General features: G+C 42.7%; 2 protein-coding genes and 1 pseudogene across 6 annotated transcripts in view; 2 read left to right on the top strand and 1 right to left on the bottom strand.

Moving 5' to 3' along the window:
• Stat4 (signal transducer and activator of transcription 4) overlaps positions 1–13,654 on the bottom strand; it is a 101,674-nt gene extending 88,020 nt beyond the window's left edge. Inside the window, exons 1-3 of one of the 3 annotated variants that reach the window (XM_052192325.1) lie at positions 13,634–13,654; positions 10,338–10,466; positions 8,105–8,249 (exon numbers count right to left, since the gene is read on the bottom strand). In XM_052192325.1, the coding sequence (XP_052048285.1) occupies positions 8,105–8,249; positions 10,338–10,465 (273 nt within the window). In that variant the 5' untranslated portion in view covers position 10,466; positions 13,634–13,654. Of the gene's footprint in view, positions 1–8,104; positions 8,250–10,337; positions 10,467–13,196; positions 13,308–13,633 lie in introns of those variants that run through there. The other 2 variants (XM_052192326.1, XM_052192324.1) reach the window with 2 other exon arrangements.
• A 73,328-nt stretch (positions 13,655–86,982) lies between these two features.
• LOC127691912 (60S ribosomal protein L32-like) lies at positions 86,983–88,432 on the top strand (annotated as a pseudogene).
• A 20,051-nt stretch (positions 88,433–108,483) lies between these two features.
• Positions 108,484–272,580, top strand: Myo1b (myosin IB). Of its 3 annotated transcripts, XM_052192679.1 has the most exons (31): positions 108,484–108,690; positions 140,408–140,551; positions 158,220–158,335; positions 189,255–189,349; positions 197,641–197,745; positions 202,059–202,105; positions 209,402–209,465; positions 221,348–221,446; positions 223,099–223,202; positions 224,589–224,736; positions 225,011–225,129; positions 230,755–230,841; positions 231,429–231,494; positions 240,674–240,778; positions 242,911–242,973; positions 245,185–245,385; positions 246,379–246,605; positions 247,855–248,055; positions 249,871–249,964; positions 250,700–250,849; positions 251,977–252,045; positions 253,562–253,648; positions 253,921–254,007; positions 255,720–255,806; positions 258,768–258,842; positions 260,069–260,203; positions 262,330–262,436; positions 264,578–264,710; positions 265,335–265,487; positions 266,867–266,994; positions 271,050–272,580. In XM_052192679.1, exons 2-31 carry the CDS (start codon positions 140,417–140,419, stop codon positions 271,171–271,173), a joined length of 3,411 nt encoding a protein of 1,136 aa, XP_052048639.1. In that variant the 5' UTR covers positions 108,484–108,690; positions 140,408–140,416; the 3' UTR covers positions 271,174–272,580. The 3 variants fall into 3 exon arrangements, with proteins under 3 accessions (XP_052048639.1, XP_052048640.1, XP_052048641.1); XM_052192680.1 differs by lacking the exon at positions 253,921–254,007 and having other exon boundaries at positions 108,485–108,690; XM_052192681.1 differs by lacking the exons at positions 253,921–254,007; positions 255,720–255,806 and having other exon boundaries at positions 108,485–108,690.
• The last annotated feature ends 15,778 nt before the right edge of the window (positions 272,581–288,358 follow it).

Below are 288,358 nucleotides of genomic sequence, written 5' to 3'. Positions count from 1 at the left end.
CAAATATGTGTTATTAATTTATCTGTAATGCTGGAGTTAGGATGTATGTTCATTTAGATTCTCAGTAGTGCTCAAAAGAGTTACAAACATCTACAGCTACAGGCAACTGAACCCAAGTGCACATGAACTCACTGGGGCTGGGTCAGCATACACAAGACCTGCACAAGATCAAGCTAGCCAAAGTCCCAGAATACACTGGGGACTGGTTCAAGAAGTCCACCCCAAGCATAGGAGCAACTGACAATTGATGACCGTAGGCAGGGAGTGTCTTGTTCAGAGATGTGACCCATGGGAGGTTTCCCATGGTCCACTGGGTGACCGACCCTACATCTATTCATGTATAATAGCACAAAGTGGGATCTGTGGACTTTAAAACAAGTTGGGGTTGGGGGCTAGTGGTAAGAATAAGGGAGGATTGAAGGAGGGGCTATGGGGGTAGATTTGACCAAAAAACATTATTTGCATGTTTTAAATTCTTAAATAATAAAAAGATTATAAAAATAAAGGCATTATAGATACTAGAAAGTAAGAGCCTCCAAAATATAGGACATATAATACATGAAGAAAAGTTATAAAAGGTAAGACATTCTTTCCTTCATTAATTAGTTCCTCCATATACTATATATGGAGAAAACAATTATTTGTAGCAGAGGTGACAAAAGGAAACATTCCTGGTGGTCACACTGAGCTGTGCACCGGGATCTGAGGACTCTAATATATGCATATGATACACTAGTAAAAAGCTTTTAAAGTTATGTACTTGCACTAAAAGCATTGTACGAACATTTCTTTTGGTCGAGTACACACCAGTTTCATGAAAGCAAAGTGGAGAAGGGAGAGAGGTAGACAGCTCATGTCCAGTTTCTAGTTGAGTCTCCATTTGTTGGTCGCTCTCTTGTTCTGGCAAGTGAGGGACTTCAAAGCCTATGACCCTTTATTACAAAGAGTCCCTGCGCTTGACTTAGCTCCTGAAGAGTGGAAACTGGTTCCAGAAAAACAACTAGTGCCTTTTCTGTGAAATTCTAGGGTGTTTGTGTGTGGCTGCTTTAAACTTCAGTACTTTCTTGTCTCTGGTTATTGTTTTTTTTCTCTTAGCTTTCTTCCTCTGAAAGGTTTCCCCAACTTCTGCTTCTGGCTACCACATCAAACCTTCTCTCTCACACCATTTGTTCTAAACACTACTTTGTAAAACTAGTTCCCCCATCCTCAGAAACTGAAGACATCAGGAAGTCAAAGGGCTCAATCTGAACTGCTTTGGTGGACTCTGAACTGCATTTACAATAAAGTGACATTTGATCTGCTAGTCAAAGGGTATTTATTGCAATAAGGCAATGACCATATTTTCAGTGTCAGCTCCATGTCTCATTATTAAACAAGACATAGAGCCCCTTACTACACACAGGACTGTGTGCTAAGAGCTGGAAATGTGAAGATCAGTGTATGCTGGCAGCTAGGTCTTTTTGCATTAAGTATATAGACAATGTAGACAATGTTGTCCCAAGTCCTTTATACTAGTTTTTGGCATCACAGAATGTATCAAACTCATGTTTTCTCACCTCCCTTCCACAAACTAATTAAGATGTATTGTATGTGAAATAACCCAAATTAAGTGACAAAACTGTCTCAATTTTATATCTTTCTCATTTTGCACTTATTCACTCCTTAAATGTCAGTCCTTTTACCAAATTCCAGAAACCAGGCTACATCCCCACTGACTGGTCCCCATTTCTTTCTTGCTGACTTATAATAATGACCAAATAGGTCTCCCCCCACCCCATTTATGCCTGATATGCTAAAGTTACATTGTTGCCATGGAAATCTCTCATCACCTGTATTTCCAGACAAAGAATGCAAGAACCTAAAGCAAGCAGCAAGTGACAACATGCTCAGCTACAGAAAGACAATGGGACACAGAATTCTAACATACATCCCAACAAAAGACAGATGGATTGTTTTAGGTTCAGAAAGAATGCATAGTTTGTCTCACATGTCTATTCACTAAGGCAGATATCTAGATTAGATGACAAGAAACAGGCAGTTTCGTGGTATTAAGAGCATATATAGAGGTATCATTCTTTAAGTACCAACATACTATTGGCTACATGTTGGCGCACAGAAAAATATCTGAGGAAAGCAACTTGAGGAAGGATTTATTGTGGCTTACAGTTTGAGGATACAGTCCATCATGGTGGGGAAAGCGCCGCATCAGATGCACCGTAAAGAAGCAGAGAGAAACCAATGTGAGCACGCAGCTTCGATTTGCTCTTTGTGTTCAGTCTGGGATCCCAGACCAAGGAATAGCTCTACCCACATTTTGGGAGAGTTTCCCTAATTAAATATTGACTCTGTAAACTCCATGAAAGACATTCGATCCTAACAAGCTAATCAGAATTAACCATTACAGCTACCTACATAACTTATTTCTTCATTTTATGTATATGAGTGCTTTGTCTGCATATAGAGCTTGCATGCCAGAAGAGAGCAACAAATCCCATTGCAGATGGCTATGAGCCACCGTGTGGTTGCTGGAAATTGAACTCGGGACCTCTGGAAGAACAGCCAGTGCTTTTAAATGCTGAGCCATTTCTCCATTCCCACCTATACCATTTTATACTTCACTATACACTGTACTTGGAGGACCACAGAGCATCTGGCAAGTACAGGATATATTGAGACAATCAGATTATGGAAAGAGATGACTGAAGAATATTCAAGACTCACAGGAGCTAAGGAGGTGGCTCACTGATTAGGCATGCTTGCTATGCAAGCATCAGGACCTGAGTTCAAATCCTCAGCACCAACATAACAATGGGCATGACTGCATGTGCCTGTGACGCTAACACTGGGGCATCACAGAGGTAGGTGATCCCAGGAGCCATCAAAGGAATAAGGTAGAGAACAATAGAAGAGGATATCTATCATCTTATTCTTGCCTCTGTATGTGTATGAATGCACACACAAACACGCACTACAACATACACACCGCATACAAGCAACAAAGAAATATCCAGGTTCTATATTATACACAAACTACCTATTCCAAAGAGAAGCCCTAAACTCTGCCATAAATTGTTAACATTCAAGATCTAAGGAAAGGAAAGATTGTTATGGATTAAAGCATTAAATAAATCATCAAGATTTGACTGTGTGTGTGTGTGTGTGTATGTGTGTGTGTGTGTTGTACAGAGGGGAAGGAAGAGGAGTGAGCTGGAAAGCAGTGAGTTAGAGAATAAGATCTGATGGGCTCAGAGGAAATCATCATGCTAAGTGATATTTCTCGAATCATTTTGCTGTTTTCTTCCTAGCATTGTTCATGTCAACAGAACTAAGAGCACATTTTTATTTAAGCACACTCAGGTGTTCTCCAACACAGCAGCATGGTGAGGCAGGTATGCTAAAGGTTACACTTCCTTGTGTCATCTCACCCACCGAGTTTCACCCTCCCACTATAGACTATGGTCTACACTATGGTCTGTGAAAAGTTCTCTGCAGATGGTGAGATGACTAACCACAAAAGTAACACCCAAACTCACAACAGTGCTTTGTGATTGACAGGGAAAAAAGATTCTATCATACCACCAGATGCCTGTGCCCCCCCCCCCAATCTCTCTTAGACCTGAGGAGTACTCATAAAATTTCGTCTAAACTAAAAACCAAAACACAGGAAGTATGAATTATTTAAGCTGCAATATATCATGCTTTCCCCTCGATGAATTCCTAGTACTTAAAATGTGGCCAGGTATATGCCCAGTACTCACATAGTTGATGGCTAAATAAGTTTCTGTGAAACATTTCAATCCTGGAGGAATTTAGGTAGAATTCTAAGTTTTATAAAGAGACTTTTTTAAGTTTTCACTTCTTACAGCTTTCAACTTCATTTCTTTTGGTTTTGTTTTTCATATATATATGTATATGAAATAGAGCAAATATATATATAATTTGCTCTAGTGCCATGTATTTTATTTTATTTTGTGTTTGTTGTGACTTTTTGTTTTATTATGCCTGGCAGCTCTTACTTGGAGTGTATGGAAATCATCTTGCCCATTGCCACTTAAAGTAGCTTTATAGCTTTTTCTTAAATATTATTCTATAATTCTCTTTTAAATTTTGGGAGTGCTTATGCTTTCTTTGTTTTACAGTATTTGTATGTAGTGGAGACACTTTGAAGTGTATCTAAGGAGAAATTGTCAAGGATAGAATTATGGTTTATGAAAGCATTATGAACGGGAAGCAGGGGCTGGAGAAGTGGCTCAATGGTTAGAAGCAGTGATTACTCCTCTAGAAGATCCAGGTTTGATCCTCAGAACCTGTGTAGAAGCTTACAACAGTGTATAACTTCAGTTCTAGGGGACTTGTGGCACCAGACATTCACATGGTTTGGCACACATGCATGTGCAAGTAGGCAAAATACCCATATACATAAAAAATTAAGTATACAAAAAATCTGTTAAAATATGTAAATTTAAATGCACTTATGGAAAAGAAAAACATTGAAAAGGAAATATATGAATGAAGCTAGAGAAAGTACACAAGGTAACCTGGCATATACCACCAATATTCAGAGTAATTAAAAACTTACAAACCTCACAGTTCAGAATTTCTACCACTAGATATGTATTATAGAGAATTTCGCCAGGTGGTGGTGGCGCACGCCTGTAATCCCAGCACTCTGGGAGGCAGAGGCAGGCAGATTTCTGAGTTCTGAGCCAGCCTGGTCTACAGAGTGAGTTGCAGGACAGCAAGGGCTACACAGAGAAATCCTGTCTCAAAAAAACCAAATCCAAAAAATCCAAGAGAGAGAGAGAGAGAGAGAGAGAGAGAGAGAGAATTTCATACAATGTACCATGTCCTTACAAAGGACACATGAAGATGTTTCAGAGCAACAATATTTGAAGCAGAAAAGGGAAATGGTAAATAACTATAAAATGGATAGATTTTGATATATCCATATATATAGTGTAGCAATAAAAATGAAAAGATTATTTAAGTCAAAGTTGATACTGATGAATCTTGAGAACTATGAAAATTGTTGAAATGTAAATATAGTGTGATCACATTTATGAGAATTTCAGCAGCTCACAAACCTACTTTAAATTCTTTAGGGATGAAAATATACAAGGTAAAACTGCAACAAAATGGAAGAGACTGGTAAATACTCATTTTATATCATCTTCTGGGATGGGAGATAATAGATTTGAGTTAGGGAGAAAAAATAGGAGTTTTCAGAGGAATTAAATGTCTACAAAGCTCTAGAGATTGATCCATGGTGTTTCGTATTAGAAAGAGCAGACAGATGCCAAATTGCATGGTATCATTTGACTATTCAGACTGTACCAACAAGCATTGTACATTTAGCTTCATGCCTTTTCTAGACAGACTAGAATCAATTGTAATATAATCAACTCAGGGAACCAGTACACATTAAAGGAAAGTTTATTGTGCAGATTTGTGAAAGAACATACTATTCTTTTTGAATTTTCAGTGATGGTGCTATAAGCAGTGCTGATGCTCAGTGGGTATCATGTTGTCAGGCTATCGGTGAGGATATCCTGTTGTTATACCCTGCATCGTTTTTTGAAGGGTCAGTGCCTACATAAGCTTAGTCATAAAGTAGCATCATGGTCACACCTAACTATAATAAACATCTCAGATTCATCTAGCATTTCATCAGTATCTATAGAGCAATGTCTCCAGAAAACAATCTAAGATTTTTATACCCAGACATAGTGTCCCTTAACATGCCCAACTTGGGCTGAAGAAATGGTTCAAAGAGTAAAGGCACTATAGTCAAACTTGGCAATTTCACTTTAATTCCTGAAACCTATGTGGTAGAAGGAGAGAATTGACTACTGACATCCACACACATGAATACACAAGCATACACATATACACAATGAATAAATAATTAAATAAATATTTTTAAAGATTAAATTATCAGACATTCTTAGGCACAAAAGTTCTCAGATATTATACATAATGATTTAGACATTCTTCAAAACAAATTACTTGATAAAAATCTAAGCAATTATGAATAAATTAAAATGTAAAATTTTATGAATAAAGAACCAATAGTAAAAAGTTCTTGTGTGTGCCGCATCCAATTGAATATAAAATTAAAGAAATATAGATTAAAGTTTGACAGCAAAATGAGAAAGTAACAAACACCAACTCTACCAAGGCAGAGTAGTGACAGGTTTCCTCATATTTAATATCTTTAAGTCAACAGATAACTTTGCCTAAAAGTCAAATTTTAGTTTAAGAGACAGTATATATAGTCCACCATTTTATGCTTTTCATAGTTTCATTAAGTTTGGTGGAATTTCTTTGGAAAAATTTTTCTTGAGGTGAGGGAAAATACTTATTTGATAAACTATTAATATTCTATCAATACAAACAAAATTTTATTTTCAGGAATACATAGACCATTCTACTTTTACTCCAATTCTATATTGGTATTTATTTATTATAATTAGCACATATCATGTGCTGAGGTACTATGTAGGCATTAGAATAGAGGATTAAAGGCACAAAGTCCTTTCCTTGATGGAGATTATATTTTTTAGACAAGAAATAAAGAGATGTAGAAATTACAGGCTAGACATGGTGGCACAGGCCTTTAACCTTAGAACTTGGGAGGCATAGGCAAGAGAATCTGAGTCTGAGGTCAGTCTGGTCTACAGAGTGAGTTTCAGAACAGCCTGAGCTACACATAGAAGCCCTGTCTCAAGAAATAAGTGGGGCAGAGGAAATGAAAGGAAGGGAGTGACATTGGAGAGTTTGTGGTGTGTGTGTGTGTGTGTGTGTGTGTGTGTGAGTGAGTGAGAGAGAGAGAGAGAGAGAGAGAGAGAACAAAAGGTATGGAGTCTCACCTTCCTTTTGCACATGGTATTTGGGAGTGAGAATTGCTACAGGTGGTAGTTGCCAATTTACTCTATTGTGCTATCTGAAGATACACACATATAGGTAAATGTTTAGATTGATGATCATCAAATATTAGCACGGTTACATCTAAGAACTAGGTTTTGGGTTGTTTTTAGCTTTCTTTGTATTTTTTACATTGTTTCTATTTTATTATGAATATACATCATTCTATCTGTGAGAGAAAGAGAGAAAGTGAAATAAGACAAAGTCCAAGAATAGCAACATAGAAATCACAGTTTTGGGTAATGACTCAAATGAAATGAAAACTTAGACACTTAGACCCCTGCAAAACCCATAGGCAACTCCTATCAGTAGCTTTATCTAGAATGAATAAAATAAATATATTAGAATATTATTTAGTGGTTAACACTAAAGCTATCACACCATGAAAGCAAAGACTTTCAGTGCTTGGTGCACCGTGAAAACAACATTCAGTGTTTGGTGCTAAGTGGAAGATACCAGTCACTTCAAAAGCCATAAACTGTATGTTTCTAACTGTAAAGCATTAAAGAGAAGGCAAGCTTCAGAGAGGAAATGGTCTCTACTTTCAAGTGCTCAGTGTGAAGAGAGGGAGGGAAAGTAACTGAAGCACCCGCCATTTCTCCTCTGTGGAATCCCTGTATACAGCACTGTGATGCTAGACACCTGACACTATGCATTGCTCAAAATCCATAGGAGTATACTTAATCCATCTTCATCATATCTTGAACTTTAAGCTAACAATAGTGTATCGACATTATTTAATCAATTAGGACATACACCTATGGTGTTTATACTTAATGAGAATACTGTTATATAAGAGACAAAGACATGGAAGGGTCAGGGGACAGACATGAATAACTGGTATTTTAAATTTATTTTCATTATATTGAACTTGGTAATAATTGGGATATAAGCTAGATGAGTAACATACACATGGACATGCACACATGTGCATACACATATGTGCACACACGTATGCACACACACACACACACACACCTTCTCACTTTCATGGAATCTTAGACTCAAAATTTTTTAAAACAAACATAGTTAATAAGAACTGAGTAGAAAAAAATTAAATGAAGAAACAAAAATTTTACTTTTAAATCTGTTTTGAAAATCATTTAAGGACACATATTCAAATTTTCTCCCAAATTTAAGACTTGCATGTCCATTTTTTAAAAGTAGAATGTATTCTTACCTGAAGAACTTTCCTAATTCTCTTTAGATTGTGGATCAATAGCAGGTTTTTCTCTTTGGAAACCCGACCCAACTGCTCATCCAATTGTATTAATAAGTTTTGAAGCAGAATTGTTGCCATAGTTTCATTGTTAGAAGCTACTTCCCTAAAATAAATAAAATGTCCAGGTATTACTACTTAATAAGAAACAGTTAATACAATATTTACTTCTTTCCCATATACATTTTAAATGTCAGATTTATTCTACAATGATAAGTATTTATATATTAAAAAAGTTAAATTGAATTCATGAAAAGCTCTTCAATATAATTAGGGTTTTATAAATTAAAATTACAATAAAATAGTACTTCATCCTCATTGGGATGGCTATTAATTTAAAAAAAAAAAAAAAGCAAAAATCAGAAAATAAGCCTTGGCAAGAATAGTGAGAAACCAAAGGGTTTATGTGTTGCTGATGAATGACACAGCTCCTGTGAAAAGTTTAGCAGTAACTTATACTACTTGCAATTACACGAGCCAACAGCTCTATAGTTAGGTCTATATGCAAACACCACAGATGAGACCAGGTATTGGCATCTGGTCCCTCATAGCAACTTTATTGGCAATGGTCTAGGGGTAAAGGTAGAATGACCCAAATATCTGTCAGTAAGTAAATGGATCTGACCATAGGTAGTAAGTGTATCCATACAGTGAAATACTATTCAGCTTTAAATTTGAATAAAATTCTGGTACATGCAGTAAGTAAGCCACAAAATAAAACATGTATGATTTCTTCATATGAAGTGCCTCCTTTACTCAAATTCATAAAAAAGGAAAAAGAAGAACAGATTGGAACTGAGTTTTGAGGCCAGGGTTACTGTTTAATGAGCCAGAATTTCTGACTGGGATGATCATGGGTATGATGACAACAGCAGAACATGCAGATCTGCCAACACTACCGAACTGTACAGTTAAACATGGTTAAGATCCCGTGGTTTATATTCTTACACAACAGGAGAGATGATTGAAGGAAAAGGGGGAATTTAATTAAATGGGGTGAATAGAGCTTTGAAAAATGTTTATTAACTGGATGGCTTCACATTCATTTAGAAGCTGTTTTGCATTATTTCTCATGTCCAACAGCTTAGTGTGGAGACCCTGAGCATGCCTTTGGCCTCATCCTGATCTAATTGTAAAAAGGCAGAGACAGCCAGCAACAGGGAAGGAGCTTGTTAAAACTAAAATGGGGGTGGGGTGGGGGGAAACATGGTGTGTGGAGGAGTGACTGTTTCCTGCTAAAGGTGGAAAAGGATTCCTGAAAAGAATATTTACTGGCCTTGAGTCTATAATAATGAAATTGTTTGTTTCTCTGGGACTTGCCTAAAACATTGGTGTGGTGGTTTGAATAAAAATGACCCCCATAAGCTCATATATGCTTATTCACTATGGAGTAGCAATATCTGAAAGGATTAGGAGGTGTGGCCTTGAGAGAGAGGATGTGATCGTATTGAAGGAAGTGTGTCATTGGGATAGTCCAGGCCTAAGCCAAGCCCAGCCTCTGTGTGTGTGTGTGTGTGTGTGTGTGTGTGTATGTGTGTGTGTGTGTATGTGTGTGTATGTGTGTGTATGTGTGTATGTGTGTGTATGTGTATGTGTGTGTGTGTGTGTATGTGTGTGTATGTGTGTGTATGTGTGTGTGTATGTGTGTGTATGTGTGTGTATGTGTGTGTATGTGTGTGTATGTGTGTGTGTGTGTATGTACCTGCAGACTATGATATAGTTCCCAGCTGCTGCTCTAGCACCATGTGTACCTCCGCACTCCTTGCCATGCTAAGAATGGACTAAGCCTCTGAAACTGTAAGCAGGCCCCCAATTAAACTCTTATAAAGGCTGTTTTGGTCATGGTATCTCTTTACAGCAATAGAACAGTGACTAAGACAACTGGAGTAGGAGGTACTTACAGAAAAAAACCATTAAGTTTTTCTTTGTAGTGGACAAAACCAGAAAAAAAGAATGATTCCTTGCCTTTGAGATGAGTTTCCAAAACCTTGTATGTATGTATGTGTATATATATGTGTGTGTATGTATAGGTGTAATAACTAATAGATATAATAGCTAATAATAGATATTAGATATATTAACCAAAAAGAATGCATCTACTGAGTCAAAAACAGACCATAGAATACATGATTAGGGCACACAAAGGACACAAAGCATCCGTCCATCACTTTCTAGGGAATGCATTTGAGCCTACCAGTCTTGAGTCTCAATCCACTGGGCCAGCAGATGACGGATTTCCATAGGAAAGTTGTCATCGTAGAACTGATCTACTTGCTCCAAAAATTTGATTTCTAATTGTTGGACTTGATTCCACTGAGACATGCTACAAAAAAAAGGGTTAAATAAGAGCTTTAAAATGTTGCTCACTGGGAGCCATGAGAGCGTTTCTTCCCACTCAGACCTCGATCAGCTGTTAGCTGTTAGTTAATTGGAAGGGGAAATCAACTTTTACAGTTTCTCAAAGGAAGGAGAAAATTCAACTTTTATAAGAGTTCAACAAGTAAAGGAGGGAATGCATTTAAAACTCAGTGTCCAGGGGTTCCTCTTGGTGTTTTCTTAAGTTATCCCTTGTGCAGGACAGCTTTCTTCCTCTGCCCCAACCACATCCTTCCTTGCCCTACCATGACCTCCCAGGCTGCTGTTTCAGGAAGTCCCACCCTCTTCCCCCAAACACCCCTGCCCTACCTGGCTGTCCATACAGACTCAGGGGTGAGCACAGAACCTGTATTGTCAGCAAAATGCTTCCCTATCCCTTCCTCCTTGAGCAGGTTGAATGTAAACAAGTACACACACACACACACACACACACACACACACACACTATACCTTCTGAGGCCTATTCATTCATTTCTTCCCCGGAGCTTCGTTTTCATGAAAATGCTCAAACCTGTTTTTCTTTATTTCATATTGGTTGGGACTCTACAGTCAGCTTTATGCACCTGACTAGAGTTCGTTCTGGGTTAGCTTCCTGAAGAACTGCATGCGTGCACTCTCGAGTTCGAGTCATATCCGTACAAAATGTTTCTAAACATTCATTTTCATTGTTCTCTAGTGATCTATGGTTGGGCAAAGCATTTTTAGATACAATATCACCTTGATCTGACAGTGGTTGAGCCCTCAAGTTAACTAAAGTAGAATAAACTATCCCATGTTTATAGCACAAACACAGAGACCAATGTGCTCCTCCAGTGTAACCTGGCCAGCATAGAGGCTGTAGATGTACTTCCTAGCATAGAAAAATCTTTATGGCCTTATCCCCCTGATGTTACTAAGTTATTGTCTTTGCTTTTTTTTTTTTTTTTTTTTTGGAGTGCAGAATTCTTGATTAGTAATACTAGGTCAAGGGAAAAACTTTCACAATATTTCAATACACCTTGGAGGTATGACATTTCCCTTTGTTTATAGAACAAATTGAGTCTTCAGATTTCATTGGGAACATTTTAAAACACCTTTTTCTTGAGCTTCCACTAAATGTTATAAACTATCCCAATAAATAAATATAAATCAATCGATAAGTAGAATAGTGAAAGTTGTGTTTCACTCGGGAAAATGTAGTTAGGGAGAGAAGCTATCTTGAACTTGTATATGACTTTATGTTCATAAGCACTCACGACTGTCATTGCAGGTATGTTGTGAGTGCGTAGTAAATAATGTTTATTTAAGGAAGCTTATTTGGGCCTCCTGGTGGGCCCTGAATAGGCAGGAGGATAGCAAGTACCTCAGGCTTTACAAACAACCAAGCGTCAAAGAGGGCTTGTGACTCCTGCCCACACTGTGCAGCTCTGACAAACTTCCCAAGTCTGGGAACGGAACTGGAGCATTCTTTTCTACCAGCAGCAAAGGTTCGGTTCAGAAGGTCAGGAGCTGAAGGCAGCGGCTGCTTTCACTGTTTCTACTGTTAAATCTTTTTTGTTATCTGAATGCCGGGTCTATTTTACTTATCTTACACTTAAATCACTCAGATAAGTCACTCTAGCAAACCAAAGCCGCAGCAAGGTGCAGAAGAACCCTTTCCTCCCAGGCGGACCCTGGCGAAAGCCTTCAGACCTCGAAAGCCTTCAGACCTCCCTGGGAGCTCAGGAAGTCCCACCCCTGGCTGAGGAGCTATTGGCAATTGATGGTTGGAGGGAGGGAGAGGGAGTTTTCTTCAGGGTCTGCTTCTCTGAAGCTACCTACGTTCCAATCCTACGTTACCACCCATGCAGGGGCAGGCAGCTTAGAAACAAACCAGCACTAAAGTTGAGAGGGAATAAATACCCTAGGGAGAAAAGGAGAAGATTGGGAGGCTAGCCGATTAGAGTCGATTTGATAAGTTCCTATTAAAATTACTTTTCTAAAACTTTAAGAAATTAAGTAAAGCAGGCTTGGGGGTGGTGGGGTGGTTTTTGTCTGTTTTGTTTTGGTGTTGTTGCTGTCGGTTGGTGTTCAGACCTCCAGTGGGGTGGCTTTGTTTTCACTTTCTAGGGGCTCACAGTTCTGCCTCGGGACTTTCAAGTACTTTCCACCTAAAACCCGGATGCCTGCCTGCTCCCTCCCTCCCGGCATTCTGACTTTAATCTCCCAGGAACTGGCCGTGCTGTTGACTCTTTGACCTCTTTGCAAAGGGGCGACCTACCTTAAGCATCACTCACACTTCTCAAAGCCACAATCACCAGATGCCCTCCCTAGCTGCATGTTGTTTCTCTAAAACCCAGATATGCCAATCTCAGGTCAGACATCACCGCTCTCTGCTGGCTAGCAGCCCTGAGCTGACACACCTCCGCGGCAGCACAGCCCCCCACCCAACCCTCCGCTTCATGGTGATGCCTGGACTTCTTCCTTCAGTGAAGATCCGGAGCCAGATCTCCATTTAAGTCTTTGGAAGACTTTTTTTTTTTTTTCTGAGTGATTTGAGGTAAGGAGTAGGACCCTTCTTTTTATAGGCATCCCTTCCTCTCCAGTCGTGTTAAAACGAAGCAACACAACACCAACTGGAGAAAGAAGCCCCAGGCATCCTGCCTGGGTGTTTCCTACTATGGAGAGGCCACACCCAGATGCGGGCCGCCTGGCTTACCTGGCTCTCTCTCCGTCCAGATACTGGCACTGCTCAAGTCCGAGGTCAGAATCGGTCTTCAGGGTCCACAAAGGCTGACGCCATTCCTCTAGGGGATTTGCATTTCTCCACCCACTTGAGGCTTTCCTGTGCGTCAGTGTTTGAGTCCCTGGGACTTTAGTCAGTTCCTACCCACTCTATTCTAGAAAGGCTTTACAAAGTCAGGCTGAAGCCCCCTTTGCAGAGCACCTCCCCATCCCTAGCAGCCACTCTTACAAATGCAGACGGCCCAAGAGTACCCAGTACACACTGAGAGACTGGGATACCTGTTTTCCTCAGACACAGCTCCACTCTTTCTGGTGAGGCAGCCTTGAAAAGAGAGGGCTAGGGAACCAGGATCAGCACACCCACTTCCAGCAGGGTCTGCTCTCTCGTGAGAGGTGAGAGGACAGACTTACTCAGGTTTGTGCCAACTCCTGTGAAAGTTCCCAGTGTCTGCCCTCTCTGGCCGGTTTCCTCCTGTTCTAAGTCGCCTTGTCTTGGCACCTGCAGTGCGTGTGCTTTAAGACATGGGCCTGTTCTAGATTCACAGAACTGGGTGGAGCCTTGGTTCCTTTTGGTTCTAAATTTCACTTTCTGGAGACGTTGAAGGCCAGGCAGGTAAGCAAAGTTACTCAGAGGCATAGCCACTGGACTAAGATAGGCAGTCTTCAAGTTCAGGGATCACCGACTTTTAACGGATTCCCTTAGATCTTAATGCCTTGAACAGGAAAAAAATTCTACAAGAGTTCAGTAAAATAAATCAGACTGGGGAAAAGCAATGGCCACTCAGGCTACATATGTGTCTAGGATAGTATACTCAGGCAAAAGCCTGTATCATACTCACAGTGACCGGTCATCACCCAGGTGTATCACCTGGATTCTTCTCTCCCAGGTGACAACTACATCATTCACTCCCTACCTTGAGTCACCCAGCATTGGGGTCAACTCTATCAGTATGCATTTACAGCCCAGGAAGTCATGTCCTGACTGTTTGGCCACAGGGAATCTTCTACACAGTGTTATGTTGCTAGGTTCCCACGCAAAGAAAGTCCTACTTTGGGTAACCCAGAAAGTGCTGGAGAACCCCAGTTGTCTTCTAAGAATCAGCTGCTTACATGCCTACAGGGTCATAATCTCGGCATCCAAAATTCACGTTAGTTCGGCCCTAACCTACCCAGGAAATTTTTCTCCCTCGCAGCAGATGAGGCTGTGACTCAGACAAGCCTGGGCACTGTCATTATTCAGTCCTGATGTCCCCCCCACTGTGTCTTCTCACCAGGTACCAGCTCCCACAGTGAAATCCGTGCCTTTGTGAAGATGTCAGCAATGCCCCAAACCCACAGTAGTTTTTTTTTTTTTTTTTTTACTTTGAATTTCTTTTACTTTTCTTGACCAACTGTCTGGGAGAAACAGAACACACTCCTTGGATTTTCTGATCCCGCCCCCCATGTTCTTAATCCCGTCTCTCTCTTCCTCCTCCCCACCCCCTCTCTTTCCATATGTATGTGGATACATGAGTGCGGGCATGCCACAGATCTCAAATGGAGATCAGAGAACAATATCCAGTGTCACCCCTCGCCTCCAGCCCTGTTCGAGGCAAGGTCTCCTGCTGACACTGAGTTAGCTGGGGCTACCGGAAAGCTTCTGGGGATTCTCCTATCTCCCATCTTGCCGTAGCACCATCACAGCTGGCTTTACATGAGTCATGGAGATCCAAATTCAAGTCCTCTTACCACATGTAAGTACCTGACGCACTGAGCCATTTCCCTAGAGCCAGCCACATTTAAAGTGGAAAAACTGCGTGAAATTAACAACAATCGCACAAATAGCATAGTAACTATAAAATATTAATATTTCTGGATGTAATCAATGTAAAGATTTAAATTGCTACCTAAGATACTTTGTATTCCTTCACATTGAACACCTAGATTCTGGAGGGTAAGTGGCACTTACAGTTCTCAGCTGACACTGGATTTCTTTTCAGTGTCTAAAGGTCCCTGGTGCCTACTGGCTGCCATCCCAGACGACAAGGGCAGAGACCACTATGTGACACTTTTACATCCTGCCTTAGAGTGTTAATCACATTGGTTTTCGTGTCTTTATTGCTATATTTAACTGTTCAGAGCCTGCTGTACAAAAGTAGGTGTGTTCTCTTTCTCCTGGAGACACCTCTAGTTCTCAAACAGATCTTGAGACACCTTAATGCTTTTTAAAAATTGTTGAGAACCCCCATGTTCGTGTATTACACTTTAGTAATTATTCACGCTATTGAAATTCAAATCTGAGATAAGCTATTCATGCTTCCAATGATATGCCCATTATATTAAAATGAACATGTTTCATAAACAACAAAAACATCTTCCAACATAAAAGTACAGTGAGAAGAGTGGCTTTAGGGTCTCAAGTAGCCCAGGCTAGCCTCAAACTCATTGTATAATATAACCTTGAACTCCTGATCCTTCTGCCTCCATCTCCCAAGTGCTGGGATTACAGGCCTGCACTACCTCTCTAGACCTGAGTTACATTCTTTAAGTCTCTCTAATGTCTGTTTTGAGAATACAACTGGATCCTCATATCTGATCCAGCATTTAATATGTTGTAAAATATCATTTTGCTTGAGATATTTGAAGAAAATCCACATTGACATCACTATGTAGTAGAAATGGAAAGAGTTATCATAATAGCCTTTTGGCTAACAAAGTTATTATTTGAAACCACGCACTCAGTAAGTGGTGGTTTCTCAGGAACCAACTGCATTGTAGAACCTGAAACCCTTTGTATATACTGTTTCAGCAAACCCCTTGGTCTGACTGTCTTTTGTTTTGTGTGACTTTTCCCTATAGGGTTAGGGACCAAACCCAGAGTTTTGGGCATGCTAGGCAGGAACTCTGCCACTGGGTTACCCCAGCCCTTTGTATCTTGCATTCTGAGTGGAACTTTTATCCACCTATGGTTTTGTAGTCGTTTGGAAATCACTTGTGCACAGAATTATGCAGACACTCTGAATGCTGGTACAGCTCATCTACAGTGGAAGAAATCAACATCTGGTGATATCTCTATGGACCTCTTACATGCTGGGAAGCAGTGGAGCTCATGATGGGGAATAAGAGCTTCCCTGTGTGGTTTTCACCAGCTTCCCTGCAGGGACAAGCTCACTTTGGTTACTCAGACAACTGAACAAGTGCTTTTCCTTGAGAGGCCTAGGTATGTCTTCAAATGTAAAGTCCTACTTCACCATACATACTAAAAAGGTGTACCTTGAAGATCTGAAACTTAGTAAAACTTAATATCATTTGGCACTGCCTCCCTTGCTACATATTAAAGCATCAATTGTTTTCCTCAGCATTTCTTTGAGAGCAAGTGCAAATATCAACCCACTGAAAAGCAAACCATCATTATAAAAATAGTTTAATCTCTCAAAGGCGTTACATATGGAGTTCTGCAGATGACTGAGAACACCCACTATGTGGAACCTTCCCTATCCACTGCAGTCACTTAACTCGAGGGGGCTTCCTGAGGAGTTGCTGTTAAAAGAATACCTTGATTGACTGACTGAAAGGGGCATCTGCCTTCATCCTCTAGCCTATTTTATGAAGACATCTCAGAAAGTACACTAATGCCGCTGTGCCTTTTTCGGAATCAAGTCTAACTAACCAAGTCCCTTCATTGCCCTGGCCCACCTTAGAGCTAAACAAAGCAAAATATCTAATGAAAACAAGCAAAAGAGTTCTAGAATGAATTTCCTATAAAGAATCTCGAACTTAAAAGCCCCCACAGACTCCCCATCTCTTCCCCCAAAGACACCCCCCAATGCTGGATTATACAGCTTATGCTGGATGCCCTATGAGCCTTTCGGGAAGGTAGATTCCATCTCGACTGGGCCTGGATCTGGTAATGTAACCTCCTGACCTGTCTGAGCGCTGAATTCCCTTCTGTAGAGATGGGAATACAGATTCTATAGAAAATGGCGGGGCTAGAGAGATGGCTCAGCGGTTAAGACTGCTCTTCCGAAGCAAGAGGCAGAGTGGATTCCATATCCACTCACCTGACTGCACTTTTCTATTCTGCCAAGGACAGGAATTTATTTTGGAGGCCAAAAGCAGAGAAGGGGGATGGGTAGAGGTGCCAGAAAGAGAAGCAAGCCAGCGCCCTCTCCTGACATTTCTTGTATAAACAATATAAGCATCTATTGGTTCTCATCTTTGGTAGAACCTTATCTCCCTTCTCCAGACTTTCTCTGTGACATTCCTGATGTTGGACTTGGATGATAGACAAACAGAAATACACATACATAAAACCATATCCATTCTTTCCTTGGTAGTGTGTGCCAGTGCCAGGTAATGGTACTGTGAACATTACTGGGACAAGACAGTTTAATGCTGGTCTTCCCAGGTCACTGTATTCAGCCATTAAGGCTTCATGAGAATCAGACAAAGTCTTCTTTGGAAAGGTTCTTAATAGCCAAGATTTCTCAAGCCCAGTTCCCTTTGTCTGTGCTCCCTCTACTGGCGGGTTCAAGCATTGCAATGTGCGAACCGCCAGATTCTATTAGTTGGGAATAGACTTTACCCATCTTAGAGTTTCTATTGGGTGATAAAACACCCATGACCAAAAGCAACTTGGGGATGATTTCAGCTCACTGTTCTACATCACAGCCCATCATGAAAGGAACTCAGGGCAGGAACCTGGAGGCAGGAATGAATAAGAAACCATGGAGGAGGAAGTGGGAAGGGATGGATGGGAGAACAGGGGGAGGGAAGGGGGCTTATGGGACTTTCGGGGAGTGGAGAGCCAGAAAAGGGGAAATCATTTGAAATGTAAATAAAAAATATATCGAATAAAAAAAAAGAAACCATGGAGGAGTGTGGCTTTCAGGCTTGCTTCCCATGGCTTGCTCAGTCTGCTTTCTTATACAAGTCAGGACCACGTACGCAGGGACGGTACCACCCACAGGGATGTGGCCTTCCCACATCAATCATTAGTCAGGAAATTGTACCACAGGTTCTCAAATGATTCTTGCTAGTGTCAAGTTAACAACAACAACAACAACAAAAAGGATTCAACTCACTAGTACTCTTAAGCATATGCATACATTTAGAAATGTCCAACATACTATGATGACAGACACATTGTTAAAAGAATTTCAAACTATTCGATAGGTTGTCTGCTGCCATCCCATCACCTGTGCTGTTCACAGAGAGCTGTCGGGCTGTCAGTGCGGACGCACAGCCTGGAAGAGTAGACAAGACTCTTTTCCAAAACTTGTGTGTCTGGCCAGTTCAACACTCCTCAGTCTCCTTATATGTTGTCATGTGTGTATTCATACGTGGGTCTGACACTGAGGTGGATGTTTAGAGAATCAGGACTAAATATGATTTTTCTTTGTGTCTCAGTTTCCTGTGCCTGGAACATGTACGGTGTTTATTAACTGTCCAGTAAACAGAGGGAAGGGCTTGTAGAGAGCGACAGTTCCTTAGGCTGTCCTCCTTGAAGAAGGCTTTCTAGCGACAGATTCCTCATTCCCACAAGACTGCTATTGCCACTGAAATTTATAAGAATATCTTACATTTTATAAGTTTACAAACAGCCATGCAAAGTCATTAGGATCATTACATAATATTCCAAACTGAGGCAATTTTCCTTTTCCTCCCTCTGAAACACTTTAGCAAGGAAACTATCTTCATTTATGATATATCTTGGGCGCTGGGGAGATGGGGTCATCTACTGTGCAGGCATCACAACCTGAGATGGAATCCCATGTGGGAAACATGAATGCACATCTGGAATCCCATGTGGGAAACATGAATGCACATCTGGAATCCCATGTGGGAAACATGAATGCACATCTGGAATCCCATGTGGGAAACATGAATGCACATCTGGAATCCCAATGGTTTTAAAGAGAGTCAAAGGTGGAGGCAAGAGAATCTATGGAAGCTCTGGGCCAGCTAGTTTGCTGGACATCCTGTACAATGAACCAGGAAAGACTCTACCTCAAACAAAGCAAGAGGCTTAACACACAAGACGGTCCTTTGACCTCCACATGCATGGGTCACATATGCATCAGATGGCATCTATGAGCCTGCTCTCACACATACAAAATACACAAGCATCATACACACATACACATACACACATGAAAATACGTCAATTAACTAGCATAAGTAGGAGAAAGGGCATCTACCAGACTCTATCTAAATTTTACATAGGAACGATAGAGGAAAGAGAAAAATAAAATACAGTCTGAGACTCATAAATGAAAGAGTGACCATTGAAAAGGTTTCTGGGGTGGGGATTGAATAGTGAATGACAAATGATCCTCATTGAACTGTGTTCCTCTAGTGGCAGTGGTGCAAGCCTTTAATCCCAGCACTCTGAAGGCAGACACAAGTGGATCTCTTGTGAGTTCAAGGCCAGCCTGGTCTACAGAGCAAGTTCCAGAATAGCCAAGGCTACACAGAAAAGAAAAAAGAAAAAAAAACTGTCTTGAACTGTATCCTGTTGCCAATTTCTCTCTAGTGACCATGATTTAGAGAAAAGGAAAGAAAAAACATTTTAAAGTGTGCTATGTGAGATGGAAGGTGTAGACAGGGATCCCAGGAAGCTTGCTGTCCAGATAGTCTGCCCTATATTGCAAAGATCAGGCCAATTACAGACCCTGTCTCAAATACAAGGTGGGATGCACCTAAGGAATAGCACCTGGATTGTCCTCTGAATCCCAAACTCATACGCACAAATGTGCCCATGCATCCACATGTATACACATATGCACATGCTATGTCCCTTAATATATTTAGGTCTTCTTTCCTCAATGTAAAATCCTATGCATATTTAGATAGATTCGTGTCAAGTAATTTCTCTTGTGAGAAAAATGACACCTTTAAAATTCTAAATTCTAATTGTTCACTGCAATGAACTTTTTTGCATTGCGATTATATTTTGTAATGTAGCTAAACTGTCACATTCCAGGAGTTATTTTTTAAATTCTTTGGAAATGTCTGCATGCACACTTATATTTTCTGTTAATAAAGATAATTTTCTCCATTCTAATATGTGTTCCTTTTATTATTTTTCTTCTTATTGCAGTTGGTAATATTTCTCAAACAATATTGATAGGATTGATAAAAAATAAGCCTTGCACTGTTCCCATCCTTGGGAAAGGTACCCTGTCTTTGACAAGTAACTATAATGTTAACTGTTGGTTTTGGATATATACTTAACTGGAACAGCAAAACTACTTCTGTGAATATTTTTGACACTTTATATCATGAGTAAATGTGTGAGATTATCATCATCTATTGATATGACTGTTTTTGGCTTGAATGAGAATGGCCCCCATGTGTTTTAATGCCTGGTCCCTACTTAGTAGAACTGTTTGGAAAGGATGAGTAGGTGTACCCTTGTTGGAGGTGTGTCCCTGGGTCTTAAGAGTCCAAAAAATTTTGATTCCTAGTGCCTTTCTCTCTACCTTGTAATTATGAATCAAGATGTGACCTCCTTCTCTCTGACATCATGATGTCTATGTTAAAACTACTCATGCATACCTCTATGTTAAAAACTACTCATGCATTTGTGGAGTAAACCCCACTAGGCTGACACTATCTATCTCTGTCTGTCTGTCTGTCTGTCTATCATCTGTCAACTTTTCTCTTGTGAACTTTGATAGTATATGTCTTTCAAATGGTTTAGCTTTCTTACCTAAGATATTATAGGCATAAAATTATACTGTCTCTTTTCAAATATCTGCAAGGAACTGGTGAGATCACTCAATAGGTGCTTCCAGCCAAGACTGATGACCTGAGTTCATTCCCCAAAATCTACATGTTAGGAAGAGAAAACTGAGCTGGGTAATGTTAAGGCAAGCCTTTAATCCCAGCAGTGAGGAAACAGGCAGGTTGATCTCTGAGTTCAAGGCCAGCCTGGACTACAGAGCAAGTTCCAGGATAGCCAAGGCTGCACAGAGAAACTCTGTCTCGAAAAAAAAAAAATGAGGGAGAACAGGAAGAAGAGGAGGAGGAGGAAAAGGAAGAGGAAGAGGAGGAAGAAGAAGAAGGAGGAGGAGGAGGAGGAGGAAGAAGAAGAAGGAGGAGGAGGAGGAGGAAGAGGAGGAGGAGGAGGAGGAGGAGGAGGAGGAGGAGGAGGAGGAGAAGGAGAAGGAGAAGGAGAAGGAGAAGGAGAAGGAGAAGGAGAAGGAGAAGGAGAAGGAGAAGGAGAAGGAGAAGGAGAAGGAGAAGGAGAAGGAGAAGGAGAAGGAGAAGGAGAAGGAGAAGGAGAAGGAGAAGGAGAAGGAGAAGGAGAAGGAGAAGGAGAAGAAGAAGAAGAAGAAGAAGAAGAAGAAGAAGAAGAAGAAGAAGAAGAAGAAGAAGAAGAAGAAGAAGAAAACTGACTGATGTCTGTTGTTATAGGACATCTACAGTCACAGAAGCTAACATGTGCTCAGTGAATGATGGCATTAAGAATAACTGTCCAGCCCAGCACAGTGTCATGAGATGGCACAGGATTTTAATCCCCAGCACTTGGAAGATAGAGACAGACAGAGCTTTGAGTTAAAGGCCAGCCTGGTCTACATAGTGAGTTCCAGGACAGAGAGGACTATAGAGAGAGAGACCCTGTCTCAAAAACAAGACAAATAAGACAGAATAAATGCCCAACAGTTCAAAAGAATTGTCAAAAGGAACTGCAGAGGAAAAATAGCAGGTGTTTACTGACAACAAAGAATGTCAGAGCTAATGGCGTAGTCAAGGTGTAATGCACAACTCTATTTGAGCAAGGAGGAAGGTTCAGCCTTTCTAAAGAAGGCACTGGTGCAGGACTGAAACTGGCAGCCTTAGCCAGATATGGAGTGGTGGTACATGCCTGTAATCCCAGCTCTTGGCGGCAATGTCCCAGGTCTTGGAGATCAAGATGATCCTCATCTAATTGTTTGAGGCCAACTTGGGTTCCTTGAGACTTTGTCTTAAAAATAATCCACCAAAGGGGAATCATTCTACACCATGAGGAAAAGAACCTGAATACAAGATGTTATGGGAGCATCACTGTAAATAAATTTAGGTAGTGCTGGGATTTCTAAGTTAGTCAGTTTGTTCCTTGAGCAAGAGAACCCTTTTGAGGAGATGAATGGGACTGATATATAAATAGCTCCAAATCCCAAGATAGGAGCTTTGCTGTTGTAAAGTCATATCTAATTGGATGAGGATGAAATCTAATGCTAAGGTACCTCATAGGACATAGGAGGTTTTGAAAGAAACCTCAGTGTCTTCCACCTTAGCAATCCCAAGTGATTGCCTCCTTAGTTGATTATATTCTTTGGGGGCTATCACTACAGTGAGAGGCGTGATCACTGAGCATGAACTCTTCTGTACTGGGTTATCGTGGAAAAGAGGGCAAGGAAGAGGAACTTTGGTCTTATAGGTACAGAGAACAAAGGAGATGAAGCTTGAAGGAGCTGAGTATTTTGATAAATACTCATGCTCAGCACTAGCTCCCTGTGGTCTGACCATTCAATGAAATCAATAGTGGGGAAACTGAAAGGCCTGGAGGGACCCCACCCAGCCAATGGTGGGGCCCATGAAGCACATTCCCACGGGCAGCAACAATCTGGGCTTCAGGGAAACTGCCTGAATATAATTTGTTAACATACATTGAAATACCTTACTACTGCCCTGCTGTTTATATAGTGCAGTCCTATATAGTCTATATAACCTATAAACTACATAACCTATATAACCTACATAACTGTAGCCAAGAAACATATATCTGCTGGTGTGGATGCTAATTTACATTGCCTGTGCTAAAGCAGCAATAATCACTTGTACACTATCTCTAGTGTCTACTGCAGATCTTCCAAGAGGTGAGACAATGTGAAGAAGGAAAAAGAAAGAATTAAGCCAAACATTGCCTCTTTTAGAAAGATGGCTGGACATTAAGCATTTGGGGTAATGGGAACTGAAACATTTCTTTGGTCTAATCAGTTTGGTCTTTTCATGACGAACGAGGCAACTCAACATAGGCCCACCTGATGGTGTGACTGATTTTAATACACAACTTGAGGCTTGCATATTGCCGTGCAGAGAGCAATGACGTACCAAACCTTTCCTTGCTACATACTGAAATTACTCAAAGGAACTAACATCAGAATTATGGAAAACACATTAGAAAGAAAGTAGAGTACAGTGTTCTGTCTCCTTTATGTTGAAATGGCCAATAATAGATAGCTATATAGTTTGAAACTAAGAGAAACCAAACTAAATTGAGTATTTCCACAAAAGTAGGTAGGTGGCTCCACAATGTGTAAAAAATAATGGACTCACTCTCAGAAACTAAGAAAACTCGATAACATGTCTTATTTTCCCAGAAGAATTTGATTGTATGAAATCAGATCATCTGTGATCAGCTGTCCTAGATTAGGTCCGTCACTGATCTTTGTGGGTGCTGCAAAGTCTTGACTTCATGTAAGGTCGTTGCTGGAGAGTGGACTTACACACAGTGAAAGAAGGATGCTTAATTGAAAAGCACAATTTTAAGGATGATGCTCTACCATATCCATAAGTATGTAGATGGAGGACAAGTTGTCAAAGTCCCTTTCCTTGGCCAGTTCTGAAAATGAAGACTGTCCGTGCACCAGGGGGCGCTGTTTTCACGTGGAAAGCAAACAGGGCCGGGGCTTTATTGTACATTAACCTTAAATTCCTTTCACATTTGAACAACATGGGTATTATTCTTTGGCTGTTTCTCACTTGTGATCATATAATGCTTTTTCCTTGTGGTATCACAGATTTTGTAGAGATTCCAAGCTGGACTCTACCAACTTGCTGTATGACTAAAGGCATTGTGTTGGTATCCATCCACATACATACATACATACATACATACATACATACATACATACATACATACATAAAATATACATACGTACATACATACATTCATGCATCAGGGTGAATGTAGGAGGAAAGAAACAGGAAAGAAACAATGTCCATGCCAAATGGCTGTGAGAGTTTGATTAACTCTTGGCATTATCGAGCCGGAACACCTGAAGAATGCCTCTGGTATGACTCATACTCCGGACAGAGCTGAGCCAGGTATTCCATTAATTTGGGTTAAAAAAAAAAATAACAAGAAAAGCAAAACAAGGGCTGGAGAGGTGGCTCAGTGGTTAAAAGCACTGACTGCTCTTCCAGAGGTCCTGAGTTCAATTCCCAGCAACCACATGTTGGCTCACAACCATCTGTAATGGAGATCTGATGCCCTCTTCTCGTGTGTCTGAAGACAGCAACAGTGTACTCACATACATGAAATGAATAACAGTGTACTCACATACATGAAATAAAGAAAGAAAGAAGAATTTTTTTAAAGGCAAAACAAAAACCAGAACACCTCTAAGCCTTAGATTCTCAGGGATCTCAAATCTACAAAGGGTGGTGATGCCAAAGGGTGGCTCACACTGCCTATCTCTCTATCTCTTCATAGAATCCACTATAGCAAATTTCTGCCTTTAAAAAGCATCTAAATATGGATGCTGAAGTCACATAGCAAAGTCTCCTTTCTTAGACAAGTGCTCTCTGGCTGTTTTTTTAAGTTCTTTGTTTAGGAAGCTAAAGCCAGTCATGTTGGTTGGTTGGTTTGTTACATAGAACATTTTTTTAGAAAGTTCTAACAGCATAGAACTCTAACACTGCAATTCACATATAATAGAAACATGGCCCCCACACTTTCATTATCAATGTATAGAATAGGAAATGACAAGTGCTGCAATTATGCAAAAGAGAGATTAACAAGAGAAGGGATGGTGAGATCCACAGTGAAATATCGAACAGTCATATGTTCAGGCTCCATAAAAGATGGCTCTTGGCCTGCCAGTCCCCTCAGGGTAAAGAAGCTTGTCCTGTCTAGCCCTGTCAGAAACATCCACTTAATGAGCTGTAATGTGAGACTTTGACATAACCAACTGCACAGTGGTAACTCTACTGTAAGCACATTGTCCTCGTGCCCAAATTCAATACTGCTCCATTGTAAACAAGAAGTCTGCTTAACTTGGCTTTCCACTAAAAATATTTAAACTAAACCAGAAACTGACATCATAAGGGCAGGCCGAGTTCCCTGTGTTTAGATTTTGGACCGTTTCTATACTGTTTCCAGAAATTTCCACCGGATGCTGCTCAACAGCTGTAACAAAGGGTTACATACAGAGATTAACAGGGGAAACCCGATTAAATCATCCAGACAACTCATCTTTCTGCAAAGGTCAGGCTCTCCAGATTGGGACTTTTAACACTGTGCTTTGGGCCAAGAGCCAAGCGGGACATACAGTGACTCTGTTGTCTTCCTGCTCAATCCTGACAGAGCACTGAACTGTTTTAGTTGGCTCTACTCATGCCCCACTTAACGCCTTAAATGGGAACTTCCAGGGGTGCTGCTCTTTGCCTTCGAGATAGCCAATGGCAGAAATGCAGTCTAGTGGCAGGCAATTAGCCACTCATAAATGGTGCTGGCAACACAGTCAAGGTCAGGTTACCCCTGAGAACACCAGGAGACAAAGCCAACCTGGGAAAAAGAGTGAGACAGTCACCTCTGCTGTAGCTGCATTGTGCAAACCCTGGCTCAGAGTCCCTATTGTTTCAGGTTTATTTATTCAGCTGGCAGAATTTACTCAACATCACAGCTGAAACCCTGAGCTTCTCACCTTAGACTGTGGGCTTTCTAGCAAGTGAACAGTCTTCCTTCAGAGATATATGTCCTATATGAGATATATGTTCTAACATTCTGATTGTAGTCAATTCAAAATTTTCAGAGTGGGTCTTATGAGATCTGGGATGTGAGACTAGAACTTTCTGGAGTGGTTGCTATAGTCTCAGTTCATCTTGGGTTTCTTTGTCAAGAATACCCAGGTCTCAGTAGAACAACATATTTTTTACAATGGCCTACCTACACTTTGTACTCGTGCGTTTGGGTGACCATTGGGGCACTCAGTCTTGACTCTATCTTTGTGATTGAGAAGTAAGCCTAGAGATAGCAAGAAAGCTCTAGAAAGAAAGCAGATTGCTTACAAAGCAGTCCTAGTCGACCATGTAAGGGTAGGACTTACTTCACAGAGCACTTGCTGAAGTGGTTGACTTTTCTGCAGGGTAACAGCTGTTTAACATTTCCTGGAGGACTGGGGAAGCGCCAGGACACTGGGGAAAGAGCCAACATAGCATAGGTGTTAAAAAAAAAAATAGGGGGAAATGTTTAGTAGGAAAAATAAAGACCTGTAAGTTCGACTTTTATAGCTGGAGAGGAAGTCTTGAAAGTGAATAAATAGCAAATAAACAAGATACTGATTTTACAAGAGCTACACCTCTCCCAGGCCAATTTCATATTTTAATCTGCCGACAAAAGATCTACAGATATCTGTGGATTAGAGATAGGGCCATAAGTGCATGGGAGAAAATGATGTTCAGACACGCGCTAGGGATCGTGATCACACTGGATCATGCTGGATCACACTGGAGTAGCTGAAGTGGGGAACAGAGCTAAGGTGGTACCTGGAACAGCGACCAAAACCTAAGAACATTAAGTTCATCTAAGATATAATGCTACCCCCTGCTGTTAGCGGTTAGAATGTCTGGGTTGGAAGGGAAGCTGAAGAGGTAAGATGCCTGCAGCCGAGCCTGACAACCGGAGCTTTATCCCTAGGACCCACGGGACAGAAGGAGAGGACTAACTCCTGTAAGCTGTCCTTCAGCTTGCATGTGTACACCGTGTACACCGCAGCATGCATGTGCCCTCCTGTGTAAACAAACACATGCAGAATAAAGAAAGCCATAATTTTAAGAACTTGAAATGAATCCCCGCCAGGCAGTGGTGGCGCACGCCTTTAATCCCAGCACTTGGGAGGCAGAGGCAGGTGGATTTCTGAGTTCCAGGCCAGCCTGGTCTACAGAGTGAGCTCCAGGACAGCCAGGGCTACACAGAGAAACCCTGTCTCAAAAAACAAACAAACAAACAAACAAACAAAAAAAAAACAGAAAAAAGACAAAAGAATCCCAAGCATGGGTCCTTTGGTTCCTTTGGGACAAACAGCTGCCACTGATTACTTTTGATAATACTGTTTCTTCATTATCCTTCCAGTAATTCATATTCATATATGTATGAGTATATGCATGTATGTATGCATGTATATATGCATGCATATATGCACTGTATGTATATACACATGTGTTTGTTTTTCGAGACAGGGTTTCTCTGTGTAGCTCTGGCTGTCCTGGGACTTGCTCTGTAGACCAGGTTGGCCTTGAACTCAGAGATCTACCCACCTTTGCCTCCCAAGTATTAGGATTAAAGGCATGAGTCACCTCTGCCTAGCTCAGTAATTCATTTATTTACTAATACTTACCAAGTATTTTGTTTCGTTTTTATTTATTTCATGTGTGTACATAGTCAAGTGAGTTTGAGAGGTAATGCCAATACTCTTCCTCTATTGCTCTCCATTATTTTGTGAGACAGAGTCTTTCTCTGAAGCTGGAGCTCCTGGGTTCATCAAGGCTGCTTTGCTGTGAGGCTCCAGAGGTGAAGTCACCTTTCTGCTTCCCGGGGGCTGGGATTACAGGTGTGCACTGCCACACCCCACTCAGCAAGCACTTTACCTTCTTTCCAAGCCTAAATCACCTCAGTCTGAATGGTTTAAGGGATTATCTAACTAGGGCCATGAAGGACAAACATAGAGACAGACATAGGGACAGAGAAAAGCTGGGCTCTCTGATAGAGGAACCGCAGCATCCTGGACACTCACCATGTTTACTATGTACAGTTAACCAGGGGGTTGGGAGGACTATTGTATACAGAACTCTTACCTACAAATAAGGAGGCAGGGTCTATGGTATACAGCTGAAAAGGTGATAGGCTTAGCTAATCTCAGTAGGAGTGGTCTCTGTCAGGGAGCACTCTTCTAGCCATGAATATCCATGGAGACCACCAGGTGGACATTTTCTGCACACACATTTGCACTCAGACCAGAGGAAGGCTTTGCCATCCCTTCGATCCTAACCCGGACAAGGCTTTGCCACTCATATGGATCTGAGATTTGCTCTTTGAAATGGCTGTGTCCATATCAACAACAGCCAGCCACCCAGGACTGCATTTGTTCCCAGTATTGAATATCTTACTTACATATTTAACCGTAATTATACACAAGCATAAGGAAATTAAAAATGATAGCTGATTGATTAGCTCTCGTTCCAATGATGACCAGGGTATGAGAAAGCATTTTGATCATGATGTCATCACTACTGACATTATATAAAATGTATCAAAGAACAGCAGTTATAACATAACTAAGTTCTCATGGCCTTTTTCTACTATTTTGAAGATTTAGACTAAGCTATGATTTTTTTTAAATTAGTAAAAATGTATAATGTTTAAGATCAGCCATATCAATTTGAACTTGGAGTCTTGTGCTGTCTTGGACTTTGACTTTTGACTGTTGGGATATCAGATTTCCTAAGGTACTAGTTACTTTATGCTCGATACAGTTTCTCTACATTGTTGCTAACCCAGTCCCCTGCTCTCATCAACAACCACAAAAAGGTTACATTTTATAAGCATTTTTGCTTTTGTCATGCTCAAAAATAAACAGAACAAAACACATGGAGAGAAAATTATTTCAGTCTTCCCAATGTTCGCTTTTATTTTTTTCTTTTCTTATATGCCTGGAAACTTATTCTGGAATCCATATCACTTCCTGTGGCCTGCTGTTATTACACATGCTATTTTGCAAAATAGTCCATTAAAGAAACTCCATCGGGATATCTCCAACAAGATTTTACATTCCAGCAGAATTCTTGTATTTCACTTACAAATTTGCTGCAAACCACTTACTAAAGCAGTTACTAGACATTTTCCTTACAGATCTGGACAGTTGCGTACGACATGACACAGTGTATAGTTCCTTGACTCATCTCTTCATTTAGCTCATTTTACACTATTCAGCAGTAAAAAATGGCTATAGTAGGTAAATCCAAGCAAGACACTAATTTGTATAAGACATGCACCTTCCTTTAATCTTTATTCCAACTGCTAGAACAGACAAATCAGGCTTGCACATGCATACTTCAGTGCAAGGTAATTAAGTTATTTTCAGGAGACTGGTTGGTGCTTGAGTTTCTGACTACAATGTCAGAGAATGTCTTTTGGATGTGAAGAGAAAAGTGGGGTGGGCAGGCAAGCGGTGTGATTTCAGCATGAGGCTAGGGAGGAGGCAGCATCAGAGGCTTCGCTGCAGTGAACAGAGTGGAGTGATCTGGTAATATTTCACCTTAAAATAATCCTCACAAGATACTTATTATTATCCCCATTTATAGTTGAGGACAAGGGGGTGTGGCGTTCAAGTAAGTTATTCAAGGTCAAACACCAGTGAAAGGGCAAAACTGGGATTTTGATGTAGTTCAGTTTGATGTGTTGGCATACACATATATAGAAGTAGTCAGAAACATGAATTTGTAAATGATTGTTCTATGACACCAAAGCAAAGAAATCCAAGGATCTAGGCTCATCCCCAGTACTTATTTCTGGCTGCATCACTATGAAGGTGAAAACTCTAGACTACGGTCTTACTAAATGGAATTTGGTTCTATGACTTCAAATCTTCTCATGTTCCCTTAAATCTGTCTGATCCCTTCACACCCTTCCACAGATCTGAAGCATTTCACAACTCCTGAGTGAGGCTGAAACATTTCCTTTCCACATGGAGGAGATGTGTTTCATCATAATAGGGCTCTCCTTCCCTAAGATACCTGATGGGCTGTTCTTCCAATGCCTCTCTCATGTAGGCGTGGGGACTTACATAAAAAGCAAGGCATGGTGGCATGTGTGTGTAATCTCAGCAGTAGAAAGCCAGAGACATGTATGCCTTGCTGGAAAACCAGCTAAGTCTACTGAAGACCAAGGGAAGACCTGTCTCAAACAAACAAAAAACCAGGTGCATGGCTTCTGAAGACATCAGAGCTACACACACACACACACACACACACACACAGAGAGAGAGAGAGAGAGAGAGAGAGAGAGAGAGAGAGAGAGAGAGAAACACTTTTTTAAAAAGTGATAGTAGCACAAGAATCAAAAATTGGCTCTGGCCTGTTTGAAGTGTCAACAAGATCTGTGCTTCGTTTTCCAACCAGAGAGCGGGAAGCAGCGAGCTGATCCAAGACCTTCAGTGTGAAAGAAATGGTGCGGAAAACACTGAAATTATAGCCACAGATTTGGTAGGAAATGGCTTTGAGGATGTCTGGTGACGCCAAAGTTCTGTGGCTAGTGACACTGGAGCCATGTAAGCTATGGAGAAAGGCTGACCTGCAGCAAGAAAGGCCAGGTCTATGACTTTAGGGTCGCTGGAATTCTGGACACCATCAACGCAAGAGACTGAGGCCGTTCTCGGTGTTCCAGCTGCCCAGGGAGCCTTTCTTTCAATGGAATCCTCTTAAGAGGGAGAGGCTTTGGGCAGAGTGGCTGTCAGCACATTCCCAGCTGGAATGACCTATTCTTATCAAGCAAAGCTCACCTCCCTTCCCCAGAGTGCTCTCCACGTTCATTTTGGGAATGAACTTCAAGTGACTACTTACACAGTTCTAGATGACATGCACAGTCCTCTCCAGATGGCAAACACTCTTATGTTCCTCTGAAATCTCACCTTAGGAAAGACTGCGCGATACAAGAATGGGGACCTGAAAAAGTCGGCTTGCAGTCGATTTTGAATCCTACATAATGCTGTGCCCAGTCTAGCTTTCCTCCCTTGGACTGGCAGCAACCCATCCCACCCACTTCCATCTGATGCCATCAAGTGGAAATCACAACCAAAATGAAAATACTTGCCATGTAATTCAAGACATTAATCATTTTTCAGCCAACAGAAACACCAAGGTCCACGAGTCCTAGAGCTAGCGTTTAGCAGGCCTTCGCATCCTACTCAGCCATAGAGGTTTCCAAGCTCAATACCTCCATCCAGGTTACTGGGATTCCTCTCTTGAACAAAAATGTTTCTATCTCCATCACTTTGCAGAGGAATGAACTATGCAAATTGTCAGCTCTTTGGGTGTGCTTTTTGTCATAGTTGGTTTCTCCCAGAGTGCTGGGATTACAGGCGTGTGCCACCACTTCCGGCTTTTTTTCCCCTCATTTTAAACTTAGAATTTTTTTTTTTGTCTGTAATTTTTGTGAAACTGTGTTGTTCAGCCGACAGAACTCTAAGGTTCAGTGTGCATGTGGAGTCAGAGGACAACTTACAGAAGTCACTCCTCTGCTCTTGTCATGGGGTTCGGATTCCCTTGAGGGCAGGCTTCCTTACAGCAGCCTAGACTTGGTTTTAGTTGAGGCTTTTTTTCTCTTTGAATCAATGTGGAAAGGAAAGGAATTGCTCCTTTGTCTACCCATTCGCTCTCCTTCACAGCACAGGACTGACTGTCCCCTGCACGAGCCTCTGTGCATCACTGGGAATCGATGGAAAAGACAGCACTGAGACAGGTATTATTATTATTATTATTATTATTATTATTATTATTATCATTTGTGGTGGTAAAGGTGTGTGTGTGTGTGTGTGTGTGTGTGTGTGTGTGTGTAATGTGTTGGGAGACTACCCATCTACCTGCCACAGAACACAAGTAGATGTTAGTGGAGTTGATTTTCTCCTTTCTTCTTTATGTGGTTCTGGACTTTAAATCCAGATGACCAGGCTTGGACCACACTATACCTTTATCCTCAGAGTCATCTCACTTGCTCTAAGACTTTTTGAGAGGGGTTTGAAGGCTTTAGTGGGAGTTTGCCAAATAGAAGAAAAGGCTAGGAATCCCCAGGAACAAAGGTCAGATACATGGTGGCAGGAAAATCAGAAAATCTGGCCAGAAATGGTAGATGAAAGCAGACCTGCAGAGAGAAAAGACCCATCCTTTGCAATGCCAAGGATGGAGGAGCTCAAGGGCCACCCGGACTGGGGACAGGCTGAAGAAGAAAGACCATGCAGGGGACAGCAGCCGTGAGCCACATTTTCATCATGTCAGTCCAGTGTTGCTGGAAGCCTGGCTCAAGGCACCCACTGCAGAAGTGGAGAAGAAAGCCACATCCCAGAGACTTCTCAGGGGTGGAACTGACAAGGGTGTGTGGGTGAGGGGTGAGAAGTTACAGAGATTTCTAGTACGGGGAACAAAGCAGTGGAAGGTCTCTGACTGTCTCTATCTTCCTGTGTACCTGGCTCCTGCCCCCTGCCCACCTCTGTTCTCTAGACTTCTTTTCCCCTTGTGAGGCTCTGTCTCTGTGTATTCTCTCTGCCTCATGATATGAGCTTCTCCCTACATGTGACTTTTTTTTTTTTTTGTGGTCTTTCAAGACAGGGTTTCTCTGTGTAGACCAGACTGGCCTCGAACTCAGAAATCCGCCTGCCTCTGCCTGCCAAGTGCTGGGATTAAAGGCGTGCGCCACCACACGCCAAAGGCTGCGACTTTGATTCGCATCTCTAATGTCTCCCTCTGTCATGAAGCACATTCCTTCTGCTTCCGGGTAGATCCAGACGGTGTTTTTGACCTTGCATATCCTTTACTCGGTCTCATAAAATTCTCCTGTGCTCCATTCCACTATTGAGTACAAATTTTGTCTATTTTCCCATAAAGAAAATCTAATGGTATGAGTTCTTCTTTCCCTGCTATTTTAGAGTCACTTTTCCTGGCTGTTCTCAGAATCATTTCAGGGGCTTGAAACAAACTCTGGGCTCAAAACCTCTCCGAGTCAGACCTCTGAGAATAGAAATCCTGCCACCTGCCTTGCTGGGCTCCAGGGCAACAGCCGTGCACCGGTGGGACTGGAGCTCCAGGTAAGGTGGCAGGACAGGGCTTCTAGTCGGGTTCTCAGGCAGGTTCAGTTTCTCTCAGCTAAAGAGAGTTGGTGGACTGGGGAGCAGGGTTACAATGTATAAACAATGGCTGCCAGTCCTGATCCTCAAACAACTCACTGAAACACTTTTGCTACAGTAGACCTACGGAAAGTAAAATATTTAAGCACACATTCCTGGTCTTCAGGTGCAGTCTGTGTAGAGCACTGATAGGGATCTTGGATCCAGACGGGAAGGAAAATGGGAAGCTTCCCTGAGGAGCTGGCGTCTGAACTGAACCTTTGGGTTGATTAGTCACAGGACAAAAAGAGTGTATGAAGTGGAAGTAGTAAGAAACTACTAAAGGCAGGAGGACACAGGATGTATCCAGAGAAGGGGGAGGGGAATTTTTAAAAAGCAGATTACACATGAAAATGCTAAGTCTGGACTAAAAATTTTGTACACTAATTTAAAAATAAATAAATACAAAGGGTAACAAGACCTCAGCTGGGAGCAAATTCAGGACTGGGGCCATGGCCAGCAGATGAAGTGTTTTCTGTACAACCACAAGAACCTGTGTTCAGATTCCTCTCGTCCATGTGGGTGTGGTAGTGCATGCCTGCAGCCCTAGCACTGGGATATAGGTAGACACAGGCAGAGCTCAGGGCTTGCTGGCCACACTGGTGAGCACCAGGTTCAGTTGAGAGACCCTTGTCTCGAAAAATAAAATGGAAGGTAATATAGAAGCCATCTGAGGTTGACTTCTGACTCTCACACACAAGTGAGTATACACACACACACACACAAACACAAGAGGGCATAGGGCATGCATGTTGGGTTTTCTCAACTTGACATTCCTCAGTTGAGGAATTGAAAGCATTGGATTGGCCTTTTGGCAGCTCTGGGACTTTGTCATGAATACTGATCGGTGTGGGAGAGCCCAGCTCACTGCAGGCAATGCCACTCCTTGGCAGGTGCTCCGAGGTGTTGTAAGCAAGCAGATTGAGCAAATCTCCTAGGTCAAGCCAGTAAGCAGCACTTCTCTGTTGTCAGTGCTTCAGATCCAGCCTCCAGAACCCTCCCCTGACGTCCATGATGGGCTATATAAAATGGAAGCTGAAATCAAGCTTTTATTTTCCAAGTTGCTTTTGGTCATGATGCTTTATCACAGCAACAGAAAGTATACAAAGATAGAGCTGGTGGGAGGTGTAAAAGAAAATGGAACTTCAGATCCAAAGCAGGGAAGGGTCATGGGGGCAGAAGGGCAATGTAAGCTGTCATTTCCAGTGTCCTCTGCCATTCCTCCCTAAGCCCATAGGAACCTCCAGAAGTTCCTCGGTGTCTTTATTCTGGAAGTGACATTAGCAGAGCGTGAGAGGCTCCCAAACCAGAGCAAAGCAGACGCAGGAGGGCAGAGGAAAGGATTACGCAGAGTGGACAGGGACAGGAGGGGCGGTATTGTCAACCATCCTCCTAGCGGGAGCCTCCACTCTACAGGAAGTGTCCCATGTGCTCTGCACAGAGGCCAGAAGAGAGCAGAGGCTCTCCAATGCCTCGTGCTCACCTGTTATGATCACACAGCTGGAAAATGACAGCCTTGAATTACCTATGAAGGCTTTCATTCCTTAAATTTAAAGGAGGTGGAAAGTTAGAGGAGTTCTACGTTGGAAAACGACAGCAAAAGGCAAAGATGTTTATATGGTTCATTTTAACATTCAAGTTTAAAGCGTCCATAATCTCGTCTACAGAGATGAGCATTCTACATATTCTTTATCCTATATTATATTTAACACAGTTTGTGGTAGAATCAAATACTCTCTTTGAACAATTTGGTATGGGTGCCCAATGTGGAAATAAATGAAAGGGAGCTGTGCGGGCCAGCAGAAAGAGAGGGTCCTCAAGACATCAGCTCCAGCCCATGTTCCCCTTAGACATTTTCCTAAGACGCCTTGGCATGGAATTATGTATGCCCACAAACTAAGTTTAGAAAAATCCAAGTACTTCTACATACCACTTGAACGAATGGGTCCGGGAAGCAAACAAAGGCCATTTGAGGGGGACAGCTCTGTGTCAGGTGGAATATTACGGCTGGGCAGGACTCCTCTGAACAGCCAGAGGACCCCGCCCCGTTGTCATGGGTGCTCCTGTGACCTACAGGAGGTCAGAGCCAATCACAGACCTGGTGACTTATGAGACTAGGGCAGGAGCATCAACCCCTTAGAGAGGCTCCGACTTCTGCCAGAGGCCACAGAAACAAATCTGAGCTCGGATGGGAGATCACCAGGAGAGTTCTTGATGACGTCCGACTAGCCCTCAAAAATAATGAAGTCGTGCAAGATGACACTCTGTTTCTGGTCTTCTGCTTATTTTAGTGTTCCTGACAGAGAGGGTAAACAGCTTTGGAAGGTGATTTCCATCTGCTCAAATATAATCTTATTCTCAGCTTCCTGCAGGAGGCAGGCAGCATTTTGGCATGGAGATTACAGTAATCTTCACTCCGGTTTTCCTGAGACAAGAGGGGTCCTGTAAGCATCAACATCCCAAAAGTCCCAAGAAAGCCAAGAAAACTGTTCTGTTCTGACACAACAGTGCAGAATTGAGGATGTTAGCTGATTTGACACTTAGGACCAAATTCTGGGTGGGGGCTGAACAGAGAACAAATCCATTACACATTTCTCACTAGTCAACGTTTTCTTCTCTCAGATTCAGCAAATGCACTCATGTCACCGTGCAGAAAAGCTAATGGATATCCAGGGAAACACGCTCACATACTGTTTATAACGTTTAGCCAAATATCATTCTAAATGCTTCTGCTGGGGCATTTTTTAATATGTAACATTGAAGTCAGATTCTGAAAAAGGCATATTATTTCCATTATGTGGGTGGACTTCATCCAACTAAGTGAAGGTCTAAACGACAAAAAAAAATAAATAAATAAAAATAAAAAACAAATGCTGAATTCCTTCTGCTCCCACAAAGGCAGTAAGTATTCTGTCAACAGAGAACTTTTACACTCCAGCTGCACCTCATTCCTGGACTTACCTAAATAACTCTCTCTCTCTCTCTCTCTCTCTCTCTCTCTCTCTCTCTCTCTCCCTCCCTCTCTCTCTCTCCCTCCCTCTTTCCTTCCCTCCCCTTCTCTCTTCCCTCTTCCCTCCTTCCCTCCCCTCTCTCCTTTCTCTCTCTCCCTCTTCCTTGCCCTCCCTCCTCCCTTCTATTGTCTCCTCTCTCCTCTCCCAGTCTTTCCCTTCTCTATTTTATGCATATATACCTTTAAATGCATATATGGAATTAATGGGAAAAAACTGAAAACTAGCCTGCTAAAACTGGCCTCTGAATGCTTAGAGCAATTCCTCCACAATTTTTCAAAATAACAACTTATCACTTAAATATTTGTTCAATATTTGACTTCTTATAGCTCGTCACAAACATGTGTACTTAGGATACAAAACTGTGGGGGTATAAAACATGCAAATCCACACCCTAATAGGCACCCAGGTTCAGTTCATTATTATTAAGGCAGCATGGTGCTAGAGGAACTGAGAGTTCTACATCTTCATCCAAAGGCAGATAGAGGACTGGCTTCCTTCCAGGCAGCTAGGATGTGAGAGTCTTAAAGCCCCCACCCACAGTGACACACCTACTCCAATAAGTGCCACTCTCTGGACCAAGCATATATTCATATATGAATAGCAATAAAACCTAGAGTTGTACAGGTTTTGTCTTTTAGTATCTATTATAATGCTAAGTGTGGTCCCCAAGACCTGGAGTTGGCACCTAGCCCCTGAGACCCAGCCCCCAAGTTAATTCTGATTGGTGAATAAAGATGCTGACAGCCAATAGCTGGGCAGAAGAGACATAGGTAGGGTTGAAGTTTTGCAGGCTTACAGGGAGATGACCAGGAGGAGAGAGGAGCAGAAGCGATCTTGGGCTAGAGAATATGGCCCAGGGCTGCCTGGTTGGAGTTGAGAGCAGCCCAGGCGGAACACAGTAACTAGTGAGTGATAACCGGGCTATCATTGGGAAGGTAGATCCCCACAGCATGGAGGGCAGGCAGTTACCCAGCTATTGTGCTCCATCAGGCATATTTAAGAATATAAAGGCTGTGTGTGTCTTTCATCCAGGAACATGAATGGTCTAAGGTGAGGAAGAAACCTCTTGCCGGGATTTTGAGTATTTTTTACTACATAGAGTAGAATATTTTTCCCTTCGCTCTGGACCACTGTTACATGTGTATACTATACCATGTCTATATCATACCACATGCACAGACACACAGACACAGACACACAGGCACACACACACATACATGCACACATGCACACACATACACACACGTGCACCAGTTTTGTTTAGCATGAACAAAATGTGCAATATTTTTTCCACTCTGGAAACTAGTACTAGAGACTAAAAATCTGGGATTGGACAGCTCAAATTCTAAAGCTTTCTAAGAGTTGTCTTCTATCTATCATCTAATTGCCTGTCACTTCTTATTTTCTATTATTATCTATTTGTGATCAATTTAATTATCATTGACACACTCTAGATTCACCTGAGGAGAGCATATCACGTAGGACCACCCAGGCCCACGGAGGTTTTCGACAGAGGGCCCTAGAAGAGAAGGGCAGAGAAACAGAGACAGGAGACGTGAAGAACGAGGCCAAGACTAACTGTTCAAGGCCACAAAAACTGTATTTTTTCAGGGAACTTACACGGGCAGGGGAAGAAGTGCATGCCATGCATGTATGTGAAGGACAGCTTTGTGAAACGGGTTCTCTTCTTCCGTCTTTACAGGGGTTCTGAGGATCAAACTCAGGACATTGGACTTGTGCCGCATGCACTTTTACCCACAAGCCATCTTGTTGTCCCATTATCTCCTATTTTTGATATATTTATATGACATTATTACCATTATCTTCTTCTGTGTGCTAGTGTGAGACAAAAGCCTGTGTGCATTATGTATGTATACACTTATACTAGAAATCCCTGTGCCATACCATAACATCATCTGATATATCAACTCGACTGGGCTTGTATTTAGATAGCTACACAAATATTATTCTGGATGTTTCTGTAAATGTATTTTCATTCAAAAATAACAATTTGAATTGATCTGAATATTGACTAACATCAGATTTTTTCCGAGGCACAGTCACATGATGTATAATAGTCTCGTTAAAAATAGATCAAATATATTCAGAATTTATCTCTCCTAGCTATGTTGTATCCATCTTAGTGTTTGTAAGTAGTCTCTACGATGTTTGTGCAAAGGCATTATCATATACCACCTTTCTGTTCCTAGTGATGAGTATCTACCTTTCCTCTGGCCACTTCTTCAATGTGAAATGGTAACCAAATGAGTTCTTCTGAATTCTGCCCAACAGACTCTCTCAGCTGCTGCCCCAGCAGTCTTCAGTGGGCTTTTAACACAGCCCAAGTCCATTTCCGGCTAGCAGCAATGCATCATACCTGTGTTTGTGCCAAGTAGGCCCTAATTCTTTCTCCCTCTGTCAGATGGTTTTGGTGAATTCTTGACTCATTGGAAGGGACTGAAAGAACTATGTTCCTATAATAGAGGCATATGAACCTAGGGTACTTGTCTGTGAGTGAAGCTTGCTCAGGTATCAATTTATTGACAATGTGACCTTGTTTGTATTCTATCCATCATGTAGAGAATTGCTGTCATATCCAAGTATCCCTGATACTTGGCAGATCTGATAGTACTCATAAACAACAGCTCTAGCTTTAGTCACTTGGTGTTCCATGGTGGGATGAAACATCCATGACCAGGATCATGCTATTTTGCCAAATGGGGACTTGGTTTCTGCCACAAAAAGATATGGCTTTGCTCCAGAATCCTGTGGTCTTATAGATTCCACACAGCACTCTGATCCATAGATAACTCTAAAAGCTTCAAAGCAGGTGAGTCATAGTCATAGGAGACAGAGTAGATCTCCTGCAGGCTGAACTTGTAGATCCCTGCCTTCCTCCGGTTTGCATTTGAAACTGGATGGATGGAGAGAGAGAGAGAGAGAGAGAGAGAGAGAGAGAGAGAGAGAGAGAGTGTTAAAGGAAAGAGAGAACTCAACATTCTTCTTGGCTGTCTAGGGATATCCCAGCAATGTTATTATACATTTACTATCATCATAAATCATATCCTACTGATATTCTGCCATGACTACTATCCTGAAGGCCATGAGTTGCAGGGGCAGTCAAACCTAGATAAAAAGAAGTATAACTCTCTATGACTTCTTATCATACAGTCTCTAAGTCAGTGGTCCTCAACCTGTGGGCCACATCTCTTCTGGGTTGACTGAGACCATTGGAAAACAGAGGTATTTACATTATGATTCATAAACACAGCAAAATTATAGTTATGATGTAGCATAGGAACTATATTTTAAAGGGTTGCAGCTTTAGGAAGGTTGAGAACCACTGCTCTGAGTGAAGCCTTTGTTTTGTCTCAGGGAGGGTCAGGGGAAACTGGCTATGCAAGATATCAAGGTTAGCTACCAACTGTCCCCATACCATGTAGCCGTTCTCTCCATCAGCCTCACTTTGACATGGGAGATATTGGAGGCTGTGCATTTTTTCTTCTTGCAGGTTTACTACCTTAGAGCATGCAATCCTGAACATGATTTTTTTCCCCATTTGCTCTGCAGCTACAGAGATAGAGATTTTAAAGGCTGTCATGGAGACCCCAGGCTTTTGCAAAGTCTTTTATGTAGGCAATTAGCTTCTTTGAGTTTCTTATTTTTCTCATTTTTGTAAACAGTCCAGTGTCATCAAAAACAATTTCCACACAAAATCTTTCTTGCCAACCTGTTCCCTGTATTGATCATGTTTAGCAGTATCCACTTCAAATGACAATATCTTGGCCTCTCCCTACACAACATGCCAGTCAACCCATACAGATATTTTAGCTGCTCTATTATCATTGCAGACCAGAGACTTGCTGGTTTACCACAGTCAGTGGAGATCCACTGTTCTCTCTGGAATGCTGTGTTCTATAGATGCTCCTATTTCAATGTCCTAGCCCATGTTTTATAGAAAACAGAAAATGAGGTGAAAATTTTAATGTGCTAGTTTTTATTATAGGCTAGTGTAGACTTAGTGTTTTGTGCTTTGTGTGTAAGTTATCCTTGTGTTATTCAAATGCTTATTTCTCTGTCCTTCTACCTTGTTTTGTTTCTATTTGGATATGGCATTGTAATACTTATGTCAAGAATCTCCTGTCTCAGGTTTGTGTAAACAATTCGTAACATTTATTCTTTGCCTTGTCAATAAATGCTGATCACCCAGTGGCTGGGCAGAAGAGAGAATAGGGTGGGACTTATGCCAGCCAGGGAAAAATAGAGGGAGGAGGGTGATTGAGATCTGCCAGAGAAGGAGTTCAGCTGGAGAATGGAAGGCCAAAAATGCAAGTATTGTGGGGATGTTGACTGGGATGTCAGATTAGTTTAGGGGATTAGGATAGATCTTTTGACTGCCCATTGAGGGGAGGTTTGGAAATAAATCTTGGTCTCTCTGTGTCGTTATTGGGAACGAGCTAGGATAAGGGGATACAGACACCATATTAATTTACTACATACGTTTATATAAGACCTATCATTTGCAGGGTAAGATTTCAGAGAAAAAAAAAAAAGAAGTGAGACAGAGAATGAGTGGCCAACCTGGCTAGAACCCATGATGAATGCAGCAGTTGATCAAATCCATGATATATGCAACCATTGATTAGCCTTGCAAAGACATCTGCAAAGAAATCACATGAAAAAAGTGGCTTCCTGGGGAAGACCTTTGGGTGAGCATCAGTGGAAGCAATCCTGTCCAGAAGTTCCACTTCTCTTCTGCTGGTCAGAGTTCCCATATGCCACACCCCCAGTCTGAGTCGTATCAACCCTATGGATTCACCACTGCACTTCTAAGATCCTGCCTGGGCAGCATATGCCTGTGGTGGTCTCCTTCCTTGTCTGCTGAATTCTGTTGATGTTTCTCAACTTGTAGCAAGGATGCTAGCTGAAGCCTGGACCCAGACTGTAGTGTTGGGATGAACTTGGGACTTGTTTTGATTGGGAGAATTCCAAACACCAAAAAGACAATCAGTGTACAGATTCTAGTGGTTTGGATTCCTAGAAGGAAACGATGCTTGATATAAAGGTTAGGTCTAGGGGCTGGAGAGAGGGCTCAGTGGTTAAGAGCACTGACTGTTCTTCCAGAGGTCCTGAGTTCAATTTCTAGCAACCACATGGTGGCTCACAACCATCTGTAATGAGATCTGATGCCCTCTTCTGGTGTGTCTGAAGACAGTTACAGTGTACTTATAAATAAAATAAATCTAAAAAAAAAAAAAAAAAAGAAAGAAAGAAAAGAAAACAGAAGAGAAAAGTTAGGTCTAAATGTTAAAGATGCAAAGATGGGTCCCTACCTATCTTACTAAGAACCTTCACTCACCTCAGAACTTTATAGGCTTAAAGAACTAGAAGATTCTGTGTAAATCATCAGTCGAGAGCATGCTCTTTAGAAGCCTTAAGAGACACTTGCAAGTCAAATAAACACGGGGGTGGGGGTGGGGGGAGCTGCCTGCCTCCATTCCAGCCTTCATTCCTCAGCAGCAAAGTGATAAGGCAGGTGGGAGGGGCTCAGCATTCGCTCTTGTATTTGCTAGTCTCTTGAAGGTGTTAGTTTAGTGAGGTAGTGTCTAGAAGCCATCTCAAAATAAGAACATTATGTAATTTTGAACTCTTATCCTTTGGGAAGCAAGAAGAATTCTTGCTACATTTGCAGAGGCAGAGAGTCTTTAGAGATGAGATCAGGCATGAGGAGAGAAGGAAGCGCAGTCAACAAAGGCAAATGTGTCAGTTAGGGTGCCTGCCTCATTTCCTTCTATCACATGAAGCACTGATCAAGGAGTAGCTCGGGGTTCCTTCCAGTGTCTTTAGTATTCATGTGTGAGCTGAAGCCTTGGACTCAGTGTTCCCCTAACATAGTTTTCAATAAGACATTTATGACTGTCATAAAAATTGATGTGCACCTAGGACAGTAACACTGTGTCTCCTGAAAATGTCTCCAGAGTTACTTTCTCTTAGTAGAGACATGACCTAGGGCATCATTTGGAGACTCTTGCTCTTCTGACTTCACTAAAGGATACAGGGTGCTAAAAGGTACAGGTCTGAACTCTGTCATCCCTCACCCAATGTCTGTAGTGACCAAATCTGTCATAGGATTAAATATACTAACTTGTTTATTTTGCTGTGGATGGGGGTGGTGAATGCCATAGCGCTGGTGTGGAGATCAGAGGACAAGTTGAGGTGGATTGACTCTGTCTTTCCACTATGTAGAACCTAGTGACCAAAACTCAGGTCTTCAGGCTTATCAGCAAACACCTTTGTCCACTAAGCCATATCTGTAACTGTCCAGCGGCTATGGAGAACCAGGTATACCTGGAAGGGGAGCTGGGGATGAAATAGGACGGACGGACAAGAGAAATATGGAGCCAAGACAAAGGTTCTGATCAAGGATCAAAGTTTAATTTTTAGCTCTGTGTTTATATAGGCAAAACCCAAAGACCCATCCTTCTGTTTCAGCTGGGTTCTGTTGCTTTGTTTCAGCTGGATTCTGTTGTAAAACAAGCTCAGCGGGTGGTCAAAGCCAGACACTGACTCCAGCCAAGTTGTAAAATGCCTCCATGAGATGCAACTGTAAGACATTTTCTCAGGGTTCAAGGGTGCTAGGGCCCATTATGGGTGGTGCCATCCCTGGGCAGGTAGTCCTAGGTTCTATATAAGAAAGCAAGCTGAGCAAGCCAGGGGAAGCAAGCCAGTAAGGAACATCCCTCTATGGCCTCCTCATAAGCTCCTGCTTTCTGACCTGCTTGAGTTCCAGTCCTGACTTTCTTTGGTGATGAACAGCAACGTGGAAGTGTAAGCTCAATAAACCCTTTCCTCCCCAACTTGCTTCTTAGTCATGATGTCTGTGCAGGAATAGAAACCATGACTAAGACAACCACTATAACTAGTTTATTTGGTACTAGAGATCTATCTGGGTAAGAGCAGCAGTCATGCTTTTATGTGTCTAAAATTACAAGACACTTAAAGATAAGGCACATTCAAGTGGTACAAAAGTAGAAATGGAAGGCTTCTGTGACAACTTCCCTGCAGCCTCCCACAAAGAAACAGTAAAGACAGGAAGCCATTGAAGAGAGTCTTTTAAAATGGTGATAAGGATGCTAAAGTGTAGTTCTTCTCGTTAATAGCTTCTGGTGGGGCTGGGGGAGGACCTCAGGTATCTTTAAGGGGCTGCCCTGTAGGCAAGCCTTGGCATATTTTCTTAATTAGCAATTAATGTGAGAGGCCCAGGTACATGTGCTGGCCAGAGGCAGATGTGAGATGTCTTCCGCCATTACTCTTCATCTTACTTTTCAAATTAATTATTAGTGTGTGTGTGCATGGTATCAGGCTATATGTGTGTGGGGGGGGAGGGGAGTGGAATCGTGTCACCAGACAGAATAACTGGTAAGGCTGAGCAGATTAAGGAACCCAGGCAAGTCTCACACTTGAGAATGTTAAGCATTCAAATCTGCTCCCAACCTGGTTCCTGTGCTGGAGCACAAGACCACAACACCCCACTAAGAAGACCATAGCAACTGGTCACATAGCATAGAGCCCAGAGTTCTCCACACTAATAAGCTATCTAGTCAGGCTGCTAGGGTTTAGCCAATAAGCTTCCCTTCCTGACATTCCCTCCTGGAAAAAAGTAGTTAACCTTTGGTCCACCCTGAGTAAGTTGTATGCATCTATTTCCCACCATGAATAAACAGTTTTGACAAGCAAGGACCATCTCTCTCATCTAGAACCACCATGGGTGCAAGCCTTCCTCCTGAAATGCACCACTTAAGTCTCCTGCAGAAGGCCCCTCCATGCACCTGACACCCCTGGGCTATGCTGGATCCCTACCCCCATCCCCATCACTGGCCTGCAGGTCCTGTTCCCAACTCCTCTCGGTTTCTAACAGCATCTGGGTGCCCAGGAGTTTGGGAACTACGGTTGAAGCTTGCTCTGTTTCTCACCCTGGCTGGAGCTCCCATCTTAAGCTGCCTTTCTGCCTCCCCTGAGTGGTGTCACTGTTCTGAGAGCCCAGCACCCCGATGATGGCAAGGATGGAATGTGCCTCTGCATTTCATCTGCCCCAGCGGCCTTCACATATACCAGCAGTGAGGTAAAACTCGGACCCACATCTATGCAGGTATCATAATGAACATGTGGAGGTCAGTGGACAGTTTTGTGGAGTTGGTTCTCTCCTTCCACCTTTCCACAGGTTCTGGGGATTGAACAAAGGTCACCAGGCTTACATAGCAAGTGCTTTTACCAGCTGAGCCATCTCATTAGCCCCTTCACCTTATTTGAGATGGAGTTTCTATTGAACTGAGGGCTTGCTTATTCAGCTAGGCTGGGAAGCTGGGAAGCTCTAGGGTTGTTTTGATTTTGCCTCCCCAGTTCTGGGGTTACAGGTACACGCTGCCACCAATTACTTTTTCACAGGTGTCGTGGGGATCCAAACCCAAGGACCTCAGGATTGTGTGACAAGCATTTTAACACATGAGCTACCTCCCAGCCCTTGTTATGGTATACTTTTTACAGCATATTGTTCAAATTGCCTTTGGGTGGTGGGAGTATGTTTAAATTTATCATATTTTCAGCACTTTTTCAATTCAATAATATTTGTATTACAAAATTTTAATCCTTTAAAAATAATACAAGTTTCTTTGGGAACATGACATAGATGGGGCTCAATAGTATAAAAGTGTAAATTGAAAATAAATAAAGATAAAATACCTAGAATGGTCAATTATTTTTTAAGATACAAATATTTTTATTAGATATTTTCTTTATTTGCATTTCAAATGTTATCTCTTTTCCTGGTTTCCCCTCCAAATACTCCCTATTCCCTCCCCCCTCCCCCTGCTCACCAACCCACCCTGCTTCCCTGTCCTGGCATTCCCCTATACTGGGGCATCAACTCTTCTCTGGACCAATTGCCTCTTCTCCCTTTGATGTACAACAATGCCATCCTCTGCTACATATGCAGCTGGAGCCATGGGTCCCTCCATGTGTACTCTTTACTTGATAGTTTAGTCTCTGGGAGTTCTGGGGGTACAGGTTGGTTCATAATCTTGTTCCTCCTATGGGGCTGCAAGCTCCTTCAGCTCCTTTGGTCCTTTCTTTAGCTCCTCCATTGGGGACCTTGTGCTCAGTCCAGTGCTTGGCTGAGAGCATCCCTCTCTGTATTTGTCAGGTACTGGCAGAGCCTCTCAGGAGACAGCTACATCAGGCTCCTGTCTGCAAGCTCTTCTTGGCATCCACAATAGTGTGTGGGTTTGGTGACTATATATGGGATGGATCCCCAGGTGGGGCAGTCACTGGATGGCCTTTCCTTCAGTCTCTGCTCCACACTTTCTCTGTATTTCCTCCTATGGGTATTTTGTTTCCCCTTCTAAGAAGGACTGAAGTATCCATACTTTGATCTTCCTTCTTCTTGAACTTCATTTGGTCTGTGAATTTTATCTTGGGTATTCCAAGCTTCTGGGCTAATATCAACTTATCAGTGAGCACATACCATATGTGTTTGTGATTGGGTTACCTCACTCAGGATATTTTCTAGTTCCATCCATTTGCCTAAGAATGTCACAAATTCATTGTTTTTAATAGCTGAGTAGTACTCCATTGTGTAAATGTACCACATTTTCTGCATCCATTCCTCTGTTGAGGGACATCTGGGTTCTTTCCAGCTTCTGACTACTATAAATAAGGCTGCTATGAACATAGTGGAGCATGTGTCCTTATTACATTTTGGAGCATCTTCTGGGTATATGCCCAGGAGTGGTATAGCTGGGTCCTCAGGTAGTACTATGTCCAGTTTTCTGAGGAACTGCCAAACTGATTTCCAGAATGGTTGTACCAGCTTGCAATTCCACCAGAAATGGAGGAGTGTTCCTCTTTCTCCACATCCTTGCCAGCAAATGCCTTACTTTGCTAACAAATGTTGTTTACTCATTGTTATTCTATCATTCTACACACACACACACACACACACACACACACACCTTAAATTAACACTATTGTAGTTCTATGCACTTAAAAGAAATAAGGCGAGGCTGGCGAGATGGCTCAGTGTGTAATGTCACTGACTGCTCTTCTGGAGGCCCTGAGTTCAAATCCCAGCAACCACATAGTGGCTCACAACCATCCGTAATGAGATCTGACACCCTCTTCTGGTGCATCTGAAGATAGCTACAGTGTACTTATTTATAATAATAAATAAATCTTTGGGCCAGAGCAAGCAGGGACTGAGTGAGCAGGGCTGACCAGAGTGAGCCGGGGTTGACCTGAGCAAGCAGAGGTCCTAAATTCAATTCCCAACAACCACATGAATGCTCACCACCATCTGTACAGCTACAGTGTACTCATGTACATAAAATAAGTAAATCTTTAAAAAAAAATAAAAGAAGAGAAATAAGGCAAAGAGAGTCTTCATATTCACAACTCAGTTTACTCCAATGATAACATTTTGCTAAACATAATTTGACAGCATAACCAGAACATTGACATTGGTGCAATCTACTAATTCTATTTTGATTTTCTCGGTTTTGCTTCTATTCATTTTCTTGTACATATTCAGTAGAGCTTGCAGCACATTCAGTCCATACAGCACTGTGAGTGCTGTGCATTCAGTGAGATTAAAGATTCTATCATAGGGCACCTCGTGTACTCCTGAGGTGATTATCTCAGAAAGTGAAAAAGTGTGTGCAAAATCCCGTACTCAGAACCCAAAGTAGAAATCAAGGATCCCTGGATAGGTGGGTGGTTAAACAGTCACATTAATGCTGCTCAGTGGCATAGGGACACCACTTTTCCTTAGTGGAATAGCTAAGATGTGCCCCAGAACATCCCTGCCATTTTACATCCCTGAGGCAATGGCTGAGTGCCTCATCCACTTTGCTGCAGCGCTGAGTTGTCCCTACTGTCTTTGTTTCTCGTGTTTAGTGATGACTCATTGGAGTTTCAATGTTTTATGTCACTTCTTGAGTAGAGAATCTCATGGCTGCATCTCTTTCAGTGGAGGGCGATGGAGGAGAAGAAAACACCAATCTGTAGGGATGTGTGGTCACAGGTTATTTTTCCATCCTCCTCTTTTTTGTGGCTGTATTTTTATTGAGTGTTATGTTCCTAGGGAGGAAAATGAGTGACAGGCCTGTGGCTCACCTCAGGTAATACTCAACTTTCTAGATTAGTGGGCCGCTCTCCCTCCTCTTCCTGTTGTTCTTGTCCAGCATCTAGGCAGACTGGCACTTGACAGCCAGAAAGCCCCACAGGCTGAGGGAAAAGACAGCATAAAATGCAAATCGTCCACCTCCAGTCAGGTCCTGGGCCTCACCCTGACACATAAGGAGACTGTTTTCTGAGGGCTTGGGGTCAGAAGTGTGTACATTATTGTTGGGCAATTTTTTACAACCTATGTAGTGTAAACCTTTTTAGGGAACAATGTCTGTTCCATGTTGACAGCTGTGTATATTAGAGATGGGGGGATGTGGGTGGGAAGTTGTTGAGTATTAACCAGTTTGACCAAACTTCTCACAGCCTAGTTCATATTTTCTTTTCCTCTTTGAATTTTCTCTCCTTTTCTTCCAAACATAACCTGGTCTTTCCTGATGTCAGAGAGCTGAAGGGGACAATTGATGGCACTTGTGGTGAAATGTCCCTTGCCTTTTATGCACCCCGTCATAGCTTCTTTCAAATTTTGCTTTCTAGATCACTCTTTTCTCATCCTCTCACAGGTCTGTTGAGACAATATAGCCTGCTATTCGCCAGGCCTCAACATAGGCAATTAATGCTGTTACATACGCCATGAATAAGGGGTGCTGGCCTTGCTTTCATGGTAACTTTATGAGAAACAGAATATGATAACTGATGGGACCCAATAATTCTGAAAATCCCAGAAATTGAAAGATGGTAGGGAGTAAGAAGCTGGGACAGCTCCTGGAGGCAGAGCATTGGAGGGCTGGGCTCCTGGTAACTTCAATAAAGGACAGCACTAAGGGCCGGATTCGTGTTCTTCAAACATTCGCTCTGTTGTTTATGTTGCTGCTGTCTTCATCTCTGTTTGGAGACTGGCATTCAGCCAGCAAGTTCTCAGTAGATTCCCCACTTGTAATAGCTCTCCCATTCATCTGAGTTTGGCTCAAAAGATCAAGTTGCCTGGAGGCCTGGCCCTTATTCTTGCCAGGATACACTGGCTCTCTCCCAGTCTGTGCAGTATCTTGCTCAGGTAAGAATCTTACATGATTTAAAGGAAAGAGAGAGAGAGAGAGAGAGAGAGAGAGAGAGAGAGAGAGAGAGAGAGAGAGAGAGAGAAGAAAAAAGAAAATCTCAGGAAATAATAATGAAAAATATTATATCTTTCATTTCTTATCTCCAAGGGTCAAGTATAGTATTTTAGATTTTTCTATTCTCTCTCGTTTCGTGTTTTTATTTTATTTTATTTTATTTTATTTTATTTTATTTTATTTTATTTTATTTTATGGAAAGCAAATTTTTTGTAGTCCAAAATGAGATTATTACAATACTTGAGTATAAAACTATTCTAGCAAAATAATTCTCACACATTTAAAGCAATGTTCAAGTCAGCATGGTTGTATGCAGTAAGGAGTCACTTATTCTGCAGTTCAAGAAAAAGATGTTCCCAATGTTCCCTAGTATAAAGTTTCTAGTAAATGATTTTCCTTTGCTTTCTCCCTGGAAAATAAATCTGAATGACTAAGGTAGTTTTAATCAAAATGATTCTATGCTAGCTATTAAAGCTAAGATAGTCTGTTATTTCTCATATCTTTTGTGTGTACAAGCTGTGACCTGCACCCATTCACAGGAACACATGGATGTGGAGGTGGGTAGATGTGGAAGACCCAGGACAACCTCTGGCATCAAGCCTCACCTCACAGTGTTGTTTGAGGCTGCTGTGTGAGTGAGCCACATTAGCTGGCCCTCAAGCTTTCAGAGATTCTCCTGCTCCCGCTTCCTATCCTTCTATGGCTATTCTAAGATTATAGACACGGCTTTACATGGGTCCCAGAGACCTGATCTCAGGTCCTTGTGCTTGCATGGCAAGGGCCTTCCACACAGAGCCACCTCCCCAGTTCCAGTCTGCTCTTTTTAAAATGTGGAACTAAGCCATCACTACTGATGCAGGTGACTCTATGTTCCTTTGGCATATTGTTGTCCTTAGAACCTACTGAAGAGTTGCAGGGCTGTTTCCGACATTGAAGTAGCTAGAATGTTATGCTGTAAGTGTGCCTCCATGGAAGGAAGCCTATAGTTTCATTTGCTTTTCTTATTTTCTTTTCTTGCTATACCTCTGTCCTATTGCTTTGCATGGTTTCTGAAGAATGAACAAAATATTTTGTTTGGAGTTGTTCTTAAGCACATCTCTCTAAATATATTCCTTTCAATGTTTGGAGACTTAGAAGGAAAAGTGTTTGTGATGTCCTGTGTCTGTTACATAGTAGTTACTGAGAAAGCATCTATCCTCTGCTAAGATATCAGATATTGTAGCGGGGTACATCAGGGATCCAGGAGCAATAGCAGAGTGAGCAAAGGTTACCATGTCACTGTGATATGAATAATAAAAATAAATATATTTAAAGAGATATATTTAAGAACTACTCTAAACAAAACAATTTTGTTTATCCTTCAGAAACCATGCAAATTAATATGAAAACTTATTTCTAGAAGGCCTGGTGTGTAAATTTCCCAACTTGAAACTCAGTGATAGAACTAATGTAACTGGAATTAAGGATCCAAACAAATCGTTCAAGCTTCACGTGTCTACATGAACATTAGACAGCAGTTTGTGTGTCTGTTTAGTCTATTTGCATTTGGCGAGGTCTGTTACAGGCATTGTTTTTTTGGTTCCCTATCCCTGGCTTACAATCAGAAGCAACATTTGCATTAGTGAAGCATGTGTCTCATCTAGATCTGGATCCTACACTCCCACTTCTATGAGTGGCTTATCTGTTGGATAACTCATGGTGACACACATAGTCTTTTGATGAGTGACAGACTGGATTTTAACCATCCAGGTCTAGATGTGCCCTACGTATGTGGCTTTGGTAAAACAAATAGGAAAGATAGATGTGATACTTCACCCACTCAGAGCTGTGAGCACCTGTGTGCAGATACACCTGTGCTCACTGGGTGCACAACTACCTGGCCTGGTGTTAGGGATTAGCTGTATTTTCCTAGTCCCAAGTCAGGAACACAGTGATATGACTTCCAACTTCCTAATGAGAAAGTTCCCTGCACAACTAGTTCCTGATCTCAAGCTGTCTACTTGAGACAGTAAAGTTCCCAGGTTTCAAGTTGGGAAATTTACACACTAACTAGGCCTTCTAGAAATAAGTTTTCATATTACTTTGCATGGTTTCTGAAGGATAAACAAAACTGTTTTGTTTGGAGTAGTTCTTAAATACATCTCTTTAAATATATTTATTTTTATTATTCATATCACAGGGACATGGTAACCTTTGCTTACTCTGCTATTGCTCCTGGATCCTTGATGTGCCCAGCTACAATATAGAATGGAGGTCTGGCAATCCTAGGCCAAGCATGACAAACAGATGCCCGAGGCTATGACAATGAGGCAAAGTCTTTCACAATGACTTGGTGACCTCTGCTTACTCTGCTCTTGCTCCTGAATCCTTGCCATTCCCAGCTATGATACCTGAAGCTTTAGCTTTCTCAGTAGATGCTTTGTCGGTAACTCCTAGGTGAAGGACAAACAGGATATCACAGACATTTTCTCCTGTGCCCTCTACAGCCACCCATCATTTTTATGGTTTATGGAGGTCCTCTATACTAAGTCTTTCCTCTCAGGTATTTATAATGCTGCGATGAGAAGTGGGGCCACCATTGGAAGAGCAATGAGAAGCTCTAACCTGATGAAGCCTGCACGGTGGATAGGAAAAACTAAAAATGTGGATGTATTAATCTGCTACAGCTGCTGTAACAAAATAGCGCAGACTGGGTGGCTTGGCCCACAAACATTTATTTTTCTCTCATTTCTGAACCCTGTGGTGTGTGGTCAAGGTTCTGGCTTACTTGATTTCCAGTGAAGACTGTCTTCTTGACTTGTGGACTAATGATAAGAAATTATTATGTAACCACATGACATGAAATGGTAACTGGTGAAAGCAAGCTGTGTTGGGTCTTCTCTTATGAGGATACTAATCATAGTGATTAGTGATTTGTGATTTTCAAGATATGAATTTTAGGGACACAAATATTTGATAAAATCTATAACAATGGGTTTGAGATGAAATACCTGGAACAATCAATCTCACTTCATTCTTTTTTTTGCCTAGAGGACTAGCATAAAAATGGCTGACTTACCTGCTTGAATGAGTCATGGTGGCGTGACTCCCTTACATTCTAGCTTAGCTCCCCAGGCTTAGAAGGTGCTTCATACTGGATGATGCTCATGCAGATTCTAGTAGGAGTGGCTGGTGGAGGAAAGACTTGAAGTGGAAATGTCCCAGTTGTCCCCACACTATATTTAATAAGGATCACATTTCCAGGGCCAAAAAGAGACTGGGTGCAGTCTGAACTGAGATAAGGGTAATTAAAATAGAAAAAACTTCCCAGGTATAAGGACTATAGGTTTGTTCTCAGGTGGGCCTAAGGGATATCAGAAGAGATGGAGGACTTCTCGGGAAGGAAGCACAAAGAAGCACAGCTTAGGAGTAAGATCTATTTCTCAGTCATCTTTCTGAGAAGACCCTGAGGTTCCTGGTGGATATTCAGGAGCTGGTCTTCACCCTGCTCAAAGGCTTCCTTCCATGATTCTTCCGCCCCTCAGGACAGATATCATGGTTTACCCAAATGCATTTCTCAGGCCTCTGTGTGTTTAGTGAACAGACACTCTGAATTCTTTTGTCCTCCTCATCCCTCCCCTAGTGAATCTTCCAGAGTCAGTGCCTAGAAAAAGAGCATGCTGTGAGGGCAGAGCAGTGAACTTGTGACCTGTGAGAGCAGAACAGTGAACTTGTGACCTGACGGCATGGGTTGTAACTTGTTCTAGGTTTTGCTGCATGGGGAAGAGATTTCCAAGGTCTCTATAACTATAGAATAATATTTAGTCTCCTCACAAACCTATCATGAATAATAATTCCAGAGAGTATAAATATAAACCCATCAGTGTCTGCATGGTATGCCTGCAGTGGTGCTTGGCACAGCCTCTAATGCTAGTTGCAGTGACCTGCTTCTTGCCAATGGTCTCTAGTACCTAAAGTATCAGTTTCATGCCATAGTGGCCCAAATGAAAAGGCCAAGATTCCTCTGTGTGCTTATTCAAAAATATTTTCTTTTCCATGGCTTGTTACTGCAGGCGCAAATATCACTGGAGATGACCTAGATATTTATAGATCTCCACTGATTGGATTCATTCCCACTTTAAGTGAAGAAATTTGCTTAGGAAGCACAATTATTTATTCCAATAAATGCTGATTTCACTCCTTCAATCTCAAGCTAAATCTCCTCTTAAAAACATGTTAGCAGATCTGTTCATAATCAGTCTATGGTGGAATAACACATCAAAAGTATTTACGTTGGAATGGAAGGTGGAGATATTTCTGACACCCCTTAGATCTTCTCTCAGTTAATGCCCAGAAGTGGGTGCATTCAGGACAGAGCCAGCGGCTCTAAAAGTCTGTCTGAAAACAGTTCTAGGAATTGCCTGAGAACTTTACTGGCAAGTTTTTTTGCAAGTCCAACCTAGGAACTACTGGATTTGATACTGACTGACTGAAGGCCCACAGCCTGGGCATCCACAATCCTACAGGTGCCTCCAATACCCAAGACTGAGATCTAAAACAATAATTCTGGATCTAAAACAATAATTCCGCTCTTTGATATAATACATATTTGAATCAGCTGGTGAACTCTGAAAGATCTGGTGTCCAGACCATTCCACACACAAATCAGAGTCAAATTCATTAGAGTCATAGTAAGGTTCCCAGGTGGTTGTAGTAAACATGTCTATATGTGTGTGAAGATGTTCCAACATGTAATAAGGACACATGCTCCACTATGTTCATAGCAGCCTTATTTATAATAGCCAGAAGCTGGAAAGAACCCAGATGTCCTTCAACAGGGGAATGGATACAGAAAATGTGGTATATTTACACAATGGAGTACTACTCAGCTATTAAGAACAATGAATTCAAGAAATTCCTAGGCAAATGAATGGAACTAGAAAGTGTCATCCTGAGTGAGGCAACCCAATCACAAAAGAACACTCATGGAATGTACTCTGATAAGTGGATATTATCCCAAAAGCTCAGAATAAACAAAATTCAACTCACAGACCACAGGAAGCTCAAGAAGAAGGAAGACCAAAGTGTGAGTGCTTTAGTTTTTCTGAGAAAGGGAACAAAATACAGGAGCTGTGTTAGTCAACCTTCATGTTGCTTTGACTAAATGCCTGACAAAAGTAACTCACAGGGAGAGTTTATTTGAGCTCATAGTTTAAGAGCACAGCCGATTGTAGCAGCAAAAGTGGGATACTCTGTCACAAAGCATCAGTCAGGAAGCAGAGATAAATGAATGTTCTTGTTCAGATTTCCTAGGTTTTGGTCAGCCTACCCTAAGGAGTTGTATCACACATGCTTAGGCTGAATTGTCCCATCCCAATCAACCCAACATAGAAACCCCCTCCCTGAAAGTGGTACATCCAGGAGCAGAGGGAATACAGGAGTCTGTGCATCGATCCTGCCAGGGGAGAACTGCTGGGAAAGCAAAATTTGGATTCAAAATCACAAACTCATGATGCTGATAGAGGGCTTCAAGAAGGACATAAATAGGTCCCTTAAAGAAATACAGGAGAACACAGGTAAACTGGTAGAATTAGAGGAAAGCACAACCAAACAGATGAAGGAATTGAACAAAACCATTCAGGATCTAAAAATCCTGACAAAAGTCACAGAAAGTATTGACACAATAGTCAAAGAAAATGTAAAATGCAAAAAGCTCCTAACCCAAAACATCCAGGAAATCCAGGACAAAATGAGAATACCAAACCTAAGGATTATTGGTATAGAAGGGAGTGAAGATTTTTCAACCTAAAGGGCCAGTAAATGTCTTCAACAAAATTATACATCAAAACTCCAGGATCTAAAATGGAGGTAGAAATAATAAGGAAATCACAAATGGAAACAACTCTGGACATAGAAAACCTAAGAAAGAAGACAGGACTCATGGATGCAAGCATCAACAACAGAATACAAGACAAAGAAGAGAGTATCTCAGATGCAGAAGATACCATAGAAAGTATTGACACAATAGTCAAAGAAAATGTAAAATGCAAAAAGCTCCTAACATCCAGGACATCCAGGACAAAATGAGAATACCAAACCTAAGGATTATTGGTATAGAAGAGAGTGAAGATTTTTCAACTTAAAGGGCCAGTAAATGTCTTCAACAAAATTATACATGAAAACTTCCCTAACCTAAAGAAAGAGATGCCCATGAATGTACGAGAAGCCTACAGAACTCCAAATAGATTGGACCAGAAAAGAAATTCCTCCGGTCACATAATAATTAAAACACCAAATGCAAACAAAGAAACAAAGAAAGAATATTAAAAGCACTAAGGGAAAAAGGTGAAGTAGCATATAAAGGCAGACCTATCGGAATTACACTAGACTTCTCTCCAGAGACTATGAAAGCCAGAAGATCCCGGGCAGATGTCAGACCCTAAAGGAACACAATGCCAGCCCAGGCTATGATACACAGGAAAATTCTCAATTACCATAGATGGAGAAACCAAGATATTAAATGATAAAAACCAAATTTACACAATATCTTTCCACAAACCCAGCCCTTCAAAGGATAATGAATGGAAAACACCAACAAACGGAGGGAAACTACATGCTAGAAAAAGCAAGAAATTAATCATCTTCTAACAAACCAAAAAGAAGAGAGCCACACAAACATAACTCCACCTCTAACAACTAAAATAGCAGGAAGCAACAATCACTTCTCCTTAATATATCTTAATATCAATGGACTCAAATCTCCAATAAAAAGACATAGACTAACAGACTGAATACATAAGCAGGACCCAACAATTTGCTGCATATAGGAAACTCACCTCAGGCACAAAGACAGACACTACCTCAGAGTAATAGGCTGGAAAACAATTTTCCAAGCAAATGGTCCCATGAAACAAGCTGGTTTAGCCATTCTAATATCAAATAAAATCGACTTTCAACCTAAAGTAATTTCATGCTCATCAAGGGAAAAATCTACCAAGATGAACTATCAATTGTAAATATATATGCTCCAAGTATAAGGACACCTACATTCATAAAAGAAACGTTACTAAAGCTCAAAGCACACATTGCACCCACACAATAATAATGGGAGACTTCAACACCCCACTCTCATCAATGGACAGATCAGGGAAACAAAGTAAACAGAGAAACAGTGAAACTAACAGAACTTATGAACCAAATGGATTTAACAGCTATCTATAGAACATTTTATTCTAAAACCAAAGAATATAACTTCTTCTCAGCACCTCATGGTACCTTCTCCAAAATTGACCATATACTCGGTCACAAAACAGACCACAGCAGATATAAGAAGATTGAAATAATTCTGTGCACCCTATCAGATCACCACTAGACTAAGACTGGTCTTCAATAACAACAAAAACAACAGAAAGCTCACATACACATGGAAACTGAACAACATTCTACTCAATGTTAACTTGGTTAAGGAAGAAATAAAGAAATTAAAGACATTTTAGAATTTAATGAAAATGAAGGCACAACATACCCGAACATATGGTACACAATGAAAGCAGTGCTAAGAGGAAAACTCATAGCTCTGAATGCCTCCAAAAAGAAACTGGAAAGAGCATACACTAACAGCTTAATAGCACAGCTGAAGGCTCTAGAACAAAAGGAAGCAAATACACCCGAGAGGAGTAGACAGCAGAAAATTATGAAACTCAGAGCTGAAACCAAACAAGTAGAAACAAAAGAGCTATACAAAGAATCAACCAAACAAGGAGCTGTTTTTTTGAAAAAACCAACAAGATAGATAAACCCTTAGCCAAACTAACCAGAAGACACAGAGGCAGCATCCAAATCAGCAAAATCAGAAATGAAAAGGGAGACATATATTGAGCCATATATGAAAAGAGACAACAGATATCGAGGAAATCCAAAAAATCATCAGATCCTAGTACAAAAGTAATTTCATACTCATCAAAACTGGACTCAACAAAAGTGGAAAATCTAGATGAAAAGGACAATTTTCTAGACAGATACCAAGTACCAAAGTTAAATCAGGATCAGATAAATGATCTAAACAATCCCATAACCCCTAAAGAAATAGAAGCAGTCATTAATAGTCTCCCAAACAAAAAAAGCCCAGGACCAGATGGGTTCAATGCAGAGTTCTATCAGATCTTCAAAGAAGACCTAACACCAATACTCTTCAAGCTAGACCACAAAACAGAAACAGATGGAACACTATCCAATTTGTTTTATGAAGCCACAATTACTCTGATACCTAAACCACACAAAGACCCAACAAAGAAAGAGAACTTTAGACCAATTTCCCATTCATGGATGCAAAAATGCTCAATAAAATTCTTGCCAACCGAATCCAAGAACACATCAAAACAATCATTCACCACAATCAAGTAGGCTTCATCCCAGGGATGCAGGGGTGGTTCAATATACGGAAATCCATCAATGTAATTCACTACATAAACAAACTCAAAGAAAAAAAACCACATGGCCATTTCACTAGATTCTGAAAATGCATTTGACAAAATTCAACATCCTTTCATGTTAAAGGTCTTGGAAAGAACGGGAATTCAAGGCCCATAGCTAAACATAATAAAAGCAATATACAGCAAACCAGTAGCCAACATCAAACTAAATGGAGAAAAACTTGAAGCAATCCCACTATAATCAGGGCTAGACAAGGCTGCCCTCTCTCTCCATATTTATTCAATATAGTACTTGAAGTTCTAGCTAGAGCAATTAGACAATACGAGGTCAAAGGGATTCAAATTGGAAAGGAGGAAGTCAAACTATCACTATTTGCAGATGATATGATAGTATACTTAAGTGACCCAAAAAAACTCCACTAGAGAACTCCTACTCCTGATAAACAACATCAGCAAGGTGGCTGGTTATAAAATTAACTCAAGCAAATCAGTAGCTTTCCTATACTCAAAGGATAAACAGGCTGAGAAAGAAGTTAGTACTACAGAGCAATTGTGTTAAAAACTGCATGGTATTGGTACAGTGACAGGCAAGTAGATCAATGGAATAGAATTGAAGATCCGGAAATGAACCCATAAGTTAGGGAAATTACACCCTTCACAATAGCCACAAACAATATAAAGTATCTTGGTGTGACTCTAACCAAACAAGTGAAAGATCTGTATGACAGGAACTTCAAGTCTTTGAAGAAAGAAATTGAAGAAGACCTCAGAAGATGGAAAAATCTTCCTTGCTCTTGGATTGGCAGGATTAATATAGTAAAAAATGTCCATCTTGCTAAAAGCAATCTACGGACTCAATGCAATCCCCATCAAAATCCCAACTCAATTCTTCATAGACGTAGAAAGAGCAATTCTCAAATTCATCTGGAATAACAAAAAACCCAGGATAGCTAAAACTATTCTCAACAGTAAAAGAACTTCTGGGGGAATCAGTATCCCTAACCTCAAGCAGTACTACAGAGCAATTGTGTTAAAAACTGCATGGTATTGGTACAGTGACAGGCAAGTAGATCAATGGAATAGAATTGAAGATCCGGAAATGAACCCATAAAATTATGGTCACTTGATCTTTGATAAAGGAGCTACAACCATCCAGTGGAAAACAGATAGCCTCTTCAACAAATAGTGCTGGTTCAACTGGAGGTCAGCATGCAAAAGAATGCAAATTGATCCATTCTTATATCCTTGTACTAAGCTCAAGTCCCAGTGGATCAAGAACTTCCACATAAAACCAGACACACTGAACCTAATAGAAAAGAAACTGGGGAAGACCCTTCAGGACATGGGCACAGGAGAAATTTTCCTCAACAGAAAACCAATAGCTTATGCTCTAAGATCAAGAATTGACAAATGGGACCTCATTAAACTACAAAGTTTCTGTAAGGCAAAGGATATTGTCAAAAGGACAAAACAGCAACCAACAAATTGGGAAAAGATCTTTACCAACACTGCATCCAACAGAGAGCTTATATCCAAGATATACAAAGAACTCAAGAAGGTAGACTTCAGAAAGCCAAATATCCTCCTTAAAAATGGGGTACAGTAGCTGGGTGTAGTGGCGCACACCTGTAATCCCAGCACTTGGGAGGCAGAGGCAGGTGGATTTCTAAGTTCGAGGTCAGCCTGGTCTACAGAGTGAATTCCAGGACAGCCAGGACTACACAGAGAAACCCTGTCTCAAAAAATGAAAAAAAAAATGGGGTACAGAACTAAACAAAGAGTTTTCACCTGAGGAATATCTAATGGCTGAGAAGCACCTAAAGAAATGTTCAACATCCTTAGTCATCAGGGAAATGCAAATCAAAACAACCCTGAGATTTAACCTCATACCAGACAGAATGGCTAAGATCAAAAAGTCAGGAGAAAACAGGTGCTGTCGAGGATGTGGAGAAAGAGGAACACTCCTCCACTGCTGGTGGGGTTGCAAGCTGGTACTACCACTCTGGAAGTCAGTCTGGTGGTTCCTCAGAAAACTGGGAATGATACCTCCAGAGGACCCCGCTATACCTCTCCTGGGCATATACCCAGAGGATTCCCCAGCATTTAATAAGGATACATGCTCCACTATGTTCATAGCAGCCCTATTTATAATAGCCAGAAGCTGGAAAGAACCCAGATGTCCTCAATGGAGGAATGGATACAGAAAATGTGGTATATATACACAATGGAGTACTATTCAGCCATTATAAACAATGAATTCATGAAATTCTTAGACAAATGGATGGAACTGGAGAACATCATCCTAAGTGAGGTAACCCAGTATCAAAAGAACACTCATGGTATGCACTCACTGATAAATGGATATTAGCCTAGAAGCTTGGAATACCCAAGACACAATGCACATATCAAATGATGCCCAAGAAGAAGGAAGGAGTGGCCCCTGGTCCTGGAAAATCTCAGTGCAGCAGTGTCGGAGAATACCAGGACAGGGAGGTGGGAATGGGTGGATTGGGGAACAGCGGGAGGGAAGAGGGCTTATGGGACTTTTGGGGAGGGCGGATCCAGGAAAGGGAAACTCACTTGAAATGTAAATAAAGAATATATCAAATTTAAAAATTCAAAAAAAGTCTTGGAAAGATCAGGAATTCAAGACCCATACCTAAACATAATAAAAGCAATATACAGCAAACCAGTAATCAACATCAAACTAAATGGAGAGAAACTTGAAGCAATCCCACTGAAATCGGGGACTAGACAAGACTGTCCACTCTCTCCCTACCTGTTCAATATACTCGAAGTCCTAGCCAGTGCAATTAGACAACAAAAGGAGGTCAAGGGGATTCAAATTGGAAAGGAAGAAGTCAAAGTATCACTATTTGTAGATGATATGATCGTATAATTGACCCCGAAAATTCCACCAGAGAACTCCTAAACCTGATAAACAACTTCAGCAAAGTGGCTGAATATAAAATTAATTCAAACAAATCAGTTGCCTTCAAAGGATAGAGAAGCTGAAAAACGAAATTAGGGAAAGCACACCCTTCACAATAGTCACAAATAATATAAAATATCTTGGTGTGACTCTAACCAAGCAAGTGAAAGATCTGTATGACAAGAACTTCAAGTCTCTGAAAAAAAGAAATTGAAGAAGATCTCAGAAGATGGAAAGATCTCCCATGCTCATGGATTGGCAGGGTTAATATAGTAAAAATGACTATCTTGTCTAAAGCAATCTACAGATTCAATGTAATCCCCATCAAAATTTCAACTCAATTCTTCATAGAGTTAGAAAGAGCAATTCTCAAATTCATTTGGAATAACAAAAATCCCAGATAGCAAAAACTATTCTCAACAATAAAAGAACTTCTGGGGAAATCAGCATCCCTGACCTCAAGCTGTATTACATAGCAACAGTGATAAAAAACTGCATGGTATTGATACAGAGACAGGCAAGTAGATCAATGGAATAGAATTGAAGACCCAGAAATGAACCCCCACACCTATGATCACTTGATCTTTGACAAAGAAGCTAAAACCATCCAGTGGAAAAAAGACAGCATTTTCAACAAATGGTGCTGGGTAAATTGGCAGTCAACATGTAGAAGGATGCAAATTGATTCATTCTTATCTTCCTGAACAAAGCTCACGTCCACGTGGATCAAGGGCCTCCACATAATACCAGATACACTGAATCTAATAGAAGAGAAAGTGGGGAAGAACCTGGAGCACATGGGCACAGGGGAAAATTTCCTGAACAGAGCACCAATAGCTTATGCTCTAAGACCAATATTGACAAATGGGACCTCATAAAATTGCAAAACTTCTGTAAGACAAAGGACACTGTCAATAGGACAAAACGGCAACCAACAGATTGGGAAAAGATCTTTACCAATTCTACATCCAATAGAGGACTAATATCCAATATATACAAATAACTCAAGAAGTTAGACTACAGAGAACCAAATAACCCTGTTAAAAATGGGGTATACAGCTAAACAAAGAATTCTCAACTGAGGAATACCAGATGGCTGAGAAACACCTAAAGAAATGTTTAGCATCCTTAATCATCAGGGAAATACAGATCAAAACAACCCTGAGATTCTACCTCATACCAGTCAGAATGGCCAAGATCAAAACCTCAGGGGACAGCAAATGCTGGAGAGGATGTGAAGAGAGAGGAACACTCTTCTTCTGCTGGTAGGATTGCAGGCTGGTAAAACCACTTGGGAAATCAGTTTGGTGGTTCCTCAGAAAATTTGACATAGCACTACTTGAGGACCCAGCTATACCACTCCTGGACATATGCTCAGAAGATATTCCAACATATAATAAGGACACATGCTCCACTATGTTCATAGCAGCCCTATTCACAATAGCCAGAAGCTGGGAAGAACCCAGATGTCCCTCAATGGAGAAATGGATACAGAAAATGTGGTACATTCACAGAATGGAGTAATACAGGATTCTGTCAAGTTATCAATTAATATTAACTATCATACTATTCAAGTATGTATGTATCTCTAAAGATTCTGACTCAGGTCTCCACAACAACACTGACTATTGGTGTTGCCCTTGGCTACCTAAAATAACTATGTGTTAAGTCTTACTACTGGCGACACCACACCCACGCAGTTTAGTTATAAGACCTAGAGAAGTCAGTCTCAAGCTTATTGAAAAACTTCCTCCTTACTGGCTGGGTTTCATAGAGCTCGAAGTAGTTATGCAGGCTGCAGAGAGGAAAAGGCATCCTTGGTCTTACTCAGTATAAGACCCAAAGCTGGCCGGGCAGTGGTGGAGTGGTGGCGCACGCCTGTAATCCCAGCACTCTGGGAGACAGAGGCAGGCAGATTTCTGAGTTCGAGGCCAGCCCTGTCCAGAAACCCTGTCTCAAAAAAAAAAAAAAATCCAAAAAAAAAAAACAAAAAACAAAAAACAAAAACAAGCAAACAAACAAAAAGACCCAAAGCTGTAATGCTGACCTGACAGGGAAGATGTGCCCACTTATGCAATAATAGCACAATTCTTATGGCAGAACTAAAAGCTTTTGGACTTAAACTGAGGCCTGCTCCACAGGAGGCAATTCATGCCTGGTACTGTAAACCTGGTCAAAAGCCCCTGGCTGGGGAGGTCATAGCCTCGGAGTGGGAATGACCTATGGTGCTGTTTCACTAAATGGATAAATGACCTATGGTGCTGTTTCACAATGGTTATGTCAAATTGCCTTGTAGGCACTTAGGATTATACACAGAGCCCTGAGCTGCTGTCATTCTTGGTCAGAGACATTTCTTTCTACAGTGGACAGCAGTCAGTGCAGAGGTACATGACTGGTAAAAGAGGTGATAGCTAGAGACTTGAATGTTTATCCCTAAATTAGCATATTTATTGACCTCCTCTAAACCTCAAGGCTCAGAGAATATTGTGGAAGAGGGGATAGAAGGATTGTAAGAGCCAGAGGGTGGGGAGGAGTGCTTAGAATCACTGTCTGAATCCAGATACAACAGTCATGAACAACAGCAGCTACAAGATCAAGACAGCCAGAACTTCAGCATAAATAGGAAGAACTCACTCCTTACTGAGGAGCTCTTGGCTGTTGATAGCTGTAGGAAAAAGAAGAATAAATCCTCTTCAATGGTGTAGCCACTGAAAGGTTGTCTACATTCCAGTGATAGGCCTTATACCCACCTATGTAGCATGCTCTGGGCTTTGTGGATTATTAATCACACACACACACACACACACATACACACACACACACACACAGAGAGAGAGAGAGAGAGAGAGAGAGAGAGAGAGAGATGAAATTGAGAGGGAGTCATGTTCGGGAACACAGGGGAAGTTGGAGGGGGGATATAGGGATGGATGTAATCATATTTCATTGTATACATCTATAAAATTTTTGAAGAATAAAAACTTGTAATAAAGATGTTTTTGATTCAAAAATATCAATGATGTCATAGGATTTATGTTTTCAGCAAATATGCAAGATGCTGTGGCAGAGAATCCTTGGGCCACTGCAATAAGAACTCTTAGAGTCAGAACTGCTTGTAAGAAACTTGGGAAATGTCTAGCTTACTGGTAAGAATTAAGTCATAGCAGTAAACACTTAAAGTTTCAGGGCAAAATAGGTCAGCAAATTGTAGCATGTATAAGGTAGAAAATGAAGTTTCAAATACAGACAGGAATCCAGGCTGATTCACAATCATGTCACCATTAACCATGATTTTTTATTTACCTTTGGACTTAGTAAACAAAACAAAATAATTATATCAAAATCTTGACCAAATAATACCTTAAATTGTACTCTCCTGTGCACATATAACTAATCGAATCCACCATCTCGGAACAGGTATCTAAAAACAACTCAGCATCTAGAGTCCAGGAGACCTGGAGCTGAACCTGAATGCCATCATCTCCTAGTTATGTGATCTTGAAAATTACTCATCTCTCTGTGTTCCGGCCTGTCAGATGAGGACATCGATACCTACCTCACAGGGTCATTATGAAAATTACTGTGAATAGTACTTGGCCTATACCTATGATTCATAACAGAGAGTGGCTATTGTTATTTCAAAGTATTAAATACCTCATAACTACTTATCAACCAGAGTCTATAGTGAGCCAAATGTGCTCCAGGGTTGAGACATCCTGAGAAACTTTCCTATCTCCTGTTCATTGACTTCCACAGTGCACCCTAGGAAGGGACATTAAAAAAAAAATCACCAAGTAAACATGAAAGAATGCATAATATAGACTCTAAATTCTAGAGTTGTATTTTTTTAAATCAAAATAAGTGTAGAACTTAAGTATTCTAAATTATCTTCATAAAGTTTTTGAGCTAACTGTGCCAAGCATTATCGTCTCATGAGAGTTATCTTGGCGAAGCAGTCCTCCATACTTCCCTAACTGTGTTCAGATTCTCGCTTAGGGAGAACACACACACACTTTGGTTTACTGGGTTACAGCAAGGAAAGACACAGCTAAAGAGAATTTTAAGTCTGCCGTGCCACATTTTCTTATTCAGGAAGAATTTTTTTCGGACAAGCCTACAGAAAGAAAAGAGAATATAGCAGAAGACATGAAGAGCTAAAGCTTGGAAGGAATTGAAGGGATCACCTGACAGACTTCTTAAGTTTCATGAAAACAAGCGTGTTTGGTGCTAGTGGTGACTGGGGAGTGATGGAGGCTGCTCTCAGCCTCCGTTCTGTGAGAATTCTCCCACCAAACTGTGCTCTTCCTGTCACGGGATGAACTTGTTTCCTTGTCTGGGTTTGGGATTGAGAGCAGCTGGGCTCCCTTCACCACTACTCCTTGCCCACTTGAAGAAGGCAATTCAGTCAGCCACTTGCCCCGCCCCCCTTTTCCAGGAAAAAAAAAAAAAATCCAGTTCCTTAAAACTTGCCTCAGAGGCTTTATTTTCCAAGCCTTTAGCCACTGCCTCCTTTTTTTGTTTCCTGGCCAAGGTCCTTGCTTCTCTTTTAAGCTGTGGCTCTCGAAACTACGCCTGGTTCATGAGACGGGATCTGCAGGTGCTGATAGGATTAGGAAAGACCCATGTCTCCATGGTCCCTCGTGAGCCATCAGGGCTGTGCAGTCATGACCAAGCATCTCCCAGCCGTTATCTTAAACAGTGTGGAAACCTCTGCGTTCTCAGGAATAGGCAGGAAGAGAAAGGAGAAAGAAGAGGCTTGTGTCAAAAGAGGTTGTACAAAGTCTAACTGAAAACAGTCAGCTTTGTTTGGTTTCAGTGGTGCCCTGGATCCCAAAGCCTGAGGTTTCACTATTGCTAGGACTTTCCCTCCCCCTTCCTCCCCTTTCCTCCCCCTCCCCTGTCCCCTTCCCCCCTCCCCCTCTCCCTTCCCCTCCCATCCTCTCCCTCCCTCTTCCCATCTCCCCTTCTTCTCCCCCCTCCCCCTCCCTCCTCCCTCTCCCCATCTCCCTTCCCTCACTCTCTCCCTTGCTCCCCCTGCCCCCCCACCATATGTGTGTGATATACATGTGTATGTGTGTGTGCTTGTAGATGTATACTTAAATACATCTCTGATTCTTTTGTAATCCCTAATTCTTAGAAGTGGACTTTCTGTGGCACTTTTTAAAAAGTTTTTTGTTTTTACTATGTTGGGTATTTTACCTGCATTCATATATATGTGCACCATGTGTAAGTCTGGTGGCATAGATCCCCTGGAACTGGAGTTACAGACACTTGCGAGCTGCCATATGGGTGCTGGGAATTGAACCCAGGTCCTCTGGGAGAGCACCTGGTACTCTTAACTGCTGCGCCATGTCTCCAGTCCCTCTGTGGTATATTTTAGTCTCTAAAACACAGTAGCAAATTGCCATTCAGAAAATTCAATTATGTTTTCCATTATTTGAAAAATATTTAAGTACCCCATGGACAAATGAATTGTGTCTGGAGACTCAGTCAAGTCCATGGCATCTTACTAACTCTTAATGGAGAAATAAGTGAACAGCCAGGCATGAGTAGGGTAGGGACGTGCTAGGGTGGTGACCGACCTGGCTTTTAGGAAGGAACAAGCAAGAGCAGTGTCTAATGAGCATAAGATATGAATTATTAATGAGACACCTTCCCACTTTTCCCCAGTATCTGGAGCTTAGTAAATATTACACAAATGTTAGCGGAATAAATGCCTTGTGGTTTTGTATGCTTAAAGCATCTGATGGCTGTACGGGCTCCTCAGAACAGCTCTGACCTGCTGTGATCATCATCTGCAGTGACATCCCTAAAACTGGAGATGCAATGCAGGCTTCACGCTTTGTCCTTTCTCCATGTTGGACCTTGGCTTCTCAAAGTCGAAGTCCATCTTGTGGGTAGGTGGCTTAGGGTTTCTATTGCTGTGATAAACACTGTGACCAAAAGCAACTTGAGGAGGAAAGGGTTTATTTCATCTTACATTTCCAGGTAACAGTCCATCCCTGAGAGAAGTCAGGGCAGGAATCCAGACGCCGGAGGAGAGCTGCCTGCTGGCTGGCTCTTCATGGCTTGCTCGGCCTACCTTCTTATAGCCCAGGTTTCTCACCACTCACAGTAATTTGGGTCCTTCCACATCAATTATCAATCAAGAAACGGACCTCAGGCTTGCCCGCAGGCCACTCTGATAGGGGCATTTTCTCAATTGAGGCTCCCTCTTCACAAGTGACTCTAGCTTCATCAAATTGACACAGAATTAGCCAGGATAGCAAGATCTGCAGCACAACACACTAAAAATCAGTTTCTCCTATCTTTACAAATAAAATAAAATGGCCAGGCTGAGCTGATTTCTGCTCACACATGGTTGGTTGGTTGGTTGGTTGTTTTGTTTTCTAAACAACTACCAACAAAGGCAGAGTGGATGTTCAAGAACAGGCTGACAATGGAAAGTAAATCTTTCCCCTGCCACTCTCCCTGCACTAGTCTACCAACTCGCATAAATTAGACGTACTTGACATATTTTGTTTGGTTCTGTCTTCACCCAATGCCATCTTTTCATACAAACAGAAGTATTTTATAATGCTATTTGCTGTTCAAATGTTGAATACTATAATTTTCATGTTAGTCTCTCTGGTGGTGTATCCTTGTACAGGTATTGTTTAGATTGTACCTTCCTGCCATTCTCACAGCAGACATCCTGATCTCTTGGCTTTATGCTCTTTTTACCCTCTCTTCTGAGATTCTGTGAGCTGTAGGTGTGGAGGTTGTGTTGTTGATCTATCAGTTGGGGCTGGACATCCCACAGTCAGCTGTTCTCTGTATTTAGATGGGCTGTGGCAATCTGTGATGGCCTCCATCTGCTGCAAAGAGAAGCTTTTGTGATGTGGGGTGAGAGCTGTACTTATCTCTGGGTATAAAGATAAGTATTTCGAATGCACTTAGGAATGCACTGGTTTAGTAAAGCAGCCATAGTTTCTCCTCTGAGATCCATGGCCTTACTAGCCATGGGGATTTTGTAAGTTCCTAGCACCTGGCAAGATTTCCCTCTTGCTAAGTGGGCCTTAAGTCCAAGCAGACAGCTGCTGGTCACTGCCGAGATATAAGTGCCACCATTGCACCTTTGGGGCTATCTTGCCATACTAGTCATTGTGGATCATAGATGTCACAGCTGAGTAGGACTAAGGATTGCCTCCCTCCCTTGGCAACTTTGCATAGCCTCTTCTGGTTCTAGGAAAGTTTATCTTCCAGGAGACTTTCAGCCAGATCCACCTCAATTCCTCTGTATCTGTGTGCAAAGTGGTATCTTCAGCAACACAGGATTAGCTTCAAGTTCTGAGAGACAGCCAAGATCACCAGCAATAGGTTATATTGTTCTGTGAGTCTCTTGAGCTCCCCTGACCAACAGTTTGAAAGGTTTCACATGCTCATGACTAAAGTTCTTGTGAGATAGTCTAGAACTCTTACAAGTCAAAAGTATTTAATAATCTGAAAAAGGTTTACATGATTCATTAAGTAAAAAAATGTGGAGGTAAAATGTATAACGTTTTGTGTTGCCACCAGCGGCCACATACGAACCGGAATACCTGGAAGAGAATTCTGAGGTTAACGGGAAGGGGGCGAAAGAGAAATGAGTCAAGAGGACAGTTGCCCATAGAGACTGACTTTACTATCATTTAGCCAATATTTATAATCTTTGGAAAAACCACCCTGCCCCCCCCAAATGGCCGCGAGTTCGTAGGATCTTCTTCTCGGCGGGTTGTCTGCTTTCAGTCACGAAGTTTTCTGCTGGTCTCCGGGTGGAGCTGCGCAGGCAGCCTTGGTAGTTAAGGTGAAAATGGCTGTATTGTTCCCAACGGAACAAGGGGCCGGAGATAACGCCAGGGGAAGGGTGGAGGTTGCCAGCCAAGAGGGTCACAGCTAAATGCTGTGGGGGGAAGGGACAGTTTTGTGATTCCTATGACAAATGACTTAGTGAAGGAAGCCTCTGATTTGTGGTCTGGGCCATCATGATGGCAGGGCAGAAGGCAGCTGCTCACGTGACTTCTACAGTCAGAAAACAGAGAGCAAGACCAGCTCACAGAATGGGGCCACCCACTCTTAGGGTGGGCCTTTCCTCCCTAATAACCTTCACCTAGAATTCTTTCATAGGCATGCCAAAAGGTTTATTTCCATTTTGATTCTACACACATCAAACTGACATCAAAACAAACACAGACCACCACACCAAATTCAATAAAATATGGTATCTTCAATTCTGTTTATTTATTTTAGTGTTTGTATTGTATGCACATGTATGTGTGTGTATATATATGTATTGTGTATGTGTGTGTGTATGCTTGTATGTGTGTGGTTATGCATATTTGTGTGTTTGTGTGTGTGTGTGTGTGCGCATGTGTGTGAGTGTGTCTGTGTAGGTCAGATGATAACATGCGGGAATAAGCTGTTTCCTTCTACTACATAGAACCTGGGGATGAAACTCAGGTCATCGGGGTTGGTGATAAATGTCTTTACCTTGGAGCCACATCCCCTCCATTTTTTGGCTAATATCTCTAAAGCATATATGCTCAAAGACAAAGACTACCAGTAGCAGCTTTCTCAGCGCCAGGGCTGTGGGTAGGTGTAAGTTCCCTGTCAGCATTTCTAAATTCTCAACAGTAACTATGTGTTTGGGGAAGCACTTAAAATTAATATTAAGACATGAAGGGGGGTGAAGAGTAAATAACACTGATACTGAGAAGAGAGATCAACAGAACGAGGAGCCCCCAAGACAGCTGGGTAGCTTTAGTCCCACCCTGAGTCACGCGATCCCGTGTCAGCTTCTAAATCATAACAAAATTCTCGTAGATGAGAACAAAGTAAATGAAAGGACTTGTAAAGGTGCTGTGTATGTATTCTGTGATGCAACGTGGCATTGTCAGCCATGTCCAATCATAGCTACATTTGCTGTAATATGAGTCCTTGGATGAACCAATTTTTAAAAATCTAGATGACGTTGTTTCCTATGGGGCTTTCCAGGTGCTGAAAGAGGTCAAACGTTTCAATCAATCAAGGTGTCCACATGATTGAAACAAAAATGAACGCTTCTCCCATTTATCAAAATCTCTGAAATCCCCCTTCCTCATTCCCTTGGGGTGAGATATTGAAAGCGACATGCTTAAATAAAAAGATGTGCAAAAGAAAGGAACTTCCTCTCGCTCCCAGGGCAGCCAGAGTTGAGCTTCAGACCTTGGGTACCTAGGACTAAACCACCTGCACAGAGTCTCACTCTAGTCCAGGCAGGTCCTATATTCAAGGTGATCCTCCGGCTTCAGCCTCCTGAGGGCTGGGATTACAGGTGTCAGTCACCCACGCCAGGCTTAGCTGGCATTTAACATCTATGAAGTAGCTTCAAACGACCTCTATAAGATCATTTTCATTATAATTATAATCCCCGTCAACCAAACTGGAATACATTAGACTCCTATTGCTTAAAAACTTACCACTTTTGCATTTTTGACAGCAAAATAGGTATAAAATGGTTTGTCACTAGAATCTTCATTTACATTTCTCGGATGGCCAAGTCACTGTTGAATATCTTCACATATGTATTGACCATAGGCTTTCTCATCTAGATATGACTTTTAAGTTCTTATTTTTTTCATGTAGCTTTATTATTGATTAGTAGAAACTACATCTTTTGGAAATGATGTATTATAAACCACTTCTGGTTTCCCTCAGTGTAGGGGGAGCCTACCCCATTGTGAGCTTGCCTGTCTCTTCACAAATTCACAGAGATCTTAATGACTGTGGCTTTAGAGTAAGAGCTGTCGGAAGCCAGGCATGGTGGCGCACGCCTGTAATCCCAGCCCTTGGGAGGCAGAGGCAGGTGGATTTCTAAGTTCGAAGCCAGCCTGGTCTACAGAGTGAGTTCCAGAACAGCCAGGACTACACAGAGAAACCCTGTCTCAAAAGACCAAAAGAAAAAAGAGCTATCGGATTGGTTACTGTCATGGAACGTTATTGTTTCTCACAGCAGCTGATAGTTTTGCATTTCCTCTGGGCAAGGCACACTTGGCTTTTGTTGGTTTTGCTGCAATTATATTTGTGGTGGTGTATTTTGGTTTACACTTGTCGTTTGGTGGGGTTCCATGCATCTTTGAATAATGACCTTGTGCCTAAAGCTTGCCAGGTGTACTTAGTAGTTCTTGTACCATCTTTCAAGATTTCCTTTATTTTATACACTGTAGCTGTCTTCAGACTCACAAGAAGAGGGCATCGGGTCCCATTACAGATGGTTGTGAGCCACCGTGCAGGTGCTGCAAACTGAACTCAGGACCTCTGGAAGAGCAGTCAGCACTGTCAGCTGCTGAGCCGTCCCTCCCGCCCCCTCTTAGAGCAGATTTAGACATTGTGTCCTGACAAGGTTTGCACATGGCTGCTTCTCCATCTTCCTTTCTTGCTCTGTGACCCCTTTCCTTCTTTTTCTTCCATTAATACATTGGATGGGAGTCTATAGAAATATGAATTATAGTTTATAAGAAATGACACCCTTTTCTTGTTCTTTTTTAATTTTTTTATTGAATATCACATTCATTTACATTGCCAATGATAAAGCCTTTCCCAATATCCCCCTCCCCTAAGACCCTCCAACCCCTTCCTTCCTCCTTCCCCCTGCCTCCACATATATGCCTCTTTACCCAACACACTCCCTTCCCCCTCCCCTTGGTCTCCCTTTGTTCAGGCCTCTGTTGAGTCTTTACCTGACCAAGGACCACTCCTCCCACTGATGCCCAACAAGGCCTTCCTCTGCCACATTTTTGGCTGGAACCATGTGTACCCCTTGGTTGATGGTTCAGTCCCTGGGAGTCTTGGGGCGTCTGAGTGGCTGAAATCATTGTTCTTCCCACGGGGCTGTAAACCCCTTCAGCTCCTCTGGACCACCCTCCAGCTCCTCCATTGGGGACCCCATGCCCAGTCCAATAGTTGGTTGTTAGCATCTGCCTCTGTATTTGTAAGGCTCTGGCAGGGCTCCTCCAGAGACAACCATGGCATGCTCCTTTTGGCATACACTTCTTGTCGTACACAGTAGTGTCAGGGTTTGTTGACTGTTTATAGGATGAATCCCCAGGTAGGGCAGTCTCTGGGTGGCCTTTACTTCACTCTCTGCTCCACACCTTGTCTCTGTTATTGCTCTGGTGGCTATTTTGTTCCCTTTCTTAGAGGAACTGAAGCACCCTCACTTAAGTCCTCCTTCTTCTTGAGCTGGGTGAATTGTAACTTATTTTGAGCTTTTGGGCTAACATTCGCTTATTAGTGAGTACATACCATGTGTGTTCTTTTGTGTTTGGGTTGCCTCACTCAGGATGACACTTTCTAGTTCCATCCATTTGCCTAAGAATTTCATGAATTCATTGTTTTTAATAGCTGAATAGTACTCCATTGTGTATATATACCATAGTTTCTGTATCCATTCCTCTGTTGAGGGACATCTGGGTTCTTTCTATCTTCTGGCTATTATAAATAAGGCAGTTATGAACATAGTGGAGCATGTGTCCTTATTACATGTAGGAGCCTCTTCTGGGTATATGCCCAGGAGTGACCTCAAGCTCTACTACAGAGCAGTAGTGATAAAAACTGGTATTGGTATGCAGACAGGCAGGAAGACCAATGGAATAGAATTGAAGACCCAGAAATGAACCCACACACATACGGTCACTTGATATTTGACAAAGAAGTTAAAAACATACAGTGGAAAAAAAGATAGCATTTTTAACAAATGGTGCAGGATCAACTGGAGATATGCATGCAGAAAAATGCCAATCGACCCGTTGTTGTTCTTTATCTTAAGGCAAAAGGATTCAGTTTTTTTCATCATTCGGAGTGGCATTACTGTTAGGTGTACATACCATAACAAAGTCCCTTCTCCTAATCTTCTGGGTGTGTTGTCATACATGAAGAATAGACTTTTGAACTTTTTAAAAATTTATGTGTTTGGGTGTTTTGTCTGCACTCATATCTGTATACCACATACAGGCCTCTCCCATGCTAGACAATCAGAGCCACATCCCCAGCCCTGGTTGGTTGGTTGGTTTGCCTGTTTTAATTCAACCTTTTGTCCCTCCTTGTAGTTCATGTTGGGTGGTCTCTGTCTTTAGATTAACTGAGTTTTTTCCCTTGACTGCTCTCATTGCCTTTGAGCCTTCCTCAGTGATCTCTGCTGTGTTCAGCGTCCCCTTTGTCGGGGGAGGTTTGATTTTATGCCCCCTAAGTTTTATTTGGAGTTTCAGGCTCTTTGTGGGATTTTCCTATCTGCATTGTGTTGTGGAATCTGTGTGTCATAACTGGAGTTGGGCTTGCTTCTTTAGCTTTTCTCAGAGGTCATCACCCTGCACAGGCTTATCTGTCTTGGTTGGTTTTTTTCAGTGTTTAATGCAGAGATCTAGATGAGCAGGTCTCTGTGACTGGCTATGCCTTCATTTTAGAAAGACATTTCTTCTGGGACCAGAACTCAAGATTTGTAGCACTTTCACTTTTATTAAGGTATTTAGATTTTCAGTGTGTCAGAGATATCTTCTGACTCATGTTCTTGACAGAAAGTATCATTCTAATTCCACGTTAATGTCTTTCCATGTCACTAATCACATTATCTCACTTTTGTCAATGCTATAGATAAAATCCAGAGATTTTTTTCCTTCACACACACACACACACACACACAAACACACACACACGTGTGAGTGCAAGCCCTTTATTACTAGATGTTGAATATATTTTATTTACATTTTATGAATTGAAATATTCCCCTCCCTTCTTCCAGCTCTCTTTTCCCTTCCATTCTTCCTTTTTTACTTCCTCCCTCCCTCCCTCCCTTTATTCATCCACCCTTCCCTTCTTTCCTCCCTCCCCTTTTCCTTTAGTGTGCTAGCAGTTAAATCAAGACCTCAATCATGATCAACACTACCAATAAGCTCTACCCCCAAACATATTTTATTCCTCATCTTGTAACATGGTCCATAAAGTGTCTCTATGAAGTATCCAGAGTGTCCAACTAATGACTGGCCCAACTTGAGACTCACCCAAGGGCAAGAACCAATCCCTGACAATATTAATAATACCCTGCTATTCTTGCAGGCAGGAGTCTAGCATAACTGTCCTCTGAAAGCTCCATCCAGCAGTCATATGGAAGAATTGGGGGAAGGATTAAGGGACCCAAAGGGGATAAAGATGTCACAAGGTGACTAACAGAGTAAACTAACCTTGAGTTGAGCATCTGAGAGCTCTTGGGGCTCCCAAAGACTGAACCACCAACCAAAGAGCAAGCATGGCTGAAGTTAGGCTCTCTGCACATATGTAGCAGATGTGCAGCTTGGTCTTCATGTGGGTCTTCCAACAACTGGTGGGAGGTTATCCCTGAATCTGTTTCCTGCCTGTGGATTGATTCCATTCCCCTAACTGATCTGCTTTGGCTGGCCACTGTAGGAGAGAATGCACCTAGTCCTAGTGTGACTTGATGTGTCAAGATAGGGTGATAACCATAAGAGGCCTCACCCTTCTCAGTGGAGAAAGGGGGGAGAGGGGGAGGGACTGTGTGAGAGGGCACAGGGAGGAGGGTATTGAGGTTGGGGTGTAAAGTAAATAAATTAATTAGAGAAAAGAGGAAAAAATCTCTAGTAAAATGTGAGTTCATTAAAAACAAAGACTAAACCTTTATAATCTCAAGCACTTCGCACCTAGCACCTAGCACTATGACTGTCAAATCTAGTGCTTAGTAAATCATTGTATAAATAATGGAGAAAAATGAACAGGCCCCCAAATGTCTGACCCTGAGTTTAAATTATCGGAGCCCGTGCTCAGTGGACCAAATAGTTTCCTATTTTCTTGAATGTCCATAGCTGCGTGAACTCCTGTATAGGGGTAATGGCGTAAGCAGTTTACAGAATCAAGATAAGTTTAGTCCATTTCCAGTTACCTTGTGGGGCCAGGATCACCTATTCAAGGCCTTTCTGCTAGGTCTAAACAAAGGGTGGGCTCTGGAATGTGACCTTTTACCTAGTTTCTAACAAAGCGAGATAGCATTTTAAACTTCTCACTTCTTGGGGTCATTAGAGTTAGGCTGTATTATTTCCTATCCTTTCACTCATCCAAACCCTGATCACATACAACAGCATGAAAATTCAAAATTTATGATTTGTGCAGGAGGGGAGCTATGAAAGAAATTGGTAGAAAAAAAATAAACTAGAGTCTGCAATTTTTTTAATTAAAGAAAATGTGTTATATATTTGTTTATTTTGTTTGCCTGGGGTTTGGTGACACATGCCACAGCACGTATGTAGAGGTTAGAGGACTTGAAGAGTCACTTCTCTCCTTCCACTGTGTGCGTTCTGAGAATCAAACTCAGGTGCCCAGGCTTGGAAGCGAGTCCTTTTTCCAGCTGAGCCATGTCAGCTAACTTTTTTTTTTCTTCGAGTCCTGGTTTCTCTGTATAGCCCTGCCTGGCTGTCCTGGAACTCACTCTGTAGACCAGGCTGGCCTCCATCTCAAAAGTCCACCTACCTCTGCCTCCCAAGTCCTGGGATCAAAGGCACCACTTCCTGGCAACTTTTTTCTTTTTTTTAAGTTTTTTAGATTTTATTTATTTATTTATTTATTCATGTGAGTACACTGTAGCTGCCTTCAGACACACCAGAAGAGGGCATCAGGTCACATTACAGATGGTTGTGAGCCACCATGTGGTTGCTGGGAATTGAACTCAGGACCTTCTGAAGAGCAGTCAGTGCTCTTAACCACTAAGCCATCTCTCCAGCCCAACTTTTTTCTTTGAATCAACATTAACTTATCTGCTGGCGGTGTTGGCGCATGCCTGTAATCCCAGCACTCTGGGAGGCAGAGGCAGTCGGATTTCTGAGTTCTGAAAGGATAGAAAATAGAGCCTAACTCTAATGACCCCAAGAAATCAGGAGTTTAAAATGCTATCTCGCTTTGTTAGAAACTAGGTAAAAGGTCACATTCCAGAGCCCACCCTTTGTTTAGACCTAGCAGAAAGGCCTTGAATAGGTAGGTGATCCTGGCCCCACAAGGTAACTGGAAATGGGCTAAGCTTATCTTCTGTAAACTTACGCCATTACCCCTAAGCAGGAGTTCACGCAACTGTAAACATTATAGGAAACTAATTGGTCCACTGAGCGCGGACTCCGATAATTTAAACTGATTGGCCTAAAAACTATGGAGTGGTACAAATCAATTGGCTCCCATTTCGCGGGCTCTCCATGCTAAGAAATGATTGGTTTGTGATTCTCGGGCTCTGCCGTAAACTTATAAAAGCTGTCGCAATTCGGCACTCAGGGTCCATAGTCCTCTAACCTTGCGTGGTGCACGGCTATGGAACCCAGAATTCTGGAACAAAGAAATCCTCATGCTATTGCATTGAGACCGTTTCTCGCGAGTGATTTGGGTGTCGCCTTCCGGGGCATGGGGTGCTGGGGCACGCTCGGTTTTTGGGGGTCTTACAGTTCTAGGCCAGCCTGATCTACAGAGTGAGTTCTAGGACAGCCAGGGCTATACAGAGAAACCCTGTCTCGGAAAAAAAAACCAAATCCAAAAAAAAAAAAAAAAAAAAAACCCAAAAAATAAATAAATAAATAAAAACAGAAAAAAAGAAAAAGAAAATGTAGCTGGCCGTGGTGGCTCACGCCTGTAATCCCAGCACTTGGGAGGCAGAGGCAGGCAGATTTCTGAATTCGAGGCCAGCCTGGTCTACAGAGTGAGTTCCAGGACAGCCAGGACTACACAGAGAAACCCTGTCTCAAAAACAAACAAACAAACAACAAAAAAACCATTAACTTGTCTGACTTTTAAAAAAAATTATTGTATAATATTTTATTACTTTCAAATTAATGCATTGGTAATAATGTAAATGAAGGTAAGCGGAGAATATGTTGAGGAACACTCGACCCTGCAGTAAAAAGCAGAGTGCACTGTCGCTCTGCCTGTGAACGGGGCCTACCCAGGCACGTGCTTTGTGAACAAGACCTGCCCAGGTCACGTGCTTTGTGAACGCAACCCGCCCAGGTCACGTGCTGTTTACATGCTGATCCCTGGGGCCATCTCCCTCCCTCCCCAGACTCTTTTCATTAGCCTGGATTTCATTTTCCGAATTCTGCTGCTTTTCAGAGAATTATCAGCCCCCTCTCTCTAGGCTTGCCAGGACTTGGCTCTACCTTGAATGTGGCCTCTACAGACTCCCACGTTGCTCAGCCTTGTGGTACTGAGCCGGGGATTCGGTGACAGGGTGTTGTCCTGGTGTCAGAGCCTGGCCTTCGTAGGGGACAGTGAACATCTCTAGGGAAAGATCTTACAAGAACATGTTCTAAAAATAGCCAGATTGATCCCTGTTCCCGTCCCGGTCTTCCTGTCTTGCCATGGAATCCCTGGCACTGGCTCGGGTTCTGACTTTGATACCACTCACTATGTGTAGTCACCACCAAAAAGGCTCTCCTCGGAGGCCAGACAGACAGGACCACGGATTTTAGACATTCAGCTTCCAAGACTACAATAAGTACCTGTCCCTTGCCCCCGGCTTTTAAAAATAAAGTATCAACTTTAGGTACTTTGTTGTAGCAACAAAAAGTCCTTATCAGTAGACTGCTAACCTTTGGGTTTGGGCTGTTGATTCTGATCCCTAGCAGAAAAGTCTATATACACCTACAGATAACTGTCATAGTCTCCAAAGACAGTGAGAATCTTTATTAGAGAAGTCAGAAGAGGAAGGGGTAAAATACAGCCATTTCAGGATAGAATTGCTGAAACTAAGGGACTATTGAAAAGGAATGTATGGTATAAAATTAGATCTTTAGAAATTGACACTGTATAAAAATTTCTAGTATTAAAAGTATCAAAATCTTTCTTTGTAGTTTGATCATTGCAGTCATGGTTCCCTGGATTTGGGGGAACAAGGAAAATCAAAGCCATGGGTTTTCCTTCTAAGAAGGAAGCCTTTTAAAGATAAGTAAAGAAAGTGAGCTGGTACAACTACTCTGGAAATCAGTCTGGCGGTTCCTCAGAAAATGGGGCATGATACTTCCGGAGGACCCTGTTATACCACTCCTGGGCATATACCCAGAGGATTCCCCAGTAGGTAATAAGAATACATGCTCCACTATGTTCATAGCAGCCCTATTTATAATAGCCAGAAGCTGGAAAGAACCCAGATGTCCCTCAATGGAGGAATGAATACAGAAATTGTAGTATATTTTATACACTATGGAATTCTACTCAGCAATTAAAAACAATGAATTCATGAAAAGTGGATATTAGCCTAGAAGCTTGGAATACCCAAGACACAATTCACATATCAAATGATGCCCAAGAAGAAGGAAAGAAGGAAGGAGAGGCCTCTGGTCCTGGAAATGTTCATGCAGCAGTGTAGGGGAATACCAGGACAGGGAAGCAGAAAGGGTTGGATTGGGGAACAGGAGGAGGGAAGAGGGCTTATGGTACTTTTGGGGAGGGGGATCCAGGAAAGGAGAAATCATTTGAAATGTAAATAAAGAATATATCGAATAAAAAAAAGAAAGTGATGTTGTCTGCTCTGGAGTGTCTTTTAAGTTGTGGGACCTTACGTTCTTACTAGGAAACAGATAGATAATATGCAGATCTTGGCTGTTTAATGCTAAGATGATTCTTTCTCTCTGTTGAATTTGCATTTTGAATTTCACCACACTGAGCTCTGTTTTCTTTTCTTTTTGTTTAAAAAAACTTTTTATTGGATATTTTCTTTATTTACATTTCAAATGTTATCCTCTTTCCCGGTCCCCCCCTCTTCCGGAAACCCCCATTCCATCTCCTTTCCCCCTGCTTCTATGAGGCTGTTCCTCCACCCACGCACTCCTGCCTCCCCGCCCTCGAATACCCTACACTGGGGCATCTATGGAACCTTCTTAGGACAAGAACCTCTCCTCCCACTGATGCCTGACAGGGCCGTCCTCTGCTACATACTCAGCAGCTTTGTTTCCAAACACGAATCTCGTGATCTTTTTTGCAATCTATACAATATCACTATTATTTTCAGAGTACTTTTCTCGGGAAGCCCCAACGATGTGGTTGATGCTCACAAACTGTAGTTAATTTAAGGCTGTCTACACTGAGGGAGTTTTTAACTTTAAAATAAGGGGTTGGATTAGCCAATTTTACTGAGACTAAAGTAATTAACTTGTAATTTGTGGTTGGCTTTAAAGTCACCCACTGGAAGGAATATGGACTGGGTACTCCCCAAATCTTCATGCCAACTCTGACTGGGAAATTTGAGCAAAATAAAATGGTTTGGAAGAAGTAGTTTCCATCCAAAAAGCCATTTGCTCCACAGCAATTAGCCTTGCAAAATGGTTGGACTTGCTAGATCACAAAGCAACCATGCAGCAGGAACTTAAAAATATAAATATATAATGATCACTTATGAAAACGCCAGTGGAATATAATAATTGCCCTATTAATTAGAGTCAATATCTTCCCATGTTCCTCACAATTCAGTCAAACAATTCCTCTAGTAAAAACTGGTTATTCACCAAAGTGGCAGACTAGAAAACCCAGTCACTGGGAGATAAAATGCCTTAGATAAGTTAGCAGCATTCATCGATGGTGACATTCTGATAAATCCCAATGCTTCTGCATGCCAGTACTTGGCTGTGGGCCCTTAGCCTATTCAATTCAATTAGAGTAACATTCATTTAGTCCATTATATAGAAATGCTGTGCTAGGTATCCTGTTGCTGCCAGACTGTTTCCCCAGTGGGCCCGGCAACATAGGAGGATCCCAACAATTTGTAGCAGGGTTTCATATATCATGGTGAAGAGAGGATTCCATTCTGTCTTCCAAACAGTTGAAAGAAGGTCACGGCTCATTCTGAATGAGAGCATCTGTTGTCCTATCTTCCCCCGTGGAAACTTAACAAACATGCAGCAGAGAGCTAAGTGCCGGGCAGTATTTCTGAAATTCAGAAGGGTTTCGTAGGTAAAGTCCTCAAATCTACTGTTTGAAGAGATCAACAAGGACTTGTAACTGAATCCTTAACAGGACATGAAGCATTCAGAATTTAAAGGCTACTTCAATGGTTTGAAACCCCCCCCTTTTTTTTGCATCCCCATTTGAGTAGTAGTTATTGCTACTGAAGATAGAGATAGAGTGGTATTTGTGAAGCTTTTCTCCCTGAGCAGAACAGGACATTTTCTGACCAGAACAAGCTCATTTCTGTTTATAGCAGTTAGTCAAGCTTAATGGTTTACATCTGTAATCTCACCTTTGGGAGACTGGGACAGGACAATTGCAGAGAGTTCAAGGCCAGCCTAGTTTGCTTAGTGAGATATCATGTCTTTTTGTTTTGTTTTGTTTTGTTTTGTTTTGTTTTGTTTTGTTTTGTTTTGTTTTGTTTTATTGCTTTGTTTTTTCAAGATAGGGTTTCTCTTTGTAGCACTGGCTGTCCTGGAACTCACTCTGTAGATCAGGCTGGTCTCAATCTCAAAAATCCACCTGCCTCTGCCCCCCAAGTACTGCGAATAAAGGCATGTGCCACCTCTGCCCAGCGAGAGATCATGTCTTGAAGACTATATTTGTATCTCTTGGTGCATGAAAGGGGTTGGGGAAGTCAGAAGTGGCTAGAAAAGCTAGCTGACAAAAGCATTTTTTAAAGATACCACCCATTTAAATGTTTAAATCATAACAGAAGTCCATTTATGAGTTATGACCTATTATTGGTACTGAAAGCTAACACAGGGATAATTGGAGCCTTCCTACCTAGTTGTTGAGTGCTTTGTCCAGAGAGATGCTTTTAGAAAGTCGGGCAGTGTTTATCTTATAAAAGTGACCCTGGCTTTGTGCACACATTTATGCAGTTAAAACCATGCCGTCTAGAGCAGGCTACCAGAAACACAATCCCAGAGGAACTTACAGATACCCAAGGCCTTGAAAGTGTGAATGGCAGGGAGGGAGACTGAGCTTTGACATTCATGGTGCTCCCCTCCCTCCCCCTCTGTAGTCATCCCCCTGTTCTTAAGTTATTCACTGATTCAATCTCACCAAATAGGCAAAACTCAGACTCATAGTCATCATTCTGCTTCCTTCTCCCAAGCCCTGGGATTACTTTGTGAAGGCCTTTTAACCCACAAAACGTGAAGCTTTGGTTTATTTTTCCTTCCTAAGGATCATTTGGTTGCTTCTCAACCAAATGAGAATCATGTTGAGATCATGTCCCAACACTACATTTTGAAACTAAATACCTTATAACAAAAGGAGACATTTGGCATTTTTCTACCTGGGGTTCCTTGTGTGAGGCCGTCTATACTCCTTCAAACCAATGTAGGCCTTGGAAGGGTCCTGTTTACTTGTAAACAACAAAGAGCATCTCATAGTCAGGCATCAGAAATGGGGGAGTTTTACGAAGGTTACCTGGCAGGGACGGGGAGTAGCTCAGGAAAGCAGGGACCTTAGCTGAGGTCACCAGACATAAAGAACATCTCCACTTAGATCTGACCTCACCTCTTAACATCTTCCTGATCACAAATGAAGTCTGTGGAATCCAGTTGATTAGTGGGTGGGGACTCCTGTCTCTCCTCCTTGCCTTCTAGCCTGCTTCATCAGATAACTGGAAAAGGTTTCTAGAGTAAATGGGAACTTTAATCCTTGGCTTGATGACTAGTTCTAATGTTTAGCCTTCTTTCTCAAAGCAGCCTCTTTTCAAAGGGGGTGACCCCCAGGAATTCCAGAAATTACTATGTTTATTTTCTCTTACTCCTGTAGAAGAGTATTTTCTCTCTCTGTGATTTAATGAAGATAATATAGAATGCTTTACTGAATGTCTGTTTTATGTCAGGAGCTGCCCTAGCACTTACATGCACTAATTTATTTAAATCACTTTGCTCATGTGACATAAATGCTATTATCCCCATTGTACAGACAGAAATTTCAAATACTGGAATATAAGTCTGTTTGCATATACATTTTCCCTTTCTATAAAAAATGAGAAAGGCATTCAGTAAGAAAGACAAAATTTTGACTTGTTTCTAGGCAAACTTCATAGTTTACTCAATAGAAATCAAACATAATATAAAATAATTAAAATGGTGGATAATCCTTACGAATTCTGGCGCTGTGTTAAGAAAATTACTGTTTACTGTATAACAGTATATTCAAGTAACTCTTAAAATACTCATGGATGTGGAGTTCTAGATATTAAAAATGAGGAAATTAAAGAGAAACAAAAACTGTCCACCAGGTGGCACTCATCCCTCCAAATGAAGGGTATGGGTTGGAACCCTTGGGATTATGTTCTCAAAGATGCTGAAGATTCAAATGCAGATGGCCTTCAAATTCCTAGACTCGCCTCTGTAGTGGGTAGATGTAGGGCTCAACTTCAAATCCAATCTTAAGTGCAGCTTTCTTCTGATCACAGCCCTATTGCTTACTGATGGTATGACTTCCGGGACCTTAGGGTCCTCACCCATGAGGGACAATCATTAGACCCACTTCATTCTTCTTTGCATGAAGTTATATTAATGTAACTCTATAGCTGGCTATCAAATACAACAGCAATTACTCTTGGCTCAGAATATACTATTGAGGACAGTGACTCAGCTTCCTTTTCTAAAATGTGCATTTACTACATCAGAGCAAGAGATACTGGTTTTGCATCTCCAGCAAGCTAGCTAGTTCCAAGACGAAGACCTAGGGAGGAAAATAATGAGAGAAAAGTAAGAAATTTAAAAAGTAAATAATTTAAAAATTTTGCAAAGGAAGGCAAATCAGATGGGTTTGCCTGGGTCTGTGGTTATAGCAAGGGGGCTGCCCTGAGCCCAAAGGCTTCCAGTTGCAGGTAAAAGAAAGGATAATTGCATGGGCAAGAGAGCAGCTAAGTTTAAACATGTGAGCAAAGCCCAGGGACTGAGGGCTCACGGGGCCACTTACTGGAGAGAAGGGCACTTCAGAGGCTTTTAAACAGAAGCATCGGGGCTGGAGAGATGGCTCAGCAGTTAAGAGCACTGACTGCTCTTCCGAAGGTCCTGAGTTCAAATCCCAGCAACCACATGGTGGCTCACAACCATCCCTAATGAGATCTGACGCCCTCTTCTGGTGTGTCTGAAGACAGTTACAGAGTACTCATCATATATATGTAAAATAAATAAAATCTTTAAAAAAAAAAAAAAAAAAACAGAAGCATCATGGAATATTGCTCAAAGAAGAGCAATTTGTTTGTTTTTTGTTTTGGTTTTGTTTTTTCCAGACAAGGTTTCTCAATGTAACAGTCCTGGCTATCCTGGAACTTACTATGTAGATCAGGCTGTCCTCGAACTCACAGAGATCCACCTGCCTCTCCTGAGTGCCGAGGCACCACCACGCCTGGCTAAGAAGAGCAATTAAAAAAAAAAAAATAGTGAAAAGCAGAAAGGAGACCTATTCAACGTGGCAACATGTTGAAGGAGACAAAGAGATCCAGTGCCCTCCCTGCCCAAGTATAACTTCTTTAGTTTCCTAATGGGTGGGAAAGGCTTAAGTAAAAGGAGTAAGCTCTACACAGCTAAGCAGTCCAGTCCATGTGAGGTCCCACTCAACCCTGACGTGTAGGCTCGGGCTCTCTCACAAGGCCAGCTGACAAGGTGTAAATTTCCAGGAGACAAGTTCCTCTTCTGGCTGCCTTGATGTCCCAAGCCCTTCCTTCTCCCAGCATGAGATTCCTGAGGCTATTTCTGGTTTTTGGGGTCCATTGTTTCAATAGTCTGATAGTTGATGAAGAGGGGCACGTACTTCTTTAAAATGAGTTCCTTCCTGCCCAGATGGTTACATTTTCCCGGTAAGATGGTTAGGAAGCATCATGAGAACCGAAATGAAGAGGCTGAATTGAAGATGTGAGATGGGACTGGAAACACTGCTTGGGAAGCCTTGTATTATTTCAGCCCCAGAATGAAGGCTCATCAACCACAGAGATGAGATGGATGTGAGAAGCACAGTAGACCTTTCTACTGGACACGCTTAGTAGACAAGATGTCTGAAGGGTGGAGTCAAGGGTTGACAGGGTTGTCATCTCCCAAGACAGAATCTTGTACAAGTAACAGCTTAGGAAGAAGGTTCATGCATTCATTTCTAGGTGAATTTTCAGTTCAAGAGGAACAGTTGAGCCCAGGCTACACCTTACTCTAAGTTACTCCATATTGCATACAACAGAGGTTTTGCAAGCTGTGTCTTGGCCTCAGAAAAACCATTTTATAAATAGTTTTTGGCTCCATTTTGAGGGAAAAGAAGATTGTGGCCCTTGGGTGCACCCACACACCACACCACCTGTCAGGTACCACATATGTATAACGCAAGCTCATAAATGACTTATTCCTGGGAATAGAGGGTGCTGCCACCTATTTTATTGGGGTAAATTGAGGATAGATACAAGAGGGAGTTCTTGAGTGTATTAAACTCATATGAGGATCTGGGCAGTGGTGGTACACGCCTTTAGTCCCAGCACTCGGGAGGCAGAGGCAGGCGAATCTCTGTTTGAGGACAGCCTGGTCTACAGAGTGGGTTTCAGGACAGCCAGGGCTACAGAGAAACCAAAAAAAAAAAAAAAAAAAAAAAAAAAACAAACGAAGTGGCCTGTTGAGTCTGGGAGCTTGAGCATGTTTTCAGCTGGACAGGAAAAGCTTCTCTCTCTGCTTGGGCCCATCCAACTATGGCTGTGCATTGTCACACAGGCTGCAGTTCCAAAGACAGGTTGCATAATCCCCCGGGATTCTCCATTCATGGCTGCAGCTTTGGAGTTCAAGAGCTGTTGCGGTCTTCAGGCAGTCGCTACCAGTTGGAGAGGGGACTCTTACCATTATTAATTGATTTGACGTACCAGAAGAATAATATTGGCATTTTATGTTAACTGGTACAAAATGTGTCACATGTTACATTTTTATTCCAGGGGGTAGGTGGCACCGATGAAGAATACAAAACTTGAGAAGTCTTGCCCCCCCCCCCCCAGGAACTGAGGGTCATGCCTAGAGAAATGGTACCACTTCCATGTTATGGAAACGTAAATTTCAGTTGATCTCTTCTTGTGCCCGACTCTCATAACAAACTAGCGCATCCAGTCCTGGCGCAGAGGGGCCTGTGCTTTCCACTATTAGCAGACTGAGTCAAACATGTCATTTTCTCAGACCCGTTCCTCTAGGACCTGCTTCAGTCCATAGCAGCCCAGAGCTTCCTTTAGCAGCTTGAGTGTTCATGGAAATAGCTGCAAAAGAATTTCATTCTTGTGTTTTCTCCTAGTCTTTTAGCCCTTCTTTGTTTTAAAGCCAGATTGTGGGCATCTACTGGCTCAAAGAATAAACACATGTCTTTCTGTGTTGAGTTCAAATGTATCAAACCTACAGGGAATAAAGTGTTCTCAAGCAAAGTTAATGGTTTCAGCAAATACCATGACACAGGAACAAGATTTCCCACCACAAAGGGTCAGCTGACGGATCAAGCGCAATAGGCTCTGCTGGTGGTTGGAGGGGAAATCAAGAACATCAGCTGCCAGTTTGTTTCCAATGAGGACAACAGAAACCTTGGGTGATTAGGGTGACTGCCCCTAATTACAGGTAGAGCCTGAGAAAGCTTCCAGATGCTTGAAGTAGCTATGGAGGCTGCCTACGGAATCTGTCCTGACTCAGGGGCTGAGGCTGCATCCCAGAGTGCAATATCCAGCTCGGTGTGGGTGGGAGAACGGCTCCTGTGTGCCCATAAACAGCACAGATTTTCTGAAGTGCTCTGCACAGCCCCAGCATCACCCTGAAGACACACAGGGACCACAGAAGGCACTTTGATAGCAAGGACAGCCAAGAACCCTTCCAAAGCCAGTGACCAGCGTCCATCCAATTAGCGCTTTGGGTTGCTGGACCTCCAAAGACCAGAAGAGGTGGAAAATCTATTTCCCCTTGCTCCCTATCTTTTTCCTTTCAGATTTAGAGCTCATAGAAAGTGAGTCCTAGAATTGTTTCTGTCACACAGAAAACTTGAATCTGATATTCAGTGTAGATTTATTTTTGGTAGTATTGTACCATTTTGTTGCTGAGAAATAAAATGTTTTTTGCACATTTGAGTTTGTGGATAGAGATTTGTATTCTATACATGTGTAGTAGTTATCTTTCTCTGCATTAATGCCTGGTGTCCACTGCCCACAAGAGGCCTCCCTTTGTGAGAGGAAGCCCTATAGCACAGCATGGACAGATATCCAGTTGTTCAGCTCTGACATCATTTGGAACATGCATATATTCCCAGCAACTCATTTTTCACATTAAGTGTTGAAAAATGTTTGTCCGGTACCTGTGTGTCTTAGTCACTGTTTTGTGGATGTAAAGAGACACCATGACTAAGGCAACTCTTATAAGGAGAAGCATTTAACTAGAGGCTGGCTTACAGTTCCAGGGGTTCGGTCCATCATCATCATGGGTAGGGGCATGGCAGCATGCAGGCAGACATGTGCTGGAGGAGTAGCTAAGAGCTACATCCTGATCCATAGGCAGAAAGAAGAAGAGGGAAGGGGAGAGAGACCAGGCCTGGCATGGGCTTTTGAAACCTCAAAGCTCACCACCTCCAGGGACACACTTCCTCTAACAAGGCCACACCAGTTCCAAAGGCCGTGCCTCATAATGTTTGTCATCCTTTCAAACACTTTCAAACTGTCTGAAAATCTTTTCAAATTCTCTGGTGACCGTGCATTCATGTATATGAACCTGTGGAGTTCATTCCTTTTCAAATCTTCACACTATCATGGTCAAGGTGATACTTACGCATTTTCCCTGGGACATATTCCATCAAGGGACTTCTTACTAGAAATAGAGATATGTTGTGGCTGAGTGAATTGAACATACATAGACTTTAAGACCCCATGTGGCAGACATTGCCTTCTGATTTTAAATGTGTATGTATACATATATGTATACACACATATAATTTTATATTATATATTATTAACTATAATATGTAATATATGATTGCCTTAGTTAGGGTTTTACTGTTGTGAAGAGACACCATGTCTAAGATAAGTCTTATAGAGAACAATGTTTAATTGGGGCTGGCTTACAAGTTCAGAGGTTCAGTCTATTATCATCAAGGTGGGAGTATAGCAACATCTGGGCAGGCATGATGCAGGAGGAGCTGAAAGTATTTCATCTTCTTATGAAGGCGGCTAGTGAAGACTGGCTTCCAGGTAGCTAGGAGGAGTGTATTAAAAGGCCACACCCACAGTGGCACACCTACTCCAAGGCCACACCTCCAAATAGTGCCGCTCCCTGAGCCAAACATATTCGAACTACTACAATGATATAATATATAATATACAATGTATAACCTGTAATATATAATAAATATGTAATGTATGATATAATATATATATGTGCATATATATAATCTGATTGTAAGAGTGATAAAGGTTGAGTTCAGAAAACATACAAAATATATAGAAGCAAACAAATTGCATTCCAGAAACTCAAAACTTGTAAAACTAGAAATAATCCATATTAACATTTTGGTGTATGACTCTACTTAAGCCTTGTGAAAATTTATCATGATCTGTTGGAATTTAAATCCATGATACATGAGGCCCCATTGTTCCGAGTGACTCCTGACACTTGGGTTGGCTTGGTGTGAGATTACCACTTTCTTCAATGGCATAGGCACCAATAAGTCGCACTACCTCATACAATTTTCTATTCCTTTCCTCTATCACTTGCAACATATAACCTCTCATCTATGCTCACCTAAGCAACCCCAATTAAACTCACAGACGTTAACAATGTACAAATAGGAGAAGTGCCTGTTGAGAAAAAAGACGGTTTCAATGGGAGAAGGAGGAGAAATGAGAGAAAGCAATGGAAGTAGAAATGACTGAAACTTAGCATCTACATGTATGAAATTGTTAAAAGAACTAAAAAGAAAAGAAATCTCTGATATATGGTGAGCATGTGTGTGCGCGGGAGCACTTTCTTCTAGGAGAAGGAGGCGTGGTTTGAGAATGTCAGTGTTCACATATATCCTATGATTAAACAGTATGATGTTGATCAAAAACATATAAGCTACTAGTATTCTGCCAGATTCGGAAGCAGGAGGGAGAGCAAGTCGAGCAGAGGCGCCCACTCCATCTCCAGTTTGCTCGGAAGACACTCTGCAACATCCCTCAAGACACGCAGTCCCACTTCCCCATTTCTTTATTAACGTGGGTTCTGACATTTGTAAAAGGCATCATGACTGCCCTCCGGCCTCTAGTGAGGCCCAAGATTGTCAAAAAGAAGACCAAGAAGTTCATCAGGCACTAGTCGGACCACTATGTGAAAACTAAGCGAAACTGGCGGAAACCCAGAGGCACTGACAACAGGGTGCGGAGAAGGTTCAAGGGCCCAGCATTGGTTACCAGAGCAACAAGAAACCCAAGCACATGCTGCCCAGCAGCTTCCGAAAGTTTCCGGTCCACAACGTCAAGATGCTGGAAGTGCTGCGGCTGTGGGACAAATCTTCCTATGCTGAGATTGCTCACGATGAGTCCTCTAAGAACCAAAAAGCCGTTGTAGAAAGAGCAGCACAGCCGGCCATCAGAGTCACCAAACCCAACCCAGGCTACGCAGCGAAGAAAATGAACAGATGGCTTGTGTGCATGTTTTGTGTTTAAATAAAACCATAGAAACTGCCAAAAATGTGTATAAATTAATTTCAGATAGAAAATCTTTTGCTTCTTTCTCTTTTCTTTTTTTCTTTTTTGGTTTTCTTCTTCTTTTTGAGGTGAGAAGAAAGGGAAATTAGTCTAATCTATAGCCCATGCAAAGCACATCACTGTTTAATGTAAATATTGCCCTCTCTACGTTCCTTTAGGCAGAATAGTTCTCTTGATAATTCATTATGTTAGTACATGTAATGTAGTATCCCAGCAGTCAGGTCAGGTGGCAGGGACCGAGACCTCCACGAATTTGAGAGTAGCCTGCACTACCAGTGAGGTCTAGGCCAGCTGGAGTTACATAACGAGAATCTGCCTATCTCTATCTATAATATGTATATCTCTATAGAATGTCTATTGTAGATTTTAAGGAGGAAATGTAGGGTTGTGCTTTCATTTGGTGTCTTAACGGCTCACATTCACATTTAGGTTCTCTGAACTCTTGCTGTCAGTTTTAAAGCTATTTCCGACAGTCTGTTCAAAGCCAAATAGGACAATATTTGCAAAATGCCAACCCACCCCAAAGGCAACCTATAAATAAATGTGTACAATTATTGTTGTAAATTGCTCATATCTCCCTCTATGGACTGCAATTGCTTGGGTCATGACCTCTGTTCTAACAGCTTCTCTAGTTCTCCCAGTTCACGAAAGACTAGCAGTCTATATGAGCTTGCTGGAAGAGAAACCAGCTATGGAAAGTGCCAGACCAAGTGTCTTTCTTCCATAAGTCCTTTATTGTCCCTGAGTGATCTAGCGAAAAGGCTCAACTGTAAACCATGACCATGCTGGGCACTGAGGAGTCACATGTGCCAGGCCAGCACTTCGTCACAGAGCTACATCACGACACTGAAGCTTTCCACTCTTCCAACGAACATTACACAGCTGTTTCTACCGTCATCCAAAGCTCCCAACATCTAATAAGCAGTTTCCGCGCGTCCATTTTTGTTCCAGTGTTTTACGTGTTATTCAGACGACTTCCTGAATAAGATCCCGTGTCCTCTTTAACAGATAAGGGAGGCCCAGAGAGGGTGCTGTGGGCTCTGGCATTTCTGAGGCTTTCTCAGGGTTCCAGAGTACATTCTTGGACCTTCATCCTTCTGTTTAGCTGCCTGGACAGGAAGTGGGGAACACAGACAATCATATATTTTCCTTTCTTTTTAGTAAAGAATTCTTTTCAAAGAGTCTTTCTTTTCTCTTCTAGAAAAATAAACAAGAGAAATTCTTGCTTCATTAGTGATTTTACTCCTGCTGAGAGCTCCAAACCAGGGGTTGGGAGGATCTTTTCCCTGCAGAGCCCTGATCAAAGGAGCCAATAAACACCCTCTGCTGAGAGTCATTGATGTTGAAGTAGATTTGTAATACATTAAAAATAGGAGTCACGTCACACTTTTGAAAAAACTTGAAGCCACCTGTAAGGGCAATAAAATTCAGGCTGGAAGACACTCTGAATAAAAAAAATGAACTGGCAGCTGGGCGGTGGTGGCGCATGCCTGTAATCCCACCACAGGCGTGCGCCACCACCGCCTATAATCCCAGCACTCTGGGAGACAGAGTCAGGCAGATTTCTGAGTTCAAGGCCAGCCTGGTCTACAGAGTGAGTTCTAGGACAGCCAGGGCTACACAGAGAAACCCTGTCTTGAAAAAACCAAATCCAAAAAACCAACAACAAAAAAAATGGCTCCAAAAAGGAATATTTCATCCCACGTGATCCACACTGCAACATTAATGTCACTTACCAACTATTTGCCCATGTCCCCCACAGGCAGGAAACGTGTTTTTAAGCAGACATGTTTTAAAAATAAGAAAGGCCATTTAATTATTTTACTTCCAGACTCTACACTTGTTCCTACTAACCAGAACTCTTCGGCTTTGGAAAATAATTTCATTTCCCTCCCCCTTTCCCAATTGTCCTAAAAGGACTCAAGGAGCTGAAGGGGTTTGCAGTGCTATAGAGGAACAACAATTTGACTCACCCAGTATCCCCAGAGCTCTCAGGGACTAAACCACCAACCAAAGAGTACACATGGAGGGACCCATGGCTCCAGATGCATATGCAGCAGAGGATGGCCTTGTTGGACATCACAGAGAGGATAGGCCCTTGGTCCTGAGAAGGCTAGATGCCCCAGTGTAGGGGAATACCAGGACAAAGAAGCAGGAGTGGGTGGATTGGTGAGCAGGGAGAGGGGGTTGAGTTAGGGAATTTGGAGGGGAGAGACCAGGAAAGGGGACAACATTTGAAATGTAAATGAAGAATATATCTAATAAAATAATGATGATGAAGATGATGATAAACAATAAACAAAGGACCTATATTGGGATTGGAAACGTTTTCTGAGTCCCAGAGGCGTTCTCCGCGGCTAGGAAGAGCCAGCTGGAGCGTTTGCCGAGAGAGCTCTAAGGAGCATACCTCAGAACAATGTTTGCAAACATTCTGTGCTTACTTTTCTCAGTGTAACTACTGCAGTCGTGTGGTAGACAACAAGTCACTCCAGAGGGCATTGTGCTACATTTCTTTCACAAACGCTCTGAAGATACAAACTCCAGCTTTCAAAGAACTGGAGGTGCTCCCCAAATTTATCCCAAGAGCTTTGTAGAGTTTACTTCCAAAACAGAAAGAGCAGAGGCTCTTTATTATTAATATATTCTATATTCGCTTGAGGGAAAGTGTTGTTCTTCTGTGAGGAAATAAGTTAATTATATGGAAAGGAGGGTGTGGGGGAAGGAAGACCCAGATCCTTGAATTATAAAATTTCTCTCATTCCCCCGCAAGAGTCCTGTAACGGAATCCAAATGTATTATGCAAGAAAACTTGTTCATCTAATGCAATTAATCATTCTCTGATCTACCAATAACAATTTGCATATGTGGAACTTTCTACTGAAGCTGAGGACAAGATCCTTTCCGTCTTCAGCTTTAGAAAGAGGAAAGTAGCTGTGAGGATGCAACAGAAATGTAATGTGCTTAGAGTAGCATGTGTTACCTTAGTTTCACGTGCTTAGTAGGTGCTCATTAACTAATGACCACGTTTCAGTCTGGCTCTCGCTGTTTGGGATCGTATAGGCTGTGTTTAGAACCACCAGAGACACTCCAAACCAAACCTCATTTAATTCCATTACATGCGTCCATTTCTCAGGTTCTCCCTTCTTTCTGTGAACTCTGAAATCATGTGTTAGGATCTGTGTTTGGGAAGACAGGCCCAAACATCATAATCATCAGACCTTACAAAGACAACACAAAGAGAAAATATAAAACCAGATCAGAGGCCAGTCAATGTCTTCACGTAATGTCTTTGTGACTCTGCCTCTGGAGACACCAAGTTAGGATAGATTTGACATGAGAGGCAGGATGGAGCCTTCTCTGAGGACTCCTCTTGAACTCTGACTTAGCTCTGCTGGCTAATTGGCTTAGCCTTCCCCATCTGACAAACTCGGTTTTTAAAAACAGAACCAGAGGAGGACCATTGGTCTGGAGTAAAGGTTATCAGGATAGTAAACAATTTTCGTATGCCTTCTGTTGAAAAATGCTCACTGGGGCAGACCTGGCTTTACCTGTACTTGGCTGCATCTGCTGTGAGCATATTAGGCTCATTTAAAGTGAAGGGTTTGCCTTAGGATCAGAGAATTTAGGGTGGATTCTGTAGTGCAGTGATGATCATAGAGTTCTGCTCTTTCCCACCACTGTGCTCTCTCGTTTATTATCAACCCATTACCAGTTTTGCTTTATAAAGTTGAGTTAAAAGTGGAGGAAGGTGGTTTAGTAAGACTTGTTCACCTTATTCTCTAACACTAGACAATTTCCACTTCATCGGTGCCTCATGGGAGCTGTGGCCACCTGGTTTTCTGTATTGACACAGTGCTGGCTTCTACATAGTTATCACTTTACAGAGTAGTGATGACTTTGTTTTGGCGAAGGAAACTTCCCTACCATACAGAAGAAGGAAGTGACAGACCACGTTATCTATTGTTCTTGTTCCTGTTTCACATCTGCCATCTGAATGGTACACGTGTGAGAGGAAGTCCCAGACCTAGACACTGTGGCCATCACACATCAGATTTTAAATGTCTGGCTTGCTAGATTCAAACTTATACTTAGGACCTTGATGCTATGATGTTACTGCATAGGCAGCAAGGAACTCACTTTTCAAGTGTGTCTACTGGTATTGAACAAGCCATTACCGTTCTCATTAACCACTGAGATAGGATCCTACAGAACAAGGACATGGCATGGAGCTAGGCAGGCAGCTAGATGGCTTATCTCTCTTAGCTCCTCTAACCAGTCTATGCAGGGCTGGGTGACTACAACAGAATTAAAGAGCCATGGAGTACAACTCCAGCTGGCCTCATTCCATGTTGTGCAGGCGGTATAAATATGGCTATAAAATCTTGACCTGAAACTCTAGGCCATGTCATAGAGGTATGACATAACTGACAGTCACAGGAGCAACAGACAGGTCAATTAGAAGGGAGGCAGCTCTTATGGGAGGAGTATGTCTGGCAGTCTTTGAAATAAGAATCAGACACAATGTCAAAGGCCATGGCCCAAATTAAAAGAAGGCCTCGGCACAAGGAATGGGTAGAGAGAAGCCCTCTCTCTGGTGCTCACAGAAGAGCATTCCTACAGTATCCCATGGCTGAAATGCCTACAGGGTCTGAAATGGCATAATCAAATCCATTCTAATATTGTACCAAACACTGTTGAATAATCATGCCTTTCTAAATGAATATTCTTATATGTCTTAAGATTCCAGAGTTATATAATATATGAATTATCCATTACTACATAAAACAAATTATCCTAGCTTGAAACAGCAAACTAATGGCATAGTTTCTGAGTATCAGTCATTAGGTAGTGTATCTAGATGGTTCACTCTCAGAAGGCAAGTGCTGTGTGTGGAGTCAGGCAGTCAAGGTCTTCAAGATTTGAGATAGCTGATTTAAATGACTGCTGTCAGGAGGCTGTTAAGCACAAGTTGCATGTACCAAAAGACCACCAAGGAGCCAATTCCAATGTAAAATCCTAAGGGTCTTTATTATGAGCAAGGTCTCTCGAACTCTCACCATCACGGTGGGCCAGGGTGAGAGCCTTGAGTCTAGGGGTTCAGGATTTTTATTGCAGACACAGCAAACTTGGGGCATACATCCATATGAGTCAGCAAGTTAAAAATTTAAAAACTGCATTTCTGGTGTCATCCGTAGGAACTGAAGATGAGAACAAAGTCACCCGACAGGCAGGGTGGATAAGTTACTTATTCTCTGCAGGATGTCTTAAGTTATCTGTGTGCATCTTTACCTGGTAGTGTAGCCCCACTGGCTACTGGCTAAGGGGCATAGGTGGCCATAGGATGCTTGCTCAGGAAGACTCTGATTTCCTTCCTGGAACTGGAGGTTAGGACCTTGATGCTATGTATAGTGATGCTATATATAACATCAAGGTCCTAAGATAAAGTATGGAACTGGTCTCGAACAAAATGGCAGTTCTTTTAAAAAGGAATTGGTTGGGCTTTACAAGGCCTTAGTTCCTCACCCCATGGACCTTTCCACAGGTTGACTGAGCATCCTTATGATGTGATATCTGCCTTTCCCTAGAGCAAGTGACTAAATGGCAAGGTACAAGCTGCAGTGCTTCTTACAGTACTCTTAAAGGCACACCCTACTTCTGCCAGATCCCATTCATTAGAAGGCATGACTGAGTCAAGTGTGGGTGGAAATCAGCTTTGTATTTTGAAAGAACTGTTGTAGAATGCGTGGACATTATTTAAACCCTGCCCTCACATGCAATATCTACCCAGGGTGTCAAGAAACACAGTATAGTCAAGACTGGCTTCAGGATTTGAGAAACCTGTTGCAAAATAAAAAAAAAAAAAGTAGAACTCCCACATAGGCAGTGTTAACCATTTCAAAACAGTGACAGAACATTAAATCAAGTGCTGCATGCTCAGTGTTGGGTAGAGTGACCAAGAGGTGGGCATTGAATTCCAGACCCACTGTTTAATAACTAGTAATTTTCAGGAAAACAATTTACTATCTCTGAAACTTAATTTCTGTTTCTCTAAAATGGTCATGCTTAGTTAAGTTTCCTATCAGTTGGGATGCTTCTTTTTAGAACAATTAATGAGGTCATTCCTTTGTGTGGCTTACTGTGGGTGCTTGGTAACACAGATATTATAATGATAACCTTTCAAAGGTTTCAGGCATTAGTGAAGAGCTGGTGAAGAGTGAACTTGGGTTATTTAGCTACTGATCATAAACACCTCCGAGCAGCCCCAGTATTGTCACCCGTCCAGCAAGGACTCATTTGCTCACAAGTATGAGACATATGTCCTGTATGCTACCGAAAGAATCACTAAAAAGATTTATTTCTGAAATGGCATCTTTAAAGCACTCTGACAGGCAGGCCGCCTTTCCCTAGAACAAGTAACCCAGCCATTCTGTTGTAAGAAAACTCAGATAGGAAGATTAAAATTTTGCTGGCTGTTTTCAGGGGCATCCATCAGCACAATTTAGAAACTGTTGCTGTTAACTAGTTTCTATTAATAACTCAGAGGATGAGACTGAATATTAAACAGAAACCTTCTCATAGCAATATTCTCTTTGGGTGACTCAAAAAAAAAAAAAAACTAGGAACATTTCCTTATGAAGTCTTCATTGTAATAACGGCAAAATAATTTATAAAACACTCTAGTGCCAAACTGACTTTTTGTCTTCTTTCCTTTTCTTATTAAAATATTGTATACTTATTGGTGTATTGTGTACACCCAATGAATCTAGAAGAGGGTGTAGGATACCCTGGAACTGAAGTTAGAGACAGTCGTGAGCCTCCACATAGGTACTGGGAACCCGACCCCTGCCCACAGGGCAGCATTAGAGCGTCTTTCCAGACTGCACCCCCCCCCCCCCCCCACACACACACACACTCTGTCTTCTTTCTTATGCAGATGAGCCCTGCGAGGTGAACAGTAACCCAACTGAGGCAGTGCTGAGTGCCAGCTACGGCTCCAGTATGCAGTAGCTGATGCTCCAGAGATCGCAGGACAGAGGTTCTAACTTGTGCCTTGAAAAAGGCCTAGGTGCTGCTCCTTCGTTTGGATGGACAGCTCAGCAGAAGTACTTGGAGGAAAGAGCTGTGCTCCTTTCAAAAACAAATTAACTGCACAAGAGCATCCAGGTAAAAGGGCTGTCGGACTTGTTCTCCTTATCGCTAGACCGAGCTCCCTTCTCAGCAACGATCTTCTATTTCTCCAGGAACTTCCTTATTTATTCCTTAATGTGAAACTAGTTCCTAAATGTGGAACAGCTATGAACGCACATTACAGATAAAATCCACGGAGCTCTCCTCCCACCTTCATCCCCCACCCCCACCCTATTCCAGCAACACACACACACACACACACACACACACACACACACACACGCTCGCGCGCCCTCTTCTCTGTGTGATCTTCTCTTTCTCTTTGAGCACAACACAATGGAGTGGCCTACAGTGGGTTTGACTTTCTCAAATCTCTTTGCAAGTTTTTTTTAAAAAAGAGATTTCAGTCTCATTTTGACAGGAGAGATTTTAAATTTACTTTAAGTCCAATCAATTACTTATTAGATATGAACAAACTTCAGTGCATCAAAGCACAGACTAGCTCTCCACGGGTTTCTGAGTGGGCCTGAACTTGGGTTGTTTGCTCTGTGGTCCTGCTAGTCCAGCACAGCACGGAGAGCCACTGTTTTAGGCAACATGGAGTCGTGCCTTCTCCTTCTTCTCTTCCAGTCCTTGCCACTCCCTCTCCCTCACATTCTTTCTTCAATTCACCCCCTTTCCACTGCATATCCACAAAGGCTTCCGTGGCCTTGGGTTGCTTCTTCTGACTGACTCATTCCAACTCTGTCTACTTCCAGGGAATCTGCCAGGCTTTTGCCTGGTTGCTTGGCCTTTTCAGGGCTCTGTTCTCTAACTTTATCTCTACTTTCCCCTTTGCATGTCTTCTGGTTTTTCATAGGCTGAGCCAGTGGGAGGCATGGGAGAAGGCGAGTTGGGGGAAGGCTGGGAATTTTCATTTCCTCTTTTCGGCAGCCAGCAACTGCTTTTATGACTGACTCTAGCTGCGCTCTAACAGCACCTTTTTTCATCCCAGCATTGGCCAAGACTTTTTGCACTGGTTTCTAGGCTCTCTTAACATCTTTGCAGGTATGGTGGCACGGGTACTTGGGAAACTGAGGCAGGAGGATTGCCATTAAGTTCTAGACTAGCCTGGGCTTCATAACAAGTACAGAAGCTAATCAAGGATACACAGAAAGAGGCTGCCTCAAACAAAGCAACAAAACAAAACAACCAGTGGCCTGGAGAGATGACTGAGCAGTTGAGCATGCTTGCTCCAAGCAGAGGCTCTGGATTTAGTTCCCCATATCCACTTAGGCAGCTAACAGCTGCCTCTTACTCCAGTTACAGGGGATCTAACACCTTCTTCTGGCTTTCCCCAGGTACTGCACACACATGTGCATACGCTCAGGTACACAGAAATACAAATGATATTAAACAATCAAACAACAACAAGCCCAACCAACCCAACACTCACAGATAGATAACACTCAATAGTTTAACTCAGCCCGGAGGAGTTCATGGTTTCCAATGTTGCAAGTTACACCACCAGGTTTCTTAAGTTCTTTGTTCTGGTCCTCCCTCTGAAACACCTGTAATTTTTCTCATTGGATCCTAAATGAAGTAGGGGTCCAGATTATGATAATGGACATAATATATAATATCTCAAATTAGGGGTTTTCAGGGGTGAAATGTTATCCCTTACTCCTTTATTCTATGTTTATTTTTGTTTTTATACATGTGGTAAATCATACAGAAATAGCTGATCAAACTTAATGGTCAGTTCTGGATGTGAAGCAGAAGCAGGAGCAGTGTGATGGCTTATAGAGTGCTGCTTCTGGCACCTGACATGTCTGCTGCTGTGTCCTCCCAAGCATGAAGAGAAGGCATCGCTGCCCTGGTCTCATTGTTACGAGGGCCTTCCACTGAACTGCAGACTTGTGAGGGCCTTCCGTCCTCATTCCCATCAGGGCACAGGGCACATCTGAACTCTAATAATGTGGTCTTGGTTGTCACAGCTTTAGCATTCTTGACCCTCACCTGCCAGCAACACATCTTTGTTTATGAATCTGGCAGTTGCTTGCCTCAGCAGTGATTTCTAACACTTTGTGCTCAAGCCTTTAAAAATAATCCAGAAACTGGCCAGAATCCTCTCATCAGAGGAATACGCACATAAACCATAATTCTGAGTGAGCAAGTGTATTCATCTGTGCAAGTCCACCAGGTACACGCACATACACAGACACACAGACACACTCAGACACACACACACACACACACAAATGCTCGCGCGCGCACACACTCCTAGACACACCCTCCACATAAGGACTGTGGTCATACATAGTCTTCTGATGACATCCAAGATGCCTCAGGTAATTCCTGTGCATGTAGCCATGTAGTTGTAGAGTGCTGGGATTATAGGCGTGCGCCACCACCGCCCGGCTCGCAATGTAGTTTTTATCAGCATCTTTCTTCCCATGCATGACCTCATAAGTGATAAATTTAACTTCAAAACACAAAACCTGGCACTATATTTTTGTCAGCTATTTTGAACATCCTACAGCAGTTAGTCGCACATTTTTCTTGTGTTAAAGGATTGCTCTGCTGTGATACTCAACCCTCCGGTTGAGGAAACAGCAGTTTCCTTTGAGATATTTTTCTTTCTTAGTGGACCCACATGAGATTCTGGCACTAGGGCAGAGATTTATGAGGCGGTGTGGTCACATGAATATGTGTGTTACTTTCCTGTGATAAAATGGCCCATGGCCTCGGACTTCCACTCTGATTTGGGTCTGAGCATAATATGGTTACTGTAATGAGTCATAGCCACACTACCTATTCACACACACACACACACACACACACACACACACACACACTCATTCATTCACTAGAGCATGCGGGTCCAGGGAAACTAATATTACTCATTCATTTGGCCTTTGCCATGGCTTGTCAGAAACTAGACTCGTGTTCATTATTCTGAGAAGTGTTCAGCTGTGAAATAAGTACTGGGAAGATGAAATATAATTGATCCTGAGCCTTTGTGAGCTCTCAATCCTGTGTAAGCAAGATTTAAGTATTTAGTGACCCAATACATCTTTTTGAGCTTGAAAGTTCATAGATTAAAAGTGCTTATGGATTGACTTGGGCAAGAAGACTAGGAAAATCTATGTATTGGCTGTGAAGTGAAGAGAAAAACTATTATGACATGTTAACAGAGCATTAGTGATGAACCGATTGTGATCATCTGAGCATAGCTGTTTCTGCAAAAAGGAGAATTTTCTAATGTCAAGGTGTGAGAATGGATAATAGACGTATGAGAAGTATAAAATGAATTAAAAAATTTTTTAAATTAAAAAGGCGAGTTTTATGTTAATCATTCTAGGTATTTGTTGTATGTTTGCTTTCAGGAATAAGATATTGCAGAAAAAATATGCTTGGGGCTTTCTATAACAAGATTTACTCTTTCAAACTGAGTGATAAAAGCTATGTAGGAAGTTTGAGGGAAGATATTGAAGACACTTGACATTCGCTTATTCACTCGCCCATGCATGTGGCAAGCATTATTAATTCCTTACTGTCTTAGTCAGGCTTCTCCATGGCTGTGATGAAACACCATGACCAAAAGCAACCTGGGAGGAGAGGGCTTATTTCCTTTTACACTTTTATTTACACTTCTGGGTAACAGTTCATCACTAAAGGAAGTTAAAGCGGGAGCCTGGAGCTGGAGCTGATGCAGAAGGCATGGCCGCTGCTACTGGCTTGTTCCTCAGGTCTTGCTCAGCCTGCTTTCTTATAGAAGCCAGGATGCCATTCCAGGGGTGGCTCCATTCACGATGGGCTGGGCCCTCCCACATCAATCACTGATTAAGAGAAGGCTCTACAGGCTTGCCACAGCCCACTTTTGTTTGTTTGTTTATTTTGTCTGCTTTTCCAGACACAGTTTCTCCATATAGCACTGGCCATCCTGGAACTTACCCTCTAGACCAGATTGGCCTCTGTCTCCCAGTGCTGGGATTAAAGATTTTGCTGGCACCACCTGGTTGAACCTCCTAATCTTATGGGAGCATTTTCTCAGTTGTGTTACCTTCACTCAGATGACTTTAACTTGTGTAGAGTTGACATAAAACTAGCCAGGACACCTATTATATTCTAGGAATTATGTTAAATATAGGAATTAGAAGATGAAAAACACAGTTCTGTCCCAGATTGTCTTAATATAGTGAGGCTAATAATTGATTGTATAATATTCTTAAAATATATTTTATCAGTTCTTTAAGAATTTCATGAATTTGTTTTGATTATATTCCCGTCTCCCCAACTATTCTCATATACACCCCTGTTCCCTACTGCCCCCAACTCTGAGTCCTTTTCATTTTTAAATCCACCAAGACTAATATGTGCAGCCTAAATATTCTTGGATGTGTAGTTCTCCATTTGTGCACAGACGACTTACCAGGTGCTCCACTCAGAGAAAATTAACTATCCTTCCCACAATGGCTATCATCGGCCAATAGCTCTTCAGCTAGGGGTGGGGCTTCATGACCAATCCCTCTTTCAATGCTAAGATTTTGTATGGTTTGGATTTCCACAGGCCTTGTGCATGCTGTCACACCTCGTATGAGTACATATGTGCGGTGGCCCTGCCTTGCCCAGAAGCCACAGTTTCCCTGTAGCCATCCACTGCTGCTACACTATTCCTACCTCCCCACCTCCTTCCTCAATAATCCGTGAACCCTGGCAGGAGAGAGGGAACAGGTAATTTATTGTGGCATGATACACTCTGAGAGAGAAGCCCAGGTTACTATTGGAACAGAGAAGTACTCTTTGGGGGGGGGTCTTAGAAAGTGGGAATGTCAGGAAGTAATGTTTTTCAGAATGAAAGAATTGGCTACATGACAAGGGCGGGAGCAGCACCCCACGCAGCAGAAACAGTGTATGAAAAGGCAAGGGTAGAGAGTCCCCAGTGATCAGAGAGCTGGAAGAATTCAGAGCACACTCCCTCAGTGGGGACTGATGAGGGCTGAACTGAAGTAAGGCGCACAGCTCATGTGCTCATACCTAGAAATGGAACACCCTGAAGCTTTACAGTGAGAAAATGTGGCAATGAGCTTATAGTGAAGTGATCTGGGATCTAGGGCAGCTGGAAGGTAGACCGGCTATGGGCCTCCCAGAGAGACGAGGGTCGGAAGACAACTTGCAGAGAGAGTGCAAGAACGAATGGTATTGGCTTTAGCTTTGATGACTGGGTCAATCACCCTGCAGTTCATCACCAGGAGGAGGAAGGAAAGATTCAGGCTGTGATTGGGCAGAAATGATGGTTGCTCTTCCCTCGTGTCTTAGGTACCTGTGAGTTCCTGTAGATGACGCTGAGTTTAGGATAGAAGTGCAGTAAATGCTCAAACCCGGGTAACTTCAGCTAAGAAAGACAAATTTGGAAGTTAGTCATAGTTGGTGAAATAGAAGAAATGGAGCAAAGACCCAAATGGAGGACTGGCATTTAAAGAACCACGAAGGACCCTTCAAAGGATGAATGCTAAATGACACTGACAGAAAGTAATGAAGATGGCAAGAGAGAAATAGCAGAGCGGATAGCAGTGAAGCAGAGCGGCGCTGTTACAGAGCCAGTGGGTGAAATGGTGCCGGACCCAAAGCTGCCCACGGCCTGAGTGCAAGCCCTTGCTGGTTTGAGCTCATTAGACTGTATTCTGAAGACAAGAACTGGAATTTTCAAAAGGTAACATTTTAGAAAAGGTCAATTCAAGATGTATATTTAGACAATGTTAGTATTTTCCATCATGAAATGAATGCATGTTTCATTTGTTAAAATTTAAAAGATTATTTGAATGATGAAAAGGAATTAAATAAAGCTGGAAATCTCAAAGTCCAGGGTGTGTGGTGTGTGTGTGTGTGTTTGTAGGGGTACCACTTAAAAGATAACTCAAGTGGCTACTGTGATAGGTTAAGTCCAAAGATTTTGAGACCAAAAATCTTTTTAACCATTCATTTTCAAGTATATAAACTTTGATATTTAAATGTTTCAAGGGAGGAACATAAACATAACCATCTAAACCTTCCCCACACACAGTTGAAATCCTGCTCTTCCAAAGTGTATGGGTCTAATGTAAAGTGCTTGAGATAGCATGTAAGGGTTTGTATGCATGGTAAGAGTCCTGGAGAAGGCTGGGAGAAAAATCTGTGCTTCCACTTTGTGGAAACTAGAATAGTACAAAGGGAAGGGGTCACAGCCAAAGTTCAAAGTAGGACCTTTCACTCCTGTGGTCCCAGATCCTAACATTTATCCTCATCATTCCAACCTTTGGACGGGACCAACACATACAGCTGGGCTGCCATACATGCAAGTTCTTCGGTCTTTTCATTAAAATGGTTAAGATAGGACATATTTAGAAAAAAAAAAATTTGTTCCGGATATGTACCGATTCTTCCTTACTGTTATTTTCTACAGAATATGGTGCAGTACTCATTTGCATTACATGGATAATGTATTAAGCATTGTAAATTGTCTGGAGATGAAAGATGCGCAGGAAGATATGCATAGTTTATGTTTAAATTCTATGTCGCTTTTACATGAAGAAATCCTGGTATCTCTGGGAGTACCTGGAATTCCTCCAGGATTCTGAACGCTAGCTGTGCTTCTTGATGTAGGTCAAATGTCATCTACTCCACACTCTTGTCCTGAGGCAATAGTGACTAGGATACAAGGAATCCTCAGAGTCTGGGCTTATACGTTCAAGCAGCACACCACTAATCAAAAAGACAGGGTAGGACAAAGAGCATTTCAGATCCTAAGAAAAGAAACGGAGTGTCTTTCCTGTTAGGAAAGTCTGTATGGTGATTGTTGCATTTGTAGGATAAAGACTCATAAAGAAAGCTGTAAAGTTATAAAATATGATTTCAAATTTAACAAAATGGTAGACTTTCCCAAACACTGTGGACCCTGAACTGCCAGTGAGTAGGCAGATCAGAGTAATGAGAACACTTAAAGAAAGTACAAACTTTTGACGCCACCTAATATTGTGGAGTGGGAAGGGCTTCAGGGGAGCTGCATCAGTATTATCTCAGGTCTGAGTCTAAGATCTGCGAATCTCAACCCAGGGCTCTCGCTCAACTCATGTAGAAGCTGAACCTGGCAAGAAGGTTCTTGAGAATCTAGGACAGAGTTCTCTGCTCTCCTCTCCTATCTCCACTGGCCTGAATGGGTTTCTGGAAAATATGTTTTAGCGTGAGTCTTGTGGGAAAGGAGGTTATGTGTCTATTCAGTAAAAACCATGCTGGTTTTAGGGAGTCAGCTTTCTGGTCAATGCTCTGGTCCACATGGTCTACGTTTTGCCATGGCATAAGGTACGTTTGCTTTAAAGCTCCCCTCCCCCACTCCTTTTTGATGCTTAAATGATCACTAATGTGAATCCATCAGCAATTCTTGCTTTTGATTTACTACATTCTATGGGATTTTAAAAAAATGCTCTGAAGTTTGTGAAAATCTTAAGACTGAGATTATAGGCAGTCCAAATAATGATAACTTGTGAGATCAATTCTTCCTTAAAAAATACGGATTTACAGACTGAGTTTCTGGTGGACTCACAGGCTCAGGATTACCAGTGAAACTTCACAGTTGCAAATCTCATCCTAAGGATCTCCTTATCATGAGCAGGGGGTCAAGGTAGAGAAGGCAGCTGGACTGATGAGCTGGCTCGCTGTTACACCTCAGCCAATGAGCGAGCTTGCTGGTAGCTACCCCTCCCTTTCCTATTTCTGGAATAAACTTTGACTCACTTTGTCACTAGGTTTGTCTAGGCTTGCGGCATTTTTGAAACTCACAAATGTCTTTCTCTTTCTTCTACGGTGGTAAGTGGAATGAACAAAGGCACCAGATGAAAATGTGTTTAGTTTTAGGGACTGGCATTGTCATAAAACACACAGCTTCATAAATTGAGTAAGTCGGTTTTCATTTGATAGATAGATAGTCACTATTTTTCACTTAGCCATTGTAACACAACCCTAGACCTTACCACACCTGACTCTGTGGCAGAAGTACCATTCAGGCACTTTACCTCTTAGGCAGCTCTATCTGCCAAAACTAAAAGGCCTAATCCCTCAAAGTCCATTTAGTTCTGAGGAAGTCTCAAAATATACTACCCTTGCTTTTTGGCTTCTATAGTTATGCTTCTGCCTGTTGACAGAAGTATGCCAACTCAGAACACGGTTTTTGTGCTTAAAAGCTCACCCTGAGAAAAGTTAAGCGCTACACTGGGATCCCAAACACTCGGTCTAGGCAACGGCAGGCTACGAAAGACTTCCTATTGGCTTAAACCCACGCCCGAGCACTCTTCTCTGGTGCGTACTCCACAACAACCACACTATATTGCTGCTCCATGCAGCCCTCCTTAGCAGTGATTTGACAAGCTCCCCAGTTACTACAGGAAAAAAATGAACGTGACCGCTTAAAACGATTGGGGCTATCTAACCACTTTCCAGGCTGATTCAGAGTTCCACCGCAAGGCTTTACCATGATATTGCTAACTTGCCACTGCCTGAGAGGAGACAAAAAAAGCACATTTTTTTTTTTTTTTACTAGTTGAAATGACAAAATGCTAAATTATAAAATGTCAGGTAAAAAAGATTCAGCAATTTAAATTCATGGCAAGGGTTTTATAGCTTATTTGAAGCTCAGAGAAATCTGGGTCAGACAAATCCATTTCTGGAGGAAAAAAGTATACTTTATATTTTGTGACCCTGTGCTGGTTCTCAATTACATAGCTGTGTGTGTGTGTGTGTGTGTGTGGTTTTATAAGGAATAATTGCTTTTGTTTTCATTTTCACTTTTAGGAAGATTTTTTTCTAGAGTGTGGGAATGTTCTTATTGCATGGGCCTGGTGTTTTCAAACTGACAGGTCTAACATACTGGCCTATTCGCCAGTCATGAAGGTCAGCATTTGTGAGAGTCTAAGTAGACAGTAAGCAACCTAGAGCCTACAAGTTAAAGTTGTATTGGGGGTATTTTTTAATTTCTTTCTTTTTATCACCAAAAGTGTTAGTGAATTTTGTTTCTTATTGCCATTTATTTACAGGGTTTTTTTTTTTTTTTTTTTGCTTGTTTTTTGTTTTTTGTTTTTTTAGTTTATAGCTAAGAGTTGTATGTTTATTGCTGAGTCTCAGAGGCTAAAAATTCCTTACAAAAATTAAAAACAAACAAAAAGAAAAACAAACTACCTGACCTGATTTCCATAAGCAGTAAGCACATATCAAAGTGCTCTTTCACTATGCAAAACTTTTCTTTTGCATGCGAATATTTTAGAACTGCTAAGTTAGAGCTTTGGGTATGTGGAAGACTATGAAAACAACATAATAATTTAGGAGACAAAAGAGAAAAATGGCTCACAGATAAGAAGCACACTGAGGAGAGGGAAGAGGCAGAACTCCGAAGCCAGAGGCTGGCGCCACACCCAGCACATGCTCTGGATGTCGCTGTGTATAATGGCTATTCTTGTCATTCTGGGTATAGTCAACTTGAATACCTGGAATGAACTACAATCCAGAATTGGAGGGCTCACCTGGGATCCAGATCTGGAGCCTGGGAGATACAAATTTCCGACCTTGAGGCATAGTAGCCATGAAAAGTTTAGACCCAGGCAAGGTGGTACACACCCTTAATCCCAGGAGACTGAGGCTAGGAGATCTCTGAGTTCAAGGTCAGCCTGGGACAAGCAAGTCTGAGATCCAGGCATGGCTGTGTCTAAAAGGAAGGTGGTATATTAAAGGAAGGTGCATCCTTTAATCTGGGATGCACCTTCTGCAGACCTACAAATAAGGACATTGGAAGAGGGAAGATTCACTCTTCTTGCTTGCTCGCATTTACTTGACAGCACATCTGTTGGAACCTACGTCTTCCAGATTTCACCTCATACTGAAAACCAGCTGAAACAACTAGCCTCACGGAACCGAGCGACTACCAGATTCTAGATTCTCTGAGCAACCTGGGTTAGTTTGACCTGCCTTGGTCTCACCATCTCTAAATTAGTGTCCCGACGATAGTCCTCTCTTGTGAAGGCTGCACGAGACAGCATGCGTGTGAAGCCTCAGGAATGTTCTCCAGGACAGAAGAGTCTCTGGAACATGGTTCTTTTTTTTAGGAGAAAATTGTTTTGGCTAGTCTTATGTCAACATGATACACAAACTAGAGTTACCTGAAAGAAGGAAACCCCCATTGAGAACAATGCCTCCATAAGATCTGCTGTAGGGTGTTTTCTTAATCAGTGAGTGATGTTGCAGAAGGGCCCAGCCCATGGTGGGTGCTGCCATCCCTGGGCTGGTGGTCTGGGTTCTATAAGAAAGCAGGCTGAATAAACCATGGGGAATAAACCAGTAAGCAGTACCCTTCCTGCCCACAGTGAGCTGGACCCTCTCACCTGAGTCATGAATCAAGGCAGTGCCCCACAGTCTTACCTATTGGCCAATCCAGTGGAGACTTTTTTTCCCCCCAAGTGCCTCTAGTTTGTGTCAAGTTGACAAAAAAACTAACCAGCAGAGGCAGAGAATGAGAGTCTTCTGGTTCAAATTGCAAAGTCAGTTCATCCGGGAACACTGAAGAAATCTAAAATTATGACACGTAGCCCACTCTTGTGCTTGCTAATACCAAAATAAGGCGGGAGCAGGCTTTGTGGTTCTGCCACTGTTCTTTTGTGCCAATGCTGAACTCCTCAAAAAACATTGTATGCTATTTAAAAAAAAAACTTTATTCATTACTGTTATTGTTGAGGGGAGGCACTAGAGTGCCCTGGGTCACTTGGGGAGGTTGGGGGCAACTTTGTGGAGTCCTTTCTCTGCTTCACTTTAGTCAGACAGGTTCCAGGAGTTGAATTTAGGCGGGCAGACCTGCTGGAGTGCGTTACCCACTGAACCATCTTGCTGGCTCCTAAAACTGTTTTTAAAGAGAAGAAATTCTCCAGGAACGAACACTCCTTTGCAGGAACTCTTTGATTTCTCTGCTGGCCACAGCTTGGCAAGACTCCACTGCTGTGGGAGCCTGTGTGCAGGTCTGCTGGGGAGCTCAGGCTTTAGAATGCTTTACTCCTGGGACTTGGTAATTTATGTTTTCCACCTTGAACTTTTACTAATAGGCTTTCTTTATACACTCTATTTCCTCCAAAAAGACCAAAGAGAAGGTTTGAAAAAAAAAAAGAAAGAAAGAAAAAGCCTTTGTAGTGGTGGATTTATCAACTTTTGACAACTGTTAGAACAACTTTAATCTATTCTTAAAATCTCCTGATTGATTGGCTTTTAAAAAGTACAGTCAGGAAGGTAAAGTGATTTTGAACCTTTATGTTATAGCCTATCTTCAGAAAGCTTGAGGCTTATGAAAACTAGGCTAATAGTGTTTTTAAAAATAATTGTGACATGCTCTGGGGCTGATCTTTGCAAGGTTTTCTAGTAGTATCTTGGTTATTTATTTGATGGAGCCAACAGTTCCTAGTACTGTTTTTTTTTTTTTTTTTTTTTTTTTTTTTTTTTTTTAAAGAACTACTTAAAATCAGGAAGAAAAAAAAAAAAAAAAAAGCCGGGCAGTGGTGGCGCACACCTGTAATCCCAGCACTTGGGAGGCAGAGGCAGGTGGATTTCTGAGTTTGAGGCCAGCCTGGTTTACAGAGTGAGTTCCAGGACAGCCAGGGCTACACAGAGAAACCCTGTCTGGAAAAAAAAACAATCAACCAACCAACCAAACAAACAAAAAAACCAAAAACCAACCAACCAACCAAACAAACAAAAGAGCAGGAAGAAAGAAAGCCACAGTTTTCCCTGCTATGGGAGGTCTAAAGGCAGAACTATTCTAGCCTAGCTAGGTTCCCATCCCTCCTTGGGGCAGGCATCCTTAAGATTTCCTCTTAGTGCTCCGAAGAGTCCCACTGAGTAGTGCCTTGTCCCAAATTCTTCACTGAAACCTGACAATCAAAAGTTCTTGGTCTGGGAACTCACCGAGTTGGCAGAGTACCTGCTGAGTACCTGTGAAGCCCTGAACTTATTTTCAGCACCACATGAAACCAGGGGTCTGCAAGCATTCCCAAACACTCACAAGGTGAATACAGGCAAAGGAGACGTGTTCAGTTGTCATAAGCGACAGTCAGTTTGAAGTCAGGCTGTGATACACAGACTCCTGTCTCAAAAGTTTCCTCCCCTACTCTGCAAGCCACTGGCTTACAGTTTATGAACCTGCCATTGGTATTTTTAAAAAGGTAGATTGGCCAGTGGGGTTCAGAGGTCCCTGTCACTGCCCAGTCGCTATAAGCAGATGGAACCAAAGATCTGGCACATATTAAAACATGTTACCATGTAGGAGGTGTGTGTGTGGTTTCTCTGGAAGCTGAGAGCTGTGTGTCTTCACTGTACTAGGTTATCAAGGTCTATGGTAGCTGACTCGGTAAACTGTGGTGGAGACAATCATGCTGTCACTAGGCCAAGTATGGTAAGGTTATCAACAACCTCACCGCTAGACTGACTTGACTTAGCTGGGGTTTCACTCTAGGTCTTACTTCATACAGTAGAAGGTGACTGCGGCTAAGTCACCTTTAAGGCTTACTCATCCACATGGCTGGGGCGGCTGATGCTGCCTGCCACTCTCAGCCTGGAAAACCATACCTGGCTTTCTGTGAGCTCCCTCACAGCAGGGAAGCTGGACTCCAAAAGAAAGAGACAGAGACAGGACAGGCAGACCCCTCCCCCAGAGAGAGATGGGGTGGGGGTGGGGACCCGGGGGTTATTCATATCACCAACTGTATCCTCTTTGTTAGAATTCAGTCCAGCCTATATTCAAGAGGAGGGTAATCAAATGGCACTCCTCAAAGAATTTACAGAGGTTCTCCACAGCTGTATATAATAAGCTGGAAGGAAGAGCTCTCAGACTTTGTTTATCCTGATCTCTAAAACAAAAATAAAAAAGTAACTTACCTCACAGGGATTTGCGAAGATGATGTAAAATTGTACCCAGTACTCAAAATATGTTAGCTTAAAACCATTATCATGCCGACTGAAGACCTAACTGATGCTGGTTACATTAATGATGCTAGATTTCCAAGCAGATCCGTTTGTAGAGGGGCGGGAGGGGTGGGGTGGGGTGGGGTGGGGGGTGTGAGAGTGGGTGTTGGTGGCCTCTGAGAAATCCCAGGGCCTGTGGTTCTTGTGCTGGTGGGACAGAGTGACTATATAAGGTTTGAAATCTTTGGTTCACCTCCTTTCAGTGACAGGATCCAGATATAGGTCAGTGCACTTAAACCTGGCCCCATTTATGGCAATTTATTTCATTATAGGATAAAGGCGTTCGATTCGTGAGTAATAATTACTGTGTCTGCCGTGCTTTTAACACCCCAGTCATGTAATCCTCACCTCACCCCATGAGTAAGTTTGATGAGCACCCTTACCTCTTCCAGGAACAAGCCAGACCCAGGGTCACTGGCTTGTCCTGAATCCCAGTGTGGTGAGTACAGCTGGAGTGAGAAGCTGGAAGTCTTGAGTCTTTAGCCAAGCGACTGTCAGCCATTGCTCAGTACCTAATGCTATATTCAATATGTTTGTCAGTGACAGAGACAATAAAAGTCTTGCGTGGCAGGCCATTTTCTCTTTCGTCAAATTGTTATTTTATGATATTTTGGGGCACCCAAACTTTGACCTAGGAGAGGAGGCAATGTGGAGAAGGAATGTTCTCTTTGCTGGGGTTCGCGCCCAGGCTCTTGCAGCTGTCCCACTCTGCATCTCTGGTCTGCAGTTCGCGGATCATGCAGTGGTCAAGGTGAAGGGCCAGAGCGCTTCCCTGGGTGTCCCCGCCCGCCGGGTGCTCACCGGGGGGCGCTGTGCGGCCTGTGCCTGGGTGAACGGCGGCCGGGGAGCGAGGGGCGCGTCCGGGCGGTGAGGTCGCCGCCCCCGCCGGGAGAGGGGAGTGGCTGCGCCGCCGCCGCGCCTCAAGCCAGCGCACTCGGAGCCCAGCCGGCGGACGCGGTGTGGGTGCACGGGACGCACGGTCGGCTGAGCGGCGCGGGATCCCCGGCAGGAACTGTGGCAAGAGCCCCGCATCGGATCGGACCCGCGTTCCCCAGGCGGCGGCCAGAAAGCAGCACGCGGAGGCGGAGTGGCTGAGCGGTTGCCGGGCGAGGTACGCTGCGCTCCTCCGTGCCGGCTCCCTTCCCGCCTGTGCCTTTGTGCGCGCGGCCCCAGGCTCAGCCGCAGCCCGCAATCCCGGGTCATCAGCTCCCGGGGCGCTCCTGTAGGGCGCGGCGACACTCCACCGTGAACCCACGCGCGCTCGAGGTCGTCGAGGGTGATCGCGGCCCCGTGTGGCTTCGGGGGCGGCAGGAGGGGGAGGGGGGCTTACAAACTAAGTTCTCTCACTTTGAGATATTGGCTTCGTATCTATGGGCACTGGGGAACCCTGCTTCCCGCGAGCCCACTCGCACCCCCCCTCCACCTCCATCCCTCTGGCCCACTGGAGTTTCCTGGCTCCAGGTTCTGAGGAAGGACAAGCTTATGGCTTCCTGTGGGAAGGAGAAGCGGAGGTGGAACAATGGGGCGTCCTGGGGAGTGGGGTTCAGGTGCGGTGTGCCCCGGCCGCGGCGCACCCGGAGGGGCGGCGGGACCCGATGGATCGCCCTGCGAGTGCAGCTGCGCTCCGCTCCTTTGTTCCGCCACAGCGGAGGGGGCTGTCCCGGGTCCCGTTTCCTGCCCGGGATGGGATTGATTCACAGTCCCAGAGAGGCAAGGGGAAGGGGGCGGGGCTCGAATGGAAACCAGATTGGGAACGGGAGCCCTGGAGGGCGCTGGGCTGGGTGGAGCGCTGGGGAGGGGGTGATGAGAGTGCGTTGGAGTTAATTACAAACACAGCCTTCTGTCTAAAGGCCTGTGGAGTTTATCTGCGGTGCTTTGTTCATACTAAGGCCTAACACTAATTGGTGCAGCAAGTTCTGTTCTTCCTTGAAGTTCTAGGCTCTGGCTATGGGAGTTTGCTGAAAGCAGATCTTGTTATTTATAACGGATGAAGAGGGATTCTTTTGTTTTGTTTTGGCTTTTTGTTTTGAAATATTTTTCACAATGAATCAGGATATATGTGTACATGTGTATCTGTGGATTTTACTGTGGTTCGGATAGGCTGACAAAAAAAACCAAACAAAAACAAAAACAAACCTAAAACCAAAAAACTTTTTGAGACATGGTTTATTCCCTGGCTGACCTGAAACTCAAGAGATTGTGCCTGCTTTTGCCCTCCAAGCGCTGGGACTAAAGGTGTATTCTACCACACCCGGCTACGTGTGCATAGAGTCATTTTTGACAAAATAGTTTTCCCCATTATCATACAGTACAGTTAGGATACTTTTCCAAGAACGCTTGAGGCCTGGGAAGCACCAGGAAATCGGATTGCTAAATAAATGAATGAGATGATGTAACACTGAGTTTAGGATTTTGTTGTTGTTGTTTTGTTTTGTTTTTGTGAGACAGGGTTTCTCTGTGTAGCCCTGGCTGTCCTGGAACTCACTCTGTAGACCAGGCTGGCCTCGAACTCAGAAATCCACCTGCCTCTGCCTCCCAAGTGCTGGGATTAAAGGCGTGCCCCACCACTGCCTGGCTGAGTTGAGAATTCTTTTTCATTGGTCCCAGAAGAAAAAACTCCCCACCGGACGCTCATTGCGCGTTTGGGTTTTGATACTGGAACCGTGGCTTCGAGTGTTCTGGGCTTTCCTGTGGGCTTACTGGAGTAAGAGAGAACACTGCCTGACTCACTGACGACAGTGAATGTTTCTCGCTGGTTTTAGGAGTGAAGTTGAGTGTAGTGTGGCAGCTGTTTGTTAAAGCGACCCAGTCCTAGACTGGAATCAAGAGTTCCAGAGGGACATTCTGATTGGGAGTGGGAGCAAGCCTTGGGGATCAAGCCACGGGTGTTTCCGAACTAGGTCTTCCAAGCAAACCTGAGGAGGAGGCTGACATTGCCAGGTTGGTAGTTATGCCTGTGGGACTCTGATGGAAGAGACCCAAAGGCCAGGGCAGCTTAGAATTACTGTGGTGACAACTTACAGCCTTCTGGCTGGGCCCAGTGCTTCCTTTTGGACGAGCTGAGTGGCCACGATGAAACCCGTCACTTTGGTCATTTGCTGTCAAGAGGAACCAAAGCTGAAAGCTTTTTAACCTTAGAAGGAGAATTGGGAGCTTACTCTGGGGGAAAAAATGTTTTGTGCCCACTAAGTGGTAATGGGAAAGAGCTGCGCAAGCTCCTGCCGAGGGCTTGTCTGCCTGCCGCCGAGGGGATGCGGTCACGCTTCCTAGCCAGGCTGTAGTGGAGTGGAACATGCCCTCAAAAGCCATCATGATGTGAGGTTGCAGCGGGACGGTGTCCAAGTGTCAAGTTGTTTGCCATTACGACGGACACACTGCCTGGCCGTGGATACTTTTTTTTATCGTTAGCCCACTGTTGTGGACTTTTCATTTATGTGAGTTGTTTTGTTAAGTGAGTTCAGTTGGAGTCCTCCCAAGTGCTCTTTGGTCCATACATTCAACAAAAATGTAAAGCGCGAGGGCATTGCTGCTGCTGCAGGAATCCTGAATGGGAGACTCCTTAAATAGCTGGTTTCTGGCCTCTGGCTGTCCCAGTGGATGCAGGATTGTGTGGTGAACCTGGCAACTCGCTGCACCCCTTCTGGGATGAGTCATCACTTTGTCAAGTCTGGTGTTTAAGACTGACTTTCCCGACAGAGCTATGCAAAGCAACAGGGATGGACTGACTGCACTGGGGAAGGGTGTGGGCTTCAAGTGAGATGGACATTTGTCTAAGAAGAGAACTGTAACGTCCTTGGCATCTATTGTATATTCATGCTTGTACCACTTGATCTGCTTTGGGTGAGGGTTGTCTCCCTCTGATCCACTATTTCCTTTCTTTCTTTCTGTCTTTGTCTTTGTCTTCCTTCCTTCTTTTCTTTCCTTCCTTCCTTTCTTTCTTTTTAAAGATTTATTTATTTATTTTATACATGCGAATACACCACCATTGTTCTCTCCAGACACACCAAAAGAGGGCACTAGACCGTCCCATTACAGATGGTTGTGAGCCACCATGTGGTTGCTGGGGATTGAACTCAGGACCTCTGGAAGAGCAGTCGGTGCTCTTAACCGCTAAGCCATCTCTCCAGCCTGATCCACTATTTTCAATAGCTAGACATTTACATTTTAATTAAATAGGCCAACACTAATTATAGTTACCATTTAGTAGGCTTATTATGTATAGAATTTTATAGGCGTCATCACTATATTAATCTTTAATAAAACAACTTGGCCAAAGAAAGGGGCTCAGCCCAGGCTGGCCTAGAATTCACTGTGTAGCCTGAGATTGCTCTTGACTATTGATCATTCTGCCTCTTCTTCCTCCCCCAGGGCTAGCTAGCTTTATAGGCACAGCCCACCATGCCCAGGTAATTTTTTTTTTTTTTTTTTTTTTTTTGGTTTTAGTTTTGAGACAGGTCTTTGTGACCCAGACTGTCTTAGAAATCACTATATATCTTGGGCTGGCTGTTAACTCAAGGCAATCCTCCTGCTTTAGCCTCGGACGTGCTGAGATTACAGATGTGAGCCAGTGCTCCTTGCCTAGTACTTTGCCTCTGTGCTATAGTTGTACAATATCCAGTAAGGGACAAATGAAGTCTGAGTGCTCAATTCTAAAGTCAATATTCTAACTAAACACTGTATACTTGCTGGGTATGGTGCCGTTTGTCATTAATCCCAGTTATCTGGAGGCAGAGGCAGGCAGTGAGTTTGAGACCAGTCTGGACTACTGATTTCCAGGGCTATGGAGAGAGACTGTGTCTCAAACAACAAGCAAACAAACAAATAAGCAAAAATCTTATGAATAACCATAATTTGCCTATTTGCTTGATTAGCTTTCTGCAGATTCCAAAATCACTTTCATGGGCATTATAGTTGATCCTTCTTAAAGCCACTGCAGAATAGTTTTGGAAAGCCAGATAAGTGGCGCCACTACTTTAAAATGGCAATATTTGAAAAGTTTGTAAGCATACTTAAAAAAAAAAAACAAAACAAAACATCAGGGTCTAATGTCGGCCAGGCTAGCCCAGAACTTTCTATGTAGCTGAGGATGACCCTGAACATCTGTTTTCCCGCTTCACTCAGTTTTCAGAGGTGTTGGATACCGAACTCAGTGCTTCCTGTGTGCTGGGCAAGCACTCTCCCAAGGGAGCTGCATCTCTAGCTCCCTTTATTGGTATTTTCCGAGGCTGGCCTGGAATTTGCCATCCTTACATCCCTTGAACAGTGGGATTATAGGCATATGCCACCCCACCCAGTTCATATAAGCTTCAGTGAAACAACTTTATTTAGGAGCCAGAAATTAAAATTAAGTTCTTTTAAAAAAATTTCAAACTGGTAAAATAGACGTTGACTCTATATAGTATTTTGTATTTCTTGACTTCCATTTTGGCTCTTTTTCTCTTAAGGCCTCTGAGAACACTGCACTTTGCTCCTCCTCGGCTGAGACCCAGGGGGAATGTGATGCAGAGAGGAAGTGGGGCGTCAGAGTTGGAAACACAGGCAGCTGTGGGCCTAGGATTTTCCCAGCACAGGCTCCCGTGCTGGCAGGAGCCCTTTGCAGAAGACATTCTTCCGTAGGGAAGTGTCAAGGGTCTTCCTTCGCTGGAGCCTATGAGGTCATCACATCACTGAGCTCTGTGGGAACACACACATTCCACAGGATTTGTGTGCTTAGACCTTCCCTGCTGGGACATGAACTACTTAGACATCAGTATAAAAGGGGAACAGAGGTGTATATATATATATACACACACACACATATATAGACACACACTATATATATATATCTGTCTATCTATCTATCTATCTATCTATCTATCTATCTATCTATCTATCTATCTATCTATAATATGTATGTATGCATGCATACATATTATTTCCAATGATAAGAATTTAGGGACTGTAAATTGTGTCTTTACTTGTCTAAATATTCCAGCCCAGGATATTATCCGGGTCTCCAGAGTCAATGGCTTAGCAGCGACTTTGGTCTTTTCACATCATTGATTCTCCAAAACAGGCAACACGTGTGAGGCCCTTCCTACAGACCACGACTGAAGCGATGCTTGGGGGATGGGGAGAGAGGTGCTCAGCAGAATTCTTAAAGATTTGCTCACCCATGACAGTTTGGGGTACCTTCTTCATCAGTTTGTATTCTGTTAAGCACCTAGTTGATGTGAGTGAGACCCTGTATTTGACACCTTTCAAAAGCAATAAATGAAATCCATTGTGTCTCCCAGGACAGTGTAGCAGGGCAGATGGATTTGCCTAGAGAGTGGATGCTATTGAGGGGAAGAAAATGGCTGTGACAGCTGTGTCGATCAAGGCCAAGGCAATACATGCTGCCCTGACGGAAGCTGGAAATAAACAAATGGGAAGGGAGTAAGGCAGTGCGGCACAGGTGCCCGTTCCATCTTTGGCTTTGTTTCCATCTAGATGATTCAGGCTCAGGACCCTGAGGCCCTGGAGTTTGTGTGAGAAGGAGCAAGCACACATGGATATTTGCCAGGTTTTAGCTCCAGCATCCTTTGGTCCTGAGTTCACTGGGACTGCCAGTTCACTACTACCTCAGGTGTATTTGTGTTTTAAAGGCTGTGCTGAACCAGAAATGTCCATTAAGGAGGGATATTTCTGTCATCGTCTCTGTTCCTGTTGCTATATTAAAATACCTTGACAAAGGAACTTAAAGAAGAAATTGTTCATTTTGGCTCACACTTCAAGGTATTGTCAGGCTTAGCTGGGATATTGGGGCCACAGGAGCTCCAGGCAGTTAGATATATTTCTTCCACAGTCAAAGGACAGAGGGCAGTGAATGCCTGCTGCTGCTGCTGCTGCTGCTGGTGGTGGTGGTGTGGTGGTGGTGATCTCACATTTCCAAAGTCTATCATCCAGGATCCCGGCTAGAGAGTGACCCACAGTCCTGTGCTGCAGTCACAATCAAAGTACCGCAGCACAATCAAAGTCATCGCCACAGACATACCCAGGGGCCAGTCTCCTTGGTAATTGTAGATTCTGTCAAGTTGATGCTAACCATTATCTTCCTGGTTCAGGTTGTGCCCTGGGCCTTTCATGATGTTCTCAGTGAGCACATGATTTATGCTATTGTTAATGTATGCATGAGTACATTATGTGCCATAGTTTTCTTTTCTTTCACCTTTACATGGGTTCCAGAGATCAAACTTAGGTCCTAGTGCCAGCTGAACTATCTCCCTGGCCTTGGACCACTTTCAAGGACTGAGTTTTGAGGATTTTGAGGGAGCATCCACTTTGGAGAGAGACTCCTCCTTCCTCGCTTGTTTATTTGGTCATGTAGAGTCAGGCCTCTTGTGTGTACCCTGGCTGCTTCTAGCTGGGAAAATGGTTTGCTTTCTCTCATTTTATCCGACTTTTCTGAATCTTGTGCTTAGCTCCCCAGGCCTGAGTCTTATCCCCACAAGACTTGGTTCTGAGGAGCCAGGCTCTGGCAGAAGATCTTTCTTGTGAGTTCCCCAAAGCCCGCAGCCCCACATCTCTTTCTGTGGGAGTTGGGCACTATCTAGGAGTTTCCTGGGAGCTCAGCTGACCTCTGGTCATCAGTGTAGGTGGGAGCAGTATGCTATAGTCATAGTGAGTACAGGGTAATATGGTGTGGAATGGTGTGGGTGCGTACCCCTGCAGAGGTTGGCCTGAGAGACTCAGGGAGAAGGGGGTTAGTAGAATTTCTAGTCTTCCAAGACAGGCAGTTTTAGAAATGGGAGTCCACAGAGAAGATAACTTGGCATTCTTCCTTAGCTTACTGGATATGCAGTAGCACTGCAACTGACAGACACGTCACGCGTCTGTTTCTTCCTTCTAGCACAGACAAGCCTAAGAGGACACCAAGCTGGGATTTCCAGGGGTGTTACGTGCCTTGAGAGTTTGGAAATGATGAAAATTTGCCATTAACATGAAAATAAAACTTAGGGTTTTTGTTTGTTTGTTTGTTTTTTTAAGTTTTTAAACCTTTTCAAAAGAGAAATTTAGGCAATTATATTTTGTCCTTCATGCTGGATGCATGTATGTAACTACCACACAACTTTCTCATGAATATATTAATACAAATATTTGGGGCTGTGGTATAGATAGAGCCCTTGCTGAGTTTAATCTGTAGCACTGGGGTGGGGTAGGGTAAGGGCAGGGGATGAAGGGGGCAGCAAGCCAAAATCACCTCTGTAGCCCCTGGCTTGAGTCTTAAATGAGACAAGATTTCACCCACAGTTTAGTTCAGGCAGGTCTTGATCTTGAGATTCTTTTGACAAAGTCTTGAGTCCTGGGCTTACCCAGCCTAAGAATTCAGCATTCTTTTGTGTTTTGTTTTGTTTTGTTGTTTGTTTGTTTTTTTGAGACAGGATCTCTGTGTAGCCCTGGCTGTCCTGGAACTCTGTAGACCAGGCTGGCCTTAAAATCAGAGATCTGCCTGCCTTTGCCTCTGGAGTGCTGGGATTAAAATCATGTGCCACCATTTCCCACTTTAGATTTTAGTATCTTAGATAACTTTTAGAAATCTAAATTGAAAGAAAATGGAAGAAATTATTAGTTATTGGTCTTATGTTCATGTGTCATGGACTTATGTTCTTTCCGTGGTTTTATGAAGACTTTTCAAGCACTGAGACCTAAAAACAACCACACACACACACACACACACACATACACACACGAGCATGAGCACACACATGTGCACACCCCAGAGAAGTGATTGTGAAGTTCCTATCGCCCCACTCACAGTTCCCAGAGTGTAACCTTTCCCCTTCTCCCCCCACCCCCTTTAAATTATGTGCTAGCCTTCTCTGCGGTTATTTGCCGTGTTCAGATAGGAAACATGCTTACGTCCTAGCAGACCATTTTTTCCCCCTTGAAAGTGCCTCCAAAGAATCGCCAATGTTCATTCATTTTAGAGCCAGAGCCCAGCTGCCTTGAGGAATAGCTTCATTTTCATAACATTGGGTTTGCGCCAGTTTGCTGTATTTTTCAGTCCTCATGTAATCCAGTTACATTTGAAGGAGAGGAACCATACTTAGGAGTGAGCACGTGACATGGTGAGCCATAGGAAAAAGTTCTCATTTGCCTGAAGTCTCGGGTGCGGAGAAGTATTCACAGAAGCATGAGAACCTCCTGAGTGCTGGGACGCAGGGCTTCCTCCTTTTAAGTTCTGTGACATTTGGGGAAGGAAGTGCAGTGTGACTTTCCATGCCAGGCTTTATAAGAGTCCAAGGGGGTCTTGCGTATTCTTTTTAGGGCAGTTTCTTAAAAACCTTTCAGGCCCTGTGAGGTTAATCTTGGCTTGTTTATTTTTATCTTATAAGCCATATGCTTCTTACTTCCTTAAAGAGAGAACTTGTGAAATTGATATTTTGATTTTGAATCCCCAAGTTTTGCAAAGATGCAATTGAAAGGATGTTGGTCGTACTCGAGACAGGGCCAGGCACATAGTGCTGCTCTTCCTTCCCGAGGAAAGGAAAGGCTCGGCTCACTGTCCCCCAGACCCATCTGAATCTGTGCTTGGCTTGGCTGTTTTTACTAAAAAGCATCCTTGTCACCTACTTCTCCGTTTTCTTCGACCCGTTATCCTCCGAGGTCATTGCTGAATTCAGCTCGCACTCTCCATTCGAACCCTGAAGACTCTATTCTGGTTTAGACTTTTAAAAGCATTTGCCCAAAATAGCTTGTTCCACAAAAAGAGCAGCAGACTAGGAAAAGTGACGCTCATAAATTACATAAAAACGGTTCCTTGGCCAATGTTGCTACTGCTTCTTTTGAATTGCTTCCTTTGAAGTTAGTTTCCTTGCGGGATGACCTCCTGGCCTTTGTGGAAGTGTGCATCGAAGTTCTGAGAAGGAGCTGTGCTGTACACGTGCCCTCTGATGCCTCTGGTACCCTCTCGAGGAATCTGCGTCTGCGTAACTGCTGCTGTCACTTCATTGGATGTTTTCAAATCCATGGCTCTCTGAGAATATGTCCTGAATGAATTGCACGTGCTTCACCCTTTTAACTTCATAATGCCCTTCCTTTCTTAGACAGACACACAGACACACAGACACCTCCCCCCCCCCCCCCCACACACACTTTCTCTGTAGCCCTGGCTAGCCTTGAACTCACAAAGATCTATCTGCTACCTGCCTTTGAGATTAAAGGTTTGTGTAACCACACCCAGCTACCACACCCAGCTTGCCTTTTCTATAACAAAATAAAACAAAATGAAGCTGCTTGTTTCTTGGAAGTGCCCCATCCACCAAGCACATTTAAGAGTCTCCAGTTCTCTCCCCATCTTCTTCACCACTTTTGTTCCCAGATTCACAGTGTTCTTGTTCTTTTGAGTTTACAGTGCTCCCTCCAGGTTGAATTTACCAGAAGACAACATATTTGAAGCAATCATATGGTAAAAATAACACGAAGCACCATCGTAGGCAGTTCCTGGATTCCCAGAATTCTCTATACTTGTGTCAGTTGGTGTGCTACACACGGCTGCGTGTTTGTGTGTGTGTTCGTGTTCGTGTTTCCCAATGAGCTCCCCATGCCCACCTCGCTCCACCCTCAGTTTTATTTACTGGAATTGCACGCATCTCAATAGAAACTCTTGGAGAATGGACAGCTTTATAGTTTCATGACTTATGGCTACAAACCTGATAAACCTCTCTGTTTATTTAGGTTTTTTTACAACCTTCCAGTGAAATTTAATATGTACTTTATGTGTGAAAGTCTTTCTCATCTTTTTTTTTTTCCAGACAGGGTTTCTCTGTGTAGCCCTGGCTGTCCTGGAACTCACTCTGTAGACCAGGCTGGCCTCGAACTCAGAAATCCGCCTGCTTCTGCCTCCCAAGTGCTGGGATTAAAGGCGTGCACCACCACCCCCCCCTCCCCCGCCCGGCTTGTTTGAATTTGTGATGGTGTGAGAGCAGTATGCCTTCAGTGGGAACTGTACTTTGGAGTTTGATTTTTCTCAGGCTAACAATATATATCTTGTTGCTCTGTCCAGATGCAGGGCAGGAGGATGGGAGACACAGCTCCCCTCAGCAAACATGGGCAGCAGGCTAGAGAACTCAAACCTGCAGTAGTCTGCAGGGTCCTGCATTGCTGTGTTGTGAGGTTTCCGAGGCAGGGTAGGGTAAATGCAGTTTCAGCTCAGGGTATTTAAACTTCTGATGGGTTTGGGGGACTAAGGTCCATCATGAGTTGAACATCTACTGGTGCTACCTTTCCACTGACTGCTTCTGTGGGGCATCCAGGGAAGTAGCTGTCTTTGCTTAGAGGTCAGGTCTGCTCCCAAGAGCAGGGCGGGTAGAGGGGGCAGAATGATCTGTATTCCCCTGAGGTCCTTGCACCCTGTTCACCTGGCAGTGCAGCTGTTTGGTCAAGGCTTTGCACTTGGGGCAACTCCATCTGAGCTTTAGTCAGCATAAGTGAGACACAGTGTGGTGTGCTGGTGCAGGGCTCAGATAAGCATTGGCTTTGGATGTTAGCTTTTGTGTTGAGTGTTGCTAGCCTTGTCTGTGCTTTGCTATTGAGTCTGTGTCTACCTGTTTCCTTACCTGAAAAATGTGACTAATAACAGACTTTCTGTGGCTGTAGTAGGGATTGTGTGAGGAATATGGGTGTGCACATTTGGTGCCAGCCCAAAGCAAGAACTCTGTTAGTTCCTATTTAGTCTTTTTGAGAATGGATTCCCAAGGCCACTCCTCCTCTCTGGGATATTCAGATCTGTTCTAATCCAAGCCATGTGTATAATTTATGACTAACAGAGACTTTGACAGGTATGTAAGAAGAAAAATGGCACAGGAAGAAATGTTAGGACAGTAGAACAACAATGCTTGTATTGTTACCCCTCTTACTGGTTTTCCCCTGACCACTGATAATATAACTACTGAACAAAAGGAGAGGCCAAGCCAGCCCTTGCTCAGATGCTGCATGGGGAAGGAGAGCAAAAGGATTGATTGACAGCCTGGAACTGGCAGCTTCACTGGTAGAGAGCTTTCCTGGTATATTGAAGACTTGCAGACATGTGATGGTGTGTTAAACTGCGTTCAAACAGCCTCAACAGAAGCCCCCCAATGTTAGCAGATGGGATGTGTGCATTGGGAGCCCCTCTTTGAGAGCTGCTTCTGGTGTTATTTTCTCTCTGTGTTTCCTGAAGGACTCCCAGTCACCCCCAGCTCCCTTGCTCCCTGCTGTTCCGTCTTCCCTTGGATGCTGCTCCTTTTAATCCCTTTTGTTTGCTGTCATGCGGGTCTGGTGTGCACACTTGATTTCTTACTACCTGGTAAAAGACTTCTCACATCCTAAATCAAGTGGCCTTTTATCTAGGCACACCTAGAGTCAGCAAGAGAAGTTATGATCCGAGCCAAGGTTCCAAAAACTCGCAGAGCCATCCTTGCGGGGTTGAATTCTGAAAGGGGTGGTCAAGGGCATGCAGGGCATGCCTTTTTCTCTTTGCCTATTTCCTTGGGGTTTGTCTGCATTGCCACCATTGTGTATGTATCAGAAAATTTGGACTTTTCCATACTAGTACACTAGAATTCTGGAAAATTACCCAACGCATTTTCACAAGGAAACCATGCCAATCTGATAAGTTTCCTCAAAACCGCATTGCTTTTAATTTCTCTCGTGGAGACTCTACCAAGCCTCCCAGCCTTCCTTGTGTTTCTTTCTCCCTCTCTGTAATTGTGCACGGAGAAATGGTCTTTCCTGAGAAGTTTATCTGCAGGAATTGATAGTTAAGTAGTTTGAGAGTAATCCCACTGGGCTGCAGGGTACCTGGGGAGCAGTTGCGATGCCTGGCGTCAGGGCAGAGTGGCTTACTTGAGGTAGGCATTTAAATAAACAGAAGTATGATGCTTGGTGGGTGTTACAGAGCCACATGGAGCTGATTTGATTCTGTAGCATTGAGTTCAAGCCGGGCATGGCAAGGCTGAGGCCTGAATTGAAGAAACCCAGCAGCAACCCAGTGGATTTGCCCTTAACGCTGGGTCTGTCTTGGCAATTAGAAAACAAAACCCAGGCGTAGGGAGGGTGTTGGAGGCAAGTTGTACAGTTCTGCGGCCCCTCGGGTGACCTGTTTGGTATCCGATGGCCCTGGAGTGTAGCTCCTCACTAGGTTCCTGTTGCACAGTCTGTGGCCAGTGGTTCCCTGGTTCACCTTTGCTTCCTGTGGGATCTGTTCCCCCTTAACCACTGTTTTTAGCCCCGGCTTGTGTCTGGCTAGGTTTTTTTGTTTTTGTTTTTCTCTTTCTGGAGCTGTCAGCAGCCTTGGTTGGTGCTTCAGCTTTGTATTTGTACATTGTTTTTATGTACAGTTGGGTAGAGTTGGGTTTCTAGAGAGAATCAGTTTTGAATGTCTTGCACTGACTACTTAAAAGAATAGTTGGGTGTAGGGCAAATTAATTTTTTGTGAGAATTTGTACTGAGAGTGTAGCAGATGTAGCAGGGAAATGGAATGGTTGAAGGGATTTAGGGACTTAGGACTACTCTAGTAAACTTCCAACTTGTCCCCAAACCATTCACAGAATATCGGATTATTAGAATGCTTTTGGATATTTTATATTAGAGAATAGTTTTAAAGAACATTTCACATAGAGTTTGGAACGTAGAGTTTTTTTTTTTTTTTTTTTAAAAGATACTTATCAAAGATTGTGACAGCACACACAAGCCAGACAAAATCTGGGCCCAGAGAAAGGGATATGAATACAAAGCCCCGCCCCTAACCAACCCTCCCTCACTCCCCCCAACCAAGCCACCATTTACAATTGGTACCTACTGGGAAAGGGAAACCAGTTATCTCCACACTCCCAGTCAGGCCATGAGTAGTTGGCTAACACAAAAATGACTAATTGACCAACTTTCTTTCAAGTGGCTTTTTTTTTTCTGATTTTTTTTTTCTCTTTAAAGTTTGTTTTGTTTTTTATTTTCTGGTTTGATTTTGCTTTTTGAGAGAGAAAGAACATGAAGGTAGATGAGAGGTGGGTAGGGATGATTTGGGATTAATAGAGTGCTAGAGTATTTATCTACCATCAGGAGACCCTATGTTTTATTTCCATCTCTACATAAATGTAGGTGTGGTGGTTTATCACGACTATATGCCCAGCACTTAGGAGGTAGAGTGAGGACCAGGGGTTCAGAGTCCTCATTGAACCTGATCTTGAATTTGTTTTTTCTAAATCATACTCCCTTAAAATGAAAACTATAGTCATTTCTAAATAAAACTTTCTAACCTTGTATGTTTATATTTAGAAATATAATTGTAAACATAGAAGACATTTTCTGTGTTGCTGCCTAGTTTTAAAATGTTATATTGAGTTGTCACTTACCTGAGCATGTTCATACAGTGAGATGCTTTAATACATGTAACACTGTGTATTATATGTAATGACCGTGTCTTTTACCTCAAACACCAATCATTTCTTTGTGGTGGGAATGCTGGACAGTTATTCAAATACATTTCATGGCAGCATAGTATTCCATTGGGTGCTATAGTTCCTTTGGCACAGTCCTTTATTTTCGGATTATGTTGGTTTGCTGTCATAAATGATACCATGGGCTACTTTCTTCTCTCTCTAGTTCTCTCTTTCCCTATTCCCTTCTCCCCTATATCTCCAAGTCTTTATGGCTGGCCTTCCCTTCTCCTTTTCCTCCTCCTCCTCTTCCTCCTCCTCCTCTTCCTCCTCCCCCTCTTCCTCCCCCCACCTCCATCTCTTTCCCTCCCTCCCTTTCTCTCTCTGCCTTCCTCTGTCTCTACTCCCTCCTCAACTCCCTTCCTCATGCCCTAGATAAACTCTATTCCATACTATAATAAATAAGTAAGTAAGTAAATAATACCGTGGGTGACATTTTGGTAATGATAACTTCTCTCAGATTTTGGAGATTCTTCTACCAATAGAGACCAAGACTGAGGGGACTACAAAGGTTTTCATGAAGATTGCCATCATTGGTTGGGTGGTGCAGATGGATAGGAGGGGCAGGGGGAGTTGGAAGGAACATAGTGAAACACTGTGTGATGTTAGCACAGACAGGGCTGCGGGAGGGGTTCACCTTGGTTTGCTTAGTTTATTCAGGCAGTGAGGAAGTGTTTTTTTGTTTGTTTGTTTTTTTGTTTTTTGGATTTGGTTTTTTTTCCGAGACAGGGTTTCTCTGTATAGCCCTGGCTATCCTGAAACTCACTCTGTAGACCAGGTTGGCTTTGAACTCAGAAATCCACCTGCCTCTGCCTCCCAGAGTGCTGGGATTATAGCCATGCGCCACCACCACCCGGCTAGTGAGGAAGTTTTAACACACTGTTGAATTGCCAGGCTGGAGCTTGTGCAGTAGTCAGGGCCTGGGATCCAGGAAAAGGTATCATGGTGTCTAGGTATGCTTCAAGCTGTAGATGTATTTAGGATTAAGCCTTGGATACCTGACTAGAGCTCGAATGGGAAGAGGAGGTGGAGGACAGGGCTCTGGAGAGCACTGCTTTGTGAGTAGAGGAAGGAGGAGCTTCTAAGACAAGTGGGCCACAGAGGCTTGGTGACACGGGGGTGGGGTGGGTCACAGAGACACAGTGACAAACTGAGATAGTTTTAAGGCTTGTGCAGAGAGACAGAGACAAGTTTCTAGGAATGTCAGTGCCTGTCCTAGGTAGACTGTTAGAAACCGTAGGCATGGGTGAAGAGACAGACAGTTGCTAGAAGGGACTGTAGGATGTTGTATCATTTTGCTAAGGATTCTATAACCAAATGTCACAGAGCAGCTTAAATAGACCCATTCCCTCATAATCTGGAGGCTAGAAGTTGAAGACCAAAATGTCAGTAGGCTTCCCAAAGATCTCTTCTAACGCCTTTTGGGTAGCTTACAGGTGACTGCCTTGTTTCCATTAGGTCATCCCTTGTTCTGTCTTATCTGTCACCTCTACTTTCTCAACACAACATTTTATTCTATGTGTATGGATGTTTGTTTGCATGTCTGTGTACCATCTGTGGGCCTGGTGCCAGAAGAGGGCTTTGGATCCTCTGGACGGGAGTTTCAAATGGTTGTGAGCCACTCTCTATGTGCTGGGAATCAAACCCAGGTCTTCTAGAAGAACAGGCAGTGCTCTTAGCTGCTGAGACATCTCTCCAATGTCTTGTGCCTTTTGCAAATGTCTATTCTAGTCTTTTCCTTTACCTTCAAAGATCCTCTCTCCAAAGACCATCACATTTTGTGGTACTGGCACTGAGGGCTTCATCATGTGAACCTTGAGGAGGGGCTACTAAGACAAGTAGGGCTGGTAGGAATGGTGGTCAGCTTGCATGGACTGTGAACCCAGGGCCCACCTGCCTCTCCCCTTACCTGGATCTCCACCCCGCTGGCCATCTGGATCTCTCTGGATCTCTCTGGATCTCTCTGGATCTCTCTGGTAGCTCTGTTCTTGCTTGACTCTTTTCTGGTTCTGTAGCTTTGCACCTTGACCCTTTTCATGAATTCAACTTCAGCTGTCTTGTCTCCTACTCTTCTTAAGTCACAACTCCACCTCTTGTGGCAAAATGCTCAGTATCCCAGTCACAAAATTTACATCAGTTGAACTGTGGTAAGTTGTATTTAATGGTAGTAGCATGGAGCGATCATGGGACCTTGAGCTTTTGGCTTTTCTTACCGAGTCCCTCAGTTTGTGGTTTAAAGGAGTAGCACAATGGGAATATCACTTTAGGTCAAGGTCCAGGAAAATGTACACTTGAGCTTGCCTTATGTTTCACAAATTAATTTTTTTCCTTCAGAGTTTGAGTTTGGTTTTGAGTTCCTTTTCTTTTCAGGAGCCTACTTTAGTTAAAATTAGACTGAGTGGGTTGCAATCCCAATAGAGTCTGGGGGCAGAATTATTTCAGTGAGTGTGTTATAACTGACATACATTCTCTCTCCTCTCTCTCTCTCTCTCACTTTCTCTCTGTATATGTGTGTGTATATGTGTATGTATACACATATATGTGCAATACACACAGATACACATAGACACACAAACATACATATACAGATACACTTGAAGGTCCCTTTGAGATAGTTTTAAGGTTTGTGCAGAGAGACAGAGGTAAGTTTCTAGGAACTTCAGTACCTGTACAAGGTAGACTGTTAGAAACTGTAGGTGTGGGTTTCTAACAGTCTACCTTGTGTGTAACACATACAGACACACAGAGACACACATATAGACACACACAGACACACATACATCAGACACATACACAGACACACACACATTCAAACACATACACACACATGCAGACACACACAGACACATGTACACAGACATACACATTCAGACACATAGACACATGAATACAGGCACACATACAGACACATATACAGACACACATACAGACACATGCACATAGACACACATAAATACACACATTCACATACATGGCATAGAGGATTAAAGCTATGTAGATATTAAGATCCTGTTTGATGCTGACCAGGACACACAGACATTGCATATTAACAAAGGAAACAGGGTTGATTTAAGTGTAGACCATAAACATTTATTTGTTTGGAGTTTTAATGTATATGTGTTCACCTAGAAATGTGGGATCTCTGATGTATGTGTCTTAGACTGTTTCTCAGTACTGTAACACAATACCTGAGGCTAGGTAATTTATTTAAAAGTTCTTTGTCAGCTCACCCTGGAGATCCAAGGGCACACATCAGCATTGCTGACTTTATGGTAGAAGACGGAAGGCATTTGGGCCCACATGGGGGAAGAACTGGATGAGTGGTCCCGCTGCGTAGTAACCCACCCTTTACAGGACTGAGCCGGTCTTTGGAGAAGCACATCGATCCCTTTTAATCACCTCATCATCTTCCAACAGCCCACCACTTCTCAACATCGATATATTGGACAATGAAAACTTTTGAATGAATTTTTAGTGGAGTACACCATATTCGAACTGTAACAATGGGTGTAGGTGGTTTTCTTCACCCGGTAGTTTATTGAAGTGCATTAATGTTATTTCTACAGGAAAGGTCTTAGCTTTTTAAAAACTCACTCGTCCTTATGTCATCTGAATTGAGTCCTTCCCTCCCTGTACCTCCCAGGATAAGGAATTGAACCTGGGGCCCTTACACAGGGTAGGCACATGCTCTTCTATAGAGCTAAGGATCATGCTATTTTCAAGACATTGAGTAGCAGATCTGTAAGTGTGGAGCAGTCATAAATGGATCTACTATTTGGCTGCTTAGAACAGGGATGTCCACATTTTTCCGAAGTCCTTTATAATCTTTGCTAGAGTGAAATTCTCTTTGAGGGCAATGTTTATCTCTGCTGGCGATTTTAAAAATTTTGAAGTTTGAAACTCAAATTTATTTTTCAATAGCAGTGTATGTGTTGATTCTTTGAATCTTGGAGCACAGCTATGGCATGACATGTGATCTCATGCTCCTGACTCTGTGCTCTGCTATGGATTTGAAATGTTATTTTTGTGCCTTGGTGACTTGAGCACTTGTGACTATACATTTGGAACTGAGCAGATACATCCGGATATAGTTTTGAAAGGCCACTTCTACTTTTAGCTGGATAGCATGCTGACACTCTATTCTTTAATTGTCCAGGCATGGTGGCACAACCTATAATCCCAGTTCTTGGGAGGTTGAGGTCTACAGGCCAAGTGGAGCCACAGGAGACACTGTCTGGGAGGGGGGTGGAGGTAGGGGGTGGAGGGGTGGGAGTTGGGGAGGGGAGCTCAGGAAGTAGACCAAGGAGGGAGAGAGTAAGGCCTTCTGGTTTGGCCAAGCTTGCTCCCTCTCACTGGTAAGTTTCCCAGATTCTAATTGTCTAATTTCTTCTGTGCATTTTCTATCTCATCTCGTTTGACTCACTCCAGTTCTTATTCCCAAGCTGCTAGGTTGGAGCCCCAGCTGGAGTCCCTGCTGCTAGATTGCGCTTTGCCTTTTTGCCGCCTTAGTTAGAGCCTGTTTCCCTCTTGACTTGCCTGCTTTTATGTAGTGTGTAATCCAAACAGCTACACCAAGCAGCCCTTGCTCTGTTAGTTAGTATTTGTCACAACTAACCCAGATGACGAGTTAAACATTCTTTTTGCCATCTAGGCTGTTGTTTAAATCCGAAATGTTTTCCCAAAGCCCATGTGTTAACCACTTGTTTGCCAGCCTGAGGCACTCTTGGGAGTTTTTTGGCTGCCTTGAGGTGAACATGAACGTCTACCATGAAGCACTACTCTAATCCTAAAGCCCGAGGGCTAAGTGAACGTGGACCAAATCCTCTTACACTACCAGCCCAAATAAATCTTTTCTTCTTTTAAGTTGATTACCTCAGGCATTTTGTTACAGTAACAGAAGGATGACTAACCCAGCTTCTGCATCTGTTCAGAGGTGCTTAGGCGACTCTCCATCCCCTGTATGTAGCATTTCCTCAGACTGAGACCATGGTGATGATTGTCATTGGTTACACTGTAGTGTGGGCACAGTAGATGAGGCTCTGTCATAGTCCTCTCAGCTCTCTTCTGCTCCCAGCATTCTGACAGGTATAAGTTCTTTAGGTAGACTCCCAGCCTAGCCTCAGGATCCCTTGATTTTCTGCTGCATTGCTCACTAGGGCTGTACATAGCTGTCCCCTGTTGCCATTTTGTGTAGTGGCTCTTTGTTAATCATCTTTTATGCTTAGCGCTTTAAAGGGTCTTTCTTTGTGTTCACATCCATGCCATCTTTTGTCATACAGTTTTGTCCTAAGCTGTCTTTCTCTGATCTGCCTGCCAACTGTTCTACTGCTAATTGCAAATGTAAATCTAGTCCCCTTATTCCTCACCGTGAGGTGAAGAGGTTGTGTGGTGTGCACACTGTTGATTACAATTGTCCCAGCTTGATTGCAAATGCCTGGGAAGCGGTGGATACCTGATCGCTCTTCTGTTGTGCTCTGAGAGGGGCAGGTGCTGCTCAGCAGTGGTGCTCCACAGTAGACAGTCAGCGGTGCTCCACAGCAGATGACAGTCCACTGTAGCTCATCACACAGGTTGGCCCCAGGTGGACGCTCTGGCCACCTCTGCCAGCCTGGTGTTGGCCTACTTTTCTCTTCTTATCTGTGTGCAAACTATTTGTTGTACTTAGTGCGTTCTTGCTGTTGCAAGGAGTGTTTCTCTCCCTTTTGTATGAACCGAGAATGCTAAAGTGCTGGTGAAATCTGTGGAAAAAACAATGGAGGAGAAAAGTTGGTAAGCGGCTTAGTGTCTACCTGGGGGACCTCATACTTACTTCAGTTCAAAATGACTCTGGTTTTTCTCAACATCTCTCTAACCACGTATTATGAAACATGTAGAGGGTAGAACTGTAAATTTAGGGTTTTAGCCTTTTAATTTCCTAGTTCACAATCTCATGTATTTTGAAAATGCTTTTGACCAAGTATCCATAGAGGAAGTGACCTTTTCCCCCCATCTATGTTTGATGGTGCAGTTTGTTTTATGCCCCCTGGGGACACTGGTTGGATGGCTCTTTGCAGGGGCAAGCTGATGACGTTGGATTTTTTGTATAAAGTAACAGGTGCTTTGTTCAGTGAGAAGAGTGTACATGTGGCCCTTTTGCGTGTGAATGAAGACATTCAGGGGGAAGTCCTGTTCGAGTTTGCCTCGAGTTGGTTGGAAGTTTAAGTGGAACTGTCATTTACATTTAGTTCACATTTGTAAGTGGACTTGTAAACATAGGCTGTAGGAAACAGATTTTGCATCATTTAAAAAATTATTATGGCGTGCTTTAAAGACTGATTTGTTGTCTCTCAGTTCTTCATAAATAGTGCAGAGTGCAGTCAGTAAGAATGGTGTTAGCTTTGATTCTTAAATACACTGTTACTTCTAACATTAAAAGGAAAAGTGACCCAGAAATTGATACAGAAAATGCTTCCGAATTCTAATGTGGTTGTTGATATTAATCAACTTTATGTGAAGCAACACGCTGTAGCAAGTTAGCAATTTTTACAAATTCTTTTCAAATTACAGAGTAGCTTTGCCTTCTGAATTTATATTATCGGGGTCTTTGGGGGGAACATCTTAGCTATTTTTGTTTGATCGCTTCTCAACTAATAAACATTCATGAGATCCTAATGTAAATGTATAAATATCTCTCCCTTTGTTTACATAGTTTATTAGACTTTATTTTAGTAGCTAACTGCTCAGGGAGTTTCTGAATTTCTTTTCTAAGAACTTTTCTTAGCCACAACTACAGAGCCATTACTGAAGCAGCAGTTTCAAAGAATGTACTTTTGCTAATAGGTAGACTTACTAATTTATAATTTTGCTCTCATAACTAAGTTCTTTCATAACCAGTGGATTCTTTTAAAGGTAACTGATGATTGTGTGGATAGCTGCAAACACAAGAATCCGAGTTGCCTGGGGAGTCGCATGCTGGACCATCCTGTTTATTTTATGCATATCTTTCTGTGGTGTCTGTAGTTAGACTTTTAATACATGTTTTTCATGATGAGACCAAAACAGACAGCTGCTTTCCTTTGCTTCTGAGAAAATGGCATTGAGATTTTTGTGGACTGGCATTTGCTGACTTTTTGTTTTTTTAGGACATTCTTTAGAATTCCACCAAATGAAGGAAATCAGCCTTTCTAGAATTAATCATGTCAGCAATCATGGAAACCGGGACAGGAGGGTATAGGAGCAAACTTGTACAGACTGTGTTATGGACTTTTGTGGAGAAACTGAGGTTTGGATAAGTAGCATTGTGCCTGAGCTGTCATGGGCACACTGAACTGGGTGAGGAGCTTGGTTCTTCTGGGTTTGAATGGTCTGACAAAGTTGTAATGGGGCAACTGTCTTAAGGATGTAGCTTAGTGGTAGACCACTGTTCTGGCATTCGGTGGTCCAGACTTTGAATGGATACGTGGTGTAAGTGGAGGGAGAGGACTTTGGTGGGATTTTTATCCTGTGGAACTAAACGAGTTTAGTAAGTGGATTCTTTTGGAAGGGCAGTTGGTTTTCCCGATGGCTGTACTCAGTTTAATAAGTATTTGGTGCTCTTGGCACCTGTGGATCCGACGGGGCCAATGAGAGCTGTCAGCTTGCCAGTTATATCTGAGCAGTTTTACACTCACGCTGGGGTTCCCGTGTTCGCCAATCTAAACATTTGACTCCTTGGAATCTTTTTTATCCGCCTTGAGGTAATGGATTGAGAAGTCTGAGGGTTATAATTAGCACATTCCCTTGTACAGCTGAGTTTGTGTTTCTGGATAGAACAGCGGTTTATGGTGTTTGGCTACCTTGTCCCGCAGGGAGCGTAGCCCTTCAGACATTAGCTCATTGATTCTTGTAACGTTGCTCCATGTGAGTTGTGTAGCATGATTACAGGTTCCCCCTTAACACTAGTGTTCTGCATCTCCTGGGCTTGTGGAAGGCAAGGGATGCTTCTGTGGGAGGTGGGGAAACAAAGGAGGGAGGGCAGGATGTGGCTTTTTGGTGAGCCTTGATGAGATGTCCCTTCCTGATGTTCCTGACGCGACCTAGTGGACCCGATTCTGGGGAGTGACAGAAGGGACATGGTGCCATCCGTGCTTTCTCCTGGGGAATGTGTGTTAGGTACATTGCTAATGTCACAAAGTCGCAAGGGCTGCTTAAAAATGGAAGCATCTATGTTGGCTCACAGTTGAAATGTGCAATCTGTCACAGAGAAGTCATGACACACGGTGAGGGAGGTGGACACACTGTACCCACAGTCAGGAAGCAAAGAGTAAGGGGTGCTGGGGCTCAGCTAAGTCCTAAACCCCAACTCGCAAATGGTGCCAAACACCTATAGGGTGTGTTTTTCCATCTGATAAAACCAAACCAGAAACTCCCGCTCTGACATGTACAGAGGTTCATCTCTAGGTTATTCTAGATCCTATTTGTTGCAGAGAGACTAACCAAGATTAAAGGTGGGACTCCAGGAGAGTGGAGGTCTTTTGCAGATGAGGTGACTATATTAGTAACTGGACATTCTTGGGGAAAGCCAGGTGGAAGAGCATGTGTGCTCTTAAGGTCAAAAGAAGACAGCTGTTTCTGTTGCATCCGTTCTCTGCCGGTCTGTGTACACCTCACTCTCATCCTGAGCCTGGGAATCAGAAATTGGAATTCCAGAGGTGAATTCCCTTGGATTCCAGTCTGAGTCTATGATTGCCAAGCTTGAGATGGCTATACAGACTATACCAGTGTGGATCTGGGGTCCTTCCTTGTACCGGGTACATCTAACCCTCAGCCTGTGGGCCAGCTGTGGCCCAGGGTAGCTATGAATACGACCCAACACAAAATTGTAAGCTCACTAAAGTACTAATTTTTTTTCACAGTTTCTTTCAGTAATATCATTTTACTGTTTCGCAGCATGACCTTTGTAGATGACATTGCATTACAGTATCTATAGGTCATATGCCAGGTAAACTATTTCTGCATGACTTGGGTAATGTACAGTAAGACAGACGTCCTACCTCTGGGTTGCTATGAAGAGCTTGGCAATTTAGGACTGAGATCAAAGGGTGTGTGCATAAATATAGCAAATGCTCCTTAGCATGGCTTGTCATTCCTGACTGTCACAGAGGAGCAACCCTCTAGGAGCCAGTGTTTTTCTGTTGGGAGGGAGGTTTTGCCGGGGATGTGCTGCCTGATTCACTGTCTGTCATTCTCTTCCATTAGGAGATGTGGTGGGTAGTAAATCTAAAACCTTCACTCTTCCGGCACCTCAAGAATCCTTCTAATTAGTCTAGATGATATGTTAATCGCATTTGCTTTCCACAGCTGGAAACAGCCTCCCCATCTCCCAAGGCTCCGTGTCTTTATGAACTTCACGGTCTAGATGCTGTTTTCCAGTCCCCACGGCCTGCCTGGGACCGAGCGAGTGGACGTTGGCTCCTAGGTGGCTCCTGTCAATGAAGCCGGTTTGCATGCTCAGGTGGAAGCCAACCTTGACCTTGGTCAGTGGTGATTCTGTCCATTCCTGGTTTTGTGGAGACACCTTCTGGGGTGCTAACCCTGAGAGAACCATAATGTCACAGTCGTACTCTCACACAGGGCTGTTAGGAGATGGACTTACATTTGTAGTTATCTGTTTACTCTCAGCCCTTGTTCATCGCTATTTGGTCTTCACTGCCTGGTCCCTAGCCTAGAACTCTAATGAAAGCCCTCTGAGAAGCAATTCAGTAGTCTTAGCAGAAGGCCTTAGAAAAAGGCTGACAGTGGGCCCCCCTCCCGTGCATTGGCTTTACCAATGAAATAAAAGGCTGGAAAGTCAGCTAACTATAATTTGTGACATAAATACAGGAGACAGACACTACACATATAAATTTCTCTTAGCAAGCATGTTGGTAGGAGTGAAAACTAGCATAGGCTGAGCCTTGTCAGCCCTCTTTCTCACATGTGTTTGTGTGGTCCACTAAACCCAGCTCGTCAGAGAACTACATGTGCCAGGGCCTGTCTACCCCCAGAGTGCCAGCCTGCCTTTCTCAGGGGAGGAGCAGGGACACACACTCACTTGGTATTATTGGTGTGTCACAGTGCTTGAGATGCTGTGACATACACTGTAGACAGAGTTGGCTTAAGCAATGGACATTTGGTGCTTATAGCTCTGGAAGCTGGGAAGCTCAAGATTTGGTTTCTGCCAAGTTTCCTCTTGTTGGCTTGCAGACACATTGGTGTCTCCTCACGTTTATGTCTTTTATAAAGACAAAATCTCCCTACGGCTTTCCCAGTGGCCTCTAAAGCTGTTAAAGGCCATACCTCTAGTACTACAGAACCGGAAAATAGAGTTTCAGGTGGGAGAACACGCGCATTCAGTCTGTAACAGCTGGCTTGCTCGGAGTGCGCTACCTGGGATCAGTGACTTCTCACACCAGGTTAAATCAGGCCAGGATCCCAGCTGAACCTCCTGAGGCTCAGAACCGGAACTACCCCTGGCACCTGAAGCTTTTCTTCCTGCCCCATGTGTTCTGTCTCCAGGTGTCATTCTTTCCTTCAGAAGGATAGCCTCTTCCAGGCTTCCCCTAAATGAAACTTGTTCTCAGCATCTCCACAAATCTCTGCTTCAGTGCTTGCAGCCTCTTGACCGTGGTCTGTGTATGCTGGTCCCAGGCCCGTGGGCGCTGGCATTGTCCCAGCCAGTGCTGCGCTGCCCAGGTATCTGTGGTCTCGTTGAAGATGCTGCTGCTGGAGACCATTGCGTTGGCATGCTAGGTATTCTGTGGGATTTGTCCTAGAGTGGAGGACCTTCAAGAGAGGAGATTAAGGAGGAAGGCAAAAGAGTTGTGAGGGCATGGGCTCTCTGCCAAGAAATCTGTTTCTTTTTGAAGTAAAATATACATAAATGACATTTATGAGTTTAATTTTTTTTATAAGAATTCTACTAAATTAAGGATTTAGGCCAAAGTAAGCGTCTTGGTTTGAGTTTTTTTTATTTCTTACTCATCTGCATTTTCTATTTTTTCTTTTTTTTTCTATAGTGGGTGCACGCTTCTCTTAGTCACCAGAGGTCATTTGAAATGTCAAAAGTGGCCTGTTTGGGTTGGAAGGTCACTCAGTGAGCAGAAGCATTCGCCCGCTGATTCTAATGATCTGAGTTCCATTCCTGACCCACGTGGTCAAACGAGAGCGCAGACTCCCACAGTTGACCTCTGACCTCTCCGTGTGTGTGCCCTGGCATGCTCATGTGCACACTAAATAAATGTAATAGAAAAACTTTAAAATGGGGTGTTCTTTTGCTGCTCCTGCTAAACATTGACTTCTGGGAGTGGTGTGGGGGAAGGGGAGATACTGTGATTGCTCCTGTGTCCCTAACCGTTCATACAGTGCCGGTATCTCGTCAGGAGTTGTTCTGGACATGTTGCTCTAACTGAATAAAATGGACATTTAATCCACCCTCCTCCATCCCCCCCCCAGATGATTTTTGGTTCCATTTTAAAAGGATGAGGAAGGAAATTCCAGTTCTCAGTATTTGGCTCCTGTTAGGTTCTGAGCCTCGAGGTAGGGCTTTTGGCCTCTCTCTCGCCTTTGTTTGTTTGGGGGATTTGATGAGAGTTATTTTGTTCATGACATTTCATCATACTGGCCCAGTTTTCTAACTTACATGTGTTTCACATGTCATTAATGGCTTCATTTGGAGCGGCATGCTTGATTTTATTTCCTGTCCTATTGTTGGTATTGATTTTTGGAGAACTCAAGTGGCTCGAAGTTTTTATCTTTCTTCTGCCTCCTAATTGTGACAAATTTATACAGCGGTAGCTGTGAGAATGCTCACTGCTGTGTAAATCAGACGTTAGTAGTTTGCATAGTTTGCCTCTGTGTCTGCTGTTTGTATTTTATTGAATACCTGCCGTACATGTGGTGGTGCCACAGACTTTGGGGAAATACCAAGGAATAAGACACGCTCTTACACTGAAGAGCTGAAATGTCCAGCAAGCAGGGCCACTGTACCTGGAGGCTCATGAGTGGAACCAGCCAGTTAAAGACATTGGCACTGCTAGGAAGCACTCCTGTAGCTGGGGCATGCTTCTAAAGATGCTACAATAGCATCAATAAAGTTGCTACAATACAATTCTAAAATTCTATGGTGTTTTAAATGTCCTCTTTTGGTTAGCAAGCAGAAGATAACTTTTCAGTGTTTTCCTATGTTGTTTTTGGCTTTGCTGTAGAGGCTGTTTCAGATTTAAAATACTGTGACTTAATATTCTTGTTACTCATTGAGATGTCAGCTCTGATTTGTTCGTGCCCTTTCAAATGCAGAAGTGTTTCCACTTAAAGTGTTCATTGTTGCTGGCCTGTGGTATTCTGAGAACTTCGATTCATTGTGGGGGTAATAAGATATCTTTTATTCCTCTGTATCCTCTTTTTTTTTTGTTAACTGTTAAAACTATTGATTATTAAGTTGGAATAGCTTTCCGTATTATTGTTTTAATACTGAACGGTGGAGTGCTCACATATTCCCATGTTCTTTTGTCCTCATCTGTGTCTGTGGCTGACAGCCAGAGGGATGGCTGTCCTGTATCTGCAATATTCATAGTTACCGTGGTCGGTAGCTTGTCATGTAAGGTGAGTGATGGGGTAGACTAGTTAATTGAACTGCTAGGTTACAGTGGTCCTAAGATGCTTTAGGATATTTTATCCTACGTTCTCTTTCTGATTTTGAAGACAGTTTGAAATGATGCTTTCAATATTTGTTACTGTGTTTTGTGCTATAGAGGCTTCCAGGAAACAAGCTGGTGACATGGCAATAAGCAGCAGTCATTTTAGAAGTATGTGAGAGCAGGCAGGGGAGACAGCAGCCGCCTCATACACATGGACAGTGGCTGTAAAGAGCTCACGTAGCCATGGGCTCATCTGGCATTGGTTAACTAGTGGGCTGGTGGCTGGCTCAATTACCCTGCGATTCAGGGGCCTTGCTTCCTGTGGCCCCTCAGAAGGTCCCCCAGTCATTGAGTTTTTTAGATGGCCTCATGTTAGGGAGGAAGGTTAGATTTCATAAAACAATAAAAGGTAACAGCGACTTGGTACTGTGCGTTAGGTACTAAGGGTTATGTTAGCTACAGATTTGGTTTGAACGATAGACAGATTGAGAGTTGCAGAGAGGTCACAGATTAACAAGGATGCAGTGGGCAGGAAGCAAGGACAGGCTAGAGCTGAGCAGCAGGAGCTGTGCTGCTGAAGGGGCTGCGTGGTCTTCACGTTGCTGGGTGTGGTGATGAGTATAGTCCTGGCCCTGACGTCTGTTGTCTGCACTTCCAGGAGGGTTAGGTGGATGTGCACAAGCTGTGCTCTCCCCTCCTGCTTATGCTAGGATTGGGAGAATGTAGATCTGTCAGAAACTGGCATTAACTCCCTGCAACAAAGTCATTGTAGCTGGGAACACCTTAAATAGTAGATCAGGCACAAGAAGGAGTAGGGCGGAGTGGCCAACAGTGCCTGCAACACCCACATCTACCATGGAGATCAGCTGACCTCACGCAGACACTTTATTTATTTTGGATCAGGTTTGTTTGTTGTTTGAAATAGGGTCTTGCTATGTAGTCAGTCTACAAATTGTCCTGCCCTAACCTTGTTAGAGCAGGAGATGCCCGACTTCACACACACCTTTCCTATCATACTTATATGCAGGAAAAGAAAATGCTCCAGACAAAATGATCAATCTCATAGCTAAAAATGTGGTGACCCACTGTTCTCTGAGAACAGGTCTCTTTTGTCATTTGACTTAATAGCCTCCTCTGAGGGAAGCACTTGGGAGGAGACTTTGTGAGGCTTCCATACTTAAGCAGTCCTTGTGAGTTAGACATCTTGAGGGCTGGTTGTTGGTAAGGGTCAAGCAATCATATCTCACTATCAGCCAGAATTTTGCACTATCATTCCTTAAAGGTGGAACTGTTATAAAGGTTGACTTGTTTCCTTGCACTAGTAATGCACACTGAAAATATCACCAAGCCTCAGGAAACTAACCTGAGAATTTGCCTCTTGGCCTTCCTTCCTTCCCTGTAGAGAGCTGTCAGTCTTGGTTGATGGTTGCTTGAGGGTTATTAAGGCCTGGAAGGAGCCAGAGTGTGGTGTAACGCCTGGATTCTTCCTCTTTGTAGTGGGAGGGCTTATCCCTTCCTCAGGCACTGGAAGCCAAACAGGCTTTGGCTAGGCTACTGGAGGCACAGTGACCCTTCTGAGGAGAAAATTCGCCCCTTGTTGGCCTTTCAGACAGGCCCTTTTCATGAACACATGACTCTGGTATTCTGAATTTCCTGTATTCAGATCCTCTAATGTTACAGGTATGAGGTCAGAGTCCCACAGGCATGGCTCCTCTGGCGGTTCCAGTAATAGCTGTCAAATCTTGATGTGCCGTTCCTGAGTCCGCCACATCATACCCCATGCCTTAGTGAGGTTGAGCCTTTGCTTCTGACATTCCACTTGCTGGCACCAGTTTCTTTGGTCAGTGTATGATGCCTTCTGGTGCAAATGATTAAGAGAGCTAAGGGGGCTCACATCATGGAAACCTTGAGGAATTAGGTGTCAGGGACCTTAAGCACAATTTGATCCAGAGATTTATGATGTCACTAGAATTCCTTCACGAATGATTTTCAGTAATTTTCCTGCCTTGTCTTCTCTGTGTGCTGTTTTCCTCTGGGACTAGCCTGTTTGGTGTGAGCAGGGGTGGTGAAGCCATCCCAAGTGTCCAATCTGCAAGCCTGCCCATCAGAGGTGGGCGGAGCTGCGATGCATCAGATTCAGAGTCAACCTTGACTCAGATATAGCGACTATGGCTATATCTGGGCTAGCGTGTTGGTTGATTTAATGTTTATATGATATGTGTGTGTGTTAATACTTGGAGTTCAAGGTATAGCGATATAGACTCCATTGAGAGCTTTTGGGAACTAAATGCACTCATGTGCGCGCGCACACACACACCCACACACCACACTCCTTTTGTTTGATATTCACACACATATTTGTATATTACATAGTGCCCTACATACATCACCATTTTCCTATATAAAAACGCGGGACTTCTTTTGATGTTTTAAGGAAACATTGTGTTAGCAAACACTTCTGAAATTTGTTTTCATGGCTAATCACAACTCTGTCAGAGAAGAAAAAAAAATCATTTTTTCTTGGTAGAGCAAATATGCCAGATATTTTTTTATTAAGATTTCAAAGTGAACTCAACTTATGCTAGAGGTAATGGCTCTAATATACCTTAGGCAGAATGTGGACGCAGTTCATTTTTAGGAATTTGTAGGTATGGAAGTGTTCCAAGCACATTTCCTGTGTTCTCTTTTTGCCTCTAATGATGGGAACCATCATGATGTCATGCCCCCAGAACCTCATGCCAAAAAGACAAACTCGTCTTATGAATTTCATATTGGCTTTTCAGTTTGGTTTATTTTATTGGTATATTTTGCAAAAATTGTATTTTCCGTTTTTATCAGTTTTCCGAATTGATTTGTACCTGCGTCAATTATGAAGTAAGGATAAAAGCTGGCTGACTGTAAACTTCCTTGAAACTTGCGGTTGTGGAGCTGGTGAGGCAGGCATAGTTCCTGCGACAGGCTGGCTGCCGAGAATTAATTACCGTTACCTGCAGCAGCAGGTGTTGTCGTTTCGGCTGCTTCTATAAATAGACTATATTCAGAAATCCACCCAGGGCAGAGTTCCCAGTCAGCCACTTCGCTCCTTTAAGTTTCTGGTTTGAGGTGGTTATTTTGCACCCCTTTTCAAGCTGACTTCCCCCTTAATCCCTGAGCCCTCTTCCCTCACCTGCCAAATTAGGTGAAATGCGTTTACAGACCCAGAGTGGTTTTGGCACTGTACGAGTCTGAGAACTTGAAATTTGATTTAAATGTTAATTTCTTGTGACAGAGTTGGGCTCTCCCAGTCCTTCAGTGGAGTATCCTGGCTGCTGCTCAATCCCTGGCAATGCCAGGCACCTCCCAGCTGCCCCTGCTCCCTTCTGAAGTACAGCCTGACCTCCCTCAGTGCAGGAGCCGGTCCTTGTTCTGTGGTTGTTGGGTTTTAGTGGTGCCTGTGACTAGTTATTCCAGGCGTGGTTGCATATAAATCCTATATTAGTAAATAAATAAATAAAATAAAAAGATCTTTTCTCTTGAGTATTAAATCCTTTCTTGATTCAAACATATTGGAGAAAGTCTCGATTCTTTCATAGTTCCCTTTTTTGGCTTTCCAAGGCCTTTTTGTTTGTTGCTTTGTCTTGCTTTGTTTTCTTAAAATAGAGTCAGAAATAACAACATGTTTGTGGATATATATTGATTGCTAGTAATTAATAACAATGAATTAGTTACTAGGTCTTCCTGTTTCTCTTTATAATGTCAAGAAGATGGCTTTTCTCTTGCCTCTAAGGGACTTCTTGGCTATTTACACCAGAAGATGAGGATTTACTTAAATTGCTAAGATTTAAGCAAGCAGACCTTCCTATGGTCTAGCGTGAAGTGGGCACTCCATATGGAAAGAATCAAGTGGACTTTGTACTTAGGTTTGCATACATAGATTTATTATAATATTCACAAATATTGTGGGTATTGGTACCTTGATGACAATTTCAGCTTGACTTCTGCCCTGGAGACACTTTTTTGGAATGGGACAGTAAGTGCATCTGATAATGGAAAAGCTAACAAAACGTGCATTACCTAAGAGACACGCTACACCCTTTTCTTGGTTAAGACATTTGAAGGGACTTTGGTCCCCTTGACAACACAGAGGTTGGGAGCTCTGTTAGTTTAGCATTCCTCTGTGGGCTGTGGGTAGCATCCTACATACGAGGTGCAGAATGCCACTGTTACAGGGCGCCTTTGTTTCCAAATGGCTAGCCTTTCCCACTGAACCAAAGTAAAGGTAGTATTTGGATCTAGTCATTGTGGGGTAAGTCTTTTTTTTTTTTTTTTTTTTTTTTTTTCTGTAAGGTTGGCAAGTCAACGAAAATTGAGAATACAGTGATTACTCAGATCGCATTGGCTAGGCAGCCTCTGTTTACCAGTAGGTTATGCTCTTTGTAAGTTAGTTTTCAGTACCTGGGATGAAACTTCTTCCATAGCTACAGTATCCAAATAACCATGGGATTCTTTTTGTTTGTTTTGGAGACAGGGTTTGACTCTGTAGCTCTGGCTGTGCGGGAATTCACTATGTGGCCCACACTGGTCCCAAACTCACAGAGATAAGCTTGTCTCTGCCTCCTGAGTCCAGCATTCAAAGGCATGTGCCGCCATGCCGGGCATGCTACAGGATTCTTAATACCACATACAAAGCATTTATAAGTAAGTGTCATGTTTTCGTCTCACTTTTTTTTTTTTTTTTTGGAGACAGGGTTTCTCTGTATAGCCCTGGCTGTCCTAGAACTCACTCTGTAGACCAGGCTGGCCTTGAACTCAGAAATCCGCCTGCCTCTGCCTCCCAGAGTGCTGGGATTACAGGCGTGCGCCACCACCGCCCGGCCTTCTTCTCACTTTAAAAAAAACCAAAAAAGCAAACATTTATTTGCTTTTGATCGTGTGCTACCGTGTAGTGTGCAGATCAGATGACAACTGCTGAGTACCTCCTTTCTCCTTAGGTCCTGGGAATTGAACTCAAATTGTCAGGCTTGGTGGCAAATACCTTTGCCCACTGAGGCATCTTACTGGCTCAATTTCCCCATACAAATTTTAAAATCAATATGTTTTTGGGTGGGGATGTGCCTGTCATTGTATGTGTGCATGGGAGTCAGATGAGAAATTGCAGGAGTTGGTTCTTTCCCTCCATCTTGTGGATTCTGGGCATTGAACTCAGGTCAGCAGGCTTGGTGGCCAGTCCTTTACCCACTCAGCCATCTCACTAGCCCAGGTCGCCATATTAATATGGAGTTAATTATATCTCTAGTGGAGTGATCGTGAAGATTAAGTTCATTATTGAACGCACAGTTCTTTGGAATGGTGAGCAGTAAGTGTTACTGCATCATTTAAAAACGCAGTTTCTTGGGGGAAATGCACTGTAAATTAATCTTGGGAAGCTGAGGCTTATCCTCTTAGAGGAAGCTGGCTCACATAAGGCCCAGTCTGATGTCGCTATGCAAGGCCTGGTGGCAAAGGTGGTTTTGGAAAGAGATTGTTCTGGAGTGTGCCAGTTTTGGTTGGGGATAGAGATGGCACAGGGCAACATTGACTTTTGGTGTCCAGTTGGCATTTTCTGTAGCTGGACTCTGGGACGATGGATGGGTCACAGGTTTGTTTTGGCAGCAGGTTTGCATCCTGGCAACTTCAGCCATTGGGATTGCTGGGCAGGTGGAGGTCATTTCTCCGGTCATATGAAGAACTCATCTGAGTGTTGCTCATAGAACTGACTTCTTCTTTTTCTTTCTTCCAGCTGGAAACCATGGCCAAAATGGAGGTGAAATCCTCACTCCTGGACAATATGATTGGGGTTGGAGATATGGTTCTTTTAGAGCCTCTCAATGAGGAGACGTTCATCGACAACCTGAAGAAGCGCTTTGATCACAACGAGATATATGTGAGTACGTGGAGGCTTTTCTGCCCCACGCTTGCTTTCTTTGCTCTTTGATCCGGAGCGTCCAGGCAGCTTGGAGTGTTTACTAGATTGGTGTAGGCACTGCGCTGATAAGTCCAGTGAGTATTTCCCAATGAGTTTAAACACCAACTGTACGCAAGATGTACGCACATGAGTTGAGGTCACACAAACACAAATGTGGTGTTTCAGTTCCTCTCTCTGAGGACATCAGTTCAGAGTGTTGAGATCCATTGCCATCTTGGACACCTTCAGAGGATTAGAACACTAATCACTCAGAAGCTGTTCACCAAAGCAGGGCAGTGAGCTATCAGAAAAGACTGGAACCTTCCTGATATTTGTCCATAGAGGGACTGCAGTAGATTGCTACATTAGTGTATGTTTCCTGAAGACCAGAATCATTATGGTTTCTGTTAGTGTAATGGTGTGCATGAGAAGTCAGAATGTAAATACATCCACTAGTAGACAAATGTGTGCTTTCACGATGCCTGAAAAGGGGCTTCACGGTGATACTGTGTTAAGCTCTCCAAATATCTTTAAAAAATATGAGCTAAAAAATAGATTTATCTTTGGCCCTTGCGTGTGTGCACGTAAAGGTGTGGTGTGAATTCAACCAATGAAATGGGGTATTGATTTTCAGTGCTAGGGAGGGTCTTAGAAGCAAACAGAATCAGTTGGACAGAGGTAGTGTGAATAGATTTTTGCCTTGCTTCTGAGCTTTCCTTCTTTAAAAAATGTGCTTCTGTCCATCAGAATGAGCTGCATTAATGGGATGGGCAGCATTTTTATTTATTGTTGTGGGGAGGAACTATAAATAAATAGAAGGAGAGACCTAAAGGTGAGAAATAGCAAGGCTTTGACTTTCATAGAACAAACTAAAATTTATATGAAAAATTATAAGCTTTATTTATTTATTTTTTTTTAGTCACATAAATCTTTCTGTTCTATGTAGTCAACTCTCTTCGTCCCTTAGGACTTCTGTGATAAATACTATCTTGTAGGTGACACAAGTTTATTTCTTGTCATCTAGAAAGGCCAGAAGAAAAGGACTAGCAGGTTCTGAGAGGAGGGCCTACTTCCTGGCTGATGGCTACAGATGCTGCTGTGTCCTCCCAGGAGGAAAGTGGAAGCCCAGTAGGGCTCATAGCATTAGCCACATTCTTGTGGATTCAGCACAACGACCTGTTCACCTCCCAGAGACGACTCCCCCTCCAAACCACAGAAGCACTTAAACCACAGCACCCAGGGCAGTTCTCACTAATTAAATTTTTTTTTTTTTTTTGTAAAATAAGTCATCATCTGGAAGTTTCACAGTAAAGGTAGCCTTGTGACTCCTGCTTTTAGGATATCTCTTTGATAACTGAATGCTAAACTGGGAATAGTAACAGTTCAAAGTTTCCTTAAGATGGTGATCCAAGTGGAGAGGGCGTTGAACGCTACTGTGAAGCAAGGGGATGGCCTTGTTTGACTTGGTGTCACCTCCCCTCTCTCCGTGTAGCAGGATTGCCTTCAGGTGGGAAAGCCTGGCCATTCTGCAGCTTTAATTGAAAGTTTGGTCTGATATCAAATGAAAGATGGTCTGATATCAAATGAAAGATGGCCTTTAAACATTGGTCTCTGAGACTCAGACAGGAGGAATCAATTATATCCTAACTAATGGTGCCGATCATTTTTCGTTTTGGCTCTAAGCAGCACAGTTCACTTTCAGATGAATTGAAAATAGGAGAGAAGGGCATTCTGTGCATTTGAATACCTGATTTGTTGTGGCCACCAAAAATAAAACAGTCTCCCTCGTAACAAAATGGGTCTAGCAGACAAAATGTCTGGGTTTCAGCTCTACATAATTTTATTTTCTAAATTATTTCTGGAATGCCCTTTCTGGCTGTATGACAGAAGTGGGAAATTGACTTTAGCTTGTAGATATTGACATCAGTCATTTTCCATGATACTTGATAGCTGCTCCTCTGTGAGCTGTGTGCTCCCCCTTCTGTGCCTTTAAAGGCATCTTGTGGGATGACAATGTTGTCTCTCTTTCCAGTGGTAAAAGGCAGGTTCTAGAGTAAAGCAGATAGTGTGGACCTGCTCCCTCAGGTGCTCCCTAAGGCGGGAGAACATTTATGAGTGTGTCTGACTAGGCTGCACTGATGCCCACGTAGAGCTTCTTAACTGAGTACAGTGTAGAGAGTAACTCCTCCATCTCTATTTTATAAGCCAAGCATATATTGTTTTTGCAATAAAAAAAATGCAAGAACTGAGTGTTAGATATGGTCTTCGTTCTTTCCAGCCTCAAATGCCATGCACACTACTGTAGAAAACCTATTTCTGGCTCTTATTTTGATAATATTCTTGCTTTTTCTTTTCTTCATGGATTGCTGTAAAATTGTTTGGCCTGGAGCTTTAGCCTAAGTTAAAAATGTCTGTATCATCATCATCATCACCACCATCATAGTATTTGTGTGTGTGTGTGTGTGTGTGTGTGTGTGTATGTGTGTGTTTTCTAATTCTCCCTCAGAACAGAAGATGCTGTGGAAATCTGTTGTGCCCACAAATAGCTTTGCTCTGTTCCTCAGGCAACCTGGGATGAGCCATCCTGTCAGGACATTAACTTTGTACTGACAATGCCACCAGTGACCGGAAAGTTGGCCTAGACTTGTAAGCTCTTGTGTGATCACAGCGCAAGCAATTTCCTGTGTGATCCAGCCATAGATTGGGGGAGCTCTATTTTCTATCCTGCTGTCCATCTCCATTTCAGCCCCCCCCAAAAGATAACGGGGCGTGTCTGTTCTGGCAGAGCTGTCTTGAGAGGTGCTTTGCTCTGGATGTCATTTCTCCAGCATAGTCACAGACCCTCAGAGTCCTGAGTCTTCAGCCAGCTGACTCTGGAGTGTGAGAGGGATGGATACCCAGGCAAATACAGGTCAGCAACTAGGGAGAATGAAAAACAGGTGGATGCCGAGAAAGCACTGATGTCACAGAATGGCCACGCTGATGTTGCTGCCTTGTAGAAGGTGTGCTCCGCGGGAGGGGTTTGTCGTTAGGCTGCCTGTGCACCCAGAGTCATGCTTCCCAGACTTTTTTGCTGTGAACTTCTGATGCCAGAAAAGAGTAAATAGATTTTTCAGGGGATCTGGAGCAGAATAAGTCTAATGATACAGCGAGGTTTCTCCAGCACCTCGCATCCAAGATAATGCAAAAACTTTATGTATTGTTCCATAGCAAGTGGGTTTATTTTGATGTAACTCTGAGTAAAATGCAACCCCAAGGATATCTCCTGAAGGGGGTTGACACATTGATTAAATAGTAGCATGCTGGTTCACGTCTGTGGGCCCCGGAGCATCAGTTCAGCTGTCATTGCAAGCCAAGGCTTTGGGCTTGTTTGGTGGGAGATAGGGGAAGGTCAAGTGGTGGGAGATAGAGGGAACAATTGCACCGGCCGGTTAGAAGCACGCAGGGTCAGAGGCTGTGCTGTTATTTCTCGCTCTTGGCAGAGTGTACTTCAAGCTGGGACCAGCTGCAGGTCATGCCTTTAGTCTCAGAGGCTCAGCGTGGGGTCAGTGGCTGGGAAACGGTGGTTGTGATATTCCCAAGCTCTGCTGTCCTAAGTTCTTTCTCCCTTTGTCAGCCCTTCCGGCCCTGCCACCCCCACCCTCACCCCCAGGCAAGCTTGCAGCTGGGGCAGGTCTCTTGTGGGCTTTGTCGTGATGGAGGAAGAGGCAGACCTGAGGTCGGATGTTCTGTTTTTAGGGTGGACTGGTCAGGACTGCGGTTCTGTCTGGGAACAGGAGAACTGCAATTTAGGTAAGAGCAGGGAGGACAGACTGAGAGTAAAGAAGCAAGGTGCCCGTCTGTTGGCAGAAGTATTTGTGGTGCTTAGCAGTAAATTTAGTTTGTTTTCTGTCTGAATTGTCAGTTTCAAGATCTTATGTTAAACTAATTGCACTTGTAAAAGTGACAGCCTGGAAAATTTAGTACAAATTGCCTTAATTTTTAAAAATTCTGGAGATAGGGATGGAATGGGACCAGACACTTCTGTAGCACTCAACTCTAAAGTGCTGGATATTTGGTTAGCTTTGAACATTGTAACAATAACACTTGTCATTTTTACACATGTGGAACTAACACATGCCACATAGGGTAGATCATACCATGTGGATCTAACACATGTCACACAGGGTAGATCACACCATGTGGATCTAACACATGTCACACAGTGTAGTTCATGCCATGTGGATCTAACACATGTCACACAGGGTAGATCACACCATGTGGATCTAGCACATGTCACACAGGGTAGTTCATGCCATGTGGATCTAACACATGTCACACAGGGTAGATCACACCATGTGGATCTAACACATGTCACATAGGGTAGATCACACCATGTGGATCTAATACATGTCACACAGGGTAGTTCATACCATGTGAATCTAACACATGTCACACAGGGTAGTTCATACATGTGGATCTAACACATGTCACACAGGGTAGATCACACCATGTAGATCTAACACATGTCACACAGGGAAGTTCATACATGTGGATCTAACACATGTCACACAGGGTAGATCACACCATGTGGATCTAACACATGTCACACAGGGAAGTTCATACCATGTGGATCTAACATGTTTCTAGAAATGTTGTTTGCCATAGATGACGTGTCTCCTTTTGTTATAAACAGCTTGAGTTTCTCATCCTCTTATTGTTTATGTGCATCAGAAGTGCTCACTATTTATGTGAGTGACTTAGCTCAGGGAATTTCCACCCTGTACTGAATGGGAATCTGAAATTTGGACCTTTAGTTTGTAAGCAGAGCTCAGAATTGGTGCTCAAAGTCTAGCTTAATACTATTCTTACTAGCTAACTGTCCTCCTGGTTTTTATAATTTCACAGTTTCTTCTTAAATGTCTTTACATTTTTTTTCTTATACAAAAGCGATATGCTTTTGAAAAACATCCAGGCACCCTAGGCACATGTAACATGGAAATATGGTTTTCTTGTATAGATTTCCAGAAGTAACACTGATTACTGCACTGTTTCAGAGTCATCCAGATGCTCCTTTAAAGAAGGATGATTTTTTTGGTTCTAGAGTTGGAAATAAGTTCTCTTTCCTCAGACATCCCTGACCCATTGAGGTTTGTGTGGGACAAGGTTAATCTTCAATGCCATTTCTACTTCTGCCTACACTAAGTAGAGAAGGGAGGGGAGAGCCCACCCAGACCTGTTCTTGTGTGTGCAGTGACTGCAGTGTGGGGGTGGCTGGCTCCTGCAAAGGTGGAGAGCAAGTTGTGTGTGCAGTTGGGAGTTTGGATGCCAACGCAACATCGAAGCCCAGACAGAGCCAGAAACTTACATGTGAGGTGTAGAGGAATGGTGTGTCTGATTTTTGAGGGCAGTCTGCCTCTTGCACGCTTTAGGAAGACAGACAGTTTTGATAACAATGTGTCCGTTTTTAACTGCCCACACTTTCATAAAACCCATGGTAACTGGAAAATCTTTAACCGTGCCGATGCACAGTTGTCTGTTATGTTCCAGTCTTAGTTATTTCAGGTTGCAAGTTCTGTGTGGTTCTGGCAATATTTGTGTAATATTATAAGTATTTATAATCATTTAACGCAAGTATTCTGGTTGAAGCTATACCTGTAGTTAGATTTGGAGGACATGAAGACATCAGAAAGGACCCCTGCTGAGAGCGGTTTGATGGCGGGTACCTGGAGCAGAGGCCCGACCTGAGGTCTGGCTCGGCCACTTTTTGTCTGTGAGACCTGGGAAAAGTCCATCAGCTGTGAATGTTTTAGAGCCTTTATGTTTTAGTTCTTAGAGAGTCTTGTGTGCTGTCACATTTTCATTTTACATATGACAAAACATTCTTAGGCAGGTTCAATGTCTGTTCTATGTTCACACCATGGGTATTAAATGGAGTTGGGATTTATAGCCAGGAAATCCAATGCTGGAGGTCATATGCAAATGATAGTTCTGTGGATCTTAAATGATCAAACGACTTCACTAATATGGAAGGAAGCCTGTTTAGTTTCCTAAGTATGTAAGTATGTAAGATAGAAGCTTGCATAGGCTTTGAAATGAGGCAGTTTCCAAGTGACCTAGCTGAATAGTGGGTTTGATAATCAGTGTTCTTGCCGTGTACTGACAGAGCACTCAGTGGTACATTGACAGGAACTTAATCAGACGTGGGATAGGTACGTCGGGTTCTCAAGTCATAGGTTATCATGCTGTGGTCCTTAAAAGTCGAAGCAGAGAGACATCAATCAAGAAGATAACCATGTTACCACCATGCCCCAAACAAAACAGAACAGAGCCAAGCACAGAACATCTGGAGGAAAGAGTGTTATTCATATTATGTGGACTGCAGGCGATTGGCGCTTCTTCACGCTCCTTCTACTTTATGAACACAAGGTAGAAGAAGGTGACATTTGGCTCAGCGCACACGGGGCCAGTTCAGTTACACACGGATCTCCTTTAACTACAGAGCAGATGAATTTTAATGACAGTTTTAAGTTTTAGTCACTCACAAGCATCTGCACCGTTGTCCAAGACTGAGTTCTTTCATCTAAGACACGGGTATTTTGATAGTTACCTCACTGAGTTCCTGCATGGATGGCTGACATATGGTAGGAGTGGGGAGTATCGTAGGGGGTGGGACTGTATTTGGGGCTGGCAAGACAGGGATGACTGTTCTTTAATGATTTAGATTTTGTTTTTTTTTTTTAAACTAGATTTCCATTTTCTTCTGCTGTAACTGAATACTGTATTGTATTTATTTGTTTTGTTTTAGTTTTTTTTTTTTTGACTAAGATGTATTTGACAAATGTTTCTGGTGGCTCAGACAGCATGGCATTATTGTCCTGGTGAGGGTTTTTGACTATGTCACAGCATGGTGGAGAAACAGGAAAGGGAAGGTCTGGTGACAGTGATCACTTGGTGAGACAGAAAGCTGGGACCCTGGGGCTAGGTTGTACTTTTTTATAACCCTCTCCAGTTGTGTCCTGTGGGAACTACATGAATCTCTTCTGAGGGTGGTGCCCCACCCTTGAAGGTTCCCCCAACTTGACCACATTTGAAGTCAAGTTTCCAGCATGCAGATTTAGGGGACACACCCCAGTCCAGCAAGCCACTTTCTCTTCTTCCCAGTCTCTGTGTTTGCTCTTGCTTCTATCTTCATTGTGCAGATTTATTTTCACTGTATTCCTGTTTCCAGTTAGCCACATAATACTGTTTTCAGGAATCGTGGCAAGAAGGGAACCTAACCTCCAGGGCCACATAAACAGTGGCCTAAGAGAACAGTATATATTTGGAAGATCCCACCTCCTTTCAAAATCTGTCTCAGTGATGATACGGCAGTGGGGTGTTGTCCTGCTCTAAATTAAAGGCAGACCGAGCTGATATTTTTAGCTGGTATTTAAATGTGGCATAGACTCATATAGTTCTTTAATTTATAGTCTGGAATGACTGACAGCCCAGGAATGGAAGATTATGATGTGATGGTAGGCTAGACCAGCAGGCCTGGATGTCAGCAGCACTCAGTCTGCAGACCTCTTAGTTTATTTGTGAACATCTCATCTGAGGCTGGTAACTTAAGGCTCTAGATAAAATAGTGAACTGAGAAATACTGGAAAAATAAAAACAACAAGCAGGATGTGGTTTACAGTGTTCTGAGGGATCTTGAGGGCGGTGAGGAAGCAGGCTCTGAGGAGCCTTTGAAGCCAACTGACTGCTCTGAGTGCCAAGAGCGATTTAGAAGAAGCAAGTATGGGCGTCGACCTGGGTACATGACCAGTCTCTTATGTCCCGATTTTCCTGTAGCATTGTGATAGGCGCAGATGGGGCTGTGTGTTCCAGGTGTGTGTGCACTAGTTCACAGCTGTCTACATCAAGGAAGTCAGTGTATGACTACCACTGCTGTGAGACCTTGGGTACATTTTTTTTTTTCAGCTTGTGCCTTCAGTTAATTCATTTGTAAAAAAGAGGGCATTATTAGTGATGTGGAGTTTGTGTGTGTGTGTGTGTATTTATGTAGTACCTCATGCATAAAAACAACACAGTATATTATATGTTATATATACATTCACTATACACATACACACATACACATATGTCACAAGTATGTTTCTGAGAGTATAGCTGCCAGATACATACATTAGATCACATGTTTGTTGAACCAGAAAGGTATTGAAATATGTTCTTAACCTCACATTTATAATTTTGACTTACATCATTTTGCACACTTTTGAATGATGTAAAGAACAATCAAAAAACATTTGGTAGATCATACTGTGTCTCCTAATAAAACCCCAAAGACAAAGTATCTCTTTAAGAGCATTGGGGAAGTCTCACAGATGTACATTTCGTAGCACTGTGGTGTATAATGGTTTGTGTCCTGTGATCAAATTCTCAGAGTCTAACCCAAGGGGAGAAAGGATCCCTCGTGATGAGTTGAGTGGTCTTGTTTCTGAGGATTCCAAGGACTATTTCTTTTGCTATCAACTTAGTATTAGCTTCACTAGATGTATCTCATATGCTCGCCTGGTAACAGTCATTTCCTGTATACAAAGACCATTTTGAAAAAAAAAAAACTTAATGACTTTGGCCTTACAGGACTACTGGGCGGATTTTGCTGAGGTTTATGGGAGTCCTGACTTGGCTGTTATACAGCGGTCAGTAGATTCCGGTGGAGCCACGTGGTGTTTAGACCACCATAATAGGTACTGTTTGTAGAATACTTGCTGTGGTCTTAGTGCTTTGATACGCAGTTTCATTTAATCCTCAGATCTTCAAGGGGGAATTAGTAGTAGTCCCTCTGTATACAGGAGGGAACTGGGGTGGGGAGAAGCTAAAAGTGTGCCTCGATTTACTCAAAACTGAAGATTTACAGGAAAATGTGGAGCCAGCTTTATACACACTCCAAATAGAGCAGAGTACAACCAAGGGAGTATGACAGAGAGCCTTGAGCGGAGAGCTCAGGTGCTGATGTGTGGGCTCACATCTAAGCGTGTTCTCTGACCCTTTGCCGCTCAGTGACTTGTGACTTCAGAACTGCTCTTGCACTGCCTGCCTGGAAACTCTATAGAGACTGATTCCTCCCTCCTTCCCTCCCTCCTCCCCTCCCCTGCTCTCCCCTTGTGTCTCCAAACTCCTCCTCCTTCCTCTCTTAGCCTGCCCTCTCTTGCTAAGGAGATCCTAGGACAGGATCGTAGGCTTAATTACTAGTTGGGTAGCTTGTCTGGAGGGAAGCCACACTATTTATTCTCTGTCTTCCAAAGGTGCTCCAATCTGAATAGTGTTTCCTTGCATGGTTGCGCTACAGTTCATTTGCCTGTTTCCTGTCAGTGCCCCCTTGGCCCTGTCTAGGCTACAGAGAGCAAGACTGCTGTGAACACAATGGACAGATGTGTTTTAATCCCTAGTAGGGCATGCTTTAGAAGTAACTGGGTGACTGCCCCCTAAAACCATTCCTTGCTCTTGCTTTTCTGAAGTCAACTTCCTCCTGTAGACCTGCTGTGAGCTCTGCCTTTCTTGGACATTCTTGGACCCTCTACAGGTCACAAGGACCTTTCTGCCTGCAGACCTCAGGCCACCACGAGTGAGTGCTCGCTTAGACGGTTGTGTAACGTCATTTCAGCTACTCCAGTGCCTACATTAGTTAGCTTTGCTTCCCCTCATCTTTTGTTTGTTTGTTCAGTTCTAGCCCAGGCTAGCCTTGAACTCCAGTTCTGTATATAGCCCAGGCTAGCCTTAAACTCATGCCCTTCTCTCTGCCTTAGCCATGCTAAGGCTGGATTCAGGCTTGTATTATCAGAGTGATTAGCTCTGGAATTTTGTTTTTCTGAAAGCCTCCACTGTGGCTTTATAATTTGCATGATGCTTTAAAAATTTCGCCTTTAGTAAATGTGTTGCTTGTTTATTTGACAGTCAGTGAAATCAGTTGACTATGCAGTCCTGTGATGGGCCATTCATGAGTCCTGGCCCATCCTGGCTTTGAACCATTCCTGCTTCAGAGTTAAAAGTCACATGTGTGGGGACTTGGACTCAGAGGGCTCGGATATTTTCTTTAATGGATTTTAAAGCTACTTTAGATTAAATAGCACTTCAGCTATGTAACTGTTTTATTTGTTAACTGACACCTTCCTGATTTATTTATTTTTGATACTGAAATGATTATTATGATTATTTTTTTCTGTTAAGAGCAAAATGTTTTTCTTGTAGCCTGAAGATTCCTTTCCTATCATCCTTTTATTCATTTCTGGTGGCATAAAGACTTCAGCATCCATAATCTGGATGGTACAGTAGGAGACTTCTGCCCGAGAGAGGATTACTTCCAAATACAAAGGTTGAAGATATAATCCAGAGCTCCTGGGTTTAGAGTTGTTGACGGTATACTCCAGGGAGACAGCTGATTCCTGACTCCTCATCTGAATATATTTCTACTGACTAATGTGACCATTTGTTACTGTATTCCTTTCTTGGTTCTTGTGGCCATTAAGATAAGAACCTGTGACCATGCCTTGTGGGCTTACTGATACCTAAGTAGAAAGCTACTGAAGTGCATAGTATTTACCAGCACTCTAAAGTACCCGTGTTGAGTTTTTAAGGATCTCAACAGACATGCAAAAAATAATTAAATTCCTTCTTAAGACAGTGAAGAGGCTGAGTAATAAGTTAGTGGCGATAGGGATGGGGCCCAGCTCTGTGTTGCTTCCTGCAGCTGCCCGAGGGATTCATTTCCCAGAACTCCACTTACACAAACCCAGGATTCTTGGCTTCATCCCAGAAGAGATTTTCAGGACCAGCTAGTATGTGTAGTGTTATGGTGTAATTGTGTCAGGAGGGAGTACCTCGGTGGGCCCATGCCAAGGTGTCCCCGTCCCCCGGAGGAATTCCCTGAGGAATCTTGGATGCAACAGGCCTGGTATAAAGAATATTTATTATAGGGCTGGGAGGGGAGAGCGGGGACCTGGAAAGGCTGGGAAGAGAGCTATGAGGGCAGAGAAGTGGGGATAGAGAAAGTGGGGACAGAAAGAGAGAAAGAGGAAGGTACAAAGAGAGGAAGAGGCCGATTGGGAACAAGTTGGAACAAAGGGAGAAAGAAGATGGAGAGAGAGGGGGAGGGAGGGAGAGAGAGAGAGAGAGAGAGAGAGAGAGAGAGAGAGAGAGAGCCAGAGAGAGAGCCTGAGTCTGAGCCTGCAATGCAAGCTGTTGCTGGGTAGCTGTTGGGCAGAGCCTAGCAGAATTGTCTGTAACCCAACATGTAGAGTTAGAATTTGTTGAAAAACAGATGTTAAGCACAAGGATTGAGAGAAAGAGGTTCTCAACTCTAACGGACGACATCTGGGAGTGCGGGCATGTGCTTCCTACCCTCACTGCTTTTCGGCAGTCAGATGGATGGACGCACTCCAGTGGGTTTTGAAGGTCTTTAAAAGGGTTCCAAGGAAGCTGAGTGAGAGTAGAGAGGCACCTCCTGGGGTTCAGTTGTGGGGCAAAGTCTAGAGGGTAGAGGGGGATGCAGGACTGTAGGGCATCCTCACTGTAGACAAATATTTTTGTGAGATTCCCAGAAAATATCCAGAGAGCAGTGAGACCCTACCCAAAGCCATATATATTGTGTTCAGGTCTTAAAGCCTGAGATGTTGCCATTTTAACATAAAATATCTCTAAAAAAGAGGAAATACATGGGGCTGTAGAGAAGGTTCAGTGGTTAAGAGTACTTGCTCTTGCAGAGGCCCTGGCACAATCTTCTGACCTCTAGCGCACATATGCACATACACAGAGGCATACATACCATATCCATAAACATTTTAAAAATATAAAAAAAAGAAAGAAAAAAACCTTTATTTTGGCAACTTTCTCAACAGCAGTGGTTATTGTGTTAGAATTCTTGCTTTTCCACAGGCAGGAGGCTTCAACCAGAGGGTTGCTCTACAACAAAGCTACCCAACCCGGAGCTCTTAGCAGGGGTTGGGTGGATGGAGATGGATGGAGATGGACAAAGGAGAAAGGAAAGGAGGAGATGGGGGGAGGAGGGAGGGGAGGAGGGAGAGGAGAACAGACGGGAGGAGGGAGGAATCAGTCTCTAGAGTTTCCAGGCAGGCTGTGCACGAGCAGTTCTGAAGTCACAAGTCACTGAGAGGCAAAGGGTCAGAGACCACGCTTAGATGTGAGCCCACACCATCAGCACCTGAGCTCTCCGCTCAAGGCTCTCTGTCATACTCCCTGGGTTATGCTTTGATCTATTTGGAGTGTTGTATAAAGCTGGCTCCACATTTTCCTATAAATCCTCAGTTTTGTATAAATGGAGGCACAATTTCCTCCTGTATACAAAGGGACTACTACTAATTCCTTCTTGAAGATCTGAGGATTAAATGAGATGACATATCAAAGCACCAACTCCATGTGTGTAAGCATTCTGTAAACAGCATGTGTTATGGTGATGTAAGCTCTATGTAGTTATCTACTGACCACTGTATAACAGTAGAGTCAGAACTCCAACCCCCATTCCTGAAGGGGCTTAAAAGGGGAGAGTATAGGGGGTTAGGTAAGTGTGGCTAGGCAGCGTTGGGGAAGGTGTCCAGGCGGCCCTTGCCTGGGCACCTCAGCCCCTGAGGGGCCACACACACACAGGCATAGTATAGAATAGAGTTTATTCAGAGTAGGGGATGGGAGTTAGTGGTAGAGAGGGGCAGAGAGAGAGAGAGAGAGAGAGAGAGAATAGAGAGAGTGGAGGCTGGCCATGACCACGTGGAGGGGGGAAGAGCTCAAGGGGCAGAGAGGTGAGAGAATGTGGGAGAGCGAAGAGCAAAGAGGGAGAGGAGGGGCAAGTAGCCCCTCTTATAGTGGGCCAGATTTCTGGGGCGGGGCATACCTGGCTATTGCCAGGTAGGTGTGTGGGGTGGAGCTTAGACAAAACATCAACAATTCCTCTGATAAATGTATCTAAGTCTATAATGCCAGAGTTCATCTGAGATCTCTTTAAAAGCTGTGTCTGGCTGTGCCTTCCCAGGTCCCTGAGATGCTCTCTGAGGAGAGAGCTTTGTGGACTCCTAGTGGAATAGGAACAGCCTTTGTGTCCTAGGCTCTGACGGCAGGGACTTTTCCAGACTCTGCACTGCAATCTGTAGAGGAGAGGCTGCTAGACCTACTGTCCTCCTGAAGAGAGGTCAGTTTCCTGCAGTCACAGGAAGCACCCTCAGGTCCTGTGTGCTGCTTGCAAGGCATCTGTTTGGAGGGCTAGAAGTTCTTAAGACTGGAGAGGGGTGTGACTTAGGAATGTTTGCACATTCTTGATTTAATATCTGCCCTGGAGAAGTGAAAGTATCTAAGTCTATAATGCCAGTGTGCCTTTAACTGAGTGTGCCTTTTATCCCAAGGTCCAGCCTGTTCTCTCTCTTTACTTCTGTCGTGTTCCCTTTTCTCTCGTCTCCTCTTTTCCTACATATATCCTACATGCTGGAGGGCCACACACGCAGTGACAGACAAGAGAGGAGCTTTTCAGTGTCTCCTGGATGGAATGTTGATGCCACTGAGGTGCTGAGGGTGGGAGGTGGGGCGACGGGCCCGGGAATGGCTCCTTGGCAATGAACTGCCTGTCCTTTGAGGGTCTGCTTCAGTAACAACACGCCAGTGAGAACCTTGAAGTCCAAGTTCATTGATGTAGGAACGAGCTGCATTTTCTGTGTATATATGATGGGCAGCCTGAAATCAGAGCTGAATGTCAGTCCCTCCAACCAATCAGCTGCTTCCAGGCCTGTCTTGTGTGTCTCCGAGGAATAAGGACTGTGACTGAAGGTTCCATTTTCCTACTGCTACCACGGGGATTTTTAAGTCTTCGAATATAGAACCTTTAAGGAAGAGACTTCCCACCAGTAGTGACAGCAATCCTGGTAGAAGGCAAACCTTAGAAGTTCAAGGCTAGAGGAGGCAGACGTGTATTGGAATGAAGGATGAGGTTATTTTAGAGAAATGTGCGAGCCTCCCTTTGACTGTTAAAACAATTGTCCCCAAGAAATTGCAATTTCTACAGGAATCTCCTGCTGGGAGGAGAGGGCTGCAGCTTGATTTCAAAAGGGGAAATTTGTCTCCGGGAAAGAGATTTCACACTGCCCTAAGAACTTGTCTGGCAACTCTGCAGGAGAGAGAATGAAGCCCAAACAATGGTATGGGCTGGGCTGCCCTCTGACTGGGACTGTCATCTTTTAAACAATACCCTCCTATCAAGACCCTAAAGGGGGATGCTGTGTGTGTGTGTGTGTGTGTGTGTGTGTGTGTGTGTGTGAGAGAGAGAGAGGGGGGGGTGAGGGAGGAGGTGCTAGCGAGCAGGCTCTTATGTGTATTTGCAAGCATGCCTTCCTCACTGGATTTCTTTGTTTTTCCCATAAGTCTCCTTTTCCTGCTCTTTGCTATTGCTTGTTTGTTTAGTTGGTTCGTTGGGGCACAGGCTGGTATCCTGCTCAGTGGTAATACGGGGAAGATGGCTGCTTTAATATCTGCTTAGATTACTGTATCTTGTCCTGTGTGGCTCCCTCTTTGGAGATGCTGTCGTATCAGTTACTGACACGATGCAGCAAGCTGTTTTCAGAAATTAATGGCTAATGACAATCTTCTGGCTCACAGCTCTCTGCAATAGCAATTCAGGCTGACTTAAGCTTTGTGTGTCTTGCTGTCCCCACCAAGAATTACTTCTGTGGTTGAAGTCTCTGGCGGCATCAGTGAGGGTAGTAATGGTTCAGGATGGCTCACTCATGACACCTATAGCACTTGTTGGGGTTTTGTGTAATCATCCTTCAGCACTGGCTGTAGAGCAGGACGCATCGCTCCCCACATGACTTCTCCGTTGATGGTTCAGGCTCATTCACATCTAGAGCACAGGGAAGTTGTACAGACATGGGCACATCCCCGTCCACACATGTTTTTCACATCTTTGCCTGAATCGCATTTGCTAATGTCTCTTTGATCAAACCATGTCTAAAATAAGCACTTCCCTTTGAAACACTCCTTGTTTCAAAGTGGGTATTGATGGAACTACTAATAACAAAATCACGTTGTGCAACAGGTCTCACCTGGGAGGTTTATTAAAGGGAGGGGGTGGGGGCTAAGAGGGTACAGGCTGCCTCTGGTTGGAGGGAGGGAAGAAAAGAAGAGGGGAGGGAAAGCGGGCTTTTTATCAGGGCCTTGGTGCACGTGCAGGAGGACTTAAGACAGAGGAGACAATGGGAATGTGTGGTGGCCTCCTGGGTAGCAAGTGATGACTGTCTTATTGTCCTGAGTCTCTTGGGCTGACCCGGAAGGTGCCTAATTGTCCCATTGTCACCAAGTCCCTGGGGGCTGGCTGTGGAGGTGCCTGATTACTAACAGATATTTATACAGGTAGAAGACATTTATTTTTTTTTTGGGGGGGGCTATATTTGTAAGCAGACCCCCTCAGTAGGGAAGGAAGCTGGAGAGAAGGACATTACTTAAGGCTTTGTTCACTGACAACACAGGGACTACAGGCTTAATAAAGTAGTGGCCACCGTATATAGGGAATTTGGTATTTCGTGTCCACACAAGAATAATGGACTGTATCACCCACTTTCCTTGTGATGACCGGAGCCTGTGTGAGCCAGTCATTCAGTTAAAGATACTTCCTAAGCAACCTTGGTGGGTTCTTTTCTGCACGATAGTGACACAGCTGGGGGGGAAGAAGCACAACTAATTCAGAATTCTCGAAAGCTACAAATAAAAAGACATTCTTTTGTCATTAGTGGGATTTTGATGTTGAAACTGAGGCAGCGGTTTTTTCTCCTGCGGGAATGTCACAGCAGCAGATTTTTTTAATCATAGCTCAGCATTGTAAAGTTTGGTTTGAAAGAGCCGGCTCAGTTGAGAGCAGGTTTCTCTGTTGGCAGCACATCTGTATACTTTGTTTATTTTTATTTTACAAAAGGAGAAAGATGCAAGTACTTTCCCTGCAAAGAAGGCTCGTCATCTAGTCAATAAATATTAGAGCTGTGGCCAGTGGCCACATTTTCCTTTCTGTGGTGTAACTATAATTGTTAGAAGCTATTCAGTTTTCCATCGTGAACATCTCCATACACTGGTTCTGGAGAGTTCTGGTGTGAGGAACATCGAAAGCTTTGAGGAGCTCTTGTCTGATGGGGACTAGGGAACCTGTGGGCATTCTTTCAGGCCAGGTTAATTGGGCTCTGACAGAATTTGAGAACATACACTGTGTGGAGGTCCTCATATACTGGTATTTTTTTTTCTGCCTTTGGTTAGGTTATGCTCGTATTGGTGGATCATACAGAAAACTCTTTGTTTTGCTTTCCATGCTGGGAAAGGTCTTTTACAGTAAACTCATGTGGCTCATATAAAGGCCTTGCAAAATGTTCCTCCTGGGTGGGTTTTTTTTTTTTTTTTTTTTTGCCTTTATTTTGTTTAATTTTTATTTCCATGGGTCTCAGTGGTGCCAGTGCTGGAGAACTTGTCCTAGAAATGTTAACTGTCGATGGGCGACATTGGAAAAGTGAGGATGCTGGCCTTGCCACACCCCTCCTCTCATCTCAGTGTTTTTCCCTTTTAAAACATTTTTTGCAAAGTTACATTTTATTTATTTGAGTGTGTGTGTGTGTGTGTGTGTGTGTGTGTGCAAGGCATGTGGGTCACATGTGGAGGAGAGAGGAGAACTTGGACTCGGTTGGTGGATGTATGCGGGTCCCAAGAATAGAATTTAAGTCTCAAATGCCTTTTCTGGCTGGGCAATTTCACTGGTCTCCTGTATATAGTTAGCATTTTTTCTTCTTTCTGTCTTTATGATGCTGAAACTAAGGAAAACCAGAGCTCCCAGAATGAGCTTACCAAGTGGCTACTACTTGTGGTATTGTAGCCTTGCCCAAAATGGACTAAACCAGTCTTGCTGGAGACGCCAGCGATGGAAGGTTGAGGTATAAATAAAGGAAGAGAGTTCTAGTTCGGAGTTAGTTAGCATCTGTGAAAACACAGCATTGATCCTTCAGGAGGTACATTTCAATTTAACATTAAATGTAAATTCAACATTTCGCATACGTTGCATCAGAAAGGGAATGTAAATTCTACCACCAAAGTGTATTAGATGTGTGAACTTCTGAGGCTTGTTTCTTTCCAAGAGCTGGGAATCTAATGCTGAACTGCTGTGGTCTGTACTGTGAGTAGACAGCAGGCCGGAGAAGGGCGGTGCGGGAGTACTTTCTCTAGTGTGGGTGTGGGCTGAACAGATGGGTTGCCACTCACGTTGAAGCAGAATGATAGCTGTGAGTGAGACACTAGCTGTAAGCATCTCCCGGGAGAGCGGTGGCTTTTGCTTACAATTACCAGTAGTTACGAGATTTTGGCAAGTATAGCAGGGCTTTGGCGAGCTCCTGTCCAGAGTCATAAAGTTATGTCAAGATTTATCTTGAATCATATTTTCAATCTATAAATTTGTGCTTTTCATTTGTGAGAAAGTGAACATGCACTTTCTGGCTGCCTGGGTTCAGAGAAGCACAGTGTTCTTCAGTGTGTAAGACTCTAGTGGAGGACTACTGTTAGTTCACAGGGATGAAACCGTATCACACTGAACTCAGAGAGGGTCGAAAGCAGCCCATGTACTTGGTGGCATACTATTCCTTTCTTTTTGTCTTTTTCACAGACATACATTGGGAGTGTGGTTATATCTGTTAACCCCTACCGATCCTTGCCCATTTATTCACCGGAGAAAGTGGAAGATTACAGAAATCGGAACTTCTATGAACTGAGCCCTCACATGTAAGTACAGCTTGCAAACTCTTCACTTTCCCTTTTGCTCCAGCGCACAGTTGGCAGATGTGTGCAGCTGCCTCCTCAAGTCACAGGAAAGTGTTTTTTCTTTGTCTTCTTTCGGTTTTTAGATCACGGGAAAGAATGTAGAAGTTATAGTTAATGCCGTAAAAACTAAGGCAACTACTGGTGTATGAAGCATTTCTGTTGCAGAGTCTGTGTGAACAGCTGAGGCTGATGGGTTTTGTACATTAAAACAGGAGTGCACAGTGTTTATGAGTATGACAGCCAGGCAGTGGTGGCATATGTTTTTGGCCCAATACTCAGGAGGCAGATGCAGGGGCAAGACCAGCCTGGTCTACAAAGCAAGTTCTAGGACAGCCAGAGCCAGACAGGGAAACCCTGTCTCTAAAAACCAAACCAAACAACCAAACAACAACAATAAAAAAAACCTGAATCCAACTAACATTTTCATTGTCTTTTTGGGCTAAGAAAGATCTCAAGTGTTGAGTTATGCTAGTGTTTGGCTTTTGTTTTCTACTCTGAATGACTAAAGTAACCTTATGAAAGTTTTCTTATGTTTGCTGGATCAATATGGACTTGGATTACTAGATTTTTAATCGCCCTTACGAAAAAGTCTGAAAAAGGGAAAAAGAAAAATTATAAGGCAGATTCAGCAGAGTCTTCAGCAACAAAAGTTTTTATTACTCTAGTTATATTCTGCTTACGATACTCAAAGGGAATCTATCTGTTCACTCTTTACATTCTTGGGTCCATTGGTGAGTTAAAAAAAGAGAGAGAAAAATCCTTTTTGGGCCATTGGTGTAATGAGCTGAGGTGTCTGAGGACTTCTCTATCTAGTTTTGCTTGAGCAGAGACATTTCCTTCCCCTCCTCCGTGTAAGGTATGTGAATTCCTTTGGAATTCTGTTTCTAGTTGCATTAAATAACTCGTGGTGATTTGCAAAGGGGTGATTTGTTAGATGTGAGAGAATACTTGTATGTGATAAGACGTGTGTAGATTTAAGATATCCAGGAGCTGTTGCTGGATGCTGGCCCAGGACTGATGTATACAAAGGTGTCTTGGGAAGCGTCAAGGGTTCTGTAAGGCTGTACCATGATCGCTGCTATGATTACTGTTAGCTTTATCAAAGCACTGTCATCCTCTTATCAAAAACGTGTGCATTGTTGAAAACAACCCCAGCTCATCATGAGATGCACACATGAATGCACATGTGTGTTCAATATTCACTGTGAGCAGAGATGCTAGAGTGGAGATCGTTTAGAGAACTGGGGAAAAGGTTAAATTGTCATTGGGATATTGTGGTAGTGGTGGTGGGAGTGTGTGGCTTTCGAAAGCAGCTAAGCTACAATCCTGTGTTCAGCAGTATCTCCAATCAGGGCTGATTGGGGCAACTGAGAAGTTGATGATGTCTAAAGACACTTACTTGATTGTCGCACTTCGTAGGTAAGAGGTTAGAGGACAGGGATGCCTCTGCACAACCCACACAGGGGTGGCACACAGCAGTCCGCAGATCATAGAACTGTCTGCTCGCAGGGACAGTGTGCTGGAGCGTAGAGGCTCAATACTGAAGTGGAAGAACTTTAGCTAACGCCTTAACTGTGTTCTTTTTGGTTAAAGATCTCCTCTTTCACTTTTGATGAAAAAAATGAGCTCTTATAATTAAGGAACACACACACACACACACACACACATATATATATATATCTGTCTAGTGAACTGTCTATCTCACTATCTAGTTGTATAGTTTGATTTCTCTTGGTGATGTAGCTCATAGGGACATGTGGGGCTGTTTGGAATGAAATATTTAAATATGTGAAAATACTTAACTAAAAACTGAGCATTCTGCAATTTCCCAATCAAGTAGGTTTTGCCAGTGATCTAGTCCCACTGCGCCTAAGAAAAACAAAAATCTGAAATTACTTTTATCATTTTATAATTATAATCATTCCTCTAGATCCTGTGTAGTAAAACAATTTATTTAGTGCTCGCATGTTTGTTTTAAGTCTTAGGTATTGAAGTCATGTTCAAAGTCTGGTACTTTGAGTAACTGCCAGATTCTCCCAAAGACTCCTCAAAAACCATACTGGGAAAAGCCTGTGTTTTGGGAGCCCAGCTTCCCACGGGCTTCCAGCTGTTCTTATGTACTACAATATATAGCTCACTTGGTGATGGATATGGAGCTGCAAATAGTGTTCATTCTTGGTTATGCTTTACGCTGCAGACCGCAGACTTCTACTTTATGGCAACAATACTGAACAGACTGGCTGGTACAGCCTGAGACTTGCACAGTGTGCTGGCATTACCCTAAAGATTGTACATGTGTTATAACTCACTTTCTTCCCCAAATACTTTGAGGGAGGTGCTGTTACTCGTGGAGAAGTTGTTACATCTGCTGGTGGCAGAGACCTTGTGGGCTTCGTAACTGCCCCTCATGTGGAAATGAGTTCTGTACTGTTCTCAGCAGGGCTTCTTGCTGTGTATTTCTCCAGGGTTGCCTGTGTTCTTCCGCAGGAGCTATGACCATATCTCAGGTCACATCCACTGCCTTCCCCACGAGACACATTTCCATTTGCAGTTTTAAATCTCTCCACTGGAAATGTTTCGATGTGGTAGATGGCTGTTCTAGGGCATGCCTTGGACTGTCTTTATTCCTGCCTCAGTCATTTCTGGAGGGGACAGCATGGCACTGCTATCCCCTGGTGGAAAGCAGTACCTCCAGCACTAAGGCATTCCCTGTGTGCGGAGGGAGAGAAGCCTACTACGCCCTTGGTGTGGTGGCTTTCACCAGGGAGTGCACGCTCGCCAGCCTCTGCCCTGCGTTGGTCGCTGCGCCTGCCTCTGCTCACACTCCCTGCTCATTCCCACCACAGCATCCTTCCCATCCGCACCTGCAGTGCTTGCTCTCCCTCAGCTCCAGAGCAGCTCCAGCACCATCTTCAAATCTCAGATGCTGTTAGACCCTCTCTCACCTCTTGTTTACTCAGGCTGGGTCTACTGCTTTCCTCACAGTTCACAGTTTAGCATTTTCTCAGGGATCATCTGCCGGGTCAGGTGTGTCAGTTACATCTGGAATGTGGGAGTGAAGGCCCATTGCGTTGAGCTTGCACTCAGGTGCCTCTGACAGTCTTGAGCAAACCAATAGAAGCTTTAACTCTGAGAAATTAAGTGGTTTCCTTTGCCCAAATAGGAAATTATTTTTAGTTTAGGGTTTGTGTTGAAGGAGAAATACCTAGTTGATTGATACCCAGATAGTTTCCTAGACATGGGGGCTTGGCATGATCCTCCGTGGCCCGGTCAGAGAGAACTGCTGCTGCCAGGAGACCCGAGAATTAGAGTAATTAGGATAATAAGATGGGAGGCTCTTCGCCAGCCTTGTCACATGCTCTTTTCTAAACACCACCGCCTCCTCCAGGCTGGGACATTTCCCACTTTGTTTGGTATGTGAATCTTGCTCTATTCCTTGTGAATATTTGTTTTTTACAGTATCTTGAAACGGGCTTTATACTACAACCCAGGCTGCTGTTCTTATATAGTTTTGTGTTACAGGGTAATAGAACGACTTTGGACTTTGATGTTCCTTAATTATAATTGTTTCAAGAATTTTGTTTGGGCCAGCAGGGTGGCTCAGTACCACACAAGTCTGAGATCAATGCCCACAATACACATGAGGTAGAAGGAGAAAATTGATGTCACAGAGTTGTCCTCTGACCTCCACACACAGACCCTGGCATGCATTCCTCCTGCGCCCCACATCATATAAACACACATATATAATCATAAAGTTAAAAGACAATGGGGAGTGGACTGTTAGTTTCAGGTGATGCGCTTGGCCACCTATCCATGAACTCATCCCAAACTGCATTGAGAATCCGAGCTCACTGTCTGCAAAAGTGTTTTCTTCTAATGTTTGAAAATGTCTCAGCTTTATCTTTAAAAAAAGAAATTTCAAGCAGTTAAAATATTGACATTCTAGTTGGGTGGTGGTGACACACACCTTTAATCCTCGCACGTGGGAGGCAGAGGCAGGAAGATCTCTCAGTTCAAGGCCAGCCTAGTCTAGAGTAAGCTCTAGGTCAGCTAAGGCTAAACAGAAAAATCCTATCTTCAAACAAACAAACAAACAAGCAAGCAAAATTTATATGCCATGTAAGAAATATATGAGTGGATAAAATAGGATTTCTTACCCAAAATGCTTCTGAGACACTGTACTGCTGCATTTATGCTATATTTGGTTCCTTAAACATCCAGCCCCCTTGAAGGGAAGTGTCATTCCCTTTCTGTTAAAGCCTTGGTTTTAACTTTTGAGCCTTGGGTTCTTGGGTAGCAGCTTCAGGAGGTGTGGTTCCTTTCTCATTCGATTTTAAAATAGGTTTTAAATGGTATTCTAAGGAGGTCTTGGTAGTTTCAGACAGCCTGGTAATCGGATCCCCAGAGAATCACTTCAGAGCTCAAACTTCACCCATGGGTGAAGGAGGGGTGGGCAGAGGGAGAGCTTCGGGCTGTCTTGGCCCCTCCCACTGAGCCGGAACAGCCCAGGCATGGACTCAGATACCAGACTCACTGGACTTTTGTGGATGTTGCTGTGGTTGATGCCATTCATCACCCATAATCAGGAAGGTTTGTAATCAGACCACGCATCCCTTACCTGTGCCCTGTGGCTATTGTTAGACCCTCCCCCGTGGTCAGCTCCTGTATGACCTTCTTCCTGAGTTATCAGAATTGCCCATGGTGTCTTCCATACTACCTGTCTTCTCTGTGGTGAATTGTATCCAGTCTTGCCTTTTTTTTCTTCCTTTAGATTTATTTTATTTTATGTATTTGAGTGTCTCCTCTGCATGCGTGTGTGTCATGTGCATGCCTGGTTCCCGTAGAGTTCAGAAGAGAGCAGTGGATCCCTTGGAACTGGATTTAGAAATGGTTGTGAGCTGCCACGTGGGTGCTGGGAATTGAACCCAGGTCTCCTAGAAAAAAGTCTGTGTGCCCTTAACCACTGACCTTTTCAGCTCAAAGTGCCATTCTTTCGAATTAGAAGTTTCTGTAAGTTAGGAAACTTATCCTGTTCTGTGGCTCCCGAAGCTCTTCCATTAAGAGCTCAATAACTAGAAAGCAAAAGGAAGCTGGGCGGAGGTGGCACACGCCTGTAATCCCAGCACTCTGGGAGGCAGAGGCAGGCGGATTTCTGAGTTCGAGGCCAGCCTGGTCTACAGAGTGAGTTCCAGGACAGCCAGGGCTACACAGAGAAACCCTGTCTCGAAAAAGCAAAAAAAAAAAAAAAATAATAATAATAAAAATAAAAAAAGAAAGCAAGAAAGAAAGCAAAAGGAATCTAAAATAATTTTATCCCATTTTGCTTAATCTCATAACCGGCATAATTGAAAACAAGTCCTTTTTCATAGGATAGGGCAGGCCGTACTGGCTGATTTTGTGTGTCAACTTAACACAAGCTGGAGTTATCACAAAGAAAGGAGCCTCCTTTGAGGAAATGCCTCCACAAGATCCAGCTGTAAGGCATTTTCCCAATTAGTGATCAGGGAGGAGAGTCCCATTGTGGGTGGTGCCATCCCTGGGCTGGTAGTCCTGGGTTCTATAAGAGAGCAGGCTGAGCAAGCCAGGGGAAGCAAGCCAGTAAGAAACATCCCTGCATGGCCTCTGCACCAGCTCCTGCCAATTTGGAAGTGTAAGCTGAATAAATCCTTTCCTCCCAAACTTGCTTCTTGGTTTGTGCAGGAATAGAAACCCTCTACGGGCATTTAGTCAGATGTCATGAACCATGATGAAAAATTTCATTTTTATCAGTAGGCAATATGTCCTTATAGTGCTCTTGACCCTGAGTATTTTTAGGTGGTTCATTTTGTTCATGTTGTCCAAGAGCCTCTTGAAGGCAGACTGCATCATGCTACGGTCAGAACCCACCCCAAGGGGCACAGTCCAGGACTGAGTGGAACCAAATCCTTCTTGAATTGGGATAAAGTTGTGTTGTTTATAACACAGTAAGATTTGCAAGCACTTATTTGAGGTAAGCCGTCTTTCCATTTTATAAGTAGAAATTTGAAAATTTAGAAAAAAAAAGGATGTAAGGCTTTGAAAATTTTCTTATCCTCCCCTAGAAAATTCAGAAGTCACTAGTTGTGGGAATTTAGGTGGTGCTAGCGTGTCAGTTACACAGACGTGTTTCTGTGACCTTTGACCCCTCTGTTTGCCTCAAACCGTATCTTTGGGACTGAGTGCCTCCAGAATGGTGTAGCAAGGATGCCTGTGTGTCCCAAGTACTTGGTTGCCCCGGCATTTGGTTGCAGTCCAGGTAAGCCAGGTAAATGTTATAAAGAACATTATGATCATATCTCCGAATGTGGAAACGAGGAAGTTGGGCATGCAGAGCTTGGGTTAAGGGTCCCCTGCAAGAGACCTGGCCACTGTCCCTTTTATATGATCTATATTTTTTCCTGTGGCACAGCCTGAAAGCTGTGATTATGATAGTCTTTATAGTATGATCGCTCGGGTGCATCCTGTATTTTTGGTTGGTTGGATAAGTGGTATGGAGAGAGAATTTTGTTCCGAGGAGTATGGGTGTGGTCGGCTGTTGCTAAAGTTGAATATTGCTGTCCTCATTTTCCTTTCATAGCAATTGAAACTTTAGTTTTCTAGTGCCTTCTAATATAATATATGTGGGAAGATGTTTGTCCTTCCCCGTCTATCACATTGTCTACTTACCCGCTGTAGAAATGTTATTCATTTACTGAGTAAATATTTAATGAGCACTTACTGTGCTCCAGGGCCTCTTTGAGGCACTGGGATGCAGCAACAAACGGAACAAAATTCTCATTTTCACTGGGGAGATAACATTTTGACTTAATGAACTCAGAGGCTGAAATCTTGCACACCACCAGCTAGGAGGGGAAAGGGAATGAGACTCTAATGAAAGAAGAAAAAGATGACTTTCAGCCTTCCAGTGAGTGTTATCTGGGGTCACGTTCTCTGAAACCGTGTGAACCGGTATGTGGGAGACTCTGGGCTGAGGGTTCGTCTCTGTGTCTCTGACGTGCAGGCGTGACATGTGCAGGGTGGAATCAGAGTGCTGACCCACTCCCCGTTTTAGACACTTCAGATTATCAGCTTGCTCATAGCAACACCATCTTGAAAATGGCCCAACCCAGCCTTTTACATTTATACATGATGGTGTGGATCATCGCATGAAGAAGGCAGACACGGTGTTTGCCTTCCATCTTTGGAGATATTTGTTTGGTTTAGAACAACCGGAAATCTTTCCAGAGTTCTAATTTAAGTTTTGCAGTGCCACGGTTCAAAAGTCAGCTGCTACTGGAACAGCTTCTGATGTTGGGTCCATAGCCAGGCATGTCTCCTGGCCTGATGCATACTCCACTTCTAAAAAAAAATGCTCTATAAGTTGAACTTGCACTTTTGAATCTCAGACCTTTCCCCAGGTGTCTGCTACCTTCCTGGGGCTACTGATTTTTAAATTTACAATTATTTATTTCACTTGGGGGAGGTGTGGCAGTCAGAGAACAGCTTACAGGAAGTCAGTTCTCTTCAGGAATTGAACTTGGTCATCAGGGTTGCTGGCAAGCACTGCAGAGCCATCTTGGTGTCCTGCCTGGAGCTCCTTTTCAAATAGTTCCTTTCAGAGACTGTTGTTTGAGTAGAGGAAGCCCACAATTAATTATTTATTCTTTCAGACTTTAAAGCTTTTTAAGCTAGAAGTGGGAAAGTCAGTGGGATGGCAGCCAGAAACATTTGTCATAAAAATTATAGTGATGTGAGAAGGTATCTGTCAGGAGGAACTTTCTAGTATGTCCAGGAAGTCTCAGAGTCCTAACCTTAATTGTAGATGTCTGTTGAGGCATTTTATTGTTTCTTGTCAAATGCTCATCTGGGATTTGAAAGACTTTATCTAAAGGTCGCTTATAAAGCGGGAGAATGCATCAGATGTCCACATCAGCCTAGAGGTAGTTTCAGTGATACGATCCAAAGGTAAAGTTTGGTTCCCAACAAAACAGACTATTTCCTGTCAGTGTTGCTGGTCTCTGACAGGACTTAGGAAGTCTTACCACAGTCTGGGGAAAATGCTCCTTTTCATTGGATGAGTGGCCCAGGGCCTCACCTCAGAAAGAGTTAGCTTCTTGTTTCATTGACCTTGAGGCAGGTGGAGCCCTCTCAGAGGGCTTCCTGATCCTGATAGGCTTAGGGAGGGTGACACAGGAGGATGACGTGCCTACTCTCTTGGTTTTCAATGAAGAAGCTTTGATCAGGGTAGGGGCTGGCCAACCGTGGTCCTGATCCATTGTGAGGAGATGAGCAAAGTGAGTTTGGGGTCTGTACCTGGGAGATTCAGGCCTAAGAGCTGCCATGGGCTTGCAGGAGCTGAAACCCATGTCAAGAGGAGCATGGTCCATTATGCCAGCCCAAGACGAGGGATTGCTGTTGCTCTGTGGTGCAGGGTGTGTCCCTGCCAGTTCTAGCCTGTGAGGAATCCAAAGTCATCGAGCGAAAGGACTTGAAGTCCCTCCCAATAAATATGATTCAGCGTCCCTACTAGATGCTAAGTTCTGCAGATGTGTACATGAGTTTGTCATGAAGAATGTATTATCGCTGTAGGATATACACCAATAAATCAAATTAATAACTGCAAAAGGCAAAGAAAGGCCACAGGAAGCAGAATGATGTATCCTGGTCCATCCTGTCTCACTGGAGTCACTACAGAGGGCTACAACGTTTATGTGTAGCAGTCATGGCCTAGCCTTATGGAGAAGGTTTCAGAAGGTGGGAGCTTGTTACATGCATACAGAATAGAGTTCCAGGGTCAGAGAGGCATTCTCAGGCCATAGGGAGCAGTATTGAGTCCATCATTTGGCATGTTATCTGATGCTTGCTAAGTACCATACACCATATGCACATGGAACCTTCCAGTCCCAGTACTGGGTCCCCATGACTCATGCCCAGTCGCTCTGTGTTTACAGGGGTGCAGATCTTCTCGAGAGATTTTAGGTGGCATTTGAGTCACTCTGTTGTATGTTCTCCAGGAAGCTTAAAAAAAAAAAAAAAAAAAAACTCATGCTCAGTTGTTGTAAGTTGGAACCTGTTAGTCCTGAGTATTCACTGTTGAGTGGTTGTCTCCCCCATGCCCCCATTTTTGCGTCTAAGACAACAAAGTACAGAGTGTGTTGTCTTGTTCTTTTGTCCCATTTATAGTGCAGTGTTGAGCTGGTCTCTGTTGTGGATGCCTATGGGATTCCCGTATCTAACAGTAGGTGTGGAGTAAGTACCATTCCTGACACCAGAGTGTGTGATTTCCCCAACACCATCGGGTTCTCTAATACTAACTGGATATTTAACAATCCAATCAGTTCTGACACTCCGCTGCTTAGGAATAACAGAGTTTCTGGGCTGCAGACTGTCCAACAAGACTTCCCCACTCAGAATGCCATCTGTGAGTGTCTTTCCGGACCATCCTTCTTTTTCAGTAGCCACACATTTAATATCCATACATGTCCCCTCAACCCTTTCTGTTTTGAGAATTTTCTAGAGCCTCTCATAGAACTCAGGGAAACACTTAACACTTACTGATTTATTAAAAAGAGAAGATGAATTAAAAAAAAACCCCACCGACTAGCAAAGCACTTGGGAAAGACTCCTGGCCAGCTGGGACCCATGCTCTTCCAGCACACCCCTTCCCTGTGCCTCTGTGTCCTGTCAGCTGAAGGAAGTCCCCTCCGTGCCCCTGGCCATCTCATTGCCCAGGTTTTTATGACCTGATCTCTGATACTCCCCACCCCACCCCCATCTCCCACTTCTTGGAAGTGTGGGGTGGGGCCCAGGTTTTCACTGTCAATGGCAGGCTGGGTTTTTCCTGCTGAGCACCCCATCCTGAAGCTACTAGGGGACCCCCGCTGTGAGTCATCTGCTAGCATGGACTCAGGTAAGGGTGAGAGAGGTCTTTTTATGAATAATAAGAGACACTCTTCATACTCAGGAAATTGCGACGGTTTTAGGCGTGCCTGAGACCTGAGGCAAGTACCTATATATATATATGTATGTGTGTGTGTGTGTGTGTGTGTGTGTGTGTGTGTGTGTATCCTCCACGGCAGCTTGAGAAAGCCTGTCCTGAGGTGCTTTAGAGTTGGATTCCTGAACTTGAAACCGTTTGGTAGGGTCTGGATGTGGTGTTCTAGAAAGCTGAAGCAGCCAGCTTCTTTTTAAAAGTATTTCCAAGGTTCTGTCTCCTAAAGCATTGCTTTGGCTTCCTAACACCCCCAGGCAGTACTGCCAGGTCACCCTCAAAGCCTTAAGGACTCTCTTACCTCTCCCTCTCTGCTGCAGGACTGACTAGCACCATTCCCCGCCTCTGTCAGCATTTGTATCTGTGCTTTTCTGGCCACACCTTTTAGTTATCATTCCAGTTCTTTGTTAGACACTCACGTTCCTAGGTTTCCTCTGTTCTTTTTGACTTTTTTGACTGAAGCCACTGACTTTTTTCTATTTCATGAAAGTAGTTATTCTTTTATTTAAAAAATTACTCCATGTAATTACGCGCGCGCGCACACACACACACACACACACACACAGAGCATGTGTACCATTGCACACATGTGGAAGCCAGAGAACAAGTTTGGGGAGTCCTTTCCTTCTACTACGTAGGTAGGTCCTGGGGTTTGAACTCAGGTCGTCAGACTTGACAGCAAGTTCTTCTACCCACTGACCCATCCTGCCAGCACTAAACTAGTTTTTTTGAAGATCTCATGCCACCTCCATGCTGTCAGATAGAGTGACCAGCCTTGCATTGGCTTTGGCAGTGTGACAAACTTCTTCATGCAATCAGTCTAAGCCTGGCTTCTACAGTCCTGTTTTCCCACCTTCTGGCTCCTCTAGATGGATCTTCTTTTTCGTTGCTGTCTGGTGGGGCTTGGCTCTGGGCCTTGTCCTTTCAGACAACCACTTAGACAAGCCACGGGGCTCCCTCAGAATGCCTGCTGTGCTCTGGTGTTTCTTACAGACTCGATCTCCAACCTCAGCTACAGACAGCTGGACTGCACTCCGCTCTTTGGGGTTCCCCCAGCTCTCAAAGGCATTGCACAGTTGAGCGTGTTACAGCCCAGACTTTGGATGGCCCTGCTCCCTTTCCTCTTCCTGGCCGTGATTTGATTACTCACAGCCCAAACCCTTTTTTGCCTGTTTCACACACCCCTCCCTCCCATGCCCAGTTTATCATTCGGGTCTCCCCAGTCTATCTCCCACACCCCCCATGCTTGTTTCCCATCCTCCTTATCTTCAGGTGCTAAGGGCTGGAGCGATGCCTTGATGCTTTCCACAGGTGTCCGCCAGGTAGTTTCTGTTTACACTTCTTTATGGCTCCCAGGTGCTGGGCTGCTGTCTCCCCGCAATTCTAATCTCCCAGCTCCTTTCTCCAGGGCACTGGCCTCCTTGTTGTCATGGGAACCTGCCCTGTGCTCTTCCCCTTGCCCTTCCTCACTGAAGTGACCATTTTCCCTCGCTTCAGTGGGGGCACATTTCAGTGATCAGAGCAGCCCTTTCACGTGCCACCTAAGATAGCAGTCCCCCACTCCCAGCAACCTCCTTTTCTTCATTTGTCATCCCTGTCATGCCACTGTGTGTTTGTTTGCTTACTCATTTACTGCTTTTCTTTCATGCTAGCGCGCCATTTCCAAGAAAGCTAGGGAAGTTTGTTCTGCATATCCTAGTATCCCTGCAAGTACTACAATGCCTGGTTTGATGCAAACACAACATAAAACATATAGATGGATGAGTGTATCTGGGTGCCTATTATTAGAAATTTTGTGTAGAAGGCATCTATTTGTTTTCAAGGATCATCCTGTCAAATTGTTAGGTGAGGCAAGAAGCTACCAGCTGAACACCTTGGAAAGCATCACTCCAGCCCTTAGTACGTGAGGACAAGACGATGGGAGACAGAGAGCTGGAGCAGGAGGCCAGCACTGGCCGTATTGCCAATGTAATGGAACAGCATAAGATCATTTCTTGGTATATCCATGGGATCTTGGCCTAGAACTCTCAAGATACCCAGATCTGCCAAGGCTCCAGTCCATCTAAAAAAGACATGTTGCATGGACTCATAACCCTGCCTCACCCTGTGCACTTACTTTAAATCATCTTAAACCATCTCTTGATTACTTAGAAAACCTAATATATCATGAATGTGATACAAGCCATTGTTAGTCTATAGGACTTGAGAATAAGGACAAGGAACTTTGTTCCTAGTAGTTTTTCTTTCAAGTCTTTTCTGTTGGTGGTTAGTTGAATTCATAGAGGAAATCTGTGAGCACAGAGAGCCAGTTACACATGTTTAGAGATAAGGAAGGAATTGAGCCCCTCACAAATACTGTGATGGAGACTTGGGAAGTGCTACATGCATGGAGTCTTAAGGGATTCTTAGAATAGGTGGCAGTTACAATTTAGTAACTAGCTGTATGGAATATAAATAAAAAATGCACACACACACACACACACACACACACACACACACACACACACACACACCATGACACACATTAGCCAGGGTGCTAGGAAAAGCTATTTGGGTTAAGTTGGTAGCTCTGTGTAGAACTAGTTTTAATTTTAAACATTCAAAATACCCATATGTTTGAATCTTTGGGAGGACTGAGGATTGTGATGGTTACTCTAAAGTAATAGGAGTGGGGTTTGGGAACAGGTGTTACTTGAAATTTCAATTTATGTCTGGAAAGAATTGCCAACTTTCAACGCAATTGCCAACTGGAAAAAAATGTTCAGACTTGTTGTATATGCTCAAACATGTATGTATGTAATATTTTAATGAATGAATGGTGACTGACTTACTTTGCAAATAGTTTATAAGTGTAAACATGTTTATTTATGCTTTATGACAAAATTTCTAGTTGATATTGGTGATGGATAGTAATGTCATTCAGGAGGGGCAACATTTGATGCAAAATATACTGCTTGGCTTCTACAAAGGTAATGTTTGCTGTGCGTTTGAAGTTCTTCTCTTTGGGTATTGGTTTCCAACACCTGGGTGCATGGGGATGGGGCTCAAGGCTAAAAAGAATATCCCAAGCCTTACAAGTGGCTTAGTTTAATTTTATAAAAATTAGCACTAGAGGACTAAGATAGGAAACACATCTTTTCTACTAAAGCATTTTTCCTCTGTCCACTTTAACAGCGTGGAGTTAGAAAGAATTTGGAGAGGGAGGATCTGGCTGCTTTCCAGGATGGACGTCTGTGTTGGGGAAGTGTAGGCATCACCAACTGCTCTGGGTTCAGAAGATGCTGTCATGTCCATGTGCCCTCTGTCACCTTTAGCGGTGTGACAATAGGTAGTGACGGTGTGTGCAGCTGCCTTGGCTAGCAGGGACTTGTGAATATTTTGCTCATATAAATAGAACAGTGCATAAAACCAGACGATTCAAATGGAATCAAGGCCATTCAGATTTATTAAAGAAAAACATTGCTAAAGTGTAAAGGCACTAAAGGTATAATTTGTAATCTGAGCACATGCAGCTATTTGAGATGACGTTAGATTAGTGAGTCATTGCTATCTGGTTACTCATTACCTGGAACCTTGACTAGAAGGAAGGAGGAAGTGTGGAAATCTGCATGTGTGCTTTCTGGGCATTGTTCCTAAAGGCCACAGAAAATGGTATCTACTGCTTTGAACGTTGCTTCCTTTTCCTAGGGTAGCTTTCATCTAAGTAGCATTGTGTCTAGGGTGGGAAATGGTAAACTTTGTCCTGCAGGCAAATAGTTAAGGTACCATGATTTTTACAACTTGAAAATTGTTTTTCATTCTCTGTACTTAGGGACATTTTTCTTTGATGATTGCACACGGCTAACAATGATCTTATATATCACTCTGAGAACTAAAATATGTCCTAGGTAAAGAGTTTGATACCTGTGCAGTCTGTTTCAGCATTAGGCTCTTCTGGCCTGCCATTCCAGTCACTGCTTCTTGTCACAGTCTGTGCACATAACACGCAGCAACCCTGTGTACTATCTGGAGTAAGAAAGCTGACACCATGTCCGTACCGTGCACAGTGCCATGATCTTATGGTTCTTTATTGTACAATGTCTGATCTATTCGGGATTTTCCATTTATGTACTGGGCTTTAGAAGAGTAAACGTCTCCAAGAGAGGATGAAATGTTACCCTCCCTTCATTGCTTCATGATCACTGGTCTTAACATGTACCCAGTATGTTGTTACAGTATGGTCCAGTATGCTTGTTACATGGTCTGGTTTGCTTGTTACATGGTCTGGTCTGCTTGTTATGTGGTCCAGTACCAGTGTTCTAATGCGTCGTGTACCTTATGAGACACACATACAAACATGAACTCAACCCTCTAAGTCATGATTCATAGAAAATTCTAATATTTTGTATCAGCTCTCCAAAGTATCCTATGGGATACATGTGCCTTACTTTTAGGTATGTATTAATATAGTCAGGAAATACTTGCTTTTAATGTCCAGCTATTCTTTTCTGACTGCCAACACATTTCTATTGTTGTACAGAAAATTGAAGATTATAGTGTGCTTGAGATCTAGTAATGCAGTATAAGGGAGGGGCATGATGAGGGAGTTAGCTTGGGACTAAGGCTTGCCAGACAAAAGTTTGTTTTCAGATGCTGACCCAGTCTGATATGTGTCACATAGCCGTCCTCAGGCTCTCTTCCAACCTACTTATATCACCTCTGCATCACTTGGTTTATAAGTCTGGGAAGAGAAGACCTTGTTTGGACCTTCCTCATTGGCCTGTGCATAGTCATGGGGGCTCACTATACCTGCAGAGGAGGCTGGGAACCAATCTTTCCTTGTGCCAGCAAGAGGAGTACAAAGTGGGTATGGTGTCTTACCTCAGCCCCTGCCTCCTACATCAATAGGGTATAGTTGTGTTTGTGAACTCAGCTCATAGGAGCCATGGAAAAGCTTTAACATAGATGTCAGCATGAGCAGGATGGTATATTTTAGTAAGATTATGCTCTTCAAACATTGCAATTTTTTTTCTTATAACTCTAATCAGTGCATTTTTGTATTTCCATTTTAATCTCATTTGAATACATTCTTGCAGAAATAAAACCATTGGTTCATTTTCCATGTTTGTGTTCTTATCTCTTTTTCTTACACTACTGTTCTGTATAGATAGTGCTAACTTTGGTTTATTAGAAACAAAGGTTTTTAGCAACATCATAGTTACTTTGTATAGGATGAATCAACTTTGTTATTATTTGAAGATGTGACTAAATGCTTGATACATTTCTGCAGTAGATCTGGTTCTGGCACAAATCCCTTATTGATTTTCTTAGAACTAGTATTTCTATTGGGATTTTTAGACTATTAGGTGCTGATCTCTTCTGGGATTTTGGCCCCATGGTTCTAACCAGCTTGGAGACTGAAGCTAGTGCAATGTTGTTGTGTTTAGATCCCACTCCTCCCAGACGGATGGCGAATATGTAAAAGTCAATTTCCTCTACACTTGGGAGTTTAAAGCTGTGTTTAAGGACAGCGTAAATTGAATTTTCCTTTCCAAATATGGCTGTAGTCAAACACAGATGATAGAGAAGTAAAACTGTTAGAAAGGACCACAGAAGAATTTTGTTTTGTTATTTTGGTCAGGGGAAAGAGAAAAAGAATGCTTACTTAGTCAGGCTGATACTGTGATCATGAAAGTGTTTTTTCCAAAGTCTGTCTGACTCCAGATGTAGCCCCCTGTGCAGTTCCCTGAATGTGGAGCTGGAAAGCAAACGAGCAATAACAAACACAAGAAAGAAAGGAGAATACTACTTGTCTTAGTCAGGGTTTCTATTCCTGCACAAACATCAGGACCAAGAAGCAAGTTGGGCAAGAAAGGGTTTATTGAGCTTACACTTCCACGTTGCAGTTCATCACTAAAGGAAGTCAGGACTGGAACTCTAGCAGGTCAGGAAGCAGGAGCTGATGCAGAGGCCATGGAGGGATGTTTCTTATTGGCTTCCTTCCCCTGGCTTGCTCAGCCTACTCTCTTATAGAATCCAAGAACACCAGGCCAAAGGTGGTACCACCCATAAGGGGCCCTCCCCACTTGATCACTATTTGAGAAAATGCCCCACAGCTGGATCTCATGGAGGCACTTCCCCAACTGAAGCTCCCTTCTCTGTGATAACTCCAGCCTGTGTCAAGTTGACACACAAAACTAGCCAGTACACTACTGGAGATTTGTACAAGAGGCTGGTGGTGTCCAGTGGTTGTATGATGGCTATAATAACTAAGAGCACACATATGCTTTGAGTAGACAAGCAAGTGCATCTTGGTAGACTTACCTCGAGTCTTCCGGTGTCTATGACACCATCAGAACAGTAGGATCTCAAAATTCTTAGCGATGTGCTAAATTTTGAAGTGTAGCCTCTTTCTTTGGTAAGCCCGTGTGTGCATGTGGATGTAGACACATGCGTCCATCCAGTTATCCATCCTCCATTATTCTCTCTCCCCCATAGAGAGAAAATCTGCGTGTAGACATGTAGTCCCTATTGTATCAATTGTTTTCACTAATTATTCTATCATCTCATTCGTGGTTGACTGAAGACAACTTAGGATTTTACAGTTAATGTAATAAGTTAAATTGCCTTTAAAGGTCAGAGCAGTGGGGAGGTGGAAAATAGTTGAGCCCTAAGACAAAGCTAGCACCATGATGTTCTCTGTACTAATTGAACTTACCCTTTTTATTTCCTTGTGGAAATATAGGTCAATATGAAGGGGAAATATGATCAGTCATAAAGTTAGTTTTGTTCATGGGATTAGTGTCTTGTTTGTTCAAGAGAATGAAAGTTTTTCTGTGTTAAAGATTTCTCTTAGGGTATTTAAGGCACGCAGGACATCATCATGAATATCTTCCATAACTTCCTTGTAGAAAATAGTGTTATAACACAGGAATATAACCCTGAAGTTTCCATATAGAGTTTGGAAAAAGCAAGTCTATGAGAAGTTTAAGTCAGCTTCGGTGTATAAGGAAGCAGTGTGAACATGGAGGGTCCACTCGCCATATGGGATTGTGGATGGTAGAGCACTGAGGATGCTGGTCTAGGTGGATCTGGGCTTCCCAGTTGAATCACCACACATGCCTCTGAATCTGTAGGGCCTAGAAGGGAAGCAAGACATGGGGTTCTTATGGGATGCTGATGTGTCTGCAGATGAGTTCCAGTGGCATACAGACAGTGTTAGTTGATTAGAGAATGCAAGGAATACATCACTGTATTTCTACCAAGTGTGGAATCTGTGACGGTTTTCAGATTATGTTTATTTTCTTCTTGGAATTTAGGCGCCTGAAGATTGTAGTCTAAGTAAGGGCTTAGGTTACTTGTCATCTGCTGTTAGTAAAAGACAGCTATTCATTCATTCATTTATTCATTCATTTGGTCATTCATTCAGAGATGAGCTCCTGTTATGACAGTTAAGACTGGCTTCAAACTCCTTCCTGGGTCAAACATTCCTACCTCAGTCCTTCGAATAGCTGGGACTAGGGGTGCACAACACCATGCCTGGGTCAAATGCAAGTCACACTGAATAATAGTGGCATTTTATCATAACTTATGAAGCAGATGAAGACTCATCTGAGTAAGTGGCTTCTACTTTCTGTAGGGACATGGGTCCTAACATATATTGCAGCTTTGTTTTCTCTAGACCAGGACTAGTTGTCAATCAAACACTTAGGTAGGCAGGCTGGAGTTACTACTAAGATGAATATTATCGCAGTAGTATTGGTAGTACATATCAGGATGTGTGTGTGTGTGCGCGTGTGCATGTGCGTGTGCGTGCGTGTGTGTGTGTGTGTGTGTGTGTGTGTGTGTGTGTGTATGTGTGTGTGTGAGAGAGAGAGAGAGAGCATGTATATGCACATGTATGTGTGCATGTGTGTAGAATGTGCATGTTTGTGTCTGCGTATATGACTCTTGATAGAACTGAGAGAGGCTTTTCCTCCACTGGTGTTCAGAGACAGGTAGCTTTGTTGTAAATCCTTTCTTGCTTTCTACTTTCTGTAGGGAAGCTGATCTTGCTGCTGGTGAGAGTCCTCTGCTCCTATTCTGGGATATGCCACTAAGTTGATTGGACTCGGCAGCATGTCAGGTCTTGGTGGGCACAGCTTTTCTAGGTAGTGCCCAGGAATCACTATAAAGATTTGGAGTCTTTGAAGATATATTAGTACATTTTCCAGCAGAAAATTTGAGTGCCAATTTCTGCCAATCCCAGTGACGTCCTGGGAGAACACCGTGACTCCTGTCCTCCTTCAGTGGGGGCTTCTGTCTGGAGGAAAGCTGAGGAGAACAGCAATAGGCAGTGTTCAAGAAGATGTGAATGACAGAGTGAGACCTTGGGACCTGAGGCTCTGAGGGGTAGGGGTGGGGGTGAGGGTGGGATGGGGTGGGGGTGGGGGTTGGCAGCGTGGTTGCCATCTTCACGTTTCCTCTCAAGCTGGCTAGAAAAGGTTAGGTTAAAAGTGATCATTTGTCCAAGGGGGACATGGAGAAGGGACCCTACTTTTTGGGGTGTGTGGGGAGCTCAGAGAGGCATCCTCAGCTGAGGGGTATGGAAGGGGTACTACATGATATCTGCTAGCTCTGAAGGTGACTCTAATAGCCTTTGCCTTCTACTTCAAGAACTCATCTAGTGTATAGGGGAATGGCAGGACAGGGAAGAGAGTGGGGGAAGGGAATGGGGGGACAGGGGGAGCAAGGGGACGACGAGATGAGAGAGAAAGACAAGAAAGTAAGAGAAGAGAATAAGAGAAGAGAGCAAGAGAGAGGAGGGGACAAGCACCCCCTTTTATAGTGGGCTGGCCTACCTGGCTGTTGCCAGGTGACTGTGGGGGTCAAGTCCAGACAGAATACTAGGGACTTAGGGTGTTGCCCTACTTGACTGATGGCCACAGAATAATGAAGTTGAGGGACTTGTGTCAGGAGCCCAGTGTCTGGGAGCATGGCCAACAGGTCCATCCCTTGTAGAATTCATCTATGGGGTCTCTGCAAGTTAAGCCTTGCTCAACCAGAACACAGACTGCCTTTCACAGTCTCACAAGTGATGACTAGTGATATCAGAGGTGCAAACATCACCATTTTTGATTCCCTTGAGTAGGTAGCTTTTAGATGACTGTTTGCTCCTGACTCAAACAGCATTTATAGACATTAGTATTATTGAGAATTGCCAAATCCCCTCAAAATTACTTTAATGATTTATTTTGAGAGAGTAAAATAGAGGCCCACTTCTCTAAAGGTCTCTTCTTTTGTTTACGCTTTCAAGCTTAGACTCTGTGTGACCCAAGTTGATATGGAGGTTACAATCCTCTTGTTTATCTGCCCAAGTCTTGTGGTTACCAGGCCAGCGCTACCACACCTCGTCTTCAAGAATTTTAAGTCTATCAAGTTTCTTGTTTCTGAACACATGAGTTGTACTTACATATGGAGATCCAAATAGCATTTTCTTTGATTTCACCTTTTTTTGGGGGTCGTTTTGAGATAACTGCAGTTATTATGAAATTATTGTAATTGTAAAATTAAAATAAAATTTTCTGTCTACTAATAAGATGAGAGAATGTGTCAGATACCATTTTAGCAATTTATTCTGCCTAGTGTGTGGTGCTGGGAACTTGTATAGAGAAAGGGAAATTGTAAACAACTCCTCCTGACTGATGACTCTATATGCTGAAGGTGTAGAAGGTAGACATACAGAGAGGGTGCAGGCAACGGATCCTAGCATGAATGATGAATGCAAGGCAGGGGCTTCAAGGGAGAGGGTCCAGGAAGGGAACCGGGCAGTCTAGCAACTGCATTACAGTCTTTGCATGTTAGGGAGAAATGAAGCTCCTTTAGTTTGGGTTCTGTATGAGGTGGCTTAGCTTCTCTGGTTATACATACTGGGAACTTTTGTTCTGAGGGCATAAACTTGCACTGAGCTTCCTTTCTGTAACAGAAACCTTCCTAGGTGCTGTGCATGGCATATACTGTATGTCTCCGGAGTACCTCAGGGTTGCAAGCCTCCTCTTGACCTGGCCTTTTGTTCCTAGAGCACTGTTCTGGTCAGATTGTTGCTAGCTTTCAGAACTTTCTTTATTCTGAAATCTTAGTGTAGATTAAGTGGCAGATGCTATCTCCTGATGTAGTCATTGGAATGGTCAGTTCGACTATCTAAGTCCAAATCCAAGTACGTCTTCTCTCAGTTACAAATGTAATCTGATATGTGGATATTTCTAGTTATTTTCTTAAGGCCACTTATGCATAGTGCTCTGACTGAAGCTTTTGTGCAGATATTCCAGAGCTGTGTATTTGGGTTCACTTTGGAGCTTTATGTTGTATATCACACCATGCTAAAACTGTTCGAGGCCCTCTGTGTGAGACCACTCTAATGTGTTCTAATGTGTCTTGTGGTGTCTGTTCTAGATCCTTAAGCATGGCTCTAGTCCTAACCTGCCCAAAGTCCTTAGCTAGGGTGTAGAGAAGAGGATAACAGACTCTCCAGGAGGGAGTGCCTGTTTCTTTTTCTGCATGGCAGAGGAAAACTGCAGGGAACTGGCAGGCTGTCTCTGGCATTTGGGGGTCTACTCGTGCCTATATGGTAGACTTTTTGACATATAGACATTTTAGCACTTTTTATTTTTTTGGACTAAAAGGAAACACTATAAAACATAGCAACCAAATAATGGGCAGAAGGTCCCAGACTTGAGTCTGGAGCCTCATTGTTTGGTGACACAGCTTCTTTCTCCAAGTCTTAATTGCATTCCTCTGACTCCACCCTTCAACTCTAATCTATTTTCTCTATAAAATGAAGACATGGGCATCTAAATGATCTGTTCCACATTTGTATACTAATTTGAATAGATGACTATAATACCTTATGTGTTGTAGAGAGCCTCTTGGGCTGTCCATTTTCCCTTCAGACTTATTCTGGCTGCCTGGGAAATCCTGGGACATGCTACCTTCGCTACTCTTTGTGACTGAGCAAAACACATCCATCTTTGCAGAAATCTTTCAAATCGTGATTTGGGGGTGGGGCAGAACTAATGGGACTTTGTGACGTGGCTACTTGCCTCTTCTTTCAATCTTGATATAAACCGAGTCCTTACCTCTCGTTGGCATCCCAGTGCTACTGAGCACCTGATACATTTCAGACATTGTTCAGGGCTCGCTCTGATCACAGAGGCTTAACAGATGAACTAAGCCTTGAAGCTAATTTTCTTTTACAATTGTATTTCTTTTCTGTTGAGCACTTTTTAACCCCCACCCCAAACATGTATACTTGGGGTCCCAGTTCAAACACCATGTCCTCTACCCCAAATCTCTGATTATTGTGGTCAGATCTCCTTGTACCTCTTCAGTATGCAAGGTCTCCCAGCTCAGTGTTGCCACCCAAGAATGGCCTCCCTGTGGCCCACCTGGCTAATGTGAAGCTGTGATGTCTGAGCCCTTGTGCCCTCTGGACCCAGCAGCTGCCCAGCATCCTCAGAGCCAGCTGGTGCAGAGTAGTTTATAATGGAATGTGGAAAACATGAAGGATTTGCTTTTCTGAACAACGTAAACATTTGGGATGTGGGCCTGAGAGCTCATTGTGTTCTCTAGTTAATAAAGCAGTTTGGTTAGGAAGGATCTTTAGACTGACTCTTCTGGTTTAAGTCTTTGGGACTCAGTTGCCTGTAATAGGGTCATAGAAGCTGGCTGTGAATGAGCTGACTTGAAATGAATGAATAAATAATACATTTAAAGTTCTGGCACATTGTGCCAAAAATTTGTTTAAACTGTGTTTACCTTGAGCTGGAAAAGCTGTTCCTGTGGATGTGATTATTTTAATGAGAATTGGGAAATAAAAGACGATTGTTAGAATTTCCTTATTGGAAGAGATACTAAAAATACCCAAGGGCTAATTGGGTTTGAATTAAGAGCCCCGGTTGTGTATTTGTTCTTTCCTCTGAGTCATGTGTGTTTTACTCATTTTTGGAGGGGGGAAATAACATAATTTCCTCCTAGCCCCCATGATTTCCTCTGCTTCCTCCTGGCCTCTGGCCTTGCTTAGAGTTCAGCTCTTACAGTTTTCCACGCTTCCCCAGCCAAAGCCACTTTTTCCTCCTCTCCATTTCTGGATGTTTGGAAGTACATTGACATGTTTTCTGGATGTTTGGAAGTACATTGACATGTTTGTTACCCTCTTGTGAGGCTTTGAGGCTTTTTCCTGGTTTTTTTTTTTTTTTTTCTTTTTAAGGCCTGTGGAGGGCTTCAGAGTCCCTACTCTAAGTGCCTGTTAAGTCCCTAGTGAGCACACCAGGGGCCCCCGCCCTTGTAAGTGACCTTGTCCCTGCCTCTGCATACTTGCATGTTAGTGACTAAGGAATGGGACAGGCCACTTTAGCTTCACTGCCTTCTCTACAGTAGCAAAGACTGGGAAAGACGTGGAGCTAGCGTTCGTCTCTTTAGACCTCTTTCCAAGTCCAGGAAGGATGCTGTCATTGAGGAGGACTCTTGCCCTGTGATAGCATGTTGGTGCCCCGGACTTTTCTGGGTATCGTTGTCTTTAGAACAGATTAAGTTTTTGAAGGTAGTCCTTAGCAGCACATCCGATTTACCATTAAATTCCAAAGTGCTGCCTCTAAGCCACGAAGGCTGAAGTTTCTTCTATACGGCTTTCAAAGCTGAATCCAGTCCTTCTCCTTCCTGGGATAGTTTAGTCTCCCCCAAGCCTCTTATCTGCTTTTGCAGTCATTTATGAAAAGAACAATCACTGGTCCAGCCCGCCATCTAGCCCCCATCATCGCCATATCTGTCTAGTAGAAGGACAGGTGTTCACGGTGTTTATTCTGTTGGGTGTTGGGTGAGTCTCAGGCCAGTCTGTTGAGTCTCAACAAACTGTAGGGTCTCCATTATGATTTGATAATGGGGTCCAAAGATTTTTTTTTGTTTTGTTTTTTTGTTTTTTTTTGGATTTGATTTTTCAAGACAGGGTTTCTCTGTATAGCTCTGGCTGTCCTGGAACTCACTTTGTAGACCAGGCTGGCCTCGAACTCAGAAATCCGCCTGCCTCTGCCTCCCAGAGTGCTGGGATTACAGGTGTGCGCCACCACCGCCCGGCTGGGTCCAAAGATTTTGGATATGACCCTAAGCATTTTTGTACTAAGGACATTGTAATAAGAAATTCTAAAATCTCAGAAGAACGTCCATTTAATTAATTAATTAGTTAATTAATTAATTTTAGTGCTAGCAGTTGAACTCAGGGCCTCATGCATACTAGGCAAGCTGTCTTATCTCTGAATTAATACTCTTAGTCAAGTTGGATTGTTTTTTTGTAACCAGCATATGAGGTTTTTAAGATAGAAAATATTGCTTATTAAATCTAGTACTCAATTACTAGAGTGTGCAGTTGAGTCATGTGGGTATTTTATCATGCCTTGAAATATAGCACATGTAAAGTACCGTGATTCTGTCTTCTTAGTGGTTACACCTGACTGTAAAGATTAACATATATTTTTGAGTGACAAGATATCATGAAATCTGTGAACACTGAGGTTGGCGGGCCAGTGTGTGGTGATGTGGGGTATTTTTTGGATGCCAGCATGGGTCTAAAAGAAGAAGCCTTGAGCCTGTGTGTCATGACCTTCTCTAAAGCTGAACCTTTAACCTTTTATGTTCTGCTCTTGTCAGTACAGAACAGATGTCTTCATTTTAATTCATCATATTGATATTTTGTCTATTTGGTGGCCAGCAGAGACACAACTTTTCCAGTTAAAATGTAGCCCAGCAATGATTAGGCTATGGATGTATATGAACTTAGGAGTTAAATGAGCTAAAATACTTTAGAAAATTATAGATGTAGGTCATTAAAAAATACATTTAGTGATACTGTGTTTTGTTGTACTGCGGTATGATGCTTTTCTTCTATTGGGGTGGCAATTTGGGGCTTTCTCTGAGTTTAGATATAGAAAAGGAAAGTATAGTTCCTTTAAAAAAAATCAAAACAAAACAAAAAGGCAGATCTTTTAAATATAATTCCTGTGGGCAACATGTCTTGACTCATTCTTTTGCATCCTTTCTCACATGCCATATGATTGACTCAGTTTACCTTCCGTGTTTGTTCAAGACAGGGTCTCATGTTGCTATAGGCAGTCCTTGAACTCTCCGTGCACAGGAGGATGGCCTTGAACTGATCCTGCTGCCTTCCCCTCTTGAGTGGCTGTGCTGACCTAGGCCAGAGTGTAGTAAAACTGTCCAAAGCAGAAGTACCAACACTGTTAGGATGAGGCCTGTCCAAAGCAGAAGTACCAACACTGTTAGGATGAGGCCTGTCCAAAGCAGAAGTACCAACACTGTTAGGATGAGGCCTGTCCAAAGCAGAAGTATACTGTTAACACTGTTAGGATGAGGCTGCCCCTTATGAAGTGGCAGAGTGATTGGCTCGGGGATGGTTGGTTTGCATGGTGCTGGGAATCCAATCCAGGGCTGTATTCTTTTTAAAAATTTTATTAATTTTTGTTATTCATTTCTCTTATATTCCAATAGTGGTTTCCCCTCCTTCCTCCCCCCCTACACTCCCCACATCCTTTCTCTTCCATAGCAGGCCTCCCAGGAACATGAACCAAACAGAATAAGCTACAATAAGACCAGGCACATCCAATCACATCAAGCCTGGACAAAGCAACCCAGTAGGAGGAAAAGGGTCCCATAAGTAGGCAAAAGAGAATGGGGAAAGCCCGCATCTGCTCCCACTGACTGTTAAGATTCCCACAAGAACAGCAAGCTACTCAGCCATAAGGTATAGCCGAGGACCTGGGTCAGACCCAGGCTCCCTGGTCTCTCAGGTTCCTGGTCCGTTCATCTGGCAGCTGAGCTCTCATGGTGCGTCCCCTCCCCCTCCCTCTCCCCCTCCAGCTCTTCCTCCTGCTCCTCTGCAGGACTTCCGAACTCAGCCTGGTGTTGGCTTCAGGACTCTGCTTCTGCTCACCTTGGTCGCTGGATAAAGGCTCTCTGGTCTCTTTGATGAGGCCGATGCTAGGCTCCGGTCCCAGCATACTCTGCAGGCAGGACAGACTGTGGGTTGAAGGTCCGTCTTACGGCTGGGTGGAAGTCCCCAAGGCCGCTTCAGGAGTCTTTCTTTGCTTGGATTACCCTCAGATTGCATGGCGTTTCTTTTGCCCTCGTCTCCATCTGCAGCTCTCCCCCCTCCCAGCAAGCACACCCAGCTGAGCCACCCCCACCACCCTTGCTGTTATTGTTCTCTGTTCTGTTTTTGTTTTTCTTTCTTACCCAGGTTTTTTTTTTAATTAGATATATCCTTTTTTTTTTTTTTTTTTTTTTTTTTTTTTTTGGTTTTTGGATTTGGTTTTCAAGACAGGGTTTCTCTGCATAGCCCTGGCTGTCCTGGAACTCACTCTGTAGACCAGGCTGGCCTCGAACTCAGAAATCCACCTGTCTCTGCCTCCCAAGTGCTGGGATCACAGGCGTGCGCCACCACCACCTGGCAGATATATTTTTTATTTACATTTCAAATGTTGTCCCATTTCCTGGTTCCCTCCTCCCCCGAAAATCTCATAAGCCATCTCCCCTTCCCCAATCAACTCTCCCCCCCTTCTAGTATTCCTCTACACTGCCTTTCCAGGACCACGGGCCTCTCCCCCATTTGGTGTCTAACAAGACTATCCTCTGCTGCCTATGCATCTGGAGCCATGGGCAACTCCATGTGTACTCTCTGGTTGATGGTTTTGTCCCTGGGAGCTCTGGGAGTACTGGGTGACTCATATTGTTGTTCCTCCTATGGCACTGCAAACCCCTTCAGCTCCTCAGGTCCTTTCTCTAGCTCCCCCACTGGGGACCCTGTGGTCAGTTCAATGGCTGGCTGAGAGCGCCCCCTCTGTATTTGTCATGAGCTAGGAAAGCCTCCTAGGTAAAAGCTATACCCAGCTCCGGTCAGCCAGCACTTGTAGGCATCCACAATAGTGTCTGGGTTTTGTAACTGTATATAGGATGCATCCCTGGGTGGGGTCTTACCCAGGTTTTAAAAAAATAATTTGTTTTCTGTTTATATTTAAAAAAATAATTTTGGTTGTAACCATGTGTTATTTTGTGGTTTGGAGATTTGTGATAAACTTCCTGAAACTCTGAGAATCGAAGACTCCCTGTTACAGGGCCCTGCTGACTGTGCTGAGGCCCACCACACCCCGCCCCTGCCCCAGGCCTGCCTTTTGTGCTGAGACCTCCACACCCCACACCTGCCTTTTGTGCTGAGACCCCCACACCCCACACCTGCCTTTAAGTCCTGTCTTTCCCTTTCACTTTGTCCTGGGCATTTTTGCTTCTCCTCCTTTCTTTTGAGGAAGGCTTACTTTGATCCTTATCTTCTCTTGGGCACAAGCTTTGATTGTTAGGAGGCTTCGCAGTGTGGCTATGAGGAAATACCTCTGTATACTTAAGTGTCTTGCACTGTAAATTCAGAAATGTTTACCCTCTTGGGAAATATCACCTTGTTATAAATCAGGGTTCCAACTGCAACCAAATAGTCATTCTTCTAGCACATCTTAAGGACAGCCTCATCCTCACTGTGTGGGCACTTTTGCCTTTAGCAGTTTTACTGCACTTTGGCCTCTGCAAGGACAGCCGTGCTGAATTAACCCCTTTGTAGAATGTAGTTATCTACAAAGTATTTTACAAGGAAGCCAACTTAGGGACTCTTCCTCAGAAAACAGAACCCCCAAGTCTCTCCCTTTCCTTCTCTTTTAGGTCTTCTTGTAGGGTGCTGTGCCTCTTGATCAGGCTGAAGATGAAGTTAGATTTAGCAAATGGAACCTAGGCATTTTTAAATACATTTTTTGGGGGGAGGGGAGGTAACTTAGTTTAGAAACACCGAGATGTCAGAGCTGAAGTAGAGTTAAAAAGGGAACGAGACAGTCATTTTAGTTCTAGAAGAGAATGTTGAGTCTGCGCTATTTGAAGAGGGCTGAGTTGAGAGGGGGAATTCCCTAGAGTGGTTGAGCTTCTCTGGGATTCAGGCTCACATGGGAGGGAAGGCCAGTTTGAGAGCCTTAGAAGATGAGCATTTGAAACAGGAGGGTGGAGTCATTTATCTGAGTTCAGGAGAGTTTTCTGAATGAAATAGATTCTATTCTGTTAAACATAGTTAACAGAACAGGCCAACTGAGAGTGCTCGGAACAGACTGGGTGTGTTTTCAAGTCACCCATTTAGGCAGAGCTGGAGACACTAAAACCTGGGCTCCTCTTGGGCGTATGTGCCTAGGAATTGGTGGTATCATGTTGGAGTGAGTAGCCCAGGCTTCTTTTCTGCTCTGCACTTGAGGTGGAACAAACTTAGCAAGGAAATGGCAGGGTGGAGAGCAGAGAGAGTGGAGTAGGAAGCCCAGCCGTTGCCCCGATGACCACGCAGGCAGAACTGCTATGATTAACGCTCTCGAGTAGAAATGAGGCAGAGGAGGAACATAAATACCAGCTGGGCTCTCTGCAGCATGCAACCCACCATTCTACCCTCACAGAAAATGACAGATGAGCCCAAACCAAACTTTTGAAACTGAAACGTGGTAATAGACAGAGATGTTGGAAAATGCACAGTGGAGAGTATCTTGGTGCTTGCTGGGCAAAGTTTGGTACTCAGTGAGCAGCTGGGTGGCTGATCTGGAAGTCTCCGGAAGACCAGGTTGCCCTCATTCCTAAGGCTCAACTCCAGAGTGAAGGAAGTGGAAGAAGAAATCCCTGCTTTTCTTGGGGTTTGGCAGAAATCATGTTCCTCCCCTGCACTCTCATCGTTCAGTCATAACGGCTCATCCCTCTGTGTGGTAAATAATGCTGACACGTCACGGAGTAATGAGAAGCGTGTGGATCATGACTGATTTTAGCTGAAACTTCTCTAGAGATTTATTTAGGTTCTTTAATTATAGTGAGGTTTGGAGGCCTGGCATATGGCTTTAGTTTATACTTATAAATGGTAGCCTTGGGGAAGAGTGTGTGTAGAGTTACCAGGGAGGAAGAGGAATACATTCAGAAAAGGGATGGTGTTCTTTGGGGGGGACATTCCTTTGGTCATTTAAAGAAGTGGAGATCTGTATCTGTAAGAGTTAAGATCGGTAGCATTATTGTGACTTGAGGTGGGTGTGTCTTACAGCAAGGGAGCTTTTAAAATGCTTAAGTATTTTGGTACATTTTCATGGCAGTTAGAAGCTGGTCACTCTCAAGGGTCTTAAAAGAAGAAACATCCCCTTTTAGTTTTTTACCCTATACTAAAATTATATTATGCCTGCCATTTGATGAATCAAGTCCTTAAGCAGTTAAGTACAGTTGGTTTTCTGTATCTATAGATTCAAATAACCTTGGATCAAAAATATCAAGAAAGCAAATTCCGTTTGCACTGAACATGTACAGACTTCTCCCTTTGTCATTATTACATATTACAGCTATTTGTAGCTCTAGCATTGGAGGGAGGAAGCATTGTGATCCTCCAGAGATGGTTTAAAGTATTCTGGGAGCTATTCAGGGGTTGTTTGGAAATACAACATCACTTTATGTAAAGGCACTTGAACATCTACCATTTGGGGAGCCAGGGAGAGTCAGGAAGATGCTGGAAGAAAAAAATTCTACAATGATCCCAAGGGATAATTATATTTTTATGTGGTCAGATAGAAAAACGTAAGTGATCCGCTTAGGTGTTTTGTCCACAGTAAACCCCTGGCAGAATGATTTAGTCATTTCCCCGGCCTTTTATGTGTGTGCATCTGTGGGCCAAATGCTGTTATTCCTGTTTGAAGTAATTTTTCATTATTTGGTGCTCAAATGATATTATAGAAACAAAGGTAAATCCAGCCCTGGAACCACCGATCGAGGCCAGTGTTCAACCGTCCAAGAGGAGTTCGGTAAATGTGTGAGCTTGGATGCTTCTGTTGTAGTCACTGTAATGTACTTTCCTGCCTTGCATGCCAAAGGAGGTGATGCAGGTGACATCTCTGAACTGTTATCTGGAGGATGGAGAAGTGGGAGGGGAGGCAGGCGAGGAAGAAAGTCCAAGCGAGGCCCTCCTTTCCTGCTCCGAGGTCACGGAGAGAATGAGACTCTGGATATTTTTGTGTTTAATGAAGCTCACTCCAGCATTGTCCTTGTTCAGAGAGAGTGCATGCATGCATACGTTCATCCTGGCTTGCACTGGTCATGTTACACATTCGACTTAAAGCTGTGTGCATGACGCAGGGATTAATTGGCTAGAAAGGCTCTACCGTGCCAGAGCTTATATTGTGGAAGGGAATAATAACGTCTGCTTCTCTTTACTTTTAATCATACGTTTATTCAATAGTATGCTTAGTTTACTTAATACATGCAAGGCCACTGCTAAGTCAACCTGAGGGTTACAAAGTAAGAGTGGGGCGGCTGGCCTCTGGTCCCACACAGCAGTCTAACAGGAGATAAGATATGATTGTTTGAAGTCCTCTGTGCCTAGCTTTCCTGCCTCCAGCTTGCTTTCTCCTTTGTCACACTGTGACCCAGCCGAAGGCTGAGGCTGGGTCAGTTCGGTCTCTGTCATTTTGTTCTGGCGGTATGAAAGCACATTCTGGTTTGTGCCAGTCTTGTGAGATTTATTTAACATGAGTATCATAAATGGGTTGTGGAAAATTCTAGCGAATGGAGCTGTCCCTACCTCTCAGTACTGCCTTTTCCACTCCCATGAAAACAGTCTGCAGCATGACACCTTAGCGTCTCTTTGGTTCCTAACTGGGGCTGTGTAGTGTAGTTCTTCCCAGGTTTCCTTCCATATGCCTTCTAACAGCTTGGAAGTGCTCCTAAAGCCGGTGTCAGCCTGCTTTCCTAGTCGTCTGGCCTTTGCTTATGCCCAGAAGCTCTTTGCCTTGCAAATTCACTCCTTGGAACTAATTTTCCGCCTCTTAACATTTCTCTTTTCTGACTCCAATTCCTCCCCGCTTGGGTCCCAGTCTCTCCGCAATGCTCTCCACGTTGTCACGAGGCGTGAGAGCTTCATGTTTGTTTCTTCTTTGCTTTCCACTCAGAATTCATAAAAGAGGCTAAATATTATTTTATCTTCACAGCTTGTTCTTGACACACTTTCAGTAAATAATGTCAACGCTCAGTAAGTAATGTGTTAACAAATGAGAAGAAGAAACTTGGCACAAGTATTTATCATATTGGCCAGAGTTTTCCATTTTTTCCCCGATGAAAGAGGGACATTTGTCTTGTTAGTAAAACAAGGGCCGGACCAACAGGAGGAGCAGCCTCAGTGTCTTGACAGGGAAGTTCTGTCGTCCTGAGGTAGGATGAGGAACTGGGCACCAGGCAGTGGCTGAGAACCACAGTGAACTCCATGGTTCCCAGTGGGTCTTAAGTTCCATCTCCCATTGTGAATCTTTGTGTTTAGCGTCATAGTAGTCACTACTAGGTGGTATTTGAATGTGTTTTGCTAATGTTTGGAAAAAATATTTTTTATTATTATATTGACGCTTCCATAAATTGATAATGCTTTCTTCCTATATTGAAATGTTTGAGTATTGCCCTGAACGATACAATCTCAATAGTACCCAGCTTGGATGTGGCAATGTGACATTTTCTCCTTGGTTCTCTGAATTGCCTAGATTTTAATAGAATGACATGCATGCATGCGCCAGGCGTGGGGGAATAAATGAAATCTCATTTTAAACTAAATAAATCAGTATTTGCTTACTAGACAATTCATGGGAAAAGGTAAATGGGACAGAAAGGATGGATATATTTATTTGTATGCTTTAAAAATTGGCAAGAAAATGTGATGATTTACCTGTTCTTCAAAGCAAATCACAGAGGCCTGTAGAATACTCAGAGTTACCTGATAAGTGCATATGATTAATACTGATAAGTGCATGTTAACCAGCTGAATCCCCTCCCCCATTTTTCTTGCAGCTTCGCATTGTCGGATGAAGCATACAGATCCCTCCGTGACCAAGATAAAGATCAGTGCATTCTCATTACTGGGGAGAGTGGAGCAGGAAAAACAGGTGAGACCACCACCAAACTGACCCCACCCTCTCTGCAGGGCAGATGCTGCAGAAACTAGGGGAGGGGCACCTACTGCATTTATGCTGCCAGCTAGCATTGCTTATTTAATCTTTGAAATATAAGTTATTCCTACGGGGTAAGTGTACCTGAATGTTCTGATTCATCTCAAACTAACCATATGTAGAATAGATTTGGTCTTTCTTTTCTCTTTACTGTTCTGACTTCAGTGAATTAGACTATATTGTGTCATAACCTTGTTATATGGAGGTATACCGCTACCTCTCGGTATTTTTTTAATTTTTTTTTTGTTTTTTTTTGTTGTTTTTTGGCTTTTTTTTTTTTTGAGACAGGGTTTCTCTGTGTAGCCCTGGCTGTCCTGGAACTCACTCTGTAGACCAGGCCTCCCAAGTGCTGAGATCACAGGCATGCGCTACCACCCCCCGGCTCCCTCTCGGTATTTTTAATGCCATCCTCTCCTGTACCTTACATTCAGGTCCATGTCTGTTCCCATCAATCTGTCTCTGGAAAATACCTCATATGGGGTTGTTCTTCCTTTCTTTCTGTTCACATGAAGCCTTGCATCCAAGCCCCCAGCTGTGACTTCCCCTGAGTACTATTCATAGCCATTCTAAGGAGTCTCCTGTCCCCTCCATGTACCCCAATCTTTTCTATAGACATTGATTTTTGTTCAGATTATGGGGACTTTAACATGCAGAGCCACTGTGGGGGTGACTTACTCTTCACTTGTCTCTTCTTACCCTTTCACATGAAGCGAGGCTAATTCCTAGAAGCCACCCCAGTACCCGGGCTCTTCAGGACGGCCAGTGTAAGTGGTGGTGAACAGCGCAGAGCTATCAAAATGTGGATGACCTTGCTCATTTATTTCTTTAGCTGTAGAAGCATGTGATGCTTTCACTTGGCATGCTGGCTTCGCTGCTTGTTGTCTTTATCGGGCTGTGAGGTAGCCCTTGCAGCAGGGGTCTGAACGCTCCCGGTACCTCATGCCTCTCTCTCATCTTGTCCTTTGTGATTAAGTCTGGCAGTCCACTCAGCTTCCTTACTGTTTTCTCTTGAAAGGAATTCTTTATTGAGACTTCTTTGAGACCAATGCCTTTTTAAAAAGGCATTCTGACTTAAGAACACTTGGTTCTTAAGTGAGTCATTTGGAAGTGGGCTGTGGTCACTTCAGTCGGTCCTGGCCACTTCTTCACCTCCTTTGAGCATATTTCTCAGAAGTCAACAGTCTCCTCGTTAGCCCCAGCAATGTAGGGCATCCTTCTCAGATGTTAACTTTGCCACTTACTCCTGAAGCCAGGTTCCGTCTCTTGGTAAGCTAGTGACTGTTTTAAGGTACAGAGCAGAGGTGGTTGATGCGGCTTCATTCAGAAGACTGGTAGTCACACTTTCTGAGAAGAAAAAAAAAGGCAGAAGAAAAAGCACCTCGTTCCGTCAGTACAGTGCCTGGTTGCATGGGGCTCTCCCTCCGTTGGGTGTGCTTTTCTGCTGAGTCGCTGCTGCCGTACTGGCTGCACGGCCCTGACTGTCACCTGTAATCCTTCCGTCCATTTCTGCTCTCCTGGATGGATTCCTTCCTCCGGTTCTGGAAACCTGAACGTGACTTTGCAGGGCTGTCACAGTTGCAGCACGTGAGATAGGTGCTGCTCAGCCTGCAGCTGGAGGCGCTCTCAGCCTCAGAGTCAAAGGCCATGCTGACCAGCTTGCTGACTGGTGTTACTAAAGCAAAGGAGATGTAGAAACATGTGGACTCTAACAGTTCACATTAGCACCCACATACAAAACAGACTGTCATAACGACACCTCCTGGCATGGACTGGTAGTAGGCTGGCTGGCTTTCCAGGACTGGTCCTTGGGTCATCTTTTACTATTGCCCCGAGGTTACTGGAAGCATCTGGCCTGTTTTTGAGGCCTTGTGCTTCAACTGTCCATTATCACAACCTTGTCATGTGGAGAGGTAGTGCTGTATTCCAGAGCAGCGGGCATCCATACCCACTCAGCTGCACTCTTGGTAGGTGCTAACCTCTAAGCCCCTTTCTCACACGGATCTTAATGGCATCTCCTTACACCTGGTCCCTGTGGAGACCCAGGCTTCGGTGGTCACTGTATCTTCTTCTGTGTTTTTTTTATTTTTAGAACTGGTCATACAAAAGTTGCCTCCAGTTTGAGTATGATGTTAAGTTGTTACTAAGCTCTAGAATGCAGTAAAGCTCAGGATTTGTGTGTGTTTAAAAGTCTCTGTTTCATGGAATTATTTATGAGAAAATGAAATATTAGAAGTTAAATATAGAGACTGTATTGTGAGGAATTTGGGAGGAGGAGAGAAGCCAGACTACATTTGAAATCATATTCACAAGTTTAGTAATTTTAGTTCTGCACACATGCAGAACTATTTAACTTTTGTTAGTAGGTACATGAGATGGATTAGAATTGTCATTTACAAAGAGTGTAAAATGTACATTACATAGAGTGTTTTCATTTAGAATCAATACTTAGTAGCTTAGACAGAACTGCCACGCAGTGTCAGAGGGCTTGTTTTATATGAAGTAATTAATTTAACTGGGCCATAAGAACCCCTCAGCAGATGATGAGGTTATTAGTCATAAGCACTGGAGACACTCTTTTGCTACTGGGTTATATAATATGGGCTTTTAGGGAGAGGCATGAGCTCTTTGAGTGCTTTGGGGGTGCTGTTTAATTCATCACTGCTGTGCTAAATAAAAAATTCATCATGCCTTTCAAAAGTGCCCAGCTATTTCTAGGCAGTGAACTTGGAGTTCACGCCTGTGAATTCACATTCTTCGTGGCAAACTGTTCAAGCTTTAGGAGCAGGAGCACAAACTATTGCGGGTTCAGGAGGCAGCCATCAGATGAGCATGTCTCCAAGGACACGGTACATTCTGCCCCTGAAACCACTATCCTGACATAAGCAAATATTATAAGTTATTCAGTAGCTAGTTTTACAGTTCCATCAGTTTCTAGGAAATCATCAGCTGTCTTCTTGCACAGTTCTGGAGCCTGCCTTGCTCATCTGAACCCCAAATGACCTGGGTCCGGTTTATGTGTGCGATAGATCTCTTACCCAGCAGCCATGAGGCTCCGACTTAAGCATTGAAAACACCATGCTGGAGAAGAACAACTAAGCAGGCTGAGGGCCAAGATGCGCCACACTCTGTTCTGCTTCTTCCTGACACATGTACTTTATATGAATCACCATAGAGTCTGTGGCTCTCTCAAGAGACAGCAGATTCTATTTCAGTGAAAATGTTACAAGGCACACTCCTCATGTAATAAAACCCGCATCTCTCTTTCTCTTCTTTTTCTATTATTTATTTGTTTGTTATTTGTGTGTGTGTGTGTGTGTGACACATGTGCCATGTCACACGTGTAGAAGTCAGAGAATAACTAGTGGGAACCGAGCTTTCTTCCACCATGTGTGTCTGTCGCAGGTATTGAACTCTGGCTGCCCGGCTTGGCTGCAGGCCCCTTTACTCACTAAGCCGTTTTGCTGGCCCCACGACTGTATTTCTTATCAAAAAATTCTCATCTTTTGTTTTCATTGATGTAGTTCCTGGCTGCCTGTCTGATTAGTTTGGATATGCTGTAGCTGGGTTGTGAAGCCCTGGGGACTCTGAAGAAGATGTCCTTCTAAGTAGCAGAAGGGTTGTTTCATTGAACACAAACATGGCTTCATTGTAGATGATTTACTTGTTAGTTAGTTTGCTTTTTGAGACAGGATCTCACTATATAGCCCTGGTTGTCCCGAAAGGCTGGTCTTGAACTCAGAGATTACCTGCCTCAGTCTCCTGAGTGCTCGAGTGTGCATCACCACCACCTGGCAGGCAGTCTTACTCTTAATGTCTCTCAAACACCAGACCTGGGTAACAGCTGGGTCTCTAGAACAACTTTGTTATTTTAATCATGAGGACAGAGAGGTAGATAAATATATCAGAACCCCTGTACACTGTGTGTGTGTGTGTGTGTGTGTGTGTGTGTGTGTCTGTGTGTGTGTGTCTGTGTGTCTGTGTGTCTGTGCGTGCGTGTGAGACTTACCTGACCTTATGTGACACGTATGCTATCACATCCATCTGTGAGTGCAACTCTTGCAGGTGTCTATTAACTCTAACACAGGTTTACTAAAAATTTGTGACTAAAAGCTTAAAATAAGTTTTCTTATACTTATAGCCCCATCTGCCCAGTCCTGAGACTGAATCCAAGCAGAACCCTCTTGGTGAACATGCAGAGAGGTTTTAATGTCTTAGGGAGTCCCATGTTAGGATCATGTGTCTGTTTTTTTTCCCCTTTTCATTCATCTACCACCATTATAAAATGCTCTCTCAATAAAAGTTATTGTATATGAATTCATTTTAACTTTGGTTATGGAACACATATAAAATAACATTATTTAAACCCAAGGCCAAGTGCCAATGAATACAGACAGGTTAGTTACTTTTTACCCTTATAGTCTTTTAAAGTCTCCAGAATAAGTTGTCCGTAAGCTCTTTTCATTCCATGTAGGAGTTAATTATGGCACAGATGTTCTGAGTGAGAAGTATACTATTACAGGTCACCTGTCTGGTAATAGAGAGTATGTGCTAAACCTTAAATGCCCTACCATGTTCTATGAGAAGAAATTTTGACCTTGATAATCATATTTTGTCTAGCTGCTAACAGAACGCAGGTTCATGTAGACATAAATTTGAACACTCCTGGGTTAAATAACATAATGCAGTCCTCATTGATTGTAATGCAGTGTGATTACATTTTGCCAAGTTTAAGACTCTGTATTTGTAAACTTACCAGTGAGTAATTTAAAAACTAGATTTTGAACCTTTAGGATGATATCCAAATCTTCCCTATCTTCAGCAGCATATGTTTCCTTTATAGGGGCTATTACATGAAGATTTAGTTTTTATAAATACATAAAGATTTGAATACAGATTCAAATGTATTCAAACTTTCGGGCTTAAAGGAAAGGAAGTGGAACACCTCATGTGATAAGCATGGTCTCCCATTCCCAGCGTGGAGAGGCTAAAAAATGTCCACACAGCACAGCCGTGCAGCTTGTCCTTACATTTGCTGGGGTTTTTAAAAGTAACAGCTGTCTCAGGAACTACTTGTGTTAAAGATGAGATATAATGTCAGTGAAAAAAAATGCAGGAGTTATCTCTTTTAGACAACATGGCTTATTTGAAAAAAAAAAAAAGAAGTGCATGTCTTTGTGTGTGGAGGCGTGGTATGGTGGATAGAGGACAGCTCCAGGGGTTACCCCTGACCTTGTGACTTCTGTATGGGCTACAAGGATCTCAGTCAAGGCTGTCGGGCATGAGCAGCAAGTATTTTTACCCACCGGGCCTTCATCCTGGTCTCCTGGAAAAATGTATTTTTAATTCCTGTTTCTAGAAATGAATTATTAAAATGAGTTGTGTAGTAGAATTCCTTAAGGAAATTAAGAATGTGAGAATGTTAGAAATAAGTCGTTAAAACTTGAGTGATATCCTTGAAATATACCTAGAAAACTATTTGGATTGTTTAAGTATATTTTAAAGCTAGTAAACATGCCCACCTTCCACTGAATTAAACCATCTTTACCTGTGAGTGGGTTCTGTAGGTTTATGTGTATTGTAAGAGGTGATGTAAACCCAATGGACGAGATGTGCTTCCAGACTCAGTCCTACCTCTTTCTGGGCCATCCACAGGCTCCAAGAGGCCGCACCAGGTCGAGTGTCACCAGTGGGCTCTTATTTCACCCCTTCCCTTCTTCCCAGCTTCATCTGGACCAAAACAGGATTTCCAGAGGAGCCATCGTGGTTGAGTCTCAAGTGTGAGGCTTAACTGACGAAAGCTCCAGTTACTGGAATAAACGAAGCAGCCTGGGCCTTTTATGTTTTATTTTAACTTAACTAACAAAAAAAAATTTACCCTTTTATTTTATTTAAAGCATATTCTGTTTAAGAGAGTTATTTTACCATAAATAGATTCAGTTTGCTAGCTTTGTAAAGAGAGGAAGAACCAGAAATTTATCTAAAAAAAGGGAGATAATCCCTAGGATATATGAGTGTAATAGTATGTAATGGGGCAATGAATGGTACTCTGGAGACAGAAAATGAGGAAGGTCCAGGAAGCGTGTTGTATGACAAGTGACTGTAGATGTAGACTCCATTTCTAGAGATCCTGTGCAAAGCCCAAGACCCAGCAGACAGGATGTCAGCATTCACCAGATCTAGGAAGAGGACTGCTAGTTCAGATCAAGGGTAGAGGGAAATATAGTCACTAAAGACTCAAGGGAAACAAGTATACAGCAAATCCCTGAGAATAATGGGATATGTGTTTGGGGACGGTCTTAGGGTTTTCATTGTTGTGAAGAGATACCATGACCATGGCAACTCTTATAAAGGAAACCATTTAATTGGGGCTGGATAACAGTTTCAGAGAGTCAGTCCATTATCACCACGGTGGGAAACAAGTTGAGAAAGCACGCAGGCAGACATAGTGCTGGAGGAGCCAAGATGTCTACATCTTGATTCTCAGGTAGCAGAAGGAGGCAGCAGTGTACCACACTGGGTGGAGCTTGAGCACAAGAGACCTCAAAGCTTGTCCCCATAGTGACACACTTCCTCTAACAAGGCCCTAGCTCTCAATAGTGCCAGGTCCTGTGGGCCAAGCATTCAAACGCATGAGTCTACGGAGCCATTCCTATTTAAACCACACAGGGACTTTGTGTTTGTTTCATGTGAATAAAGTCTGTTTCATGTGATCTTGCAAAGATAAAAAGATCAGTGCACTTTTGTGGTTGTTAAAGGGAGGTAGCAGTAGTGTATCATCACAGAGTTCTAGAGAGTTTGTATGGATCCATTTGGATTACCCAGAAAGGAAACTGATCGAGATTTAACTCTATTCCCCGGATTGAGACTTAACTCCAGTACACACCCTCCACCTGTGGTTCTTAAGACTCCCCCAGTTCAAAAGTTTCTTTCCTTATGACATAAATGCTAGTACTCCCAAAGGACACCAGAGCTTTAGGACCTATGTAGATTCTTGGAGCATCTCGCTTCCTCTTAGTTGACACTGTATGTTGTTCAAGGCATCCGCGTGCACATTCACATCCTGTTCAGCTTGTTCATCCACCATTTGCTCTGAGGAAATGGTATTATAATCTATCTAAAGCTTCCCATGAGAAACAGACATGCCAGGGTAGCCTTAGTTCATCCATTTGCAGGCGCAGCAAGCATCACATACCTGACAAAGGCTTCCTGCCCATAGATAGTATAGTACTGAATAAAAATCTGAAGCAATGCTAGATCTGCATACCCTGACTACCCAGACCAACGTATTTTGTTCTGCTGGCTCTTAGTTGAGTATTTCTTAGATGTTGACCATGGATCATTGGAACTAGGCACATGGACAGACTCCATGGCAAATAGACTTGAAGGATCTGTAGCTTTCTAGAGCCCCTTTGGAGTTCTGCAGCATGTAGAGGCATATGAAAGGTTCTAAGAAGTCCTCTGACAGAGATGCTTTCTTCTCTGTACTTTCCTTACTGGGGACACACACTCACTGGTCCTGAATCACCTCTTTGAATACCTGCTGATATGCTATCCCTTGGAATTAAGTGTTAAAGGGGGTGGTTCTGTGTAGATGATGTTTCGAGAGTCATTGACTGGCAAGAAAAATGAAACAAACAGAAAACAGAACTTGTCCCTCTCCCCCACGTTAGCTAAGAATTGTCTGCTCTGTGTGATGGGTTCTTCATCAGCTTGACTTTCAGGGTTACTTATAAAATGTACAAAATGACTACCCAAGAAGGATTGTAAATCCCCATTAGCTTCTCACTTTCAGAACTGAAGAGTAATCAGCCTGACCTAATCGTGAACAAACTGATTTGACTCAGAAACTATTTTGAAGGAAAGCAGTTCTTTTAAGCTTCAGAAATACATTTGGCAAAGATGTACAGATGCTCAAGTTATTTTTGGCTTGAATCACAAACAGACCATAGTCGTATGTGCGTGATTACTCCAAATGTGATTCTCCTCAGATTTTTGTTGACCATGTAACTTAAGTTTTCGTTTTTAACAGCTCAGAAATAAGCTTCAAGCGCAAGCCGTATTCTAGCTGAATTGATGATATGTCAGTTTAAAATGCACAGCTGAAAACGTTTCCAGAACATGTGTCTGCCCAACAATAAAGATGTTCGGAAAGCAGCTAGTGGAACCTCTCTCCAAATATGATCCAACAATTCTTTACAGTTGAGTAACATGGCTGTTTCCCTCCACAGAGGCCAGCAAGCTCGTCATGTCCTATGTCGCTGCAGTGTGCGGAAAGGGGGCAGAAGTTAATCAGGTCAAGGAACAGCTTCTCCAGTCCAACCCTGTCCTGGAAGGTAAGAATTTCCTACTTGGTCCTTGTGATTCAAACAGCAAACTCTGTTTCAGTTTGCTTCAACTGCCGACTGTTCAGAAAGGGAGGCCATGGTTCAGGCCAGGGCCTATTGAGGACTTCAGCCCCAGCCTTGTGAGGCTTTGTTTCAAGTGCTGAGCTTTCCCATTTAGAACATATTTTTGCCATTCAATTTTTATTTAAGTTATTTTTGGTTGCTTTTAAGAAATTGACTGGTTTTTTTTTGCAGTTGATGGTGCAGTGATGTTTTATCATTCATGGTAAGGCCTCTGGCTGGTTATGTCTGTTGTCATAGAAATCAAGGACTAAAGAAAGCCCCAATGCTATCCATTTCTCCCAAGCTCTGTTGTTAGCTCTCCAGTAACTAACTCATATTCTTGGAGGCTAGAGATCTAAGAACAAAATCCTACTAAGGTAGGTTTCATTTGGAAGCGTATCTCATCTTAGAGGCAACTCCCACCTTGTTCATGAGAGCTCTCCTTTCTGTGTTTCTTGGGAACAAAACCAGAAGCGAGCTCCCTGGTGTCCCTTCTCCACGCTCCACACTCATAAGTGCCTCCCAAAGGCTCACCTCTCGATTCTGTCTCATCAAGGGTTCAAGCTTTGACATATGAACGAGGAAAAGGGGCAAGCACATCGGCCCATCATCCAGGATGAGTTAGAGATGAATTCTTTCACCTGATAGAGAATGACATTTACCTTTGGTATAAACTGTGCTTACATTAAAAATAAACTTAGGATCCTGGACGATGGCTCAGTGATGAGAACAGTTGCTGCTCTTGCAGAGGACCTGGGTTGGATCCTAGCACACGCATGGCCCCTCACAACTGTTAGTAACTCTGCTTCCAGAGTTACTTCTGGCTTTTGCAGACACTAGGCCTGGATGTGGTGTGTGTGTGTGTGTGTGTGTGTGTGTGTATGTATGTATGTGTGTGTGTACATATATATCTGTATGTGTGCTTGCCTGCATGTGTGATTTTATATATAAAAAATATATAAAACGTATATATTATGTATATACACATAAAATTAAAAAAATGAGTAAATTTGTTTTTTTTTTTTTAATCATGAAATTCCAGCTTTTCCCTATTGGAGGGAGGCTGTTAAATTTACCTTACAGTATAAGCATTTCAGTGTTGTGACTAACACAGTTGGAGCACCAGTTGGCTTTCTTAGCCTTGGAGCTGCTGTGTTGGGCCTGTCTTTGTTATGAGTGTGAGGCTTGTCCTGGCATTTATGGCCTTTGCTTGCCAGGTGCCAGTTGGGATAAAAAGAAAAAAGTCTCCAAACCTTGGCAGTGTCCCCCAGGGAGTCAAAAGCACACTTTTAGAACCTGGGCTAGAGGAATAGTTTGGCTCAACCCCATTGCTCCAAGCGCAGAAGGACAGGATTGAAGGCTAATGAAAGCAGAGCTGTCTGGGGATTGGTAGGCAACCCTTGACATGGAGGGTCGCAATCCCTCCCCGTTGCCTTTTCTACTCTGGCTGGGCCCCTCCTTCTCTCTGGAAAATATTCTTGAACTCTGAACGTAGACTATGACTTTGTGCTTCAGAGAAAACAGCACGCCCACTAAGGTGGCTGCCGGGCGACACAGGAGAGGCATGGAGCCCAATAGGCTAGTAGATTTTGATCTCTACTTCATTTCTTAACTGGTATGGCCTGTACGAAGTGGCACCTCTACATTATTAATCTGAGATTTGGCCTTTTTGCTTCCTGCCCTTGCTTTTAGGTTATGTGCTCTGCATGAGCTGTATTTCTGCACACGCTTATTTTAGGAATGCTGTGGTCGAAAGGAACAAGGGACTGGAATGCTGCAGCTTGCATTTTTGACTAGGCTCTTTTTATTTGGTGGTATTTGAAATGAGGCTGCAGTGCAGGAAATGGAAGAAATGTCCACTGTGGGTGGGTGTTATCTTTTATGGGAACGCTCTGCTTTTTAACTGGAGCTGCTACTGTAAATGAATATTTAGAACAACAGACTTTATAAAAAAAATAAAACAACAATCAAAAAAAACCAAGCAACCAACCAACAACTGTGGAATGTGTCTCGGGTGTTCTATAATGGAGCACTTGTTTCAGATTTCCAAGTAAAAGTCTTGAGTGTTTAGGGCTGTGTTTGGTGATGTGCAGCTCAGACTTGTTTGAGGAAATGATGGTTTATGGCTTGCCGATGGGGTTCTGAACAAGTTCCGGAGCAGCCCTTCTCTCCCCCCCACCCCCCTGACTGTCAAGCCACAGTGTATTGATCTTTATGTGTCAGCTTCTTGAGCTGGGCTTTAGTCCTGTACTAATTAGTTGACCTGGCAGGCCTACATTTCAAACCTAGCATAAAGGACTAGCCCATAAAAGCATGGGACATGCCACAGTTTAATGGGGACCAGGTCAAGTGTCCACTGTCATCAAGGTTGCATTCACAGATGACTTTTGGTTGGCAGTGAATTGGTGAGAATCCCCTCTTCCTCGGCGTCTTTCCTTCGGTGAGCACTTTCCAGTGCTTCCTCTCTCTCAGTGTACAGCATGTCAGCCTATCTTCTTTTGAAGTGAGAGTTTGGTGTTAGGAACTTATCAAACCATACTTGGCTCAAGCATCTCTAATATAAGGAACCTTCTCTGTTGACTTTGTAAATTTTGTTTTAACCTATCTTGAGACAGCTATGCGGTGTTTCTTTGTTTCTTGAAATAAGGTCTGGCTAGCCTAGAACTTACTAAGTAGAGTAGGCTGGCCTTCAGCTCACAGAGATCTGCCTCCGAGAGCTGGGATTAAATGCTTGCACCGCTGTACCCAGCCAGTTACAAGTTTTTAAGTAAAAAGCTCGATACGGGATCAGTGAGATGGCTCAGCAGGTAAAAGTACTTGTCACTAAGCCTGATTTCCTGAGTTCAGTCCCCAGAATCCACGTAGTAGGAGTCAGCTTTTAAGTTCTCCTCTGACTTCCACATGCCCACCTCCAATAAATAATAAAGAAACAAACAAAAGTTTTAAAAGACATAAAACATTTATTTAATAAGAAATATCACACATTGGGTTTGGCTGCTAAATGGTCAAAGTTGGTCTCCCCAAAGAATACCTCCTTCTCTCCAGGTGCTGCTTTTGGGACTAGGTGGCCTCTCCAGGTCTTGTGCTCTGTGACACTTCCTTGTCACCCCAACCCTCATTTAACTTGACAAAGCCATGGAGGCTTCAGAAATGTGGTATCTAGCCTCTTATTCAAAAGATTCATTTAATCACATCTTCAGGAATGGTGCTGCTAGTCCCAATTGTGACTCCTCATCACCAAAACAGCTTGGGTTGGAGAGGGGTCTTGGTAGAAATGCAGAGTTTAGTGTCTTGCAGGGTGTACTGGGCCAGAGTACTCTTATACAAGAGCCTTCTGTGACTGGGTTCCCTTCAGGGTTTTGGATGTTCTGTCGGGTCATCCTCAGGGAGCCTCTCTACATATGTGACTTGTGACCACACTACTCTGTTCTCTCTTTCCATCATGCCAGCGTGGCTTGCGAGTGTTTGTGCACAGGCTTGGTGAAACCGTTTGGTTGCCTTGTCACTATGCTGTCACCTGTGTTCAACGGGACCATTCTGTGCCTGTAGCAGAAGCACCCCACAGTTGTCATGCACCCTCATTTCAAAGGGAGTCCCAGGGCAGATTGGTCTTCCTTGAAGCAACTAAGATCAAAACAGACTTGGGCTGTGCATTTTATTTTGGGTTACTTTAGTTCCCTTTATATTCTAGAAAGTTTCATATCGGTCTGCCTGTTGGGCATGAGCTAACAAAGTATGTATTGTTTCTATTTTATTTTAAATGACTCATTTATAGTTCCTACTGTACTGTAGTTATGTAATCACATTTACATTTTCAGTTTCACATGCCCCCTGCAATCTGTATTCCTCACCCACGTGCATCAAACCTATAATAACAGAAAATTATTTCTGAAATAACCCTACGGGTAGTTTTGGTGGAAGACTAGGCACCTTGCTGCTGCCCCTAGATTCCTGTCAGGAGGAGTCAAGCAGTGTCCACCTAGGCAAAGTTAAGTTTGGAGTAACACTTGAAACCATGCCAAGATTCAAGACCGCCGCTTGCTCGTTTTCTGTGTATTTCTAATCACTGAGGGCAGTTTAAGAAATTTATCAAAATTTCTGCTAGATGTATTTGCATGAGAATTGTGTGTAGAAATGCCATCACAGCAAGCTGTGCTTACCAGGGTTATTCCTGGCCAGTGCTACAGTTGCTTTACGTTTCTGCTCAGTATTATTTTTTTCTATCAGTTTTAATGATGCATCTGTTTCTTTCTCACTAGCTTTTGGAAATGCCAAGACTGTAAGGAATGACAACTCATCTAGATTTGTAAGTATTTGTATAAGCTTAAGTGCTAACACTAATATTTAGTCCGTGTGTGTTTAAACGAGCAGATGTTTAATATTTCTTAATACACACATCTTTTAAAGTCAGAAGGCACCCAGCCCCAGTTGAGACCACTGTAAGTTCTATAAAAGTTCTTTGTTTGTTTTCTAATACTTTTTTTTTAATTTTCAGGGTTTTTTTTTTTTTTTTTTTGAGTGCCAAAGTATTTTTATCATGTTTTCTCTTAGTCTTCAGTCAAAAAATTACATGAGCTTAAAGAAGGCTATTTATAATCATTTCTTATTCATCTAGAGTTTGGTATTTAGAAGTCATAATTAAGACTCAGAAATTGAGTAAAAAAAAAAAAGAAAGAAATCAAGTGTGTGTTGTTTGTATACTCTGTCACCTTTGTCTCTTATTTGATGACCTCAGAGAGAGTGGGATGTATTTTAAAACTTCTTGGCAGTGAAACCACTAGGCTTAGTAAGTGCAAAGGTCTGGGGGAACTGAGTACTGAAAACTGAAGCTAATTGATTTCTTGTCGTGACTGTGTCTGGCCCTTGCTGCTGTTCCGACCTCCACGCCTGTTACTGTCCAGCACGTGCCTGCATCTTGTCGAGTTTGGCCCTCTCCACCTCATTTCCGACCCCTCATCTTTACAAAGATACAAACGCTACCTGTGTTTTTGTTTTTTGCAGTGCTGGAGACTTCATGCCTGCTAAGTTATACCTTGTAGTACCCCACTTTTTCTCCTCTCTGCTTCTTTTGGCTACAGGCTTTTGTTAAGCTCCTCAGGCTGGCCTTGAACTCATAGCTCAGGTAGGCCTTGAAGTCTCTCATTTCTATTGCCTCAGCATCCTGAGTAGGTGGGATTGTACATCTGTATGATTTGCTCTGACTCCATGAAGGGATTTTGAGATTTTTTTTTTCTTCTGTGGTTTAACCAAATTTTTATATTAAAAGATTGTTTACATGAGCAATCTTCTTGTCCATTGCTCATGCCGTTGGTAATTTCTGACCCTTCCCTACCAGAGATTCTCCCTGCCCCCACCTCAGATTCCTCTTGCTCTTCTTACACAGGTTGTCCAAATCTTAAATAAACAAATGGTCTCTATGGAAATAGCTTTTGTAACTTAGAAAGTAGAAAGCTAAATAAATTCTTAAACCCAAGGCTATGAATTTTCCCATGGAAACAGCCTATAAAGCTCTTGTAACCAATTTGGTCTAGGTGTTTACTTGTTTGGTCACATGGATAATCTCGTTGCATGAATAGAATTTGAAGTGAAGTATTTCCATTGATTGGGCTTCGTTAGGTGATAAAACTTAATTTTGTTTTTGAATTGTGTGTACATGCACTTTTAAAGATATTTATGAATATATGTGGCCATGGCAATGCAAAGGCAGAAAACTATATTGCTTAAAAGGTCATTATAGTGCAATTTAAGATCCCGTGAATGGCTTGGTAGGCAATTTATCTTATTAATAGCTTTAGAGAAATCCTCTTATGAGTATTAGGATTTGAGATTAACACCTGATTAGAGGCTAAATCCATTCATGCCTAGCTTCTAGGAATTTCTCTGCTTTGTGGTCTATGACTTGATTAATAACACACCCAAATACGTGTTATAATTTTATAATGGACTCTATGCTATTTTGTGTGTGGCTGTGATATTGCTTGACAGTACCCTTGACTATGTTCAGGTTGGTTAACCTAGAATAAATTTGTTGATCACTTTACTGAGAAATCTGACAAACCTATAATTAAGACACATTGGTCATAGCTGACACTTGTTACCAGTGCATTCAAGGACGTACGTACCTCAGTATCTCCAATATGCCCCGGTATTTTTAGTTTGACTTCTGGAACTTTTTCTTTTTCTTTTAAGAAAGAGACTCAGTGTTTAGGGTTTTATTAGCATTATTGCTTAAGCAGTGCGTGAAACATCTACTGTATTCAGACTGCTAAGCTAGATAGGCTCTGGAGGGAAGAGGATAGCACTTGAACTGTCAGAAAGTGGTTTTGTCCAGCCCCTCATTCATTAAGATTTTTGTTTGTTTGTTTGTTTGTTTGTTTTTTGAGACAGGGTTTCTTTGTGTAGCCCTGGCTGTTCTGGAACTCTGTCTGTAGACCATGCTGGTCTTGAACTCAAAGAGATACTCCCGCTTCTGCCTCTCAAGTGGTGGTAATAAAGGCCTGTGCTACCATTCAATAAGAATTTTAGCCCAGCAGAGGTGGCACACACGTTTAATCCCAGCACTTGGGAGACAGAGAGAGGTGGATCTCTGATTTTGAGGCTAGCCTAGTCTATAGAGTGAGTTCCGGGACAGCCAAAGCTACAGAGAAACCCCGTCTCGAAGAACCAGGAAAAAAAATTAAGTGTGTGGATTTGTTTCTGTGTTTTACTAAAGTATAGGTTTCCTTACGCATCCCGTGTAGCCCGTGGCCTTGCTTTCTGGCAGCTGGAGTGATCCATGCAGACAGGTTCCAGCACGCCTCTTCCGTGCCTCTTTGGTGCCTCTTCCGTGTCTCTTCGGTACCCATTTGCGTTTATAGTGCGAGCTCCTTTGGCAGTTTCTAGGGCTGGTCTCGGAAACACTGTCTCCGCTTCTTAGCCCCCCTCAGTCTGCCCCTGCTCCACACACCTCTGTGACCCTCTGGCATCCCAAGTGCTTCTCAGCCCCACGCCTTTGCAGCTGTGTTCTCCTTTGAGTGTGTTATAGACCTGCACATGCTGGGTGACTGGTTGTTGAATTATTTATGTCTCCCTTCAAGTGATATCTTAGTAATACTTTTTTTTTTGATATTTTCTTTATTTACATTTCAAATGTTATCCCCTTTCACGGGGCCGGCTCCCCCACCCCCACCCTCTGGAAACTATCTATCTCACCCCCTCCCCCACTTCTATGAGGGTGTTCCTCCACCCACGCACCTACTCCCGCCTCCCTGCCCTCAAATTCCCCTACACTGGGGCATCGAGCCCTCACAGGACCAAGGGTCTCTCCTTCCGTTGATGCCCGACAAGGCTGTCCTCTGCTACTTAGACAGCTGGAGCCATGGATCCCTCCATGTGTACTCCTTGGTTGGTGGTTTAGACCCTGGGAGCTCTGGTTGGTTGATATTGTTGTTTTTCCTAAGGGGATTGTAAACCCCTTCAGCTCCTTCAGTCTTTTCTCTAACTCCTCCGTTGGGGATCCCACTGGGGACCCTGTGCTTAGTCCAACGGATGGCTGTGAGCACCCTACTCTGTATTTGTCAGGCTCTGGCAGAGTCTCTCAGGAGACAGCTATATCAGGCTCCTGTCAGTAAGCACTTGTTGGCATCCACATTAGTGTCTGGGTTTGGTGACTGTATATGGGATGGATCCCCAGGTGGGGCAGTCTCTGAATGGCCTTTCCTTTTGTCTCTGCTCCACACTTTGTCTCTGTATTTGCTTCCATGAGTATTTTGTTCCCCTTTCTAAGAAGGACCAAAGCATCCACACTTTGGTCTTCCTTCTTCTTGAGCTTCATGTGGTCTGTGAATTGTATCTTGGATATTCCTAGCTTTTGAGCTAATATCTAATTAGCAGGGAGTGCATACCATTTGTGTTCTTTTGTGACTGGGTTACCTCACTTAGGATGATATTTTCTAGTTTCATCCATTTGCCTAAGAATTTCATAAATTCATTGTTTTTAATGAATAGCTGAGTAGTATTCCATTGTGTAAATGTACCACATTTTCTGTATCCATTCCTCTACTGAAGGACATCTGGGTTCTTTTCAGCTTCTGGCTATTATTTATAAGGCTGCTATGAATATAGTGGAACATGTGTCCTTGTTATATGTTGCAGAACTGAATCTCAGAACACGTGAAATCAATCATTCACTGAGATCAAATAGACTTCTTCCCAGGGATGCAGGAATGGTTCAATATATGGAAATCCATCAATTCTCTACATAAAGAAACTCAAAGAAAAAAACCACATGGTCATTTCATTAGATGCTGAAAAAAACATTTGACAAAATTCTTTCATGCTAAAAGTCTTGGAAAGAACAGGAATTCAAGGCCCATACCTAAACATAGTAAAAGCAATATACAGCAAACCAGTTGCCAACCTCAAACTAAATGGAGAGAAACTTGAAGCAATCCCACTAAAATCAGGGACTAGACAAGGCTGCCCACTCTCTCCCTATCTATTCAGTATAGTACTTGAAGTTCTAGCTAGAGCAATTAGACAACAAAAGGAGGTCAAAGGGATACAAATTGGAAAGGAAGAAGTCAAACTATCACTATTTGCAGATGATATGATAGTATACTTAAGTGACCCCCAAAATTCAACCAGAGAACTCCGAAAGCTGATAAACAACTTCAGGGAAGTGGCTGGATATAAAATTAACTCAAACAGATGGGTAATACCTTTCAAATACTCTGACTTCGTCTTGATTTTATTTGCCTAAGCTATTTCTTACTCTTTAGAATTGCTGTATCAGATTGCCACATCTTGTCCTCATTTACTTGAGATACTTATTGGTACCATGGCAACAAGTACTTTGACTTCCTTGTGTACCTTTTAGACTCTTAATAGTTAGAAGAGTGCATGGTGCCACAGTAGATACTCAGAAAACACTTAACCAGTGAATGCTTCTCTTTAAGAAGCTTATAGACTGATCAGGGAAGTTGGATGTATCTATAGTGATGGCACAGTACTTACATTTTTAAGTTTTTCAGAAAGCTACGGGTAAAGTTCTATGGACTTTTAGAGAAGATTCTAGGGTAGAAGACAGTGTTAAAGGGACTCAAAAATCCTCTGGAGAACAGGAAAAGATTGGCTGGGCACCATGAAGAAGCCTGGACCTGAATTTACCATAGCTTGTTGTTGGACCTAAGAGTGTGTGGAAGGGGTTTTAAGACCATGGACTAAGATTCCAACTGGAGCATGCTGAGAGTCAAGTTTAGAGTCTCTAGACTTGTAAGTTACAGAAAGCTACAATTCATTTCCAAGTAGACTAGTGACATCATCAGAACCCAGCTTTAGATGAGCTGTGAGGGTGTGGCTGCTTTGACTATTCCTTCAGCAAGGAAGTCTCACAGCTGTCCGACAGTTCACTGGTGGTTGGCTTCCTGTTCTCCTCTCTGCAGTGCTTATATTCTTGTTATTTACTGTCTGGCAGCTTCTTCAGAGACGTCTTCAGGCCCTCAAACTGAATTAATCCTATACCTCATGTCTTGCCCGTGCGTGTGTCCCTGCATACACCTGCAGTGGCTTTTTCTGTGTTTGTTTTTCTCTTGGTGTCCAAATACCTTACGAAGCCACCTTAGGAAGGATTTATTTTGGCTTACAGTTTAAGGAGAAGCATCCATGATGATCTCTGACATTATGCCATCTGTCCTTTGTTTGGCCCCTGTGTCCAAAAGGTTTCACAGCTTTCCCAAACAGCTCCACCAGCTGGCACCGTATGTTCATGCATCAAGCCATGGCGAACATTTCACACTCACATTGTCACCCTGGAAGGTTTCCAACTCTTCTCTCACTAAGCCCCTCCACCCACTCTCTGGATCCTGTTGCCTCCTGTGCCCAGGGACTCCTGTGGAAGGTTAGCTCCTTCTTGGACATCAATCTCTAGCCCACCTCTTTTTCCTCGTCTCTAGTTGCTTTGTCTCCTGTGCTCCTGCTATTCTGGAGGGCCTCTCTGACAAGCCCCAGCCTGTCCCTGTGACTCCGGCTAGCTAGCTCTCTGTTCGTGTTTGCCTTTTGCTGCTCCTGCTGGAAGCTATCTACATTTCTCCCTTAATCAGTGCAGCCACCTGATACCCTGGTCCCTTGATACCATTGCATCTGGTCCTGCTCCTTTCTAGTCCAATGCACACTAATCAGGTGATCTTGTAAAGTGGCAAATCTGATCACGCCTCCTTGTTTAGGAGCCTTCAGGAACAATGGCTCAGGTCAAGAGAATGTCAAAAGGTCACAATGCTCTAAGTTTGTTCTCCAGGCTGAAAACCCTCCCTTACTGTCTTAACAAGAGCTGGTCGTTGTGCCTGCTTCTTCTGTTCCCTAATACCTGTCCACCTAACTTCAGACATTTTCTTTAACTGTGAACTCACTTCCTCTTCCCTTGTCTTCCCACCTTGCATAACCATGTGTATCCATGAGTTCTGGCAAGTTTGTCTCCCCACCACAATGTCCTGTTGACCAGGCTGCCAGCTCCTTCCCAGCAGAGATGGTGTCTGGTTTTTTTTTCCCCTCTGCTTTTCTCAACCTAGAAGAATTGATTTGGAGACATTTGCTCAATACACATGAAGATTTTTTTTGTTTGTTTGTTTTGTTTTGTTTTTTGAGACAGGGTTTCTCTGTATAGCCCTGGCGGTCCTGGAACTCAGTAGACCAGGCTGGCCTCAGAAATTTACCTGTCTCTGCCTCCCAAGTGCTGGGATTAAAGGTGTGTGCCACCACTACCCGGCTACACATGAAGATTTTAAAAGAATAGATGGCAGTGGAAGAGGAGACGTGAGAGAGTATCTGTAAGCTCATAAAAAGTCACAAATTGCTTTGTTGACCAAGAGCCATGTGGTCACATTTTTCTACCCTTCCTATCACATTTTGAAAATTGATGAAACTCTTAGGGAAAATGATATACAAAGTGTCTATGAAACAAAATGCTAATTAAATAAACATACTCATTTCCAAACACAGAGCAGCTCTCATGGTTATTCTGATGTTCATGTGATGCACTGGAGACTGACCGTAAATTTCACTGTGCTAAGCTTCAGCCAGCTTAAGATACTGTCTATAAAGTGTAATGTGAACTGGGCCCTATATTGCTATACAGTGTGGGTCAAAAGTCACTAAAAGGAATAAGTAGTCGTTGATTCCGAGCTTGTGACACCACATCGTTGTGTGTTGGTTACAATAGATGGGAACGTGGAGTGTTACCGTTCACTTACTGCCTGATATGGAGTTTGTATGGAGAAAATACATTCTCCTGTAAAATGGAATAACTTATCTTTCCAATCGGTTTCTCTGCCAAGATTATTACTTGTGCTTCCAGTCTTGATTTGAGAAAGGTCTGAAGTGAAAAAAATCATGTGATGGAAAAGATCCCCTGCCCCCCCTTCCTTCCTTGTCTGTGTGACTCTGTGTGCATGAATGTTAGCTATGATCTAGATGGGCTCTAGGTGTTGGGTATACAGTCACGGAGGCACGTGACTTTGATTCATGCTTATATGAAGTACCTTTGAAACAAAGGACTAAAAATTAGTCAGTATGAAGTTTTCCAAAACATGGGCTTTTGAGATGAACTTACAGAGTCTTTCTTTGACAGGGCAAATACATGGATATCGAATTTGACTTTAAAGGTGACCCACTGGGAGGAGTGATAAGTAACTGTAAGTATTTTTACTTGACTCTTTATATTTATAAACCAGTTGAGAATAATAAAACAAGGATTTTAAAATAGTGAAAAAAATTTAAATACTGTGCCTTCAACAGATGAGAAAGAGGTCTGTTTACTTTTCTAAAAAATTTCAGCCATTGAATTCCAGACTGCTTTATGATATAATGTAAGGATTATCATGTATATAATGTGTGTATACATTTATGCGTGCATTCATATACATATATATTGTTTGTTTGGAGATTTCAAGGGTTTTTTTCCCCTTTTCCATTAATTTATTTATTTATTCACTTTATATTCTGATTGCTGGGCCCTTCTTCTAGTCCCTCCCTTACTCAATCCCTCCCCCATTCTCCCTACCCTTCTCTGAGAGTGTGGAGGCTCCCCCAACCCTGATATATCAAGTCTCTGCAGGGCTGGGTGCATTTCTCCCATTGAGGCCAGGCAAGGCCACCCAATTAGGGGAACGGGATTCACAGGCAGGCAATAGATATAGGTATAGCACCTGCTCTAGTTGTTTGGGGACCCGCATGAAAACTGAGCTGCACATCTGCTACATATGTGTGGTGGTGGGGGAGGGGGGTCTGGGTCCAGCCTGTGTATGCTCTTTGGTTGGTGGTTCAGTCTTTGAAAGACCCTAACAGTCCAGGTTAGTTGATACTATTGGTCTTTCTATGGTGTTCCTGTCCCCTCCAGGTCCCTCAATCCTTCCCTCAGCTCTTCCATAAGGCTCTGTGAGCTTCGCTCAATGTTTGGTTGTGGCCCTCAGCATCTGCTTCAGTCAGCTGATGTGTGAAGCCTCTGAGAGGACAGTTATGCTAGGCTCTTATCTGTAAGCATAACAAATATCATTAATAGTGTCATGGATTGGTGCTTGCCCATGGGATGGGTCTAAAGTTGGGCCAGTTGTTGGTTGGCTATTCCCCCAGTCTCTGTTCCATCTTTGTCCCTGCATTTCTTGTTGACAGGACAGATTTGGGGTTGGAAGGTTTTGTTGTTGGGTTGGTGTCTTTATCCCTCCACTGAAGGTCCTGCTTGGAGTCTCAGCTAAAGTCGTCCCCATAGGTTCCTGGGAGCCTCCCCCATCCATCCCTAATCTCTGACATGTCCTAGAGTTCATCCTACAGGCCCTCTGGCTCTCTCTCCTGTCTCTCCCCACAGCTCCATTCTGAACCCGCTGCCCCGTTCCCTCTCTTACCCATTTCTTTGCCCCCATCCGTTGAGAGAGAATCTTGGCTGTCTCACTCAACAGACCTCAAAACTCATTTATCACTGTGGCTGGCTAAATTGTTGTTAAAGATTAATTTATTACCTTTGGGAAACTTTTTAGAAATCTACTAAAGTATTTGTTGTATTTATATCTCACAGGTCTTTACACTAATCTAATGTGAAAAAAAATCCTTCAAGGGTGATTTTCCATAACAAAATATATTCTGTGGTTATGAAGAAAATCTAAGGAATTTATTAATTAATTTTGTGATGCTAAGATTGAACCCAGTGCCTCACACACACTGGGCAAATATGCTGAGCTTGACCTTAGCCCTAAAATATAATTGATTTGTTGTTGTTGTTGTTGGTGGTGGTGGTGGTCTGTTTGTTTGAGACAGGGTTTCTCTGTGTAGCCCTGGCTATCCCGGAACTCACTCTGTAGACCAGGCTGGCCTCAAACTCACAGAGATTCATCTGCCTCTGCTTCCCAAATGCTGGAATTGAAGGTGTGCCATCACTGCCCAGCTAAATTAATAGCTTTTTAAAGGAACCTTTATCTAATACAAAGAGTGAGCAGACCTGTACCTCAGATGTTATTTTGAGAATTGTCACCTCTCTCCCAGGATAGCTAGATAATAAAAGTATAGTATAGCTGTTAGTAAAACATTGAATCATTAACTCTTCTGGGGTGGCTGGAGTAAGGAAATCAGCAGGACGAGGTAAGGGCTGCTCAGTGGCTCCCAGGCCGGGGTTCGTAGCCTGTCTGGAGTGAGCCGTGCTCCTCCACTGGCTGCTGTGCGCCTTCATTGCCTTGGAGCCAGGAAGCCACCACTCTACCCTGATGCTTCTTCTCCTTTTTCTATTTTTTTAAATTTTAAATATCATTTGTGTGGACATTAATTATAACACAGGCAATTCATGTGCCCTTGGCCATTATCTTATCCTCCTGAGCATTCTGGGTTTTTTTTTTTTTTTTTTTTTTTTTTTAGGATCAGACCTCCAGTCTTACCCCAGAGGGCTACAGGGATTGTTAAAATGAAAATAGATATACATATAGATTAGATACGGAAATGACAGCTGTCTAAGTGTTCAGAACACCTTCAGTGGCTTGTTACAGTAATGAAATCCCTTTTATTTTTTAAAAAGATTTTTTAAAGTTTTAAATTATGTATACTGTGGGTCTGTGTCTGTAGGTGTGAGTGCAGATGCCAGAAGAAGGTGTTGGCTCCCGCAGAGCTAGAGTTACAGATTGTTGTGAGCTGGCTGATTGTTGTGAGTGCTGTGAACTTGGATCCCCCACTGGAGCAGCAAGCACTCTTAACCACTGAGCCATCTCTCCACGACTACCATTCCCTTTCCAAGTGAAATATGCTGCTGAATCTGAGATATAAAATGGGGGAAATGAGCCATGATCTGCCGAAAGAGGAGATGGTTAGCCCCAAACCCTTGAATCCCAGGCTGTTCATCAGCTCTTCCTGATCAGCCCTAGGGTCAGCGGAGAGCTGGGTACAAATTGGTGTTTTAAGTAATTTGAACATAGTATGTAGCCAAATTTGTGGAGTGTGTTGGAGGAAGGAGGGAGAGGGCAAGAATGAGAACACATGTATATACTATGGCTGTTCATGAGTATATAAAGATCAGAGGTCAATGTCAGTATGAATGTATGGAGGTCAGAGGTCAATGTCAGTATGAGTGTTTGGAGGTCAGAGGTCAGTATCTTTATTCATTCTCCACCTTGTTTTTTGAGATGAAATTTTGAACCTGGAGCTCATCGATCTGGCTTGACCACAGGTTAGCATGTGCCAGACTTCTTGTATTTTTGTTTCTCCAGGGTATTGTAGGTGCACGTACCAGAGTCTGGGTCTTTACATAGTCCTAGGGACCTAAGCTCGTGCTGTCATGCCTGTGTGGCAGGGACTCTATTAGCTGAGCTCTCTCCCAGCCTCCAAGTAGCTAAATTTTAAAACAAAAATTTCATCAGAATTCACAGACAGGGCTACCATTTTCTCATCTTTGAAATAATGGTGAGTTCTGTGATTCTTTCCACTCGGCCTTTTGCAGTTCTTACATGATTTAACTTTTTGTTTTGGTTTGCCTGACTATGCACTTTTGTGTTTTTCATTTTGATTGCACATATTTGTGAGAATGTATCATTGTGAGGAAAATGCCTTGAAGGGAAAGTTCGAATATGAAATGAAATTGGGTAGGATACTGAAATTTAGATTAGATGATTTTATATGCCAAATATGGAAGCAAAGTACTCATGCAGTGTGCATATCCTGTAACCAGGAGCAAATGTGTATGACCCCTATCAGGCAGCCCAGGCAGGCTTTCTGCAGTGTGTGGCAGCTGACAGAACTGTCTAGGAGAGGGGGTGCCTTGAGTTTAAGACTACCATTTTTAGGAACAATTAATTTTAATTTGGCAAGCTATCCACAAATCTTTAGTACTTTCTTTTTATAAGGCACACTAACCCTAATTATTATATTGTTAACCCTGGTTATTACATTAACTAGTTATTACATCGACTAGTTATTACATTGGTGGCAGCATTAGGTTTCTCCTTTCGCCACAGAACCTGCAGATGAACATTCTGGAATGATTTAGTCAATAGTGTTCTTGACGAGTCTATGAAGATAATTAGAGGTTACTTCCTTGTAAGTATGAGAAAATAATTTTGGATTTGAAATTTAAGTTCAAGTTTTAAACAGAAATGTCTCCTTGATGTAAGAATCAGAAGATTCTTACAGTATCCATGGAGAATAAATACTAAACACTTCTTTTCCGTTAAGATTAATATGTCTGTGTGAATGAATTTCATATGGTCTTGGTTACTATTTGTTCCCACAAGAAAATTGTGAAGTGGGAACACCCTGGTATTTAAGAGTACCCTTTGCTTTAGAGAGGACAGGAAATTTCACCCCATATAGACAGGACTTAGCCATGGTGGTCGCAGGAGCTGCTGGGCTGACTCCAGTGCATGTAAAGCAGTGGGTGATTCCTCTGGCCATGACCATGAAAGCAGCTTTTTGCAGCCTGGAGAAGAGGACAGACTTTGCTGTCTTGTGGAAGATATACATTGCTTCCTTTCCCAGCAACCACTTGTAAAAGCACAAATTGTTACTGGCCACAATTATCACCCTAGGAGAGGTCCAAGAGCCCTCTAGACAGCTGTATATCTGGGAAGTGGCAAACAGAGGCCAACAACTCAGCTCCCTGTTTCTAAAAGAGATAGGCAATAAAATTGTAAGTCTGGAACTCACTTGCAAGTTACAGATCCCGGAGGGCAGTGCTGTGAGGAAGGGGGTGTAGTTAAAATGGAAGGTGACAAATGCTTTCTTTAGCAGAGCCGATAAAGCAAACATGGAAGCACGTGCAGATGTTCCACCCACCTGGAGCAGCATTGCTCCTAGCTGGTGAAGGCTTGGTGGCCACATACTAGTCAAGTGCTTGCATTTAAGGTTTTCGTGTCCTACTGTTATGAAACCAGGTTCTTCTTTGAGAAAACGGGTTCTTCCTCTTCCTCTTCTCCCCCCCTCCCTCTTCATCCTCTTCCTCCCTCTCCTTCTCTTCCTCCTCTTCCTGTTTCCCCCTCTCCTCCTCCTTCTTTCTTTTAATACTCCCAGGCACCTTCTTAAATCTGTGGTGCTTAGAAGCAATTAGACTTTGGAAAAATGTGATAGAAATCTCAAGGGTTTTTATCTGCTCAAGGAATAGCGCAGAGAGGAAATCTGCTCTGAAAATAGTTTCTGTTTTCAAGTGAATCATCTAATGTGTAAACTAAGGTGAAAACTCTGGCTGCCCTCATCCCATTTGGGTGTCAGAAACCTAGTGAAAAAAAATAATGCATCACGTGACCAACTGGAGCGTCACAGGCAGCCCTGGCTGTCCTGTCTACTTTCATCATTTGGGCATCTACTCCATGAGCACATCTCTTCCTTGTTTATCACATGATTACTTTGATGTTTCTTCAGAGACAGCAAGTTACTGCAATTCTCTGGTCCTCTACATCTTCATCCTTGAAGTGAGATTAGTAGTGTCTAGCCGTGTGAGGTTCTGTTATTCATCAGCTCTAAAATGGCTGTTGTGGGACCTGACATGCAGTAAACACTCCTTTATTAAATACAAATTTGTTCATTGTCTATAGCCTTCCACCAAATACATAGTCTGTAAGCACAGATGCAAGCTATCTATTGCTAAATAACCAGCAGCTGAATAAATCTGGCATCACACACACACACACACACACACACACACACACACACACACGAACTTGTCAATATATGCTTTTGAATAATTTAAAAAGTAAAGCTACAGATTTAGTGTGTAATTTTATCTGTAGGTTTGATTTTGTTGGTAATCCTGATGGTTGAATTTAAGACCTCATGCTTCTGCTCTGTGCCAGCAAGCTGCATCTCCATTCTTTCTTTAGTATTTTACATGTTCCCACACTAAGGTTTGTTGCAGTCAGTGTCCATGCCTTCTCCCTATAGCTGATTCACTGGACTAAAGAACATGGGGGAGTTGGGCCATGTGCATTCTGGGGTTGGGACTCTGGATTTTAGATAAAGTGACTTGGCACCTCCTCCCACTGAGCCATCTCACAGCCCAACAATTTTATGTTTAACAGCCACAATTGGATAGATTTCCAGGAATGGCCACTATACATTTTCTGTCTGTGTCCACAACCTTGGGTTGGCACATTCTCGGTGACTCAGGGCTTGGCCGTGAGGTTTGTCGTAGTCAGTGGAACAGTTATCAAGGAAAGCTTAGCCAGACTTGGAAACTGACTGCATGTTGGAGTTTGCCTCTTGCTGTTTTCTGAGTCTTTATTCACTACAGCGTGTACAAGCTCATAGTCATCTGTTTGGGACAGAGGAGGGGCAGGAAACGAGCGGTCCAATGTGTTCATTGGAGACATGACAGTCTGTCAGCTGTCAGTCATAGAGCAAGAGCAGGCCCAGGGCTGATGAGCCACACTGGTGACCACACTCAGTGCTTTACATACTAAGGTTTACAGTGCTTGCTTACACTGTCCAAACCATTCCACGTAGACATTGTGGACAAGTGGGAAATAGGCATGGAAATCCAGCTGGGAAAGAGAGAGCTCTGTCACAGTTAAAAGTGAAGAGTAGCTTTTGGTTTGTCACTTGAACACGTATGTGTGCTTGTAGTCTCCTGGGAGGTGGAAGTCAGGAAGCCATTACTAATAGCCCTAAGTGTCCATGGCGTCTCCCTGTGGCCATTGCCCGTCTGTCTCACCGGACTGAAGAGCAAAGCCATCATGAATGTGATCAGGAGAACTCAGAAGGGCACAGGCCACACCTGCACCTCATTCCCAGGCCTGCAGGGCAGTTGCCCCTCCTCCTGCCCTGGGGAGGAGTGAGGAAGGATTAGTTGAGGCTGGGGAGTTTTCCTGGGCAGCATTCTTCTAAGACATATGAAGGCAGAGGAATGAACCTGCCCTTCACGGAAGGTAGAGATGGCACCGTGCCTTTGATTCCTCTCCTCTTGCATTTCTTGTGAATTTAGGGAACAGATGTTTGCTGTTTTTGTGTGTTGTCGCCTTGTGACTTATTGCTTAACCTCTCTGTAGTATATTCTTACCTTTGTAGTATATGCAACATGGTTGTACTCTTTTTATATTGTGTAAGACATACAGCTTTGTTCTTTTATACTACTTTTGATCTTATTGATGGCAAATCGTTGATTAGGAATGAAACTGCCCAATCTAATACATTCTCAAGGAAACTGATCTAATTTCTTTCTTGACACCATGTGTGTGAGAACCTTGTAGATCAATCAGTCATCAAGTTCTTGGAGGCTGGTGAACATCTACCTACCTGGAGATAGTATCTGCTTATAATATGCCTTCCGTAGGACTACAAATCATTACAAAATTAAGCTAGCATATTACCTTGTTTGTAAAATTAGGCTGGGCTTCATTCACATTTGATCTTTTGTGTATGTATGATGGACGTGTGTGTGTGTGAACATCTTGTGTTAATCATCTTCAGTGGTTCTTCCACCTTGCGCATTGAGACAGGGTCTCTCAGTCAAACTCTGAGTTCATGAGCATAGCTAGTCTTGCTACTCACCTTGTCCTGGGACTTCTTCCTTTTCAGATATTATTACAAGCAGCTTATCATGCCTATTTGACTTTTATGTGAGTCCTGGAGATCTGATCTCAAGTATTCATGTTTTTAAAAGAATTGTAACGATTTAAAAATCTATGTCCCTAATAGATGTTTATATTTTGTATTTTCTAGTGTTCAGCAATTCCTGATTATTGGGTAGTTGGAGAAGAGGCAGGCAATTATTTTAGGCAGGATAAAAATGGTTAAAATTGAATAATAATGATAGTTTCTTATATTACAACCACATGCAGTTTGGATTAGTCTTTTGCTTTAATGACAGAACCTAAGTGATTGATGAAACTGTAGATGTTTTCTCTGTGTTCATCTTGAACCACCAGGGGGAAGGTGTGGAGTCTCTGGGGCACTCAGCATTCTGAGTCCTGGAATTATCTGTCCTCACTAATAAAATGCTCTGTATTGACCTAACTGTAGTAGCAACCATTGATGAAATCTAATTTTTCCTTAACTTCTAAACAGCTGCTGGCTTGGATGGATAGTTATAGATAATACCTGCTCTTCCCGTTCCCCTCCTGTCCATCTGGACAGTGACTGGAAGGGAGGGGCAGCAAGCACTTAAGTGGAGAGGAGTCGGCCTCCGGGACAGAGCCTGCAGCTTCTGTTTTTCCATTCGTTATGAGGCTGCTTCTTTTCCTAGGAGAGAGATCATGTGTGAAACGAAGACATTTTTTCCAGGTTATCTAATCCTTTTGTTATGCCCCAGGATTTTCTTCTTCTTTCCAACTCTTTCGTTCTTTTTTACTTATTTTGATTCTTTTGTCTATTTTAAAAGCCTCATCTTCCATCATGCGCAACCACGGATGTTTTATTTCTAAGACATGAGCAGACACATGAACATCTTATGGATTAGCTGGTAACTTTTCAGAATCAGAAAGCCCTTGAAGTGAAGGCTGGATTCTTTGTGTTGGTAGTCAGCTGGTGATGGCTTGTTGGGTAGGAAAGCAAGTTCTACTTCCAGAGTTTCTTTGTCCCCATTATTTCTTTCTGCTTGAGCTAATAAGTTTAACTCTACATAATGTGAATTTACGTCTAGCTTTACATCTCTTGAGATGCAGTGGCATTGGGGTATCTGGAGATTTTTCACATGTTCTGCTATACTAAGTATCTGGTATCTAGTAATAAGTTCTCTAAAACTCGCTATCAGAGGACAGCCAGTACCAACGGGAGTTCTGCAGGCAGAAGAGACCTGGTGGTGGTCTGTTTTTGTGTCATTCAGGGTGTGTTTAAGTAAATTAACGTGATCAGGTGAGAAGTCCCTGCAGTGAGCTGAGTGTATATTCTCTACTTTGAGTAATTATTTGTTATGCTTTCGTGCTGTTTCCTTGTGTTGGTACATGCTCATTTAGCACCAAACACCAATAGGGAATGTTTCAAGCATTAGTAAATTATTTGGGGGCAAACATCGTCTCTAATTACTTTTCTTCCTAAAAGCTTATGACTTCATGAAAACTCATAAAGAAACTGAACCAGGCTCTGGGGTGATAATAGTAAGCACTGCAAGTTATAAAACCTTCAACGGCTTTGTAGTCAGAGCTTCCTGGTTTTGGGAAGAGTTGCTTAGCGAATTCGGGAATTTTATAACAAGTCTTGCATTTTCCAAATGCGTAAGGGTTTCCCTTTTTCTTTTCCCTGAAAAATTACAGAGCTTAACCATGAACCCCAGCAACCAAAGCTCTAGGTTCACCCTGAGACACAAGCTTCATTTTCTCATCTGTCAAGTAGAGATGACAGAGTTAACTTCAGAAGAGCTGCTCCGGGCTGCATATGCTAACTAATGGAAAGGAAGTAGAAATTCTGCCTCTGCTTCCTTTCTGAACCTTTCCTTTTAAACACATGCACTGTCAGTCATGGTTGAATGTGGCTACCACTACTGACCATGTCAGTGCATGTATTAGGTCAGATACATCCAGGCAACATTCTTTGTCATCCTGGTTTTACCTCAACAATGGCACCTGCAATGAATCTGACAGGTGCTGTTTTACTTTCTCCATGCTCTGAACATTTTCAAAGGGGCCAGGGGGCAGGCCAAGCAGTGTGGTTTAATTGCGTAATGTGGCCAATGTGTCACATGCTTTCTGAAGGTATTATTTATGAGCATGAAAAATGATGTGTTAAGTACTGTCAACCACTCTTGTCCCATCACTAAGGGCCCACTGTTAGGTAAGCAGCAGACTATGGAGGGAGATATTTATTCTTTATTTACAACATTTAGGGCTCTGAAAAGAGGCTGGAGTTGCTAATTACTCTGCCTTCCTCATGCTCACTTTCTCAGTCAAGCAATTTTTCATTCCTCTCTGAGCATGTGTGCGCGCGCGCGCGCGCGTGTGTGTGTGTGTGTGTGTGTGTGTGTGTGTGAGAGAGAGAGAGAGAGAGAGAGAGAGAGAGAGAGAGAAAGTGAATGTGAATGTGAATGTGAATGTGAATGTGAATGTGGGCATGCATATGCCATGGGCCTGTGTAGAGGTCAGAAGATGATTTCAGGGCTTGATTCTTTCCTTCTGCTTTGTTTGGGACATGGTGTAATATTCACGGATGCAGTACCAGATGGCTGACCCATGAGATTCTGGGGATTCTCCTTGATCCTTCTAACTCATTGGAGATGTCAGGAGCACAGCCATGCACAGCCTCATCCGGTTATACTTGCATTCCTGCTGTCTGAACTCTGGTTCTTATACGTGCTTGTCAGGTGCTGTATCCCCTGAGCCATCTCCCTAGCTATCCGCTTAGCCTGTCACCTGAGAAGACTTCTGTGCTGGTTTGTGTGACACAGTTAATAGTGTGTGATGTATAAGCCAAGAGGAAGAAAGCTTGCTTTCCCGTCTGCTCACTCCTAACTTGTTACTGGTGCTTAGCGGGTTAGTGGGGCTCATTCCACAGAAGGAACTGGTATGTGAATCGACAAAACAGAATACAGCCCCCGTTTGTCTTCCTCACCTACTCAGTTACTTTCTCCTAGAGCGGGGATTTCCTTTTAGTACTAACTCCTCTGTGAAGAGTGTGCTCCTGGGTTCTTTCTTCTAGAATTGTGCAGTACTGTTCTGATCTTTCAGAAGCTTGACTGCTTGACAGGTAAAACTAGACTGTAGTTTTAACCATTTATTTTTCCACACTCATGGGTACTTAATTGTTTGACGTTTATTTTCTTTAGAGATGATGAATATTTCAGCTGCTTTCTCCTTACGTTACACTGCTATGTGCCTTTGACTTTCTACCCTCCCTTTTTGGGGCACTGCAGTCTCTTGAGTTTTGTGACCGCTGGAAATGAACATCAAGTATCTGCAGAATCTCATTTCTAATACTTTTGTGCTTAAATATTTTTGTTTGTTTTTCCAGTTGGCATAGTATAGGTCTTGAGTCCCATCTCTTCATTCTTATAAACAGCCTAGTATATTCTAAATATGCTCCAGATTTCCCATTCGGCATAGCTACATTGTCAAATTCTCCTCACCCTGCATCCTCAAATGCTCTTGTAGATGCCTCAAATCCAAATGGAAAACATCCGTGAACATCCCAGGGGGCCTTCATGGAGATCTTCCAACCTCACACCCCTTAAATAAGATTTGGATTTCAATGTGATGTGGACTTAGTCTGCCAGTAATATAAGTACACAGACCTGATGGTTTAGAATGTCGCGGCTATAATATTTTATAGCTAGAAGTGTAAATGTATAAAGATGCATTTTATGGTTAAATTTGGCCCTTTACAGCAGAGCTCAGACCCTGGTTTGTGTATCTGGTGAGGAGTTAGCAGGATTCAAGGCAGGAGGAGACTACTGTCTGTAATTCTGCCACAATGACTCCTTTCTGTTTATTATTATTTTTATTTTTTTCATTTCTGGGTAAAATATAAAAACTTGATAGGACCTTAAGTTTAAGAAATGGAAATGTATCTGGAGTTAGTCAATATATTGTCAAGTGACACGAAATCCTAAAACTTAAGGATCTAGAAAACCCAGTCTACTTCTTCCTGAGGGGCAGGGTGTGTGTGGAGCTGGCAGAAGCTGCGGGGTCAGATGGCCTGATTGAGACGCGAGTTCCCAGGTGAGCCTGTGTTCTCAGCAATGCCGTGACGCCCAACAAATCAAGATGTCACCTAAGAATCACGTACGGACTGGACCTTGAAGATTGTTTTTTTAGCATTATGATTGTGTGGATCTGAATGGATGCATTTCAATACTTATATTTGTAACGTTACATTTTAAAGACTTTACTATGACCATTAAAAAGAGAATATTAATATTAAAAGCTGTTATCTTGAATGGACTTGTTGGATGTAACTGCTTAATTTGGTTATTTAGTTGATTTTGGTTGAGTTGTGCTTCTTTTTTTCAAGTCAAGTTTAAAATATAATTTCTTTTATTTTTATTTTATTAGTATGAAACCAATGAAAGAGAGAGAACAAGTATATATATATATATATATATATATATATATATATATTTGAAGGAAAAATAAATTCTATACAATTTAATTTTGTTTTTTGTTTGTTTGTTTGTTTTTTCCCCTTTTAGATCTTTTAGAGAAATCTCGTGTTGTCAAGCAGCCAAGAGGTGAAAGAAACTTCCATGTGTTCTATCAGCTGCTCTCAGGCGCCTCTGAGGAGCTCCTCCGTAAGTCCGTAGTGCTGGGGTTAGCTTCTTATTGTCAGAGTGTATTCTCAAGCATTCTCTCCAACACTCAGTCTGGATGTTTTCCCTGTTGACGTTTTCGTTTTGTCTTGTTCTGGTTGCTTTTACCACACCCAACATTTCTTTCATATTTCTGTATCTCACCAGGGCCAAATCATATGCCTCAGATGCGTTATGCCTTATAGTTGGAGAAAGTCTCCTCATAAGTTTAAAATCAAAATTGAGAACTGTGTACTATTTAAGGAAATAAACCTGTACATTGTAGTAAAGGTCTACAGTTGGGTAAGAGTTTTCTCAGTAAGGATTTAAAAAGCATGGGGAACGAGTGGTCTGGGCAAGGCGGCTCAGTGAACAAAGGCACTTGCCTCCAAGCTGAACACCATGTGCTCCATCCCTGGGACTTTCCTGGTTTAAGAAGAAAAACCAAACAAGTTTTCACCTCTACACCCTTGCCGTGATACAAGTGCATGCGTATACATATGTATACTTACATATGTACGGTCAATAAGTAGCAATTTATAAGTCCTAGGGGAGATATTTGTAGCTATACAAGAATTAACCATCTGACCATTAGAGATTTTAGAGAATTAAAAAGTTCACAAGGAAATTATTTAATAATTATTGGCTACATCATCAATATTCAATAGCCATTGGCTATGTCATCAGTATTTATTTAATAACTTTTGACTCTGTCATCAATAGCTATTGGCTGTGCTATCAATATTCCATATATTGACTGTATCATCAATATTCAGTAGCTATTGGCTACATCATCAACAGTTCAAAAAAGAGGAGCTGAGGAAGGTCCGTCACTCAGGGAGACAAGCTCTTCCATTTGTTACTTTCCTTCTGTCTGTGACTAAATACTTAGAGAGAAGCAATGTGAGGGAGGAAAGGTTGCCTCGGCTCAGGGTGCGAGGTGTGATGGCGGCAGCATTTGCGGTGTAGGAGTGGGGCTGTGAAACTGCTCACATCTGGGCAGACGAGAGCTCAGAGAGGTGTTGGCAATATTGACTCTGGGCTCCATGGATGGTACCACCCACATTTCCAGTGCCTCTTCTCTCTGTTAAATCCATCTCAAAACACCTAGCATCATGTCTCTTAGGTGATTCTAAATTCTAAATTCTAAATTCAGTTGACAATGAAAATTGACTCTCGCTCACTGATAATCAACAAATGCACATTAGAACTCATTGAACACCCACTACGCATATATTAGCAAAGTGTGAAAGGGATAAAGGTGGGAAGATTGTGCTGCTCTGTAGCCTTGCAATCTACTGGTCTAATGAGAGCCTCTGAGTATAAATAACAATTCCCCCCAAAAAGTCACAAAAAGATCAGTCTGTAACCTGTCTTATCATCTTTGGGGATATATCACTCCAGAATAATTCATAGGAGTCCAAAGCCAATTTATATGAAGGGCATTTTCCATTCCCTTGTGCCTAATCAAATCCTACATTTCAGTATCTCCCAGCACCAGTTACAGAAGTGAGTTGTGATCTTTGTGCATCAGATTTTATTGTTGACTTGATATAGAATGTGAAGGACATTTTATCTGGGTGGTAAGAAGTGAAATTGTGAGGAGGTGTGCATTTATTGATATGACGTATCAATTTGTATGCATGACTCGACAGACAAGCTGAAGCTGGAGCGGGACTTCAGCAGATACAACTATCTGAGTCTGGACTCCGCCAAAGTTAATGGTGTGGATGATGCCGCCAACTTCAGAACTGTTAGGGTAAGAAGCGCCTTCATTACACTTTAAAATGGGTGACCCTGTACTGCTTAGCCAGAACTGCTTACAATTCAGTTTTCTTTACATTATAATTTATGCTCCCCAAGGTTCTAGATACATCCAAGAATTCATTATGTTTTTATCAGTTTGGTTTTTACATGAGCTCAACAAAGGTTTTGAAGGCCATGTTTACTAGAGCATGTTGTTTTACTACTTATAAAAATGAGCCTTCATCTATTGTCCTGGGACTTGACTCTCAATGTGTATTGAAATTCTAAATAATTTTTTTTTTTTTTTTTTAGCCAAAGTTTATTTCCAAATGTGAAATCTGCCTTTGGGTCCCGTTAGGTTGAAAGTGTCTTAGGCAGAAAATCCCGTTTTTAAGCAGATTTAGAAAATGACAGCACATTAGAAGAATCTGCATTCCTCGTTCATTAGAAAAGAAGCGATTTTTACATAACACTCTGCTTTCTGTCTTTATGTGGCACACACTTTCAAAATTACTCCCATTATGGCATTATGGTAACTAGGATTTACTTCCAAACGAGACAGCTGGTGCTGTGGGGAGGAGGGGGAGGAGGTGAAGCAAGATGGACATGTTAATGGTCGAAGCTGAATGAGGGGATGTGGGGCCCCCTCTTGTTCTTATTACTCATGTATATGTTTGAAAATCTCCACAACAGAAAGTGTCCATTACTCCCACTGCTGTGTAGTACAGTTACACACATACAGAAGATAATAATGTTATAGGGAAGAGTGCATCTCTCAGGATGCCGTTGTGTAGAGCTGTATAAACACCCACATATGGAAGCAATAGTCTGGACATGATTTTGTTTAAGACTTGAGTCCAAGGCCAGTTCTGTAACCACTTTGCCTGGCACATAGTTGGCACTCCGTATGCATTTGTGAATGAATGAGTGTCCCCCTACACCCTTGGGGCACTTCATCTTTGCAAGCCAATGTTTTTCTTGTATATAAAATAAGCAGTGTTGTTTCTGTTGCTGGAGGTTCTAGAAACATTTTGCTTGGTTTTGTTTCTAGAGGCAGAAGACCAGTGTGGGAAAAAAAAAACCGCAAAAAACGGGCATCTATGGAAACCAGCTGGTTGATTTGAAGGGGCGGGGGCACTGAGGCTCAGCTCCCTGCCCCTTCTTCTGTCTTCTTATTTGTGTACCATACTCTGCATGGTGCCTCAGAGGCTCTTAAATCACAGTTTGGATCCACCTATCGAGATAATTGCTTTGTGTCCCAATTTTTTTTTTTGTCCCAGAAATAAATCTGTAATATTATTCATTAAATTTCATTATTTGTTAAAACAAACAAACAGCAACAACCAAACAACAACAGGTACAGAAGTATAGAAAGCAAACAGGTGCTTCTCTCCTCCAGAATGCTATGCAGATTGTGGGCTTTCTGGACCATGAGGCCGAGTCCGTCCTGGAGGTAGTAGCAGCCGTTTTGAAACTGGGGAACATCGAGTTCAAGCCCGAATCACGTGTGAATGGTTTGGATGAAAGCAAAATCAAAGATAAAAATGGTAAGTTAGTGGACAAGTGGTTTGGCTTAGGGAACCTTTGAATGTCTGCCCAGCTTCTAATCTAGAAATCAAACCTTAGACTTATCATAGGTTTCAAAAAAAACTTACTAGTGAAATTAAACAGAAATACCACACAGTGAAGTTCTCTCCCTTCTGATTCACACGTGTTTATATACTCGAGTGTGATTTAGAAGGAACAGCTTCGGACTTGATAATGATCATGGGTAGCATACTGAGTCGCTGTCTCTATCTGTCCTTCTCTCCGCCCCAACAGAGTTAAAAGAAATTTGCGAGTTGACCAGCATCGATCAAGTGGTTCTAGAAAGAGCGTTCAGTTTCCGAACAGTGGAAGCGAAGCAGGAGAAAGTTTCAACTACACTGAATGTGGCTCAGGTGGGTAAACTGTAATAGGCAGAAGAAAGCTTTTCTTAAGTGGTGGTATTTTTATGTGAAATGTTATTTTGCAGGCGGTTACCTCATGACCAGGCTGTATTCCGCATAGTGTTCTAGGTGTTGTGAGCAAGATGGTAGATACGTGTTGCTAGAATAACAATAGCAACAACAAAGTTGTATTTTATTGTGCTGAGGATCGTCACACAGGGTTCTTGTTCTAAATCCCTAACGACAGTCCTAAGCCTGTCTCCCCAAGGCTGCTCACATGTGTGATATATCTTAGCTGCAGGTCAGCCCAGTCTCAAACAAAATTCTCTGATTAGAGGGTCAGGATCCTAGTGTATATTCAAGGTGGCATCTCTCCAGGTGTGCAGTGCAGAGCGTTGCTCTTGGTCTCTGCTTATATTTTGTCAGGCGAGTGTCATGGGGTTCTAAGACTATGCCCATTACCTTGAGTGAATGATGTCACTGGGTTTTGGTTATCAAGTGCGGCCTTGGGTGTAGAGGGGATCCTAACCAAGCTATTTTTACTTGTGTAAGACGCATTTTTTATTTATTTATTTATTTATTTTTTTTTTACTATGCTCATTCCATATTGGAAACACTAAGGAAAATTAAACAGATGAGAGTTTCTGTTTCAGGGAGCTGAAAATTGAGGTAGGGAGATGCCAGGTAAATAGACACAGAAAATATTCTAGGAAGCAGCATGTGCTAAGTATGCAGTGACCAAGAGAATGAGAGCACAATAAGGGAGATTTACTCCCACAGGGGCAGGAAGGAAGATCACTCAGACTGAAAGGTGAGCTATAGCCATCAGGAGCATCCAGCAGTAGTGGGCATGATCTGCCTCCTATTTCAAAGGGTCCTTCTGACTGGACTTAAGGAGCAGAGCCTGAGGGAAGAGAAAGGCAGTTGAGAGGGCCACCCACTAATCCAGAGCCAGATGGTTGCTTTGGAACCAGGGGGTGTGGCCGCCTCTCTGGATCTGCTTTGAAAACAGGCAGCAGAATTGCTGATGTCTAATGCAAGGTAAAAGAGAGTGACTGGGGATTGATTCCATGTTTTAGGAGAAGAGAATAGGTAGAAGCCCCAGTGGTCAAACTCTTCCACATTGTGTTCCCACTGTGCCTCACACCTGTGAAGTCTTCCTACAGAAATTCAGGTTGCAAGTGTGAATGATGAGGATGTAAATGCACTCAGGTGGTGTCCGGAGGCCCATACGTGCGCTGTGAACCCTTTGTTCTGCAAGTTGGGCACTTTTCTACCAGTTGGTGCTGATCTGGGCTAGAATGAAATGGCTTATGTGGACTGCTTCATTTAGTCAGGCATATCTTCTGGTCTCAGCCTCCTTGCAACCAGCCAAGCCTTCTGCTCCTTTCTGCTCTCCTCTACTTTCTCTGTGTTTCTGAGGCTGCAATGCTTTGCCACGTGGAGGTTGGGATCGTAGTCTGTCATTTGGAACTGGTGTGCTCTTTACTTGTAAATGATTTCCAGCTGACTCTGCACAGTCAGATAGTGAGCCGTTGACTTAATGGGAAGATATTGAAAGTATGCAGAGTACAAGCCCCAGCAGGAACCCCTATTAGAGAAATTGAGAGGAGAAAAGCTTTGTGGAAAGAGAGGAAGGTTTAGATGAATGGACAAAATGGTATTTCAAAAAGAAAGACAGGTTTGGAGCCCGAGGATCAGGACCAGCCAGGCTTGGCTGCAGCGTCAGGTTTGGGTCAGGATTCAGAACGTGACCGGGAAGGTCAAGTTGGGCTTGGAGAATATGTGCAAGAGAATTGCAGACGTGGACACTCATTGTACTTACCTGGGCGGCCTGGCTATTTTTTTATTAATTTATTTTTGACCATACCTCCTGAGAGGTGGGTGCAGTGGTCTGGGGAGGAGTAAAGAGTTTGGGATTCTGATACAAGCAAAGGTGTGACTGCTGGAGGGCCGCCTGTGGAGAATCGTCACATCTGGACATTTTGGCCACCAGTTGTTATATGTGAGATAAAACCACATATAGGTAGGCTGTTCCATTAGGGTTGACGCATAACGTCAACCTGAGGTTCCAGTAACATCTTTTTTGCCCTTCTGCCTCATTTTCTCCTAAAGCATTTAGATCTTTCTGCGGTCATGAAGAATAATACCAAGATACTGGCAACTTGAGATAGTCTGTTGTCCAGAGTCTGCTAGATGATTCTCTCCTTGCCTCGGGGCCCTCTGTATTCTGTATTCTGACTCTGACTTCTGTCAGTTGCTGGGTTCTGTAAGAGCCCAGTTTGTTTTACTGGTGCCTGTCCTCTTGCTTGCCTGTCATCCATATACTGTTGCTCATTCTTCTGCCCATCCACGGGGTTCATGTAATTTTACTCCATCCAAAGAGATTGCTCTGACCAAATAGGCCCCTAAGGCGCCCATTTCCTGATCTCTTCTTTCCCTGCATCTGGCTCTCACCCACCTTCGGATGGAGGTCTTTGTGTTAATGTGATCTCTTCTGCCCCGCTGCAGGCTCCCCACGTATGACCCATCCCAAGCCATGCGTGATAGTGGCCACTTTAGAAGTAGTTTCCACCAAGGATTTACCTCTGTGAGCGTCAGGTGGCTGCAGAAAAGCATATTTTCATATCATAGTGTCCCTAGGGCCTGAGGTGCTGAATGGTCACCAGAAGTGATCCTTTTTTCAATAACTTTTTTTATTGAATATATTCTTCATTTACATTTCTTTTTTTATTAGATATGTTCTTTATTTACATTTCAAATGATTTCCCCTTTCCTGGCCCCCCCCCCCCAAAGTCCCATAAGCCATCTCACCTCCCCCTGTTCTCCAATCAACCCATTCCCGCTTCCCTGTCCTGGTATTCTCCTACACTGCTGCATCAAGCCTTTCCAGGACCAGGGGCTTCTCCTCCCTTTGATGTCCAACAAAACCATGCGTCTGAAGCCATGGGTAACATCATGTGTACTATCTGGCTAAACATCTATGCTCCAAATGCAAGGGCACCTTCATTCATAAAAGAAACTTTACTAAAGCTTAAAGCACACATTGCACCTCACACAGTAATTGTGGGTGACTTAAATATCCCACTCTCCTCAATGGACAGATCAAGGAAACACAAACCAACAGAGACACAGTGAAACTAATAGAAGTTTTGGGCCAAATGGATTTAATAGCTATGTATAGAACATTTCATCCTAAATCAAAAGAATATTCCTTCTCAGCAACTCATGGTACCTTCTCCAAAATTGACCATATAATTGGTCACAAAACAGACCTCAACAGATATAAGAAGATCGAACTAATCCCATGCCTTCTATCATATCACTATGGAGTAAGGGTGTCGTCAATAGCAACAAAACAACAGAAAGCCCACATACACATGGAAGCTGAACAATGCTCTACTCAATGATACCTTGGCCAAGGAAGAAATAAAGAAATAAATCAAAACCTTTTTAGAATTTAATGAAAATAAAGGCACAACATACGCAAATTTATGGAACACAATAAAAGCAGTGCTAAGAGGAAAACCCATAGCTCTGAGTGACTCCAAAAAGAAACTGGAGAGAGCATACACTAGCAGCTTAACGGCACACCTGAAAGCTTTAGAACAAAAAGAAGCTAATTCAGCCAAGAGGAATAGAAGGCAGGAAATCATCAAACTCAGGGCTGAAATCAACCAAGTGGAAACAGAAAGAACTATAGAAAGAATCATCAAAACCAGGAGCTGGTTCTTTGAGAAGTGATCCTTGAATGGAAATTCACACTTTCTGGAGGTTGCAAGGGTCAGGAGTACACAGCTTGATTCTCTCCCCCTCCCTTTCCTCTTCTCCTTTCTTCCTTCCCTTCTCTCTCTGCCCACTTTCTTCTCCCTTTCCTCCTTTCTTCCCTTCTCTTCTCCCGGACCTTCCTTTCCTCTCTCGAATTTCTAGCAAGTTTTCTAGTTTTTTTTCCTACTCCTGGTTTCCAAGATCTCCAAGGAGAAAATGGTTTATTCAGGGCTAGGGAGGGGAGGAGAGAGAGAGAGAGAGAGAGAGAGAGAGAGAGAGAGAGAGAGAGAGAGAGAGAGAGAGAGAGAGAGAGAGAGAGAGAGAGAGAGAGAGAGAGAGAGAGAGGAGGAGGAGGAGGAGGAGGACCTTACCATGAGCATGTGGAGAGAGGGGAGGGAAATGGGGAGAGAGGGGGAGCAAGAGGAGAGATCAAGAGGGCAAGAGAGAGAGGGGGGGCAAGCAGCCCCTTCTAGTGAGTCAGGCACACCTGGCTGTTGCCAGGTAACTGGGGGGCAGAGTCTAGACTAAATGCCAACAGTCTGCAAGGTACACAAGTGTTTTCAAAGAACAGCAGAGCCAAGGACAGTTCCTCTTGGGCAGCTGACAGGGGGGCTGCCTATACATGACAGTACTTAGGCATGTACTTCGTGCCCAGGATATTCAAGAGAACTAGGTTTTCTCATCAAAGTTGCGGCCTCCATCCAGCCGTGGATTCTGGATCACTGGCGCGTGTGCCTGTCATGGGTGTCTTCTGCCTCCTCTATGTCTCATCCCTGTGAACCGCTTTAAAGTATACAAATAAGCACATAAAAAGTACTTTGCCTTCATAAAACTCACAAAAGCTCATTGTAGAAGATTTTTAGATAATATTCAAAGCTGAGTGAAAACAGTAAAATCTTAAGCCTACATATTTGATTGTTATCAAGCTTTTGGGTTTAGAGTACCACCATTTTGTTTTCCTGTCTTTGTGTTTTTATAAGATACTCTATAACATTACATTCCTATTTATTGTTTAGGAATCTTTTGAACTCTGTTGATATGGGCTGGGGAGAGGAAAGAATGTGTCAGCCTTGCAGCTATGGATCAGTGGTTGGAGGGCAAGTCATTTCTCTCCTCCCTCGTGTGCATCCTGGGCCTTAAACACAGGCCACCCAGCCGGGTGCCCGGCAGGTGCACAGTGCTTTCTCCTGAGACATCTATCTCATTGGCCCTAGTTTTTAGGACTTTTATCTCTCACCGTAGGTAAAATGTCCTTCCTTTCTTTGAATCTTTTGAAATATTCTACATGTTCTTCCTGATTATTTTATCTATTATACTTTCTCTTTTTATGACTTCAATTAAAGAACTGGGTTTGTCACTGAAAAAGTTTATTGTTTGTTTTATTCTGACCTATTTTCTTTCCTTTTGTTTGTATGAGTGTGTGTGTGTGTGTGTGTATTAAGGATACAAGTTTTCCATTTCTTTCCTACAGCGTAAGTGTGCAGTCTTCCAGCTCTTCAGTCACCCTTCTGTACATAACCATATTGTATCTCTTTCATGAATGTTAATTTTCCTATTCTTGGGATCCTTCTTGGTTTTCCCCTGTTCTGTATTATTAGGATGAATATTTTTCTGGCAAAACATTCTGTAATATTGGAATTAATTTCCTGGGTTGCAAAAATGTAGTCTGGGTGAAAAATTGGAAATTTACCTAATTCTCTAAAAGTTTGACTACTTAGCCAAAAAATTGCCCCAAGGAGAAAATTGAAATAGTCTAAATATTTTTAAAGTATTTTAAATATTTTATAGAAATTAAACATTGTAGCATTTGTTAGTGTTAAGTTGTTCTTTTTTTTTTTTTTTTTTTTTTTTTTTTTTCCTTTTTAATAGGCTTATTATGCCCGTGATGCCCTGGCTAAAAACCTCTACAGCCGGTTGTTTTCATGGTTGGTAAATCGTATCAACGAAAGCATTAAGGTATTGAATCTCTGTAAGACACTATTTGTAATAAATAAATGGTATTCACAGTGCAAACATTATATTAAAGCTGCTTAGTTCTATAAGCCAATATTCAGTTGCCACTTTAAAAGGTGATTCTTTATAATGGCTTAGCCTTGCATAAGATTGACCTTGGCCAGGCCTTGTTTCTCTTGCTGTTCCCTGTGCTCTGCTCTCACTGGGGACCACACTGGCCTCATGGCCTCTGCAGAGCAGTGAGCATTTTTCTGGGTAGTTGTATGCACTTCACTGAAAAGATGACTTTTTCATTGGAGAGAATTAATATGATCTTCATTGGGTATTGATCAAGGTGACCGTGAAAAACTTTGTGCTTGGTCAGAGTTCGTTCTTTTTTTGTTTCATAACATGAGGCACCGCCAAGACCTTCGGTGCCTATGCCATTATTGTTAAGTTTCTGAAGGGTTCCACACCAGTACTCTTATCTTCCAAGTTTTTAACAGAACAACTGAATTGTTGTTTTAGTTCAAAACAACTTCTGCAAGTCTGTGTCTTTTGGTGTTATATTACACCTGCATTATCTTATTAACTTGAATTTTTTTTTTAAGGCACAAACAAAAGTGAGAAAGAAGGTCATGGGTGTTCTGGACATTTATGGCTTTGAAATATTTGAGGTAAGATTTTTTTAAAAAAAAATCTTTAAAAAACTTTTTAAACAAGTTTGTATTACTGTTATTAAAGTGGAACAGTTAGAAATGAAGTCACATTGTATAGGCAACTCATTATAAATAACTGTACCTTGAATCTGAAAGTAAGCTCTTTGCAAGTATAGTGATTGTGTGTGTGTGTGTGTGTGTGTGTGTGTGTGTGTGTGTGTGTAAGTGCTAAGCCACCATTTGGAGACTTTATCAAAGTCACTTTTGAAATTTTTATGTGATAATGTGTCTTCCATGTTACACGGACACTGGTGCCTGTGGCCATCCAGTCATTCATAGGTTGCTTGAAAAACAAAACAAAAAAACAACAAGAAGGGAGAAGCCAGAGACTTCCATTGCCTAGGTAAATCTGGCTAATTCTGTGAGTTAGGGGTTAGGGATGGGATTCCATGCCTCCTGTAGTCTTGTCCAGGCCATGCCCTGCTGTGATCTTAAAACAATAAACTCCACAGCAGAGGTTCAGAATGAGCTTGGTTGCTCCAGATTAAATGGTTAAACATTCTACTTAAGCCAGGCATGGTTGTAAATGCCTTTAATCCCAGCACTCAGGAGACAGAGACAGAGAGATGTCTGTGAGTTTGAGGCCAGCCTGGCCTACCAAGTAGGTTTCAGGACAGCCAAGGCTCTAGCATCCTAGGGCTATCTGAATGCAATAGTAACTGCTGTGTATGTTGTCAGATTTAATTTTCAGAACAGTTCCATGGAAGTAGCTGTTATTCCTATTTCACAGATGAGAAAGTTAGACCAGGTACCACACTTGACTTCTGCTAAACAATAGACATAAGGTCCAACTCCCTGGTTTCCTAATATTTCCTTTTTTTTCTTTCCTTTCCTAGTAGGATTAAGACCAAAGTCATTTCCTTACTTTTCTCTCCAAACTCATGGATTCCCTATGTGGGAAAATCCCAGTGTTGTCACAAGCCTCCCCTTCCCTGTCTCCCTGTTGTTACATCAGTTCTAGACTCTGGTCAGTTTGGAGATGCGTCCAAATGGAAGCGTACATGCTGGCCACCACCCTTAGTCTGCAATGTTCAATCTTCAGCACAGTTCCCATTTGTTGGTGCCTCTTAGGCTAAAATTATGAAAGAAACTGCAGGTCTCTGTATGGTTGTGGTTTGTGCATTGGGGAAATCTTGTATATATTCAGAAATCACTGTGCTTAAATAAGTTCCTTTAGCAAGATCTCAGGATATTGTTACTAAATAGGCAGATGTTAGAGTCATTCTTTACCATTGGCAGGGGGAAAGATCTCTTACCTGGTATAGCATGGATCTAAATTTAAATAGTTTCATGAGTTGGCTGACTGGTAAACATTGATTTTAATAGAAATTTAAAAGAAAAGATACAGTTAATGATGCTCATAAAATTAAAGATAGGAGTTTCACATTAATTTTCCTAGAGAACAATTTATTGCTCGTAAATTGCATATGCATTTTTAGACTTTTAGCCATGGCTTCATGGGTATAAAGAGCCTATTTATGTGTTCATTTATTGCTTATGAATAAGACAGATTCTTAATGCCATGACACACACAGCCTTGGTTGGCCTAGAATTTACTACATAGACTGGGTAGGTAGTAATCTCTGCCTCCCACACATATGTACATATACCACCAGACCCAACTGAAACTATTTTGATAGGATAATGGGGTTATGTTGAAACAGACAGTTAGCTTGCCCTCTAGTGCATCCTAAGATGTAATTAGTTTTAGAAAATGGGCCGTAACAGCTCTCAAAGGAAACCAAATATACCTCACAAACCACTTAAGACAGCTGGCCTTATGTGAGTCACATACCTGTAGCAAATAAGGCAGAGATTTCATTATCTGCTCAGAATTTACAATCTGGCTTTAAGACTTGAAAGGCTTTTGGTGCTGAAGATAAGCACATCCACGCAGGAAGTTAGGAAACTGACTGCCTAGGGCATGGCACCACCCACAGTGGGCAGGCCCTCCCATCTTGATTAACATACTATTTTATAGTATCTTTGCTCTATGTACCTAATCAGAAGTTGAATGTCAGTAGGCAAAACATCCTTAAACTTGGTCCTGGATGAATTATCCTCCAAGAATCCCAGAATCTTCTCTACTTAGATTTCTCTACTTCTCTACTTTAGATTTCACTTCTTTCAGGTTTTTTTCCACACCTTTCTTGCTGGACTTTGCCTTCCTTCTGCAAGTCACAGTGTCACTTTCTCAACACAGTTATGGCTCAAGACTCTATCTAATTCTGAAGACCTGTACACTGTGCCTCTAAATGTTCTTCAGATGAATGATCTACTTCAATATCTCAAAAACTTAGCTACACAGTGGAGTTACCTGGAGAGCTTTCAAGATTCCCAATGCTTAGATTGTACTAGTATCAAGCCAGAATCGCCAGCATAGGACCTGGCAGCAGTATTTTTATAGTTCCCTGGTGACTCCAGTGTGCAGTCAAGATTGAGCCCACATCGTATAGACAGATTTGTTTTTGACCTAGAGCTCTGTAGCACGCCTACAGTTCATGTTATGAATGCATTTTTTAAACAAAAGTTTCTGAGTGAGTAAATCCAGTAAGTTATACCCACAGCAAATTGTCCAGCAGTCACTGTGTTGGCTTCTTTTTCTGTTACTGTGATAACATGCCGTGATAAAAATCAACTTAAAAGAGAGAAAATTTTATTTGGCTCGTGATTCAAGTACAGCCCATCATCATCATGAGGAAGTCAAATTAGCAAAAACTTGAAGTAGTTAATCACAGTACATCTGCAGTCAAGAGCAGAGAACAGTGAATTCTTGACAGTGTTCAACCTGCTTTCTCTTTAACAGTTCGGAATCTTCTGCCTAGGGAATGGTAGCACCCATAGTGTGCAGGTCCTCCCCCACCTGCATTAACATAGTCATGGTATCTTCCATAGTCATCCTCACAGGGCAACCTAATGTAGACAATCCCTTGTTGAATTTCCTTTCCCAGTAATTCTAAGTTGTGTAAAGTTGGCAATCAAAACTATCACAGCCATATAAAATCATTGAGTTTACTTTTCTTCTCCATGAAATAAGCGCATTTTTAAAAATTAAGCATTATGAACTCAAGAAGCCAGAAATCTCTTATGATTAAGAGGATAGTGATGGGCTGGAGAGATAGTTCAGCGGTTAAGAGCACTGACTGTTCTTCCTGAGGCCCTGAGTTCAAATCCCAGCAACCACATGGGGGCTTACAACCATCTATGATGAGATCTGATGCCCTCTTCTGGTGTGTCTGAAGACAGCTACAGTGTACTCATATACATAAATAAATAAATAAATAAATAAATAAATAAATATTTTTAAAAAAGAGGATAGTGATAAGTACAATTTTTTAAAAATAAGACCTTGGTGGAGATGGCCCCTTTAATTCATAGATGCAGAGTGGATGAATGGATTTTAAAATATAGGTTCTCTATATAGTTTAGCTGCTTGCCACCAAGATCTGGTGAGTTGAGTTTGATTCCTGGCTGGCATGGAACTGTCAGTGTAGACCAGGCTGCTTCTGTCTCACAGGTGCCAGGATTATAGGCATGTCCCACTGCACCCATGTGTTTTCTTTTCTATTCCATTCTTGTTCCTTGAGAGAAGTAAGATCTGTGTATTCTACTTAAAATAATTTTCTCTATTTTTCTGTCTGAATCTCTCAGTTTAGTTATCAGCTAGCATTTATTAAAGATAAAAATAATTTGTTTTTATTTTATAAATAAATTTTTGTATGCATTTAAAATGAAAATTTGGCTGATAATTTTAGATATGTTTATCTATTTTTTATTTAAAATTATAAAGGTCCTCTTTTTTTTCTTTTAATAAGTTATTCACACAATAAACCTTTCTCTCCTACTTGTCTAAGCTTTCTTGGATTCTCAGTAATATTGTTACATACGAAAATGTCAGTATTAACCACAGAAAATCCGACTAAGAATTTAAGAGTACCAGAAGCTCAAGTGGGAGAAATCAATGTAAACAAAGTATTCAAAATTCATATCAGTGCAAAATGAGTGGTCCTGTCAAAACTGACTCCAGAAAATGAGGATTCTGCCTTTTAGAGCACTGTTTGCTTTACTTTAAAACTGTACAGTAAGGTCCAGAACATTTCCTAACTGTCCAGTTTTGCCTCAGCGGCTGCCCTGTCAATCACCATGGATACGCTTTTCAGCTGAGCTGGTGGAAGCCTTTCATCTCTCTGGTTCCTCTCTAAACAGAGCGGGGGTGGGGGGTGGATGGAGAATGGGGCATTAAGCCTTGGGATAGTGGATTCCTAAAAGCATTTAGTGCCAGCAGGGGTCAATATGTTTGCTTGCTGGCTGCATGTGATCTGATGTCAGTGTGTAAAACAGATTAACAGAGCATAATTAAAGAATGAAGCTCAAGAGGAAGAAGGCATTATAGCTCTACATTTGGTGGAATAAGAAATCCACTTTCCAAAGGAAGAAAGTCACATCCAGATAACCCACACAGTTAAGTTTGAACAGTGTTTTAACTCAAAGAATTTGGTCTTTGATTTCTGAGACATTTTTATAATTTGTCCATTAAGGAAAAAGTGGGCTGACCAGGGGGAAGTGGGGAGGAGGAGGAGAGGTGAATATTATCAAAATGCCTTGTATGAAATTCTCAAAGAACTAATAAAATGGAGGGGAAAAAAAAGAAGTAAGTGCTATTACTTAAAAAATTATATTACACTGAAAAGCAAATTGAACAATGTGAAATCTTCCTTAGGCTTATCTGGAAGGAAGTTATCAAATTGGTAGTTAGTTTACTAGAAAAACTTAATTAAATATTAACACTCACTAGAACCTAGAGGCCTCAGTTTCTGGTCATGTCACATCCTGTACAGCTGAAATATTCTCATTCAGGCAGAGTCCTAAGTTAATTTTACCTCTTGCCTTATCGTGGTTATAGAACATGTTTTCTAATTAATTCTGGCTAAAGTCGGTACCTTCTATTCTAGTTCCCCTCTGTGCTGAAGAACATATAGTTGAGGAAGAAGATGAAGCAAGTTTAAAATGAAAAAGGTGTCTGTGAATTAGATATGAATGTGATGGATTATAGTTTTTAAAAATCATAGTTTACTTTAAAATATTTAAGAAACTATGTTCCTAAATTGTTTTTCTTTAAGCTTACCATATTTGATTATGAAAAGAAAAAAAGTTATGTATATGAAGGAAAATTTGTTAATCACTCAGTTTTGTTGGTGTTTAGAAGGGTGAAATAGCTAATGTTCAATGTTTTTCTTATACATTTTAAAGATTTTTCTTCCTGATGTTCAGTTTTTAAGAAGTAATTACTGCTTTGGAGGCTTTTTCTTGGCATAGTGGCTTTAAAAAACAGTTGTGGCTAAGTACATTACCTTCTGTCCAAATAGTGATATTTTTGGTGATACTTGGGGGCTGCCAGAGGCTTTCCAACTCGGATGCTAGGGCACATTTACAGCACTGGTGTGTCCATCCCAGGTCTCCAAATTTCACCCACAAAGCTGTGGGTTTATGTATAAATGAACCATTTCATGCGTCATGCCTTCATTATATAAAGATGAAGCCTCGCCTAATACATTACATCCAAATGCCAAATGTTTGTCCTCAGATGGAAGGAAGAGCAGACCTGTAAAAAGTATTGACAATTTATATCATTAATGGCACATTTTGCCTGAACAAATCGTAGTCTTTGTATTTGAACTGCCTGGTTTCCAGAACATAATGTTCATCTGTAAAATATACCATCTCCCTATCCTTAATATGCAGGTATGAAGTTGTCTCTTACATTTACTTCTCAATTTTAATATTTATTATTTATAAAGAGTACAGCTTTGTATAATTACATAATTGTATTTAGAAAGACAAGATGACCCTAACTGCTTCTGTGGCAAAGAATATAAATAGGCCAATATTTCTGGACATGTCTTTCAAAATGATGCTGTGTGGAACAGTCATGGTTGATACTTGGGAGTAGAAAGTAGCTGTGAATCATGCTGTGAGCAAAATCAAATGGTCTCAGAGACTTTTTAAGAAGCTCCAGTGTTAAAGTGTTAGTTTGTTCTACCCCTACACAGTGGGTGCTTGCTCCCCTGTGTGCAGTCGGGACACGTTGTCAAGTAGTGTGGAACCTGCTACTCTCCTGTCTTCCCCATAGCTGTCTGAACAGAGCTTCACTAGAGGGATCATTCAGTAAAGGTTTGGAATGAACTTGTTTGAATAAATTCCTTAATGTTTACTACAAGATATGCCCATTATTAGCTTTCATTTTCAACAGTAATTATTGCCCTTGCCATGATTTGTTTTGGAGTGTGGGGAATAACATTACAGTAGAGGCTGATTTCAATATGGGAGATTAAGTTAATTTTCTCATTGATAGTTGGGTGTCTAGTTTTCTTTAGGGGCTTGGGAAGGTGGTTTGTATCGTTAGGGAGTTCAGTTTTTGTTCTTAAGACCATCTCTAGGTGGATACTGTCTCCTTGCCATCTGAAGTGGTTTTGAACGAGGAGTCCAGCGTGATTCCACACGGGATACAGAATCAGAACATGGATGGGAGGTTCTTCTGGAACTTGAAGGGTTTTGTCACTCTTCTGTGATCTTCCAAATGCCTTTGTCCCCTACTCTTTGGGTAGATATAGACCTTGACTGTATATGTATATTTTCTTTACATTGATGTTACACTGAATTAAGAAATGCTGGGCTCTGAAGCCCTAAGACTTTGGGAAAATTTTATGATTTATCAGCATTCCGGCCAGCCCCTTTCATCTTGCAGAGTTCCTCCTTAGCAGAGGCACAGTTGTGACCCCACATGCATTTCAGAACCTCTCCATTAGGTTGATTGTGTCTTCATCTAAAGATTTCTAGCAATTAGAAATAAAGCCTCACTGGGCAGTGGTAGCACACACCTTTAATCCCAGCACTCAGGATGCAGAGGCAGGGAGATCTCTGAATTCAAGGCCAGCCTGGTCCACAGAATAAGTTCCAGGACAGCCAAGGCTACACAGAGAAATCTTGTCTCAAAACTAACCAGCCAAACAAACAAAACCCCAAACAACTTCAGTGTTGCAGGTACCATTTACAGCAGTGAATAACTCTTTGAAAAATCTATTGCTAATTAAGAACTGACTGCATTTTGTGTCTGTCCCCTTGCACCAGAATGCAGTAAGTATAAACTGTTTGCAGTGCCGGTCTGTTGCATGTGCCTGTGCTAATAGCTTCTCCAGTTTCTGTGAGTTTTGTAGCCAATGGTTGCTGACTAATTGTGTGGCTGTGTGCAGAAAAATAGTAAAGATTAACAGCAAATATAATTTAGCTTGAATTTAATCCATAAACTGTGTTGTAATTGTGAGGCTTTGCCTTCCGTTTCTTACTTGTTCGTGTGTATTTCATAGTCTTGTTTGGAAAGTGCACAGAGCACATCATGTATCCGAGGACACTAGCCATTCCCCCTCTCTCCTCCTCATCAGTGGACACTTGCAGCTTTAGCATCAGCGTGTTGAAATTACTTCATCAGCACAGATTCTCAAACAGAAGATTTGTTCTTTATGCTTGTTGTCCATTGTGAGAGCTCTACTTGTATGAGGCACTCCAATACTGGTTTTTTATTTGTGAGCTATAGAAGGGTCTATTTTACCAAACCAGGAAAGCCTGATGTTTCTCATATGAAATGACTGCTACTGCTTAAAAGAGTAAGGACATCTGACAGCTACAGTGGACTGACTTTATTTCCTAATAAAAATTGTTAACTGTGGTTTTAAAGAGTTTGTGTGAAAAGGCATCCGGTGAGGTGAAAATACGTGCTTGCTTCTTTTGTAAGAACCTTCGGGATGTTGAGAAAAGGTGATGCCTAACTAAGATCAGCAAGGTCGGTTGGTGATAGTGGAATCCTGTGAGTCTTTTATGGCGTGGAGTTAGACGTTTCCTCTGATCATTGCATTCTGGGTGATTACAAATCATTAGCAAGATTCCAAGCAAGGAAATAGTCAGAGGCTCTCTTGCGACCCCATTCAGATCTGCCTAAGGGAGGACTAAAGTCCGTTTTTAAAAATCAGCTTCCAGAAACCTTGTTGCTTTTGTCATTTGTAGAGACAGTCCTTCTTTTGTAAATGACCTTTACATTTGTAAAGGCCAGTCCGTCAGCCTTCACATGAGGATTGACAAGCCTTGGACTTCCCTTGTTAGATCAGGACTGGCCACCTCAGTCGGGGCAGAGTCACTTTTACCAGAGGTGGAATCTTTATGTCCTTTTGCCACTGCCAGAGCTTCTTGGCAATGATGGGATATGAACATGAAACAGACGAGCTTTGACAGCACATCTGTATCATTCTGGAAGGTTCTGATAAAGCATGTTCCTTCCACAGGTACGATTTGTACCTCCAGTGTGTTCATTGAGCTGTGTGGACTGATCAATATTATTTTATCACAGAGAATTTATAAGAGATAATTAATATGAGGCAGAACTTTGATGAGGATGCATGGATACCTGAGAGAGACGATTTGGCTTCTAAGAAGAGAAAGATTGTCTCTGACTGAGGGGGATTAGAGTGTCGATGTGAACTTAAGAGAAAAGAGAGCTTGTCTCCGGCCAAGGGGGTGCTCGACGCTTTGGTTTCCATGGGTTTGTTTGGTGCATTCACTGGCTCTGTATGTGTTCCGTATTTACAAGGTCTATTATGGCGTCAATCACAGTGAGCAAGATGGTATGGTTGTCCCTTCTCAGTAATGTGCAGTCAGATACATATGTGAAGCTAGACAATACATGCACATATCTGTGCACACATTCACAAACAGGGCGTTGAGTGAGGGACCTGATTTTGGTTGGAGGTTGACCTGAGAATGAATCATTTGGAAGTTGTTGACAGGGATTATGGATTTCACTGTCTTTACTGAATTTCAGGGGGAAATTTGAACCATGGGATGGGATGCCTCTCTACCATCTAAAGCTCCCCATCCTTAAGAACTACGACTTCCATGCATATCTTGTTTGTACGCTGACTCATGAGCCATTCCCCACGTGCTCACAAGGCACGTCTGTCCTGGGAGCTTGTGTGGAGCCAGAGTCAAGTGTAAAGCGTGCTGGGTGGCATTTTAGATGGGTTGAGGCATTGTCTTCCTTAGGGAGAACTAATGATATGGTTATAGTGTATTTCCTTCTTTCCACACAGGACAACAGCTTCGAGCAGTTCATTATTAACTATTGTAATGAAAAGCTTCAACAAATCTTCATTGAACTTACCCTCAAAGAAGAGCAAGAGGAATATATTCGGGAGGTAAAGTTAAAACAGACCAAAAGGTTTCTCCATTATAACTAAAAATCTGTATTTGAAGATCATCTACATAACCCAAAAGTCTGCTCTAACTTTAATATTTTATGTCTTCAAATATTTTGTGTATATGGCAGCTGTGCTGACTGTTCCACTAGTGCTCAGAACAGTACCTGGTACATAGTAGGTTGTCATTAAATACTAGCTAGTGACCTTCAGTCTCACAGTTCCCAGTGTAATTATGTAAAATAATGTTGTGTTGAACAGGGAAGTGGAAAGGGTTGGGTGGGAAAACAGGGGAAGGGAAGGGGGCTGATGGGACTTTCAGGGAGTGGGGGTCTAGTAAAGGGGAAATCATTTGAAATGTAAATAATAAATTTATCGAATAAAAAAAGATAAAAAAAACCAAAAAAACAAAAAAAAAGAATTCCGAACTTTAAAAAAAAAATTGGAAATTAAAAATCATTGCAGAAAAAAAATAATGTTGTGTTAAGAAAACTGGAGATTAATAAATAAACTAGATCCACACCCTGGATTAGCACTTAGACTTAAAAGGGAATGAGAAATTGACACACACAGCATGGATCATACACATTATGCTAAATGAAAGGAACCTGATTCCATCCATCTTAAAATGACAGAGCTGTGTATGGATTGTCTGTAGAAAGTAATTGTCAGTGGTTGCTGGGGCTTCACGACTTTGAATGGTATGACAATGAGAGGGAATTTGGAGACTGACTGTGGTTATGGTTGTAGATTATGAATGAGCTGATACTAAGAACTATATACCAAAAAAATCAGTATCACTACAGGGAGATTGAGAATTTTTAGAGATTTTGCTCAATCTTAAAAACATTGATTTTAAAAATGTATTACATAATTTATACATAATATTTGTTATATGAACTTAACACTCAAAATAGTCCTATCCCAGCCTAAGATGGATAGTTAGATAGACAGACAGACAGACATATAGATGTAGGTAGGTGATAGGTAGGTAGACAGATAGATAGAAAGGTAGGTTGATAGTTAGGTAGGCAGGTAGACAGACAGACAGAGAGACGGATGGACAGAGCAGGCTTTGTTTTCCATGTTAATACACGTGGATACTCATGTACTTGTTTCAAGACAGGTATCTTACTATGTAGCTGAAGATACCCAAATAAAGGATCCATCTGTTTTGGGCATGCACTCCTGCCTATATTTTTCTAATAGAATTACTAACCCAGTGACTTAGTAAAACAACCCATTACACCAAACTGTTAATATTTCTTTTTGTTTGTTTGTTTGTTTTAGAATGGCCATTTTACTTTAGAAAAGTTCTGTGCTTTTCTGGCATCCTTCTGGTAATATAAATATCCTAAAATCAAGAATCATTCTCTTCCTGTTTTCTCATCTTACAGAGACTGCCAGGAAGTTAATATATAGATAACTTGAAATACTTCTGTGAGAATATAAGCAGATCCCTCACTTGTTATATGAATTACATTTCTCCTCCTAAGAAAACTAATGTCTGTGCCTAGAGATGGAGGTTAGGCAGACAGAGAATGAAGGCAGTTCGTTCACCTCACTGGTTTGGCTCTAGAACTAGTGTTAGAGGCTCTGGTAGGTTAGTGGGTAGTTTTTCCGTGGTGTGTTCTGTGGAGGAAATACTTTCTCTCCACTTTGGGCTGTTTTTACACATGAAATAGTTAACTGAGATAGAACTGAGCATTAATTCTAAAATTACTCTTGCCTTGTGATGACAAAAACTCTAGGCCTTAGCTGCTAGGATCAAGTTCTGCCTTATTTCCTTATAAACATCATAAATATATACAGAGCAATATTGACCCAAGGGCCTGTTGAGTAAATATTTGGCTTAGAGCCCACGAAGTGCATGGGAAACAGTGACAGATGGGAGAGTGGAATGGGGAGCAGCCTCGGAGCAAGTCAAGGGCAGTTGCTTCAGTCGGTTCGTGTCAGGGGTGGACTGCTGTGCTGAGGAAACTTTTGGAACAGGAAGATGATGTTGACAGCTCTGGTTCTATAAAGAGAGAACTCGAGGCTGAGAGTGAAATGCGGGTGGGGGTGAGGGAGCGACTTCAGGTGGCACTGCAGCATTGCCCTATGGATTTGATTTTGTTCGGTTTTGTTTTTAGGACATAGAATGGACTCACATTGACTACTTCAACAATGCTATCATTTGTGACCTAATAGAGAATGTGAGTACTTCGGTATTAAAGGAATTTCTAGTATGGAATTAACCTTGTACAAATGAGCTCACTGCCTTTTCCACTAAGCATCCATATTTTACGCTTTCCTCTGTGTGACAGGAACTACTCTGTTTGAAGACTTTATGGTAATCTTAAGTGCTCATTCTCCACTCTTGAGTGAATGCATGGACAGCTTTTATTATGGTACTTAGCCAGGATCTCCTGGTCTTGCTGCCCTGTCACGGCCCTTTTATGACCTCTAGGCCTCCAGCGTGTGTGTGCTGACCAGAGCAGACATTTAGGGGTTTGCACATCTATGTGCCCATTTCATGTCTACAATCTCGTGCTACTGTACCATTGAATTTAAGGCAGAAAGGGGGGAGGGCACAAACCTCTGAGCTAGATTAACAGGTCATTACTGGCCTTGCTTTGATTCAGAGAATGTGTACGAGAGGATGCGCCTGAGTGTGGCCAAGAACTTGGAACTTTTCAGAGTGTGTTTGAAAAGGATAAAAATGGGGTAAAATGTGGGCAGTTTTTTGGAAGCTGTTTGAATGTAAGTTTTTGGTTTGGGGCCATATGGTATAGTTTATTGTAGTGAGTTTCCTGTAGGAAGCCACATTTATGTGGAAACAGGAAAGCCCTTGGCTCACCTCAGGGTTGGGTGTTTGTGCTTCTGAGCTTGATGTAGTCATTTGAGACAGTGTGCCTGCTTATTTCTCCTGCCACTTTTTCGCCTGTTCAGGAGATGTGTGCTGTGTTTCCAGAATACCCGCTTGCTCTTGAGTGCTGAGCAAACATTCTGAACTCAAATCCGCTCTTGTGGAAATTATATGATTGGCCAGTGTTTTCTCGTCAATATGCAAGATACTCTCAAAACCATGATCTTTGATTTAGTTGAGCATGGAAAGCAATAGATAATCCAAATCATCACTCCTTCCTGATTAAAAAATAAACTTTATTTTGGAAACTTTGGCTAGCATTAGGAGGGAGTGTTGTCAGTCTACAGAAAGAGTTCACAGCTCTCCCCTCAAATCCAGAAATCATGCATTTCCTGAATTTTTTTTTTCAAGCAAATTTTGTTCCTGAGGACTCTGCTGTGGGAAGTTTCACTTGCCTGGTGAGATGTTTTTCTCATAAACAACAGGCACTTAATTATTTCTCTTAAAGGAGAGAGATGCAGTGCACTTCAATATGCCCACTCATCTCACAGAAAGTCCCTTGTATTAATGATTGAAGAAACTCGTGTTCATGGAAGAGCCCAGAGCTCAAAGGAAGTGCTTCCTCCCAGCCCCAGCGAACAACAGTGTCTATTCTGGGGATGTAATGAACGTGCTTGAGAGCCTGCTCTTCCCTTGGGTTTTGTGTGGAATGAGTAAATGCTGGTCAGAGGAGATCACAGCCTTCTGAGGACAGGGCCTTTGCCTTGGTGGAAATGGGCGGGGTTAAGGGTCAGTAGCTTGGATTGTTTCTGGAATTGCAACTTGGGCCTTGGGGACAGTCACAGGAAGAGCACTGCCTTTGTTAGCAAAATAGAAGATTCCTGACTTCTGGTTCAGTCTAGGGCTGGTCTATCTTGAAATAAACATGATCAGAGAGTCTGAGCACACAAGTAAAATTTCGCTCATATTTAATACTCATTTAGATATTTTATGTTGAACAAGAGTTTTATTCTAAACATGGTTTTGAACAGCTCTTGATTGCATGATCATTAGGAACAACATCCTGAAACACAGCACCATCCTTCTCCCCCAGAAACCCAGCTTTACTGAATCTGTGAACAGTCTGGAACCATGAGACTAGTGTATTTCCTAAGCTGTGAAGCAAATGTAAAACAAGAATGGAGCCAGGATCAGAAGCGTGATGTAGACACCATTCTACCATGTTGGCTTCTGACTCAGGTTGGGTTTGGGATTTGAGGCCCACGCACACTTTTCTGACAGTGTGAACTTCATTGTCCCGAGGGTGACACTGGGTCCTATCTGCTGGGGAAGGAGACACGAAGGCAGAGATACTCCTACCCCAACACATCTGGACCCCTCTGGAAAGGAGCTGGCTTCTGTGGCCTTTGTGATTCTGTTTTCTGTCACAGCTGAACAGAATCTTATATGTAATTAAGTCAATTGTGTTTGATGTTATGATTAGGACTAATTACTAAAGCAGCATAGCAAAGAAGGAAGGAGGGAAGGAAGGAAACACCTTTATTTCTTTTCCTCCCAGAACACAAATGGAATCTTGGCCATGCTGGATGAAGAGTGCCTGAGGCCTGGCACTGTTACAGATGAGACCTTCCTGGAAAAGCTGAACCAAGTCTGTGCTACCCACCAGCACTTCGAGAGCAGGATGAGCAAGTGTTCCCGCTTCCTCAATGACACAACCCTGCCTCACAGCTGCTTCAGAATCCAGCATTATGCTGGCAAGGTATGCTGTAGGGTCTGCAGGAGACTGGCGAGAGCAGCCAGTGCTCATGGGCAGTGGAGCCTGGACCACGGTGAGCTACATCTTGTTAACACGAGAAAATGGGAAACAAACCAGTGGCCTTAATGAAGACTACAAAGTGTTTTTATGTCACTTTATTATTTTTAGCTCTTAAGCTGTTCCTATCAAAAATACCTAACAACACTGATAAAGGGTTGATAAATTGTGTCAAAAGAAAGGCCTACTCTAAGGTTTTAAAAGCACAAAACATTTGGCAAAAATCAAGAATTCTTCAGTTGACGTTTTGAGAGACACTGGGGAAAACACCTAGTTAAATTTTTTTTCCTCTGTATTTGAGGAAGTTAATCTCAATAAAACAGTTTAAATAGTAAGCTAGTTTTTATTTAAAAGATTATTGATTGGATTTAATGCTACCTTTATAAATATTGACTGGAAGCTTCACAGGAGAATTCCTTAGTTATGCATTTATCGAAAATGAGTTAATTCTGGATTGCTTTTGATTCCAGGACACCAGAGTGTTCGTTGGCCTTTTGCTTTGTTTCGTTGGCCAGTAGTAGTAAAAGCTACATTCCTGCTCAGTTTCTCTGTTGCTGAGGATGTCTGTGAAAATGTCCATGTTATCTGTGTTTGAACCCTTTTCTACTTTGAAACAGACTAGACCGGCGTGTGAACAAAAACCATTTTTTTTAAATTCTCAAATCCATTCAGACATATACCCATGCTAAAAAACACCTAACATTCTTTAAAAATGTTATGTTAACAATTTTGGAGTTTATTCTTACAAATCCTAAAGGTCATTATAGGCTTTATCTTGCTTCCTTTTGCATCTTCAAGAGATGGAACTCAAAGCCGGAAGCAAACTTAGTGTCAGTGTGTGCCTAGTGTACTGGGGTTTCTGATGTTGAGGAGTCTGGGTGTCATTGTTTGACACTGCCCTGTGTAGTAAGTCACATGTGCGGTCATTGTCACTCACAGGTGCTATACCAGGTGGAAGGATTTGTTGACAAGAACAATGACCTTCTGTACCGGGACCTGTCTCAAGCCATGTGGAAGGCTGGCCACGCCCTCATCAAGTCTCTGTTCCCTGAAGGAAATCCTGCAAAGGTCAACCTGAAAAGACCTCCTACAGCAGGGTCCCAGTTCAAGGCATCTGTGGCCACCCTGATGAAAAACCTGCAGACCAAAAATCCCAACTACATCAGGTGCTTCTGGGCATGAGTTCATATCTAAGAGCTCTTCATGACGCCTCTAGTATCACTGGTTTGGTTGTTGTAGGGGTTTTTGTTTTGTTTTGTTTTGTTTTGTTTTTCCAGCTTCTAAGGTCATCTTAGATGTGATTTGCTTGGGATTTAGGAAGGTCCAACTAGGGTTAGAATTTGTAGACTGTGCTTGCTCTTGAAACAGTAGGAGGTTTGCTGTCTGATCACATCCTTGCCCTTGGGATTTCAGTTAGGGAGAAACCAGAGTGAATGGCATTTTTTTGTATGTGTGTATCATTTACACAATATTTGTATCAGTAGAAACACAAATAAGCACATCATCTTCCTGCCTTGATTTACCCAAGTTAGAGCACATATTGGGAGAAAAATCTCATTTCTTGAAAATAGGTCTTTGATCAGTTGCTTTCCTTAGTCTCAGTTAAGTTTCCGAATTTTCTTGAGGCGCCATTTACCTGAAGTGATACACACAGATTTGAGGTGAACTGTTCAATTAGTTTATAATCGTGATGTTGACCTTGGCAGCATCACCTGATTGAGACATAAAACATGCATCATCGTTCTTTGATGTCTGGTTTTTATGTGTTCCCCAAGGTTGCGATATGGTCCTCATGGGCTTGCTGCTAGGGTCTTGGCGGCCTGATTTCAGACATGCTAAACTCTTACCATTCACTGTCCTTGGTCCCTTTATCAATATGTACATATGTGTGTTAGCCCATTCATATCTGAGTTTGAATTCCCCAGAACCCACATTAAGAAAAGCTGGGCACAGCAGTAACTGCCTATAATCCTTGTGCTGGGGAGTCAGGGTCCTCCTGGAGTCATTGGCCTGCTACTCTAGCTGAGTGGTTGGGCTCAGGATGAATGAATATATGCACACACACACATAGATGCATCCAAGATCTTAAAGGGTTCCTTATTCCTGTCTTCTGTGTGGGTCCCCACCCCACAGAGGAAACAGCAATACAGATTCCGGTTATCCAGTGTGCATCGTTTTCAAACTTCATTCATTCAGCAAAATGTCATTGACCATCATCAGTGCTATTGAATCTCTTAATCGTATTTTTTTTAATTGCAGTGCATACAATATTGTATTCATTCTTAGTTTACTGTGAAATGGTTTGAAATAATTAGAAATTCTTTGATTTTTCCAAGAATAGTAAGTGACCCCTGTGAAATGATGAGACGTCATCACTGGCAGAGTTTAAAGTCTAAAATACTTTAAATGTTTTAGGTGCATCAAGCCAAATGATAAAAAGGCAGCTCACATTTTCAACGAGAGTCTCGTATGCCATCAGATCAGGTACCTGGGTCTCTTGGAGAACGTTCGAGTGAGACGGGCAGGCTATGCCTTCAGGCAGGCCTATGAACCTTGCCTGGAAAGATACAAGATGCTTTGCAAACAAACGTGGCCTCACTGGAAGGGACCAGCAAGGTAAGGGCCTCTCTGGATCTTGTGATCATCAGCTTTTAAAATATCTAAGTACTACTATGTTTTTTATTTTGTTTTCTTTTGTTTTGTGCCTGTATGTAAAGTTGGGTACCTGCTTTCATTAGGATACCATTGTAGTAATGGTCACCTTGCTAGGAAGGTATCGATTTTCTTTGCCATTGAAATGGAACATATGAAATTTGCACTTGAAACTTGAATGACTATAAATGTTTCAGGTACACACATGGTGAATTGAGACTTAATATGTCGATTTTGTAGATTATAGATGAGTAGAGGAAAGACCTCTTGAATGACCATTCTTAGCTGTCTGCTTTTCACTAAGGGAATTTGTTCCTAGAATGAACCGGAGGGTGAGGTGAGGGTCTTGCCTGTGGCTCAGTGTGCCCTAGTCCACGAGCAGACTTGGGAAGCAGGTGGGATTCTGTATCAGCAGACACTTGACAAGCTGGCCTGAAGAATACAGCTTGGCCTTGAGTCCTTCCTGATTCCCGTAGTCCAGAGGAAAACACTGGGCACTGCAAGCCTTCCCTTTAGAGGTTCCTTGTTGCCTGTGAGTTGTCCACATGCAGAGAGAACTTGTGTGCCAGAGAGCAGCTGTTACAGGAATGAAATCAGGCCTGTGAGAAATTTCCACTCTCTGCAGTCAGAATTGCTGTTGGTGGGGGCGCTGTACAAGTCAGAATACTTCAAGAAGTTCCAGCATGGCTGCTTCAGGGGTGAGGCAGGCACTTGGGAACTTTCATCTTGCTGTGCTAAGGTTATGTCCACATTCTTAGCTGGACCCAGCTGTTCACAGGAGATTGACATGGAGCCTGAGCTATGGGGGAGACAGACGTGTAGTCTGATGTCTAATGCAGGGTATTGTTTCTACACACCATTATTTTGTAGGATAGTGTGCTAAATATGTTATAACAGGGAGCATGATTTATTCCTGTCTGGTATCTTCATTCCACAGGTCGGTGTAGCCAGGCTAGTTTTAGAAACTGATGTTGAAAGCAAGGTCAAGGCCTTGTTCCTGCCACATGAAGCCCATGTTCTGTAGCATCTCATTGGTCTGGCACTTAACACTGTTTTGGACTGTGTTGGCTTCTGCAGAATGAGAGGAATATTAAAATGTTTCAAGAGGGGGCTGAGGGGATGACTCAGTGGTTAAGAGCATTTGCTGCTTTTGCAGAGGACCTGGGTTAGGTTCTCAACATCTGCAAGGCATGTCACAGCATCTGTAACATGTGCCCTCTTCTGGTCTGCACAGGCACCAGGCATACAAGTGATGCGTATACACACATTCCTGCCCCCTCCATACATTAATTGACTTATTTTGTCTTGCTAATGAAATCAAGAAATACCTATATTTTTTCATATATAGTGTGAAGCTAGATTTGCTTTTATAGTGTTTACTAATTTGTTTTGGTTTGGGGAAGCAAATCTTAAATCTTTTGGTAGAAAGATGATGATTGTCAGAAGAGTAGTAACTCTACACAGCGTAGCAGTGTTGAGCCTAGAGAGATGGATGGTAAAGGGCCGCATGGTCTGACCACCTAAGTTTGATTCCACAGGCCCACATGGTGGAAGGAGAGAATCACTTCCTACAAGTTGTCCCTGACCTACATACATGCACACACACCCCTAACATTGCTTTTTAAAATGTGGCTTATTTGTGTGTTAATGAGAATGTGATAATATATCATATGGTATGATGTGATGTGATATGATATGATATGATATGATATGATAGTGGGTCAAGTCTTTTTTGTAACTCAGGAAAGACATAGTTTTGGATTTTGTTTACTCTTTTAGGTCTGGCGTGGAGGTTCTGTTTAATGAGCTAGAGATTCCTATGGAAGAGTACTCCTTCGGTAGATCCAAGATATTCATCCGAAACCCAAGGACAGTATGTAACCTTTACTCTCTGAACTTGAACCCCATGCATGTGGCCTGGTTTCTGAGGCACCACAATCTTCTATCTGACTGAAGTGTCTTAGAGCTGGAGCAAATAAGAGATGGTATTTATACAACACTAAAGCCATCTGATAGATTGTACAAAACTTAAGAAATGAAGACAAAACTATCCTATCAAACCTCCCTCCCTGATTCTAATCTCTGGCAACTGGAAGGCCCTAGCAGTGTTTGCAGCATCTAGGTTACACTGTAGTTTTTTAGAATTGCAGCTCCAAAGATGCTGGAAAAACATGGAAGGAAACATTTTTCAAAGTGTATCAAATTCATGGACCTCCTTAGAGTCTCTGGGAGTCTTTGTACAAACAGGTAGGCATAAAGTATAATTAATATCGCAAATGATCTAGCAATTGTGAACATTTAGAGAGCTTGAGAAATACTTAGGTTGTTGAAGAAAAATGGCTGCTGGTGTTTTTTCACAAAGCAGGCATTTCTGGCCCTCTGTGGACCGATTAGGGAGAGTGCTTTCCTGGCTGAGCATCATCCTTTACTTGAGAATCTGAACTGCAGAGTAAACTTCTATGAATCCATCAAAGTACTTTCCTCATGCATTGGTGATCTATAGCATCTATCAGTCAAGTAGCTGATTTCAACATCCTGCAAATTCCTTTCATGTATGCCATTAGGTTTGGAGGACTTTGGCTAAGTCTGTGTATTGTTTTTTTATTAGTTATTCCAACTAGAAGACCTAAGAAAGCAGCGGCTGGAGGACCTGGCCACTCTCATTCAGAAGATTTATCGAGGATGGAAATGTCGTACACATTTTCTGCTCATGAAAAGAAGCCAAGTGGTGATTGCTGCCTGGTACAGGAGATACGCAGTGAGTCTGCTGTTACAACCCGAGGCTAACTTCTCAACATTCTCTATGTGCTTCTTGGGTTTGTAATTTTTACATAGCTAAAATTTCCCAACAACCTCTGGAAATGGTTGTTACTCTTTTTTAACATGGGAAAACAAGGCGCCTAGCTGCCGGGTACCCTGCCCCGAGCTGTCAGTGGCAGAGCATGGGTTTGACCCAGAGTGTGGATTTTAGTGTTTCAGACTACTTTATACTGATCTCCAGGAAGCCTGTAACAGGAAATCTCTCTCTGGTTTTGCCATCGGTTTGAGGAGACTGTGTTATATCCTTTCACTACGATGGGAGCAGATCTCTAAAACGACTGGCTGGCTGCATACATTGCGCAGCATTGAAGATAGAGGACTTCTAGAGTGCCAAAAATCTGTTTTAGTACAGCTATGGTTCTGGCTAAACGACTGCATTTTTGCTAGTCCTCAGATATCTGTAGAGGAGTCAATAATAAAGTATATTTGCTGAAACAGACCTGAAGATTTGCCTCCTCCACCATCACGTAAATTTATTTAGGTAGTGTTCTTCCAAATGAATTACAGTGATAAGAAAGAGCACAACTTATGAATGTTTTCGTTCTATGCAAAGTTTAAAAATGTTTTAAATTTGCAGTCAGGTCTTATTTAGTGCATTCTTCCCTCCACTTCTGAGGAGACATTTTTCCATAAGACAAAATTAAGGTAAAATCTATAGTTTTGTGAAATACATAATAGTGTTCCCAAAATTGGGGAACCAGTAATATATTTAAATGATAGAGCCCTAAGTGTGCTTGATGGAAAATGATGCCAAGAAGAGACTACTCTCAAAAAGTAGGTGCAAAGCAGTTTAGATCCACTCAGAATGCTCTGTTGATAGTGGATAGTGTGGGGAGTGCTGCCTCACAGCATCAGGCAGAGAACAGTCATTGGTAAGAGTGGAAGATCAGCATCCCTCCTGCGGACTGTAGACTTACTATAATAATGTGGGACCTTTTGGTCTCTAGGATTGTGGATGATCAGGCATCCACCGCTCAGAGTGAACAGATCCCTTCTTTGGCCTTTCAAGGTCTACCTTTTAGATGTGCAGATACAACTATTTCACAGCTTCTCTTTATCCTGCAGCAACAAAAGCGGTATCAGCAGATAAAGAGTTCAGCCCTGGTGATCCAGTCTTATATCCGGGGCTGGAAGGTGAGTTTCAATAAGTGTGCTTTATGTATGTGGGAGCTGGGGTTCTTCATAAAGGGTGACGTCTTCAGGCTCACTCTTCAGGGGAAGCTTCCTCACCTGTTCTGTAAACAGCCTCATGGAGAGAGTAAATATTATGGGGCCGTGCAGGGAACTCTGTCAGCCACGTCTTGGTGGCTTCCTTCTAATCTGCTTTATTTTTTTTCAAACCTTTGTTCTCTAAGCAGGAAGTCTCTGAAATAACACTGTATATAATCTCAATATCCTCATGCCCAGAGGTTTTGAGAGAAGCTATTGTCCAAAAGTTGCCTTATAGCTACTGCCTGAGTCCTGGGGTCTTAGTCACACATCTTTGGTTGTGATGACCCCTGCAACCACCCCATAAGGACTGAAGGCTCCTGGCTCTAGCTAGGGCTCTCATGAGAGGAAAGGGTGTCGTCACAGCTGCTACACTCGTTCCAGATCCTTCCAGCTAAGGCTTAGTTCAAGGGTCAACAAACTTTGGGCCACAGGCAAACTTTAGTCTGTGTTCTGGCTCATACAACCTGCAAGCCAAGAATGTTTTTTTTTATATTTTGAACCATTATAAACAAAAATCAGAAAAGACTTCAAAGCATCTGAAAAGTATATGTATTTTAATGTCCATAAATAAAGACGTGATCATGTTTATTTATTCATGTTTATTTATTGTAGACTCTTGGTCCATAATAGCAGAGTCTGGTAGCTGTGATATTTACTCATACTCTCCTGACTCCTCTTTCATTGATACACACCACACACACACACACACACACACAAAATTTTCCCCAGACCCTAGTCCTACTCCCAGGATGCTTCTGACTGCTTTCCTAGAATGTTTTAGATCCAGAAAGTTCTGAGGTTGTGATCAGTCTACAGCTTCTTGAAAGCATATATACAGCCTGAGCTACAAATCTAGCTGCACTGATTGGCCTTGGTATAGGCCTTACCCAGATTAAGGACTTGACCAAGTTAATGTGGCCTCCTGCCTACTGCCTGACCTGGTTTCTAGCCTCTGGGACTGGTCAGTTGATAGGCTAGAGACCCCCAGGGCAGGACCTAAAGCTTACTCCCAAGGCAGATGCAGTGACTTCTGACAGAATGAGCAAAGAGATGTAGTGGACTTTTGGAGAACCATATAGAACTCTGGCCATCATCTGAGAATGAGAACTGCTCTCTACCTCCTGTGAGTGGCAGCCTGCCTTGGTGTGGCCATATTCTCCCTATCATGTCTTACGCACAGTGGGAGGTCCCCCTGCCAGGCTGGTGTCTCTAGGCATGCCTGCTTGTCTCAGCAGCTTGTCACTGGGCCATGTGTGTTTACACTCTTACCTCTCTGGTAATTATTTTCTACTCACAGTTAATACACACACTCACACACACACACACACACACATATAGACACAGACAGACACACACACACACACACACACACACACACACACACACACACAGATATGTATATAATAATGGATACATGGGGATGATTTCTCTACCATAGGCTCGAAAAATCCTGCGGGAGCTGAAGCATCAGAAGCGCTGTAAGGAGGCAGCCACCACCATCGCGGCGTACTGGCATGGCACCCAGGTAGGCCAGAGGCCCTGAGGAGGGTGGTCGAGTTGGGAGTCACCGCAGAGCCAAAGACCCTCAGACTCGGGTTGACAGTGATCACTGGCTTGAGCTCCTGAGCACCTTTGCCTCTTGCTCTTTGCAGCGTGCCGGTGTGGGTGGTGGCACATGCTTTTGCATTCAGCATCGGTGGTGACTGGTGTCTGTCTCCTTTTCTGTCTCCACTGGGAAGCAGCAGCAACCTTTCCTGCCTTAACTCTTTCTGTAACTCCTTTTCAAACGCACCACAGGCACGAAGGGAGCTGAGACGGCTGAAGGACGAGGCTAGGAATAAGCACGCTATTGCAGTTATTTGGGCTTACTGGCTTGGATCGAAGGTACTTGATGCACACATCCCATCGCTGAGTCCAGGAATTCTGCAGGAACCAACCCTGATCTCTAGCATAGCAGGGCTGAATGCCTGCAGTTAGTAGTCACCTCAGTGCATGATCTAGCAGCCAGATTAATAAAACCGGGGATGCTAGACAGTGATATGCCGTGGAAGCTTTGGCATGCACAGAGCAAAATCTAACGTCACTAATAAGGCTCTAGCTTAGTTTTCCTTTTAATTCTCTAAATTAATTAGCATGGTTAGTGCCTGTTGTCTCCCACCGTTGAATGCTGGCCAGATTTTAGGGATACTTGTATGTAGGGGGCATGTGGAGAATGCTCATATTGGGGTTTGAATCAGTCCGTACAGTGTGTTGACAAAATAATGCCAGTCACGCATGCTTTACAAGAATTAATCCTTGAATGAAATTGCATTTCAGGCTGAATGTGGCATCTGTTGGTTACTGTAAGACGATGGTGTCACGTGTACAGGGAAGGATCGTCCGTGATTTCACAGAAATCTGTGTTCATGTGAAGCTAGCCATACTTGCCAGGGAAGAATCCCAGGAATCTCAGCATTGCTGTTTGTTTTCAGAAACAAAGGCCCCTGGACCTCACGGACCAGGCAGGCTCTGGGCTCTGTGAGCATTCCATACACCCCAAGGCGCAAGAGAGTTTCTAACGTAGAAAAGCAAGTCGTCTTTGCTTAAAATGTTAGAAACACGGAACTCTACAGAGTCGTGTGTCTTTTTACTAATGCCTACCTCGTCAGCATTGTAAGCCCATCTCTTGAGAAGAAGTCAGCCTTGTGGCCTCCATGAAAAGGTTCCCAAAGACTGACCAACATTGTTCATTTGTGTTTTCCAAAGTCTGCCTAACCCAGCCTAGTTCCTTAGCCAGTTTAGGGAAACGAACTAGCAAAAATGCTGGTCCTGTTGTTTCTTCTCCAGTCTCAGGAATGAAATGTCTCAAAGGTTAGTGCCTGGCTCTGTCTTGTGCAACAGCGTGCCTGAGATTGGTTCCCCAGTCATCTTTTTAACCTGTCAGTTGTATCATTTTTTTTTACCTGATTTCCATTTTTTTTATGTGTTATACTATTTGCAATCCTGGTCAAAATTAATTTATTTTGGGCCGTGTGAGGGCTTGATCCCAGAGCCTTCTGAATGCTAGATAAGCAGTCTGCCACTGAGCTGTGTTTGTCCCTAGTGCAATCCAGTTTTCCGTGCTGCTGCTAGCTCAAACCCAAAAGGACTTCTGTGTTTTTGTTAGCTTTACTCCTTTGCTTACATTTCACATGCATAACTTTTTGCAGTTTTTCCCAAATTGCTGTTCATACAGTTGTTTTTTTAATTCATCCAAATGAAGTCTATCAGAGAGCTTCATAGAGAGACCATACCTTAAGGGCTTTGAGGAAATGTGGTGAAAGAGCTGCAGAGAGAATGGGGACAAGGGAGACTGGAGAGAAAAGGGGATGAGGAGGCCATGCTCTTGGGTGCCACGTGGGTACCCTTGCCTGTAAGTCATTCTCCGTGCTCTGAAATACAGGCCTCTGTGCTCTTCCACGCCAGATCATTGGGTTGAAATGAGTGAACCCTGCTCCTCTGCTGTGCTGCAATCCTTCTCAAGTAGTGGCTCTCCTGTTTGGTGGGGGGATCTCTTCTCTGGTCATTTGTGCGGTCTGCATTGGGCTGTCTCTTATTTACTATCTAAAACGTTCTAGGCACGAAGGGAATTGAAACGCTTGAAGGAGGAGGCTAGGCGTAAGCATGCAGTTGCTGTCATTTGGGCTTACTGGCTTGGACTGAAGGTACTTTCTCCATGACTTCTCCTGCCCTGGTGAACATAAAGCCTCGCACCTACTAACCCGAGAAAGCTGGCGGCGCTTCCTGCTGTCTGCGGTCTTAGGAGATGTCATCTTGACTAATTTTGTTTCATGTTAAGAAAAAAACAAAAACAAAAGCCAAAAAACAACTATGCACTAATTTTCTCTTTTTAATGTGATTTTAATCTCTTTAAATAATGAGTATAATGCAGTCTATTTTATCTTAGACATGTTTTATGAGTTCTGTTTTATTTATTTATGGGCTTTGAAATCATGAGGCAGAGTGCAGTCCTTGAGTTGGAAGCTGATCTTCCGAGCTCAGTGGCCTGTGTTGGGGTGGCCATCTTTGTTCCCATCTCTCTGCCTATGCTGTCCCACTAAGGGCTAGAGTGGCGCTGTCGTCCAAGTGATCATGCATCAGCACAGAGCAGGGTGAATGAGATGACAGAGATCATGAAGTTCAAAGACCGTATGATAAAGGGCAGGTGCTGGATTCAGGAAGAAGCACATACACATAAATAAGGAAATTTGGCTGCAAGCCCTGAAAACCTTCGGGAAATAAAAGGATCTGGTCTTCCTGTTCAGTAATTAACCAACACAGCAAGGCACCTCATCACCCTTGATGGGGATCAGGGTCCTTTCCATACCGTCCCTCTTTAGTATTCTGATCAAGTCCAGTAACATTAACTCTTACTTTAAATATTTGAGGATGAGCTAAGAAGTCATTGATTCTGCATCTCAGCAGCCTTCTGAAACATCCCTGCATATTGCTTTCAATAGTCCCTATTTTCCCCTGAAAGTTCCTCCTAAAAACGTTTAGTTGCTTATCCTTTGTTGTTCTGAGTATTCACGAGATAATTCAGAAGTAACGTCAATGTGCATTTAACAGATATTTTATTTGATATATTATGAATACGTTCTTTACACGCCCTTTTTGGAAATCAAGCAAAATGAAACACTTCCCATTTTATTTGTGTCTTAATTTGCATCATAGTTTTTATAAGCCCAAGGAAGCAGGCAGTATTGAACCCAGATTCTTACTCCCCATCCCGATCTCTGGATTTCAGTGGGTGTGCTTTCGTTATTATTATCATGAAAAAGATTAAGCTTTTTTGAAGTTTAAGGTTATAGTAAATTTGTCTTTTCGCCACGGAAAGAAGTTACACCGATGTGAGCAATACTTTTATCCTTTGAAATGATTTGATTTGCTCGCATAAATAAGGACAACTGGACCTTTTTAGTATTCCTGGTGCTCAGGACGGTCCCCATTGTGAGGCGCTGTGACGGTGCCAGCTTTTTGCTGTATGTAGCTTTATCTGGGGAGCAGCCATCTGTCCCGGGGACGATCAGATGTGCTGACAGAGCTCAGATAGCGATGGTGAGGTTCAGCTGCATAGCATAGCGCTCCCACAATGCCTTGAGGGTGTGCCCCATGCAGCAGGCCTCTCGCCTTTCTTCTCCGTGCCCCTTGACCCTGGAGGTCTGACATGCTTATGAGCCTAACAGTCCCATGGCTGAAAGAGAAATGGAAGCTAGAACATAGATTAAAGGAAGGACTGCCTACATATTGCATATGTCAAATGTAAACTTTAGATAATCTATATTGTATAGAACGGCCTGGGGCTCAAATACTTAGGGCAGGCAGGTTGCCCAGGAGAGGAAGGCAGCACTGGTTAGGAGCACTTGAGTGTACAGAGTGGAACCTGCAGATCTCTTCATCAAAAGCCCCTGCTGTTGTCTGCGCTGTAGAATTGGGGATCACTGTTACTGGAGCTTAGAACATTCTAAGAGAAGCCTGCAACCTAAATTGCTCTGTGAAGTTATAATTTAAAAAAAAAATGTATAAAATGTTTATCTGCAGACTGAATTTGGCTCCTAGGTTTCTGTTTTACAGACTCCCATTATACACATATTTTACGCGTATGTATTTAAGCCCAGAAAAACAGGAAGCTGGAGAAAAAGATGCAGAACATAGAGATAAACAGATAGGCTAATATTTTCCTGATTTCTAGCTCCTATTCATAAGTAGATGATAATATTTTTATATGTCCCCCTGAGCTTCAGTATTTAACTGTATCACTCATTAATTCCGTAAACACCTTACTTAGTTATTAGACATTAATATGTGAAGTAGATTATGACATTAGTTCGGGGAACCTTTATATTTAAAATGGCAGGATATTTTTTTTTAATTAAATATCTTCTTCATTTACATTGCCAATGTTAAAACCTTTCCCAATTTCCCCCCTCCCAAAAGCCCCCCTCCCCAAAGATTCCCAACCCCTCCTCCCATCCCCCTGCTTCCATGTATATGCCCCTCTACCCAACACACTCCCACCTTTCCCCCCCACCCCCCCATCAGTTTCCCTTTGTTGGGGCCTCTATTGAGCCTTTTCCTGACCAAAGACCACTCCTCCCACTGATATGGCAGGATATCTTAAGTACCATGATAATAAATATAATGTTTGATGTGGTCTAATGGAAGATAATGATAGTATAAGGGCTTCTATGTTTCTTATTTTTAGCTACATTCATGTCTGTTGTGCACAAGACTTTCTAGTAAAGTCTTGTGTTTTTAGGCAGGATTTTTGGAAATTTCAATCTACTTTTTCAGATAATCTGCCAAAAAGCATCTGAAGGAAAAATTTCCTTATTTAACATTTTACAAAATGTGCTCTAATTTTTGACACGTTTGCAGCTATTCCTGTCAAGGATTTCAGGCCAACATGAAGCTGTCTAAGAACCAACAGGGCTTAGTGTATCAGTTCCCTCGGTTTGTTTTCTCTGCCGTCATCGCCACTGTCTGAGTAGGCATCCATCAGTTTTCTCCATCCAGAAAGGACATTTGTAAATATGCATGTTCTCTATGCTTTGATTTGTAAAGAGATATGTCACTATGAATACCTGTGGGCCTCGTTCTAACCCTCGGTCTGCTTCCTTTTAAAGGTGCGCAGGGAGTACAGGAAATTCTTCAGAGCAAATGCTGGAAAGAAAATCTATGAGTTTACACTTCAAAGAATTGTAAGTTGATACAATGGATATGGCTAATTAGCATTATTAGATTAACCACTTAATAGTTCCAACTCAATAAAACATGACCTTTAAAAACCCACATAAATCGTAGCTTTAAAAAGACTTTAGTAGCCTTTTGTGCCTTCTCCAAGTTCAGAGAGAACTGTGTGAGAGCTGCAAGGGGTCTGTGATTGATATGGCTGATAAAACGGTTATTTTATTTGACATGGAGAAAACTGTGAAGGTGAAGTGAGGAAAGGCAGGTTCTTGCCCTGTTAAACTGCTATGGCCTCTATCTGGAGGGTGAGATTGGCAGATGGGTTGCTGAGAGCAAGGCATGGAAGGGAGCAAATATGGCTGTGGCTGCCTGCTGGGGTGGCCCTACTTGAGGTAGATTACAGTCAGCCAGGACTCCCGCTTATTTATAGCATGAATGAGTAACTTCTGTGGTTCTCCTTTGGCCATTTAAGGTTTTTTCATGATAGGGCTTTTCCAGTCATCGCCTGGCCCACCTCAGACCCTTTGATACTTGATAGAGTTGTGCCCCAGTAAACCACAAGTTGAAAGATCAGTGCCAAGAGTGCCTTTACCACACTAGCCTACAGAGCTGCACAGTTTAGCCACATGGTCTGGTCCTGATGACGTGACCGGCTGAGCCCTGTGCTCACCTGCCCTGTACCCACTGTCCACCCAGACATCAAAGTGCCAAGCGTGATTTCTCCTGAGTACATGTTGCTCTCGCACCATCATAAAGTCAGGAATTCCCAAGTTGAACCATCTCACGTTAGGGACCATTTTTGTTCTGTAGTATCAGGTCATCCAAAACTTTCTACAATGACAAATGTATTCTGTAACTTTAAGAGAATGACCACTAGCCACACATAGCTTATATACCACTGTGACTGAGGGACTTACTGTTGACTCAGAGTTCCCTAAAATGTAAGTGTAAGTAGCTACATCCTGTGAGTGGCTTCCTGTTGAACAGAGCAGCTCTACTGTGGTGTTAACCCGTGTTAATGGGATAATTGTATCTGTAGTCTTTTTTCCTGATAAGTATTTGATGTCCCCTAGAAGGCATGAAAGAGTTAAATAGAGTTATCAAAGGAGATATACAATATTGTTGACTAAAACTGATCAATTCTTTTAAAGACTGGTCCGGTTGATCACGAATATGCATCATACCATCTTTCCGGTGTATTTTCCTCATCGGGTATTTTCTGTCAACCCCAATACAGGTGCAAAAATACTTGTTGGAAATGAAAAATAAAATGCCTTCCTTGTCACCAATAGACAAAAATTGGCCATCAAGACCTTTCCTGTTCTTGGATTCGACTCACAAGGAGTTAAAAAGGATCTTCCACCTGTGGAGGGTAAACTATGTGATGGTGCCCTTTTTTTCCAAGGTTACTCTTGGTTTAAGTGTTTGAAGGCTGCTATGTAAAGTCAGATCGCAACACATCTGTCACCTTGACAAGGGCTGTCTGTGGACTCTGCCCTGACGGAGCCTCCCGCTGTACTTGGCTTTCTGTGAGAGCTCCAGCAGGAGCTGAGATAACGCCTGTGCCGGCCACTCCTGATGCAGTCAGCTTGGGTTTCTTTCACCTTCCAGGTGGTTCAGGTAGTTGGGGGTTCTCTTGTTTCCCTCTCTGCAGGAGATAGAAATCATTGTTTTTGAAGATCTTCAGACAAGGTAGTTAAATCCTACTAATTAGAATGCATTTACTTTTCTAGATTTATTAAACACATAGACCAATACATGTGTTTAACAGACACACTTCGGGCCAGAAAGTGGGCATTGCAGGCCCTCAAGGACAAAGCTTCCTCTGTCCTAACTTAGGGGAGGCTGAAAAATCTGTTGTATCTTGCCTTATATTTTAGTACTATGAGGTTCTTATGGGAACAGAGCTTTGGACCGTGTGGACCTGTGGGAACTCAGGTGCAGTGGGGGACAGATACCATTGCTGACCAACCTTCCTACGGGAGTGGGCGCCTTGGCGTTGCCTCTTCTTGTAGCAAGACTTTCTGTGAATAACTTAGTTGTTATACGGAATGTTGAATGTCTGTGGTTGTTAGATGTTACAAATCAGTATTAGAAAGGCTTGTGGATATGACTAGTGAGTGGCTGTATATTCCAGACAGTTCTCCCCTTGGTCACATGTAAGAGGGACATTATTGCTGATTAGGATGATTCATGGGTTCCAAATTCTGTTCTGTAGCAGACTTAACAGTCCCTCAGTTCCTTAGCTTCCCCTTTGAGTCTGACACAGAGGCCATTTACAAACTTATGAGCAGGAGTTGCTAATGTTGGGTGTACTGTCTCTGCTTCCCCTTTCCTCCTGTGGCCACGTGGGAGCTGGGTGAGAGAGCTGTTCAGTCCTGAAGGGAGCCTTGTCCTTGAGAGAGACACCATGATGCCCTCAATTCTTCCTAGAGCAATTTCAGTGGAGGCAGTACCGTAACTGCTATCCAATTCCTTGAAAACTCTGTCCCCACTCCCCTGATCAGCCCTTTCCTCCTGCGCTTTATCCTCAGGGTCAGAGTTGAGGGATTCCCAGGTTCCTCTTGCACAGTATAAAGTGGTAGTAGGGGGGATTTAAGCATTGGTTTTTCTGGCTGGAGAGATGGCTCAGCATTTGAGAGCATTGGCTGATCTTCCAGAGGACTCTGGTTGCATTCCCAGCACACACATAGCAGCTCACAACTGTCTGTAAATCCAGTTCCTAGGAATCCAACACCCTCACACATCCATGCAGGCAAACACCAATGCACATGAAGTAAAAATAAATTTAAAAAGAGACATCAGTGTTCAGACTGTCCATAACATAAATTGTAGGTCATGAAATCAGCTTAGTAGAGGACTCCTATCCTATGTCTGTGCTTGTTTGTTTTTGAGGCAGGGTCTCATTCAAGCTGACCTCAAATTTGTTGTGTGGCCCAGGCAGGCCTTGAATTCATACTGTTTCTGCCTTAGTCTCCAAAGTGCTGGGCTTCCAATGTCTCCAGACAAGTCCAGCCACTGCCAGCATTTAAAAATGAAAACAGTAGGATTAAAAAGTAAGAGTGCACACTTCTGGGTTAGAGGGGAGGGGCGTGCAGATCTGCGTAGGATAGCTGTACTGTGCCATACAGTGCTGTTTCCTGTGAGTCTATGTTCAGGAATGACAGCCTCAGGCACGGAGATCCTTAGGGATTTACACTGTAGCAGAAAGAATCCAGACTTCCTGGGCACAGGCCACTTAGACTCTGTTATATTTTGAGGAATCATCCCAGATTCTGCAATACAAATGGTTCATAACATTTTCCTATTGAATTTACTCCCTGAACTTGAGAGGCAGAGGTGGGCAGATTTCTGTGAGTTCAAAGCCAACTGAGGGATTTCAGGATAGCCATGGCTCTACAGCGAGGCCCTTTCCAGTCTCACAAACCAAACAAAAAAGCAAGTGGGAATTTATTTGTGTAAGTGATTCTTTGTGTATGTTTTTCTTATATCTCACAGTGTAAAAAGTATAGGGATCAGTTCACAGACCAGAGGAAACTTATTTATGAAGAGAAGCTAGAGGCCAGTGAACTCTTCAAAGACAAGAAGGCTTTATATCCTTCTAGGTACGTATAGTTGTGCTGACTCAAAAATGCCAGTGTTTATTCATTGTTTTCTCGAATGTGGCTGCATCTTTTCTAATGGAGTTTAATCCTAGTAATAGATGACTGATACTTAGCTTTGTGAATGACTTCAGAAGCCATTGGATATAAGTGCACCTGACACTGGGCAGCAGCTTCCATGGAATGTATAAGGATTACAGTTGTTAGTTTTGCTCTGGTGACCTTAGCTTAAATCATTGAGTAAATAAGAGATCATGCAAATGATTGTCGGTGTAGGACCCTGTTTTCAAGGCTCCCCCCCACACACACATTGAACAGTAATCACCCTTGGAATCTTTCTGCCAATATCAAGTCAGATCAGAAACATTTGTAAGGTCAGTGCCTGAGGCAGACAGTTCATTACCCCGCTTATTACATAAGCGTGGGCCCATGCTGTCCTTAGTTTGCTAAATGGCTGGTCATAACCCCAGTGGCCTGTTCAAAAGTTCAGTTCATTTGTTTGGACACCATGTACTCAAGAAAAGAATAAATATATTGCAAATTTAACCAGTCCAGACCTTGATGAAGGACTTGGTATGTGCAAATATGACCCTGTATCCTACATTCATCTGTCTCCCCACATTCCTGTTTCATCTGGTCTTTACAAACAAGTAGGTTGTGTAGTTTCATATCAGTATCTCCAGTGACTTGTAGCTTTGCCTAAAAAAAAGATCTGGAAATAAATCATATTTCATGTACATCTATTATTTCTAGCTGCATATACATTTGAAGTCTCCTTTTAAAGGTATTAAATGAGCAGGGTTGCCAGGCCCTTTGCGTCTGAATATTTTGAATTATAGTTTCTTCCATTAGCTTTTTGGATGCTTAAGTCAAACACAGTGACTAAATCCAAAACCATCTAATGTGCCTACTATGTGCAGACTAAACCAATGGCAAAGCTGTATGCTTTCTTTAGCAGCTGATCTTTATACATCCTTAAATTAGATAGCAAACTTAAACACTTCCCATAGAAGACTCCAGAAATAAGCGGGGGACACATAGACTATATTACTAAGGAAACATACTAAAATTAGGCTCTTCACACTTTTTATTATTAAAAACATGATGAACTATGAACACAAAGAAAGCTAACTTCTAACCAAATCCTTTCTGGGGAGTTATGTCTGAGAAGATGGCCCACTCACTTCACTGGTGGGACGTGGGGAAGAATTCGCCTCCCTGTGCTGTGAAGCAGCCCTGCAGGGCGTTGTCAGCCTCTAGCATTCTGGGAGCTGCAAAGAGCTGGCCACCTACTGGATTTTTCTTCCCTGAGCCTCCACCCACACTCCAAGCATTTCAAGTCTTCTGTGCTGAGTTTCCAGGAAGAAACTCAAAATGAAGCTGTAAATCCCGTGGGCCAGCAATCTCTTTCTTGGTGCCTTTTTAACACTGCCCTGAGGGAGTCACAGGGTCTCCGAGGAAACTGCATGTAACTGACCTCTCAGCAGAAGCAAACGGCTCTGGCTCTGCCTGAGCGCCTGTCACCTCCAGGCCCATCCTAGTAAGCTGGCCATGAGTCTCCAGAGTTCCATTGGAAAATCAAGTACAAGATAGGGTTTTTTTTTTTTTCTTATGTGATTGTCAAGTCCTAGATCTGTCCTTCCCAGAAGGTTGACTTTCTTCTTCTCTGTAAGAAAATGACATTTGTCTCAGAGCAGGTGATGGTAATGATGCTGGCCTTTCTCGTTGGCTTACATTGTTTACGTGTGTTGGTGCACACTGTGTGAGCGGCTGTCAGCTTTCTGTTACAGATGAGAGTGTCCTCCCCTCCCTTTCCTGCACACATGGCCACATGCTTGACTCTGCCTGTGGCAGAGTGAGTAGTGGTTTCTCTCCTAGTCGGTTTTCGGTACATGTGAGAATTTTATCAAAGCCCTATGAACCAACCAACCTCCACTGCTGCATCAAAAACCATTTGACCTAAGTTTCAGGCTTCATTTCTAACTTAAGTCTAATACAGGTGCCTGTGCGATGTGTAAATACATTGAAGTCACATTCATAAAGTTTTTAACTATCCCTTAAGATGACCTGACCTATCTCCTTCTGTCATTGGGTGTTTCTGCTTGAAACCATTTCTAAGACACAAGAATTTTTATTTCCTTTAGTGTTGGGCAACCATTCCAAGGAGCTTACCTGGAAATCAACAAGAACCCAAAGTATAAGAAACTCAAAGATGCCATTGAAGAGAAGATCATTATTGCTGAGGTTGTGAACAAAATTAACCGGGCTAATGGGAAGGTAAAAATGCTAACACTCTTCCTGTGGCCCGAAAGAGTCCCGCTCTTGTTTCTGAATTATACAATTTGCATTTCCCCTTCTAGCAGAGTAGACTGTAGAGGAATCACTCACTCCTTACCTTTAAATGTAAATTTCTGTTCTCTGAAATTCTTACAAATTGAAGATCTGAGAGCAGGGGAGATGACTCTGTAAGGAGAGCAACCTGAGTTAAAATCCCAAGCTTCAACATAAAAGAGCTGGGTGTGTAGTGTGCTCTCTTATAACCCCACACTGGAGGGTGGCGAGCCTGGGAGCTTGTGGTCTAGCCAGCCTGGCTGAAACAGAGAGGTCCCAGTCCACTGAGAGATCCTCTCAAGGGACTACGTGGGGGAAGTTAGAATACACCCAGTATCCTCCTCTGAGCTCCACACGTGTATACCTGTAGACACAAACATACACATGCACACATACATTAAAAAGTCTTAATTCATTATTCCTATGTGTCTCAGTTTACATAGGTATGCTTGCTGAAAGGCAGCAGAGTACAGTATATATTTCTAGAAATAGCTAAAGGTTTATACTTATGGGCCATTTTGGAATGTTCTGGGTCATTGTTCCATACTTTTTTTCTCTCTCTTATTTCAGAGCACATCTCGGATTTTCCTCTTAACAAACAATAACCTTCTCCTTGCTGACCAAAAGTCTGGGCAGATCAAGTCCGAGGTCCCCCTGGTGGATGTGACCAAGGTCTCCATGAGTTCACAGAACGATGGTTTCTTTGCAGTCCATCTCAAGGAGGTAAGCTTCACCTGGTGACTTGAAGGATAGGCGCCTTCATGCATCCGATTTCTCAGCTACTGACTAGATGCTCCCCCCTGACTAGGCCCGCCACTCACACTCCTATTAAAATTTGGCTATATTCACCCACATTCTACACTCTCGGGCATTGTTTTTCAGTAATTGAATTACACTTTGATCGGCTTGCTCACTTGACTTCTGGAAATAATACATGAAAATGTAAAGACATTTCAAATGATGTCTCTTCTGGTATTTATTCTGTATGCCAATTTAAAAATGTCATCTTTCTCCTTATCCATTGTTAACTGGTGGTTTATCGAAGGCTACAACTACAGTAAAACATTGTCCACTGTTTTTTGTTTTTTTTTTTTAACCTACATTGTCACTGCCTCAAATTGAGGTTAAAATATAGGCACTAAATTTATTATTTTGATGGCTGGAGCAATGCTATGTTTAGCTCCTCATTAATCTTCAGATTTGCATCTACTTCATAACATGGATAGGAGGCTTTATGTACAATGCACACAGATGCTTAACAGAATGATTGTCCTGTACTCATCAGTACCTAATAAATGTTTGCATCTCTCAGTCATATACAGAAAAGACACAAAGGCTTGCTTACCTTACTGTCGACCCCACCGTAGATCTAAATCTAAATGGAAACATGTCAAATCTCACAACAGCTGTTCTCAGCCCGTTACACACAAAACCAGCTTGGGAGTTTGGTGAACTGCTGCCTCTAGCTGTGGCCTAGTCTATGCACACGAGAATTCTTGTGGATTTAAGTTCCCTAGTGGTTCCTATGCACCTGAAGTTAGGGTGCCCTGGGTATTTGTTTGAAATATTTTTGTTGTTAGTTCTATTTTTTTAAAAAAGAAAGAAAGAAAGAAAAGAGATTGCTTTTTTTAAAATTGTTTTTGTTTACAGTTATTTATTGTATGTGTATTTGTAGAAGTCAGAGGACAACTTGTGGGAGTCAGTTTTCTTTCCATCATGTCAGTTCCAGGTTTCAGACTCTGGTTGCCAGGCTTCATGGCAAGAGCTTTTACCCACTAAGCCGTCGAACTGGTTCCTGTTGTTACTTTTAAAAACCAAATCACTGAATGGTTTCTGAACAGTGTGCTTTGAGGATGAGTTATAAGTTGGGCCGTTGTTCTTCCAAACCTACCACAAAGGAATCTTATGACTTCTTATCCAGGGGATCTGCAGTAGAACACTGCTCTGGTCCACTGACTGCCTCTGGGTAACAGGAGCTTGTATCAATGTCCCAGGCTTGTCCTTACTGCTCATCTGGGGGGATGTGCCCCTGTGACTGAGATCTTAGGAAGCAACCCTGCAAAGCTTCCCATCCTCCTCCTAACCCTTGTCTTGTCTTTCAGGGTTCAGAAGCAGCTAGTAAAGGGGACTTTCTCTTCAGCAGTGACCACCTGATTGAAATGGCGACCAAGCTGTATCGCACGACTCTCAGCCAAACTAAACAGAAACTCAATATCGAGATTTCCGATGAGTACGTCCACGTATTGTGTAGTATGCTTTTGGACTTTGAGTTTTACTGTTGCAGTTTGGTTCTCCAGGCTTATCCAACTGTTTTAGGTAGCAGTGAATGTCCAGTATGTGTGGCTGACAAAGGATCGACCCTAGGTGACACTAACCAAAGCCTTATACAGACATATATGTGTGTGTGTGTGTGTGTGTGTGTGTGTGTGTGTGTGTATAAAAGAAAAATAATCAGCAGGTAACATGATTTTGGCTCGTAGAACAGAAAAAGAAAGCAGAGGTAGGGTGTCACTTTGACAGAGAGATTGGGGAGACTCCTCTGCTGTAATTAAGAGAGCAACCCAGATAGTAAGGCAGGAAGGTGATATACAGCACAAACAGGCGACAGAGCCAAAGGTTCTCAGACAAGAGCAATCGATGGCAGAGAGATCCGGGAGAAAAAGGTAGAGTCCAGTTATACAGAGCTTGGTTAAACTTAGAGTTGAGCTCTTGCTGAAAATGATAAAGACTACTATGTGGGGGTTTGAGCATAGCTGTGGCCTTGCCTGTTTTTGAAGGATGGCTTTTGCTACAGTGTGGGTAGTTACTGTGAGTGAGAGGCTAGGATAGAACGGATAGGCTGTCTAGGGCAAGGTGCTGCTGCTTAAGCTAGGGTGTGAGCAGAAGATAGGAGGAGTGCGATGGGAGGTAAGACGGGAGAGGTGTGAGCAGGTTGCCTCTTCGGGCCCAGCCGTGGCACTGCATGCTGCATGTATGCATATTGAGGAAAGGCCTTGTGAGCAGCAGGAGTGGTTCTGAGTCAGACTGGGAATAACCTTCACTTCATACATTGATAACCGGAGTTATAGAAAAGGCATTTCACACTGACACAGTTTGTAAGTAATGCTAAGACTGGTGTAAATGTGAAATTTGCTCCCTTTTAAAAATCTTTGCATCCACATTTTAATTTTGGATACTAATGTCCCAAGAAGGTTTTATTTTTAAATTAAGAATTTTTCCAAGGCAAGATGATTGGCACCTACCTGCTTATATTCCCAGGACTCATGGGCAGAGGCAGAAGGACTGCTGCAAGGGCAAGGCCATACTGACCTACACCACCCCCTTACCACCTGATACAGTAGCCGCATAGTCATAGAAAGACGAGCTTACCCCTAAGTCCAGACCCTGAGGGGTTTCTGCTCTTGAGCAATGCCCTCACTGCTGTTCTAAGACTGATGCTTTTAGGGAAAATTAGTAACAGTGCACTTGGGGGAAAAAGAAGAATTCTTTGGCAAAACTTGAAAATCTTTCTTTAGTATGGAATTTGTCTGAGCTTCTGAAATCTGCTTTCTTCCCATGCGCACAGATGCTTTGAGGGGAGAGTATGTTTGTGTTTCTCAATTGTGGTCAACAGTAGGGTCCCTCAGTTGGCTGTCCCCACCTGGGAATGCTAGTGTTAAGTTAATGACTTAACCCTGCTCTGCCCATCCAGAGAGTATGTGACATTATAGATGTCACAGGCGTTTAAGTAAGTAGTCTTCTGAGTTATTTACAAGGTCACCACATGAAAGACAGTTTATTTGATACCATTATAATAACCGAAAAGGCTATTATACTGTATTTCCTAATGGTTGGTCTGATGAAAGTAGATCAGTGGATGGTGCCTCTCATATCCACCTAGACACTCCAAAAAGCCTGGAGAAGAGTTTCCAGGCAGTCTCTCTCATGCCCCTGGTGTTCCCAAGCAGGCCTTAGAAATTCCGTAATGGAGCTGTTCCAATTGACAGAGACTTTTCAGGCTCTGAAAGAGGTGGCTTGTCCTGTATTTCCAGCCCTACATGGCTCGACTCCAGCCCATTGCCAGATGTGTAGTGTGTGTGTCATGAACACCATGCAGTTCGGAGACTATGCCCTTCCTCATAGCCTTTGCAGAAGCAGAAGTAGTTGCTTAAAACAAAACAACAACAACAACAACAAAAAAAAAAACCTGGCTTCTCTGGTCATTGTGAATAAATTGGCTTACTCTTACCTGCTAATTGATATGGATGGGAAAATGAGAGTTGAAGTCACGAAGAGACTACACTGTGTCAAAGTTCCTAAGCTCCCAAACAGCCAGTCCTGTGTGTAGACTGCACTTAACATAACTTGCAGAATGTGAACATTTCAACATGACATCATGACAGTAACTAACCCAGGCTCCTTTTACGTTTGAAATTCTGGATGCCATTACCACTGTGAAATAACATATCCATATTCTTGTTGGCTGGAGAATGCTTTTCAGGTTGCTCTTCTATGAAATGGAAATAAATTGTATTAGTTAACCTCTCCCCAATTGTCTTAAAGCTAAGTCCATGTACATGACCAAGAACAGTGTGGTTCATGGTATACAATACATTTAGCTATGACTATTTCGCAAGTGAATCTTAGTTGTGCCCAGTGAGCTTGAAGAAAGTAGAGATTACTGTTTTAAATTTGAAAGCTTTTCTGAGGCACACAAATGCAATTACATATGTAGCCAAGCATGCACTTTGGCTCACACCTTTAATCATAACACCTTGTAACTTTGGGAGGTCAAAGCTGACCAAATAAACATAGTGAGGTCCAGGCCATCCCCGGCTACATAATGAGACCTTGTCTCAAAAAGAAAATAATAATAATATATATACTAGAGAAGTATCCCAGACAGGAGAATGTAGAATCACAGTTTTCTTTGCAGTACTTTGAGTTGAAAAGCAAGAACCCGTTTTAAAGGTCAACTGTTGTCCTTTTACAACATTGAGGGATGTCTTAGTCAGGGTTTCTATTCCTGCAGGAAGCAAGTTGGGGAGGAAAGGGTTTATTCAGCTTATACTTCCACATTGCTGTTCATCACCAAAGGAAGTCAGGACTGGAACTCAAGCAGGTTAGGAAGCAGGAGCTGATGCAGAGGCCATGGAGGGATGTTTCTTACTGGCTTGCTTCCACTAGCTTGCTCAGCCTGCTCTCTTACAGAACCCAAGACTACTAGCCCAGGGATGGTACCACCCACAATGGGCCCTCTCCCCTTGATCACAAATTGAGAAAATGCCCCACAGCTGGATCTCATGGAGGTATTTCCTCACCGGAAGCTCCTTTCTCTGTGATAACTCCAGCCTGTGTCAAGTTGACACAAAACCAGCCAGTGTAAAGGGATAGAGACCTACCTTGGTCAGAAAAATGTTGACAAGGGCTAAGCCCTGAACTCAGCACCTACCTAGAACAGCTGGATGGCTCATACTTGTAATCCCAGTGCTGAGGAGGCAGGTGAACCCCTGGGGTTCACTGCTCAGCCAGTTTAGTGTAATTGGTGGGCTGTGGGTTCTAGTAAGAAACCTTTTCTCCAAGAGCTAGGTGGATAAGGACACACGGGAACTGCACGCAGGGCTGGCGGTGCACCTGCACAAGCATGCACATGAACACACACAAATAAAACAGTGTATGAATTAGAGGCCTGTGCCACATTTCACCCCAGGAGATGGTATTTATAAAACATGGCCTTTTAACTGGAGCTGATATATACATCAGAGCCGTGAATCCTTGCTGTGGCTGTGGATTGCCACATGCCTGTTAGATAAGTCACTTAGGAATGCACTCGTGTGTATGCTATCTTTGCCCCCGACCCCCCAGGGGACCATGGTAAAATGGCCCCTGATGGCTAATTAGGATATGGGGTGAGAGGATCACCGGCTTAGGGCGCGTGTGAATGGCTTTGTTCTCTGTAGTTCATGTGTTTGATTTGCTGAACATTTCATTTGACCCTTCACAGTTTTTTTGCCATGTAAAAATGAGGAAAAGCAGATTACAGCCTGTTAGCATACAGTTACTTGATGCCCCCACTGAAACACCAAGTAATTACTGTCAGCTCGCCTTATCTTACTGGCCTCAAGTGGTGAGCTTCCTTTTCTTGGAGCTAGCTGATGACATGTGGGAGCGAACTGCAGTCAGTTCTCGTCAGCCATGGGATGGAAAGGGTTAATAAATACCTGCCGCAGTCAGCGACTATTATAGAAAGGGAGAGCTAAGACTGCCACCATTGTGTGTGCCTGAGCGTGTTTGCTTCTCTTCTAGGTTCCTGGTCCAGTTCAGACAGGACAAAGTGTGTGTGAAGTTTATTCAAGGCAACCAGAAAAATGGGAGCGTGCCAACCTGCAAACGAAAGAACAACAGACTCCTTGAAGTTGCTGTCCCTTAAGTGAGGCTTCCTCTCTGCTCTCACGGACTTGTTTCCTCGTAACAGTGCAATTTTATTTTGTTTTATTTGGGGCTCACTGTATGTTTGGGAATTGCCAAAGGCTAGCTGTTATAGAGTCCTTTTGGCAAAATTAAAAGAATTTGACTAATGATTTTAATTATCAGAATAGTTCCTTCTTAAGTCCACATTCTGTCCTGGGCAGATTTATAGACATTAACAGTGTCTGTTTCCATGGTTTATGTGTTTTCTCCTTAGACTGGTGTACCGTAAACCCATATATTACCCATAAATCACTAGTACATGTCAGCGTAGGAGGAGGGCTTACAGACAGTTATCAGATATTTATTGAATGCCTGCTTTTTGCTGGGCACTGTGCTGAACTTACTTGGAGATTTTTATTTTTAAATCTGTTGCCTTCTGGCTGATTTGTGCCCGAGAAGCAACAGCTAAGAAGGCTGAAGAGGTTCGCTTAAATGAAACTGTAAATGACAGGCACTGGTAGGAACCCAGTAGTGTAACTTAAATAGTACACTCACTGAGAAGCAGGGGTCCTGGGCAGATTGGATATAGGTGATTGAGTAGAACTGTCCTGATAGGATTGGATTGGAGATAGATGATTGGGTAGAATTCCTCTAGGGGTGTGTGTATATATATACATACATACATACATATATATGAAAAAGAGAAAACCAACATTTAGACATACACATTTATTGATTCAGATCCCCTATAATTACCTTCTGATAGAATACAGAAGTCAAGAAAGAAAGAAAGAAAGAAAGAAAGAAAGAAAGAAAGAAAGAAAGAAAGAAAGAAAGAAAGAAAGAAAGAAAGAAAATAGAAGTTGTTTTCACTTTAGAAAAAGTAACTGAAGCAGGGCTATAGAATACATTGTTCCAGTTCCAGAGATGCATGAGATAGGACTCTGGATGTCCACAGTGTATCTACCCAGTCACCTCGATGTCCACAGTGTATCCACCCAGAGTCACCTAGATGTCCACAGTGTATCCACCCAGAGTCACCTAGATGTCCACAGTGAATCCACCCAGAGTCAGTAGCTTTTGAAACTGCATGATAAGAAGAGGCTAAGGGCCATTCAGACTGGCAGATCTTCTTCTCTTTGATGTGCAATAAAACATCCAAGATCACTTTTGAAAGTTTTATTTATAATATGCATTTTTTTGTATGAGAGAGCTGATTGGTACAAGGTGTGTATTTTAGTCAAAAAAATCAAAATTAAGTTAGAATTAGTTTTCAGCGCTTTTTGTTTTTTCTTCAAAATTTACAATGAGGATTCATTTTGGAAGCCACATTTTAAACTCTGGAATTAAATTGTTTCTTATTTGGGAGGATAATGTATATACATTGGGATTATGTTGATAATAAAATTGTTCTAATTTGATGCCATTTGCTGGATCACAACTGTATTTTTGTATCTCAAGCTATTTTCATATGTTAGTGTCAAAGTAATGTGTCACAGAAAGGTTTTCCAGTCAGGTATTATATGGTCTCTGTGTTAACAGATTTCCACTAATCTTTTTGTACCACTATTAGTCAATGAAAAAGTTCTGGGGATTTTCTTTTGATTTTTGTACTTAAAAAGAAAAAAAAAGTTCTGATAAAGAAATTCTCAGAAGTCTTTGTGTTTATTGGTACAAGATGAGATAATCATTTTTTACAGTTCTGAAAGTAGGTAAATTCATAATTCCTGCTATTGGTAAATGGACACTTGGGACTAATCACTGATATTTTGAAAGCATATACTTACAATTAACTAACTATACTTACAACATTCAAAGCCCTGGTCAGTTCGAAAGGCTACCAACTGTCCATTTGTTAAACCACCAGTTTCTGCTACCAAAGGTTAGCCTTTCAGTTGCTTCTGCATTGTTTGCTTCAAAGGAGAGTGTGTAATTCTGTCTCAGTTGACAGATGCCAAGCTCATATGCCCATGGACTGTTGTTCTTGCCTTCTAGCAGGGATGCCACAGGGAACAAGTTCTTTACAATGGCACAGTCCTTTCCTGTGAGGTGTCCCATACTGTCTTCTCCAGTTGCAGTGGGCCCGTGGTATGACTCGGCTTGGTAAATTTTCCCACCACATTTCCAGATTGCTCACTGTGGTGGTGCTTTGCAACAGTAGCACTCAGCAAAGGTGAAGAGTTTCTATTTAGTCTTGAACAGCACTGTGAGCAGAATTCCAAGACCATATCTATATGGAAACTAGGGGGATATTTTGCATATGCCTTCTGTTACATTGCTCTATCAAGTTCTTTTGGTCACAGAACTCACTCTGTATGAAGTGTGCCTTTTCATGGTAGAAAAACCTTGCTTCCTTGAGCATGAAGGTGGAGAGTAATCTCAGTTCATGAGACGATGAAAGTAATTGATGAGAGTAAATATTCAGAAATTTTTGATTTAGAGTATTAACCCCTCAGTCCTGGAGTTGACTGCGTCTCAATTCTGAGAACCACCAAGGAAACCACTGGCGTCACTTTGTATCCATACACGACTTTCTATATTTCACAGCCTTCTCCTGCCAAGTGTAGGAGTGCATACCTTTAATTCCAGCACTTTGAGGTAGAGGCCACTGGGTCTCTGTGAGTGTGAGGCCAGCAATGAAGGCCCTGTTTCGAAACTTAAAACTTCGATTGTCTGTACAGAGGTTGGCACATGGCTGTCAGTGTGCAGAGATCAGCACATGACTGTCACTGGGCTCTTTAAGGAATGTCACTAATTCCCTGCATTGGAATGAGAAAGTATCTCCCTTCCAAGTAGTGAGACTCAAATTCTGAGACACCCTGTCCAGGCCACATAGCCCTAGCTTGTTCCTGAGCATCACTCAGAAGTTTCTCCCGCCCTGAAATGACTCCTGGGAGTTACTAATACATGTGCTGGGAAAACAGGTAATAGGTACCCAAGGCACAGTTGCTACTGTGGGCAGTGTATAACGGAGTTACTCTTGACAAATTTGCTGCCAACCACTGTGTGAGGAAGGAATGTGGAAATACGTAGATGCACTCTAGAAAACTGGTTGCTGTATTTCAGACCTTTAGAATGTCCCTGATGTATCTCCAGGGGTGATGGTCTGTATTGTAAGGGCAAAAGGTAGCCCAAATGTTCTGTGTCCTAGGCGTAATCTCGCTATTGAGGGTTCTCCTGAAATCTAAGACAGTGAAGAACTTTTACTTTCATATCATTTCAGTAATGTGCTGATGTCTCTAAAGCTCAGAGAATTGAATATTCTGATAATTAAAGCGTAGCTTAAAATGCTTTTAGAACAATATAATTCTTTAATCCCTTTTTAAATGATAGGTAAGGTATTTCATAGCTTTGGTGAAGTTTCAGGTAACAAGTCTTCCCTTTGGTGGCGGGCGTAGTGGCTTCCCTGGTGAGTCTCTTAAGGTGTCTTAAGGTGTTGTGAGTATTTAAGCCTGTGTGTTTAAGGTAGGTGTTACTCTTTTCATCATTCAGTTCACTAAAACAGGAATAGGCAAGTGGAAGGGAAAAGAGGGGAAGAACTGTTTGGCTCTTCTGTCCTGGTGCAATGCAGCCATAAGTCACGGAGGTTCTGCTTTGTCGCTGCCGCCTCTGCATCTCATCCTAACAACTGTAAGTCACTCTTCTGTTCTCTCCCGGGAGGCACTCCTCCGGAGTCAGCACTTCTGTCTGCTCTCAACAGCCACACAGGAAAAATGGCTTTTTTCAAGCACATCTTCTCCATCTCCTTTCTGGTTTGAAGATCATTTTCCAAATGATGTGGAATTAGTCACAGCATAGCAGAAGCCATAATCATGCTTTCTCATTAACTTTTCTGCTGTGGTGGTGGCCAGATCCCCTCAGCTCAGTTCCATAAAATTCAGCAAAAGTCTAAACCGGTTTCTCAGTGTGTTGAAATGAGGGATGAATTTAACTCCTATTTACCCAAATACCCTGGCAACCCTGAGGGCACTAGATCAACTCCATATATCAATTATTTTATGCTCTCCCTAACTTTAGGGGTTCTCTTTTCCTTTGGGAGATGAGAGTTCTTCACCAATTAATAAACCAGGTGTTATCTTAAAGTAGTTCTTAGAATGCTGTACACAGTGAAAGGTGTACATTGAAGTAACCACAACCTGTCACACTCAGAACAGGCTCTGGGATACAGCACCCAGAAACTTCACCCCACTCAAAATCATCCACTGATGGAAAATTTTGTCTTTAATACCTTAATCTTTCCCATTTTCAAGTGAGATCTTGTAAGATGCTATCTTATGCCGAGCTGCTTTCTCTCAACACGACTGGGATTGTGAGAGTATGTGTGTGTAACCCATTTTAACCTCTTGGCTGCTGTACAATGGGTTGTTGTAAACGTGGGTGTGTGCACAGACTGACTACTTCAGAACAGCTGGATCAGAGGAAACAGCTGTTAACTGTAGTGACTCTCAAGCTGACTTCCCAAGAAACTGCTCTGTGACAGGGCTGCCAAGCCCGGTGGTGGCAGCCTCTGATTCTGGCTCTGGTGATCCCCGCTTGTTATCTGTGTTTTCTGATCACTAAAAAGCTTCCTTGCCTGGCCGGCATTATCCAACTAGATCCTCTAGCAAAGTCCCTATTTAAGCATTTTCACCAGTTTTCCTGTTGTTGGTTTTTCCTTTGTTTTGGTGAGGTCTTGGTAATGACATGTCTTCTCACAGTCTGTGGTTACTTGTCGGTTGTTGCCAGATAAGGGCCTTTGGTGGACAGAGATTCTGTTTAATGGAGTCCTGATTACCAGCTACTTCCTCTCTGGCTAGAGCTTGGTTTCCTGTTTAAGAGACACTCGCTTACCTGAGATTATCAGTGTCTTCTTCTAGAAGTTCTCCTGTGACATTTAGGCCATTAGTCTGGTTGGAATTGATGTTTTAATTGTACAGAGCATTACGATTGTGTTTGCCTTCCCTGCCACCCCCAGAGGATACCCAGCAGGCAGCGCCTTTTGTTGAAAAGGCCAACCTTTCCCACCCCGCCCTGTGTTTCTTTGCATCTGTTGTTTTGTGTCCACATTGTCACTGTATAATATAGACCTTTAAAAGCGACGTTCATAACTCTTAGCTATCTTCAGATGTTATGACAGGAAAACGGATTAAAACTGACAAGTATGATCATTAAATGGACAAATCATGTAAATAATTTTAATTATGGAAAATAGGAATATTTCATCTTCTAAAATTATGAAAAGCCATAGGGAATTGAGCATGGGCATTCTCAGTGGGGAAATATGAGGAAAATATTAACTGTTTCTATGAAGTAAATGAACACCTTCTAATTTTGTGTGATTTTCTTATTTATTATATGTGTGCTTTCCCGTTGACTCAGTATGGTCTGTCTGTAGAATTAATTGTTTCATTTTCAATTTTCCATAAGGTCTCCCTAAAATTACTGTCTTACATAAGTGTGCATGAATACTGTTTTTAGATTGAACTGTCTGCTTCCCTCTCTTGGGCTGAGTTCCTTTGGAAGTGAATAATGAGAGACCTTGGAGGGTTTTTCTGATTCTTTTAATATTACAGTTGTTTTTCCTGGGCTTATAAATGAGAAACAGATGGTTTCCAAAGTGAAATCCATATCTTTCTTTGGCTTTCCTACTAATCACACATTTTTAAAAATTAATTTAATTAAAAACACTTCTAAATTATGACTCACTAATCACACAGACCATTCTCTGCTTTGCAAGGCTGAGCTAGCTAAATTCAGAATTTCCTTTTAAAGGTAACTGCGTGCTGGGGTTTTCTGAACTTGAGAACTTACCTGACAGGGCAGGGGTACCACAGGGGAATATGAAGCAGGGTTGCAGTGTTTATGGGCAGATATGTTCTGTTTTCTTCAAGAGGGCAAATAGTAAACAAAGGAAAACAACGACCCTATTTATTTTATATGTAACAATAACATTTAATTGCCTTAGGAAGTAATTGTAAGTCATATAGAAAATGTTTCATCAGTATAAACTCATGCTGGAAAAAAACCTAGTGGAGTTGGAGTGGCATTGACTAGCAGAAGGCGAAGTGTCCTCCGTGTTTTAGAAACCTGAAGCTGTCCTTAGTCAAGGGCACTGTGAACAAGCGTCACTCCTTAACAGGATGATGCCGTTCTGGTACATCTTCAGTCCTAGCTCCGAGAATGGGATAGTGTGATATTGAAGAGTGATCGTAGAGACTCAGCATCCCTGGCATGGCTCTGAAAGCCACAACTCCAAGAGCAGAGGCCACAGGGGACGGTGGAGCAAATGAGCCTTGGCCGTTCTCTGACACTAGCCAATACTTTCTGATGTGAGGAACTTAGTATGTTCCTATACACATAAGAGATTTGCAAATTTAAAACGCACACACACAGCTTACAGGAGTGAAAAAGCTCCCCTGAGCATTGTGTTTAAGAAGCTGGAAGTAGAAATAAGAAGGAAGATGTTCCTGAGATGTGGGTATTTTTGCTGGATTGGGCCTTTGTACCATCTACGTTTGCATTCCTCTAGAGGGAGAAGTTCCCACTGTGGGATATTATTATGGGCAGATGAATGCAGAGATAAAAAAAATGGCAATAATTGGAATATACTGTTGCCAAGGCTTTCCTGGGCCCATTGGAACAGCTGTCTTTATTTCCTAGTGCAAATTAGGGCTGGCGCTGAAAAAAGAAATCCAGTAACATTGCATGAACAGTGCTTGAGAGCTACTGCTGAAATACTGAAAAGGCGGAAATCCACCCACCGATATGTTCTTTCCACTAGGAAAAATCTCCACAGATTATTATGCCATGTGTGGTCTCTTGAACTGTCCCCAAACCTCACCAGACACTCAGGCAGAGCCTGTTTGAAAGAATTTTTAAGTGCCATCTTATCCATAAGATGTAGACACGCCACTCACATCTCTGTCTGTTTGTTTGTTTGTTTTAGTTTCTTTTTTTTCCTGAGACAGGGTTTCTCTGTATAGCCCTGGCTGTCCTGGAACTCACTCTGTAGACCAGGCTGGCCTCAAACTTAGAAATCTGCCTGCCTCTGCCTCCCAAGTGCTGGGATTAAAGGCGTGCACCTCTAAGGACCATTTCTGTTGGAGCACTTATGGTAAGTCATGTTAAACAGATGGGAGGGGCCTCTCACCTCCCAAAACAAACCCATCTTTATATATACAGTTTTGAGACAACCATTTGGCATTTCATTGTTTTCTGTCGGCCATGGTATAGTCTAGTAATAACTTTAGATTTAATGTAGAGATTTAAATTCTGTTTTAGTGGGATTAATAACTTATTTTCCATTCGCTTTTTTTGTGGAGTTAAGAAATTGCTTTTAGAAATCAAATCCCTGGGGCTGGAGAGATAGCTCAGTGGTTAAGAGCACCAACTGCTCTTCCAGAGGTTTCAAGTTCAATTCTCAGCACCCACATGGTGGCTCACAACCATCTGTAATGGGATCTGATGCCCTCTTTTGGTATGTCTGAAGACAGCAACAGTACAACATATACATAACAGCAACATATACATAAAACAAATAATTATTTAAGAAAGGAAGAAAGAAAGAAAGAAAGAAAGAAAGAAAGAAAGAAAGAAAGAAAGAAAGAAAGAAAGAAAGAAAGAAAGAAATCAAATTCCTGAATGAGATATTTTGTTGTATCTTAGATTTCACTTCAACCAGTTGTGGCAAGTCTGCCATTGCCAAGATTTCTTGTTTATGGTAGAAATTCTCCTTTCTTACCAATGAAGGCACATTGAGAAGAGGCATGGCTTCCATCTTGATTCAGCCTATGGATGAAAACATAAGTCTAGTGACTTAAAACAGTTTCAGTGCTTAACCAAAGAGCATCTCTCTTTGGTTGTGTTCATTCATTGTGTTTCAGTCAGGTGTGGTGGCACACCCCTGGAACCCTAGTACTTCAGAGGCTGAGGCATGAGGATCCCCCATGAGTTCAAGGCCAGCTTGGCCTACATGGTAAATGTGAGGCCAACCTGGACTGCATGCCAAGACCGTCTCAAAACCAAAACAGGGCAGTGAAGTGCTCTTCCAAAGGACTTAAGTTCAGTCTCAGTACCCGTATGTGGCTCAGCTGTAACTTCAACTCCAGTGGAGCCAACATCCTCTTCTGGACTCCATGGGCACCTGTTCTCAAGTGCACGTATCCATACAAATGCACATAATTAAAAAATACATCTCTTAAAACACCTAAACAAGACTCAAGTAGCAAGAACACTAGTGAGATGGAATACTAAAGAGTCTCACCTATGCGAATCGTGCTGAACATTTTAGTAGAAAATCCAGTTTCATTTTCTTCTTGAACACATGTATGATAATACTTACACTTTTAGCATTTTGTGCTAAGAACATAAGCCAGGCACACATATGTACAGACACATGCACATATCCTCTTTTAAGAAAAGATCTTTTTCTATACCCCAGGCTTGGAACTTTATGATGATCTTCCTGCCTCAGCGTCTCAAATGCCAGGATTAGAAGGATTAATGACCTCCCAATCCTAGCTACATTTTTCTAAGTTCAAGACTGAAGTACACTTGTATTCACATTTAAATGTAGTGGGTAAAGGTATTACAAGTGTTCTCAAGTACTATTTCAGGTACTCATTAGACAGTGTGGTGAACTCAAAATACACCCAGGAAACCTTCAAAATATGGACGTTGTCTCATCTGTTTTACCATCCTTTCATTTAACAAGAAAAACAGGCCCAGAGGTACTGAAAAACTGCTGGGGCTTGCTGGGTTCTGGCAAGACTAAAGTGATTTTGTTCCGCTCTTAGAGTTCCCATAGAAGATTAGGAAAAGTTGCTCCTACTCACGCTTGGAAGGGTTCATTCTGAATTTACAGTGAGTAGTTGAAGAGACACACTTGGCTCTGGCAGGCCTTGCCCTTCTCCCCAGTTCCCTCTACCTTGCTTTCCTAAAGCTACCCCCCCTCTTCCCCCCCAGGTCTGTTTCCTTATTTGGCCACTTCCTCCTCCTGAGGCTAGGCAAAGTCCAGCTATCAAAGTATTGAACTCCAGCAGGCAAAAGCGCCTAATTAACCTAATTAACATGCCCAATTAAATTAAACACTTCATCCTAATATGGGTTTCCCCTTTTAGCCTTATAAACTGCCATTTTCCTTTGTCCCCACTCCAGGACAAATACCCCTTCTCCCTTAAACCCTTCTCCTTCCCCCATGTCCTCTATCTCCCGCCCTTTCCCTTATTCCCTGCCCTTATTCCCTCTAAGACAAATCAATCTCCTTTGTGCTGGAGCTTGGTCTTGGGCCCTGAGCCTATACCACTTCCTTTCTTTCTTTTTTTTTATTCGATATATTTTTCATTTACATTTCAAATGATTTCCCCTTTTCTAGCCCCCGACTCCCCGAAAGTCCCGTAAGCCCCCTTCTCTCCCCCTGTCCTCCCACCCATCCCTTCCCACTTCCCCGTTCTGGTTTTGCCGAATACTACTTCACTGAGTCTTTCCAGAACAAGGGGCCACTCCTCCTTTCTTCTTGTACCTCATTTGATGTGTGGATTATGTTTTGGGTATTCCAGGTTTCTAGGTTAATATCCACTTATTAGTGAGTGCATAATCATGGCATACCACTTCCTTTTAATATCGATGGGAGGTACTGACACACAATACAGGCAAAGAATGCCTGTATTCCACATTGGGTGTATTTCCACCCAATGTGGAAACAAAACCTGCAATTCTGGAATGGTGCGACAACTCAACCAACTGCCTCTCTAACTCTAGCTCTGTCCTTATCCAAGTGTCCTGGCTGGTCTTCTGCCAACCTTACACAAGCCGAGTCCTCAGAGGGGAGGGGGCCACAATTGAGACAATGCCTCGGGCCTGTAGGCAAGCCTGTGGGGCATTTTCTTAATTCAAGATTCCTGTGTGAGGGCTAGAACCAAGCTTGCGCTAGTGGTCCTGGGTTCGATAAGAAAGCAGGCTGAGCAAGCCATGTGGAGGAAGCCAGTCAGCGGCACCCACCCTTTCATGGCCTCTGTCAGCTCCTGGTTTGAATTCTTCCTGTCCTGCTTTCCTTTGATGAAGAACAGCAGAAATGAAAAGGCTTCCTTCCCCAACGTGCTTCTGGTCATGGTGTCTACTCACAGCAATAGCAACCCTAACTATGACACCAATACAGTATTCCCAAAAAGCAATCTAGAAATTCAACCGCCATCCCCTCCTCTCTCCAGGTGGCTTTTCACAGTAGCTGTTTAAGGGACGAGCCTGCTCCTGCGGACCACCCCTCCCTCTGCCAAAATATGGGCAAATCACGGGTGCCATTTGTCTTCCTTTGAGCCTGGCAAATGTTTCAAAATGAATATTTCTTTAAAAGATCAGGCAGAAGGAAAGACAGAGCAGACACAGGAACAAGCAACTTTAAGATAGCATGGGCTTCTAATATTGTGTGTGGGGGGGAAGGGGTCCTACACAGGACCATCCTTGTAAGAATCAGAGCCCCCTATTAACAAGCTGGGAGAGTTTCGGGACAGAATATGGAGGCAGGCTATTGAAGAGTTTCCTTTGGGCTAGAGATTGTCCACTGCTAGGGGAGAGCAAAGAATAGTGACTAGCAAGGGAAAGAAGGGCAGGATAGATCAACACCTCTCAAGGCCCGCCCTCAGGGATGTCAGCAAAGAACAGAGTCAGGAACATAAGAAATGAGTCCAGAATAGGGATTACTCTAGTTTTAGGAAACCTCCATCTTTGAACCAACATGGAGAAACTTCTCAGAATGTGGCTATCGCTAATGATTTGCCTTCAAGAAAAGCCAGATTCCGCCCCCCCCCAACTTCCCCTGGTTGTGTTCTTTTGCTCTTATAGAAGTTTTCTCTGAGCTAATAAGATGGCATCTCATCTAAGACAATATTTTAGTATCGTAGTATTCTGCATATATACGCCCATTTCAGAAACACATTGGTGCCTCTATTTCTAGAGACAATGACAAGTCCATTTCCACCTAGAAAAAAATAACGAGCAGAGCAAACAATGCTCAAATGGCAAGCTTTTCACCGGGCCAAGTGTGATGTCAACACATGTCATCCCAACATTTGAGAGGGACAAGTGGGAGGATCAATGAGGAGTTGGAGGCAGGTATGATTGTTCATGACTTCAACCCCAGCACTTGGGAAGCAGAAGCCAGTGGATCTCTGTGGGTTCTGAGGCCAGCCTGGTCTATGTAGTAAGTTCCGGTGCAGCTGGGTCTGTGTAGAGAAACCCTGTCTCAAAACAACAACAAAAGAAATCGGAAGCTATGTGATAAAAGGAAAAGAAACAAAAGACTTATTTATTATGGCCTGGAGCGGTAGATCTTGGTGAAGAGTACTTTTGGTCTGTAACAATGTATTTACATGTTCATAGGCTATGACTTTAGTATGTTACAGAAAAAAAAAAGTTAATATGATCAAGTATGGCTACTACACAAAACTGGCTGCCCCCTTGCAAATGTTTTTCAGCAGCCGAGGTTGGGAGTGGAAGGGTAGAGTTTTAGTACAATAAGCACTTGGTATGAATGGCAGCTGGACTGACAGGTGGGCAGGCTGTTTCCTAAGCTACAAATGGTTCTTGAAGCTTCATGGCTGGTGCTGTGGCCCTCTGAGAGAAAGTCTGGCAACTACAGCTTCCTCTGTTCCTTATTCCAAGTTTGTAAGGGAGCCACTTACTTGTGGACCCTAGAGATCAGAGTTGGAAGAAGCTCAGGTGTGGTAACTTATTCCTTTTGGGACTCTCTTAACCTGGGAGCTTGCCTTGCTAGGGGAAGGCGTTCCTTGACTTAGCAACTCCATTCAGAAGGCTACCCTCAATGACATGATTTCAAACAGCCATGTGCCTTTCATTCTTTAGTCGTCTTACTGTTTCTCTAATAGTTTAGTTGTTTTGCGAAATTAAAAGAATCCAGAATTCTGTAGCCTTTCACCTTTGGAACAGTCAGATCTGAGATACATCGAATCAGGATGTTCTGGAGATATTTGTGTAACTATGTCGCAACATGTCGCTGCCCTTTTGAATTCCTTTTTTAAAACTACACATCCTGTCCCTCTGATATTACAACTCAGGTTATGAATAGTTTAAGAGACAGAAAAGAATCCATAGTAACAGATTGGTGTGTACAGGCCACACTCAACTAGGAAAAACCAGGAGGCTGACCCCTTGAGGGGACATCACTTCTTCCCGGAAATCTGAGAACGGGAAGATTCCTTTGCTCATCAGGAAGTTCTGGAGGTTCTCCACAAAGTAGCGTCCGTGGCTGTAGGCAGTTCTGTCAAGTCAAGTCGACAGGAATGTGGGTGAGAGATCGGAGAACTGATGTCATGGTGGGATGGGACGTAATCATGTGGTGTGAGCAGGTAAGCAGGGCTGAGGGCAACTGCGTGGCTGGAGATGAGGAGGAGGAGGAGGAGGAGGAGGAAGAAGCGGAGAGGCAAAGGCTCTGCCAGTTGGATGCCTTTGCACAGTTGCTAATTAATAAACAGACCCACTGCATCCCTGTGTTCATTCTTCCCATTTGTTTTTTAGAACTCAATAAAAATGATTTGTCTAGACTATGAACCCGACCTCAGACAGCGAGACGCTCCTGAATCATGCCCCACCCCTGTGCATTTGCATGAGCTGGCATCCCTCCAGTCCCCCCCATCCTCCCCAGTGAAGTGCACAGGACAATATGGGCCCCCCCAGTCCTCCTCACCCCACCCACCTCATATAGGGGCTTGGCCTATGACCTTTCCTCACTAGGGTCAGCCTCCCCAATAACCTTCTCTCTTGTCACCATCTCAGGAGATGTAAATTTTTTTTAAAACATTATGGCAAAAAGAAAAAACAATTGCTAGTGGTAAAGTGATGCCTTTTAAGCCTTTAGCTGACTTTAAATGTTTAAACCTTTAGTAAGAGTCTTTGATTTTCCTATCACAGGGACTGGGAATATAGTGGCAAGTTGAGTTAAGCATAGATTAGTATCTCTATGTAAATAAAAATAATAATAGCATTTTCATTGACAATAGCCATCATAGAAAACATACAGTCAACCTCTAAAATCCTTGGGAATATATAAAATGTCCCATCTCTTTATAATTTTCTAGTGAAAACTCTGAAGCTCTCGAGTGGGAGCACTTTTTGTTGTTTTTGCTGACCTAGGGACAGGACCTTGTGTTAAGGAAATGTTCTACCCTAAGTTACAGGCAGAGCCCTCATGTAGAAATAGTCCTTGCATCTTTCATTATTTTTCTCTCCCAGTGGCTAATTTTATAGTAGTATTATTGCCAGCCTTCTGCCACTGCAAACATGGGACCTGTCAGGCACACAGATCATCTTTGGGGGTGTGTATGAGAACCCAGTAATCTTTTAAAGGCTTTTCTTGGATTCTTGGTCTCCGGCAATGCATTAGGGCTTCTTTTGAAATACACTTTATCTTTGTAGTTAGAGAAGATTTCCGCACAAGCAAAACCCAATCAAGTGTTGAGTGAGGTGTCACACGGTGCGAACAGCCAGGTCTTTAAAAGTAAACATCTACTCAGGTACCTGCCAATCTTATTAAGAGCAAGAACTTGGCTATGACCTTGCAACAAGCTAGTGAGCCTCCTTCAGTGCGGAGGCTGCCTATCTATCCTGGCACCTCTGCTAATGTGTGAGATTGTCCACTATAAAGTGGGGAAAGCCTTTCATCAAGTCACATGGATCCTGTAAAAAAAAAATTCAAAGGCATATTGTAGGAACTTCTCAAATAAATCATATTTTGCTGAGTTATGCATACCTGTCATCCAGGCTCTCAAGAAACTGAGGGAGGGAAGTTTTGAGCTCTAGGTCATCCTGTGCTACAGAGGAAAACTCACAAAACAAAACAAAACAAAAAACAAATGAACATGTTATAATGGTTATGGAAAATACCTTATTTCTCCCCCTCTCTGAATTGTTGCATTCATTCACCCATCAAATATAAGGATTATTACACAAAGTGCATAGTAGTGCCAGCACAAATGTGTATAAAAACTCCTAAAAAAGAAATCTCTGCATCATGCACAAAATACACATATGTGCTACACTACCAGTGCAGTTAAAGAGTGAGGAGAAAATGCTAATGTCAGTGACTCTAGGTTGGACTTCAGTCTAAATGCTCTCTGTTTTCTGTCATCCTTTTGTACAGTTGTGAGCATAGTCAAAACAAGACTATCATTTAAGATGATAAAAGAGAGTTAACCATGCACATCCACTCAGACGTAGTTAATTTTAAAGTATTTTTTAAATTTGTATCAATTGTGCTTAAATTAACATTTCTTTTTTTAAAAAATTTTCTTTATTTATTTTATGTATGTGAGTACACTGCTGCTGTTTTCAGACACATCAGAAGAGAGCTTTGGATCCCATTACAAATGGTTGTGAGCCACCATGTGGTTGCTGGGAATTGAACTCAGGTCCTCTGGAACAGCAGTCAGTGCTCTTAACCATTGAGTCATCTCTCTAGTCCTTAAATTAATATTTTCAGATGTGTTCCCTGCAAAGGCAAATAGTTTTTATTTGGGTCTTGGTTTCATTGCCAAGAGCACCAGAGCACCCACAGGTCAAAGTCAAACGCAGCTCTGCTTCAAAAGGATCAAGAGAATGATCTGTTCTTGAGCCAAATATAAGTGACCAGGACCTAGGAACATGGATTCAGGTTACCCCGAATACCGTGTTAAAACACAGAATTTGTCTTGTGAAGTTTTTATAATTATAGAACAAGAACATTTCATGAATCCAGGTATTTTAAATATTTCTGGAAACCTCATGCAGGCTACAGCAAAGTGGGAGCTCTTGGTTATAGGTCGCAGGTATCATCTAGTATATATGGTCTTTGCTTTGGGGTTGGTAAAAGCTAGTGGTCTGTTTAAGTTAATGTATCCCAAAAGGGATTTTCCTGATAGCCACACAATGCTGGGTCACACACAGAGCTAGACGATGAATGGCTAATGAGGGAATTAAAAATAGCCAAGGTAATTTGCCTTTGGATGCAATATTTCACCTCTCAATACCATGAAGTTCTATTAGTCAATTGACCTTGTAGAATCTTTTAACTTATTGTACATCTATGTGAATTATAGTCCAGTGAAAGTGTAATGTGTCTATGAAATGTAGAACCAACGTTTCAAGCTCTTGCTCTCTATGCAAACAGGTGCTGTTCTGAACCTCTATCTCATATGCGATTTATAGATTGATGGATAGATGGACAGACATGTAGACATACAGACGACAGGTGGATAGAAGGACGATAGATATAGATGATAGATAGATAGATAGATAGATAGATAGATAGATAGATAGATAGATAAAGTAGATTATTTCCATGTTTATCTTTTGGCTTTTTGAGATGGTATATCACTTGTCAGCCAAGGCTGTCCTTGAGCTTCTGGTTCTTTGCCTCCACCTGAGGCTACTAGGATGCTGATAAGCCTCACCATGCCTGGCTTATATAGACTCTTTTAAAGAGACTTGTGTGGTGACTTGGGAAACACAATATTACAACAGCTTGAATGTCATTAACTGTTTCTTCCCTTTAGAAAAGAACTTCCCATGGATTTGTTTTTAGGTAACCAACATTACCAGTGTGTATTTAGGGTTCAATTACCAACTGTCCTAGAAGTCTGATACGTTGGTAAGGAGAGGAGACCCTGGAATCCTCTAGATCACTATTTTTTGCAACTTTTATTGAATGGGTACCTGGGCAGTGAGACTCACACAGCCTAAGCCTTTTCAGAACCTGAGCCTGAACTAGAAGCTTGTGCTCAGGGCAAGGGCTAGGATGGATTTAGCTGGAAAATACTGGCTGGCTTTTCTCTATACCAACATATTTATGTCAGCCGTCTAGGGACAATGCCACACAACCGTGGAGTCTGATATCTGTGGAATGCAGCACATGGGTGCACATGAAAGGGATGTAGTCTGTGAAGGAAAAGGAAGGGAGCCCAGAACAAGCTCTGCCTCCTTCCCAGAGCTGTAGATTTGATAAAGGAGTTTCAGAGCAGAAACATCAAGACCATCTGGGAGGGGGAGGGGACGGGAGGGGACTCGGGCCAGATGTCATTGGTCACATGTAGGGAGTTGTTTGCAGTTGGGTTCTGCTTGAAAGTGACTGCTGGTAGTCTCATGAGACAGCCTGTGACAAACTGTATAATAAAAATGTTAAAAATAGAGTATTCGTTCCTTGGAAGAGCTGTTCCCACAATGCAGTGAGCTGGGAAAATTGCTGAAGTTTTTGAACACCAAGTGCTGACCTTGTGTCCTTAGAACCCACATTACCCAGAGGCCTTTTCACCTTAAGTTTTGTTTTCCAGCACTACCCAAGCTCCAGCCAGCCTTAAAAAAGGACAGCACAAAGCAAAGCACACCCCAGCTCCAACCCCCAAATGAGCTTGTATTTCTGAGGAAAAGTTCAAAGTTCAAATAAAGTGTTCATATATTATTATAAGAAATTAATTAGAACAAGCCAGTGACTTTTTTTCACAAAATTCTGTCCTACTGATACTATATCCAGTTTAATAAATATAACAGATATTATTCATTAAATACAAATCACATGCATAATTAGACTTTTATTGGTAGCCAAATTAAAAAAATAATCAGGTGCAATCAATTATATTTAATACTTTTACTTGATAACTATCAGAAAACCTTAGTTTAACATTCAATCAATGTAAAAATTTAAGTGTTTTATGCTCTTTTTCTGGTATCCAGTGTTCAAAATGTATTTGTTAGCTGAGTATGGAAGACATGCTATTAAAGGCAGGAGGATACTCTCAGCCCAGGTGACTAAGACCCACCTGAGCAAACAAATTGAGACACTGTTTTTTAAAAATGTATTTTATACTCTTAAATCTCAGCTAACCTAGCCAAGTTGCCTCACGTGGCTATTAGACGTCATGACTATATTATAGTAACATTTGAGTTGAGAAATTGTTTTCTACACAAAATTGAAAAAGACGTTTTCTACCAAAATATGTAAATATCTGGGGCTTGAAAGGTGGTCAGTGTTTTATGATGCTTGCTGCATGGGCCTGAGGCCCTGTATTTGAGCCCCACCCCTGTACCTTTGCCCTGAAGCCAGATGATCTCTGGGGCCTGCTGCCTGTCAACAAAGATGCAAATGCTCAGTCCAGGTTCATGGACACTCTGCCTTAAAACCTGGGAGGCAGAGAGTGACCCAGCACACCTGACACCCTTCTTTGACATCCCCACATGCCCAC

This window comes from Apodemus sylvaticus, chromosome 9, assembly GCF_947179515.1.
Source record: "Apodemus sylvaticus chromosome 9, mApoSyl1.1, whole genome shotgun sequence".
NCBI classification, from domain to species: domain Eukaryota; kingdom Metazoa; phylum Chordata; class Mammalia; order Rodentia; family Muridae; genus Apodemus; species Apodemus sylvaticus.
Note: the sequence above shows the minus strand (reverse complement) of the source record. Positions and strands in the feature narration are given on the sequence as shown.

Bases quoted from the DNA above. Each gene is read 5' to 3' on its own strand.
- Myo1b (XM_052192679.1), top strand. From the start codon at position 140,417: ATGGCCAAAATGGAGGTGAAATCCTCACTCCTGGACAATATGATTGGG. The intron at 245,386-246,378 runs GTATGCTGTAGG...TGTCACTCACAG, and splicing joins TCCAGCATTATGCTGGCAAG to GTGCTATACCAGGTGGAAGG. The intron at 254,008-255,719 runs GTACTTGATGCA...AAAACGTTCTAG, and splicing joins CTTACTGGCTTGGATCGAAG to GCACGAAGGGAATTGAAACG.